At 44.4% G+C, this 243,793-nt stretch overlaps 1 protein-coding gene across 2 annotated transcripts; it reads right to left on the reverse strand.

The window, feature by feature from the left end:
• Positions 1–116,208: 116,208 nt before the first annotated feature.
• hemk1 (HemK methyltransferase family member 1) lies at positions 116,209–243,002 on the reverse strand. 2 transcript variants are annotated; one of them, XM_087994082.1, is made up of 11 exons: positions 242,936–243,002; positions 238,948–239,474; positions 231,054–231,145; positions 229,932–230,025; positions 185,599–185,766; positions 182,761–182,825; positions 172,570–172,619; positions 160,200–160,305; positions 157,214–157,309; positions 124,818–124,931; positions 116,209–118,835 (listed from the first exon to the last, which is right to left on the reverse strand). In XM_087994082.1, the coding sequence occupies exons 2-11, from the start codon at positions 239,218–239,220 to the stop codon at positions 118,805–118,807; spliced, it is 1,089 nt and encodes a 362-aa protein (XP_087850208.1). In that variant the 5' UTR covers positions 239,221–239,474; positions 242,936–243,002; the 3' UTR covers positions 116,209–118,804. The 2 variants fall into 2 exon arrangements, with proteins under 2 accessions (XP_087850208.1, XP_087850209.1); XM_087994083.1 differs by lacking the exon at positions 185,599–185,766.
• Between the last annotated feature and the right edge of the window lie 791 nt (positions 243,003–243,793).

Here is a 243,793-nt window from a genome sequence, read left to right on the forward strand (position 1 = left end):
TCTGAACGATCCTACAGCACTCTTTTTGAAGGAGATTAGGTCAAAGGAGTTCTCTCCAGTGTTCCTTAAGCTACGTCACAAAAAACAGATTAATGGGTCATGATGGCACTGGTGCTTGTGGGAGTTTGCTTTGAGCAACACAACAGTGACTACACCTGAAAAAGCATTTTCAGCAGTCATGAAAATTTCCTCCATTCTTTCTTTCTTTAGCTCCCTCTTTCTTCCTCACTTTCCTTCTTTCTTCCTTTATCTTTCTCTCTCGTTCTTTCCCACTCCTTTCTTTTTAGACTCATAGGGTCATACAGCACGGAAACAGACCCTTTGGTCCAACTCATCCATGCCAACCAGATATCCAAATCTGACCTAGTCCTGTTTGCCAGCATTTGGCCTACATCCCTCTAAACCTTTCCTATTCATGTACCCATCCAGATGACTTTTAAATGTTGTAATTGTAGCAATCTCCACCACTTCCTCTGGCAGTTTGTTTCATTCACCTCTGAGTGAAGATGGTACCCCCAGGTCTTTTTTTGATTTTTCCCTCTCACCTTAAATCTATGCCCTCTAGCTTTGGACTCCCCCACCCTAGATGAAAAGACCTTGCCTATTCATCCTATTCAAGCACCTCATGATTTTATAAACCTCTATAAGATCATCCCTCAGATGCTCCAGTGAAAAAAACCCAGCCTGTTCAGCCTCCCATTTTAGCTCAAAACCTGTCTTTTACTTTCTTCCTGGTGTTCATTCTTTTCTTTTTCTTTCCCACTCTTAATTTTTCTCTTTTTCTTTCTGTCATTCATTTTCTCACTTTTTTTCTCTATCTTTCCCACTCTTTCTCTGTCTCTCTATCTGTCCTGTTCCTTTCTTTTTCTTTATCTTTCTCTCTTTCTTTCTGTCCTCTGTTTCTTGCTCTTGTTCATTGTCTCATTTCTCTCTCCCTCTTTATCTTTCTCTATCTCTTACTTTTCCATCCTCTTTCTCTCTCTCTCTCCATTTTTTTTCTGTCTTTTTCTCTTCTTCTCTCTTGCCTTTCCCACCCTCTGTCATTTGTTCTCTCTTTCTTTCCTATCCTCTTCGGTTTTCTTTCTCTCTTCCTTCATATCCTTCACTCTTGCCGATAAATACATGATTCCATCAGCCAGTCAACACCTGTGTTACATTGATCTGACAATAAAACCTATCGTGATCTATATCATTATTAAATGAAATTACTAGCAGGTCATAATTTCTCTTGAAAAATCGGTGGAAGAATGCAGTACCAATTACTTGCTGCACTCATCAATATCTCAAGGGCAACTAGGGTCACCGCGTCCTACAAGTGAATAAAAAAGATTCCATCCCTATTGTAATTCTATTTGATCAGCTTTGCTGACCTCGTTCACCAGCTTCATGCAAACAAGGTGGAGGCCTGAGGTTGTACTCTGTCAACAAGTCCTGGAAATTTATCAAAGCTCCTCTTCGTGCCAGGGACTCGTCAATAGTTCTTGGCTTTGTGTCAAAGTCGATGCTGGAAACTTGGTTTCTGAGTCAACAAAATATTGGTGCATTGGGTGACAGGTCTTCGGCCTGAAATGCAAACCACACGTTCCTCTTTGCACAGGTGCTGCTTTGCACGCAAAGAGTTTCCAGAATTTTCCGTCTTTACTATAATGAAGTATTGAATAACTGGTAACATTTTTATCCTTCACTATACTGATAAATAATTTGAGGTCAGTCAACTGAGAGCTCATCTTTATGGAAACAAGGTCTCAATGTGCTTTCACGCTGTCACCCCCACACTTCCCCCACTCAGTCTATTGACCCGAACCAGCTCTCCCAGTTAGCTACCACTTTGATGAGTGCTTCCACTAAGCAAGGGGGGAACAAGATGGACTTCATGCCACTGAATGGATATCCTGGGATCCCTGACACTGGCATCATCTCTGAACTCCAGCCATGTGGCTGGTCAAGTATTGGCCATCTGGAGTTACCCTTCACCTTGCATGCAGTAGAAAAGCATCCACAAGCCAACACTGCCCAGGGCACAGAGGTGGCACGACTAACCCTTCATTTAATATACAATTACACATTCCAACAAAAGACCATACGAAACAGGAGCAGGAACTGGCTGCTCAGCCCCTCGAGCCGGCTACACCATTCAATAGGATCGTGGTTGATCCAACATTCCTCACATGCACTTTCCTGCATTTTCCCCCAATTCCCCAACTGATCAAGAATCTATTAAGGACAAGGATCTCAAGGACATTTTGGTCGGCATGGACCAGTTTGGGCCGAAGGGCCTGACTCCGTGCTACAGGACTCGATGACTCTACCCTCACAGCTCTCTGTGGTAAGGAGTTCCAAAGACTCTTAACCCTCTGAGAGAAGAAATTCCTTCTCATCTCAGTTTTAAATTGGCACTCCTTTAATCTGAGACTGTGCTTTCTAGTCTCCCATGGTGGGGAACCATCGTCTCAGCATTTAGCCTGTCAAGCCTCTTAACAAACCTATGATTTTAAAAGTGATGACCTCTCGTTCTTCTTGAGAATGGGAAACTCCAGATAAATGAGGTGAGTTGGTTCTGCGTTCTTTTGCATGCAAATAGGCTTCGCATTGCTGACTAGGAACACTCCCGTCTCACTGTTGGAAAATGGGACTTCTTGCTCTTGGGTTTGAGAAGTTTCTCTCTGAGACATCTTACCAACCTTCACCCCAATGCCCACTTCATTCAGGGGCTGGGAAGATTCCGCCCATGGTCTCTAACATAGTCAGGGCTCCATTCAACTCAGTAAGTGTCGCTGAGGTGTGCAATGCCCCATCTCTTCCCAAGCCCAGACACTGTCTGCTCCAGCAACTCCTCCTCGTCACTTTTTACTGATGTAGCTCTGCAACCCCTGGTCTGTGCATGTACAGAGGTGCTCCATCTAGTGGTCTAAATGCTACGTACTTTTAAACTGTGTACCCCTTGTTCTCATCTCTCCCATAAGGAGAAACATCCTATTCACATCCTCCTTGTCAAATGTTGTCAGGACCCTACACGTCTCAATAAGATCACCTCTCATTCTTTTCAATTCCAATGGGTGAGAGCCTAACCATTAAAGCTAAGATGCACCTGCAATCCCAGAGGAGTCGAATGACCAGTCTCTTGATACATTTGTACGCTTCCTTAAATGAGAAATTCCAAAACTGTGCACTGTCCTCCAGATATTGAGGTTGTACAAGATGTTGGTGAGGCCTCTTCTGGATTATTGTGTGCAGTTCTGGTCTCCTTGTTACAGGAAGGATTATTACTAAGCTGGAGAGGATTCAGAAGAGATTTATCAGGATGCTGCCCGGAATGCAGGGCTCGAGTTATCAGGAGAGGCTGGGATTTTTTTTCACTGGAGTATAAGGAGGTTCCATGAGAAGTAACCTTATAGAGGTTTATAAAATAATGAGGAATATAGATAAGGTGAGAGACAGGTGTCTTTTCTATACAGTCAGGAATTTCAAGACTGGGGGTGAGAGGAGAAAGATTTACAAAAGACATAATGGTCAATTTTTTTACATAGAGATCATGTGTGGACTGAATTTCCAGACAAAGTGGTGGATGTGGGTACAGTTACAGCATTTAAAAAACATTTAGACAAACACATGGATAAGAAATGCTTGGAGGGATATGGGTCAAGTGCAGGCAGGTAAGACTAGTTTACTTAGGAGGTCCTGGGCCTCCTCAACCACCGCTCCCTCGCCACCAGACGCCTGGAGGAAGAACGCCTCATCTTCCGCCTTGGAACACTTCAACCCCAGGGCATCAATGTGGGCTTCAACAGTTTCCTCATTTCTCCTTCCCCCACCTCACCCTAGTTCCAAACTTCCAGCTCCGCACTGTCCCCATGACTTGTCCGGACTTGTCCTACCTGCCTATCTCCTTTTCCACCTATCCACTCCACCCTCTCCTCCCTGACCTATTACCTTCATCCCCTCCCCCACTCACCTATTGTACTCTATGCTACTTTCTCCCCACTCCCACCCTCCTCTAGCTTATCTCTCCACGCTCCAGGCTCTCTGCCTTTATTCCTGATGAAGGGCTTTTGCCCGAAATGTCAATTTTGCTGCTCCTTGGATGCTGCCTGAACTGCTGTGCTCTTCCAGCACCACTGATCCAGTACCTACTTTGGGAACATGGTTGACGTGGATTAGTTGGGCCTAAGGGTCTGTTTCCATGCTGTATGACTCTGTGACTCAATGACTCTAAAAGTCTAGAAGATGCCAAAACAGAAAATAAGGCAAAAACAGAAAGCGTGGAGTAACTCCAACTGGAGAGAGAGAGAGAGATAGCAAGAGACAGAGGGGGAGAGAGAGTTAACAGTTCAAGTCCAATCTTTACCTAAGAGAAATAGAAGACATGTCGAAAGTGCTATTGTGGAAGGTGGCATCATCAGAACAGCTGCCCAAGGAGATGGGCTCCCTGGGAGAATGGGATGGAATCCTCACAGGAAGCAGGATGTGAGGGCGCATAGTCGAGGTAACTTTGGGAGTGGGTTTGGAATGAATACTCATACACAACCTATCCCCCCAGAATTCAAAACAGAAAAGGCAACGAAGGGGATGGTGTGGATGAATTTGAGTAGGACCAAGTGAAGGTAAGATAGGATGGGGAACAAAATTGATTTATTTTTTCCAGTTCCAGACAAGAGCAGGAAGTGTTGTTAATGCAATTAGTGGATAGATTGGAGAAAGAATTATGGAGGGGACGAAGTAAGACTAGAACAAGGAATCCTTACCCTTACATTCCATTCTTCTTATTTTACAATAACACTCCACTTTTCTTTATTCCTTTCATGGCATCCCTAATTGCCCTTGGATGGACTGGCTCTCTAGGCCATTTCAGAGAGAGATTAGGAATCAACATTGCTGTAAATCCGGAGACATATGGTGGTCTGACTGGGAAAGGAAGGCTGATTTTCTTCACTAAAGGACATTAGCAAACTGTCATCATTTTTTCATTGAATTTCCCATCAGACATGTGGGATTCAAAGCCATGCTACCAGAGATTAGTCTGGGGTTCTGAATTACCACAGCGATGGCATTACTATCCCCTTCATCATCACATGCTGCACCTGGATGCTAATTTTGTGATTCATTTATTGAGGCACACAATATCCTCTGCACCTCAGCGTTCCATAATTTCTCTACAGTTAAATAAAATCTCTTTTATTCTATTCTTCTTGCTAAAGTGGACAAGTTAATATTTTCCTAAAAAAATGCTCCTTTCATTGAGGCCCAGAGCAGTACCAGCGCGGAACTCTGAGGCTGGTGATCCCGGTCCGCGATCGGTGGTGAGATGGCTGGGAATGGACTGGAGGCGAGGGATAGTATGGACCAGTGGCAAGTCCCAGTCTCGCAAACTGGAGGTGAATGGACTGGAGGCAAGATCCCATTGTGGTCAGGAGGCAGGTCCCTGACAGGTGGATTGGAGGCAAGTCCATGACACGTGGATTGGAGGCGAGTCCCAGACACGTGGATTGGAGGTGAGTCCCAGACACGTGGATTGGAGGTGAGTCCCTGACATGTGGATTGGAGGTGAGTCCCAGACACGTGGATTGGAGGTGAGTCCCTGACACTTGGCTTGGAGGCAGTTCTCTGACACGTGGATTGGAGGTGAGTCCCTGACACGTAGTTTGGAGACAGGTCCCTGACACATGGATTGGAGATGAGTCCCTGACACGTGGACGGGAGGCAGGTCCCTGACACGTGGATTGGAGGCGGGTCCCTGACACGTGGATTAGAGGCAGGTCCCTGACACACGGATTGGAGGCGAGTCCCTGACACATGGATTGGAGGTGGGTCCCTGACACGTGGATTAGAGGCGAGTCCCTGACACATGGATTAGAGGTGAGTCCCTGACACTTGGCTTGGAGGCAGTTCTCTGACACGTGGATTGGAGGTGAGTCCCTGACACGTAGTTTGGAGACAAGTCCCTGACACATGGATTGGAGATGAGTCCCTGACATGTGGATTGGAGGTGAGTCCCAGACACGTGGATTGGAGGTGAGTCCCTGACATGTGGATTGGAGGTGAGTCCCTGACACTTGGCTTGGAGGCAGTTCTCTGACACGTGGATTGGAGGTGAGTCCCTGACACGTAGTTTGGAGACAGGTCCCTGACACATGGATTGGAGATGAGTCCCTGACACGTGGACGGGAGGCAGGTCCCTGACACGTGGATTGGAGGCGGGTCCCTGACACGTGGATTAGAGGCAGGTCCCTGACACACGGATTAGAGGCAGGTCCCTGACACACGGATTGGAGGCGAGTCCCTGACACATGGATTGGAGGCGGGTCCCTGACACGTGGATTAGAGGCAGGTCCCTGACACGTGGATTGGAGACGAGTGCGGGGACACATGGATTGGAGGTGGGTCCCTGACACGTGGATTGGAGGTGAGTCCCTGACACTTGGCTTGGAGGCAGTTCTCTGACACATGGATTGGAGGTGAGTCCCTGACACGTGGACGGGAGGCAGGTCCCTGACACGTGGATTGGAGGCAGTTCTCTGAGATGTGGATTGGAGGTGAGTCCCTGACACGTGGACTGGAGGTGGGTTCCTGACACGTGGATTGGAGGTGAGTCCCTGACATGTGGATTGGAGGTGAGTCCCTGACACATGGATTGGAGGTGAGTCCCTGACACTTGGCTTGGAGGCAGTTCTCTGACACGTGGATTGGAGGTGAGTCCCTGACACGTGGACTGGAGGTGGGTTCCTGACACGTGGATTGGAGGTGTGTCCCTGACACGTGGACTGGAGGTGGGTTCCTGACACGTGGATTGGAGGTGTGTCCCTGACACGTGGACTGGAGGCACGTCCGTGACACTTAGATTGGAGGCGAGTCCCTGACACGTAGTTTGGAGTCAAGTCCCTGACACATGGATTGGAGATGGGTCCCTGACACGTGGACGGGAGGCAGGTCCCTGACACGTGGATTGGAGGCGGGTCCCTGACACATGGATTGGAGGCGAGTCCCTGACACGTGGATTGGAGGTGGGTCCCTGACACGTGGATTAGAGGCAGGTCCCTGACACACGGACTGGAGGCGAGTGCCTGACACATGGATTGGAGGCGAGTCCCTGACACGTGGATTGGAGGTGGGTCCCTGACACGTGGATTAGAGGCGAGTCCCTGACACATGGATTGGAGGCAGGTCCCTGACACCTGGATTGGAGTTGAGTCCCTGACACATGGACTGGAGGTGGGTTCCTGACACGTGGATTGGAGGTGTGTCCCTGACACGTGGACTGGAGGCAAGTCCGTGACACGTAGATTGGAGGCGAGTCCCTGACAGGTAGTTTGGAGGTGAGTCCCTGACATGGCGACTGGAGGCAGGTCCCTGACACGGGATTCGAGGTGAGTCCCTGACACGTGGATTGGAGGTGAGTCCCTGACACGTGGATTGGAGGTGAGTCCCTGACACGGGATTAGAGGTGAGTCCCTGACACGTGGATTGGATGTGAGTCCCTGACATGGGATTAGAGGTGAGTCCCTGACACGTGGATTGGAGGTGAGTCCTTGCCACGGGATTGGAGGCAGGTCTTTGACACGTGGATTGGAGGTGAGTCCCTGACATGGGGACTGGAGGTGGGTTCCTGACACATGGATTGGAGGCAGATCTCTGACATGTGGATTAGAGGTGAGTCCCTGACACGTGGATTGGAGGTTGTTCTCTGACATGTGGACTGGAGGTGGGTTCCTGACACATGGATTGGAGGTGAGTCCCTGACACGTGGATTGGAGGCAGGTCTCTGACACGTGGATTGGAGGTGAGTCCCTGACACGTGGACTGGAGGTGGGTTCCTGACACGTGGATTGGAGGTGTGTCCCTGACACGTGGATTGGAGGCAGTTCTCTGACACGTGGATTGGAGGTGAGTCCCTGACACGTGGACTGGAGGTGGGTTCCTGACACGTGGATTGGAGGTGTGTCCCTGACACGTGGACTGGAGGCAAGTCCGTGACACGTAGATTGGAGGCGAGTCCCTGACACGTAGTTTGGAGTCAAGTCCCTGACACATGGATTGGAGAGGAGTCCCTGACACGTGGACGGGAGGCAGGTCCCTGACACGTGGATTGGAGGCGAGTCCCTGACACGTGGATTAGAGGCAGGTCCCTGACACACGGATTGGAGGAGAGTGCCTGACACATGGATTGGAGGCGAGTCCCTGACACGTGGATTGGAGGTGGGTCCCTGACACGTGGATTAGAGGCGAGTCCCTGACACATGGATTGGAGGCAGGTTCCTGACACATGGATTGGAGGTGAGTCCCTGACACATGGATTGGAGGCAGGTCCCTGACATGTGGATTGGAGTTGAGTCCCTGACACTTGGATTGGAGGCGAGTCCCTGACACGTGGATTGGAGGCAGGTCCCTGACACATGGATTGGAGGTGAGTCCCTGACACATAGATTGGATGTAAATCCCTGACACGTGGATTGGAGGTGAGTCCCTGACACATGGATTGGAGGTGAGTCCCTGACACGTGGATTGGAGGTGAGTCCCTGACATGGCGACTGGAGGCAGGTCCCTGACACGGGATTAGAGGTGAGTCCCTGACACGTGGATTGGAGGTGAGTCCCTGACACGTGGATTGGAGGTGAGTCCCTGACACAGGATTAGAGGTGAGTCCCTGACACGTGGATTGGAGGTGAGTGCTTGCCACGGGATTGGAGGCAGGTCTTTGACACGTGGATTGGGGGTGAGTCCCTGATACGTGGATTGGAGGCAGTTCTCTGACACGTGGATTGGAGATGAGTCCCTGACACGTGGACTGGAGGTGGGTTCCTGACACGTGGATTGGAGGTGAGTCCCTGACACGTAGTTTGGAGGCAAGTCCCTGACACGTGGATTGGAGATGAGTCCCTGACACGTGAACGGGAGGCAAGTCCCTGACACGTGGATTGGAGATGAGTCCCTGACACGTGGATGGGAGGCAGGTCCCTGACACGTGGATTGGAGGCGGGTCCCTGACATGTGGATTAGAGGCAGGTCCCTGACACATGGATTGGAGGCGAGTGCCTGACACATGGATTGGAGGCGAGTCCCTGACACGTGGATTGGAGGTGAGTCCCTGACACGTGGATTGGACGCAGGTCCCTGACATGTGGATTGGAGGTGAGTCCCTGACACGCGGACTGGAGGTGGGTTCCTGACACGTGGATTGGAGGTGAGTCCCTGACACGTGGACTGGAGGCAAGTCCGTGACACGTAGATTGGAGGCGAGTCCCTGACACGTAGTTTGGAGGCAAGTCCCTGACACATGGATTGGAGATGAGTCCCTGACACGTGGACGGGAGGCAGGTCCCTGACACGTGGATTGGAGGCGGGTCCCTGACACGTGGATTAGAGGCAGGTCCCTGACACACGGATTGGAGGCAAGTCCATGACACGTGGATTGGAGGCGAGTCCCAGACATGTGGATAGGAGGTGAGTCCCAGACACGTGGATTGGAGGTGAGTCCCAGACACGTGGATTGGAGGTGAGTCCCTGACATGTGGATTGGAGGTGAGTCCCAGACACGTGGATTGGAGGTGAGTCCCTGACATGTGGATTGGAGGTGAGTCCCTGACATGTGGATTGGAGGTGAGTCCCTGACACATGGATTGGAGGTGAGTCCCTGACACTTGGCTTGGAGGCAGTTCTCTGACACGTGGATTGGAGGTGAGTCCCTGACACGTGGACTGGAGGTGGGTTCCTGACACGTGGATTGGAGGTGTGTCCCTGACACGTGGACTGGAGGCACGTCCGTGACACTTAGATTGGAGGCGAGTCCCTGACACGTAGTTTGGAGTCAAGTCCCTGACACATGGATTGGAGATGGGTCCCTGACACGTGGACGGGAGGCAGGTCCCTGACACGTGGATTGGAGGCGGGTCCCTGACACATGGATTGGAGGCGAGTCCCTGACACGTGGATTGGAGGTGGGTCCCTGACACGTGGATTAGAGGCAGGTCCCTGACACACGGACTGGAGGCGAGTGCCTGACACATGGATTGGAGGCGAGTCCCTGACACGTGGATTGGAGGTGGGTCCCTGACACGTGGATTAGAGGCGAGTCCCTGACACATGGATTGGAGGCAGGTCCCTGACACCTGGATTGGAGTTGAGTCCCTGACACATGGACTGGAGGTGGGTTCCTGACACGTGGATTGGAGGTGTGTCCCTGACACGTGGACTGGAGGCAAGTCCGTGACACGTAGATTGGAGGTGAGTCCCTGACAGGTAGTTTGGAGGTGAGTCCCTGACATGGCGACTGGAGGCAGGTCCCTGACACGGGATTCGAGGTGAGTCCCTGACACGTGGATTGGAGGTGAGTCCCTGACACGTGGATTGGAGGTGAGTCCCTGACACGGGATTAGAGGTGAGTCCCTGACACGTGGATTGGAGGTGAGTCCCTGACATGGGATTAGAGGTGAGTCCCTGACACGTGGATTGGAGGTGAGTCCTTGCCACGGGATTGGAGGCAGGTCTTTGACACGTGGATTGGAGGTGAGTCCCTGACATGGGGACTGGAGGTGGGTTCCTGACACATGGATTGGAGGCAGATCTCTGACATGTGGATTAGAGGTGAGTCCCTGACACGTGGATTGGAGGTTGTTCTCTGACATGTGGACTGGAGGTGGGTTCCTGACACATGGATTGGAGGTGAGTCCCTGACACGTGGATTGGAGGCAGGTCTCTGACACGTGGATTGGAGGTGAGTCCCTGACACGTGGACTGGAGGTGGGTTCCTGACACGTGGATTGGAGGTGTGTCCCTGACACGTGGATTGGAGGCAGTTCTCTGACACGTGGATTGGAGGTGAGTCCCTGACACGTGGACTGGAGGTGGGTTCCTGATACGTGGATTGGAGGTGTGTCCCTGACACGTGGACTGGAGGCAAGTCCGTGACACGTAGATTGGAGGCGAGTCCCTGACACGTAGTTTGGAGTCAAGTCCCTGACACATGGATTGGAGAGGAGTCCCTGACACGTGGACGGGAGGCAGGTCCCTGAAACGTGGATTGGAGGCGAGTCCCTGACACGTGGATTAGAGGCAGGTCCCTGACACACGGATTGGAGGAGAGTGCCTGACACATGGATTGGAGGCGAGTCCCTGACACGTGGATTGGAGGTGGGTCCCTGACACGTGGATTAGAGGCGAGTCCCTGACACATGGATTGGAGGCAGGTCCCTGACACCTGGATTGGAGTTGAGTCCCTGACACATGGACTGGAGGTGGGTTCCTGACACGTGGATTGGAGGTGTGTCCCTGACACGTGGACTGGAGGCAAGTCCGTGACACGTAGATTGGAGGCGAGTCCCTGACAGGTAGTTTGGAGGTGAGTCCCTGACATGGCGACTGGAGGCAGGTCCCTGACACGGGATTCGAGGTGAGTCCCTGACACGTGGATTGGAGGTGAGTCCCTGACACGTGGATTGGAGGTGAGTCCCTGACACGAGATTAGAGGTGAGTCCCTGACACCTGGATTGGAGGTGAGTCCCTGACACGGGATTAGAGGTGAGTCCCTGACACGTGGATTGGAGGTGAGTCCTTGCCACGGGATTGGAGGCAGGTCTTTGACACGTGGATTGGAGGTGAGTCCCTGACATGGGGACTGGAGGTGGGTTCCTGACACATGGATTGGAGGCAGATCTCTGACATGTGGATTAGAGGTGAGTCCCTGACACGTGGATTGGAGGTTGTTCTCTGACATGTGGACTGGAGGTGGGTTCCTGACACATGGATTGGAGGTGAGTCCCTGACACGTGGATTGGAGGCAGGTCTCTGACACGTGGATTGGAGGTGAGTCCCTGACACGTGGACTGGAGGTGGGTTCCTGACACGTGGATTGGAGGTGTGTCCCTGACACGTGGATTGGAGGCAGTTCTCTGACACGTGGATTGGAGGTGAGTCCCTGACACGTGGACTGGAGGTGGGTTCCTGACACGTGGATTGGAGGTGTGTCCCTGACACGTAGTTTGGAGTCAAGTCCCTGACACATGGATTGGAGAGGAGTCCCTGACACGTGGACGGGAGGCAGGTCCCTGACACGTGGATTGGAGGCGAGTCCCTGACACGTGGATTAGAGGCAGGTCCCTGACACACGGATTGGAGGAGAGTGCCTGACACATGGATTGGAGGCGAGTCCCTGACACGTGGATTGGAGGTGGGTCCCTGACACGTGGATTAGAGGCGAGTCCCTGACACATGGATTGGAGGCAGGTCCCTGACACATGGATTGGAGGTGAGTCCCTGACACATGGATTGGAGGCAGGTCCCTGACATGTGGATTGGAGTTGAGTCCCTGACACTTGGATTGGAGGCGAGTCCCTGACACGTGGATTGGAGGCAGGTCCCTGACACATGGATTGGAGGTGAGTCCCTGACACATAGATTGGATGTAAATCCCTGACACGTGGATTGGAGGTGAGTCCCTGACACATGGATTGGAGGTGAGTCCCTGACACGTGGATTGGAGGTGAGTCCCTGACATGGCGACTGGAGGCAGGTCCCTGACACGGGATTAGAGGTGAGTCCCTGACACGTGGATTGGAGGTGAGTCCCTGACACGTGGATTGGAGGTGAGTCCCTGACACGGGATTAGAGGTGAGTCCCTGACACGTGGATTGGAGGTGAGTGCTTGCCACGGGATTGGAGGCAGGTCTTTGACACGTGGATTGGGGGTGAGTCCCTGATACGTGGATTGGAGGCAGTTCTCTGACACGTGGATTGGAGATGAGTCCCTGACACGTGGACTGGAGGTGGGTTCCTGACACGTGGATTGGAGGTGAGTCCCTGACACGTAGTTTGGAGGCAAGTCCCTGACACGTGGATTGGAGATGAGTCCCTGACACGTGAACGGGAGGCAAGTCCCTGACACGTGGATTGGAGATGAGTCCCTGACACGTGGATGGGAGGCAGGTCCCTGACACGTGGATTGGAGGCGGGTCCCTGACATGTGGATTAGAGGCAGGTCCCTGACACATGGATTGGAGGCGAGTGCCTGACACATGGATTGGAGGCGAGTCCCTGACACGTGGATTGGAGGTGAGTCCCTGACACGTGGATTGGACGCAGGTCCCTGACACATGGATTGGAGGCGAGTGCCTGACACATGGATTGGAGGCGAGTCCCTGACACGTGGATTGGAGGTGAGTCCCTGACACGCGGACTGGAGGTGGGTTCCTGACACGTGGATTGGAGGTGAGTCCCTGACACGTGGACTGGAGGCAAGTCCGTGACACGTAGATTGGAGGCGAGTCCCTGACACGTAGTTTGGAGGCAAGTCCCTGACACATGGATTGGAGATGAGTCCCTGACACGTGGACGGGAGGCAGGTCCCTGACACGTGGATTGGAGGCGGGTCCCTGACACGTGGATTAGAGGCAGGTCCCTGACACACGGATTGGAGGCAAGTCCATGACACGTGGATTGGAGGCGAGTCCCAGACACGTGGATTGGAGGTGAGTCCCTGACACGTGGATTGGAGGTTGTTCTCTGACATGTGGACTGGAGGTGAGTCCCTGACACTTGGCTTGGAGGCAGTTCTCTGACACGTGGATTGGAGGTGAGTCCCTGACACGTAGTTTGGAGACAAGTCCCTGACACATGGATTGGAGATGAGTCCCTGACACGTGGACGGGAGGCAGGTCCCTGACACGTGGATTGGAGGTGAGTCCCTGACACGTGGATTAGAGGCAGGTCCCTGACACACGGATTGGAGGCGAGTGCCTGACACATGGATTGGAGGCGAGTCCCTGACACATGGATTGGAGGTGGGTCCCTGACACGTGGATTGGAGGTGAGTCCCAGACACGTGGATTGGAGGTGAGTCCCTGACATGTGGATTGGAGGTGAGTCCCTGACACTTGGCTTGGAGGCAGTTCTCTGACACGTGGATTGGAGGTGAGTCCCTGACACTTGGCTTGGAGGCAGTTCTCTGACACGTGGATTGGAGGTGAGTCCCTGACACGTAGTTTGGAGACAAGTCCCTGACACATGGATTGGAGATGAGTCCCTGACACGTGGACGGGAGGCAGGTCCCTGACACGTGGATTGGAGGTGAGTCCCTGACACGTGGATTAGAGGCAGGTCCCTGACACACGGATTGGAGGCGAGTGCCTGACACATGGATTGGAGGCGAGTCCCTGACACATGGATTGGAGGTGGGTCCCTGACACGTGGATTGGAGGTGAGTCCCTGACACGTGGACTGGAGGCAAGTCCGTGACACGTGGATTGGAGGTGAGTCCCTGACACGTAGTTTGGAGACAAGTCCCTGACACATGGATTGGAGATGAGTCCCTGACACGTGGACGGGAGGCAGGTCCCTGACACGTGGATTGGAGGCGGGTCCCTGACACGTGGATTAGAGGCAGGTCCCTGACACGTGGATTGGAGGTGAGTCCCTGACACATGGATTGGAGGTGAGTCCCTGACACTTGGCTTGGAGGCAGTTCTCTGACACGTGGATTGGAGGTGAGTCCCTGACACGTGGATTGGAGATGAGTCCCTGACACGTGGACGGGAGGCAGGTCCCTGACACGTGGATTGGAGGCAGGTCTCTGAGATGTGGATTGGAGGTGAGTCCCTGACACGTGGATTGGAGGTGAGCCCCTGACACTTGGCTTGGAGGCAGTTCTCTGACACGTGGATTGGAGGTGAGTCCCTGACGCGTGGATTGGAGATGAGTCCCTGACACGTGGATTGGAGGCAGTTCTCTGAGATGTGGATTGGAGGTGAGTCCCTGACACGTGGACTGGAGGTGGGTTCCTGACACGTGGATTGGAGGTGAGTCCCTGACACTTGGCTTGGAGGCAGTTCTCTGACACGTGGATTGGAGGTGAGTCCCTGACACGTGGACTGGAGGTGGGTTCCTGACACGTGGATTGGAGGTGTGTCCCTGACACGTGGACTGGAGGCAAGTCCGTGACACGTAGATTGGAGGCGAGTCCCTGACACGTAGTTTGGAGTCAAGTCCCTGACACATGGATTGGAGATGAGTCCCTGACACGTGGACGGGAGGCAGGTCCCTGACACGTGGATTGGAGGTGAGTCCCTGACACGTGGACTGGAGGTGGGTTCCTGACACGTGGATTGGAGGTGTGTCCCTGACACGTGGATTGGAGGCAGTTCTCTGACACGTGGATTGGAGGTGAGTCCCTGACACGTGGACTGGAGGTGGGTTCCTGACACGTGGATTGGAGGTGTGTCCCTGACACGTGGACTGGAGGCAAGTCCGTGACACGTAGATTGGAGGCGAGTCCCTGACACGTAGTTTGGAGTCAAGTCCCTGACACATGGATTGGAGAGGAGTCCCTGACACGTGGACGGGAGGCAGGTCCCTGACACGTGGATTGGAGGCGAGTCCCTGACACGTGGATTAGAGGCAGGTCCCTGACACACGGATTGGAGGAGAGTGCCTGACACATGGATTGGAGGCGAGTCCCTGACACGTGGATTGGAGGTGGGTCCCTGACACGTGGATTAGAGGCGAGTCCCTGACACATGGATTGGAGGCAGGTCCCTGACACATGGATTGGAGGTGAGTCCCTGACACATGGATTGGAGGCAGGTCCCTGACATGTGGATTGGAGTTGAGTCCCTGACACTTGGATTGGAGGCGAGTCCCTGACACGTGGATTGGAGGCAGGTCCCTGACACATGGATTGGAGGTGAGTCCCTGACACATAGATTGGATGTAAATCCCTGACACGTGGATTGGAGGTGAGTCCCTGACACATGGATTGGAGGTGAGTCCCTGACACGTGGATTGGAGGTGAGTCCCTGACATGGCGACTGGAGGCAGGTCCCTGACACGGGATTAGAGGTGAGTCCCTGACACGTGGATTGGAGGTGAGTCCCTGACACGTGGATTGGAGGTGAGTCCCTGACACGGGATTAGAGGTGAGTCCCTGACACGAGGATTGGAGGTGAGTGCTTGCCACGGGATTGGAGGCAGGTCTTTGACACGTGGATTGGGGGTGAGTCCCTGATACGTGGATTGGAGGCAGTTCTCTGACACGTGGATTGGAGATGAGTCCCTGACACGTGGACTGGAGGTGGGTTCCTGACACGTGGATTGGAGGTGAGTCCCTGACACGTAGTTTGGAGGCAAGTCCCTGACACGTGGATTGGAGATGAGTCCCTGACACGTGAACGGGAGGCAAGTCCCTGACACGTGGATTGGAGATGAGTCCCTGACACGTGGATGGGAGGCAGGTCCCTGACACGTGGATTGGAGGCGGGTCCCTGACATGTGGATTAGAGGCAGGTCCCTGACACATGGATTGGAGGCGAGTGCCTGACACATGGATTGGAGGCGAGTCCCTGACACGTGGATTGGAGGTGAGTCCCTGACACGTGGATTGGACGCAGGTCCCTGACACATGGATTGGAGGCGAGTGCCTGACACATGGATTGGAGGCGAGTCCCTGACACGTGGATTGGAGGTGAGTCCCTGACACGCGGACTGGAGGTGGGTTCCTGACACGTGGATTGGAGGTGAGTCCCTGACACGTGGACTGGAGGCAAGTCCGTGACACGTAGATTGGAGGCGAGTCCCTGACACGTAGTTTGGAGGCAAGTCCCTGACACATGGATTGGAGATGAGTCCCTGACACGTGGACGGGAGGCAGGTCCCTGACACGTGGATTGGAGGCGGGTCCCTGACACGTGGATTAGAGGCAGGTCCCTGACACACGGATTGGAGGCAAGTCCATGACACGTGGATTGGAGGCGAGTCCCAGACACGTGGATTGGAGGTGAGTCCCTGACACGTGGATTGGAGGTTGTTCTCTGACATGTGGACTGGAGGTGAGTCCCTGACACTTGGCTTGGAGGCAGTTCTCTGACACGTGGATTGGAGGTGAGTCCCTGACACTTGGCTTGGAGGCAGTTCTCTGACACGTGGATTGGAGGTGAGTCCCTGACACGTAGTTTGGAGACAAGTCCCTGACACATGGATTGGAGATGAGTCCCTGACACGTGGACGGGAGGCAGGTCCCTGACACGTGGATTGGAGGTGAGTCCCTGACACGTGGATTAGAGGCAGGTCCCTGACACACGGATTGGAGGCGAGTGCCTGACACATGGATTGGAGGCGAGTCCCTGACACATGGATTGGAGGTGGGTCCCTGACACGTGGATTGGAGGTGAGTCCCAGACACGTGGATTGGAGGTGAGTCCCTGACATGTGGATTGGAGGTGAGTCCCTGACACTTGGCTTGGAGGCAGTTCTCTGACACGTGGATTGGAGGTGAGTCCCTGACACTTGGCTTGGAGGCAGTTCTCTGACACGTGGATTGGAGGTGAGTCCCTGACACGTAGTTTGGAGACAAGTCCCTGACACATGGATTGGAGATGAGTCCCTGACACGTGGACGGGAGGCAGGTCCCTGACACGTGGATTGGAGGTGAGTCCCTGACACGTGGATTAGAGGCAGGTCCCTGACACACGGATTGGAGGCGAGTGCCTGACACATGGATTGGAGGCGAGTCCCTGACACATGGATTGGAGGTGGGTCCCTGACACGTGGATTGGAGGTGAGTCCCTGACACGTGGACTGGAGGCAAGTCCGTGACACGTGGATTGGAGGTGAGTCCCTGACACGTAGTTTGGAGACAAGTCCCTGACACATGGATTGGAGATGAGTCCCTGACACGTGGACGGGAGGCAGGTCCCTGACACGTGGATTGGAGGCGGGTCCCTGACACGTGGATTAGAGGCAGGTCCCTGACACGTGGATTGGAGGTGAGTCCCTGACACATGGATTGGAGGTGAGTCCCTGACACTTGGCTTGGAGGCAGTTCTCTGACACGTGGATTGGAGGTGAGTCCCTGACACGTGGATTGGAGATGAGTCCCTGACACGTGGACGGGAGGCAGGTCCCTGACACGTGGATTGGAGGCAGGTCTCTGAGATGTGGATTGGAGGTGAGTCCCTGACACGTGGACTGGAGGTGGGTTCCTGACACGTGGATTGGAGGTGAGTCCCTGACACTTGGCTTGGAGGCAGTTCTCTGACACGTGGATTGGAGGTGAGTCCCTGACGCGTGGATTGGAGATGAGTCCCTGACACGTGGATTGGAGGCAGTTCCCTGAGATGTGGATTGGAGGTGAGTCCCTGACACGTGGACTGGAGGTGGGTTCCTGACACGTGGATTGGAGGTGAGTCCCTGACACTTGGCTTGGAGGCAGTTCTCTGACACGTGGATTGGAGGTGAGTCCCTGACACGTGGACTGGAGGTGGGTTCCTGACACGTGGATTGGAGGTGTGTCCCTGACACGTGGACTGGAGGCAAGTCCGTGACACGTAGATTGGAGGCGAGTCCCTGACACGTAGTTTGGAGTCAAGTCCCTGACACATGGATTGGAGATGAGTCCCTGACACGTGGACGGGAGGCAGGTCCCTGACACGTGGATTGGAGGCGGGTCCCTGACACGTGGATTAGAGGCAGGTCCCTGACACACGGATTGGAGGAGAGTGCCTGACACATGGATTGGAGGCGAGTCCCTGACACGTGGATTGGAGGTGGGTCCCTGACACGTGGATTAGAGGCGTGTCCCTGACAAGTGGATTAGAGGCAGGTCCCTGACATGTGGATTGGAGTTGAGTCCCTGACACTTGGATTGGAGGCGAGTTCCTGACACATGGATTGGAGGCAGGTCCCTGACACATGGATTGGAGGTGAGTCCCTGACACATGGATTGGAGGTAAGTCCCTGACACGTGGATTGGAGGTGAGTCCCTGACACATGGATTGGAGGTGAGTCCCTGACACGTGGATTGGAGGTGAGTCCCTGACACGTGGATTGGAGGTGAGTCCCTGACACGGGATTAGAGGTGAGTCCCTGACACGTGGATTGGAGGTGAGTGCTTGCCACGGGATTGGAGGCAGGTCTTTGACACGTGGATTGGGGGTGAGTCCCTGACATGGGATTGGAGGTGAGTGCTTGCCACGGGATTGGAGGCAGGTCTTTGACACGTGGATTGGGGGTGAGTCCCTGATACGTGGATTGGAGGCAGTTCTCTGACACGTGGATTGGAGATGAGTCCCTGACACGTGGACTGGAGGTGGGTTCCTGACACGTGGATTGGAGGTGAGTCCCTGACACGTAGTTTGGAGGCAAGTCCCTGACACGTGGATTGGAGATGAGTCCCTGACACGTGAACGGGAGGCAAGTCCCTGACACGTGGATTGGAGATGAGTCCCTGACACGTGGATGGGAGGCAGGTCCCTGACACGTGGATTGGAGGCGTGTCCCTGACATGTGGATTAGAGGCAGGTCCCTGACACATGGATTGGAGGCGAGTGCCTGACACATGGATTGGAGGCGAGTCCCTGACACGTGGATTGGAGGTGAGTCCCTGACACGTGGATTGGACGCAGGTCCCTGACATGTGGATTGGAGGTGAGTCCCTGACACGCGGACTGGAGGTGGGTTCCTGACACGTGGACTGGAGGCAAGTCCGTGACACGTAGATTGGAGGCGAGTCCCTGACACATAGTTTGGAGGCAAGTCCCTGACACATGGATTGGAGATGAGTCCCTGACACGTGGACGGGAGGCAGGTCCCTGACACGTGGATTGGAGGCGGGTCCCTGACACGTGGATTAGAGGCAGGTCCCTGACACACGGATTGGAGGCGAGTGCCTGACACATGGATTGGAGGCGAGTCCCTGACACGTGGATTGGAGCTGGGGCCCTGACACGTGGATTAGAGACGAGTCCCTGACACATGGATTGGAGGCAGGTCCCTGACACATGGATCGGAGGTGAGTCCCTGACACATGGATTGGAGGCAGGTCCCTGACATGTGGATTGGAGGTGAGTCCCTGACACTTGGATTGGAGGCGAGTCCCTGACACGTGGATTGGAGGCAGGTCCCTGACACATGGATTGGAGGTGCGTCCCTGACACATGGATTGGAGGTGAGTCCCTGACACGTGGATTGGAGGTGAGTCCCTGACACATGGATTGGAGGTGAGTCCCTGACACATGGATTGGAGGTGAGTCCCTGACACGTGGATTGGAGGTGAGTCCCTGACACATGGATTGGAGGTGAGTCCCTGACACGTGGATTGGAGGTGAGTCCCTGACATGGCGACTGGAGGCAGGTCCCTGACACGGGATTAGAGGTGAGTCCCTGACACGTGGATTGGAGGTGAGTCCCTGACACGGGAATAGAGGTGAGTCCCTGACACGGGATTAGAGGTGAGTCCCTGACACGTGGATTGGAGGTGAGTCCCTGACACGGGATTAGAGGTGAGCCCCTGACACGGGATTAGAGGTGAGTCCCTGACACGTGGATTGGAGGTGAGTCCCTGACACGGGATTAGAGGTGAGTCCCTGACACGTGGATTGGAGGTGAGTCCTTGCCACGGGATTAGAGGTGAGTCCCTGACACGTGGATTGGAGGTGAGTCCCTGACACGGGATTAGAGGTGAGTCCCTGACACGTGGATTGGAGGTGAGTCCTTGCCACGGGATTGGAGGCAGGTCTTTGACACGTGGATTGGAGGTGAGTCCCTGACATGGGGACTGGAGGTGGGTTCCTGACACGTGGATTGGAGGTGAGTCCCTGACACGTGGATTGGAGGCAGATCTCTGACATGTGGATTAGAGGTGAGTCCCTGACACGTGGATTGGAGGTTGTTCTCTGACACGTGGACTGGAGGTGGGTTCCTGACAATGGATTGGAGGTGAGTCCCTGACACGTGGATTGGAGGCAGGTCTCTGACATGTGGATTAGAGGTGAGTCCCTGACGCGTGGATTGGAGATGAGTCCCTGACACGTGGATTGGAGGCAGTTCTCTGAGATGTGGAGTGGAGGTGAGTCCCTGACACGTGGACTGGAGGTGGGTTCCTGACACGTGGATTGGAGGCAGTTCTCTGAGATGTGGAGTGGAGGTGAGTCCCTGACACGTGGACTGGAGGTGGGTTCCTGACACGTGGATTGGAGGTGTGTCCCTGACACGTGGACTGGAGGCAAGTCCGTGACACGTAGATTGGAGGCGAGTCCCTGACACGTAGTTTGGAGACAAGTCCCTGACACATGGATTGGAGATGAGACCCTGACACGTGGACGGGAGGCAGGTCCCTGACACACGGATTGGAGGCGAGTGCCTGACACATGGATTGGAGGCGAGTCCCTGACACGTGGATTGGAGGTGGGTCCCTGACACGTGGATTAGAGGCGAGTCCCTGACACATGGATTGGAGGCAGGTCCCTGACACATGGATTGGAGGTGAGTCCCTGACACATGGATTGGAGGCAGTTCTCTGACACGTGGATTGGAGATGAGTCCCTGACACTTGGACTGGAGGTGGGTTCCTGACACGTGGATTGGAGGTGAGTCCCTGACACGTAGTTTGGAGGCAAGTCCCTGACACGTGGATTGGAGATGAGTCCCTGACACGTGAACGGGAGGCAAGTCCCTGACACGTGGATTGGAGATGAGTCCCTGACACGTGGATGGGAGGCAGATCCCTGACACGTGGATTGGAGGCGGGTCCCTGACATGTGGATTAGAGGCAGGTCCCTGACACACGGATTGGAGGCGAGTCCCTGACACGTGGATTGGAGGTAAATCCCTGACACGTGGATTGGACGCAGGTCCCTGACATGTGGATTGGAGGTGAGTCCCTGACACGCGGACTGGAGGTGGGTTCCTGACACGTGGATTGGAGGTGAGTCCCTGACACGTGGACTGGAGGCAAGTCCGTGACACGTAGATTGGAGGCGGGTCCCTGACACGTAGTTTGGAGGCAAGTCCCTGACACATGGATTGGAGATGAGTCCCTGACACGTGGACGGGAGGCAGGTCCCTGACACGTGGATTGGAGGCGGGTCCCTGACACGTGGATTAGAGGCAGGTCCCTGACACACGGACTGGAGGCGAGTGCCTGACACATGGATTGGAGGTGAGTCCCTGACACGTGGATTGGAGCTGGGTCCCTGACACGTGGATTAGAGGCGAGTCCCTGACACATGGATTGGAGGCAGGTCCCTGACACATGGATTGGAGGTGAGTCCCTGACACATGGATTGGAGGCAGGTCCCTGACATGTGGATTGGAGGTGAGTCCCTGACACTTGGATTGGAGGCGAGTCCCTGACACGTGGATTGGAGGCAGGTTCCTGACACATGGATTGGAGGTGAGTCCCTGACACATGGATTGGAGGTGAGTCCCTGACACGTGGATTGGAGGTGAGTCCCTGACACGTGGATTGGAGGTGAGTCCCTGACATGGCGACTGGAGGCAGGTCCCTGACACGGGATTAGAGGTGAGTCCCTGACACGTGGATTGGAGGTGAGCCCCTGACATGGGGACTGGAGGTGGGTTCCTGACACGTGGATTGGAGGTGAGTCCCTGACACGTGGATTGGAGGCAGATCTCTGACATGTGGATTAGAGGTGAGTCCCTGACACGTGGATTGGAGGTTGTTCTCTGACACGTGGACTGGTGGTGGGTTCCTGACACATGGATTGGAGGTGAGTCCCTGACACGTGGATTGGAGGCAGGTCTCTGACATCTGGATTAGAGGTGAGTCTCTGACGCGTGGATTGGAGATGAGTCCCTGACACGTGGATTGGAGGCAGTTCTCTGACACGTGGATTGGAGGTGAGTCCCTGACACGTGGACTGGAGGTGGGTTCCTGACACGTGGATTGGAGGTGTGTCCCTGACACGTGGACTGGAGGCAAGTCCGTGACACGTAGATTGGAGGCAAGTCCCTGACACGTAGTTTGGAGGCAAGTCCCTGACACGTGGATTGGAGATGAGTCCCTGACACGTGGACGGGAGGCAGGTCCCTGACACGTGGATTGGAGGCGGGTCCCTGACACGTGGATTAGAGGCAGGTCCCTGACACATGGATGGGAGGCGAGTGCCTGACACATGGATTGGAGGCGAGTCCCTGACACGTGGATTGGAGGTGGGTCCCTGACACGTGGATTAGAGGCAAGTCCCTGACACATGGATTGGAGGCAGGTCCCTGACATGTGGATTGGAGGTGAGTCCCTGACATGTGGATTGGAGGCAGGTCCCTGACACATGGATTGGAGGTGAGTCCCTGACACATGGATTGGAGGCAGGTCGCTGACATGTGGATTGGAGGTGAGTCCCTGACACATGGATTGGAGGTGAGTCCCTGACACGTGGATTGAAGGTTAGTCCCTGACACATGGATTGGAGGTGAGTCCCTGACACGTGGATTGGAGGTGAGTCCCTGACACATGGATTGGAGGCAGGTCCCTGACACATGGATTGGAGGTCAGTCCCTGACACATGGATTGGAGGTGAGTCCCTGACACGTGGATTGAAGGTGAGTCCCTGACACATGGATTGGAGGTGAGTCCCTGACACGTGGATTGGAGGTGAGTCCCTGACACATGGATTGGAGGTGAGGCCCTGACACGTGGATTGGAGGTGGGTCCCTGACACATGGATTGGAGGTAAGTCCCTGACACGTGGATTGGAGGTGAGTCCCTGACACGTGGATTGGAGGTGAGTCCTTGCCACGGGATTGGAGGCAGGTCTTTGACACGTGGATTGGAGGTGAGTCCCTGACATGGGGACTGGAGGCAGGTCCCTGACACGTGGATTGGAGGTGAGTCCCTGACACGTGGACTGGAGGTGGGTTCCTGACACGTGGATTGGAGATGAGTCCCTGACACGTGGATTGGAGGCAGGTCTCTGACATGTGGATTAGTGGTGAGTCCCTGACACGTGGATTGGAGGCGAGTACCTGACACGTGGATTGGAGGTAAGTCCGTGACACGTGGATTGGAGGTGAGTCCCTGACACGTGGATTGGAGGCAGGTCCCTGGCACGTGGATTGGAGGTGAGTCCCTGACACATGGATTGGAGGCGAGTTCCTGACATGTGGATTGGAGGTGAGTCCCTGACACGTGGATTGGAGGTGAGTCCCAGACACGTGGATTGGAGGTGAGTCCCTGACATGTGGATTGGAGGTGAGTCCCAGACACGTGGATTGGAGGTGAGTCTCTGACACGGGATTGGAGGCAGTTCTCTGACACGTGGATTGGAGGTGAGACCCTGACACGTGGATTGAAGGTGAGTCCCTGACATGTGGATTGGAGGTGAGTCCCTGACACGTGGATTGGAGGCAGTTCTCTGACACGTGGATTGGAGGTGAGTCCCTGACACGTGGACTGGAGGTGGGTTCCTGACACGTGGATTGGAGGTGTGTCCCTGACACGTGGACTGGAGGCAAGTCCGTGACACGTAGATTGGAGGCGAGTCCCTGACACGTAGTTTGGAGACAAGTCCCTGACACATGGATTGGAGATGAGTCCCTGACACGTGGACGGGAGGCAGGTCCCTGACACGTGGATTGGAGGTGGGTCCCTGACACGTGGATTAGAGGCAGGTCCCTGACACACGGATTGGAGGCGAGTGCCTGACACATGGATTGGAGGTGAGTCCCTGACACGTGGATTGGAGGTGGGTCCCTGACACGTGGATTAGAGGCGAGTCCCTGACACATGGATTGGAGGCAGGTCCCTGACACATGGATTTGAGGTGAGTCCCTGACACATGGATTGGAGGCAGTTCTCTGACACGTGGATTGGAGATGAGTCCCTGACACGTGGACTGGAGGTGGGTTCCTGACACGTGGATTGGAGGTGAGTCCCTGACACGTAGTTTGGAGGCAAGTCCCTGACACGTGGATTGGAGATGAGTCCCTGACAGGTGGATGGGAGGCAGGTCCCTGACACGTGGATTGGAGGCGGGTCCCTGACATGTGGATTAGAGGCAGGTCCCTGACACACGGATTGGAGGCGAGTGCCTGACACATGGATTGGAGGCGAGTCCCTGACACGTGAACGGGAGGCAGGTCCCTGACACGTGGATTGGAGGTGGGTTCCTGACACGTGGATTAGAGGCAGGTCCCTGACACACGGATTGGAGGCAAGTCCATGACACGTGGATTGGAGGCTAGTCCCAGACATGTGGATAGGAGGTGAGTCCCAGACACGTGGATTGGAGGTGAGTCCCTGACATGTGGATTGGAGGTGAGTCCCTGACACATGGATTGGAGGTGAGTCCCTGACACTTGGCTTGGAGGCAGTTCTCTGACACGTGGATTGGAGGTGAGTCCCTGACACGTGGACTGGAGGTGGGTTCCTGACACGTGGATTGGAGGTGTGTCCCTGACACGTGGACTGGAGGCACGTCCGTGACACTTAGATTGGAGGCGAGTCCCTGACACGTGGATTGGAGGTGGGTCCCTGACACGTGGATTAGAGGCAGGTCCCTGACACACGGACTGGAGGCGAGTGCCTGACACATGGATTGGAGGCGAGTCCCTGACACGTGGATTGGAGGTGGGTCCCTGACACGTGGATTAGAGGCGAGTCCCTGACACATGGATTGGAGGCAGGTCCCTGACACCTGGATTGGAGTTGAGTCCCTGACACATGGACTGGAGGTGGGTTCCTGACACGTGGATTGGAGGTGTGTCCCTGACACGTGGACTGGAGGCAAGTCCGTGACACGTAGATTGGAGGCGAGTCCCTGACAGGTAGTTTGGAGGTGAGTCCCTGACATGGCGACTGGAGGCAGGTCCCTGACACGGGATTCGAGGTGAGTCCCTGACACGTGGATTGGAGGTGAGTCCCTGACACGTGGATTGGAGGTGAGTCCCTGACACGGGATTAGAGGTGAGTCCCTGACACGTGGATTGGAGGTGAGTCCCTGACATGGGATTAGAGGTGAGTCCCTGACACGTGGATTGGAGGTGAGTCCTTGCCACGGGATTGGAGGCAGGTCTTTGACACGTGGATTGGAGGTGAGTCCCTGACATGGGGACTGGAGGTGGGTTCCTGACACATGGATTGGAGGCAGATCTCTGACATGTGGATTAGAGGTGAGTCCCTGACACGTGGATTGGAGGTTGTTCTCTGACATGTGGACTGGAGGTGGGTTCCTGACACATGGATTGGAGGTGAGTCCCTGACACGTGGATTGGAGGCAGGTCTCTGACACGTGGATTGGAGGTGAGTCCCTGACACGTGGACTGGAGGTGGGTTCCTGACACGTGGATTGGAGGTGTGTCCCTGACACGTGGATTGGAGGCAGTTCTCTGACACGTGGATTGGAGGTGAGTCCCTGACACGTGGACTGGAGGTGGGTTCCTGATACGTGGATTGGAGGTGTGTCCCTGACACGTGGACTGGAGGCAAGTCCGTGACACGTAGATTGGAGGCGAGTCCCTGACACGTAGTTTGGAGTCAAGTCCCTGACACATGGATTGGAGAGGAGTCCCTGACACGTGGACGGGAGGCAGGTCCCTGACACGTGGATTGGAGGCGAGTCCCTGACACGTGGATTAGAGGCAGGTCCCTGACACACGGATTGGAGGAGAGTGCCTGACACATGGATTGGAGGCGAGTCCCTGACACGTGGATTGGAGGTGGGTCCCTGACACGTGGATTAGAGGCGAGTCCCTGACACATGGATTGGAGGCAGGTCCCTGACACCTGGATTGGAGTTGAGTCCCTGACACATGGACTGGAGGTGGGTTCCTGACACGTGGATTGGAGGTGTGTCCCTGACACGTGGACTGGAGGCAAGTCCGTGACACGTAGATTGGAGGCGAGTCCCTGACAGGTAGTTTGGAGGTGAGTCCCTGACATGGCGACTGGAGGCAGGTCCCTGACATGGGATTCGAGGTGAGTCCCTGACACGTGGATTGGAGGTGAGTCCCTGACACGTGGATTGGAGGTGAGTCCCTGACACGGGATTAGAGGTGAGTCCCTGACACGTGGATTGGAGGTGAGTCCCTGACACGGGATTAGAGGTGAGTCCCTGACACGTGGATTGGAGGTGAGTCCTTGCCACGGGATTGGAGGCAGGTCTTTGACACGTGGATTGGAGGTGAGTCCCTGACATGGGGACTGGAGGTGGGTTCCTGACACATGGATTGGAGGCAGATCTCTGACATGTGGATTAGAGGTGAGTCCCTGACACGTGGATTGGAGGTTGTTCTCTGACATGTGGACTGGAGGTGGGTTCCTGACACATGGATTGGAGGTGAGTCCCTGACACGTGGATTGGAGGCAGGTCTCTGACACGTGGATTGGAGGTGAGTCCCTGACACGTGGACTGGAGGTGAGTTCCTGACACGTGGATTGGAGGTGTGTCCCTGACACGTGGATTGGAGGCAGTTCTCTGACACGTGGATTGGAGGTGAGTCCCTGACACGTGGACTGGAGGTGGGTTCCTGACACGTGGATTGGAGGTGTGTCCCTGACACGTGGACTGGAGGCAAGTCCGTGACACGTAGATTGGAGGGGAGTCCCTGACACGTAGTTTGGAGTCAAGTCCCTGACACATGGATTGGAGAGGAGTCCCTGACACGTGGACGGGAGGCAGGTCCCTGACACGTGGATTGGAGGCGAGTCCCTGACACGTGGATTAGAGGCAGGTCCCTGACACACGGATTGGAGGAGAGTGCCTGACACATGGATTGGAGGCGAGTCCCTGACACGTGGATTGGAGGTGGGTCCCTGACACGTGGATTAGAGGCGAGTCCCTGACACATGGATTGGAGGCAGGTCCCTGACACATGGATTGGAGGTGAGTCCCTGACACATGGATTGGAGGCAGGTCCCTGACATGTGGATTGGAGTTGAGTCCCTGACACTTGGATTGGAGGCGAGTCCCTGACACGTGGATTGGAGGCAGGTCCCTGACACATGGATTGGAGGTGAGTCCCTGACACATAGATTGGATGTAAATCCCTGACACGTGGATTGGAGGTGAGTCCCTGACACATGGATTGGAGGTGAGTCCCTGACACGTGGATTGGAGGTGAGTCCCTGACATGGCGACTGGAGGCAGGTCCCTGACACGGGATTAGAGGTGAGTCCCTGACACGTGGATTGGAGGTGAGTCCCTGACACGTGGATTGGAGGTGAGTCCCTGACACGGGATTAGAGGTGAGTCCCTGACACGTGGATTGGAGGTGAGTGCTTGCCACGGGATTGGAGGCACGTCTTTGACACGTGGATTGGGGGTGAGTCCCTGATACGTGGATTGGAGGCAGTTCTCTGACACGTGGATTGGAGATGAGTCCCTGACACGTGGACTGGAGGTGGGTTCCTGACACGTGGATTGGAGGTGAGTCCCTGACACGTAGTTTGGAGGCAAGTCCCTGACACGTGGATTGGAGATGAGTCCCTGACACGTGAACGGGAGGCAAGTCCCTGACACGTGGATTGGAGATGAGTCCCTGACACGTGGATGGGAGGCAGGTCCCTGACACGTGGATTGGAGGCGGGTCCCTGACATGTGGATTAGAGGCAGGTCCCTGACACATGGATTGGAGGCGAGTGCCTGACACATGGATTGGAGGCGAGTCCCTGACACGTGGATTGGAGGTGAGTCCCTGACACGTGGATTGGACGCAGGTCCCTGACATGTGGATTGGAGGTGAGTCCCTGACACGCGGACTGGAGGTGGGTTCCTGACACGTGGATTGGAGGTGAGTCCCTGACACGTGGACTGGAGGCAAGTCCGTGACACGTAGATTGGAGGCGAGTCCCTGACACGTAGTTTGGAGGCAAGTCCCTGACACATGGATTGGAGATGAGTCCCTGACACGTGGACGGGAGGCAGGTCCCTGACACGTGGATTGGAGGCGGGTCCCTGACACGTGGATTAGAGGCAGGTCCCTGACACACGGATTGGAGGCAAGTCCATGACACGTGGATTGGAGGCGAGTCCCAGACATGTGGATAGGAGGTGAGTCCCAGACACGTGGATTGGAGGTGAGTCCCTGACATGTGGATTGGAGGTGAGTCCCAGACACGTGGATTGGAGGTGAGTCCCTGACATGTGGACTGGAGGTGAGTCCCTGACACGTGGATTGGAGGTGAGTCCCTGACACTTGGCTTGGAGGCAGTTCTCTGACACGTGGATTGGAGGTGAGTCCCTGACACGTGGACTGGAGGTGGGTTCCTGACACGTGGATTGGAGGTGTGTCCCTGACACGTGGACTGGAGGCACGTCCGTGACACTTAGATTGGAGGCGAGTCCCTGACACGTAGTTTGGAGTCAAGTCCCTGACACGTGGATTGGAGGTGGGTCCCTGACACGTGGATTAGAGGCAGGTCCCTGACACACGGACTGGAGGCGAGTGCCTGACACATGGATTGGAGGCGAGTCCCTGACACGTGGATTGGAGGTGGGTCCCTGACACGTGGATTAGAGGCGAGTCCCTGACACATGGATTGGAGGCAGGTCCCTGACACCTGGATTGGAGTTGAGTCCCTGACACATGGACTGGAGGTGGGTTCCTGACACGTGGATTGGAGGTGTGTCCCTGACACGTGGACTGGAGGCAAGTCCGTGACACGTAGATTGGAGGCGAGTCCCTGACAGGTAGTTTGGAGGTGAGTCCCTGACATGGCGACTGGAGGCAGGTCCCTGACACGGGATTCGAGGTGAGTCCCTGACACGTGGATTGGAGGTGAGTCCCTGACACGTGGATTGGAGGTGAGTCCCTGACACGGGATTAGAGGTGAGTCCCTGACACGTGGATTGGAGGTGAGTCCCTGACATGGGATTAGAGGTGAGTCCCTGACACGTGGATTGGAGGTGAGTCCTTGCCACGGGATTGGAGGCAGGTCTTTGACACGTGGATTGGAGGTGAGTCCCTGACACATGGATTGGAGGTGAGTCCCTGACACTTGGCTTGGAGGCAGTTCTCTGACACGTGGATTGGAGGTGAGTCCCTGACACGTGGACGGGAGGCAGGTCCCTGACACGTGGATTGGAGGTGAGTCCCTGATACGTGGATTAGAGGCAGGTCCCTGACACACGGATTGGAGGCGAGTGCCTGACACATGGATTGGAGGCGAGTCCCTGACACATGGATTGGAGGTGGGTCCCTGACACGTGGATTAGAGGCGAGTCCCTGACACTTGGCTTGGAGGCAGTTCTCTGACACGTGGATTGGAGGTGAGTCCCTGACACGTGGACTGGAGGTGGGTTCCTGACACGTGGATTGGAGGTGTGTCCCTGACACGTGGACTGGAGGCAAGTCCGTGACACGTAGATTGGAGGCGAGTCCCTGACACGTAGTTTGGAGTCAAGTCCCTGACACATGGATTGGAGATGAGTCCCTGACACGTGGACGGGAGGCAGGTCCCTGACACGTGGATTGGAGGCGGGTCCCTGACACGTGGATTAGAGGCAGGTCCCTGACACACGGATTGGAGGAGAGTGCCTGACACATGGATTGGAGGCGAGTCCCTGACACGTGGATTGGAGGTGGGTCCCTGACACGTGGATTAGAGGCGAGTCCCTGACAAGTGGATTAGAGGCAGGTCCCTGACATGTGGATTGGAGTTGAGTCCCTGACACATGGATTGGAGGTGGGTCCCTGACACGTGGATTAGAGGCGAGTCCCTGACACGTGGATTAGAGGCAGGTCCCTGACACACGGATTGGAGTTGAGTCCCTGACACTTGGATTGGAGGCGAGTTCCTGACACGTGGATTGGAGGCAGGTCCCTGACACATGGATTGGAGGTGAGTCCCTGACACATGGATTGGAGGTAAGTCCCTGACACGTGGATTGGAGGTGAGTCCCTGACACATGGATTGGAGGTGAGTCCCTGACATGTGGATTGGAGGTGAGTCCCTGACACGTGGATTGGAGGTGAGTCCCTGACACGGGATTAGAGGTGAGTCCCTGACACGTGGATTGGAGGTGAGTGCTTGCCACGGGATTGGAGGCAGGTCTTTGACACGTGGATTGGGGGTGAGTCCCTGACATGGGATTGGAGGTGAGTGCTTGCCACGGGATTGGAGGCAGGTCTTTGACACGTGGATTGGGGGTGAGTCCCTGATATGTGGATTGGAGGCAGTTCTCTGACACGTGGATTGGAGATGAGTCCCTGACACGTGGACTGGAGGTGGGTTCCTGACACGTGGATTGGAGGTGAGTCCCTGACACGTAGTTTGGAGGCAAGTCCCTGACACGTGGATTGGAGATGAGTCCCTGACACGTGAACGGGAGGCAAGTCCCTGACACGTGGATTGGAGATGAGTCCCTGACACGTGGATGGGAGGCAGGTCCCTGACACGTGGATTGGAGGCGGGTCCCTGACATGTGGATTAGAGGCAGGTCCCTGACACATGGATTGGAGGCGAGTGCCTGACACATGGATTGGAGGCGAGTCCCTGACACGTGGATTGGAGGTGAGTCCCTGACACGTGGATTGGACGCAGGTCCCTGACATGTGGATTGGAGGTGAGTCCCTGACACGCGGACTGGAGGTGGGTTCCTGACACGTGGACTGGAGGCAAGTCCGTGACACGTAGATTGGAGGCGAGTCCCTGACACATAGTTTGGAGGCAAGTCCCTGACACATGGATTGGAGATGAGTCCCTGACACGTGGACGGGAGGCAGGTCCCTGACACGTGGATTGGAGGCGGGTCCCTGACACGTGGATTAGAGGCAGGTCCCTGACACACGGATTGGAGGCGAGTGCCTGACACATGGATTGGAGGCGAGTCCCTGACACGTGGATTGGAGCTGGGGCCCTGACACGTGGATTAGAGGCGAGTCCCTGACACATGGATTGGAGGCAGGTCCCTGACACATGGATCGGAGGTGAGTCCCTGACACATGGATTGGAGGCAGGTCCCTGACATGTGGATTGGAGGTGAGTCCCTGACACTTGGATTGGAGGCGAGTCCCTGACACGTGGATTGGAGGCAGGTCCCTGACACATGGATTGGAGGTGCGTCCCTGACACATGGATTGGAGGTGAGTCCCTGACACGTGGATTGGAGGTGAGTCCCTGACACATGGATTGGAGGTGAGTCCCTGACACGTGGATTGGAGGTGAGTCCCTGACATGGCGACTGGAGGCAGGTCCCTGACACGGGATTAGAGGTGAGTCCCTGACACGTGGATTGGAGGTGAGTCCCTGACACGGGAATAGAGGTGAGTCCCTGACACGGGATCAGAGGTGAGTCCCTGACACGTGGATTGGAGGTGAGTCCCTGACACGGGATTAGAGGTGAGCCCCTGACACGGGATTAGAGGTGAGTCCCTGACACGTGGATTGGAGGTGAGTCCCTGACACGGGATTAGAGGTGAGTCCCTGACACGTGGATTGGAGGTGAGTCCTTGCCACGGGATTAGAGGTGAGTCCCTGACACGTGGATTGGAGGTGAGTCCCTGACACGGGATTAGAGGTGAGTCCCTGACACGTGGATTGGAGGTGAGTCCTTGCCACGGGATTGGAGGCAGGTCTTTGACACGTGGATTGGAGGTGAGTCCCTGACATGGGGACTGGAGGTGGGTTCCTGACACGTGGATTGGAGGTGAGTCCCTGACACGTGGATTGGAGGCAGATCTCTGACATGTGGATTAGAGGTGAGTCCCTGACACGTGGATTGGAGGTTGTTCTCTGACACGTGGACTGGAGGTGGGTTCCTGACAATGGATTGGAGGTGAGTCCCTGACACGTGGATTGGAGGCAGGTCTCTGACATGTGGATTAGAGGTGAGTCCCTGACGCGTGGATTGGAGATGAGTCCCTGACACGTGGATTGGAGGCAGTTCTCTGAGATGTGGAGTGGAGGTGAGTCCCTGACACGTGGACTTGAGGTGGGTTCCTGACACGTGGATTGGAGGCAGTTCTCTGAGATGTGGAGTGGAGGTGAGTCCCTGACACGTGGACTGGAGGTGGGTTCCTGACACGTGGATTGGAGCTGTGTCCCTGACACGTGGACTGGAGGCAAGTCCGTGACACGTAGATTGGAGGCGAGTCCCTGACACGTAGTTTGGAGACAAGTCCCTGACACATGGATTGGAGATGAGACCCTGACACGTGGACGGGAGGCAGGTCCCTGACACACGGATTGGAGGCGAGTGCCTGACACATGGATTGGAGGCGAGTCCCTGACACGTGGATTGGAGGTGGGTCCCTGACACGTGGATTAGAGGCGAGTCCCTGACACATGGATTGGAGGCAGGTCCCTGACACATGGATTGGAGGTGAGTCCCTGACACATGGATTGGAGGCAGTTCTCTGACACGTGGATTGGAGATGAGTCCCTGACACGTGGACTGGAGGTGGGTTCCTGACACGTGGATTGGAGGTGAGTCCCTGACACGTAGTTTGGAGGCAAGTCCCTGACACGTGGATTGGAGATGAGTCCCTGACACGTGAACGGGAGGCAAGTCCCTGACACGTGGATTGGAGATGAGTCCCTGACACGTGGATGGGAGGCAGATCCCTGACACGTGGATTGGAGGCGGGTCCCTGACATGTGGATTAGAGGCAGGTCCCTGACACACGGATTGGAGGCGAGTCCCTGACACGTGGATTGGAGGTAAATCCCTGACACGTGGATTGGACGCAGGTCCCTGACATGTGGATTGGAGGTGAGTCCCTGACACGCGGACTGGAGGTGGGTTCCTGACACGTGGATTGGAGGTGAGTCCCTGACACGTGGACTGGAGGCAAGTCCGTGACACGTAGATTGGAGGCGGGTCCCTGACACGTAGTTTGGAGGCAAGTCCCTGACACATGGATTGGAGATGAGTCCCTGACACGTGGACGGGAGGCAGGTCCCTGACACGTGGATTGGAGGCGGGTCCCTGACACGTGGATTAGAGGCAGGTCCCTGACACACGGACTGGAGGCGAGTGCCTGTCACATGGATTGAAGGTGAGTCCCTGACACGTGGATTGGAGCTGGGTCCCTGACACGTGGATTAGAGGCGAGTCCCTGACACATGGATTGGAGGCAGGTCCCTGACACATGGATTGGAGGTGAGTCCCTGACACATGGATTGGAGGCAGGTCCCTGACATGTGGATTGGAGGTGAGTCCCTGACACTTGGATTGGAGGCGAGTCCCTGACACGTGGATTGGAGGCAGGTTCCTGACACATGGATTGGAGGTGAGTCCCTGACACATGGATTGGAGGTGAGTCCCTGACACGTGGATTGGAGGTGAGTCCCTGACACGTGGATTGGAGGTGAGTCCCTGACATGGCGACTGGAGGCAGGTCCCTGACACGGGATTAGAGGTGAGTCCCTGACACGTGGATTGGAGGTGAGTCCCTGACACGTGGATTGGAGGTGAGTCCCTGACACGGGATTAGAGGTGAGTCCTTGCCACGGGATTGGAGGCAGGTCTTTGACACGTGGATTGGAGGTGAGCCCCTGACATGGGGACTGGAGGTGGGTTCCTGACACGTGGATTGGAGGTGAGTCCCTGACACGTGGATTGGAGGCAGATCTCTGACATGTGGATTAGAGGTGAGTCCCTGACACGTGGATTGGAGGTTGTTCTCTGACACGTGGACTGGAGGTGGGTTCCTGACACATGGATTGGAGGTGAGTCCCTGACACGTGGATTGGAGGCAGGTCTCTGACATCTGGATTAGAGGTGAGTCCCTGACGCGTGGATTGGAGATGAGTCCCTGACACGTGGATTGGAGGCAGTTCTCTGACACGTGGATTGGAGGTGAGCCCCTGACATGTGGACTGGAGGCAAGTCCGTGACACGAAGATTGGAGGCAAGTCCCTGACACGTAGTTTGGAGGCAAGTCCCTGACACGTGGATTGGAGATGAGTCCCTGACACGTGGACGGGAGGCAAGTCCCTGACACGTGGATTGGAGATGAGTCCCTGACACGTGGACGGGAGGCAGGTCCCTGACACGTGGATTGGAGGCGGGTCCCTGACACGTGGATTAGAGGCAGGTCCCTGACACATGGATGGGAGGCGAGTGCCTGACACATGGATTGGAGGCGAGTCCCTGACACGTGGATTGGAGGTGGGTCCCTGACACGTGGATTAGAGGCAAGTCCCTGACACATGGATTGGAGGCAGGTCCCTGACATGTGGATTGGAGGTGAGTCCCTGACATGTGGATTGGAGGCAGGTCCCTGACACATGGATTGGAGGTGAGTCCCTGACACATGGATTGGAGGCAGGTCGCTGACATGTGGATTGGAGGTGAGTCCCTGACACATGGATTGGAGGTGAGTCCCTGACACGTGGATTGAAGGTTAGTCCCTGACACATGGATTGGAGGTGAGTCCCTGACACGTGGATTGGAGGTGAGTCCCTGACACATGGATTGGAGGCAGGTCCCTGACACATGGATTGGAGGTCAGTCCCTGACACATGGATTGGAGGTGAGTCCCTGACACGTGGATTGAAGGTGAGTCCCTGACACATGGATTGGAGGTGAGTCCCTGACACGTGGATTGGAGGTGAGTCCCTGACACATGGATTGGAGGTGAGGCCCTGACACGTGGATTGGAGGTGGGTCCCTGACACATGGATTGGAGGTACGTCCCTGACACGTGGATTGGAGGTGAGTCCCTGACACGTGGATTGGAGGTGAGTCCTTGCCACGGGATTGGAGGCAGGTCTTTGACACGTGGATTGGAGGTGTGTCCCTGACATGGGGACTGGAGGCAGGTCCCTGACACGTGGATTGGAGGTGAGTCCCTGACACGTGGACTGGAGGTGGGTTCCTGACACGTGGATTGGAGATGAGTCCCTGACACGTGGATTGGAGGCAGGTCTCTGACATGTGGATTAGTGGTGAGTCCCTGACACGTGGATTGGAGGCGAGTACCTGACACGTGGATTGGAGGTAAGTCCGTGACACGTGGATTGGAGGTGAGTCCCTGACACGTGGATTGGAGGCAGGTCCCTGGCACGTGGATTGGAGGTGAGTCCCTGACACATGGATTGGAGGCGAGTTCCTGACATGTGGATTGGAGGTGAGTCCCTGACATGTGGATTGGAGGTGAGTCCCAGACACGTGGATTGGAGGTGAGTCCCTGACATGTGGATTGGAGGTGAGTCCCAGACACGTGGATTGGAGGTGAGTCTCTGACACGGGATTGGAGGCAGTTCTCTGACACGTGGATTGGAGGTGAGACCCTGACACGTGGATTGAAGGTGAGTCCCTGACATGTGGATTGGAGGTGAGTCCCTGACACGTGGATTGGAGGCAGTTCTCTGACACGTGGATTGGAGGTGAGTCCCTGACACGTGGACTGGAGGTGGGTTCCTGACACGTGGATTGGAGGTGTGTCCCTGACACGTGGACTGGAGGCAAGTCCGTGACACGTAGATTGGAGGCGAGTCCCTGACACGTAGTTTGGAGACAAGTCCCTGACACATGGATTGGAGATGAGTCCCTGACACGTGGACGGGAGGCAGGTCCCTGACACGTGGATTGGAGGTGGGTCCCTGACACGTGGATTAGAGGCAGGTCCCTGACACACGGATTGGAGGCGAGTGCCTGACACATGGATTGGAGGCGAGTCCCTGACACGTGGATTGGAGGTGGGTCCCTGACACGTGGATTAGAGGCGAGTCCCTGACACATGGATTGGAGGCAGGTCCCTGACACATGGATTTGAGGGGAGTCCCTGACACATGGATTGGAGGCAGTTCTCTGACACGTGGATTGGAGATGAGTCCCTGACACGTGGACTGGAGGTGGGTTCCTGACACGTGGATTGGAGGTGAGTCCCTGACACGTAGTTTGGAGGCAAGTCCCTGACACGTGGATTGGAGATGAGTCCCTGACACGTGGATGGGAGGCAGGTCCCTGACACGTGGATTGGAGGCGGGTCCCTGACATGTGGATTAGAGGCAGGTCCCTGACACACGGATTGGAGGCGAGTGCCTGACACATGGATTGGAGGCGAGTCCCTGACACGTGGATTGGAGGTAAATCCCTGACACGTGGATTGGACGCAGGTCCCTGACATGTGGATTGGAGGTGAGTCCCTGACACGCGGACTGGAGGTGGGTTCCTGACACGTGGATTGGAGGTGAGTCCCTGACACGTGGACTGGAGGCAAGTCCCTGACACGTAGTTTGGAGGCAAGTCCCTGACACATGGATTGGAGATGAGTCCCTGACACGTGGACGGGAGGCAGGTCCCTGACACATGGATTGGAGGCGGGTCCCTGACACGTGGATTAGAGGCAGGTCCCTGACACACGGATTGGAGGCGAGTGCCTGACACATGGATTGGAGGCGAGTCCCTGACACGTGGATTGGAGGTGGGTCCCTGACACGTGGATTAGAGGCGAGTCCCTGACACATGGATTGGAGGCAGGTCCCTGACACATGGATTGGAGGTGAGTCCCTGACACATGGATTGGAGGCAGGTCCCTGACATGTGGATTGGAGGTGAGTCCCTGACACTTGGATTGGAGGCGAGTCCCTGACACGTGGATTGGAGGCAGGTTCCTGACACATGGATTGGAGGTGAGTCCCTGACACATGGATTGGAGGTGAGTCCCTGACACGTGGATTGGAGGTGAGTCCCTGACACGTGGATTGGAGGTGAGTCCCTGACATGGCGACTGGAGGCAGGTCCCTGACACGGGATTAGAGGTGAGTCCCTGACACGTGGATTGGAGGTGAGTCCCTGACACGTGGGTTGGAGGTGAGTCCCTGACATGGGATTAGAGGTGAGTCCCTGACACGTGGATTGGAGGTGAGTCCTTGCCACGGGATTGGAGGCAGGTCTTTGACACGTGGATTGGAGGTGAGCCCCTGACATGGGGACTGGAGGTGGGTTCCTGACACGTGGATTGGAGGTGAGTCCCTGACACGTGGATTGGAGGCAGATCTCTGACATGTGGATTAGAGGTGAGTCCCTGACACGTGGATTGGAGGTTGTTATCTGACACGTGGACTGGAGGTGGGTTCCTGACACATGGATTGGAGGTGAGTCCCTGACACGTGGATTGGAGGCTGGTCTCTGACATCTGGATTAGAGGTGAGTCCCTGACGCGTGGATTGGAGATGAGTCCCTGACACGTGGATTGGAGGCAGTTCTCTGACACGTGGATTGGAGGTGAGTCCCTGACACGTGGACTGGAGGTGGGTTCCTGACACGTGGATTGGAGGTGTGTCCCTGACACGTGGACTGGAGGCAAGTCCGTGACACGTAGATTGGAGGCAAGTCCCTGACACGTAGTTTGGAGGCAAGTCCCTGACACGTGGATTGGAGATGAGTCCCTGACACGTGGACGGGAGGCAGGTCCCTGACACGTGGATTGGAGGCGGGTCCCTGACACGTGGATTAGAGGCAGGTCCCTGACACATGGATGGGAGGCGAGCGCCTGACACATGGATTGGAGGCGAGTCCCTGACACGTTGATTGGAGGTGGGTCCCTGACACGTGGATTAGAGGCAAGTCCCTGACACATGGATTGGAGGCAGGTCCCTGACATGTGGATTGGAGGTGAGTCCCTGACATGTGGATTGGAGGCAGGTCCCTGACACATGGATTGGAGGTGAGTCCCTGACACATGGATTGGAGGCAGGTCGCTGACATGTGGATTGGAGGTGAGTCCCTGACACATGGATTGGAGGTGAGTCCCTGACACGTGGATTGAAGGTTAGTCCCTGACACATGGATTGGAGGTGAGTCCCTGACACGTGGATTGGAGGTGAGTCCCTGACACATGGATTGGAGGCAGGTCCCTGACACATGGATTGGAGGTCAGTCCCTGACACATGGATTGGAGGTGAGTCCCTGACACGTGGATTGAAGGTGAGTCCCTGACACATGGATTGGAGGTGAGTCCCTGACACGTGGATTGGAGGTGAGTCCCTGACACATGGATTGGAGGTGAGGCCCTGACACGTGGATTGGAGGTGAGTCCTTGCCACGGGATGGGAGGCAGGTCTTTGACACGTGGATTGGAGGTGAGTCCCTGACATGGGGACTGGAGGCAGGTCCCTGACATGTGGATTGGAGGTGAGTGCTTGACACGTGGACTGGAGGTGGGTTCCTGACACGTGGATTGGAGATGAGTCCCTGACACGTGGATTGGAGGCAGGTCTCTGACATGTGGATTAGTGGTGAGTCCCTGACACGTGGATTGGAGGCGAGTACCTGACACGTGGATTGGAGGTAAGTCCGTGACACGTGGATTGAAGGTGAGTCCCTGACACGTGGATTGGAGGCAGGTCCCTGGCACGTGGATTGGAGGTGAGTCCCTGACACATGGATTGGAGGCGAGTTCCTGACATGTGGATTGGAGGTGAGTCCCTGACATGTGGATTGGAGGTGAGTCCCAGACACGTGGATTGGAGGTGAGTCCCTGACATGTGGATTGGAGATGAGTCCCAGACACGTGGATTGGAGGTGAGTCTCTGACACGGGATTGGAGGCAGTTCTCTGACACGTGGATTGGAGGTGAGTCCCTGACACGTGGATTGGAGGCAGTTCTCTGACATGTGGATTGGAGGTGAGTCCCTGAGACGTGGATTGAAGGTGAGTCCCTGACATGTGCATTGAAGGTGAGTCCCTGACACGTGGATTGGAGGTGACTCCCTGACACGTGGATTGGAGGTGACTCCCTGACACGTGGATTGAACGTGAGTCCCTGACACGTGGATTGGAGGTGACTCCCTGACACTTGGATTGGAGGCAGGTCCCTGACACGGGGATTAGAGGCGAGCCCCAGATACATGGATTGGAGGCGAGTCCCTGACACGTGGATTGGAAGTGAGTCCCTGACACATGGATTGGAGACGAATCCCTGACACGTGGATTGGAGGTGACTCCCTGACACGTGGATTGAACGTGAGTCCCTGACACATGGATTGGAGGTGGGTCCCTGACACTTGGATTGGAGGCAGGTCCCTGACACGGGGATTAGAGGCGAGCCCCAGATACATGGATTGGAGGCGAGTCCCTGACACGTGGATTGGAAGTGAGTCCCTGACACATGGATTGGAGACGAATCCCTGACACGTGGATTGGAGGTGAGCCCCTGACAAGTGGATTGGAGGTGAGTCCCTGACACATGGATTGATGATGAGTCCCTGACACGTGGATTGGAGGTGAGTCCCTGACATGTGGATTAGAGGTGAGTCTCTGACACGTGGATTGGAGGCGGGTCCCTGACACGTGGATTGGAGGTGAGTCCCTGACATGTGGATTGGAGGTGTCTCTCTGACATGTGGATTGAAGGTGTGTCCCTGACACGGGGATTGGAGGTGAGTCCGTGACACGTGGATTGGAGGTGAGCCCCCGGCATTGTCTGGAGGCAAGGTCCAGTGCAGACTGTAGGTGTGCAGATCGGATTGGAAGGCCTGTATACTGTGTACTTCCTATTTCTTTATTTTTCAATTTTGTTCCTCTGCTGGACTTAAATAATCGTTTTGCTTTTATACTAAGGAATCTGTACTCAAGTATCTGTCCCTTTGCATGTAAGATAATGCTGTAAGTAACGGCTTGTAAACTTTTCACTGTAGTCATGTGAGCATATGTGACAATAAAGCTAACTTAATTCACTTCAAATGTTAGTCCATTCAGTTAAACCATAGATATCTGTTTGTCGACTCCTTATGTTCTTTTAACAGTTTATTTTTCTGCCTGCATTGTGTCATCAGCAAATGCTGCAGTTTCTGCATCCAAATCATTTATTTAGATTCTAAACCAGGGTGGCCCCAGCACTGATCCATGAAGAACGCCTCCTGTCATTTGAAAATGACCCATTGCTATCTACTGTGTGCTACCAGTTATCTAACCAATCCTCTATCTGGACATTATATTACCTCTCACAACATAAGCTTTTAGTTTGCGTCGTAACCTCTGATGTGGCACCTTGTCAAATGCCTTCTGGAAATCTAGGTGTGACACATCAACAGGCTCACCTTGATCCACATTGCTGTCGCTTCCTCATTAAATCTTCAATAAAGTAGTCAAACATGATTTTCCTTTCACAAAACCATATTGACCCTATATGCTTGCATTAAGATTTCCTAAATGCCATGCCACATCCTTCTTGACAAAAGATTGCAGCATTTTACAGGAAGCATTTCTGGCTTTCTACCTCCTCCCTTTCTGGAATGGAGCAGTCACATCCACTCATTAATGTGGCTAACATTACATTGAAAAATTCCATGGGTCCCTGGTACTGACATTATATCCCTATCCACATCATTCCCATTCAGAATTTTGCTTCCTGTCCTCTAGTGTTAGAATTAAAATCTCTGGGGTGCTTGATTTTCACTTTGTTAAAATTAGCATTAATAAAGTATGTATTGTTCATATCCAAGTTAATTTATTAATGTATTTTTAATTTCTCAACTGTTTAATGACTAAGAAGTTACAATATGTAGCATGGGAGAAAATTATCATTCTTAAATGCACAATTATTGAGAACAGAAACTCCTTCCAATTAAGTGTTTAGAAGACCAAAACCATTGCATTTGATCCTTATCATAAACTTTACCTCCACCTTTCTCCTTGGTCACCAAAACCATTAAAATCAAACTGGCGAGAATTGTGACTTTCTAACCCTGACCTACACTCCTAACTCCAAAATCTCCCAAGCTCCAAGATTGCCAATGTCAGCACCCTACCGTTATCTCATTTTGCATTTCCCACAGCTCATACACTGGAAAGCCTCATTCATTGGATACTTCCTCTCTGTTCACCTATTGTAATACTCTCCTTGTTAGTTCCTGCCCAGCTGTCTCCATAAACGTGATGCCATCCCAAATTGTGCTGCCTGTATCCTAACCTGTATTGAAACCCACCCCTCCAGCCCCCGCACTCACTGACTTACATTAGCTCCCATTCCAGTAACTCATAATCTTAAAACTTCATTCTTGTTGATAAATCTCTTTAAATCTCTGTACCTTCCACCAGTCTGAAGACACACCTGAAGAAGGAGCAGCGCTTCAAAAGTTTATGATTTTAAATAAACCTGTTGGACTATAACCTGGTGTTGTGTGACTTTGTCCACCCCTGTCCAATACCGGCACCTCCACTTCATTCTCCACATTTGGGACTCTTGCACATCTCCAATTTTCATTGCTCTGTCATTGGAGACAAGATCTTCAGATATCTAAATCTCTAAACCTTCGACCCTAACACTCCCTCTTTGCTCTCTTCCTTTAAGATAATCTGGAGGTGCCTATGTTGGACCAGGGTGGACAAAGTTAAAAATATAACACAACACTAGGTTATGAGAGAAAGTGAGCAGCAGATGCTGGAGATCAGAGCAGAGGGTATTGTGCTGCAAAAGCACTTCAGGTCAGGCAGCATCCGAGGAGCAGGAGAATCGACGTTTCGGGTATAAGTCCTTCATCAGGAACATTGATTATCCTGCTCCTCGGATGCTGCCTGACCTGCGGTGCTTTTTCAGCACCAAACCCTTGACCCCAACACCAGGTTATAGTCCAACAGGTTTAGCTTTTGGAGTGCTGCTCCTTCATCAGGTAGCTGTGGAGCAGAATTTGCTATAAATTCTGTATCTTATGATCCTGCTCCACAGCTACCTGATGAAGGAGCAGCACTCCGAAAACCAGTGCTTCCAAATAAACTCGTTGAACTATAACCTGGAGTTGTGCGATTTTTAACTTTGTCCTTTAAGATGGTCCTTAGAAGTTGCTTCATTGACCCAAGCTGGTTGGCTCAGTTGACTGCACAGCTGAATTTGATTAGATTAGTACCACCAGTGCTGGGTTTGATCACCAAACCTGCCATGGTGAATTTAAGATCTCTTTGCCCTACCCCTGGAGGAGATTACTATGAAGGGCTTTTGCCTGAAATGTCGATTTTCCTGTTCCTCAGATGCTGCCTGACCTGCTGTGCTTTTCCAGCACCACTCTGATCTAAACTCTGGTTTCCAGCATCTGCAGTCCCCATTTTTGCCTAGTTGATTTTAACATTACTGCGAATCTTCTTGCAAGGATGCCTACCTTGAAGAAGATTACTATATTGTTCAGATTACAATGGGAAAGATAAATCATGGAGGGTTGTGGATAATCAGATGGTTCCCATTTCACAACATCACCCCGAATTAATATTTCACTGGAGAAACGGAATCGACTGGAAATCTTAATTCCATAGGTTTCTTATTGTTGAGCCTCTCTCTGTTATATCAGAGTGAGACAACCCTCACTAGGGATTTGTTACTTGGGGAATTCTGGGGAATTGTTACTTCCTGAAACTTCCCCAGATTCCTGTTTATCAACCCGAGGTCTGGTACTAAAAAGAGAAAATGCGTGTCTGACTTTTTCCAACGTAATCAGCATTAGTTATTAACCACAAAAGGAACTAAGCTCAGAAGAATCTTCTAAACAGTTCAAAAGGCTTTCTGAAGTATCAGAATAGCAAGATTTCAATGGAATAAGAGATTAAGCAACTTCACCTCAGGGTGAACAAATCCAACATCTTCCTGTTACTAATGTGTAGTTAGATACTAGTGGAAAATCCACAATCTTAATTACCTTGCAAGTGATGCAATGTTCAAGTTTAAATTATAGAGTCATGTGGGGGTTAACCCACTGAGGATTTAAACACATAAATTGGGTTGGGGCATTGAACTGAGAGGGTGCTGCACAGTCAGAGGAGCACCCGTCTTGTGGATGAAGCATTGAATGCGTGCCCTTTGGGATGCCAATATTTACTGAAAAAAAATGTTCACACCCCTAGTGCGATCGGGTTAGCTCAGTTGGCTTGCAAAGCAATGTGATACCAGCAGTGGGGGTTCAATTCTCTATACTGGCTGAAGTTACCATAAAGGACACTCCTTTCAGCCGAGATTTGGTGACCCTCAGGTTAAAACATTGCCAGTTGACTCTCTTTAATGAAAGAGCAGCCCTATGGCCTGGTAAGAATATGGTGACTTCACTTGTCAGCCACAGCCACCATTAGTCCTCAGTGAACACCAGCACAGACACATTCACTATGCTGATTGTGGGATCTTGCTGTGCACAGCAGGCTGTGTGGTGGGGGGAAAAAGCAGTTCATTGGCTCTGAGACAATCTGGGGTACCCTGCAGGGGGTGAAAGGCATGATATTAATGCAAGCTCTTTATAATAAGTGAAAATGCAGAAAACAACACTTTGGAGTGAAATACCTCAGCTGAGACTTTTATTCTCAGTCTGTGTTTAGCTGGACAGCCTCCCTGAGTTAATGATTAAACACTCTGTGGCAGGGAGAAACTGCAAACTGGTTAATATATCTCCCAGTGTTTATTGAAAGCCAAGAATGAATGAACACCGTGTCAGTGAAAGTGCTTTCTGGCAGTGTCAGTACTTGTTTGCCCTACTGAACCGTATTTACATTTCACATTTCAAAGCTTGCTGCTCTAGAAGTTACTGTCTGCACAGCCAAAATCCCTTTCCAAAGTAATGTTTATGTCTATTTTTTTAATTGGAGCAAGTTTCCTGAATGGTTTACTGACGGGGTAAATTTAAGGGACCAGATGATAATTCACTATAGGGTCTAGAATATGACTCTCTTATAATCAAGAGACACACAATGCAATAACAACTCCCAAATAAAAGCACAGTTGTGGGCATTATTAGAACTCACAATCCCTAATTGCCCTTGAACCGATGACAACACGCTTGCCATCTTTGTTGTTTGATGGCCCTCCTCCCAGAAGATTTGACTTGGTGTGGCATCAATGACTTTTGCGTGAGTCATGACCCAGAAATAGAACACAGGCCTGTTTTTAAAGGATTGCCTTTTGCAGTTTAGGAACCCTCTTTCCTCAACAGAGAGGAGCAACTTGCCATCATGCCAAAGGCAACAGGATTTTCTCAACTGGTTGTGACAAACTTACACTTAGCCCTGTGCGGGCTCACCTGTACTGTCTCCAGACCTGCAAACACTTCCATTTTAAAATTCTTCTGCTCAAGTCTCTGTGTGGCCTCACCTTTACCTTGACCCGACACCACCTCTGGTCCAACTGCCCTCTGAAAACGCATTTGTTCCTTCACCTCTGTTTTTAGGTGCCGTCTCACTTTCCATCACACCACTGTTATGACTCATCACACCACCGTTATGACTCATCACACCACCGTTATGACTCATCGCACCACAGTTATGACTCATCAAACCACAGTTATGATTCATCACACCACTGTTATGACTCATCACACCACGGTTATGACTCATCACACCACCGTTATGACTCACCACACCACAGTTATGACTCATCACAACACAGTTATGACTCATCAAACCACAGTTATGACTCATTACACCACGGTTATGACTCATCACACCACCATTATGACTCATCACACCACGGTTATGACTCATCACACCACCGTTATGACTCATCACACCATGGTTATGACTCATCACACCACAGTTATGACTCATCACACCACCGTTATGACTCATCACACCACGGTTATGACTCATCACACCACAGTTGCTGGTTATGATTCCAGTTGCCTCAGCCCTCAGCTCTGGAATTTCCTCCTCTAATGCCCTCTGTGTCTCTTCACCACTCCCCATTCCCTTAAGATGCCACTGAAAATCTAGCTTGCTGGTCACATGTTCAAATGGCTCCTTTTTTGGATGTGAGACACTGACTGTGCGCCTTTGGAGTTTGTTGGCCTATTATACAACACTAAAGGCTACAGAAATGCAGGCATTGTGTTGTTGAAGGTGAGTCGACCTGAGGTGGGTTGCGGTATGGTGATGAAAGTGAGCCAAGGGTTTCTAACCGGTGAATGTATTGCCTGAAATGTGTCTCCGATTGGTTGATCTTGAACTTTCTACAAGTGACTTTCTACTTTCTAAAACTTTCCACAGTCACTGGACTATTTATTGGGAAGACTGACGTGGATCATTCTAGTGACGACTTTCTGCTATCCTTACTGAGAGAGGTACAAGTCCAAAGTTCACAACAGACAAAGTGAAGACAAAGGCCATTTTGTTCACCATGACCAAATACCAAAATGACACAATTGACAGTTCCACTGGAAGAATTCTTTCTTCCATTTAAGCTGTCCTGGGAATTGTAGGTACCATTGCAGGATCAGTGTTTGTTGCTCATCCCTAATTATCCTTGAACCGATGACAACACGCTTGCCACCTTTGTTGTTTGATGGCCCTCCTCCCAGAAGAATCGACTTGGTGTGGCATCAATGACTTTTGCGTGGGTCATGACCCAGAAATAGAACACAGGCCTGAACATTTTCAACGGGCTTGAATTGAATTGCATTTGCTTTGTTGAAATGAATAGGATTGAATTAGCTTTATTGTCACATGTACTCAAAGGAGTACGGTGAAAGGTTAAAATTCGTCACTTATCGTGCCATCTGAGCCAAGTGGCACCTATGTACAGATTCTTCATGAAGAGTGTTTCGGTAAAAAAATGTTAGAAATGAGGTATAAAGTCCATCATTACAGGTTGTAGGAAAAATGAGAGAAATAAAGAAATAAAAAGTTCAGAATAACAGTCTTTTTGAGCCAGTCCATGCAGGCACCTAGCCTCCAGTAACTGAAAGAGAGATCTCCACCACCTCGCTACTGCCTGCGCCAGACTCAACAATGTAGGAGTCACTCCACTTTAGGCGCCTTCTCATCATCACTGGGTGCACCTCACTGGTGTCACTGAACCCCCACTCACCCACAACCAGGATCCTCAGCTACTGCTGTCATCTCACCAATAATCAGGGGTCTCCACTGCTGGCCTACAGTGACTGTACCCAGGAGTCCCTGGCTCCACTGTTAGGTCAGGAATCCCCACTCCGGGCCTAATGCAACCTGGAGTCCCTGCATCCACCACTGCCTCAATTGATGCTGCCATTGCCGGGCCAGTGCCAGGAGTCGCCGCTCTGGGCCTTGGTTACTAGGAGTCCCTGGCTCCACAACTGGGCCAAGAGTCCTGCTTCAGTTCCAGGTGCTGCATTGCTGGCGCTGCCATCTTGAAACGTCTACTGCTGCCGACGCTGCCGTCCCTGAGCGCTGGAGGAGCTTTGCTGCCACCGGCCCCGAAGGCTGGGAGAATGGCCTTGTTGTCACTACCTCCAACCTCCACTTCGCACACTGCTGCACCAATGCTGCCGACCGAACCACCACAGAAAACAAAAACTTGCAAAAGAGAAAAGAAAAACAAAAGAAAGAAAAAGAACAGAAACAAAAAAAAAGAAAGAAAGCAGATGAGCCCTGGCTAAGAGCCCTCATGCAGTCCTCTTACTCTGCTGCCGTCTTTAAAAGAGGGTCTACTCGTTTGGCTGAAAAAGCATAGCAGGATTGAACCAGGGACCTTTAGGCCATCAGTCTAATGCGCTCCCAACTGACCTATTTCAGGTAGCCATAGGCATCTACAAAAATTCCTCTGACCTTGTCAAAGATCAGCAAGGCGGCCTTTGTGTGGAGCCACAGTAAATGGGGGACATACTAAATGAATATTTTGCATCAGTATTTACTGTGGAAAAGGATATGGAAGATATAGACTGTAGGGAAATAGATGGTGATATCATGCAAAATGTCCAGATTACAGAGGAGGAAGTGCTGGATGCCTTGAAACAGGACCTGATCAGGTGTACCCGAGAACTCTGTGGGAAGCTAGAGAAGTGATTGCTGGGCCTCTTGCTGAGATATTTGTATCATCGATAGTCACAGGTGAGGTGCCGGAAGACTGGAGATTGGCAAACGTGGTGCCACTGTTTAAGAAGGGTGGTAAAGATAAGCCAGGGAACTATAGACCAGTGAGCCTGACCTCGGTGGTGGGCAAGTTGTTGGAGGGAATCCTGAGGGACAGGATGTACATGTATTTGGAAAGGCAAGGACTGATTTGGGATAGTCAACATGGCTTTGTGCATGGGAAATCATGTCTCACAAACTTGATTGAGTTTTCTGAAGAAGTAACAAAGAGGATTGATGAGGGCAGAGCAGTAGATGTGATCTATATGGACTTCAGTAAGGCCTTCGACAAGGTTCTCCATGGGAGACTGGTTAGCAAGGTTAGATCTCATGGAATACAGGGAGAACTAGCCATTTGGATACAGTCCTGGCCCAAAGGTAGAAGACAGAGGGTGGTGGTAGAGGGTTGTTTTTCAGACTGGAGGCCTGTGACCAGTGGAGTGCCACAAGGATCAGTGCTGGGCCCTCTACCTTTTGTCATTTACATAAATGATTTGGATGCGAACATAAGAGGTACAGTTAATAAGTTTGCAGATGACACCAAAATTGGAGGTGCAATGGACACAAAGAGAGTTACCTCAGATTACAACAGGATCTAGACCAGATGGGCCAATGGGCTGAGAAGTGGCAGATGGAGTTTAATTCAGATAAATGTGAGATGCTGCATTTTGGGAAAGCAAATCTTAGCAGGACTTATACACTTAATGGTAAGGTCCTAGGGAGTGTTGCTGAACAAAGAGACCTTGGTGTGCAGGTTCATAGCTCAAAGTTTGTGCGAAGATTTGTAGCTCGGGTGCTCCTTGTTGTGGTTCTGTTCGCCGAGCTGGAAGTTTTTGTTGCAAACATTTCGTCCCCTGGCTAGGCGACATCATCAGTGCTTGGGAGCCTCCTGCGAAGTGGTATATTGGGTCCAGGTCGATGTGTTTGTTGATGGAGTTTGTGGATGAATGCCATGCCTCTAGGAATTCCCTGGCTGTTCTCTGTCTGGCTTGCCCTATGATAGTAGTGTTGTCCCAGTCGAATTCATGTTGCTTGTTGTCTGCGTGTGTGGCTACTAGAGATAGCTGGTCGTGTCGTTTCGTGGCTAGTTGATGTTCATGTATGTGGATTGTTAGCTGTCTTCCTGTTTGTCCTATATAGTGTTTTGTGCAGTCCTTGCATGGTATTTTGTACACTACATTAGTTTTGCTCATGTTGGGTATCGGGTCCTTCGTTCTGGTGAGTTGTTGTCTGAGCGTGGCTGTTGGTTTGTGTGCTGTTATGAGTCCTAGGGGTCGCAGTAGTCTGGCTGTCAGTTCTGAGATGCTCCTGATGTATAGTAGTGTGGCTAGTCCTTTTGGTTGTGGTATGTCCTCGTTCTGTGGTCTTTCTCTTAGGCATCTGTTGATGAAGTTGCGCGGGTATCCATTTTTGGCGAATACCTTGTATAGGTGTTCCTCTTCTTCTTTTTGCAGTTCTGGTGTACTGCAGTGTGTTGTGGCCCTTTTGAATAGTGTCCTGATGCAGCTTCGTTTATGAAAGTAACCACCCCAAAACACAAATGAGGGGTGACCTTATAGAGGTTTATAAAATTATGAGGGGCATAGATAGGATAAATAGACAAAGTCTTTTCCCTGGGGTCAGGGAGTCCAGAACTAGAGGGCATAGGTTTAGGGTGAGAGGGGAAAGATATAAAAGAGACCTAAGGGGCAACTTTTTCATGCAGAGAGTGAAACGTGTATGGAATGAGCTCCGAGAGGATGTGGTTGAGGCTGGTACAATTGCAACATTTAAGAGGCATTTGGATGGGTATATGAATAGGAAGGGTTTGGAGAGATATGGGCTGGGTGCTGGCAGGTGGGACTAGATTGGGTTGGGATATCTGGTCGGCATGGACGGGTTGGACCGAAGGGTCTGTTTCCATGCTGTACATCTCTATGACTCCATGACTCTATGACCTTGTGTTTCAGGTCAACAATGATCTTTCATCTCATGACGGGCATGGAAAAGGTGAATGACAAGGGTTTTTCCCTCAGGTGGGCAAGTTCAAAACTAAAGGCAAAAGGAGAAAGATTTAAAAAGGGGCAACTCTTTTACACAGAGAGCTGTTTGCGTGTGGAATTAACTACTAGAAGAAGTGATGGATGCAGGTACAGTTACAACGTTTCAAAGACGCTTGGATAAGTACATGAATAGGAAAGATTTGGAGAGATATAGGCCAAACACAGGCAGTTGGGACTAGTTGAGTTTGGGAACATGGTCGGCATGGACTAGTTAGACTGAAGGGGGGCCATTCCTGATGAAGGGCTTTTGCCTGAAACGTTAATTTTCCTGCTCCTCGGATGCTGCCTGAACTGCTGTGCTTTTCCAGCACCACTCTAATCTAGAATCTGGTTTCCAGCATCTGCAGTCCTTGTTTTTATCGAGTTAGACTGAAGGGTCTGTTTCCGTGCGGTATGACTCTAAAACTGAAAGATTTTACTGGTGAACAGCTTCAAAGTGATTACAAAGCCTGAGACAATGGGAAAAATACCAGAGGGATTAGTTCCTATGAATTGGATGGATGCAGGAATAAAATGACAAAAACGATGATGGTGCAAGGCAATAGTGACTGGTAATGGTACCAAGTGATCAAATACAAAAAAACCCAAAAAATAATTTGGAATTAATTTGGAGAAAGAAACAAACACCAGTGAAAAGCAAGAACTTTTTCAGGGTGGACATCATTGTTTAGCTGTTTTTTCTCCGAAAGTTTCCACTGCTTCACAAGCAATACAAAATAGCTGGCTCACTGATAAAAATGTCTTTGGCTCATCAGTTAAGGGTCACAGCTTACAACAACTGTTGTAGCAACTACCCACTGGTTTTCCTCAGGTTTAAAATGGGTTTGATTGCACGGGACAGAGAGACAGTTCTTGAGTTGGTGGAGATCCAGCCATTTCTCTCCTTCTCTCCCTTTCATATTCCCAGCCCCAAGGTGTTCAGTCACCTGAAAACCAATCATAATGTTATCGGCAGGCAAAAGGTTTTTATTGTCCATAACTGGAGACTAGTGTACAGACCGAAGTTCTTGTTGCCACCCAGCCTTTGGCTCCAGTTCATCTGCAAACATTTCAATGACTGCTTGTTCAAATAGCTATTTTGATGCTTGTCATGTGTGAGAGGTTGCTTGTTTTTCAAAACATACAACCCTCCTTTAAAACTGTAGTTTTAGAAACAGTGCTTCTCAAATTCAGTCCACAATTTTAAAAAGCACAAAAATAAAAAGACACAGCCTTTCACCAGCTGGGCCTACATGGAATCCCAGACCCACAACAATGTGTTTGATTCTTATCATTGCTCTGAAATGACCCAGTAAGCCATTCAGTTTCAGAGCATTTAAGGATGAGGAAGAAATGCTGGTACTGCCAACTGTGTTCCAGTGCTCTATGAACTTGGGCCACAGTTTGGAATGGGGGTCCTTTCTTGGGGGAGGGAATTTGAACAAGTGGGATCCACTCCTGGGGTAAGAGCACTGTGGGAGCCAGAGGGATCACATGTTGGGACTTAGAATCTGAGCCCTTGGGCCTGGAGGGAAGATCTGGGATCAAATTAGATCTCAGATGAGAGAACTATCGCTGAACTGCTTTAAATGTAATTATGTCCTAAATAAGGAGACCAGAAGTACACCTACTACTCTGGTCATGTCCAGTTGTAGTAAGATGTTTCTGCTTTCATATTTCACCCCACTGCCCTGTGAAAAATACTCACTATTCCTTTTACTTTCCTAATCACTTATTACATCTACACCCTGTGGTTACAAGAGCAGGGCAGAGGCTAGGAATGCTGCAGCGAGTATCTCACCTCCCGACTCTCCAAAGCCTGTCCAAGGTTCAAGTCAGGACTGTGATGGAATAATCCCCAATTTTCTGCATGGGTGCAGCTCCAACAACACTCAAGGAGTTTGACACCACAAAGTGTCCACTTTATTGTCGCCACATCCACAAGTATCCACTTCCTCCACCACCGACACGCAGTGTATACTATCTATAAGATGCACTGCAGAAATTCACCAAAGATCCTTAGACTTTCCAAACCCATGGTTACTTCCATCTAGGACAAGAGCAGCAGATACATGGGAACATCACCACCTGCAAGTCCCCTCCAAGCCACTCACCATCCTGTCTTGGAAATATATCGCTGTTTCTTCACTGTCGCTGGGTCAAAATCCTGGAATTCCCTCCATAAGGGCATTGTGGGTCAACCCACAGGTGGACTGCAGCGGTTCAAAAAGGCAGCTCAACACTGTTATGATGGTGTAACATGTGACAATGTAAACCCCTGCGCTAATTTAAACCAGCCACACAGATAAGATTCACCCCGTGCTGTAATCTGTTAAAATCCGAGAGCCAAAGAACTATCCCCAAAGTCATTATTTAAAGTGCAAAAAAATTTAAGAACTTTATTCTTTAAGTCTAACAGGGATTAACTAACAACTCCTTTCTCTTAACCTATCTTTTACCTCCGTCTCTACCATTCTAGTTCAATAAAAGAAACCCGATTACGATTTTACAGAAAAATAATCACGTTTCAAAACCAGTCAGCTTTGCCAAGTTTCCTCTGTAGAGTTTCCTCTGTAGATTTTCTCTCCAGGTCAGTTTTGATGCTTTTTCTGTACAAACCCCTTCTCCAGACAGGTACCTGTCAGACAGCTCTTACTAGTAGCCTACATCTGTTGGTCTTTTGGAGATTCTCTTTGCAGCTCTGGCTAACTGTTCAAAATGTCTGATATTTATACCCCAAAATATCGGATCATTTCATTGGTTTTAATATTATCAAAATACTAAATTCAAACTTGATTGGAGTTTGGTATCTTGGGGCATAGTTTAAACTGATTGGCTGAATTTGAAATTTGTTTTTGTCTCATAACAACCCAGCTACTGCTAGCTGTTCGACCAAATGTTACATTGTTACCTTATTCTGAACACTTTGTGCTTTGTCAGGTAGTTCTGCTCTCTTAAAGGTACAGTATCTCTACACCTTCATAACACCTGTCCCCTTAAGAAAAATTGAACCAACATAATGAAAAGATGACATCATTTTTTTCTATTCTTTAAACACATTACCAAAACATATGGATAACCTTAATCGAAGTTCATATTAACTTCCTCCCACCTGTATATAACATTGTATAGATGTATCTTATCTATACTTTACCAGTTAAATTCTCAATAATGCATCTGAAATTACATTCTTACGACCTGTAAAATGTATGATGTTTAAATTAAAAGTCTGTAACATAAGACTCCAATGAAATAGTCTCATATTCTTGTCTTTAAAGCATTCTAAGAATGTAAGAAGATTGTGATCCATTTCCACAACTGTCTGCAACACATTGTTTGTGACATGCACATTAAAATGCTGTAAGGCGGGTACCAAACTCAATAGTTCTTTTTTGATTGTGGACTATTTCCTTTGGTGGATGTTGATCTTCTTCAAAAAGTCACCAACCGGCAGCTCAATCCCATCCTCATCGTCCTGTAGGAGTACAGCTCCAACTCCTATGGCACTATCATCGTTGGCAACTTTAAAAGGTTTTGATAATTTGAATAAACAAAATGACGCAAAAACGTGAGGCCTATAACATTTTTATATTTTAATTGACAAACCCCTCACCTCTAGTGAGGAGTTCTGATATCCTTTCCCCATCTCACCTCTGCTGGGATTGAGAGTTGAAGCAGTGTCTAGGATACAGGTTTTTAACACTTTAACCTCTTGCATCCCCCCCACCCCCCACCGCCTTCCCCACCAGTTGATCAAAAACCGCCCATTTTATTGCATTAAAACATACCCATCCCCATTATCTTCAAACACCTTGGTGGAAATGTTTAATTTCCCTAAACTGAATGAGTTGGGATGGTGGGGAGCAGACGCTAACACAACTCTGTAATAGTGTCAGTGTTGGAATAATGCATTGTGGGTGATTTTTAGCTGCTAATTTCACCTGACCGTTATCCATTAGATGTTGCTGTGCAGAAACTGTCTGCTGCATCTCCGACAAATTGCAGTGGTGAGTATACTGGAAAACATAGCTCATTGGCTGTGCAGTGCTCCGGAACATTCTGAAGTTGCAACCGGTGTTGTATCAATGCACTGCTTCACACTGGGTCACTAATTCAAAGCAAGGTCACCCGTTTAAGATAGAGGTAAGGATTAGTTTAGTTTCTGACAGAGGGTTAGGACGTTTGGAATTCTATTCCTTTAAAGTCAGTGGAAAGAGAGTCTTTGGATTTTTTTTAAGGCAGAGGGAATAGATTCTTCACAAGTAAGGGGGTAAAAGGTTCTGTCCACCCGCCGGTCAGATCAGAGCAGGAGTGGCCAGTGGATCTCCCAGTATCATTGACCATCGACCACCAGATTGAAAAACAGATTATTCACTAATTGTCTATGTTGCTATTTGAGGGAACTTGCTGTGCACAAATTGGCTTTCATATTTCCTTCATTATAGCGGTGGATACTTCAAAAGTGTATCATTGGCTGTAAAGCAGTTTGGGTCATCACGGGGAAGTCAAAGGAGCTATAACAATGTACGTTTAACCTCCTCTCTTTCTGAGCTTCATAAACTTGTTAGAGCATTATTTACATCACACTGAACAAGGAGTTACAGATTATCTTCAATTGTTTTTATTTGTCATCGAATGGAGGGGGTGGGGGGGGAGGGGGGGGAGTTTATGCCGAGCTGAGAGTTTCTTGGCAATCCCTAATTGCTCTGGAACTGAATGGCTTGTTAGGCCATTTCAAAGGACAATGAAAAGTAAATCACATTGCTATGGGTGTGTAGGCCAGGCCAGGCAAGGATGGCAGATTTCCTTCCCTAAAGAACATGAGTAAACCAGACAGAATTTTACAGTGACTGACAGTTGTTACTTAATCATTATTAAGGTAGCTTTTAATTGCAGATTTTTTGATTGAATTCAAATGTCACCATCTTCCTGTGATGGCACACAAACTCCTGTCCTTAGAATATTAACCTACGGTTCTGGATGTTTTAGGCCCAACTAATTTCAGCTGCTTCATCGACAGTCTTCCCTCCCTGATAAGGTCATAAGTGAGGGCATTTGCTGATGAATGTTCAGCACCATTTGGAAGCCCTCGGATATTGGAGTGGTCCATACCCCAATGCAGCAAGACCTGGTTTGGGCTGACAAGTGGCAAGTTACATTTGTGCCACACAAGTGCCCGTCATTGATCATCTCTAGCAAGGGAGAACCTAACCATAACCCCTTTACTTTCAATGGAATTATCATCACTGAAGCGCCTATAATCAAAATCTTGGGATACTATTGATCAGAAACTGAACTGGACTAGTGATGTGCGTACAGTGGTTATAAACTGGGGATCTTCCAACAAGTAACTTACCTCCTCACTCCCCAAAGCCTGTACACTATCTTCAAGGCTGAAAATGTGTTGCTGGAAAAGCGCAGCAGGTCAGGCAGCATCCAAGAAGCAGGAGAATCGATGTTTCGGGCATCGACGTTCCTGAAGAAGGGCTCATGCCCGAAACGTCGATTCTCCTGCTCCTTGGATGCTGCCTGACCTGCTGTGCTTTTCCAGCAACACATTTTCAGCTCTGATCTCCAGCATCTGCAGTCCTCACTTTCTCCTAGAAGATTTACACTATCTACTAGGCACAAGTCAGGACTGTAATGGAATACTCTGCCCCACCCACCACCAACACTCAGTAGCAGCAGTGTGTACCATCTAAAAGATTCACTGCAGAAATTCACCAAGGCTCCTTAGACGACACCTTGCAAACCCACAACCACTTCTAACTGGAAGGACAAGGGCAGCGGGTACATGGGAAGACCATCACCTGCAAGTTCCCCTCCAAGCTACTCACCACCCTGAATTGGAAATACATCACTGTTCCTTCACTGTCACTGGGTTAAAATCCTGGGACAGTCTTCCATATGTCACTGTGGCATCTCTACAACAAATAGACTGCAGCAATTCAAGAAGGCAGATCACTGGCACTTTCTCAAGGGCAGCTCAGGGATGGGCAATAAACACTGGCAAAGCAAGTGACATCCACGTCCCATGAGTGAATAAACAAAAAATGAATCAAGGCCGGAATGAACTCCATTTATCCCTCTTTCACAGGATGTGGCTGTCACTGGCAAGGTCCACCCATAATTGCCCTCAGAACGAGGGTGAGCTGCTTGAATCACTGCAGATTATCCATTGGGACACCCACATTAAAGTGATACCATAGAGCCCCGATTCAGGTGCCAGACAAGTCTGTATCTCCTAAAACTGTGCCAAAGGGTTAGACACCAAAGACAGAAAGTGCTGCAATTGTTTGGGGCAGGTTGGGTGAATCAGAGAGTCTCACCCTGTCTGCCAATGTTGTACGTTCGTCAGACAAAAAGTTTTAGTAGTGGTGGGACTGAGAGATGAAGTAATAAGGAGAGGCCTCCCACTCTTGCCCCCACTTGCTCCCCATCCTTTCTCTCTTCAGCTGCTGTATAAAGCTCTGGTTTCAAACAGGGAAGGGCAGAACTGGTTTAAAAACAGAAATGATGTTTCTGTGGCAAGCGCAGACAAAAACAATTGAGCAATGCTTGAATGCATATTATTTAAAGCTATTAATTACGACTAAGGTGGATGCTTTCCAAGAACTGACCTGAATGGAATCTTTGTAGTTTGAACAGGTAAAACTGAATGTTCTGCCAAGTGCCTCTGAACCATGTTCCATTTGCACATTTTGCTCAATAAGCTGAAGATTCCACTAACAGAGCCTACGAGAGTGACAGTATCGATTAGTCTTTGTACGCACAGCAATTAGAAAACAAAAGCCTGAATCCCTTGGCCTATTACACCCAATCCTCTAACCCAATACAAATATTTCTGCCTTAATTGCAAATGACTGCTTTGGCTAAACCTGGATTTGTGGCTTGAAAAGGGACTACACTGCTGACAACAATAACTGCTTGAATTAATGTAGTGCCTTTCGTGAGAACGGCTGTGTCTGGGAAAGGAAAAGGTAAAGTAAACAAGGCAGGTTGTGGTCAGGGGCTGTGATGGAAAGCCAATACAGACACCATGGCCTGAACAACCTCCTTCTGCACTGGAACATTAAAGATTTTATCCTGTTTTTGATGTCATCAAGGAAGAATCCAGAATAATTAAATAAGATATTTGCTATTACGAAATAAGCGCAGTAAAGAGCGCAGGTTGCTTGGAATTTGGAGTCTGGTGAGACAGACTGGGTTAGAGGAGGGGCTGAGACTAATTGACTGCAACAGTTACAGGGCGAGGAGTTGGGGTATTGTCACAAAGAGGATGATGGTGATGGAGGTTAATAGCTTTAGAAGTGACAAGAAACAATGTGATAATTTAATCACCATAAGAGGTCCACCTCAAATCCAGAACCAGGGGTTACAGTCTTAGGATACAGGGTAGGCCATTTAGAACTGAGATGAGGAGAAATGTCTTCACCCAGAGAGTGTGGAGCTTGTGGAATTCTCTGCCACAGAAAGCAGTTGAGGCCAAAATATTGAACATTCTCAAGGAGTTAGATATAGTTCTCAGGGTTAAGGGATCAAAGGATATGGGGAGAAAACAGGAACATGGCACTGAGTTGGATGATCCAACTGATCATCATGATTAAATTGAATGGTGGAACAGGCTCAAAGGGCTGAATGGCCTACTACTGCTCCTATATTCTCTGTTTTTGTGTTTCTGAATGCTCTTACTTTCCCAAGTATGAGTGAGCTGTTTAGTTCACTGGTTAGACCATTAGACCAGTGTAAACTTATTTCATAAGATCAGAAGAAATAGGAGCAGGAGCAGAGGGTGGTGGATGTCTGGAATGCGTTGCCAGAGGAGGTGGTAGAGTCAGGCATGGTAGATTCATTTAAGATGCGTCTGGACAGGTACATGAGTAGGTGCGGAGCAGAGTGATACAGATGGTTAGGAATTGGGCAACAGCTTTAACCAGTAGATTTGGATCGGCTCAGGCTTGGAGGGCCGAAGGGCCTGTTCCTGAGCTGTAAATTTTCTTTGTTCTTTAGGAGCAGATTGTTTTGTCTCTCAGACTTACTCTGTCATTCAATAAGATCGTTACTGATTGTAACCTTAACTCCACTTTCTTGTCTGTCCTGCATAATTTTTGAGTCTCATATTAATCAATAATCTGTCCAACACAGTCATGAATACATTCATTAACCCAGCCTGCATTGCTTTCTGGAGAAGAGAATTCCAAAGATGACAGACGCTCTGAGAGAAGAAATTTCCTCGCACCTCAATAAAAAGTGGAAAGCTCCTTATTTTTATATGGTGCCCACATTTCTCGACTCCCCCATGAGGAGAAACATTCTCACAGCATCAATCCTCAGGATATCTACATGTTTCAAAAAGATCACCTCTGATTTTTCTCAATTCGAATGAGTAGATGCTCAGGCTGCTTAAGTTTTCCTCATAAGACAGACACTTTGTCTCATGGATCAGCTAAGTGAACCTTTTATGTATTCCTTCTGATGCAAGTGTTTTACTCCTTAGCTGAGAGGACCAAATCTGTTTACAATATTTCCCTCTTTTTAAACTCCATCCCTTTTGCAATAAAGATCAACATTCCATTTTCCTTCCTAATTACTTGCCAGTATCTGGTTGTTAACTTTTTGTAACTATGTGCAAGGTCACCCAGTTACCTTTGGAATGAATTCTGAAGCATCTCTCCTTTTAAATACTATCCTACCTTTCTGTTCTTCTAACCCCATATCTTCCCACTTTAAATCCATCTGCTAAGTTTGTGCCTGCTCACTTAACTAACGCATATTCCTGTGCAGACTCTTTGTATCCTCATCACAATTTACCTTCCTACTTCTCTGTGCACGGTCAGCAAATGGGGCTACAATACAATCTGTCCTTTCATCTCAGTCCTCAATTTAAGGATGTGGGATCCCTCTTGCACTTCATTTGATTGCCATTTGCCATGTTGAAAATTACTCATTTAAAGGCAGCCAATCCTCTCTATACATGATAAAATCCCACCTACAACTTCATAAATCCTTGAGTTAGATTAAATTCCTTACAGTATGGAAACAGGCCCTTCAGCCCAACAAGTCCATACCAACCCTCCAAAGAGTAACCCAGCCAGACCCATTCCCCTACCCTATGTTTACTCTTGACTAAAGCACTATGGACAATTTAGCACAGCCAATTTACCTGGCCTGCACATCTTTGGGTTGTGGGAGGAAACCAGAGCACCCAGATGTGGGGAGAATGTGCAGACTCCACACAGACAGCCACCTGAGGCAGGAATCGAACCCAGGTCCCTGGTGCTGTAAGGCAGCAGCACTAACCACTGAGCCACCGTACCATTCTAGCTCTCCTGAAATTTTTAAAAAATGCACTCAGAGTGTGGGGGACATTGGCAACACCAGCATTTGTTGCTCATCCCGAGTTGCCATCCCGGAATGATGAGTCCCTTTCTGAATAATAATTGGCTGCATTTTCATTTCCAGTCAGTAGCTTCCTAGACCACTAGAAGCATTCAGTATGGAACTACGGACTGCATCATGACCCCCCAACTCCTATAAATCTCAAGGATCAAAAAAAAGCCAATGGTTCACTAACAGTAGAACAGACTATTGTGTGCTTGTAGGTCACACAATAGTCTGTTCTACTGTTAGTGAACCATTCGCTTTTTTTTGATCCTTGAGATTTATAGGAGTTGGGAGGTCATGATGCAGCTGCACAGGACATTGATTAGTCCACTTTTGGAAAACTGCGTTCAATTCTGGTCTCCATGCTATAGGAAAAATGTTATTACAGTTGAAAAGGTTCAGCAAAGATTTACAAGGATGTTGCCAGGGTTGGAGGATTTGAGCTATAGGGAGAGGATGAATAGGCTGGGCCTATTTTCCCTAGAAAGCCAGAGGCCGAGGGGTGACCTTATAGAGACTTATAAAATCATGAGGGGCATGGATAGGGTAAACAGACAAGGTCATTTTTCCAGGTAGGGGAGTCCAGACTAGAGGGCATAGGTTTAGGATGAGAGGGATAAGATTTAGATTAGATTACTTACTTACAGTGTGGAAACAGGCCCTTCGTCCCAAGTCCACACTGACCCTCCGAAGAGCAACCCACCCAGACCCATTCCCCTACATTTACCCCTGCACCTAACACTACAGGCAATTTCCCATGGCTAACCCACACATCTGTGACTGTGGGAGGAAACCGGAGCACCTGGAGGAAGCCCATGCAGAGAATGTGCAAACTCCACACAGGCAGTCCGAGGGGGGAATTGAACCTGGGTCTCTGGCACTGTGAGGCAGCAGTGCTGACCACTGTGCCACTATGCCATCCATTTAAAAGGGATCAAAGGGGCAACTTTTTCACACAGAGGATGGTGCATGTATGGAATGAGCTGCCAGAGGAAGTGGTGGAGGCTGGTACAATTACAATATTTATCTGGATGGGTATATGAATAAGAAGAGTTTAGAGGGGTATGGGCCAAATGCTGGCAAATGGGACTAGATTAATTTGGGATATCTGGTCGGCATGGATGAGTTGGACCAAAGGGTCTGTTTCTGTGTTGTACATCTCTATGACTCTATCAGGTTGGATTTAATGAATTCAGTTTCATAACTTGTGCTGATTCAGTTGAACTTAGGATCTTTGTGCCACAAATCACAAGCGCTATATATGGAAGAAGACATGAGAAAACGTAACAATTGCAAAGGCTTGGATTTTAAGCAGTGAATGATTAGGTGTATGCAGGCGATCTGAGGTTAAGCAACAAAGTTCATGTATGGCAACTGCCAGGGAAAGGCATGTAGGAGCAGGTTAAGGCTATTCAGCCCATCAAGCCTGTTCTTCCATTCTAGATCTTGGTTGATCATCTACCTCAAAGCCATGCTCCTGTCAAAGGTGGCATGGTGGCTCATTGGTTAGCATTGCTGCCTCATAATGTGAGGGACTGGGTTCGATTCCACCCTTGAGTGTGTGGAGTTTGCACGTTCATCCCCCTGTGTCTGTGTGCATTTCCACTGCGTGCTCTGGTTTCTGTGCACAGATGTACAGGCTAGGTGGATTGGCCAAGCTAAATTGCTCATAGTGTGCAGGGATGTCAATACATGTGGAGTTGGGATAGCATAGCCTTGGGATTTGGCCTGAAACGTTGACTCTCCTGCTCCTTGGATGCTGCCTGACTTGCTGTGCTTCCCCAGCACCACATCTATTGATTATAACTTCCAGCATCTGCAGTCCTTACCGTCTCCAGTGTCTCCAGATATGTTGGCTGGTGGGCTAGCCATTAGAAATGCAGCTTTAAGAAGATAGGGTGGATCTGGGTAGGATGCTCTTTGGAGGGTTGCTGTGGACTGGCTGGGCTCAAGTCAAAGGGGAAGAAATTGCTTCCACTAGGGGCAGTAAGCAGAAGATATAAGTTCTGGCTAAATTGGCTAAAGAGCAAGAGGGAGCAGGAGGCGTTTTTACACAGTGTGGAAGGTAAAGGGTTAACTGCATCTTTACTCTAATAATAGCTACTGAGAACATGCCTAAGTAGCAATTTCGGGATGACACCAGATCACATGGGATGGTGGTTCAGTGAGTCTCAAAGTTTCTTCTGTTACTCCTTCTTGTATTTAGTCTTGTTCTTAATACAGGGTGTTGATGTTCACAGACAAGGATTAGCTTCTATCAACAGCTCAGACATGATCTTACTATGGATTGCAGTGCCTGAAAGTGATGTTCAGAAACTATATTTGGCAAATCCTTGAAAAGGAGGAAAAGGAAAGTTGCTTCTTTTATATTCAAGGCTTACGTTGTCAGGAGTTCAGAAGAATGAGAAGTGACTGGCAATTCTTTGAAGTTTTGACAGATGCTGGATGTAGAGTTCAGAACACGAGGTCACACAGTCTCAGATTAATAGTTCACCCATTTTAGACAGAGGTGATGAGAACTTTATTCATGCTAGATATTTTGAGAATTTTTAGCATCTTTTGCTGGACAGACTTGGATGGTCAGTCCATTAGTATATTCAGGACCGAGACCCATCTCCAAACACAGCAGCCTCAAGCAAAATGATGATAGGATGGGAAAGTTTGTTTGAGGTGGAATTATTTCCTTCCATCCACTTATACCTTACCATTTACAATGGTGAAACCCATTAGTCGGGCATAGGGTGGTAGGGCTGCTTTTTCCTTCATTCATTGGATGAAGGTGTCACAGCCTAAGCAGCATTTATTGTCTATCCCTAATTATCAAGAGAATCAACCACATTGCTGTGTCAAGATTAGAGTGGTGCTGGAAAAGCACAGTAGGTCAGGCAGCATCCGAGGAGCAGGAGAATCGACATTTTTGGCCAAAAGCCCTTCATCAGAAAGGGCTGTGTGTCTGGAGTTACTTGTAGGCCAGATCAGGTAAGGATGGCAGTTTCCTTCTCTAAAGGATGTGAATGAACCAGATGGATTGTCCCTCAACAATCTAGCAATGGATTCATGGTCATCATTAGATTCTTCATTCCAGATTTTAAAAAAATTGAATTCAAATGCTACCAGGGTGAAATTTAAACCCAGGTCCTCACAGCATTAGCTGGGTCTCTGAATGCACACTCCAGCGATAATACCACTAGTCTATCACCTCCCGATAATGTAGGGTGGTAATGCCCAAGTTCCATCAAAGCAAAAACATAAAAATAAAACAAAATTAGGAATAATCAGCAAATGTGGCGAGCCTTATTCTTCCTCATCATTCATAATTACAATTACATAACATAATTTGTGAAGGGGCGGCCACTGGCATGCAGTAATGTTGATGGACCAGCAATCCAAAGAGCTAGCTATTGCTCTGAGGGTGTGAGTTCAAATCCAATCATTGGTGGATTTGTGACTCAATGTACAATGCTGGAAATGAGACCTATTCTCATTAAGGGGGACCATGAAACCATCATTGGACGTTGCAAAAATTCATCTGGTCCATTGTTACTCTTTAAGGAAGGAAGGAAAGCTTCTTGCCCTCAGATGTATCTGCACTGACCTTCAAACAAGCTTCATTACCCAGTGCCAATCTCCTGCCTTTTCCCCATTCCCTTGTACACTGTTTCTATCCAAATAACCATCCTTCCAAATATAACCAAGTAACGGTCCAACTAACCTTCGTGAATGTCTCAATTGAAGTCGCCTTTATGACATTTCCAGGCAGTGCATTCTATACCGGAACTATTTTCCGTCTCACATTACTTTTGCTTCTTCTTTACATCACTTTAAGTCTATGCCCTCTTGATTTCCATTTTCCGACCTCTTTCAGTTTTGAAGAGTTATAAGTTGCTGCTAGAGCTGCTGAGTTTCCCCAAAACTTTCTGCTTTTATTCCCTATTTCCAACAATGTGCATCATTATGCTTTTACATTGCTGTGTTTTCAGAGCCACAGGCAGGTCAGATCAGGTAAGGACAGATTTCCTAAAGCACATGAGGGAACCAATTGTTTTTTATGACAATTGATAATGGCCACCATTTGTCCTTTATTCCAGATTTTCATTAAATTTCAATACCTGCCACAGTGGGATTTGAACCTATGTCCCCAACACATTAGCTTGGGGCTCTGGATTACAAGCCCAGTGATATTACTGTTACATCAATGCCTACCCTACCATGGGCTATGACATCTAGCCTTTACATACTCTTATTCAATCGGTTAATTGAGTTTCTCCCAAATAAATCATTATCAAACTGTCAATTCCAGCTACTGTACCAGCCACTTTTTGCTGTCATCTTAATCCATCTATTCTCTCAGATGGATGTAAAAGATCACATTGCATGACTTCATTCTTTTGGAGTTTGTTAATATCTTTCAAAGAAGGAAATTTGTTGTCCTTAACCAGTCTTATAAGGAGAGGTCATGGAAGTTGGGCTTGTACTCATTGGAACTTAGAAGGATGAGAGACAATCTTTTTGAAACATACAAGACTCTTAAGTGACTTGATGGGGTCGTTGTAGAAAGATTATGGCAAGTCTAGGACCAGATGGTATATTCTCAGAAGAAGGGGGTCACATATTTAAGACAGGAATGAGGAGGAATTTGGAAAGTGGAATTGAGGATCACCAGAACAGCAATAATTTCACAGAATGGCAGAGACTTGATATACAAAATGGCCTACTTGGGGTCCTATGTCTTATAGTCTTAAGGACTCCAGATGCACAGCAATGTGGTTGACCTTGACAAATGCTGGCAGCAAAATTACATGAGAAAATAAGGGATGCACTTTGAGATATTTTGTGGTTGTGAAAGGTGCTATCCAAATGCGATTCTTTCCTTCCATTGCATCGCACAGTTTCAGCTAAGTCAATGTTTGTCTTTATTTCTGTTTCAAAACGTTCCCTCAGTGTAGTTTATCGAATATCAATTTAGAATAAAAGTGTACCCTGGCCTCTGTACTGAAGGCAATTTCAATATTTGCGCTAGTAGAGGATTGCTAGGATTGTGTCAACGAACTGGAAAATAGATGTTTCTCCTTGTTCGGATTTACATTACAGGATCAATTCATAGATCCCGCACTCTCACTACGTAGTGTGCATAAAGTAAACAGTAGCTTGAGATAGCACTACAAGTGATTGCTCAATTCTTACTCAATTCCAATTCCAATACAGAGATGTGACTAATGTGACTGAGGAACTGAATATCCAAGCATGCAGGATTGTCTTATAGGTAAAGCAGGCTGAATAGCACTTCTAATGAAGGGAAATATTAGCGCATTGGTAAGACATAATCACTGATCAATTAGTATGGGCAAAGTTAAGAAACAGCAAGGGGCAGTGAACATTAGTGAGAGTTATAAATAGGCAACCAAACTGCAGTACTAATGTTGGGTACGCTATTAAGCAGGAGATTAGAGATGCATAAAATCATAGGATTTCCCATATAGGAGGCCATTCAACCCAACGTGTCTGTTCCAGCTTCTAAAAGAGCTACTCAAGTAGTTCCACTCTCCACCCCTATCTCTATAGCCCTCTAAAACCAACACTTTCATACATGTATCCAGCTCTCATATAAAGCCTCCTATAGATTCCGTCTCCACCATTCTCCCAGGCAATGCATTCCAAATCCTAACAACTCTCTGAGTAAAGATGTTTCTCTTCATCTTATTCCTAGCTCTCTGGCTGACAATCTTGAAACTATGACCCCTGCTTACTGACATACCAACTTATATCCTTCTTTATCCTGTCAAAATTGTTCATAATTTGGAACACCTCAATACGGTCAGCTCTTAATCTTCTCTGCTCCAAGGAGAATAAGCTCAATTTGTCTAAAGTTCCCTTGTATCTAAAATCCCTTAGTCTTGGTATCATTCTAGTAAATCTCCTTTGCACTCTCTCCAGGGATTTAACATCCTTCCTAAATAAGGAGACCAGAACATTAAAATTTGCCTGACCAATGATTGGTAGAGGTGTAATATCACTTCCTTGCTTTTACACTCTTTGACTCTGCTTATAACTCAATGGTCGTATTAGCTTTCTTAACAACTATCTCAACTTGCCTGACCAGCTTCAGAGAACTCTGCACTAGAACCATGTGGATAATACAGTAACAATGGGCAACTTTGATTTGAATATCGACTGGATCAACCACATGAGCACTAACGCAATGGAGAATGAATTCCGAGATAAATGATTTGGATGCGAGCATAAGAGGTACAGTTAGTAAGTTTGCAGATGACACCAAAATTGGAGGTGTAGTGGACTGTGAAGAGGGTTACCTCAGATGACAGCAGGATCTGGACCAGATGGGCCAGTGGGCTGAGAAGTGGCAGATGGAGTTTAATTCAGATAAATACAAGGTGCTGCATTTTGGGAAAGCAAATCTTAGCAGGACTTATACACTTAATGGTAAGGTCCTAGGGAGTGTTGCTGAACAAAGAGACCTTGGAGTGCAGGTTCATAGCTCCTGGAAAGTGGAATTGCAGGTAGATAGGATGGTGAAGAAGGCGTTTGGTATGCTTTCCGTTATTGGTCAGAGTATTGAGTACAGGAGTTGGGAGGTCATGTTGTGGCTGTACAGGACATAGGTTAGGCTACTGTTGGAATATTGCGTGCAATTCTGGTCTCCTTCCTATTGGAAAGATGTTGTGAAACTTGAAAGGGTTCAGAAAAGATTTACAAGGATGTTGCTAGGATTGGAGGATTTGTGCTATAGGGAGAGGCTGAACAGGCTGGGGCTGTTTTCTCTGGAGTGTCGGATGCTGAGGGGTGACCTTATAGAGGGGCATGGATAGGATAAATAGATTAAGTCTCTTCCCTGGGGTCGGGAGTCCAGAACTCAAGGGCATAGGTTAAGGGTGAGAGGGGAAAGATATAAAAGAGACCTAAGGGGCAACTTTTTCATGCAGAAGGTGGTACGTGTATGGAATGAGCTGCCAGAGGATGTGGTGGAGGCTGGTAAGGGTCTGTTTCCATGCTGTACATCTCTATGACTCTATAATAACAGCTGGAATCGAGTGACTACCAAGAGGAGTATTAGGACATCAGAAGTAAACTTAAGTAATGTGCCGTAAGGATCGGTGCTGGGACCACTGCTTTTCGTCATTTATATAAATGATTTGGAGGTGAACATAGGAGTTATAGAAAGTTTGCAGATGACAACAAAATTGGAGGTGCAGTAGACAGTGAAGAAGGTTACCTCAGATTACAACGGGACATTGAATTGAATGGTCATTAGGCTGAGGAGTGGCAAATAGAGTTTAATTTAGATGAATGTGAGCTGTTGCATTTTGGAAAGGTAAATCAGGACAAACATGATGGTAAGGTCCTGGGGAGTGATGCTGAACAAAGAGACCTTGGAGTATGCTAGTGCTCTTGGGGGGGGTTTAAACTAACTCTGCAGGGGCATGGGAACCCAGACTGTAGCTTTAGGGTGCAGGACCTGGAGTGTAGGGAGGTTAGGAACATGGCATCAATTTCAAACGAGGGTGCCTGTAAACAGGAAAGTGGCTTGAAGTGTGTATACTTCAATGCAAGAAGTATACGAAATAAGGTCGGTGAACTTGCAGCGTGGGTTGGTACCTGGGACTTCGATGTTGTGTCTATTACGGAGACATGGGTAGAACAGGGACAGGATTGGCTGTTGCAGGTCCCAGGGTTTAAATGTTTTAGTAGGGTCAGAGGTGGGGGTAAAAGAGGGGGAGGTGTGGCATTGCTTGTCAAAGATAGTATTACAGCTGTGGAAAGGATGATGGATGAAGACTCGCCATCTGAGGTAGTTTGGGCTGAGGTTAGGAATAGGAAAGGTGAGCTCACTCTGTTAGGGGTTTTTTACAGGCCTCCTAATAGTCCTAGAAACGTAGAAGAAAGGATTGCGAGGATGATTCAAGAGAAGAGTGAAAGTAATAGGGTGGTTGTTATGGGGGACTTTAACTTTCCTGATATTGATTGGGAAAGCTTTAGCTCAAGTTCGTTAGATGGGTCAGTGTTTGTCCAATGTGTGCAGGAGGGTTTCCTGACACAATATGTAGATAGGCCAACAAGAGGTGAGGCCATACTGGATTTGGTTCTGGGTAATGAACCAGGCCAGGTGTTAGAATTAGAGGTAGGTGAGCACTTTGGAGACAGTGACCACAATTCGGTGACTTTTACTCTAGTGATGGAGAGGGATAAGTGTGCACTACAGGGCAAGAGTTATAGCTGGGGGCAGGGAAATTATGATGCGGTGAGGCATGACTTAGGATGTGTGGCTTGGAAAAGTAAGCTTCAAGGCAAGGGTGTAATTGATATGTGGAGCTTGTTCAAGGAGCAACTATTGAGTGTCCTTGATAAGCATGTAACCGTCAGGCAGGGAGGAAAGGGTCGTGTGAGGGAGCCGTGGTTTAATAAGGAATTGGAATCCCTTGTTAAACGGAAGAGGGCAGCCTATGTAAAGATGAGGCGTGAAGGTTCAATTGGGGCGATTGAGAGTTATAAGGTAGCCAGAAAGGACCTGAAGAGAGAGCTAAGAGCAGCAAGGAGGGGACATGAAAGGTCCTTAGTTGGTAGGATTAGGGAAAACCCTAAGGCTTTCTATAGGTATGTCAGGAATAAAAGAATGACTAGGGTTGGAATAGGTCCAGTCAAGGATAGTAGTGGGAAGTTGCGTGTGGAGGCTGAAGAGATTGGGGAGACACTGTATGAATACTTTTCGTCAGTATTCAATCAGGAACAGGACATTGTTGTCAATGTGAATACTGAGTCACAATTAAGTAGAATGGATGACTTTGAGGTATGTAGAGAAGAGGTGTTGGAAATTCTGGAAAGGGTGAAAATAGATAAGTCCCCTGGGCCTGATGGCATTTTTCCTAGGATTCTCTGGGAAGCGAGGGAGGAGATTGCAGAGCCATTGGCCTTGATTTTTATGTCCTCGTTGTCTACAGGAGTAGTGCCAGAAGATTGGAGGCTAGCAAATGTGGTTCCCTTGTTCAAGAAGGGGAGTAGGGATAACCCTAGTAACTATAGGCCGGTGAGTCTCACTTCTGTTGTGGGCAAAATCTTAGAGAGAATTGTAAGGGATAGGATTTATGAACATCTGGATAGGAATAATGTGATCAAGGATAGTCAGCATGGTTTTGTGAAGGGCAGGTCGTGCCTCACAAACCTTATTGAATTCTTTGAGAAGGTGACTAAGGAGGTGGACGAGGGGAAAGCGGTAGATGTGGTGTATATGGATTTTAGTAAGGCGTTTGATAAGGTTCCCCATGGTAGACTACTGCAAAAAATATGGAGATATGGCATTGAGGGTGAGTTGGAGGTTTGGATTAGGAGTTGGCTGGCTGGAAGAAGACAGAGGGTAGTAGTTGATGGCAAAGGTTCATCTTGGAGTGCCGTCACTAGCGGTGTTCCGCAAGATCTGTTTTGGGACCATTGCTATTTGTCATTTTTATAAATGACCTGGAAGAGGGGTTAGAAGGTTGGGTGAGCAAGTTTGCAGATGATACGAAAGTCGGTGGAGTTGTAGACAGTGAGGAAGGATATGGCAGGTTACAGCAGGATATAGATAAGCTGCAGAACTGGGCAGAAAGGTGGCAAATGGAGTTCAATGTAGCTAAGTGTGAGGTGATTCACTTTGGTAAGAGTAACAAAAAGATGGGGTACTGGGCTAATGGTCGGATACTTGGTAGTGTGGATGAGCAGAGGGATCTTGGTGTCCATGTACACAGATCTTTGAAAGTTGCCACCCAGGTAAATAGTGCGGTGAAGAAGGCATATGGCGTACTGGCTTTTATTGGTAGAGGAATTGAGTTCCGGAGTCCTGAGGTCATGTTGCAGTTGTATAAGATTCTGGTGCGGCCGCATCTGGAGTATTGTGTGCAGTTTTGGTCGCCATACTATAGGAAGGATGTGGAGGCACTGGAACGGGTGCAGAGGAGGTTTACCAGGATGTTGCCTGGTATGGTAGAAAGATCGTATGAGGAAAGGCTGAGGCACTTGGGGTTGTTTTCATTGGAGAAAAGAAGGTTTAGGGGTGACTTGATAGAGGTGTACAAGATGATTAGGGGTTTAGATAGGGTCGACAGTGAGAATCTTTTTCCACGTATGGAGTCAGCTATTACAAGGGGGCATAGCTTTAAATTAAGGGGGGGGTAGGTATAGGACAGATGTTAGGGGTAGGTTCTTTACTCAGCGAGTCGTGAGTTCATGGAATGCCCTGCCAGTAGCAGTGGTGGACTCTCCCTCATTATGGGCATTTAAGCGGGCATTGGATAGGCATATGGAGGATAGTGGGCTAGTGTAGGTTAGGTGGGCTTGGATTGGCGCAACATCGAGGGCCGAAGGGCCTGTACTGCGCTGTATTCTTCTATGCTCTATGTTCATAGAAGGAGATACAGAAAATCTCCCAGAAACATAAGGTGATCAAGAAACTTGTGCAACTGAGAAGCTGGATGAAATTAGGTGGAGGATAGAACATTGGATTAGAATGTAAATAAGTGAGACATGATTCACTTTGGCAGAAAAACACAGAAAGTGGAATATGTTTTTGAAAAAATGAGGTTAGTAGTGTGAGTGTTCAAAGAGAGCTGATGGTGCTTGTCCATGAATCACTAAAAGCCAGCATACAGATGTAGCAAGCAATCAGGAAAGGAAATGATAAATTGGCAATCAGTTGGAAATGTGATCTGAGTTCAGGAATACTCCCACCCTGTTTTGTCTGAGATCATTTCAGGCTCCAAGTCTGGAAATCTTCCCATCCTGTCTGGTTCTGGATCAATTTGGGATCAGACTCTGGGAAAACTCTGATTCTCTGCTCTTGGATACATTTGGGATCAGACTCTAGGAATATTTTCACATTCTCTGCTCAAAGTTAAATTTGGGATCAGACTCTGGGAATACTCTCATACAATTTCAGCTATGGGATAAGTTTGGGATTAGATTCTGGGGATTTCCTCACACGCTCTGCTCCAAGAACAATTTGGGATCAGACCCTGGGCGTATTCTCACTTTCTCCACCTCCAAGATCACTTTGGGATTGGACTCTGGGAATATTTCACCTTCTCTACCTCGAGGATCAATTTGGGATCAGATTCTGAGAATATTCTCACCTTCTCTTCTCAAGGATCAATTTGATATTGGACTCTGGGAATATTCTTACATTCTCTGCTCTGGGATCAAAGGCTTAGACTGATAAAGTGAACAGCAGCATCTCGAGATTCATTTCCCTGAATTCTCAGCAGCCTATCCTACCAATAATTGATCAGAACATCTTTCACTCATTTCTATTGACGACTAACTCTGAAAATCTTCATGGGAATAATAAATACGTTAAAAACTGCCTGAATCCGTAAATGAAACCTAGTTGTCAATGCACAGCAAATTGATTACCACGTAAGCATCATTTTGAGATGGGGACCATTGTTTATTGGAAATCTCTCGGATACAGTCATTGTGCATTTCCCACACTTTAAAAATTGTTTATCAATGTCAATCCTAAAATAAGTATTTTATACGTTTGGCACAGACTTATTCCAGCCTTTCTTTGGTTTGTACAATTTTGATTTGAGGTTTCAAATAGGAAAGAAAATCATTGGGACATGAGTAGGGGAGACCGTAACACCCGTGACAGCTCTGCATCTGGAACAAGATTTTTCTAATTTGCCTTATTTTAGGGAAGGACAGATTCTCGAGGTAATCATCTTGATCAGTCTGATTTTGAAGGGCTCTTTAAGCAAGAAGTTTCATGATTATACCTTTGGGAAGGCAGAATCTTTTATTTGAGTGCAAAATTGTTTGGGATGAAGCATTTCTGAAGGTTTCACATCTACAAAATGGAGGCAACTTTGGCATTGGAGATTTTCCCTTCTCAGTGTCCATTTGGAGATTCCAAAATCCAGCAAGAGCTGAGACTAACAACAAAGTCTGGAGGCTGAGACCAGGCTGAGGACAGGGCAGGGATAACAATGACCTGTGAGTTTGATCATGTTCAGCAGTGTGGGATCATTCATAGAGTCATAGAGATGTACAGCATGGAAACAGACTCTTCGGTCCAACCCGTCCATGCCGACCAGATATCCCAACCCAATCTAGTCCCACCTGCCAGGACGTGGCCGATATCCCTCCAAACTCTTCCTATTCATATACCCATCCAAATGCCTCTTAAATGTTGCAATTGTACCAGCCTCCAACACTTCCTCTGGCAGCTCATTCCATACACGTACCACCCTCTGCATGAAAAAGTTGCCCTTTAGGTCTCTTTTATATCTTTCCCCTCTCACCCTAAACCTATGCCCTCTAGTTCTGGACTCCCTAACCCCAGGGAAAAGACTTTGCCTATTTATCCTATCCATCCCCCTCATGATTTTATAGACCTCTATAAGGTCACCCCTTAGCCTCCGACGCTCCAGGGAAAACAGCCCCAGCCTGTTCAGCCTCTCCCTATAGCTCAAATCCTCCAACCCTGGCCACATCCTTTTAAATCTTTTCTGAACCCTTTCAAGTTTCACAACATCTTTCCGATAGGAAGGAGACCAGAATTGCATGCAATATTCCAACAGTGGCCTAACTAATGTACTGTACAGCCACAACATGTCCTCCCAACTCCTGTACTTAATACTCTGACCAATAAAGGAAAGCATACCAAACGCCTCCTTCACTATCCTATCTACCAGCGACTCCATTTTCTAGGAGCTATGAACCTGCACTCCAAGGTCTCTTTGTTCAGCAACACTCCCTAGGACCTTACCATTAAGTGTATAAGTCCTGCTAAGATTTGCTTTCCCAAAATGCAGGACCTCGCATTTATCTGAATTAAACTCCAGCTGCCACTTCTCGGCCCATTGTTTGTTTTCAAAAGTTAATTAAAAAGGGAGTGGGGATAGGGAAAGGGGTGTGTGAGTGAGTGTGTGTGTGTTGTGTGTGTGTTTTCATGAGCGCCGCCAGGATGAAGCTTCCCCCGTGCGGTGAACAATTTTATCAGCGTCCCACCCAAACCTTTCCTAGAACAGAACAAAACAAATTTATAAAGAGGAATAAGCAGTTTGCATTTAGTAAAATGTAGCTACCGCAGAGTTGCAGCAATAAGTGGAATCAGTCAGTGGTAATGCTCTTAGTTAGTGGTTAACAGAGAGCAGCATTATAGCACTCTGATGAGGTAAAGATGCCAGGAAGAAACCTTCAGCATACAAAGAGTTACGACCCAGCCCACTTTGTTTTTAAAGTTCTTAGAAGTTGTAATAGTTCACACCCTACAGCATGTAAGCAATCTATTTTAAACCATGTCTGTGTTGTCTTTCAAAAGGCATCTTTCTACCTTCAGGCATAGCACCTTGTTTGAAAACAACCAAAAGTTTGAAACATGTAAGTTACAGAATTCTTCAGTATCTATTTACAGTTGACTAAGAGGCATTCCTTCACAGAGAGAAAATACATTTTGATTTGATTTATTACTGTCACATGTACTGAGGTTTTTTTTAGATAGATTAGATCCCCTACAGTGTGGAAACAGGCCCTTTGGCCCAACAAGTCCACACCAACCCTCCGAAGAGCAACCCACCCAGGCCCATTCCCCTACATTTACCCCTGACTAATGTACCTAACACTACGGGCAATTTAGCATGACCAATTCATCTGACCTGCACATCTTTGGACTGTGGGAGGACACTAGAGGAAACCCACGCAGACAGGGGGAGAATGTGCAAACTCCACACAGACAGTTGCCTGAGGTGGGAATTGAACCCGGGTCCCTAGTGCTGTGAGGCAGCACTGCTAACCACTGAGCCACCGGTGGTGGGCTCGTCCAGGAGTTGAACATGAAACCACTTGCAAATCTGCGTAGTGGAACACCTTAAGCGAGAATCATACCACTACACCAACGAGCCACAGACAGTGAAAAATGTTGTGCTCTACAGGCAGTTTGTATCATGCAAAGTCCATCAGGGTAACAGAGCAGAGTGCGAGATACAGTGTTACAGCTGCAGAGAAGGTGCACAGAGAGAGAGATCAACATTAACATTAAAGAAGTCCATTTAAAAGTCTGCTAACAGCAGGGAAGAAGCCCTTCTTAAATCGATTCATATGTGTATACAAACTTTTCTATCTTCTGCCTGATGGAAGAGAGTATAACTGGGGTGGGAGGGGTCTTTGATGATGTTGGCTGCCTTCCTGAGGCAGTGGAAAGTATAGATGGTGTCGATGTATGGAAGGCTGTTTTGTGTGGTGGAGTAGGCTGTGTTCATAACTCTCTGTAGATTCTATTGGTCTTGGGAAGAGCAGTTGCCATACCAAGCTGTGATGCATCCAGACAGGATGCTTTTTATGCTTCATCTGTAAAAAATTTGCTAGGGTATTCCAGGGGATTCGAAAAGTGTGGCGCTGGAAAAGCACAGCAGGTCAGGCAGCATCCAAGGAGCAGGAGAGTTGACGTTTTGGGCATAAGCCCTTCATCAGGAATGTGGGGGTGGGGTAAGAGGGTGGGGAAAGGGGCTGAGAGATAAATAGGAGGGTTGGGGTGGGGATGGCGGGAAGGCAACTGGGAAGGTGATAAGAAGATGCAGGTGGGGGGTGATGGTGATAGGTCGGAGGGGAAGGTGGAGCAGATAGGTGGGAATGACAAAGGACAGTTAGGACAGGTCAAGGTGGTGCTGCCAGGTTGGAGGGTTGGATCTGGGATGAGGAGGGGGAGGGGAGGGGAGATGAGAAAACTGGTGAAACCATGTGGTTGAAGGGTCTTAAGGCAGAATATAAGGTGTTCTTCCTCCAAGTAGCGGGTGGCTTATATTTGGCAGTGGAGGAGGCGCAGAACTTGCATGCCTTTGGCTGAATGGGAGGGGAGTTGAAGTGGGGTTGTTTGGTGACTGTGTCCCAGAGATGTACTCTGAAAAGTTCCACGAGTTGGCGTCCTGTCTCCACAAGGTAGAGGAGACTACATAGAGAGCAACATTCACAGTAGATGAGGTGTTTGGATGTGCAGGAAAGTCTCTGCCGGATGTGGAAGGATCCTTTGGGGCCTCGGACAGAAGTGAGGGGGGAGGTGTGGGTGCAGGTTTTACACCTCTTGCAGTGGCAAGTAAAGGTGTTAGGAGTCAAAGGTGGGTTGGTGGTGGGTGTGGACCTAACGATGGAGTCATGGAGGGAATGGTTTCTGTGAAATGCTGACAGGGGTGCAAAGGAGAATATATCTCTGGTGGTGCGGTCTGATTGTAGGTGACAGAAATGACAGAGGATGATGCATTGTATCCAAAGGTTAGTGGGGTGGAAAGTGAGGACCAGGGGGTTCTAACCTTGTTGCGATTGGAGGGGTGGGGTTCAAAGGCAGAGGTGTGGGAAGTGGAATAGATGCGCTGGAGGGCATTGTTGACCACGTGGAAGTAGAAATTGTCTCTGAAATAGGAGGCCATCTGGGATGGCCTGGAGTGGAATTGCTCCTCCTGGGCGCAGATATGGCGAAGGCAGAGGAATTGGGAGTAAGGGATAGCATTTTTACAGGGGGTGAGGGGTGGGTGGGAGGAGGTGTAGCTGTGGGAGTCTGTGCATTTGAAGTAGATGTCTGCATTGAGTCAGTCACTGGAGATAGAGACAAACAGGTTGAGAAAGGGGAGGGAGGCCAAGGACAAGCAATTCCTGCGCCTCCTCCACCGCCAAATCCAAGCCACTAGATGCCTGCAGGAAGAATGCCTCATTTTCTGACTTGGGACCCTCCAACCACATGGCATCAATGTTGATTTCATCAGTTGCCACATCTCCTCTCCCAGATCCAACCCTCCAACGTGGCACCACCCTCTTGAACTGTCCTACCTGTCCATCTTCCTCCCACCTATCATCACCAGCCTCCACCTGCATCTATCAATCACCTTTCCAGTTACCTTCCCCCTCCCCTACCCCATGCCCAACGTCCTATTTATCTCTCAGTCCCCTTCCTCTCACCACTTTCCTGATGAAGGGTTTATGCCCGAAACATTGACTCTCCTGCTGCTCGGATGCTGCCTGACCTGCTGTGCTTTTCCAGTGCCCCACTTTTTGACTCCGATTCCCAGCAACTGCAATCCTCACTTTCTCCTATTCCAGAGGATTTCACAACAAGCAACACCTTTCCTTTTGAGGATGTGCAGTCCATGCTGTAATATTGGGAATAGCTCTTTTTGTGCTGTCAATATGCGTTTGGAGAAGTAGACACTCTAATTGCTTTTCAAGTGCAGTTACTATTGCAGTGCAGATTAACTCCAAATACGCAGAAACAAAGAAAACAGGAGGAGGAGGCCATTCAGCCCTTCAAGTCTGCTCCACCAATCGATATCAACAAGGAAGATCATCCACTCAGTTTTCTATTCCTGGTTTCTCCCGGATATTCTTTGATTCCTTTCGTCCTAAAAACAAATCTAGATCTTTCTTGAAAGTCTTCAATGTCTTGGCCTCACCGGGTTCCTGTGGCAGAGAATTCCACAAGCTCACCACTCTCTGGGTGAAGAAACTTTTCCTCAAGTCTGACAGGGCTTTAGTTTAATCCCTTGTTAATGAGATGGCATTTCCATTACTGTATTTTTTTTTGTGCTCAAGCCTTGGAGTGGAACTTGCACCTGGAACCTTGTGATTCAGAGATGAGTTATGGTTGACAAACTGCAGTGGCATAATTTTTGGGCACATTATAAAGCTGGATTTGGCATGAAGTGCTATTAGGGCAGATGTCAAATTCTAATCTGTGATAAGATTTGAGGAGGGTCCTGAAGAAGAAAGGCAGAAAACCAGAGAGATTTGGGAAAGGAATTCCAAAGCTTTGGGACCAGGAATCAGAGGTACCATGTGACCATTAACGTCCGAATTTAAAATATTGTACTGCAAACCAGCGATGCAGCATATCATTGAGCTTCAACACAGGCCATCAAACAAATTAAATACATCTCTACTGCTGTCTGGGGAGCATTGGTGGCCACAGATGCCAGCCATATATACCCACAGAGCAAAGGTGGCAAATTTCAAAAGAAAGTTATTGGCTTTGAGGTAGCATTGGTTACTTGCTGCCTTGCTCATGAAAGGTAGATCATAACCCCAGTAACCTCTAAGATGCCTCATTTTCATCAAGAAATGGGTATGAAGCTGATCTCGCTCAATCTAATGGCTGATTCACTATCAATGGCAGAATGTAAGTAGTTCCCTTCTGGTTAAAAAGTTAAGATCCTACCAGACTATTTGGCTGCTCTCTCATTAGAGATCATTGACTGGTGGTGGTTTGAATTGCGTTTGCCATGCCTCAGTTGAGGGGGAGAGGTTGAGAAGGGCAGAGGATGATACTTGTACGGAATGAGCTGCCAGCGGAAGTGGTGGAGGCTGATACAATTGCAACATTTGAAAGATGGATATATGAATAGGAAGGGTTTGGATGGGTATGGACTGGGTGCTGGCAGTTGTAACTAGATTGGGTTGGCATAGATGAGTTGGACCAAAAGGCCTGTTTCCATACTGTACATCTCTATGACTCTATGAGAGTCCTTCATGGTAACCTCAGTTGGTGCAGGAAATGAACGCATGCTGTTGATATGCCCTTCTGATAGGAAAGGACAGAATGGCCTATTTCTAACAGGGTTAGCTGGTTCTGTGTGTCAAAACTCTAAAATGTTAAAGTTGGGTGCTAACATATGATCGCATGATAAGATCATGGATATATGTTGCCTTTCGAATTCCACATTCCTATCATTTCCCCTTCAAACAAAATCCTATCTACGCCTCTTAAAAATAATTAACATGTCATAGCAAGCTTTTGAGAAGATTTGTAGCTCAGGTTGAGGTTTTGGATGTAGGTTTGCTCACTGAGCTGGAAGGTTCATTTCCAGACGTTTTGTTACCCTACTAGGTAACATCTTCAGTGGGCCTCAGGTGAAGCAATGCTGAAAGTTTTTGCTTTCTATTTATATGTTTGGGTTTCTTTGGGTTGGTGATGTCATTTCCTGTGGTGATGTTATTTCCTGTGGTGAAGTCACTTCCTGTTCCTTTTCTCAGGGGGTGGTAGATGGGGTCTAACTTGATGTGTTTGTTGATAGAGTTCCGGTTGGAATGCCATGCTTCTAGGAATTCTTGTGCGTGACTTTGTTTGGCTTGTCCTAGGATGGATGTGTTGTCCCAGTTGAAGTGGTGTCCTTCCTCATCCGTATGTGAGGATACTAGTGAGAGAGGGTCATGTCTGGGATTGGGACAACACATCCATCCTAGGACAAGCCAAACAAAGACACGCACGAGAACTCCTAGAAACATGGCATTCTAACCGGAACTCTATCAACAAACACATGGAGTTAGACCCCATCTACCACCTCCTGAGAAAAGGAACGGGCGTGACTTCACCACAGGAAATGACATCACCAACTCAAAGAAACCCAAACCTATAAATAGAAAGCAGGAATTTTCAGCATTGCTTCGCCCGAGGCCCACTGAAGATGTTACCTAGTAGGGTAACGAAACGTCTGGAAACGAACCTTCCAGCTCAGCGAGCAAACCTACATCCATTAATATGTCATCTTAAGAAGGATGTACTGGTCCTGGAGCATGTTCAGAGGAGGTTAATGAGAATGGTCCCAGGAATGAAAAGCTTAATGTATGAAGAATGCTGGAGGACTCTGGGTCTATACTTGGAGGAGTTTAGAAGGATGAGGGGGGATCTAATTGAAACATACAGGATACTGAATGACCTGGACAGAGTGGATGTTGGAAAGATGTAGGAGAGACGAGGGCCCGAGGGCATAGCCTTAGAGTAAAGCGAAGACCTTGTGGAATGGAGATAAGGAGAAACTTCTTCAGCCAGAGTGGTGAATCTATGGAATTCACTGCCACAGAAGGCTGTGGAGGACAGTCATTGAGTATATCTAAGACTTAGGTAGCTAGGTTCTTGAGTATCAAGGATTCATAAGGAGAAAGCGGGAGAATGAGGTTGATAAACGTAGCAGCCATGATTGAATGGTGGAGCAGATATGATGAGCTGAATAGCATAATTTTTGCTCCAACGTCTTATGGACTTCACTGCCTTCTGAGGCAGAGAGCTACAAAGTTGCACAAACTGCAGAAGGTTTCTCCTCATCTCTGTCCTGAAAGGGAGACTCCTAATTTGAAAACAATGTCCTTTTAGTTCTGGACACACCCACAAGAGGAATCATCCTTACCTTCTCAAGACCATTCAGGATATAATACATTTCAATCAAGTCACCCCTTGTTCTTCTAACGTCCAGTGGATACAAGTCCAGCCTGTCCAAACTATGCTCAGAAGGTAACCCACTCACTCCGGGTATCAAACTATCTTCAATACAATGACATTCCTCCTGGAATAAGAAGCCTGTACTCATTTCCTATTGGCTAGAAATATGGTGTGATAGGGGAACTATTAGTACTTGATCCCAGCTTCATGTTGGACAGGGATGGACATCCTTAGCATTCTGAGGTGGTGTTTAAATGGCCCTGAACATTTGCCATCTCTGTTGCCTGACTGAAAGATGAATTACATCACCTAACTGCTTGACAAGAAAATCGACATCAGCTCCTGAGCAGCTCTGCTGACATCGGATCCGGCCACTTAAGAAAGTGAAGGGATAGATTCTGCAGCCTGGACAGATGGCCGTGCGATTTGAGGAGGTCGACTGAGTTCACAGACCATGAATATGTGTGCCTGGGGAGGAGGTGAACTTACTGGAAAGCAGTGCTGTGACAGCAGAGAAAATGAAGCCATGAGACTGTGCTGCGTAGTGCTTCCATGTCTTATCTGGGACTGAGCAAGCAGATTGGCTCATCTAGGCTCGCCACTGCAAAGTTGCATTAAATTAGATTACATTACAGTGTGGAAACAGGCCCTTCAGCCCAACAAGTCCACACCGACCCGCCGAAGCGTAATCCACCCATACCTCCACATTTACCCCTTACCTAACACTACGGGCAATTCACCTGACCTGCACATCTTTGGACTGTGGGAGGAAACTGGAGCAAACCCACGCAGACACGGGGAGAATGTGCAAACTCCACACAGTCAGTCGCCTGAGGTGGGAGTTGAACCCGGATCTCTGGCGCTGTGAGGCAGCAGTGCTAACCACTGTGCCACCGTGCCATCGTCCCAGAGGACAATAAGGCTGCTGTCTCATTAGAGAGAGAGAAAGAGAGAGAGAGAGAGAGATGACTGGTGGTGGGTTCAGGTGAGGGGTGAAATCGAGAAAGCAGGATGGTCCTGTAGAAGACTGGAGTATAAAGGTACAGATATTATGCTGCATCTACACAAACCCCACTGTGAGCAAATGTGAGCATCACACGGGCATAAGGATATATTGGTAATATAAAACTGCAGATGCTGGAAAAGGAAAAGGTTTCAAGAGGCAGGAACAGGTGAAGCAATGCGTCTGTCCAATCAATCCCTCTGGTGGACTTTGGGAAGAAGATAGAAGTGGGCTGCACTGGAGGAAGAGGCAAGTTCCATGGGCAGGAACAGGTTTGTGAAGAATATGTTGTACTTGGAGGGAATACATCATAAGTTTACAAAAATGACACCTGAAATTCAGATGTTAAATTATGTTGAGAGATTAGACAAATTAAGCCAGTTTTCTCTAGAATTTAGAAGGTTGAAGAGTGATCTGATGGAAATCTTCAAGAAAATAACAGGAAAATACAACGATGTGGAGATGCCAGTGTTGGACTGGGGTGAACGAGGTCAGAAATCACATGATACCAGGTTTCAGTCGAGTGTGTGGTGCTGGAAAGGCACAGCAGGGCAGGCAGCATCCAAGGGGCAAGTCTGCTGCTCGTATGCTGCCTGACCTGCTGTGCTTTTCCAGCACCACACTCTCTACTCTGATCCCCAGCATCTGGAGTCCTCTCTTTTGCCTACCTGATACCGGGTTATAGTCCAACAGACTGAAGTGACCTGACAAAGGGCAGTGCTCTGAAAACTTGTGATCTCAATTAAACAGGAAAATACATGGTTGATATAGGTAAACTATTTCCTATATTTGGAATTCTAGAACTAGGGGAATCATCTGAGAATCAGGCCAGGCTATTCAGGGGAGATTATAGGAAGCATTTCTATATACAAACCTTCAGAGTTTTGGAACTCTCTTCCACAAACAGTGAATCTGAGATAGATGAACTTTTGTGAAGCAAAGCTATTAAGGGGTATGAGCCAAAGGCAGGTATATAGAATTAGACCATGATCTCATTGAATGGTGGAACAGGCATGAGGGGCTGAATGGCTTATTCTTGTTCCTATGTAACTTTGGCTGGTATTAGAACTAAACATGTATTGTTGGCATCACTCTGGATTCCAAACCAGCTGTACAGTCAATTGAGCTATCTGAACCCCAAAGCTATGGGATTATTGCGTTCACTTTAACACTCCCATGTTTGTTCAGATGAATGCTTCTGCCTTTAATAACAGATGACGTTACCTTCCCTTTATTTTTATCTTGGTTTATGGGACCATAATTGGCAAGGTCAGCCTTTATTGCCAATCCTTAATTTCTCTTCAGAAGGTTGGTTATTTTCTGAAACGACTGTAGTCTGTGCAGTGTAGGCAAACCCACAGTGTTTTCTTGCTGCAAACCTTTGACATAATTGAGGGGTATACTCGACCATTTTAGAGTCAATCACATTAATGTGGTTCCAGCATGATGGATAAGATTGGCAGATGGCTATTTCAATATGGCAGTTTATTGCTAATGAAACAAGTATACGGACCAAGTGCTGGGAAATGGGATTTGAATAGTTAAGTGGTTGTTTTTGACAGTCAGAGACTTGTTGGGCCAAAGACCCTTTCCCCTCTATGCGATAGACCTCTACCCTGGAGGATCTGAGCTACAGGGAGAGGCTGAAGAGGCTGGGGCTGTTTTCCCTGGAGCGTCGGAGGCTAAGGGGTGACCTTATAGAGGTTTACAAAATTATGAGGGGCATGGATAGGGTAAATAGGCAAAGTCTTTTTCCTGGGGTTGGGGAGTCCAGAACTAGAGGGCATAGGTTTAGGGTGAGAGGGGAAAGATATAAAAGAGACCTAAGGGGCAACTTTTTCACGCAGAGAGTGGTACGTGTATGGAATGACCTGCGAGGGGATGTGGTGGAGGCTGGTACAATTGCAACATTTAAGAGGCATTTGGACGGGTATATGAATAGGAAGGGTTTGGAGGGATATGGGCTGGGTGCTGACAGGTGAGACTAGATTGGGTTGGGATATCTGGTCGGCATGGATGGGTTGGACTGAAGGGTCTGTTTCCATGCTGTACATCTCTATGACTCTATGATTTATTGAACTGAAATTTTTCTCATGACTTTGATGGGATTTAGGGCCTATATCCTATATTTAGGGCCTAAGAATTAAGCTAGGTCTCTGATTTACTCGGTCAGTAACATTACCACCATGCTAGCATCCCCTTATTAGGTTAATGTGTGTCTTAAGGAAACCTTTCAAGCTGAGGTGTTCCCATGCATCTGCTGCCCTTGCTATTCTAGGTGGTAAAGAACAAAGAACAAAGAAAATCTACAGCCCAGGAACAGGCCCTTCGGCCCTCCAAGCCTGAGCCAATCCAAATCCATTGTCTAAACCTGTCGCCCAATTCTGTATCCCTCTGCTCCCCACCTACTCATGCATCTGTCCAAATGCACCTTAAATGAATTTACCGTACCTGCCTCTGCCACCTCTGCTGGCAACGCGTTCCAGGCACCTTCCACCCTGTGTAAAGTACTTGTCGCGTGTATCCCCCTTAAACATTTCACCTCTCACCTTGAAAGCGTGACCTCTTGTTACTGAATCCTTCACCCTGGGAAAAAGCTCATCTCTATCTACCCTATCTATATCCTCCATGATTTTGTAGACCTCAACCAGGTCCCCCCTCAATCTCCTTTTTTCTAATGAAAACAAACCTAACCTACTCAACATCTCTTAGCTAGTACTTTCCATACCAGGCAACATCCTCGTAAACCTTCTCTGTACCCTCTCCAAAGCGTCCACATCCTTTTAGTAATGTGGCGACCAGAACTGTACACAGTGTTCTAAATGCGTCGTGTACAATTTTAACATGACTTGCCAATTCTTATACTCAATACCCCGTCCGATGAAGGCAAGCATACCATTTGCCTTCTTGACCACTCTATCCACCTGTGCAGAACCAGCAGGGTCTCTGCTCAACTTTTCTCAAGGCTCTTCTGTTTACTGTATCATTCGCTCTAGAATTAGACTTCCCAAAATGCATCACCTCACATTTGCCTGGATTGAACTCCATCTGCCATGTCTGCGCCCAACTCTACATTCTATTTACAATCTCCTGTATTCTCTGACAGTCCCCTATGCTTTCTGCTACTCCACCAATCTTTGTGTCATCTGCAAACCTGCTGATCATACCAACGGTGCCCTCTTCCAGATCATTTACGTATATCACAAACAACAGCAGCCCCAACACTGACCCCTGTGGAACACCACTGGTCACCTTTCTCCATTTCAAGAAACTCCCTTCAACTACTACTTCTCTGTCTCCTATTGCTCAACCAGTTCTTTATCCACCTAGCTAGAACACCCTGCACACCATGTGACTTCATTTTCTCTATTAGTTTACCATGGGGAACCTTATCAAACACCTTACTGAAGTCCATGTATATGACATCTACAGCCCTTCCTTCATCTATCCTCTTGGCCACTTCCTCAAAGAACTCTATTAAGTTGTTAGGGCACAATTTCCCCCAAACAAAACCATGTTGCCTATCACTGATAAGCCCATTCTTTTCTAAATATAAATAGATTTTATCCCTCAGTACCTTCTCCAGCAACTTTCCCACCACTGATGTCAGGCTCACTGGTCTGTAGTTACCTGGAATATCCCTACTACCCTTCTTGTACAGGGGGACAACATGAGCAACCCTCCAGTCTTCCAGCATCTCACCTGGATTTAAGGATGCTACAAAGATATCTGTCAGGGCCCCAGCTATTTCCTCTCTCGCCTCTCTCAGCAACTTGCGATAGATCCCATCCGGTCTGGGGATTTGTCCACCTCAATAACTTCTACCCTACCCAACACATCTTCCTACTTATGTCAGCGTGATACAGAGTTATCAAACTCCTATCTCTAATGTCAACATTCATGATGTCTCTCCCCTCAGTAAACACTGATGGAAAGTAATCATTCAGAATCTCACCCATTCTCTCAGGTTCGACACACAGCCTTCCTTCATTATTCTTTTAGTGGACCAATCTTTTTTTTAGTTACCCACTTGCTTCTTATGTAAGAATAAAAGGCTTTGGGATTCTCCTTAATTCTGCTTGCTAAAGTTATTTCATGACCCATTTTAGCCCGCTTGATTCCTCGTTTAAGATTGGTCCAACTCTTCCGATATTCTACCAGGGCACGTTCTGTTCTTAGCTACTTGGACCTTATGTATGCTTCCCTTTTCCTCTTGGCTAGTCATATGATTTCTCCTGTCATCCACGGTTCATGAATCTTGCCTTCCTATCCTTTGCTTTCAACGGGACATGCCTGTCCTGCACTATCTTTAACTTACCTTTGAAAGCCTCCCACATCTTAAATGTGAACTTCCCTTCAAATAGCTGTGTCCAATTGAAATTTCCCAGCTCCTGCCTAATTTTGATATAACTGACCTTGGCCCAGTTTAGAACTCTTCCCTTAGGACCACTGTCATCCTTGTAAAGGTCATGGGGCTTGCAAATTGCTACCTAAGCAAAGCTGACACTGTGTATTCTGGCACACTGCCAGTCTGGGAAGAAAAGACATGAATTTTCTACAAGTTCCTTGCTCTATAAGACCAACTTGCTGGCAATCTTATAAATGTTCACTTGGTAAGCTTAATGCTGTGATAGAGGATATCAAAACTATCCAGTGTGATAATCGCTACCCTGGTCAAATCATTAGTCGTAAATCACGAAAACCCAATTGGAGTCTACGGCCAACACTTCCAGCCTTGAGTGGTGCCCAGTTTACCTCAGATTACCCTGGAGGGGGAATGTGTCTTAAACATTTGAAAACAGGTGTCTCACACCCTTACACTGCAGTAAACACACACATGGTTTTCTCCAATGTCTGCTGCCATCAATCCAAAAACAGTTTTGCCTACCTCGCAAATGAGTAACATGATATAAGAGGGCCAGTGATGGTGCAATGACAGGTATGTAGACCATACATACGAACGACTGATGGAATGTATCAAACAACATGTCCCAATGAGCATTTGCAAAGGACAGCATGATGAGCGCTCTCAACAAAGCTTGAACAGCATGTCCAATATTAGATGCGATTCAGCTATTGGATACCACTTTGTAAATAAGCTCGACTGTGCCAAGAATTACATTGGAAACCAATATACGGTTATCAGTTCAGTCGTAATGTGATGCATTTGGATATACTAGAAGCTATAGTGCTCTAGTTTATGCTGGCAAGTGGAATTTGTGTATATGTTGCACCTTTTCCACTGGGAAGAATATGGGCCATGGAGACTATCAATCTCTGCTGCATTCCTAAGGCAACATTCAGCATCATACGTAGGTTAGATAAAAACATAGCAAAGAGGGAAAATTGTCAATGGTGCTTCAATCTGATAGTTTATTATCAATGAAACTATTCAGAGTCTACCTGCCTCATCTGAGAACTAAGATTGCATAGCACGGAAACAGATCCTTCAGTCCAACTCGTCCAGATATCCTAAATTAATCTAGTCCTATTTGCCAGTATTTGGCCCATATCCCTCTAAACCCTTGCTATTCATATATCCATCCAGATGCCTTTTAAATATTGTAATTCTACCAGCCTCAACCACTGCCTCTGGTAGTTCATTCCATACACGCACCATCCTCTACGTGAAAACGTTGCCCCTTAGGTCCCTTTTAAATCTTTCCCTTCTCATCTTGAACCTATGCTCTCTAGTTTTGGACTCCCCTACCAGGGGGAAAAGACTTTGATGATTCACCCTATCCATGCCCCTCATGATTTTATAAATCTCTATTAGGTCACCCCTCAGCCTCCGATGCTATAAGGAAAACAGCCCCAGCCTATTCAGCCTCTACCTATACTCAAATCATCCAGCCCTGGCAACATCCGTGTAAATCTTTTCTGAACCTTTTCAAGTTTAACAGCATTCTTCCTGTAGCAAGGAGATCAGCATTGAATGCAGTAACCAAAAGTGGACTAACCAATGTCCTGTACAGCCGCAACATAACTGTTCCTGTTACGTCTCCATGGCAATGATGATCCAGCTAATCAGTCATTTCTCCTCATGAGGCACGCACTGGTCTCCATTTCTCAAACCTGTTTCTTGCATCCTAGTCTTGACAAGTGCAAGACAAAAAGTTTTGATTTTCTGTTTACTTCTAGCAATGTTCATGTGTTTCAGTTGGAGCCTGACAGATGGGGGACAGTAGCAGATCCAAGCCCTGTGTTCTGTAAGATGTGAATATACCTAGTCCAGGCCAATGAGTGTGTTATTTAATATGTTGGTTATTTACGATGAGGAATGAAATTACAATTCCCAGAATAAAGGTTTCACAACTATTATTTCCCACCTCACAGTGAGCAATGTGTTAAAATTCTACATCAAATCATTCATTTTCTACTTTACACACCAACTGTCAGAGAGAGAGAGAGAGAGAGAGAGAGACTGCATGCAATGATGATTGACTGCAATGATAAAGGAATATTTATGTCTTTGTGATGTGAGCACTGCTTTATGCTTCCAGGAAGACTCTTGGCTTCTGCTTTCTTAGTAAGATGCAGTGAAGGGAGGGAGGGTGAGGCGAACGAGTGGGAAGTTTCAAAGAGATCTGGTAGAGTTCCATGAAAATGGATTCACTTGGAAAATGCATACAGGATTTCCATGAATGTGAATCTAACAGTCTAGTGAAAGATGAAATTGACAATTTGGCAGAAAGTGTGAATATTTCAACTGAGCTGCCACTACAATCTAAAGCTGAAAATGTGTTGCTGGAAAAGCGCAGCAGGTCAGGCAGCATCCAAGGAGCAGGAGAATCGAATTTTCGGGCATGAGCCCTTCTTCAGGATTCCCGAAACGTCGATTCTCCTGCTCCTTGGATGCTGCCTGACCTGCTGCGCTTTTCCAGCAACACAATTTCAGCTCTGATCTCCAGCATCTGCAGTCCTCACTTTCTTTCTACTACAATCTAAATCCCTGCTAATTTATTTAACAAATCCAAAAATCTTAATTTGCGTGGGAAGTTCTGTTTCACCTGGGATCAGCATTTGAACTGTACGTTTACAGCAGCTGCTGCTTTGTGGTGGTAAGGGTGAAGTGGTAGTGTTTCTGGATTAGTAACACAGATTCCTAGGTACATGAGTTCACAATCCCACCATGACAGATGATGGCATTTAAAATCAATAAAAATCTATCTCAATTATGTTGTCAGTTGTTAAAAAAAAACCCATCTGATTCCCTAATATCCTTTGGTGAAGTAAATCCACTGTCCTTACCTGAAATTGATAGATTTTTGTTCACTTTTACTACTTAGGGACAAGTGTAGGTTATGGGATCATCTCATAATAAAGGAATAAAATATAGAAAGTAGAACAGGCGTGGGCCATTTGGCCTTTGACTGTGCTCCGCCGTACAATATGATCATGGCTGATCATCTAACTCAGTTCCCTGGTCCCACTTTTGCCCCATACCCTTTGATCCCATTAACCCCAAGAACTATATCTATCTCATGAATGAAAGAGCAGGTCTGAAGGGTCAGGTGACCTACTCATCTTCCCATATGTCCTTATTCATATCAAGAGTTTATCCGTCTGAGCCAAGCTCATATTTTGATAATTCATATTACTCTCCTTCCAGAAGTGAATTCAACATGAGATGGTTTTGTACATGGCATCAGGACAGCTAAGAAGAATAAAGAAAGGCCATTCAGCTAATCAAGAGTTGCTCTTCCAGACAGCATCCACCCACAGCTTGATTATCTCAAGTTTCCCATGTTTCTAATGTCCCACGTGGCAGATACTCTGAAAATAGATGCTCTCCTTAATAAAGAGTCATAGAGGTGTACAGCACAGAAACAGACTCTTTGGTCCAACTCATCCACCGACCAGAAATTCCAACTCAATCTAGTCCCAAATGCCAGCACGCGGCCCATACCCCTCCAAAACCCTTCCTATTCGTATATCCATCCAGATACCTTTCAAATGTTGCAATTGTACTAGCCCCCACCACCTCCTCTGGCAGCTCATTCCATATAAGTACTACCTCTGTGTGAAATAGTTGCCCCTTAGGTCTCTTTCATATCTTTCCCCTCTCACCCTAAACCTATGCCCTCTAGTTCTGGACTCCCCCACACCAGCAAAAAGACTTTGTTTATTTATCTTATCCATGACTCTCTTGATTTTATAAACCTATCACATCTCAGCCTCTGACCCTCCCAGGAAAACAGCCCTAGTAGCCTATTCAAATTCTCCCTATAGCTCAAATCCTCCAACCCTGGCAACATCTTTGTAAATCTTTTCTCAACCCTTTCAAGTTTCACAACATCCTTCCAATAGGAAGGAGACCAGAATTGCATGCAATATTCCAAAAGTGGCCTAACTGCAACATGACCTCCCAACACCTGTACTCAATACTCTGACCAATAAAGAAAGGCAAACCAAATACTTTCTTCACTATCCTATCTATCTGCGATTCTACTTTCAAGGAGCTATGAACCTGCACTCCAAGGTCTCTTTGAAATCAGCCCTCCTGATTTCCCTCTTAAGTGTACTCCTATTGCCTTTATACTCTTCTAAAGATCCATTTGATCTATCTTGTCTATATCTGACACATGTTTCCTTCTTTTTCCTAACCAAACCCTCAATTTCTTTAGTCATCCAGCATTTCCTACACCTACCAGCCTTTCCTTTCATCCTAACAAGAATATACTATCTCTGGACCCTCGTTTTCTCATTTCTGAAGGTTTCCCATTTTCCAGCTGTCCCTTTACCTGCGAACATCTGCCCCCAAAAAGCTTTTGAAGGTTCTTGCCTAATATCATCAAAATTGGCCTTCCTCCAATTTAGAACTTCAACTTTTAGATCTGGTCTATCCTTTTCCATCACGATTTTAAAACTAATAGAATTATGGTCGCTAGTCCCAAAGTGCTCCTCCACTGACACCTCAGTCACCTACCCTGCCTTATTTCCCAAGAGTAGGTCAAGCTTTGCACCTTGGCAAAAGTGAGGACTGCAGTTGCTGGAAACCAGAGTTTAGATCAGCACCAGGTCAGACCTGACCTGCTGTGCTTTTCCAGCATCACTCTGATCCAAGCTTTGCACCTTCTCTAGTCCGTGCATACGCATATTGAATGTCTTAAACTGACCTTTCACTTTTTAAATCTCTGCTATTTCTTCATCTGGTTTACTTTAAATTGCTATTCCTTGATAAGACCGAACATTAAACACCCTAATCTGGATGGTCAGTGTTGGTCATCACCAGGACACTTCAGGCATTTATCACTGTACACCCAAGAAGAGGTAAGAGAAAGGACCGATGTCAACGATGTGAACCCACAGATAATCTTCTCATTTTCTTTTTTTCATTGATTGGATGAGGGTGTCACTGGCTAGACCAGCATAGATTGCCCATCCTAGAAGGCAGTTAAGAGTCAACCGCATTACAGTCAATCTAGAGTTATATGTTGGTCAGACCAGGTAAAGATGGAAGTTTCCTTGCCTAAAGAGCATTTGCGAATCAGGTGGGTATATTCCAACAATAGTTTCATGAGACTCTTAATTCCAGATTTTTCATTGAATTTAAATTCCACCATCTTCCATGATTGGATTTAGATGCAGCCCCTCAGAACATTACCTGATTCTCTGGATTAACAGTTTAGTGATAGTACCACTAGGCAATGTCTCGCCAGTGGAGGGAGGTAGTAGTTGAGAAAAATCAAGAGGGGGCATCTTATAGGAATCTGTAAAATTCTAACAGGCCTAAGACAGGAAAAATTGAAAATGAAGTTCGGATGACTGGGGATTTCAGAACTAGAGGGGTTCACAGCCTGAAGATACAGGATAAGCCATTTAGGATTGAGATGAAGAGAAATTTCGACATCCAGAGAATGGTGAACCTGTGCAATTCTCTGCCACATATATAGTTCTTACAGCTGAAGGGATCAAAAAATATGGGGAGAAAGTGGGAACGGGAGACTGAGTTGGATGATCAGCCATGATCCTATTGGATGGTGGAATGACCATGTTGATGTTTCTATATTGACATGAGTTACTGTATACGGTAACCATCTTGTGCACCATGTTGTTGTACAAACAGGAGCAAGGTGAATTAGTTTATAATCTCTGCATGATGCACTTGCTTGAGTGCATAATAAATTCTGACCAGGACAACAGCAGAATAACACCTCATAAGGACTTTTTTGTGAATAAAAACACCATTGTGAGTCACTAAATTAGTCCTCCTTTCAAACTGGCCCATTAATACCACAGCTGTCAATGTCAGGGAGTTGTTAAGAGTGATATAAATAACTGTAAAACGTTCAAGAGGTACATCTATTTTTAGTTAAGAAAAGCTTGCATTAACTGAACTTGACATAGACCTACTCATTGTTCAACATCCTTTCTGTTGGGAGCTAAAGATGCAAACACCTGGATGCCTGTTGCACAAAACACTCCAAAACAGGAAAGGCTGATGTCAGATTATATCTAGCTGCAAATAATGGTTAAAGTCTTTGCAAGTTCCTTTTGCTTTTCTGCTGGTTATCATCTCATCAGCAAGTTATGAATACATCACAAATATCAACACATAGAACATAGAAAAGTACAGCACAGAATAGGCCCTTTGGCCCATGATGTTGTGCCAAGGATTATTCCTAATCTAAAATAAAATAACCTAACCTACGCACCCCTCTATTCACTGCTATCCATGTGCGTGTCCAGCAGTCGTTTAAATGTTTCTAATGACTCTGCTTCCACCACTACCGCTGGCAACGCATTCCATGCATTCACAGCTCTCTGCATAAAGAACTTTCCTCTGACATACCCTCTGTACCTTTTTCCTACTATCTTAAAACTATGACCCCTCGTGCCAGTTAATCCTGCCCTGGGGAAAAGTCTCTGGCTATTGACTCTAGCCATGCCTCAGATTATCTTATATACCTCGATCAGGTCACCTCTCTTCCTCCTTCTTTCCAGAGAGAAAAGTCTGAGCTTAGTCAACCTCTCTTCATAAGACAAGCCCTCCACTCCAGGCAGCATTCTGGTAAACCTCCTTTTCACCCTCTCCAAAGCCTCTGTATCTTTCCTATAGTAGGGTGACCAGAACTGGACACAGTTCACAGTGTGGTCTCACCCGGGACTTGTAGAGCTGTAGCAAAACCTTGTGGCTCTTAAACTCAAATCCCCTGTTAATGAAAGCCAAAACACCATATGCTTTCTTAACAACCCTATCCACTTTGGTGGCAACTTTGAGGGATATATGTACTTGAACACAAAGATCCCTCTGTTCCTCCTATATTTTAATCCTATATTTCTTTAATTCCTTTAATTTCCTTTAATCCTATGTTTCAGCATTTGAGTTCAATCTTCCAAAATGCATCACTTTGCATTAATCCAGATTGAACTCCATTTGCCATTTCTCAGCCCAGCTCTGCATCCCTTCTATGTCGCGCTGCAGCCTGCAATAGCCCTTGATACTATCAACGGCACCTCCAACCTTTGTGCCATCTGCAAACTTACTAACCCACCCCTCAACCTCCTCATCCAAGTCATTTACAAAAACTACAGAGCAGAGGCTCAAGATCAGAGCCCTGCGGGACTCCACTCAACACTGACCTCCAGGCAGAATACTTTCCATCTACAACCACTCTCTATCTTCTGTCAGCCAGCCAATTCTGAATCCAGATAGCCAAATCTCCCTGTATTCCATATTTCCTGACTTTATGAATGAGCCTACCATGGGGAACCCTAACAATTGCCTTGCTGAAGTCTATATACACCACATCCAATGCTCGACCTTTGTCGACTTGTCTCGTCACCTCCTCAAAGATCTCAATAATATTTTGAGGCATGATGTGCCCCTCACAAAGCCATGCTGACTGTCTTTAATCACGCTATGCTTTTCCAAATAGTCATAAATCCTATCCCTCAGAAGTCTTTCCAAAACTTTGCTGACCACAGACATAAGGCTGACTGGTCTGTAATTGCCAGGGATTTCCCTATTACCCTTCTTGAAAAGGGGAACAACATTCGCCTCTTTCCAATCCTCTGGTATGGCTCCCCTGGAGAGTGAAGAGGCAAAGATATAAGGACATACAAATAAAAAGTAGGCAAGTCAATTAACACATTATGCTCAATCTTTAAATAACAATTCACATGTGATGAATAGGGATTTGGCGCAATTAAAAATCACAGAAGGAGGCCATTCATCCCCTCCTACCTGTGCTGGTTCTCCAGTAGAGTTTTTCAATTGGTCCGACCCCACCATCAAAATCCTGCGGAACCTCTCTGTTCAACCACTTATCAATTCTCCTTTGAATGTTCCTGGTGCATCAATTGCTCTTTCAAGAAGAATGTTGCTGATCACAATGACTCATTGCATAAAATGCTGTCTCCTCGCATTCTCTTAGCTAAAAGGTTGGACAAAAATGAATCGTTTTCACTAGAGACTGAGGGGCGACCTGATAGAAGTGCATAAAACTATGAGAGGTGTGGATAGGGTGGATAGTCAGAGACCTTTTTCCAGGGTGAAAAATGTCAAATACTCAGGGGATAGGTTTAAGGTGAGAGGGGGAAAATTTTCAGGAGATGTGTGAGCAAAGTTTTTACAGACATTGGTAGGTACCAGGGGAGGTGGCAGAAGCAGATACAATAGCAATATTTAAGAGGCATTTTGACAGACACATAAACAGGCAAAGAATAAAGGGACATGGACCATGTACTGGCAGATGGGATTAGTTTAGAATGGCATCATGGTTGACATAGACTTGGTGGGCCTAAGTGCCTGTTCGTGTGCTGTACTGTTCTATATTCTCTGTCAAGGAAATGTTTATATATTTGGAATCACAATGATGGATGAGGGCAGGTCTATAGACGTATGCAGGGAGAAAATGAGGACTGAATATGCTGGAGATCAGAGTTGAAGAGTATGGTGCTTGAAAAGCACAGCCGCTCAGGCAGCATCCGAGGAGCAGGAGAATCGACATTTCAAGCAGAAGCTTTTCATTGGGAGAAGAAATAGGCCCCTTCAAGGCTTATCTACCATTCAACAGGATCTTGACTGAGCTGTTTGCGCTTTGAATTCCACGTTCCCATTGATTGCCGATGTACAGATTGTTGTCCAATCATTGATCGACCCATAAAACCTGGAATAAAACCACTCACCAACTGCACAGCAGTAAATAACAGGGCAATGATTTCTCATCTGTGATTCATTCGATAATTGCTCCCAATGAAAGCTTTCAAAGTTTGTGTTCACTGAGTCTACAATTAGTCTGGCTTCCAGAACGAAACAGACCATGGGGTGGCCCGGAGAGTTTTCCAGCCAGTGGAGTATTTTTGAAGTGTAGCCACTGTTGTAATGTAGGAAAACTGGCAATTTTGGTACATGGCAAACTCCCAAAAACTGAAATGTGATAATGACCAGATTATCCGCTTTTTTGAGACGGATTGAGCGAATTGCTATTATCAGAATAACCACAATAACTCCACTTTTCTTATTTCAAATAACTCATGTATGAGTTTCACTCCTGATGTCATAAAGTGCCAGAACCCTGACACAGAATTGTACCTAATTTGAAACACAAAACAGCAGCAAGTGTCAAATCCCCTGCTTAGGCCAGTTAGAAATAGAGCAATTGAAGCAGGAATAGTCCATTCGGTCCTTCGAGCCTGCTCTGCCACTCAATATAATCATGGCTGATCATTCCAACTCAGTACCCTGTCCTCACTTTCATCCTGGTCCCTTTTAGCCCTGAGAACTATATCTACCTCCTACTTGAAAACATTCCATGTTTTGGCCTCAACCGCTTTCTGTGGCAGAGAATTCCATGAGCACACCACTCTCTGGGTGAAGAAACTGGGAAGGGAGAAACAAAACAGGAAACTAAAGGACTGAAACTATATGGTTCCACTTACGTCAAAAGAGAAAATCTGGAAATCTGATATCTTTATCTGAAAATACTGGAAATACCCAGGTGGGTCTGGAGAGATTAAAATACAGTGAACAGCCTTGATAATAATGCCAAGAACCCCAGTCCCTGTGATTGGTGGAAATTGTGGGTGATCTGCAGCCCTGTGATTCCCACGTGTATGCTGGAGATAAGTTGGCCAACATCATAAACATTTGAGCACCCACTCATTCTGACTTGTGCACATATTCCCAAACAAACAAAGTCAGAAGACACACACACATCAGGTTATTGTCCAACAGGTTTATTTGAAATCACAAGCTTTTGGAACTTTGTCACGGATATCACTTCCCCGAAAGCTTGTGATTTCCAATAAACCTGTTGGACTATAACCTGGTGTTGTGTGACTTCTGACCTTGTCCACTCCAGTCCAACACTGGTACCTCTGTATCATGCCTAACAGACATGGCATGGGTCCCAGAATACTACCTAGGTCTCTGGATTAATGGTCTCGTGATAATAGTATTGGCTCATTGCCTCCTAGATATTTAATCTTTGAGTTGCTTTCTTTTTTTTTGCTAGGCTACTAGTCTTGTTGATTTTTGACATCCTTAGTTCACCCTCATATTTGAATAAGGCTCTTTCACTCAATTCAATGATACTTAACACAAGTACACAGATGTTATCGAATACAGCTGTCTGGTACAGTGTCTTTCTCATGTTCCAGTGCTTGTTTCTCTCTGGTCAGTCCCTTTTTTCTCCTCTACACTATTGAAGTTACAGTAACAGCCTCAGTTACATCAGCATTAGTATTTTAATATGTATCTACTGCCTGCACTGTGCTCATGCCATCTCTCCTGGGGAGTAGCAGGTGGGTGAGACTCACAGACATGTTGCAGCTCCTGCGGCTGGTTTTTAGTCCTCATTTGACTCTCCTGAATAAAGCTGGATAAGTGGCTAAATTGAAGGTCGACAGATCGGAGTTGCAGATCAAACTCCAAGGTAAGAGAAATGACCTCTGTGTAGTTTTGGAAATCGTTTCCAACGTAGTAATAGGCACACTCTTAGAATTTAAACAGTTAAATTAAATTGACAGTTAATTGAATCATGGATTCAAAGGGTCATATAGCACAGAAGAGGCCCTTCAGCCTATTAAGTCTGTGCTGGCCTACCTATACTAGTCCCACATTCCAGCACTTGCTTCATAACCTTGAATGTTAGTTCCTACTGCAACTTATTGTCAACTACTATCCAACTCTTCTCATTCTATTTGCTTTCCAGAGTTGGTTTTCTTGCAGTCAGTCATGATGAGTGCAAAACAAAAATATCTCCCTTCTTTGGTCAGGTATTACGTGGCCCCAGACCACACGGTCTGTTTTAGCTGGGGTCAGGTAATAGAGGGTGGGTATCTGGCCCACCTTTCCCCTCACCCTGAAGCTTACAGCCCCAACACAGACGGTGGGTGGATGTCCAAACTGACACCATGTGTAAATTAAGTGACAATTGAGTGTCAAATGTTAAAAGTTTGCTAAACACTACACCCACCATAAAATGGATGGCTAAGGTAGATTGGGTTGGGAGGGGGGAGTGGAATGGAAGTTGGGGCTACTAACTTTGGGGGCAGTGTACCCTTTATCCTTTGGGTGCACAAAGCTGGTGCATCCCTTCCAATCCACCTATCCACCTTCCTTCCTATCCAAACTCGAACCCTCAATGACAATAGACAATAGGTGCAGGAGTAGACCATTCTGCCCTTCGAGCCTGCACCACCATTCAATATGATCATGGCTGATCATCCTTAATCAGTATCCTGTTCCTGCCTTATCTCCATAACCCTTGATTCCACTATCTTTGAGAGCTCTATCCAACTCTTTCTTAAATGAATCCAGAGACTGGGCCTCCACTGCCCTCTGGGGCAGAGCATTCCACACAGCCACCACTCTCTGGGTGAAGAAGTTTCTCCTCATCTCTGTCCTAAATGGTCTACCCCGTATTTTTAAGCTGTGTACTCTGGTTTGGCACTCACCCATCAGCAGAAACATGTTTCCTGCCTCCAGAGTGTCCAATCCTTTAATAATCTTATATGTCTCAATCAGATCCCCTCTCAGTCTTCTAAACTCAAGGGTATACAAGCCCAGTCGCTCCAGTCTTTCATCATTAAGGTAGTCCCGCCATTCCAGGAATTGACCTCGTGAACCTACGCTGCACTCCCTCAAAAGCCAGAATGTCTTTCCTCAAATTTGGAGACCATAGGTGCCATAAGGACATCCTGCAGTTCCAGCAGTGTCCTGCACTGGACTCTGGTGTCATGGGGCTGCAGTCTCACCCAGGGTCAGTGTACGCTGAGTGTCATAGAGTCATACAGCACAGAAACAGACTGTTTGGTCCAACCAGTCCATGCCAACCATAATCCCCAACTAAACTAGTCCCATCTGCCTGCGCTTGGCCCATATCCCTCCAGACATTCTTTATTCATTTACTCATCTGAATGTATTTTAAACATGATTCCAAGGCCATTCTCAGCACTGACTTCTGCCTTTGGAAGACACTGCCATGCATGAATTACAGATTTCTACGCAGAAATAAACAAAGTCAGAGAGGGTGCAGAGTGAGGTAACTGTTGCTCATTTGTGACTTTCTGCTCTTTCTAGGATTGCTTGAGTTGTGCTGCCGAATGGTTATTGAAATACACAGATTTCCTTACAGACTGGACAGGATGGGCACTGGGAGGATATCTCCCTCCCACCCACTGAAGAACCAAATCTCAAGATCACATGTCTCATTGACTTAAGATAGTCTTGAAGTGAAATTTCATCACTCAAATAATTTGATTTGATTTATTGTCATGTTTACTGAAGTACAGTGAAAAGCTTTGTTTGTAAGCAGCACAGATGCCGGTGTCGGACTGGGGTGGACAAAGTTAAAAACCACACAGCACCAGGTTATGGTCCAACAGGTTTAATTGGAAGCACACTAGCTTTCGGAGCACCGCTCCTTCATCAGGTGGTCATGGAGGACACAATTGTAAGACACAGAATTTATAGCAAAAGTTTACGGTGTGATGTAACTGAAATTATACATTGCAAAATACTTTGATTGCTTGTTAAATCTCTCATCTGTTAGAGTGACCATGTTAGTTTCACTTCTTTCATAAGTAAATCACAAACATTTTCTTTAAAAGTTACATTCTCAGGTTAACTGCAACAATTGGTCACATACTCACAACCCGTCACCCCAGAAAGACAGACAGACAGACACACACACACAAAACCCACATGCACACATACACATATACGTTTGTGGGGTGAATTTGTACTTGCAGAGTTACATTGTACTTTGCTCAAAAATTGCATTAATTCATGTAAGACTCTGTTAACTCACTTTTTAGATTAGAATCATTCTAAACATTATGCCACAGACAGAGAACACAGGGGGCTAACACCTTCAACATATTATCTGGCTAACACCAATTGTTACAGTTAACCTGAGAATGTAACTTTTAAAGAAAAGTTTTGTAATTTACATATGAAAGAAGTGAAACTATCATGGTATTCGAACAGATGAAAGACTCAATAAATAATCAAGGTATTTTTCAATGTATAATTTCAGTTACATCACAATGTAAACTTTTGCTATAAATTCTGTGTCTTACAATTGTGTCCTCCACAACCACCTGATGAAGGAGCAGCGCTCCGAAAGCTAGTGTTTCCAATTAAACCTGTTGGATTATAACCAGGCACAGCATAGTAAGCAAGGACATACAGATCATAGGATGAAAACAAATGTTGACACAGATTTACGGATCACACTGAACAAGGTGTGCGCTAGGTAAGATCAACATTAACAAGGTCAGCATTATTTGAAGTTAGAGAGTCCATTCATCAGTCTAATAACGGCCAAGAAAAAGCTGTTCTTGAACTTGCAGGTACCTGTGTTCAAGCTTGTGTCTTCTGCCTGATCAAAGAAGTTTTGGAGAGCATTACCTGGGTGGGAGGGGTCTTTGATGATGTTGGCAGCCTTTCCGTGGCAACAGGCTATGTAAATCAAGTCCACAGATGGAAGGTTGGATTCTGTGATGGTCTGGACTGTGTACACAACCTTCTGTAGTTTCTTACAGTCCTGGGCAGAGCAGTTGCCGTACCAGACTGTTATGTACCCAATCAGTATGTTTTCTATGGTGCATCTGTAAAAGTTGGTGAGGGTCTTTATGGACATGTCAAATTTCCTGAGCCGCCTGAGGAAAAAGAGGCGCTGTTGTGACTTCTTGACCGTCATATCTATGTGGGAAGTCCAGGACAGTCCGAGGAACTTGACGCTCTCAAACTTGTCAATCTTAGCTCTGTAGATGGGATGTGTTTTCCTCCTTTTCTTCTGAAGCCAATGATCAGTTCTTTTGCTTTTCTGACATTGAGAGGTTGTTATCATTGCACCACATCACCAAGCCCTCTATCTCCTTTCTGCATTCTGACTCATCATTGTTTGATATCTGTCCTACCACGGTGGTGTCATCAGTAAACTTGTAGATGGTGTTGTTCGGAATTTGGCAACACAGTACTGGGTGTACAGTAGGGGACAGAGAATGCATCCTTGAGGGGCTCCAGTGTTGAGTGCTATCATGGAGGAAGCACAGTTGTCTATCTTCACTGATTGTGGTCTATGGGTTAGGAAGCTGAAGATCCAGTTGCATAGGGTGGAGCCAAGACCTAGGGCTCTAAGTTTTGAGATCAGTCTGGACTGATAGTGAAGGTGGAGCTGTAGTCAATGAGCAGGAGTCTGACATAGGTGACCTTTTGGCCCAGATGTTCAAGAGATGAGCGCAGGGCTAGGGAAATAGCATCCTCTGGGTTGTCAACCTTCGGAATTTGCCACAATTCTCACTTGTTGAGTTTATTCAAGGCAGAGATCAATGGATGTTTGGATACTAAAGATATCACAGGGTTTGGAAATAGTGCAAGAGGTGGATGCTTATAATAACAGTGCCTGCCTCTAGTTCTTAAACCTGAATGTTTGCTTAATCTTTAGTTTTGACCAAATTAACGTGACAGCATGGAAATCCCATCGTTCTTTCTCTCTCTGCCTGACTATTGGAGTTCGACATAAATTGAGCTGGGATTGCCCCTGTCCATTACTTGCAGCTGTGGGCACGAGGAATCAATACCATTTTATTAGCATTCTTAGAATCCCTACAGTGTGGAAGCAGGCCATTTAACCCATTGAGTCCACACCAACCTACTGAAGAGCATCCTATCCAGACCCACCCCTCTTATGCTATGCCTGCATTTTCCATGTCTAATCCACCTAGCCTGCGCATCCCTGGACACTCCAGGCAATTTAACATGGCCAATCCATTTTCCTCTTTGGATTGTAGGAGGAAACTGGAGCACCTGATAGAAATCCACGTAGACACGGGGAGAATGAGTTGAGTTGAGATTGGAAACTCAAGAATTTGCAGCCAACTTTAAAGGAAACATTGCCAAAATTTTGGAGTTTTACACCAACTAACCTCAAAAACAACTTTAAGAATCACACAACACCAGGTTATAGTCCAACAGGTTTATTTGAAAGTACAAGCTTTCGGAGGGCTACTCCCTTGTCAGGTAGGTAGTGGAGCGGACAGAATTTATAGCAAAAGATCAATGTATTGAACAAACCTAGATTGCTGTTAAGTCCTTAATCACTTAGAATTTTATTAATATTTAAATCCCAGAACTTCTTTCAAGTCACATTCCGAGATAACATAAGGTTTTATAAAAAAAGGCGACATCTCAGCTCAAACAATGCATTAAAGGTGCATCTTGGGAATGTGACTCCTGATGAAGGGCTGATGCCCAAAGCATCGACTCTCCTGCTCGTCGGATGCTGCCTGACCTCCTGTGCACTTCCAGCACCACACTTTTCGACTCTGATTCTTAACTTTGTCCACTCCAGTCCAACATCGATACTTCCACAGTGTGGGTTCTGTGTGCCTTGCAAAATCCCACAGCCATTTAACTTTCTGCACAAATGTAAATTAAGAACGCTGGAACAGCAGAACAGGAGATCTGAAATTGTTGTGAAATGGTTGACAAAAGAATATGAATAGAAAATATGTCACTAACCTTGGTTTCTGGAATTTCTCACATTCTGTGTGCCTTCTAAATTGGTTTTATGTTTGTGTAGATGGACATTCCAGTCTCAGGTTCAAGGCAAGGATGAGTGATTCTTGGTCAAATGGCAGAGAAAATGGGGCTGACATAAATGTTGAGAAGCACAATGGTGGGGGGGGAGCAGGAATGAGGGATTAGATAGATAGAAGATAGATAGATAGAATAGATAGATAGAACAATACAGCGCAGTACAGGCCCTTCGGCCCTCGATGTTGCGCCGATCCAAGCCCACCTAACCTACACTAGCCCACTATCCTCCATATGCCTATCCAATGCCCGCTTAAATGCCCATAATGAGGGAGAGTCCACCACTGCTACTGGCAGGGCATTCCATGAACTCACGACTCGCTGAGTAAAGAACCTACCCCTAACATCTGTCCTATACCTACCCCCCCTTAATTTAAAGCTATGCCCCCTTGTAATAGCTGACTCCATACGTGGAAAAAGATTCTCACTGTCGACCCTATCTAAACCCCTAATCATCTTATACACCTCTATCAAGTCACCCCTAAACCTTCTTTTCTCCAATGAAAACAACCCCAAGTGCCTCAGCCTTTCCTCATACGATCTTTCTACCATACCAGGCAACATCCTGGTAAACCTCCTCTGCACCCGTTCCAGTGCCTCCACATCCTTCCTATAGTATGGCGACCAAAACTGCACATAATACTCCAGATGTGGCCGCACCAGAGTCTTATACAACTGCAACATGACCTCAGTACTCCAGAACTCAATTCCTCTACCAATAAAAGCCAGTACGCCATATGCCTTCTTCACCGCACTATTTACCTGGGTGGCAACTTTCAAAGATTTGTGTACATGGACACCAAGATCCCTCTGCTCATCCACACTACCAAGTATCCGACCGTTAGCCCAGTACCCCAAGTTTTTATTACCCTTACCAAAGTGAATCACCTCACACTTAGCTACATTGAACTCCATTTGCCACCTTTCTGCCCAGTTCTGCAGCTTATCTATATCCCGCTGTAACCTGCCACATTCTTCCTCACTGTCTACAACTCCTCCGACTTTCGTATCATCCGCAAACTTACTCACCCAACCTTCTAACCCCTCCTCCAGGTCATGTATAAAAATGACAAACAACAATGGTCCCAAAACAGATCCTTGCGGAACACCGCTAGTGACGGCACTCCAAGATGAACCTTTGCCATCAACTACTACCCTCTGTCTTCTTCCAGCCAGCCAACTCCTAATCCAAACCTCCAACTCACCCTCAATGCCATACCTCCGTATTTTTTGCAGTAGTCTACCATGGGGAACCTTATCAAACGCCTTACTAAAATCCATATACACCACATCTACTGCTTTCCCCTCGTCCACCTCCTTAGTCACCTTCTCAAAGAATTCAATAAGGTTTGTGAGGCACGACCTGCCCTTCACAAAACCATGCTGACTATCCTTGATCACATTATTCCTATCCAGATGTTCATAAATCCTATCCCTTACAATTCTCTCTAAGATTTTGCCCACAACAGAAGTGAGACTCACCGGCCTATAGTTACTAGGGTTATCCCTACTCCCCTTCTTGAACAAGGGAACCACATTTGCTAGCCTCCAATCTTCTGGCACTACTCCTGTAGACAACGAGGACATAAAAATCAAGGCCAATGGCTCTGCAATCTCCTCCCTTGCTTCCCAGAGAATCCTAGGATAAATGCCATCAGGCCCAGGAGACTTTTCTATTTTCACCCTTTCCAGAATTTCCATCACCTCTTCTCTACATACCTCAAAGCCATCCATTCTACTTAATTGTGACTCAGTACTCACATTGACAACAATGTCCTGTTCCTGATTGAATACTGACGAAAAGTATTCATTCAGTGTCTCCCCAATCTCTTCAGCCTCCACACGCAACTTCCCACTACTATCCTTGACTGGACCTATTCCTACCCTAGTCATTCTTTTATTCCTGACATACCTATAGAAAGCCTTAGGGTTTTCCCTAATCCTACCAACTAAGGACCTTTCATGACCCCTCCTTGCTGCTCTTAGCTCTCTCTTCAGGTCCTTCCTGGCTACCTTATAACTCTCAATCGCCCCAATTGAACCTTCACGCCTCATCTTTACATAAGCCACCCTCTTCCATTTAACAAGGGATTCCAATTCCTTATTAAACCACGGCTCCCTCACACGACCCTTTCCTCCCTGCCTGACGGGCAAATACTTATCAAGGACACTCAATAGTTGCTCCTTGAACAAGCTCCACATATCAATTACACCCTTGCCTTGAAGCTTATTTTTCCAGGCCACACATCCTAAGTCATGCCTCACAGCATCATAATTTCCCTGCCTCCATCTATAACTCTTGCTCTGTAGTGCACACTTATCCCTCTCCATCACTAGAGTAAAGGTCACCGAATTGTGGTCACTGTCCCCAAAGTGCTCACCTACCTCTAATTCTAACACCTGGCCTGGTTCATTACCCAGAACCAAATCCAGTATGGCCTCACCTCTTGTTGGCCTATCTACATATTGTGTCAGGAAACCCTCCTGCACACATTGGACAAACACTGACCCATCTAACGAACTTGAGCTATAGCTTTCCCAATTAATATCAGGAAAGTTAAAGTCCCCCATAACAACCACCCTATTACTTTCACTCTTCTCTTGAATCATCCTTGCAATCCTTTCTTCTACGTTTCTAGGACTATTAGGAGGCCTGTAAAAAACTCCTAACAGGGTGAGCTCACCTTTCCTATTCCTAACCTCAGCCCAAACTACCTCAGATGGCGAGTCTTCATCCATCGTCCTTTCCACAGCTGTAATACTATCTTTGACAAGCAATGCCACACCTCCCCCTCTTTTACCCCCACCTCTGACCCTACTAAAACATTTAAACCCTGGAACCTGCAACAGCCAATCCTGTCCCTGTTCTACCCATGTCTCCGTAATAGCCACAACATCGAAGTCCCAGGTACCAACCCACGCTGCAAGTTCACCGACCTTATTTCGTATACTTTATTAGACAATTGCTTCAAAGACATCTCAAGCAATTACTTCAACAAACCAGTAGTGGCTGGGTAGAATAGTCTCCTCTGGGTTATATGATTTGAAAACATAAAGCAAATGACATTGGTCGACAGGAAAATTCAGTTATGAAATGTAAATAGACAACCGAATTAAATCAGCCTTTCCAAATCTGTATTTGTCATACAGTAGGATTAAAACCTTCGAAGACTTTCAGAATTGGCCCCAATGTTTCATAACCAGACTTTTTGAATAACCAATCCCAGTCTCTGTGACTAAGCAATTCTCGAGTCTGGGTTTGTAGCTTAAACAAAAGACTTAACCATTCTTAGCAATACAGTAACTTCAGCAGAGCAAAATTGAACAACAAATAGAACAGAATATCCTTTATTGTCACATGTTTTCAAGTACAGAAGTACGGGATTACAGTGAAAAGTTTACAATGCCGCTCTCATGGTGCAAATCTTAGGTACAAAAGAGGAATGAAAAAGAAAAGTCATATTACCTTACAGTGATTCTTAGAAATAAGACATACAGTCGGTACTGAGACAACGCGATAGTTTTTATTGTGCAATCTTGCATTATAAGAAAATTGAGCAATATCCGCGCCATTTAAACTAATGGGGCCAGAATCGCGTTATAGCCAATACAGGTAAGGAAAGTTTGTGTTCTACAATTAATAGTCTAAATTCTTCAATCATGTGTAAGCCAATTTGTGTTGAAGAAATACATCATATAGCAGAACCGATTGTAGTTAAAAGGATAAACGCTGCGGATAGATAAACAAATTACAGGTAAACATTATATTGCACATGGTTTACACATGTGGTCTGAACGGCTTTGCAAGCAACTGACTGCCTGTGCCAGAGCCCAGTCAAACAACCATTCGCACTCTTCTCCAGGCATCCAGCCTGTTCTGCTCCGGTGATGTAATTGATGTCTTTAAACTGAATACCTTTGTTTTCAGTCCATTAACACAAAAGAGAGATAACCAAATACAATTTAAAAATAAACAAATGAAAATAATAAAACTTTTTAGATTATTTAAGTGGTTTTCACAGGCATATATGATTTCTTCCTAAATGCTTTTCTGAAGACGTTGATCAGGGCTACTTTTTCCACATCACTCTGATGAAGTCAGTAATATTTCTAACTTCGCTTCTATTCTCTGAACTTCCATTAGCTGATAATGGAAGGTTAGGAAGTGAGCTTTCAAACCCTCAAGCTGTAGCATCAACAGCCAAACTCCTTTACTCAGGAACACAATCCAAAACCTAATTCAAATTCTTCAGCCTTCCCTTTATTTGACAGTCATGTCCACTCCCAGTCTTGCTAGCATCAATCCCCATGCACTGACCTTGCTAATGGCCAAAGATCTGCTATCTGGTTAGATATACTGCTTTTCCCCAGTGTCGAAGCATCTATGGAGCATTTTAATAGAGAATCAACCTGCAATTAACTTTCAGGCCTGACCAGACAAACAAATAACATCTTGTTTGTCCCTTTTTCTTTTAACACAAGCTACTGTCCAGGCTGAAGGTCACCTTCAGCTCACAGTTCACAGCTCAAAACTAAAAATTGATACAAGCATAGAATATAAACATTGAAAAATCAGCAAGCATTCTAACACAGTCTATTGCAGGACAAAGCAATATGGGTGTCTTCTGATCAGAAACAAGTTAAAGGACAGGTTCTCATTTTAAAGCTGCCTTTGTATAGGTCTCAGCCATGTTTCAAGTGTCACACTCTGATTCAGAGAGGAAGCAACAGTCAAGAAACCAGTAATCTTTGGAAAATAATACATGCATATACTGGGGCTCCATTTTATAGTGTACAAGGTGAGATAGGTGAATCCTAATTGCTTATTCCTTGTGGGGAGCCAACTCAATTTGACAGACTTATCCACATGGAAATCGCCTGATATTTCACTGCAGTAGTAAAGGAGTATTGTATTTCTGGAAGTGCCTGCTTTTTACTGAGATGTTAAACCAAAACCCCTTTTCTGTCCTCTCAGATGATGGCACCGTGCATCTGTGAGAAGATTTGTAGTTAAGGTTGATCATAAGTATGTAAGTTAGTTTGCTGAGCTGGAAGGTTTGTTTTCAGACATTTTGTCACCATACTAGGTAACATCATCAGTGAGAGTTTCTGGTGAAGTGCTGGTGCTATGTCCCGCCATGCTATTTATAGGTCTTGGTTTCTTAAAGTAGGTGATGTCATTTCTGGTTCTTTTTTTCAGGGTAAGGTAGGTGGGATCTGTTTACTGATGGAATTCTGGTTAGAATGCCATGCCTCTAAGAATTCTCGTGCGTGTCTTTGTTTCACCTGTCCTAGGATGTGTGTGTTGTCCCAGTCAAAGTGGTGTCCTTCTTTGTCTGTATGTATGGAAACTAGTGATAGTGGGTCGTGTCTTTTGGTGGCTAGTTGGTATTCATGTATCCTGCTGGCAAGTTTCCTGCTTGTTTGTCTAATGTAGTGCTTTTTACACTTCTTACATGGTATCTTATAAATGACGTTAGTTTGCTGACAGTATCGAATGGATCCTTTAGGTTCATTAGTCGCTGATTAAGTGTGTTTTTAACAATGCACCTGTCCCTGAATTTACACCATGAATAAAGATCAATTAATCGGTCATGTAACTATTTCTTTATTTATTTGTGGGGTCTTGCTGTACACATATCAGCCACATTATGATGTACAACATTGACTGTGAACAGTGATGAAGCTCCCCGCTCTCTTGCAAAGGTGAGCCCTTTTCCTTCACGACAGTCTCTTTGTCTAAAATGTTTGGTCATCTGTCTTTATATCTATCTAGCTTGGGCAATACTGCTGAGAAGTTGCTTAGGATATATTAATATGTTAATGATTATATCGAATTACAAGTTGCAGTCATTGTATATGAACTCTTTCTTTCAACATGAGAACTGGATTTCCTGGAAACAGTTCTTAATGTTTTGCACAGCTAAGTTTGTTCCTTTTAACCCAGTGGGAGTCTTGCAGATGCTATTTTGCCTATGAGCCGTTGTACCAAGAATAGGAAGCCCAACTTAGAAGCTGAGGCATGGGTCTCCTAGGAACTGAGTTAAAAGCCCTTACTTAGAAGCAGCTTTGAAAGGTTCTAGATATTAATACAGATGACAAAGCACTCTTTTCATGAGGTGGGGGATAATTAACAATATTTTTTTCTAGATGGCAAAGATAGAAATGGACTTAGGTCAATACTCTATGCATCCAATTAAATGTATTACAGACATTAGAAGGTAAACATAAGTCTGCTTGCTTTTCATTCATCATGGGATGAAAGTATGGCTGGTAAGGCCAAGATGTATTAGCTGTTCTTTAATTTCTCAGAGAATGTGGTGGGAGTCACCTTTTGAAACCACTGCACTCTGTGTGCTTGATGCTGATGCTGGGTGGTCCACCTGGTTCTCATTTGGTTTTACTTTCAGTAGTGGTTGATACAGATCTGTGGCTTGTCAAACTCTTTCAAAGGGCAATTAAGAGCCAACCACATTTTGCTGTGGGGCTGGAGTCATGTGTAGGTCAGTCTGTGCAAGGATGGTTGGTTTCCTTCCCTGCAGCACGAGTGAACCAAATGCATTGTTAGCACAATGTAGCAATGAAAGTGACAATCATTCCTGAGACTCGCTTCTTGTTTAAGATTTCTGAATTAATTGAATTGAAATTCCCCAACTACTGTGGACTCGTGAACCAAGTGACCCCATGGTATTACCATTACGCTATTGTCCCATATAGCACGACCTGAGCAAGGGCCTGTAGCCAAGACTGCCAGATCGAAAACCTGATTCTCTGTTAGCTGAGCTGCCTTAGTTCAATGCACCAATACATCCATTAATGCCAACTAAAATGGCAGACTTAAAATCAGAGCAAGGTGTTCAGTATTTGTCTGCCAGTGCCAACAACTTGCTCCAGGCTACATTTTTCTAGAGAAACATGTCATACTCATAAGCTTCAGCCAGAATTCACTATCTGAATTTTACCGATTCTCCACAGACTGTGTGAAAATGGATTTCACCATCCAGCTTACCCATCAGACGTATTGAATCACAGAATTTAAAAAAAAATCATTCATGGAATGATGGCATGATTGGCTAAGGCCAGCATTGATTGCCCATCTCTAATTGCCCAATGAGCAGTTAGGAGTCAACCACATTGCTGTGGGTCTGGAATCACATGTAGGCCAGACCAGGTAAAATTTCCTTCCCTAAAGGACAGTAAAAATCAGATGAGTTTTGTTGTGACAATCAACAATGGATTCATGGTCATCATTTAGACTCAAAATTCCATATTTCCACCATCTGCCATGGCAGGATTGGAACTCAAGTCCCCAGAATATTACCTGGATCAACAGTCCAGTGATAATACCACTAGGTCATAGCCTCCCCATTGAATCATAGAGTATAGAAGACCATTTGGACCACTAAGTCTGTACCATCAAAGCTACATTAAATCTACACTAGTCCCAATAGCCTTAAATGTTATGACACTTGAAGTGATTGTCCAAATACCTTTTAAAAGTTGCGAGGCTTCCTGCCTCAATTATCCTCCCAGGCTGAGCATTCCAGACCCTCACCACACTCTGGGCGAAAAGGTTTTTCTTCAAATCCCCTCTAAACCCTGATACACCTTCCATGTGAAACAGTACTTCCCTTCAAGCTAGACTACTGTATTCACTGCTCACAATGTGGTCTCCTCCACTTTGGGGAGATGAAGTACAGATCGGGCAACCACTTTGCAGAACACCTACGCTCTGTATGTAAAAATGATCCTGAGCTTCCAGTTGCCCAGCATTTCAACACACCACCCTGTCCCCTGGCCAACATTATTGTCTTAGGCTTGCTGCAGTGCTCCAGTGAAATTCAGCGCAACCTGGAAGAACAGCATCTCATCTTCCACCTGGGAACCCTGCAGTCTTTGGGGCTCAATATTGAGTTCAATAATTTTCGGGCTTAAGCACTTTCTTCCATGATCTCACCCCAACCTTCACAAACCAGTCTTGTCATTCACATGGGCTACCACCACAAACCAACCATTGTCAGCCTCTAATGGTCCCCACTAGCAGCTACTGATTCTCTCAGGTTGACCTTTACCTATTCCTTTGTCTGCCCAACTGTTTGTCTGTTTCTCTGGGCTCCATTTCCAACTATTGTTTACTCTTCCCTACCTCCCCCCATCCCATCTTTGGCATATACAGCCAACTTTTCCCATCTACAATCAGTTCTGAAGAAGGGTTACTAGACCTAAAACATTAATTCTCTTTCTCTCCACTGATGCTGCCAGACCTACTGGGATTTTCCGGAGATTTCTGTTTTTGTCCCCTCTAAACTGCCTGCCTTTCACTTTAAAATTATGTCCCCTTTTTAATGACTCTTCAACTAAGGGGAACAGGGAAATATAGTTTGTCTACTGATGCTATGGAGATGTATTAACCTCACTTCAGAGAGTTGTAGTTCATTTGTTAATTGTCCATTTTAAGGATGTGATAAATGTGATTTGCTGCCAAACAGCTTCGCTGGCACTGAAAGCAATTTTTTTTTACAAGTATGAAGTCTCATTCCTCCAGAGTTTAATTGTTGGAGTTCTTTTTCTGAAAGATATATTCAATGTCTTGTTTGCTTTTTTCTCTCCATTTTCTTTTCTCTCCGTCTTCTTTTCTCTTTCCTCTCTTCACCCACTCTTTCCTTCCCTCTCTCTCAGTCCAATTCTAATTTGATGTTGATTTCACTACTCTCGCTCATTTCTCCCGATTCCAACTCTGTTTCTTCATTAGCAATACTTTGGTTTGCTGAATTATAGCCAGGGTATTTGCTTGTACTTTTAATATAAGTGCTGCTCAGCAGCTACAAGAGTTCAGAGAGGCTATTTTCCCTGGAGCGTTGGAGCCTGAGGAGTGATCTTATTGAGATTTATAAAATCATGAGGGGCATGGATTAGGAAAATAGTTAAGGTCTTTTCCCCAGGATAGTAGAGTCCAAAGCTAGAGGGCGCAGATTTAAGGTGAGAGGGGAAATATTTAAAAGAGATCTAAGGGGCAATTTTTTCCACAGAGGGTGCCATGTATATGGAACGAGCATGCCAGAGATAATGGTGGAGGCTGGTGTAATTACAACATTTAAAAGGCATCTGGATGGGTATATGAATAGGAAGGGTTTAGAAGGACATGGTGCAAATACTAGTAAATGGGACTAGATTAATTTAGGATATCTGTGTGGCAGAGACGAGTTGGACCAAAGGGTCAGTTTCGGTGCTGTATATCTCTATGACTTTAAATGCAATTGTACTGACCATAGTCATGTGATTTCCACTGCTGGTGTAACTAGCTTTCATTTTACTTTGTGGTAACCATTAAACACATTATAGGAAGCAACTGCAATTTACAGCAACTTACTGTACCTCCAGATCTTAATGGAAATTAAATGGTCAAGGAAAATCTTAATAAATGGTGACTTCTATACATCCACTCATTAAGGTAAATCCTGGCCCATTCTGTATGTAGGAACATAAAAAATTGGAGCAGGAGTAGGCCATTCACACCTTCCAGCCTGCTTTGTCACTCAATATGATCATGGCTGATCATTCTTACTATGTATCCTGTTACCAATTTCGCCCATACCTTTTGATTCCTTTACTCCTAAGAACATCTAAATTATTGCAGCATAAATGAAAATGTAAATTGTACAGTAAGGTGTGAAGTATGACACTTGTCAGGAATAATGGGACATGAGGAGAAAGTGAGGACCGCAGATACTGGAGATCAGAGTCAAAAGGTGTGGTGCTGGAAAAGCACAGCTGGTCAGGCAGCATCCAAGGAGCAGAGAACAGCCAGGGAATTCCTAGAGGCATGGCACTCATCCACAGATTCAATCAATAAGCACATCAACCTGGACCCAATATACCGGCCACTGCAGCAGACAGCTGGAACTGACAACTGGAAGCGGCAGATACAAATCACTATAAATGCCGGAGGAAACATCACAGAAGCGCTTCACAGGAGGCTCCCAAGCACTGAGGATGTCACCTAGACAGGGGACGAAATGTCTGCAACACAAATTCCCAGCTCGGCGAACAGAACCACAACAACGAGCACCCGAGCTACAAATCTTCTCCCAAACTTTGAGCAGATGAGTCGATGTTTTAAGTATAAGCTCTTCATCATTCCTGATGAAGGACTTTTGCTCGAAATGTCGACTCTCCTGTTCTTTGGATGCTGTTTGACCAGCTGTGCGATTCCAGCACCACATCTTTTGTCGACAATGGGGCATGAGTCCCACCACATCTAACAGGGTTAATGTGCAGCAAAACCTGGACAATTTCTGGTTTGGACTGATAAATGGCAGGTTTCATTGGTGCCACATAATTACGAGGCAATAACCATCTCTGAGAGACTTTCCAACACTCAATCACTCACTATCTGCACCCTGGGAGTTACCATTTACCAGAAATGGAAGTGCAGCAACTATATAATTATTGTGGCTGAACAGCAGGTCAGAAACAGTGAATTCTTTGATTGTTAACTCTCCTTCTGTCTCTTAAAATTCTGCCCATCATCTAAAGGTATATGTTGAGCCTGTAAAGAATACCTCCCATTGCCTGGATGAGTGTGGCTCCACTAACACTTAAAAAGTTCAACACCATCTAGAAAACAACCTGTCCACTATCTTCAATATTCTCTCTCTTCATGACCAACGCTCAGTAGCAGCAGTGTGTACTATCTAAAGATACACTGCAGAAAGTTACCAAAGATCCTGAGGCAGCACTTTCCAAACTCATGACCACTTCCATCCAGAAGGAAGGGCGGCAGCTATATAGGAACAGCACCACCCGCAAGTTCCCCTCCAAGCCATGCACCATACTGACTCAGAAACATATCCCATTGTTTAAAATCTTGGAACTTTCTTACTGCCGGCATTGTGGATGTAGGTACGCTGTGAGTCAAAAAGGCAGCTCACCTTCTCTAGGGCAATTAGGGATGTGTAACAAATGCTGCCCTTGCCAATGAAAATTTACACAGAATAAGAAATAACTTGTGGTGAGTAAGAGCCCTCCTGGGGATTGGAAACAGCACAAGTTTCAGCCTGGTTTTCTTACTTCAACCCGCTACTTAACAAAGTTAACAACTTCATTGGAAAGTGCTTTGGGATTTCCTAAGTTCTTAGAAGGTATTATAAAAATCCATCCGCCCACCTGCAACATTAACCTGCTTTTCTCTTTCAAATTCAGGGCTATCAGCGTATGTCTATACCTTTTCAGGGATCAAGACATATTTTAGCAAAATGCCATGTTAATTTACGTGATAATTGTGCTAAATATGTGCACTGATCCTATGCTGCATGATAAGTTCCTGCCTGTTATTAGACTTGAATGCTTTGCAGGGAACCCTATTCCACTTGACTTGTTCAGTTTTCTAGTAAAGCTCAAGTTCTGGCGCCAGCTGCTGAACTCGAGGTTTGAGTTTAATTCAAGAGAACCCACCAGTCATACAGACGTGATTGCCAAAAACTCCCACAGCTTCAATTCCCACATTGCAGCTATGAAAGGCACATTCCTGAAATGCATCTACAAGCAATACAACATTGCTTATGGCTGCATTTAAAAAACCCACAGAGGGAAACCATTTGAGCTATAATTTACATTACATTGCTGATCCATTTTAAAATTTTAACCACCGCAGTTATTATCCCTTCTGATTGTTTTTCGGGAATGCTGGCTTGTGGTTTTGTCTGCCAGTGCTTTGTAGGTGCACTAAAGGATCCCCGTAACTTTATGCAAAACATTATAACGTACAGCACAGAAACACAATCTGCTCCTGATAAGCCTCTTCCCATTCTATTTAAGTCATCTGAAACTATTGACATGTCCCCCACACTTTCTCCATCTTGATGTTTTGCTTCCCCCTAAATGTTCACTTGAATCACTTGGTGTGTCGGCACATTTCACACTGAAACCACAGTCAGGGTCAAGAAAGTTTCTCCTGAACTCCTCATTGATTTTTTTTTCTGGGGGCTGTCTAATACTTAATCCCTCAGGGTTGGAATTTCCCACACAGTTTGGTTTGCATTCTAAAACCAAACATGAAGACATACATGTATACAAGGATTCATACCGAGCCCTTGGAATAAAAAAAAATCATGCTTCACCTGAACCATTACGCTGGTATGAATTAAAAGAAACATTAACATTTGAAACAAACCGGCATTTAGTATGAACTTGTTAACCATTCAAACCAAAAATAGCACTGTTTGCAAATATTTTCCATCTTGGGCAGGTTAGCAGCATTTTTTATAGTTAATGTGTCAAAGATTAATTTTCTCTCTGTTGTTTACTGAGATTGCTCTCAGTGCTCTGCTAACTCAGGTATAACACGTTTGTAATGGGGGCTTAGTCATAATATGACTGGAGTGGTTTCAGCATTAGAGCCAACAACCAAATAATATAGTTTTGAGATCAAATATCACTATAATAACATGTTCAATGATATCTGTGCCTTGTCCCCACAAAAGTCACCATGTTAACTTTTCACAGAGCTGCAAAGGGTTCACAGCTACACTTCTTACAAGAGGAAGAAGGGAGCAATGAATGCAGCATCATTCAAATGCTCAGAACAAGTACTTGAAGATTGCTCCAGTAATAATATGTGACAGATCATTCAGGTACTCTTACCACCAAAGAAAGATAAGGGCAGTGGATGCATGAGAACACTACTACTTGTAGATTCACCTCTTAAGTCATACAGTATCCTGACTTAGAAATCCACTACTGTTCTCTTATGTGGCTAAATCAACATCCTGGAATTTTTTTCGAATTGTTGATATACAATGTATCAGATGGTCTTAAGCAATTCAAGGCTTAACACCACCTTCTCAAGAGGAACAAATGCTGGCCGGGCCATTGACATCCATATGCTGTAGAAGAAAGAATAATAAAGGACGTTAATGGGCTAATAGATAATCTATACACTGTCGTAGGATGCAAGGATATACAAGGACAGGAGTAGGCAATTTAGGACAAAGATGAAGAGAAATCGCTTCATCAAGAGTGGTGAGCCTGTGGCATTCTTTGCCACAGAAAACAATTGAGACCAAAACATTGAATGTTTTCAGTGACTGAAGCTTTGTTACTGACACGTTCCTTAATGTCAGTACAGAACTATCCTTGCTGTTTGTACAGCATAACCAAGCTGAGAGTTCAATCCAAATATAGCCAGAATTATGAGGACCAAGGCTTCTTGGAGTGCTTTCACAAAGAACACAGTATTTTCTGCTTCAAGCAGATGCATTGGCTACACAAAACAACATCTCATCTTACAAGGCCAACGGTCCCATTTGTTTATTGTGAATTGATGAGTTGGTTCCCTGCATGGAGCTTTGTTCCACTTTGAGCCAACATTGGTCAAAGTGATGGTGCTGAGGCTCAATAATGTGTTAACAAGGTCTACAAGTTACTCCAGAGGAAAAGGACACCATTAGTTAACAAAGTAGGTGCTGTTGAATCATAATGGCTATGATAATCCTCAAAATAAAATCCTTGAGACTTTTGTTGAGAGAGGCGTGGTATTCCTTGAAATTGATGATGAAGTTGCCACAATTACAACCTAGTCTGATGGGTACTCTCAATCTTATTAGCTGTCATGAATTTGTACCTCTAGAGCTACATAGGAATATTTAATCAACTTCTATTAACCTCTCCAAAAATATTGTTTTTATTCATTCACTCATGGGCTGGGCCAGCATTTATTAGCCCTAATTGCCCTTGAAAAGGTGGTGGTGAGTTGCCTTCGTGAACCTTTGCATTTGGTGAAGGTATACCCACATTGCAATGCCAAGATTTTGACCCAACAAGAGTAAAGGAAATGTGATATATTTCCAAGTCAGGATGGTAAATGGCTTGGAGGGGAACTTGCATGTGGTAGTATTCCCATGTATTTGATGCCCTTGTCCTTCTAGATGGTAGTGGTGGTGAGGTTGGAGGGTGCTGTCTAAGAAGCCTTAAATGACATTTTGCAGTGCATTTTATAGATGGTATACACTGCTGCTACTGCGTGTTGGTGATGGGGAGATGAATATTTGTGGGTGTGGTGTCATCAATCAGCACGGCTTTGTAGGTGGTGCACAGGCTTTAGGAAGTCAGGAGATGAGTTACTTGCTGCAAGTTTCCTAGATGTATGAGAATTGGTTGTGTTTCACAGTTGGGTATCTGATGAACTCACTGTTCTGACTTGTGCAGAATAATAACTTTCACAAGACTTTGGGATATTGCTGGCATGAGTCACTGCCCTTGTAAGAGCAAGAAGAAAGGGAATTCCTGAATACTTACTGCCTTGCAGAGAAACTAAAACGGGTGGCAAGAAAGTACTTTGCAAAATGGAAAGAACCTGATTTGATGTTGTGTTAACATATATTCAATATGTTCCAAAGTGCTTGACAACCAGTGCATTATTTCCAAAAATGATTCGTTACTTAGCAGAGGCACATGAGAGCTCAAAGGATAGAAATTTGACCAGGGTGCTAGAGTGAAAGGGCTTTGACAGTCCAATATTGAATTTAAATGACTGTAATGGAGTTAAGCATTGGCTTGATAGACCAGGGCTGATTGTAATGATGTAATATGGCCAGCTCAGAGCTATCACTTCCTGAATTTCTAACTCAGGCTGCACACTTCTGTCTCTAACGAGATTTAGGAACTGTGAAGCACTCCAAAGGAACAAAAAACAGAAATTTCCCCAGGCCTTCTCCCTTACTCAGGACATCGCGTGATGTATTACTCACTAAATCTTGTGAATTCTGGTGCAATAAACCATAAGTAATTGACCTATTCTGTGAAATGAGGAACAATAACAAGAAAAACTAGGAAATCTGCCTCACGGTGGCATAGTGGTTAGCACTACTGCCTCACAGCGCCAGAAACCTGGGTTCATTTCCCACCTTGGGCGACTGTCTGTGTGGAGTTTGCAAATTCTCCCCATGTCTGCGTGGGTTTCCTCCGCGTGCTCCAGTTTCCTCTCACAGTCCAAAAGATGTGCAGGTTAGGTGAATTGGCCATGCTAAATTGCCCGTAGTGTTTGGTGAAGGGGAGAGGGTCTGGGTGGGTTGCTCTTCGGAGGGTCGGTGTGGACTTGTTGGGCCGAAGGGCCTGTTTCCATGCTGTAGGGAATCTCATCAAAGCCTGCTCAAGTGCAGCTTTAAGATTTTCTTTCTCAAAGCATATCACAGATACAGCTTCCTTAAAAAGCTGCATCAGTAAGTCTGTTTTTGTCTGTCTGGAATGCTTTTGTTGGTTAGATGAAAAGAAACTCGTGGCTTTATTTGGTGGGTGGTGCCTGCTGCATGCAGATGCATGTGAGGCGGCATAGTGGCTAGGTGGTTAACACTGCTGCCTCCCAGTGCCAGGGACCCGAGTTCAAGTCCAACCTTGGGCGACTGTATGGAGTTTTCACATTCGCCTCGTGCCTGTGGGATTCTCCTCCAGGTGCTCCGGTTTCCTTCCATGGTGGATTGGCCATGGTAAATTGCTCATAGTCTCCAGAGATGTGTCGGCTAGGTGGCTTAGCCATGGCATTTACAGGGATGGGGTGGGTCTGTGGTGGAATGTTCTTTGGCGGGTCGGTGTGGACTCAAGGGCCAAATGACCTGCTTCCATCTGTTGGGATTCTATCAGTAGACAGGGGAGTGAAGTGCGTGGCAAATGTGCAGCCAGTAATGGTTTATGGAAGTGGTAGGGAACAAAAACATTTGGTGGCAATAGGACAGCCCAGTAACAAAGTTACCCTGGATGCAAGATTGGAATGAGATCTGAGGGAAGGATGAGGATGTCAAGTGTGAGAAGGAGATGGTGCGACAGAGATGGCATGGATAGGATGGAATGACATGTGACTGGGATGGTATGAGAGGTTGGATGATGCAATGTAATTAGCTAAGCTATTCTTTCACTCAAGTACCCAGGTCAAATTTCTATGCCTTAAGCTCTCATGTGCTCTGCTAAGTTGGGGATTTCTTTTGAGGGAAAAGATTGTAAGGTCTGGGAAGTTTATCAAATAATGCATTGGTCGTAAAGCACATTGAAACATGCTGAAGATACAAAAACACACAATAAACTCAGGTTCTTTATATTCCAACAATATCCTAAATGAAGATTCAATAGATTTGAATGGCAATATTTTAGAAACGCTGCCTGGTTGCACTGATTCTATAGAATCAGTCTCCAACTGCAGGCATGTCAGTGCAAATCAAACACTCAAAGAAGGAGCAGTTACGTTTGGATATAATTTGAAACCTAAAAATGGACTCTACTGGAACAAGGTTTGTAGTTAGGAAGGCTGTTTGTTTGATGAAAGATTCTGAACAGAAGGAAAATGTATTAATTCCCCAAATAATGTTGAGGGCAGATCTCAACATTTTCAACTCACAATAAAACATTTCCCAATTCATTGATAATATTCCACAAAGTCACAAGACCAGACTTTTGACAAAGTAGGTAATTAATTCCTAGGCCTGTTTGAACAGCTTCATGTAACTTATTTCCTGCATGAGAAATTTTTATTCTGATAAAGTCTTTGCTGAAATAGTGACTGGAATTCCTGTAATTAAAGAAGTTCTGTTGCAATAAGGAAACAAATGTGACCGCAAATGCTCTGCGGGTCTCTGCTGGTAAAATATATATTAAACCATGACGCTTCAGTGGTTTAATTTCTGTCACACTAACACACATATCTATAGAATCCCTCCAGTGTGAAAACAGGGCCTTCAGCCCAAAAGGTCCACTCCGACCCTCCGAAGAATATCCCACCTAAACCCATTCCCCATCAGTCTACAACTACTCCTGACTAATGCACCTAACCTACACATCCCTGAACACACTGGGCAATTTATAGTGGCCAATTCACCAACCTGCACATGTTTGGACTGTGGGAGGAAACCGGAGCACCCAGAGGAAACCCAAGCAGACATAAGCAGAATGTGCAAATAGTTACCCAAGGCTGGAATTGAACCTGGGCCCCTGGTGCTGTGAGGTAGTAGTGCTAGCCACTGTGCTACCTAATGAAGTACTCTGCTGTGCAGTGTAGTTCCCCCAAGCGTTTTAAAGAAAGGCTTTTTCTCAGCTTTCTCATCTGAATTGACAGCTGAGTGATGTAGTCTCCCATCCTGCCTGGTGACAAAAGGAATAAGTAAACTTGAAAGGGTTCAGAAAAGATTTACAAGGATGTTGCCAAGGTTGGAGGATCTGAGCTACAGGGAGAGGCTGAACAGGCTGGGGCTGTTTTCCGTGGAGCGTCGGACGCTGAGGGGTGACCTTATAGAGGTTTACAAAATTATGAGGGGCATGGATAGGATAAATAGGCAAAGTCTTTTTCCTGGGGTCGGGGAGTCCAGAACTAGAGGGCATAGGTTTAGGGTGAGAGGGGAAAGATATTAAAGAGACCTAAGGGGCAACTTTTTCACACAGAGGGTGGTACATGTATGGAATGAGCTGCCAGAGGAAGTGTTGGAGGCTGGTACAATTGCAACATTTAAGAGGCATTTGGATGGGTATATGAAAACCCTTCCTGTATGGGTATACAGGAAGGGTTTGGAGGGATATGGGCCGGGTGCTGGCAGGTGGGACTAGTTTGGGTTTGGATATCTGGTCGGGTGGACGGGTTGGGCTGAAGGGTCTGTTTCCATGCTGTACATCTCTCTGTCTCTATATACATATATCTATATACTGCTACACTACGTCTCTTGAGAAATCACTCATGGCCATTCACATGAATTGCTTTTTTTTGTTTAAAATGTAGTCACTGTTTAGTAGCCAATTTGAGCACAGTAACACACCCAAGCAGCAATAAAACAGTTCTTTCTTTGGTGACAGTAAGAACATAATAAATAGGATCAAGCTTTCTGACTAGTATATTCAAGCATTTAATGAGATTGTGGCTGAACCATTACGTTGACTTATTGGGTATCAAAGGATTTTCAATGCCACTTTCAAATTGGGAAAATCTTAGTTTAACATTCCTTCTGAAAGGCAGCATCTTGACTTCTTTACTCAGAACTTCGAACATGTCTTGACTCAACAACGTATTGCTATCAACTGAGTAGGTCTAAGAGGCCCAGATTACAGAAGGACTGAAGAGGACATACTCCACAGGTTCAGGACAGGACATTAAAGGCTGGATGTCTGGCATTATTTTGAAAGTCTCTTATTAAAGAAATGAAATATTCATGTCCAATAATGACAACCAGCCAGGAGGAAAATTAGAACTACGTGTAACTGTAGAGTGGGCAATTCAATTTAGGTTTGGAAGAAGGTACAGGGACATTCATCAGCACGCTACCAGAGGTGAGGGCCTTCAGTTATGTGGAGAGGATTTTCAGGAATAGTTCCACTTATAGCAGAGAAGGAGTCCTACTGAATTGATTTCAAAATTCTGAAGGGTTCCAACATTCTTTGACAAGTGAGTAGAAAACCATAGGATATAGATTTTAAAATATTGACCAAAGAACTAGAAAGAAAATGAGGAGAAATAATTTCAGAGGGCTGTTATATCTGGAGTTGGCTTTCTGAGAAGGTGGTGGAATCAGATTTCATAGGAACCTGAACAACTAGCTGATCAGAATAAACTTACACGATAATGGGACAAAGTTGAGAGTAGTACAAATTTGGATAGATCTTCTAAGAGACAATACAATTGCAAATGACTCTCTTCTGTTGCTGTATAACTCTATGGCTTGGTAGCACAGAACTGGATTATTGCTGCAAAAAGTAGACACATGACTGAAGCTTTTTGTCTTGAATTTATCAGGACAGCCTCAAGAATACCAAGCATCAAAAGAAACGACAATTTGCACTGGATGAGGAAAGGCTGTAGACTGGTTGGAAATTACCACAGTGGTCGAGAAATTACCACAGTGAATGTATTAGAGAGCCATTGCCCCAGGCTTTTACATCACCAGGAACATAGGCTGTACATCTCCATGACTGGTGGATTAAACAGCACAACCCTTTGGATGTTTACAATTGGCATAATATTGACAATACTCAGCTAGGCCGCACTTACAAAACTCAAAACATAATGTTAAATGTAAGTCTGTGATTGAACAGCAATTGCTAAGCAATTCAAAGTGAGCTAAGAATTTAACTAACAATCAATTAAAGATTACCAGGCAGGGTTAACGTGTGGCTCATTGATACTTGCTAGAAGTTACACATATTCATAACCTGGGACCTGTCCTTTACAGGAAAAAAGCAATATGTATTGTGTGTTTTCAAATTAAACAAACTTTCCCTGGTGCATTTTCTACCATAACACCTTGATCACACAAGGCCTACCTGCTAATCAGTACTCTTTTCGTTAGTCCAGCTGTTTAGCTACTCCCTTTAAAATTTTTGATTCTGTGAATAGAAAGTAAAGTTGATTGTCATGGGAACTTCCATGGGGACGCTCCACTGACTTCTTCCACTTTGATTTGAATCCTGGGCATGTCTAAAAAGGCTTCCAGCCAATCTTCTCCCAGAGTTAGTGATTGATTAGAATCCACTTCCTGAAGAACTAGTGCCATTTGTAGCATTATACATCAGAGATCTCAGTTAGAAGTTGCTCGTCGTAACAGATGCGATGCAAAACATTGCCTTTCCTTCCAAATAGAAATTTTGGATCCATAAACAAGTTCTAGAGTAGTGCAGCATATTTTGACAGTTCCTATTAAGTATCTCTAAGATGGAGTAAGAGCTTGGTCCTTCAATTGTTCAACTTCTCTGCAGTTCACAGAAACGCAGCCTGTAATGGGAACAAGTAAGTTTACAAATTTAAAAATCACTTCTAGCAAAACACCATAAACATTATTACCTTTAGTTACTTTTCATTTTCAATATATTTTGACAATTTTAGGAGTCAAATTTAAGACACAGTTTTCAATGATTCCCGTTTTCAGATTCTAATGGCAGCGTGTACCACTCATTAATAACTCACTTGTAAGCTCCAGTGCTGATCTGTTGGTGCGGGGGGGAGGTGAAGAATGGTGGTGTAGAGGTAGTATTATTGGCAACTGATGTAATTTGAATTCAATTAATAAATCAAGAATTGAAAGCTCAGCTCAGTAATGGTGACCATGGCAACCACCAACAATTGTCGTAAAAATACTATCTGGTTCACTAATACCCTTTAGGTAAGGATCCTTACCTAGTCAGGCCTGTAGTGACTCCAGACCTACAACAATATAGCTGAATCTTAACTGCCCTCTGAGATGGCCTAGTAAGCCTCTCAGTTGAAGAGCAATTAGGAATATGCAAGAAATGCCTGCATCATCATGACGCCCACATCCCATAAAAGAATAATTTACAAAATGCAAACCAACCTTTCATGATGCTTCAGAGCAATTCAAACCAATAAAACTGGCACTGAACTATGTGAGAACAGGCGGCCAAAAGGCAAGTGAACAAGATACATCTTAAGGAGAGAGGTGGTAAAGTTTAGGATGGGAATTCCAGAGCTTATGACATAAGCATATGAAAGCATTTTCAATGTCAGACTCCAGGGTGACGTATAGTCAGGATTCCAAGTTTTGGGTCTAATATGAGTGAACAGGTTGATTCTCAACCTTCAGACCTTTGAGCACATAGAGGTAGGAGCTTCCATAAGGTGTGGGGTCAGACTGCAGGATTTGTTTCTTTTTCATTCCTACTCTGCTAGCATCCTGCCTCAGCATTAAGGCTTTGTAGCTCAAAGCGTGGAGCAGCCTGCTATTGCCATTTTTGAACAATTGGCAGCAAGCTCCTCCCAGCTATTACTGACAACGTTGCTCTGCTTCAAGGACAGCAACATTTACTATCTTCCTCTCTGGAAAGCTGGTCACTTGAGAGTTTGAAAGAGACAGATCTGGGCAGTGTCCAGTTCATCAAAGTTAATTTTGCAGGTTTGCACACCAGGGGATCAGTTCTATGGTCTCAATTCCAGTTTGTGTTAGCTGATAAGATACACTGTCCAGATGTACTCTCAAATTCAATCCCCCAGACCGTTCATACTCTGAAATGGAATTGACAATCCTCCAGAATTGCTCGAGTCTGCAGACATTAAAGACTAACTTTTGGACAATGTCTGAGCAACATCCAGGAGTAAAATCACAAAGTCACTAAATGAATTAGACATTGTTTAACCACCATTTTACCATAATTTTCCAGCTCCCTTTGACTCTGAAGAAAAGTTATATCATAATCAAAACGTTGACTCTGTTTCCTTCACCCCAGATGCTGCCAGACCTGCTGGGTTTCTCCAGCATTTTGGTTTTATTTTCAATCTCCAGTATCCACAGCACTTTGCTTTTATTACATGTAATTTTAATTTTCTTTGAAGGCTTTGTTTGTTCAGTACAGTAAAATCACACTCAGTCGAATTGTATAGGGCTTGTCCAAAAATCTGTGTTAGGTAGAGAATATAAAGACATCCCCTAGCAACCTGATTCTGCCTACAAATGTGCTCTGTGTCAAAAGAAAAACAATTGAAAAACATGGTGACTCCATAAATATGTTAAATATGTCTGCATTTTCCAATCCATTCATATCTTATAATGGCTGGATCTTGAATAGTAATAGGCATTGAAGAAAGTTGGAAGTTGGCTCTGGAAAACCTCAGTAATCTACTTCCATTTAGTATTCTGTTGTTGTACATGGCCGATATAGTTTAGACAGTCGTTAATGCAGTCAAAATGTTTTCTGTGTTTTCGTGTTACAACCCAAAATCTTGAAGCATCTCTCTGACCCTCACAGCTTTAGCTAGGGAAACAGCTGTTTGAGTGAGACAGCATTCATCAGATTCTTCAAGATCTTCAGCCTCCTCGAATGAAAACTGTATTGCATCTGCAATTGCACAGTAGAACTGTCAGATTTGGCAGTGATGGTGTCATCTAAGATGAGTACATTGGTTTCCATAGTTTCAGCTGCTGGAATTTCTATGCTGGACAAGCAAAAAGAACCTCATCATTGGAATGATTAGTTCTTCCTCATCCTTGATGCCTTGTGAAGTTGTAACCTTTTTGAACTCAGCATGGTGGAAGCTGCCAGTATTTGTGGCTTCTGTCACTATCTATCATGGACTAATAAAATAGATGAGTTATAATCCTGCCTCTTTATAATCTGAGATCACTTGTCCATGGTTTTATAGATTCCTAAGCAGCACCAGAACTACAAGCTGAAGTTTGGCTGTGATACTGGGAGGTGAGAATGTCGGCTTGACACTCCTGAGGTCAGCAATGTTGGGAGGTGCACTGGGGCGAGCTTGTAATGATGATAATGTTACTTTTGTTCCATTGATACATTTTGTCCATTCACGATGGCAGTTTTGCCAGCTTTGTAACATGTGGTTAGTGTTCTGACATTCACAAAGTAACATCTTGGTCAAAGGCCCCTTGGACCTTCATAGCACATGAAGTAACAGCTTTTCAGTGCTGCCCATGTGGCCAGACCACAGCAGTGAGACATTCGTTGCTTTGCTTTCCACGGTTTGTTCCATCTTTCAACATTCAAAAAATATCTGGTAAAAGATGGTGAACGGTCCAGCTTCTTGTCTCTTGGTGAGTACTGATTCAGGACATGGGGAAGATCATGTTGCAGCTAATAACCTGTCATCTGCCACACCCTCACTGCTTTCCATTCAGAGGATGATGCCAGGTGTTGTCTTCAATTGCTTCAGCCACCCATTGCTGCAAGTGGACACCATGTGGCCCAGCCTCCTTTCCAAGGTGATTCCCCTTTCCTGCAGGATTGGACTTGGATCTGCTTGAAATGCCATGAACCATGTTAGTGCAGGTCCCCCAAGGTTGGGGAAGGCAGCCATTCTCATCATCTTCCTTGTTGAAAAGAATGCCAGCCTGTCAAACTGTTCCAAGATGATTGCCTTGTGTTTCAGAATGATTGACAAACGTGACGGTGGAATCTCCAACCCTTTATGAAGCCTTTTGTTTCACACCATTGTGTTCCACTTGCTGTAAATGTGTTGCTGGAAAAGCGCAGCAGGTCAGGCAGCATCCAAGGAACAGGAGAATCGACGTTTCAGGCATAAGCCCTTCTTCAGGAATCCTGTTCCACTTGCTGTATCAACTTCACTTTGTTTACAATCGACAAATTGTTACCAGGTTTGGACATACTGGCAGATTTCGATATCTAACTGGTTGGCATGGCTCATATGACAAGTGTGCACAGGTAACTTGAATTTACCAGTCTGGAACTATTTTGAGTTTCTTACCCTGCTGGCAGGAATGGCTGAATAACTTACCACAACCAGAGATTTCAGGTTATCGAAATGTGTTTACACTGTGTGAATATATGCTGCTATTATAGTCGTAATGGATAGGGAGAGGCAAGGCATTTTGGGGTAGATGAGGCAGATGTAGGTACAAACGCATATGATAAAACCTGCAGGACTATATCCAAGCAGAAGTTCACAACCCACAGCTAGCACTGAAGCCATTTACTGGTGAATTTCAAGCCAAAGCTCTGTTCCTAGAATCCACGTCATTGTAAATTATTAGATAAGAGTCTGAGGAAGTGAAACTGCATATTTGAAGCTATTTTGTTCTCAGCTTATTTCCGGTGTTTGTGAAGCTGACAGCTCATTCCAAAAGAAAGGGGGTTAATAATCTGCCCCAGGAACCTCTAACAATACAGTCCTGAGGTTTCCTATGGGGGTATTGTTAGTCTGTTGTGAGGGAAATATTCACAAAAGGACTGTTCCCTACGGTATAACAGATTAGCTTTAACTCCATTACAAAGACTTAACAAAGATACAACATTTTCAGGGTGCCAACATCATGACACAAAAAATCAACAGTTTTATTAATTTTGTAGGAATTAGATGCGTTTTTGATAGATTGGGCAAGTTGGAGATTTTTGGTTTTGCAATCAGCAGATTCTTTTCTAGTCTGGCCTCATTTCGATATCCCTTTACCCCCCCCCCCCCCCCCCCCCCCCATTTCCCTGGATTATCTACCTAACTCATTCTTAAATGCGATATGCAGTTTCTGCTTCAATGACTAACTTTGATAAGCAAGTCTGAATGTGTAAAAATATTTTTCCTGTTAACATTCCTAAATCACTTCCATTAAATCTTACAGCAATACCTGAAATAACTCCACAGAGGCTGGTATTCCATCACCAAGTCACTGTTGATTTACATGTGGAAAGTCCCCTTGACACTGGTCCAGCTCCCTTAGAGCTACCTCTCAGAGTGTCAGAATGATCTAACAGTCCTGCTCATATGTCAGCCAGGGCTCACTGATTAGTCCAGGTTAATGGCCTCAATTAGGGAACTCATATTCTATGAGGTCTACTCGGCTAACCTCATTACAATCACTACATCACCCCCCAACCCACTCATGTTTGAGTCTAAGGGCATAGGCTGGTTCTTGTTTTGTACCTCCTCCTGGGGCACCAGGTCAGGTTATTCCAACTCTGCCTCTAATATGGGAGTCCATGTAATGTAAAAGATGCATGCAGTTTTTCTATCATTGTCCCAGTGTTTGACGAATGAACTTTATGCATGTTCATGCATTCTTTCCACATACTAGGCCCAGTCATTGAAGGCAGGATCGAATGATTTAAGCTTTCCAAATAGCGGCATGATGCCAGAAATGCTGATCCAAATCAAAGTCAAATATTGAGATCTAATTTCTTCAGTAGCGTATTTTTTTCTTTCATCGTTACTGAAGCAACTCCACAGAGGTCGTTATCCCACCACCAAGTCACCCTTTATTTACATGTGCATAGTACTTAAACTGGCTCTTTTAGAACCAGCACTCAGAGTGAGCAGAATCTCTGACTCTCCTGTTTTTACCTATCAGGGGCTCCCTGATTGGACTAGATTATCTGTTCCAATCAGGGAGTTCATATTCTATGAGGTGACCTCGTTACAATCACTACAATACTCATTTAACTTAACCATTTAACAACAGAAAGGAGTCTGTCCTACCCAATCACTTAAATGATTTTAAATTTTTCATTCTTTCATGGAACCCAGCAGTCACTTTTGTGGCCTCCGTTGCTAATTAACATTGAACTAAGTAGCTTGGTAGGCCATTCAGAGGGCAGTTAATGGACAACTATATTGCTGTGAGTATGGAATATCATGCAGGCCAGACCAGGAAAGGACAGCGGAAAGGACATGACTGAACTTGTTTCAAATTGCCCTTTAATTTTATTCAATTAAGTCAGCCCAAGTTTTCAAAGACTGTACCAGACAAATTCCTTGTGCAGCTCTGTAGACCCCTGGATCAGAAACCTTTCTCTACTGTAGAACCCAAAACTGCACACAATACTCCAACTGTGGTCTGAATAGAGTTTTACATGTACTATATCACGCTTAATCTCTTCTTCATTATGTGATGGCCTGAGTGCTTTGGGGAGGGAAAACCTGCATTTTATGTGGGGTAAATGGTCTCTTTTAGAACTAGATCTTTCTTAAAGAAATTTGCTTGATAAACAAAAAAATCCACCTGTTTCTGGCATTTGCCTAGGATATAAAAAATAGTAAAAGGTGGGTCAACTAGAAGTTAATTCTCAGAGTAAGTAGCTCCTTGAGTGTGGTTTATGTTTAAACAATTTGGCTTTCATTCAAAAACATGTTCTTTCAAAGCAACATTTAATTTAAACAGAATTCAATTTGAACTCTCTCTGTTGGCTTTACAGACTTCCAACTCTTTATAGTTTCGGTGACATATAGTATTTTAATCATTGTCTGTGTTCATTTTTAAAAAAAATTGTTCATACTTACTTTCCACAGAAGTCACGGTGGGTAGCCCTGTAGGTGAGCTGCAAGTCAGCACATTCCTGAAGCCAATTTTGTATCATTTCTGGATGTCTGGGATCCACCTCGAGGAAAACCTTGCTGGAGTAAAGAAGAAGCGTGCTGAGGGAAACGTGGGAACAGAAGGAGGCCATTTGTTCCCTCAAGCTTGTTTGGTCATTCAATGACTGATTGGCAACCTACCTCTATCGTTCTGACTTTATACCATTCTCCTCAAAATGGTAGATTAATAAAAATATGCCAACAGAAAGGAAGCACGACGAGGAAGCACCGTGGGCGGCACGGTGGCACAGTGGTTAGCACTGCTGCCTCACAGCGCCAGAGACCCGGGTTCAATTCCCGCCTCAGGCGACTGACTGTGTGGAGTTTGCACGTTCTCCCCATGTCAGCGTGGGTTTCCTCCGGGTGCTCTGGTTTCCTCCCACAGTCCAAAGATGTGCAGGTCAGGTGAATTGGCCATGCTAAATTGCCCGCAGTGTTAGGTAAGGGGTAAAGGTAGGGGTATGGGTGGGTTGCGCTTCGGCGGGTCGGTGTGGACTTGTTGGGCCGAAGGGCCTGTTTCCACACTGTAAGTAATCTAATTCAATCTAATCTAAAAAAAAAGAAATGAACAACTTTAATTTATATGGCACCTTGCATGACCTCAATATAGTCCAAATGATTTTAGGTAACCAATGAAATAATTTTGAAGTATAGACCCCACCGTTACGATGGAGGAAATGCTGAACAGTAAGCTCCCACAAACAGCAATGAGGTAATCATCCAACATGCTTTCTGTGATACAAAAATAAAATCTATTGCAAATACTCAGCATTCAGGTAGGGGAGCTGGTGAGAGACACATGGTGACTTTGTTCAGGAAGGCCTCCGATCCATTTGCCAATCCAGTAGCAGCACAACCACTTGTGGGCCCCTGGAATCAAAACCCTGGTGGTGGATGTCACACCTGGTGGGAGCTGCATGCCAATCAGTGGATGGCAGCTCCTGGTGCTTAGGGGCGCCACTGTGGATGCTGTGGCTCATGTTTAATCTGAAAAATGGAGAGCAGTGCGTCCTGTATACTGCAGCAGTGTGAGTGCCAGCCTAATTCTACTGTTATACAAGGAAGAGAGTCTCAACGATGAAATTGATTACCATTCTTCTGAAATTTTTGGGGGAAGGGTGCACATCACTGGAGCTTAGATCAGAGTGGTGTTGGAAAAGCACAGCAGGTCAGGCAGCATCTGAGCAGCAGGAAAATTGATGTTTCGGGCAAAAGCCCTTCCTCAGGAATAGGCCTGACCTGCTTTGCTTTTCCAGCACCACTCTGATCTAAACTCTGGTTTCCAGCATCTGCAGTCCTCACTTTTGCCTTGCACATCACTGGAGCCTACTCAGGAGAACAATTTTATTACTTCAAATTCTCTCCTGCACTCCTACATATTTCAAGGAGTTCTCTGTGACCTATGATGTCTCCAAAGTGGCCACATTATGTATAGTTCCAGAAAGAAGGAACATTTCTCAAACTGGCAGATTCTCAAGCAAAACAGGTCAAGATCACACATCTGAATGCCAAGCTAATTTTGTCTCATTTTCCTGAGCATTTCTGGGTTAACAGTTCTTGTTTTGCAGTGGTAACGTCCCTATCTCTGGAGCAGGGTCCCCGGTTCAATTCCCACCTGCTCCAGATGTGATGTCATAATAACTCTGAACAGGTTGCTTGGAAAAATGCTAGAGCACTAGTGGCTGCTGATTACCTGCCCCTCTTCCACAGCTATGTTCATGTTTGGGTGTCCTTGGAGAGGGAGCATGCAATACCCACCAATATGCTTGACGGTTTTAGAGAAAGGTGTGTTCAGTGGGGGACGCAATGCTTTATCTGCCCTTCCACTCTATTTTGATTTAGCCCCTTCTCCCTCCCCTTTTGTGGTCTATATTGCCGTTGTTGGGCATCATGTATAATTTGAGTAACAGGAAACATTGGTGATTTAAAAATAGTTAAAAATCCCATGAGTGATTTGGTGATGGAAAAGGTCTGGAGCATTTCCAGGTTCTGGTGGCATGGATGATAGTGTCCCTACCTCTGAACCAGAGAATGAGGTTAAAGTCCTACCTGCTCCAGAGGTATGTAAGAACAGATATTGTGAACATGGTGAACAATAACATAGTAGCTGCTGGCACACTTCAGGAACTCACTAAGTCATGTACACTGCAGGGGCTCTAGTGTACCATCACCTCCTAAAACCACATTCTAATTTAAGTTTATTTTGAGATCTTGCCTTCTCTTGCAGTTTCTCTTTGGGGGCTGCCACTGTTCAAATTTAGCTCAGTTTCTTTAATTCAGTTTCATGTGGTTGAATTTGGTTTCATTGTTTTAATTAATTTATTAAAAGGGTAAAAATAGAGACTGACTTGACTGCCCGCCTCTCTTTCACAGTTATATCTGCACTATGTGTCCTTGAAGAGGGAGCTCATGGTGTTGCTGGCACAATTCAGGCTCTTTACAACTTGTGCGTACCCTGCAAAATTATATTCTAATTTAAATTATTCAGATTCCTTTGAGACTTTGTTGTTAGCTACAATGCTCCTGTAATAGACTGGAACATGTCTAATTTGGTTCAATTTCAGGTTCAGTGTTTTCATTGATTTATCAAATTGAATGACTGGAGATTTGTGGGACAAAGTGGTGGTGTTTGTAGGAGGCAGACATAAGTAATGCTGCATTCTGCAACTAAACCTATTAGCAAGAAAAGGATAGGATTTGTGTCTTGTTTCATATTTCATAAGACCGACTTGGAATCCATTATAATAACATTAAGCCACAACTCGTTGCAATTTACATGTCAGGGCATGACTGGAAATCAAGGGGCAATGGTTAGATTCTCTCTTGTTGGACATGGTCAATGCTGGCATTTGTCTGACATGAATGTTACTTGCCATTCCTTCGTCCAAGCCTGGAACTTGCTGCAATTGCACATGAACGCTTTAGAATCGGAAGGACTGCAAATGGTGCTGAACATTTGCTGAGCAAATATCCTGTGATTGAAGTAGTTGAAGATGGCTTGCCTATCAAAAAGACCTGTGGAGTCCCTGCATAGATGTTTTCCTGCAAAGATGTCCTGAAGCTCTGATGATGGACCTCCAACATACACAACTATCTTTCTTTGTACCACATAGGACTCCAACAAGTGGAAGATTTTCCCCTCAAATGCTACTGATTCCAGTTTTGCTAGGGTTCCTTGATGCCACACTTGGTTAAATGCACTCTTGATGTCGAGGGCAGTCACTCTCACCTCATCTCTGGTGTTCAGGTCAATGAGAGGGAGAAAAGAAAAGCCAATACTAGAGAACCACTGACTGTATTTGGTTCGGTGGAACCATGTAAGGGCAGTTCCAAGGAGCTGGACCATAAGAAGGGAGCAAGTGGAAAAGGATAGTATCATGGTCAACAACAATGAACACTGGAAAATTTCAGAAGAATAAAGTGATGTACTGTCATCCCAGTCACTAAAGGCATAGTACATGACACTCAAATTCAAAACATCATCAACAAAGTCAGCTTGGCAGTGAAAGCATTTTCCAGCTGGTGTGCTACTGAGCCAATTACACCACAAATCTCAAGTCTGTGTGGTTTATCTGATCTGGATTTTGTGATACATTTTGCTCAGAAAAACATTGAAAGACAACATCAAATAGGGGATACAATTTTAAGAAGATTGCAACAGCAGAGCAGCCTGGGTGTAAATGTGCACAGATCATTGAAAGTGACAGGACAGGTAGACTGTGTGGCAAGTAACATTCAGTATCCTCCACATTACTCACCAAAGATTCTTACATAGCAGCTTCCAAGGAAGGAGTGCAGAAGAAGTTTACAAGAATGGTTTTAGGAATTAGGAACTTGTTATAAAGATAGATTGAAGAAGTTGGGACTGTTCTTCTTGAAGAGAAAAAGATCTGACCGAGCTTTTAAAAACCATGAATGGGCTGGGTAGAATACATAGGGAGAATCTGCACCCACTTGTTGAAGGAACAAGAACATGTGGGTATAGGCTTAAAGTGATCTGCAAAAGAAGTCATGGTGAAGTGAGGAAATTTTTTTTCACTCAGTGAGTATGGAACACAACGCCTTGAAATGTGGTGGAGGCAAAACCAACTGAGACATTCAAAGGGGCACTGGATGATTCTTTGGATAGGAATGATATGCAAGAGTGTGGGAGAGAAGCAGGGAATTGGCACTACGGAATGATGCTTGCTTGAAAGAGCCAGTGCAGGCACAATGGGCCAAATGGCCCCCTTTGTCAACTAACAATTGCATTGATTGCAGCTGGAGCGTTAGATCCACTGGCTGGAGGGAAGAAATAAAAAGAACTGTGGAAGAATCTCATGCAGATATAAATACTGGGTGAGGGATAGGATTTGCCTCAAGTGCGATGCTCTCATGGTTGAACGTCATCCACTACTATTTGGGTTCTAGGTGGCATGGGCAAGGTTCTGGAGAACTGACTTCTGGAACCTTAGGCAAGCAGGAATCAGCATTCTGAGGAGGGGTAAAGACAAAATTAAAACTTTCCCTACGTTGCTTTTCTCCCATAACAACATGCTTTCCACGAAATCTGCAATAGCAGCAGAAAAGGGCACAGTGTACTGGATCCAAACAGTGTCCTAATTTGACACACAATTCCAATACCCAAACTGACTACCTAAATGAACCGATGCTCTATTTTAAAGATTTCCTTGCATAAACATTAAGACTTTTAATTTATAATCTGTACCCAAAAATAACCTTTTCCTCGGTGATTTAAGCTGTGCAGTTCTTTTCTGCTTTCCAGCTATCACAGGTCACTGATTAGCCTACGGTGGATTGCCAGGTTGTTTTACTGGTATTAAACAACAACAGGAGAGACAAAATGCCTCCTGGCAGTAAAATGGTTTGAGCTGCTTTCAATTGTGCTGTTGAAAGAACAAGGTATGAAAGTTGTAGAATATCTTCTTTCACATAGTCAACAGAAATCTTCATCCAAGAGGCTTCAGAGTTGGTCAAGACTGTACATTAATCCTGGGGTGCTATAGATTTAGGAAGCTTGATTTATTTGTTTTAAATGGAAATATCTGTAACTTGATGGCTAATGGAACCAAAGCTCAACAAATATTCTGCTCAATTTGTGTTTTTTAAAAGTAGAAATGAAGAAGCCTGTCCAAAAACAAGCAAATACAAAAACCACGAATTGCAATAAATAATTGAAAATAAATTTTGCATCAGTAAGTATATTTGCCCTTTGTGTCCTCACCCTTCTCTTCCTAAGGTTCAAACCCTTAGAGTGAATTCTGGTTTTGACAGTTCTCTGCCCAACTGGTTATTTGCTCTACATTTCAGAAATTGCGACTGTGAGGTGCAACACATTTCAATCCATTGCTCATCCCTACAATGGATTTTAATGTTTATGAAGCAGCTAACGTAGAGGCGATGGAACCACCGATGTTCAACATGTGAAGTCGTCCCCATGGCTGGGAATTGAGGTTACACAGGGAAGAGACATCTGGAGACTACACCACAGAGTTAAATCGGTCATTAAAGGGAGAGGGCAGAAAATGTCCATAAACAAGTTTTAGCATTTGTTGCTTGGTTGCTTATACAAAAAGCAATAACCTGGTTTTAATTCTGGACTATGCAGTACGTGTTCTTCTTAAGGACTGCTATTTTCTCGGCTGCTCTAGGCCTGGATCAATGCACCTACTGGAAATGTGTTGCTGGAAAAGCGCAGCAGGTCAGGCAGCATCCAGGGAACAGGAGAATCGACGTTTCGGGCATAAGCCAGACCTCACTTTCTCCTCAATGCACGTACTGGTGACTGAAACAGCTGTAGGTCCTTTACATATCCCAGGATTCTGACTTAAACTGGTTAATACTGTATTTGACTGAATCAGGCAGTAAACTTTGGCTGTCCTTTTTAAGGCGCCCACACAATGACACCATATGGATCAGGAAAGTAACACGAAGCAATTGATAAATTTTCAATGTGCGAATCTCCAATGCGCGCATTCAAGCTCTTGGCAGGAATGAAAGGTAGGTGAAAATCCCAACACTATGCCTCACTATTTATAATGAAAGTCACAGATGGCTGTTTTCCAACCTTGTGAGTTTCTTTTAAAAAAAACTTTGAATAGTTCTCCAGTTAAAATCTTTATTGACCTGTTTATTCATAATCCTAAGTGCACCATTTGAGAATCTGCTCTCATTTCCAAACAATTAATTGATCCTCATTCCTGCAAAGTTAAAAATCACTTTTTAGGCGTGTGTGTGCATATGTGTGTGTGTGGGTGGGTGGTGGTAGGAACAAAGCAGAGAACATGGCAGGAATGATAAATTAAACTGCATTTATTTCAATGCAAGAGGCCTAACATGGAAGGCAGATCATCCAAGGAAGTTATTTGGGTGGAACTGAGAAATAAGGAAGGGATAGTTACTTATTGGGATTGTATCACAGACCCCCTAATAATCAGCGGGGAATTGGGAAACAAATTTGTAAGGAGAGTTCTGACATGTGTAAGAATAATAGGGTGGTTATGGCAGGGCATTTTAACTTTCCAAATATAGACAGGGACTGCCATAATGTTAAGGGTTTAGGTTGAGAAGAATTTGTTAAGTGTTAAGAAGAAAATGTTCTGATTCAGTATGTAAATGTTCCTACGAAAGAAGGTGCAAAACATTACCTATTCTTGGGAAATAAGGGAGGGCAGGCGACTGAGGTGTCAGTGGGGGAGCACTTTGGGGCTCTATTATTTTTAAAATAGTGATGGAACCAGATCTAAAAGTTGAAGTTCTAAACTGGAAGAAAGCCAATTTTGATGATTTTAGGCAAGAACTTTCAAAAGCTGATTGGAGGCAGATGTTTGCTGGTAAAGGGACAGCTGGAAAATGGGAAGTCTTCAAAAATGAGATAACAAGAGTCCAGAGACAGTATATTCCTGTTAGGGTGAAAAGAAAGGCTGGTAGGTGCAGGGAATGCTGGATGACTACAGAAAGTGAGGTTTAGGTTAAGAAAAAGAAAGAAGCACATGTCAGGTGTAGACAGCCGAGATCGAGTGAATCCTTAGAAGAGTATAAAGGCAACATGAGTATACTTAAGAGGGAAATCAGGAAGGCAAGAAGGGGACATGAGATAGCTTTGGCAAACAGGGTTAAGGAGAAACATTAAGGACAAAAGGGTAACTAGGGAGAGAATAGGGCCCTTCAAAGATCAGCAAGACAGCCTATGTGTATTAGGTAAAAACAATAACTGCAGATGCTGGAAACCAGATTCTGGATTAGTGGTGCTGGAAGAGCATAGCAGTTCAGGCAGCATCCGAAGAGCAGTAAAATTCACATTTCGGGCAAAAACCCTTCATCAGGAATACAGGCAGAGAGCCTGAGGGTGGAGAGATAAGTGAGAGGAGGGTGGGGGTGAGGAGAAAGTAGCATAGAGTCTATGCTACACCTCCACCCTTCAGGCTCTGTGCCTGTATGTTGTGGTTCTGTTCGCCGAGCTGGGAATTTGTGTTGCTGACGTTTCCTGTCTAGGTGACATCCTCAGTGTTAGGGAGCCTCCTGTGAAGCGCGTCTGTGATCTTTCCTCCGGCAATTGTAGTGGTTTGAATCTGCCGCTTCCGGTTGTCAGTTTCAGCTGTCTGCTGCAGTGGTCGGTATATTGGGTCCAGGTCGATGTGCTTATTGATTGAATCTGTGGATGAGTGCCATGCCTCTAGGAATTCCTGGCTGTTCTCTGTTTGGCTTGTCCTATAATAGTAGTGTTGTCCCAGTCGAACTCATGTTGCTTGTCATCTGCATGTGTGGCTACTAAGGATAGCTGGTCCAGCTATCCTTAGTAGCCACACACACAGATGAGTACATGTTGGTGCATAAGACAAGCTTCCTGTCGGAATTTCATTCTGTGAGGGTCAGCAGTTGGGAGAAGGGGAGATCCTACAATACAAAACCAAAAGTGGAGAACACTGATAAGAATTTATTGCAGGATAAAAAAGAAGCTCAAGAGGGTAGACAGGTGGTGAAAGGCCTCAGGTGTTTTCACTGTAATGGAGTGGGCGCAGAAAATTATGTGCCAGTGGTTTCAGAAAGGCACTGGGAACAGGTGTTTTCACCGCCAGAGAGTAGGACACGTAAAGACACAGTGCTGGTCGTTAAACAAAGGCACTGTGGGAAAAGATGTGGAAAAAGAAGCTAAGTCAGTGGCATTAGTGAAGGTAATAGAGGAGACCCCAAGAAGAGCGGCAGGGGCTGGGTACAGAGTAAGTACCTGATCTTTACAAAGTATTTGTCTCTGTGGGTAAAGTTTACTCAGAAATAACAGGGGGAGAAGGACAAGAAGTTATAATTTTGAGAGATACAGGATCTAACCAGTCTTTGATAGTAAGCGATGAATGAATGTGCACTCTTTCGGATCTGTTACCCAAGAGTGTGGTAATTTGTGGGTCAGATGGACAGAAATTTAGTGTTTGCCTATGTAAAATCAGGTTGGAGTGCCAACTCAAGACTGGGGAAGTTACAGTGGGACTGATTGACAGAGTGTCAGTTCCAGGAATTCAGTTTGTTCTTGGGAATGATTTAGCAGGATCCAAGGTGGGAGTGACACCCCTTGTTGTGGAGAAGCCCAGGGAAGACAAAGAAACTGAGGAGTTAAAACAGAAATATCCTGGTGTTTTCCAAATCTGTGTGGTAACCAGATCCCACTATCATAAGTCACTGCATAAAGCCAAAAGTAAAGAGAAAGATGAAGGAGATGAGGTTCGGTTAGCAGATACCCTGTTTGATATATTGGTACAGAATAACCCTGAACAGGCAGAGGGTCAGACAGAAGTGTTTAGTCCGAAAGACTAAGGGACTTGCAACAGCAAGGCAAGATGATAAAAGGTATATATGTGGATGTGTACTCTGAAAAGAGAATATTCCGGAGGGTTATTATCTGAAAGACAGAATCCTGAAGTGGAAACGGAGACCATGGTAGGTTAATGCAGAGGAGAAATGGACCGATGTGCACCAGATTGTGTTGCCAGTAGCATGCAGTCAGGAAGTGTTACAGGTAGCACATGAACCACCTGTAGGAGGTCACTGAGCCGTACAAAAGACTCATGCTAAGATACAAAAACATTGTTATTGACCTAGAATGCACAAGGATGTGGTTAACTTTTGTCGTAAATGCCACACATGCCAAATGGTAGGTAAGCCACAGGCAGTAATAAAACCAGCACCCTTGTTGCCAATTCCCGCATTTGAAGAACCTTTCACACAGGTTACAATTTACTATGTAGGTCCCCTTCCGTGAACTAAAAGTGGGAACCGGTACTTGTTAACCATAATGGATGCATCTACTAGATCTCCAGAGGCAATTCTATTACGGAGTATCAAGGCAAAAATGAGTAGTAGAGGAGTTAGTAGCTTTCTTCACATGGTACGGTCTACCAAGACAGATTCAGTCGGACCAAGGGTCAAATTTGACTGCTAGGCTGCTTGAAGAGGTTATGGATAGCTTCGGTACACAGCACTTTAAATCCAGTGCATATCATCCTGAATCCCAGGGAGCTTTAGAAAGGAGGCATCAGACCTTGAAGACCAAGTTGAGAGCGTACTGTCAGGATTACCCGAATGATTGAGATAAAAGTATCCCATTCATATTATTTACTATTAGAGATGACCCAAATGAATCTACTCAGTTCACTTCCTTTGAGTTAATATTTGGGCATGAAGTGAGAGGTCCTTTGAAATTAATTAAAGAAAAATTGACAGGACCAAAGTTGGAGATCTCACACTTAGATTATGTATCGTAGGTGAGGGAGAGATTAAATTGAGTAGGTGAGTTAGATAAACAAAACCTAAAGAGGGCCCAGTGTAGAATGAAGCATGTGGCAGATAAAAGCTCTGAGACTCTGACGTTTTCCCAAGAGGATGATGTGTTAGTACTGTTACCAGTGATAGGAGATCCCTTCAGAGCCAGGTTTAGTGGTCCCTATCAAATTGAGAAAAAGTTCAGTCAGGTGAACTATCTAGTAAAGATGCCAGACAGAAAAAAATAGGTATCGGGTATGTCACATGAACATCTTGAAACCGTATTATACTAGAGAGAATGAACTGGAGAAACAGGTGTTAGTTACTGCAGACCGCGGAATCAAATCCAGATGATGTGGATTTTGATGTGCCTCAAAATAGATTTAAAAAATGAAGAAGTCCTTGAGGAGTGGGATAGATTACTAGGCTATAGGCTATCCGTTTCAGGAGTGTAGAAAGTAGTTGAAAGATTTGTTACTGCAGTATAAGGACAGATGTAAGCATAAGATGGAGAGAACTAATGCTATTGTACATGAAGTAGAGGTAGGGAATACTGCTCCGATAAAACAACACTCCTATCGGCTTAATCCTTTCAAAGCCAGACAGGTTCAGATGGAGGTGGAGGCCATGCTCGATGAGGACACCATTGAACCAAGCCAGAGTGAGTGGAGTTCGGCGATCGTCTTAGTTCCCAAACCAGACAGGACCCAACGATTCTCCGTGGATTATTGGAAGGTCAACGCTGTTACAAAATCAGACTCATATCCAATTCCTAGATGGGAGGACTGTATCGAGAAAGTTGGACATACCAGTTACATCACCATGTTGGACTTAATGCGTGGTTACTGGCAGGTACCTCTATCAGAGATGGTGAAAGAAATTTCTGCATTTGTAACCCAAATGGGCTATATCAGTTTAAAGTGATGCCCTTTGAAATGAAGAACACACCTGCCACATTGCAAAGACTCATGAGCAGAGTTGTGGCTGGGTTAACAAATTGTGCAGTCTCTTTGGATGATGTCATGATCTTTAGTGAGTCCTGGAAATATCACATAGTACAGTTGGCAGTGCTCTTTGAACAACAATGAGAAGCAAAACTGGCGATAAACTTAAATAAAACTGAATTTGCAAAAGCAGAGGTGACGTTCCTGGGACATAACATCGGTCATGGAAGGTTGACCCCAAAGAAAGCAAAGATAAGGCAATCAAGGAATTTCCACGACAACCTCGAAGTAAGAGGTGCTTGAATTCTTGGGACTCAGCGGATTCTATTGGACATTTGTTCCAAACTTCAGCAGTGTAGTGGCACCATTAGCCGATTTTCTGAAGAAGAACACAAAATTTCGGTGAACAGAACCATGCCACGAGGCATTCGACCATTTGGAAGTCATAATAACTACCAAACCAGTTTTAGCTCCACCAAACTTTTCAAAACCTTTTAAAGTTGCCATTGGTACTAGTGACATAGGAGTTGGAGCTGTACTCCTCCAGGGAGATGAGGATGGGATTGAAATGCCATTGGTTACTTTTTAAAGAAGATCAACATCCATTGAAGGAAATACTCCACCATCGATAAAGAACTATTGAGTTTAACACTGGCCTTCCAATATTTTAATGTGTATGCCATGAACACCGTGTCGGAGATGGTTATGTACTTGGATCACAACCTGCTTACATTCTTAGAACACTTTAAAAGCAAGAAAATGACACTATTTCATTGGAGTCTCACATTACAGACCTCCCAAGATTACTATAAACACATTATGTAGCAGAGATGAATGCCATAGTGATGCCAACTTGCTGAAAGAGCTATATGTTAATCCCACTACCATGATTTTTTCCAGTAAACCTGCACGTTTCTTTATCAGATATTTATCCAATTCCACTTTGCAAATTATATTTGAATCTTCTTTCATTTTTTTTTCTGGCAGCATATTTCAGTTCATAATAACTTTCTGTGTGAACAGAAATCTCATCTGGCCTCTGGTTCTTTGCCAGCTATCTTTGATCTGCTTACTGACTCTCCTGTCAGTGAAATGGTTTCTCCTTGTCGACTCCTTTGAAACCCCACATAATGCTGTGCACTTTGATTAAACGTCACTTTTACCTTCCCACAGAAAGATATATCACAAAGGGGGACCATTCAGTCCATCATGCCTATACCAGATCTTTGAAAGACCTGAAAATATAAACATGGAACAAGACGAAGCCATTTAGCCCTTCAAGCTGCTCTGTGATTCTTTACGAAACAATTAGTCCCACTCTCCAGCTCTTCCCCTTAGCCCCACCAAAATTCCCTCTTCAAATATTTAACTTACTTGAGGAGGTGGAGGCATCATTATGTTGTCACTGGATGAGTAATCCAAAGGTTAAGGCTAATGCTAGGGAGACATTAGTTCAAATTCCAACAAGACAGTCGGTGAAATCTGAATTTAATTCATAAAAATATGGAACTCAAAGCTAGTCTAATGCTAACTGTCAAAAAACCCATCTGGTTCACCATTTGCACCTGGTTTGGTCTACAGGTGACTCCAGATCCACAGCAATGTGAGTAATTTAAATGCCATGTAAAATAACCACGCAAGCTATTCAGTTAGATGTAACTACAACAAAATCTGATAAAAAGAATGAAACCAGAAGGACCACTTGACATTGACTAAAGAATCGACAATGGCACACATCAGCCTGTTGACCCTGCAAAGTCCTCTGACTGGGAGCTTGTGTCAAAATTAGTAGAGCTGTCTCCCTCAGACCAGATAAGCTTCAACCTGACATTGTCTGTAAAGTTCGACTTCATGGAGATGACTTGATCCCAGACCTCACATCAACAATCCGATTGGGACAAGACAAACTCATCCATAGTTGGTGGGAAAGCGGCATACTGTCAGGAGGTAACTGCCCTAGGAGGGCTCAATGTTTATTCTGGATCTCATGAAATTTTCTGCCACTGGGTCAAGCAAGGGTAAGTAATCCTCTTGCTGATGACCATGAACCATACCCCCTCAGCTGATGAATCAATTCCCCTCATCAAGTTGTGAATGGTGGTGGACAACTGAACTCACTGAAGGAGGAGGTAACATAAATATGCCCCATCTTAAATAATGGGAGAGTCATAGAGAGATATACAGCATGGAAATAGACCCTTTGGTCCAACTCATCCATGCCAACCAGATATCCCAATCTAGCCCAACCTGCCAGCATTTGGCCCATCTCCCTCCAAACCCTTCCTATTCACATACCCATCCAGATGTCTTTTAAATGTTGTAATTGTACCAGCCTCCTCCACTTCCTCTGGCAACTCATTCCATACACGTACCACCCTTTGCGTGAAAAAGTTTCCCCTTAGGTCCTTTTTATATCTTTCCCCTCTCACCCTAAACCTATGCCTTCTAGTTCTGGACTCCTCCACCCCAGGGAAAAGACCTTGCCTGTTTACCCTATCCGAGCCCCTCATGATTTTATAAACCTCTATAAGATCACCCCTCAGCCTCCAACAGTCCAGGAAAAATAGTCCCAGCCTGTTTAGCCTCTCCCTATTGCTCAAACCCTCCAACCCTGGCAACATCCTTGTAAATCTTTTCTGAACCCTTTCAAGTTTCACAACATCGGATTATTCAATTTCCTAGGTTATCCCTTCAAAGTTTGCTATGATGGAGATTCTGCAGGGACTGCGTCTCAATGTGTAACTCTCATCCATGCTGGAATAATAATTGTCCATGTACCAGCAATATAGGTAGAAACAGGAAAGAAGTTCTTCTGAGGGAACATGAGCAGCTAGGGGCAAAGTTAAACAGCAGAACCCAAATGGTAATAATCTCTAGATTACTAGCTGAGCCACGAGCAAATTGGTACAAGGTCAACAAGGTTAAAGAGATCAATGCATGGCTCAAAGATTGGTGTGGGAGAAATAGACCTGAATTCCTGGAAATTGGCACCAGTACAGGGGAAGGAGAGAGCTGTCCTGATTGCACTGGCCTCACCTGAACCATGCTGGGACAGAGTCCTGGCCAACCACATAACTAGAGTTAGGGTTTGAACTAAATGGGAGATCAGTTCATGGAAAATTATGGAAAATGGGAGGGCTCAGGAAACGTTATTTAAAGTTTCCAGAACAAGTAATGGGACAGAGAGTATGGGAAGGGTCCGGAATCTAACTTCAGGCCCAGCAGATAAGGGGACAACTTCTCAAAGGGAAGGGGTCAACACTGGACTGAGAGTGTTGTACATAAATGCATGCAGCGTATGATACAAAGTACATGAAGCGCAGATTGAAATTGGCGGGTACGATACTGTGTGTGTCATAGAGACATGGCTGCAAGGGGATCATGGCTAGGGACTAAATACTAAACATCCTAGCAAAAGAACAGGTTGATGGGCAGAGGGGGTGGAGCTACCTTATCGGTTAAAAATGAAATGAAATCAATAGCAAGAAGGGATATAGAGTTCGAAGGCGTAGAATCTCTGTGGGTAGAGTTGAGGAACCGCAAAAGAAAGAATAGATCACAATGGGAGTTGTATACAGGTCTCCAAGCAGTAGTCAGGATGTGGGGAAGGAAAATAAATCAGGAGAGAGAAAAGACATGTAAGAAAGGCACAACTGCAATAGTCATGGGGGACTTCAATATGCAGGTGGACTGGGGAAGAATCAGATTGGTAAGTGAATCTTGAGAAAAGGAATTCATGGAATGTCTATGATTGTGAGCAGATTGTGGCAGGGCCCATTAGGGAACAGGAAATTCTGGATTTGGTGATGTGTAATGAGACAGACTGGATTAAGGAGCTGACGGTGAAGGAACCCCAAGGGGGCAGTGACCATTATATAATAGAATTCACCCTGCAGTTTAAGAGGGAGAAGCTGGAATCAGATCTAACGGTATTACAATCGTGTAAAGGTAACTACAAAGACATGAGGGAGGAGCTGGCCAGAATTGATTGTAAGGGAAACCTAGCAGGGAAGACAAGGGAGCAGTAATGGCAGGCGTTTCTGGGGTAATTCAGGACACACAACAGAAATCCATCCCATAGAAGGAGAAACATACTAAGGGGAGGATAAGTCAACCATGGCTGACAGGGGAAGTCAGGAACAGCTTAAAAGCAAAGGAGCAAGCATACAATTTGGTGAAGATTACTGGGAAGCCAAAGGTTTAGGAAGCCTTTGAAAACCAGCAGAGGACAAGTTAAAAAGCAATAGAGGGGGAGGATATGAAATATGAGAGTAAGCTAGCAATAATATAAAAGAAGATTGCAAGTTTTTGTTAGATACATAAAATGCAGGAGAGAGACAAGAATGGACATTGAAAAATGAGGCTGGAGAATGGGGAACAAAGAAATGGCAGAGGAACTCAACAGATACTTTGTGTCAATTCTCACAGTGGAAGACACCAGCAGCATACCAGAACTTCAAGAGAGTCAGAGGGCAGAGGTGAGAGCAGTCACTGAGGAGAAGATGCTGGGGAAGCTGAAAGGTCTGAAGGTGGATAAATCACCTGGGCCGGATGGACTACACCCCAGAGTTCTGAAGGAGATAGCTGAGGAAATTGTAGTGGCATTGGTGGTGATCTTTCAGGAGTCACTGGAATCAAAGAGGGTCCCAGAGGACTGGGAAATGGCTGATGTAACACCCCTGTTTAAGAAGGGAAGGAGGCAGAAGACAGGAAACTATGGAGTCAGAGAGTCAAAAGACATGGATCCAGACCTTTTGGTGCAACTCATCCACACTGACCAGACATCCCAATCTGACCTATGGCTGGAAATGATAATATATCATTTCACAGGTCAGCGCAACATCGAGGTCTAAAGGACCTGTACTGCACTGTAATGTTCTATATTCTATTCATGCATTTCAGCTCCAGCAGTGGACAAGTCGATGAATTTACTCAGGATCTGGCAAGGTGGAATGAGCTTTGTACAGAGTGCAGGCACCAGCATCCCCCAGCTGCTCCAGATATCTGCAAAAGCCAACACTTAGAAGTTTAAAGTGAGGAGCCCTGTTGCCTGAACCATGAGATATTTCTTTGCTCTGCTGATAGGTTTTTGACTCCTGAAGAGCACAGAAATTCTGGGATAGATCCCTATCTGTGCTGTGCTCACTAATCTCAATCTGGGCAGTGGTACACTAAACCTCAGGACCACATACGTTGGAAACGGGAATGTGATCACTGTTCAGGATCAACAGAAATGATATACTACAGCTAAAACAAGGTTGGAAGAGTTAAGTTACACAAACCAAGAGCTCTGTATAAAAGACAAAACTGATGGATTTGTAAACATCTTCAGCTAGGAGTTTAGTGAACCTCCTCCTGAGGTTCCCAGCATTACAGACGTGAGTTTTGAACCAATACAATTCACTTCTTGAGATATCAAAAACTGGCTGAAGGCCGGATACCAAAGATTATGGGCCCTGACAAAATTCTGGAAAAAATACTAAAGTCTTCTGCTCCGGATCTAGTTGCTTCCATAATCACAAACCCCTCCCCACTATCAAGCCAAGTTGCTCCTATACAGTTAGAATGATTGCATATTCCTTGCCATGTGGAAAATTGCCCTGCTATGTTATACACACAGACAGCTAGAAAAATCCAACCTGGCCAATTCCCACCATATCAGTCTATTTTCAATCATCAGCAAAGTGACGGAAGCTATTGTGGACATTTTATTGGATTTTCTTGTGATAGGCTGAGTACATTGGACCCATATTCACTGGAGTTTAGAAGAATGAAACACAGTCTGACTGTAGGACCAGAGGCAAAAGTCAGAGTAATAGGGTCACCCAGTTAGGACAAACATGAGGTGGAATTCCTTCTCTCTGAGGATAGTGAATCTGTGGAATTCTTTATGGTGGAGGGCTATCAAGGTTGGGTCATTGAGTATATTCAAGGCTGAATCAGGCAACTGTTTAATCAGTAAGGGAATCAAAGATTGTGGGAAAAGGCAGGAAAGTGAGGTTGAGTATTATCAAATCAACCATGATCTCATTGAGTAGCATGGCAGACTCAACAGGCCAAATGACCTGCTTCAGCTCCTATGACTTATGGACAGTGCTATAAAGCAACACTTACTCAACAATAACCTGTTCACTGGCGCTGTTAATGTTCTGCCAGGTCCATTCAACTCATGTTCTCATTGAAGCCTTGGTCCAAACATAGATAAAACAGTGGACTGAGGGTGACTGCCCTTGACATCAAGGCAGCAATTGACTTAATATAGCATTAAGGAGCACTATATATAAAAGGTCTCCTAAATTAAGGAAGGATGTAACTGGATTGAAGCTGGACAGAGAATGTGTACTGGACTAATATATAGAATGGGCAGTTTGTCTTATGAGGTAAAGCTAAGGTAGAATATGGAGAGGCTTGGCTTGTATCTGCTGGACTTAGAACTGATTTGATTGAAAATATGAGATCCCAAGGGATCTTGACAGGTGGAAAAGCTGATCATCTTGTGTGAAAATCCAGAATGGATCACTATTTAAAAATAAGATATTGTTCATTGAAGACAGAATTGTTGAGAATTATTTTAGCACACTTGGTCATGAATTATTCGCACTCTCTTCCACAAAAGGTGGTGGAAATAGAATCTTTAAATATTTTTAAGACATAGGTACATTGATTCTTGTGAAACAAAGGAATGAAAGGCTCTTGGATGTAGGCAGGAATGTGGAGTAATCAGATCAGCTGTCATCTTACTGAAAGGTGGAACAAACTCAAGTGGCCTCCTCTGTTCACATGAACAGTGTTGTCATGGAAAATAAAACTTATACATTAAGATCATTGGCACAAGTGGTCAGTTCTTCATGCAGCTTTCAAATCTAAAACACCAGCCTAAATGGAATTCTTTTGATAGGTCAAGGGTGTAAATTTTTAGTGAGTAAATTAAATACGGCTGTATAACCTAGTTACTATATTTCCCGGATTTTTAATTTCCTATGGAGCCTAAAATCTGGAAAAAGACTAAGGACTGCCAACAGGGCCAAGTCAGTGACTTCAAATTTCAATTATCGAGATTTAACTGACTGAACTTTTTAGTGCTGAATGTTCTGAACAAAGATACCATAGTGAGTTGAAAGAAAAACATTTTTAACACACTAAGTTGCAACTGGGAAGGGAATGCCTGTGAAGGTGTTGTAAACAGATTTAATGATACCCATTGCAAGGCTACAGGGTGGAGTGGGGAGACTATGATGTTCTTTCCAAGACCTGACATGTAATATGGGCTGAATAGCTTCCTTTTGTGCTACATAATTCAACATATAGGTTGGGGTTGATCCATTGCTCCCAAAAGTGAATCACGATGCTGTTAAAATACATGGAATGATGGCAGTTATTGCAAGGTATATGGAAGATAAAAGTTGGTAAGTTTCATGACAGCTGACCAGGGCATTACCAAGAGTGGTATGTATAGTTTGGCCTACTTCCTTAAGAAATTGCACTGGATGTAGTTCTAAGATGGCTCACTTTATTTAGATTAGATTAAATTACCTACAGTGTGGAAACAGGCCCTTCGGCCCAACCAGTCCACACTGACCCTCCGAAGAGTAACCCACCCAGACCCACTTCCCTCTGACTAACACATCTATCATCATGGGTAATTTAACATGGCCAGTTCACCTAACCTGCACATCTTTAAACTGTGGGAGGAAACCAGAGCACCCGGAGGAAACCCACAGATTGACTGATGTCTGAGATGAATGGGTCTTCTCATCAGGAGAGGTAGAGCAATTTGGGCCTTGAAATTTATAAGGATGAGAGGTGATCGCATTGGAGATTCTGATGATGACTTACCAGAGTGCATGCTGAATGTTTCCCATCATAGAGAATTAGGGGGCACAGCTTAAAACTAAGACATCTCACATTTAAGATGGAGATGAGGAGGACTTTCTTTTCTCAGAAGGATCATTACTGTTTGGAATTATTTTTCTCGGAGAGGAAACTGACAGATATTTGGCCGAGAACTGCTCAAGGGCTGTAGGGCTCAAGGAAGAACACACATAGGAACTCACCAATAAATTTCTTATGATAAATCCGCTGTTGAACGGCAGTCTTTGAAATACCATGGTGAGACTGATTTGATTTATATTTCTATATTGGTTGAGTTAAGGAGGGAAGGGCTAGAGAGGTTTGTTAATGTGTGCATTTTTAATGAGGGTTTGGAGTAAAGCTTGAGGTGGAGAATGTAGTCTTCAGTTTTAGAAACAAAGATAGGAGAAAAAATACCATTGTTGCCGAGTGACTGGAATCCAGATTTACAGAAAGACACAGCCATATAACTTGTCAGTTCAGTCAGAGTGAAAAGACACTGCTAGTTTTACAGTTTCCAAAAATTCAAGGTTGTGGAAAAAGTTCTGAGTGAGGAGAAAACTCCAGAAACAGTAAATTGCTAAACAGTGAAGGGTGTGGAAAACACAAATGCCTGCTCTGAAAGGATTAGGAGCCAGTACAAAAACAACTCCAGAAAACAATTCCAGCTGTACGAAGTGCACTCGGAATTTTAAAGTGGAGACAGGATTGGAAATTGAGGTCTCTTGAAAACTTATTTTTTCTAATATTTCCAGTGTAGCATGAGGCCTCATATAATGGTTACAATAACAATTACTTCCTTTCGCAAACATAAATAGTTTATAATAAGTAAGAATAATAGAAAGGTGTCAATAAAGAGAGCTAAGGCCACGTTGTTCCATAGCTGACGTCAAAGACTTATCTGGTACATATATCCCATGTAGCGTTTAGGAAAATAAACACTTTGTTCCCAAAAAAAAAAGAAAACTAACCTTTCAATGAAGGTGGACAAAAGGACAACAGTGACTGGGATGTCATAAGTAATTGTCCTGTCACAGGTAGTACATTTGTTTTGTCAAACTAAGCTATTGCATCTAAATTGTTGCTTCTTAACAAACTTAATAAACTATCTGAAAACTTCTTTCCTATAGGCTGACTGTCTACATTAGGTAACTGTGGTCCCAAAGCACCAAAATCCAACAAGGGTTCAGTAAACTTCACAGAAGTCGAATATTGTAAGGTTATTATTTAGGCAAAAGGGTTAAATCTTTATTTCTGATGATTTGTAAAAAGACTGTTTTAGATAGTTTTTGCATGTAGTGAAGTAGTTTGCATTTTTTCCCCTTTTGATTGTAATAAACTTTAATGCTCTTTTACTAAATAAAAACTGAAAGAACTGTAGAAGTTGTAAATCAGAGACAAAAATAGAAATAGCTGCAAAAGATTAGTAGGTCTGGCAACATCTGTGGACAGAAGTCAAGTGTTAGCACTTATCAATTTAATTAATAAAATTGGTGTTGCAAGTAAAAGCTGTTCAAGGCAGCTCAAGCATGTGTCATGCTACAAACTATCCCTCAACATCGAATCTATGAAATGTCGAGATTCTGTTTTGGTTGGAATACCTTTTTCTGTAGAATTAGCAAGTCAGATGATTTTGATAAAAAAGCAGAGATAGTAAAAATCTGAAAATACCTTGCAGCCAAATAAATTCTTTTTATAATGAGTTAGGAGCCTGGTAGCTACTTTTCTCAGCAATTCTATTTTAACTTGGATGACTTAATCAATTGAGGAACAAAGTTCTCTCTATCCATGTTACTTCACAACAGTTGCCATTTTTTATTATTAGACAATGGGTGGAAGAGGGTAAGAAAAGTATAAAGTCCAAGTTCAAAAACTCAAATCAAAGCTAAAAGCATAAAACTTATTGACTTTTCATTTTTATTTGTTTCTTTTTAAGAAGATTTCTTCTCCTTATCGACCCTGGATCTTGCTACAGCATTGATTATCTCTAGCTGAGCTAGTGGCTGGCCCAAGTGCAGGTTTCAGGAAATGCACCTTCAGAAAGGTTCCAGATCTGAAGCTTCTATCACCAACTGCACAAAAGCATGGGCTCCTGTTGGAAAATCTCAAGCTAGTTGCACAGTCAATTTTGGACATGTGGTGGTGTCTTTGCTTATAAAACAGAGTCACACTATTCTGTGGCACCCCTTAAATCATCATTTGAAATACAAAATATTCACAAGTTTATCTTGGGACAGCTTTAAGCATGTCTGTGTGAGCAGAATTTCATATCAATCCCATCTTTTTTCTTCTATAGTCACTCTGGGATGTGGGTGTTGCTTACTAGACCAACATTTATTGCCCTTTCCTAGTTGCCCTTGAGAAGGTGGTGGGAGTTGCCTTCTTGAAGCGACGCAGCCCATGTGGAAATTGAAATGACTCCACAGAGGCAAGTATCCCATCACCAAGTCACCCATCATTGACTCCTGGAGAGTCCTTGATGCTGATTCAGCTCTCAGAATGAACAGAACCTTGGATACTCCTGTTTATGTCTATGAGCCACAGCTCCCTGATTGGACCAGATTAACAGCCATAATCAGGGAACTCATACTTATGAGATCCACCTGATTGACCTTGTTACAATCACTATATCCCTCCCCCTCTGAATCTGAGGATATGGGGCAATTTTTTTTTGTAGGTCCTCCTGGGTCATTTCAGCACCAGTTCAGGTTCCCCCAATTCCACCTCTGATATGGGTGATGTGTAACGCACAATAATTCTCCTCTTGCACCCGGATTGTTTTGGAAGATATTCATTCTCTTCTTCAGGCAGTGAGGCAGCAACATCTGCCGTGTCTGTCTCACATTGTGAGGTATTTTCAATGTTTGATGGAGAAATAGAATCCAAGGGTTCCAGAACAGTTGGAAAGGCCGTTGAGAGACTGGGCATGTTTTGCTCCTGCACTGTTTGTGAGTTTGCAGCTTTTATATGGTCAACGTGCTTGTTCAGTTCCATCACATCAACCTGAACTTTATATGTAATTGAAATTGACCTTGTGTTGACCAAGCCCCTTAGCCAGGCTGGGCCATTCCCATGGTTCCTACACCAAATTTTTTTCTCCGAAATAAACTGCCTCTCTCGCTTAGCGATTCTTGTGTCCAGCATTGGCATTCCTGATGCTGTTTCACCCTTCCCCTAGGTCTGGGAAGATCAGACTTAATCTAGTGCAGAGTCTTCTCCCCATTAGCGACTCTGCTGGTGCTATCAATGTAGTTGCATGAGGGCTGGTCCTGTAAACAAACAGGAACCGGGACAGTTTGGTATCTAGTGCAGCCGTAGGCTGTTTCTTTAAGCTTGCCTTCGAAGTTTGGACTGCTCTTCCTGTCAGATGATTGGATGATATGGAGCTGTCCTTATATGCTGAATGCCATTCGACTCTCAGAAATACTCAAGCTTTGTGCAGGTAAACACTGATCCATCATCTGTAACCAACACTTCCGCGAGTCTGTGTACTGTAAAAGACGCGTGCAGATTTTCTGTCGTCATCCCTGAGTTTGACAAATGAACTCCAGCCACTTTGAGAGGGCATCCACAATGATGAAAAGCATCGAGTCCTTGAAAGGACCTGCATAGCTGACATGTAACTGAGTCCAGGGTTTCCCAGCCATTCCCAAGAATGTGGGGGAGCTGCTGGCATTAGTTTTTGTCCTTGTTGGCACTCTGGGCACTGCCCCACCAACAGGGCTATGTCTGCATCCAATCCTGGCCTACCAATATGTTCTCACCAATATCTTCATTTTGAAGAGCCCTGGATGATGCTGGTGGAGTTCAGCCAGTATTTGGCTTCAACTTTTGCTCGGGACAATCACTCTTGCTCCCCATAATAAAGTCGTCCTCTATTGTGATCTTGTCTCTTTGGATCCAAATATGTTTCAAATCTTGGTCATGATGGCCCTTTGGTTTCAGAAGTCCTATTGGGTTTCAGCTAACAGGCGCTTTTGCATGGTTACACTATTAATTCCACATAGCAGATGGTCTCTCAGCATCTCAATAACAGTTAAACTAAAGTCACATGCCTCTGCTAGTCATTTTAGCCTAGTCAGAAATTCTGATATGGTTCTTGAATTGCTGAGTAAAACTAATAGCATTTCAGAATTGGACCAGATTAACAGCTCCAATCTGGGAACTCATATTCTATGGGGTCCACCTGGCTGACCTCGCGACAATCACTATTGGACCACAGTTTCCTATCTGGCAGGGTACTAGTTTTAAAAATGGTTTTAAGATATTCCCTGGTACTGGCTTTTTAAACAAAGTGTTGGTTCCCTGTCTTACATGATGTCAAATTTTGTTTGCTATTGTGCTTGTAAAATGTCACATATTGTTTTCTACATTAAAGATATTATATAAAGGCAATTTGCTGCTGTTCACTTTCCTCTTTGCTACTTTTGTGAAATTTTATCTCCTTCATTGGAAATGATGCTTTTTGTGTCCAGGTTTACTGAGCAACAATTCAACTGAAAGATTAATGACAATAAAGCTTTCGAGCAATTTTCTTTAGCAAGTTGCATCTACCAGAGGCAACTGGAACAGGATCAACAACGTCAGACCCAAGAAAAATATAATTGCTGCTATTTCAGGAATATATTCTCATTTCCCTGCACAACCAGCATGTCAAAAATCAGCACATTCTGTAACTATCAGATGTTTATTTTTAAAAAATGTTTAACGACCATTGAGTACTTAGACTTCCTAGTAAATATCAAGCTATTAAAAATTATTGTTCTTGTAAAATAAAATGATGATCCCCAGTTGGCAACAGTTGGTAGTGCGCTTTATTTACTTAAATGAAGTGCTAAACTTTTCACCTTCCTTTACTTGTGCTGTGTAATATGTACTGCAAATACATGAAGTAAATAGAGAGATATCAGTGAAAGAAAACAATGGTTTTCATGTCTGCTGATTTCCAACAATACTGTTGAAGCAGATTCTACACTGGACTTTGGGAATCAGGGGGAGGGTAGGCAGGAGCAGAGAGACAGGGAGTTGAATACAAAGAAAAGCAAGGCTTGTCAATAGCTTCTCCCATTCTGAAATCACACATGACCCAAAATGAAGTCATTGCATTAACTGTTGTATTTTCTTGAATTAGTGCACACTTACTAATCTCTTAAAAGGGAAATACAATCCTAGGAGAGAGTGCAAGATCTCCAAAATACTGATCTTTTAGATTTCACTCTGTCCCTCGACCTAAAATCAAAGCACCAAAATTCCTGCTTTAGTTATGCACATGGCAAATGGCTCCCTGGATGAAATTCTGGCAGCCAGCTGACTCTCTGGTTAGAACTCATCGTGTGCCCATAAAGAGCTGTGACTAGTTGGGCTGCTATCCCTTACTGGCCCAGGCAAAGAGCCCAAGACATTTGAAAAAAAGGTTAGACCTTTCTGTTCTGGCAGATGGATGGTGTTGTCTGGAAGTGGGTTCTCAGTAAAACAGATGGATAGGGAGGAAGGTGAGGTTGCGATCTTCCAGGCAGTTGCCCCCAGTAAGGAGCAAATGGTACCCTCCAATGATATCATTCCCCATGTCCTTCCTGCTAATTTTGACGCTTTGGAAAAAAATGGGCCTCCTGCTCGCACCCATTTGCCCAACCCAACCTTATTATTTTAAGGACCAATTATTTATTTTCATATGATGGGTGATCTGCTAAATGTTTTGGCTTTCTATCCTCTCTATTACAGGGTGAACTCGTGATTATGTGTGAGCTGGGCGTCCTCCCTAATTACTTGCCCCTCTACTAAAACAAACTCGGTGGCACCTCATAATATCCAAGCCCCTAACCGGGATTTGAACCGAGAGCTTATGACATAGAGGCAGGGGCTCTATCCACTAGATCTGCCCATCATCTTGAACACTGGGTTTAGAATTTAAACATCAGTTTCCTCAGGAGTCAGGCACAAGGAAATAGCTCATATTAGTTGAAGTATATTACAGACCAAAAAGAAAATTCAGGATAAAGTCTGAAGCCAAATGAGAGTTTGTATGAGTTCTGACCAAAGAAGAAAGAAAAACAGAAAATGTTAAAACACTCAGAAGGTGTAGAGGAAGTTAAAAAGTTTGACTATTTCCAGAACTGATTTTGAGCTGCATGAAATCAATCAATGTTTTTCTTTTACATGCAGATAATGTTTGACTTGCTTGACTTTCCATCACTGCCTGCGTTTACTTCCAATTTCTAGAAGCTGCATTACTTTGCCTTTATATGAAAGAGGTTTAGGATAGGAATATATTTGAAGCATAGTACAAGTTGTGGAATACCTTTCCACTCAAAAATGCATGTATTTCTCTGTTTCAACACTGGACTAGCCCATTTGATCTGGCTCTGGATCATGCAAAAGAGCAAACAGGTCAACCCCAATGCACATGATTTGGCAAAAACTGTGGCCACATGACGTTTAGGTTCAATGTAAAAAAAGATGAAACAGAGTAGTACAGGTTAAGGGTAGCTTATAAATCAAAGAAACAGCAAATTACAAAGAGATAAAAAAAGGGACCACACCCTAATTAAAGGAAAGCTGAAATAAATTGTAGCTAAACACACAATGGAAGCATATCAGACGTCATCAGCTCAGGTTAAGGTGCATGGTAGGGATGGAAGAGGATGGAGAATGGTTGGGAGGAGGCATGCCTGCTGACTAGCACAGGGTAGCAAGACAATGGTGGAGCCTGTTCCTCCAGCGTCCACAGTACGTTGTGTAAACAAACTACTCATTGTTGGGCGGCAGCTGGTATCCCCCCCTAACAATGACATACCCAGCCATGATCCATGTTGTCGAGGGATCATACAACAGCTGAGGGGCCCCTTAATAACACGTGCACAAGTCCTAACATCTGTCTAAGGCAACTGTGTGGTATGCATGAAAATGATCTGAAATCGATACCAAACAGGATTTCCCATTCCAGGTTGGAACCCTAACTTTGGATCAAATGCAGATCTTCAACTTGCACTGTGTTAGGAGCAATCACTTGATTTTCATTTTGGCTGAACTGGAGGCTAGTGACCAGAAGTGGAAGTTACTTGGTGGGGTATCACTCCTAGCTGTCTTGCAAATACAGCACAAAAGGAATTCCAGGGAAAGGAGGATGGAACATGGGATCTTAGGTAAACTGACAGGAAATTCCCCTACTTAAAATTATTGAATATGTGGTGACTCTGGGTCCATTATCAGGGGTAGGGAGGTGTTTGGAGAGGGTCCCTATTGTTTGAATTACAGATCAGTAATGCTCCCTAGCCCTGGGAAGCACAGGCACATTTCAGCTGCTGTGTGGAACTCGCTTACTGGCTGGATAACAGCTTGAGTTCTCAGCTACATTGGGCTCTGCAAATCTTGTGCCTCTGGTGACAGACGTGTTCCAGCTGGCCAGTGTTGGAAGGTTTGAGCTAGAGGGAGAGGCTGAATAGGCTGGGGCCGTTTTCCCTGGAGCCTCGGAGGCTGAGGGATGACTTTATAGAGGTTTACAAAATCATTAGATTCCCTACAGTATGGAAACAGGCCCTTCAGGCCAACCAGTTCACACCGACCCTCTGAAGAGTAACCCACCTAGACCCATTTCCCTTTGACTAATGCACCTAACACTATGAGCAATTTAGCATGGCCAATTCACCTGACCTGCACATCTTTGGAGTGTGGGAGGAAACCGGATCATCCGGAGGAAACCCAGGCAGACACAGGGAGAATGTGCAAACTCCACACAGGCTGGACTCGAACCGGGGACACTGGCACTGTGAGGCAGCAGTGCTAACCACTGAGCCACCGTGCCGCCCCCACAACGGGAAGAATTGGATAGCTTTTTTTTAAGTGAGGCTGTAGGGCAATAATTGCAGAAAATTACAGACTGATCAACCTGACCTCGGTCATGGGTAAGATCCTGGAACCCATTGTGAAGGATGAGATTTCTGAATACTTGAAAGTGTATGGTGAAATAGGGCAAAGTCAGCATGGTTTCAGCAAGGGATATCATGCCTGATAAACCTGCTAGAATTCTTTGAGGACGTAATGAGCAGGTTATACCAAGGAGAGCCAATGGATGTTATCTACCTGGACTTCCAGAAGGCTTTTGACAAGGTGCTGCACAGGAGGCTACTGAGTAAGATAAGGGCCCATGGTGTTAAAGGCAAGCTGCTAGCATGATAGAAGCTTGGCTGTCTGGCAAAAAGCAGGGACTGGAGATAAAAGGGTCTTTCTCAGGATGGCAGCTGGTGTTCCGCAAAGCTCAGTATTGGGACCACAACTTTTCACTTTATATAATAATGATCAAGATAAAGGAACCAAGGGCATTCGACTAAGTTTGCAGACAATACATAGATAGGCAGAGGGACAGGTAACATTGAGGAGGCAGGGAGGCTGCAGAAGGATTTGGATAGGTTAGGAGAATGGGCAAAGAAGTGGCAGATGGAGCACAATGTGGGAAAGTGTGAGGTTATGCAGTTTGGTAGAAGGAATACAGGCATGGATTATTTTCTAAATGGGGAGAAACTTCAGAAGTTTGAAGTGCAAAGATACTTGGGAGTTCTCGTCCAGGATTTTCTGAAGGTAAACTTGCAGGTCAAGTCAGTAGATAGGAAGGCAAATGTAATGATATCATGAGGGACATGGATAAATAAACATTGCCTGGGGTGGGGGAGTCCAGAACTATAGGACATAGGTTTAAGGTGAGAAGGGAAAAATTTAAAGAGGACCTAAGGGGCAACATTTTCAAGCAAAGGGTGGTGTGTGTATGGAATGAGCTGCCAGGGAAGTGGTGGAGGCTGGTACAATTATAACATTTAAAAGGCATCTAGATGGGCATATGAATAGGAAGGGTTTAGAAGGAGATGGGCCAAGTACTGGGAAATGGGACTAGGATATCTGGTCATCATGGTCAAGTTGGATCGAAGAGTCTGTTTCTGAGCTATACATCTCTGACTCTATGATACACCTGTAAAACTGAGCATTTCAATGTCAATTATTCACCCTCTATCCCTCAGTCTCCTGGGGATGTTTCTTTTCTCCATGTGATCTATTTCCAGCTTCTTAATTTAGGATTCAGATTTCCTTTCTATTTTATTCCTAGCAAAATAAAACTACTATTAAAAAGAACTCCGGCTGCCTATAACTCTGTCCCTGTAGTAATCTCCAGCGCCACCCAATGGAAAGATAAATTAACATCACTATTTGCCACTAGAAACTCTTAGCAGTCATACAGTAAAACAGCCTTGATTCTCTATTGTCACAATTTTTCAAAATAGATTTTAAGAATCCTCTTAAAAACACAGGACACATGAACAATTATTGTATGGAAGTAGATTCTGACTTTGTTACTCTAGTAACAAAGGAGAGGTAAGAGCAAATTGGCAAGTTGTTTTAGATAGAATCAAGCAGCATATGAGGAGGTTATTTCTTCTGATGCAAGGAAATGTGGTCATCAATTTGCATACAGCAAGCTCACAAAGAAAACAATGAGATGGTTAGCACATTTTAATTCTGTTGTCTCAGGGAAACATATAATCTTTCCTACTCCATTCGTAACAAATGCTGAAAGAAGTGTAGAAGTATTAAAAAAGCAGCCTCATGTGATGCTGAAACATGTTCACCCAGTTGAGTAATTCCACTGCGCTGAACAGTTGGTTGACTAAATGGTAACATTCTAGCCTTTTAGTTAGACATTATGGTTGATCCCCAACTTAAACAACACATCACAGCTTTGCGGCATAAGGAGTGAGATGAGATACCATGGTATATGATTTGAAACATGCATTTTAACAGGTGGCTGGGAGAAGCCACAACATAATTTGGAAAAATACACTTTCAAGTAACTATATTTATATTAGTTGCTACATTTTAGTGCACAACAATACAGTTGGCTGTCCAGAGCTTTTTCCATTCTAAAGCATGATACTAACATAGGAGTTGACTCCCAGTCCATGCTGATCACAGCACAATGGCTGTAGACATGTCAAAATGGGCCTCAGTGGAAAATTAGGTCACGTGCCTTGCCGCTGGGTACTACTCAATGAACCCTACCGGCTTTCTCTTACTGATGCTTCAGGCCTCAAACCAGCAATTATGCAGAGAAACTTGGACTTATGTCCAAGTGGAGTAGTGGACAAGCAGGAGGCTGGAAGAACACAGCAAGACAGGCAACTTCAGGAGGTGGAGAGGTCTGACATTTTGGGTATAACCTTTCTTCAGGACTGGGGGTGGGGTAGGGTGAGCTGCAGATAAAGAGAAGGGAGGTAAGGGTTATGAGTGGGAGAGGAGCAGAGTGGTGAAGTGGTGATAGGTGAATCCAGGTGGTAGGTATACGACCTTGTAGGTTGATAGGAGGAATGAATCTGGTTGATAGCTAGAAGGAGGGATCAGTTCGAGAGATGGAAAAGAGGAGGCGGGAGTTGGAAAGGGAGCCAAGGGATGGGTGGGAGGGTTATTTGAAATTGAGGAAGTCAATGTTGAGTCCTCTGGGGCTGTAGGCTGCCCAGGCGGAAAATGAGATGCTGGTAGTGACCTTAAAGTAGTGTGGTTAAGTGAAAATCTTGGTTTAGATTGTTACCCTTGATGCAAAGTTACTTAAGCAGGGATAAATGAATTGGGAAGCAGTAAACATTAACTAAAAAAGAGAAAATGACTGACAGTCTGACTGTTAGACCAACAGAGAAAAACTGATTTAAAGAACGAAAGGCTTGTATTTACATAATCCCTTTCATGGCTGCAGGACACCCTAAAGCACATTAGTGTCAATTAAATACTTTTGTAGTTGCTTTTGATGTAAGCCATGTCTGAAGCTCTTAATATGTTCAATGCGCTGATATTTCCTCCCAGTTCATCATCACATTATTATCTGTGAATCCTTCTGTGTATATATATCTTGGAAAAATATACACTAGTAATTGCAACCTCTGCCCTGATATTGTAAAAGAAGCTATTCAAATACAAATGTTTCAGTTTCTCATATTATTGCTTCTCAATCCTGGTTTTTCCCACACCTGAATATTTGTCAATATATTTGGCAAGATAAAAGGCTATTGTTCAAAAGTACTTCCTCTCCACACATAAAGTGCCTCCTGTAGCTATATAATGTATCATCATGCTCATAATTAGTAAGGGGATGGGAAAAAAAAACGTTTTCTCTGTAAAAGTCTCTGTAATAAAAATGAACAGTTATATTTTTGGCAGTGCAGCCTCCCAAATGATTAACGAGAACTGAGTGAATCTGTTTCTAAAAAGGCCTTGTACATTCTACCCACGTAGATCAATTCTATTTACGTTGAGCTTGGTCGTGCTGACAGGAACGTGCTGTACAGTCTGAGCTTATCTGGATTGTTATCTACACTTCCCAGTAAGAGAAGAAAAAACATCTGCTACAGGAACAGTCCTCTGGCACTGATCAAATAATGAGAGAAAACCTAATGCATTCCATTAATTTCTGAGCCAATCAACAACATAAGCCAATTCAATCATACAATTTTGTTGCCGAACAAAGTCTGTCATTTTAATATTAAAGAAGGTTTAGGTCAGAAATCCTTGCACAATCCTTGCTCATTTCCTGATCTGATTCCTGCTGCTAATCAGATAGGCTGAATAGAAACCTGGTGCTTTGCTGTGACAAAGACAGATCAGACAGTAGGCCAACATATAGGTGAAAAGCAAGAGCTCCAAATATTGGACACAACAAAATGGAAGGAAAGATAGGTACTGATGAACAATTTATTGATCCAAAATATTTTTTAATTCCACAGATGCTGTCCGACCTGCTGCCTATTTCCAGCACTTTTTGTATACATTTTATTAGTGATGATAAAATAAACTCAAAGTGTGGTGAGCATGTGAAAATCACTACCACAGTGAGTGGCCAAAGCAAATAGTATCTCAACTCGTTCAAGGGGAAATTTGCATAGAGCATTAACAATAGCATTGTGGTGTGTATCTGTGCGATAAAGTCAATGCAAGGCTATATGAGATTAGCATAAGATGCTGGGTACAGATCTTTACACATGAAACATTCTGTGAATTTCAAAAGATTACAATTAGATTTTTCTGAGGTTAATAGCTGTTACAGGGAAATCCCATAATGGGATAAAGAAAGTATTGTTCTATACATTTTATGGACTCTGATTGTTGCCCATGGCCCTCTGTTCAGATGCAGGTGTTGGGTAGGAAGGTTTGAGCAACTGCCCAAAGTCAACTCCAGCCCTATTACAAGCAAATTTCAGTTTATGTGCAATTGTAGCATTTACTACTGTCTCCCAGGATCTCAAAGCTGAGCAGCATGCAGCAAGGAATGTTGCTGAACAAAGAGACCTTGGAGTGCAGGTCCATAGCTCCTTGAAAATGGAGTCGCAGGTATATAGGATAGTGAAGAAGGCGTTTGATATGCTTTCTTTTATTGGTCAGAGTATTGAGTACAGGAGTTGGGAGGTCATGTTGCGGCTGTACAGGACATTGGTTAGGCCACTGTTGGAATATTGCGTGCAATTCTGGTCTCCTTTCTATCAGAAAGATGTTGCGAAACTTGAAAGGGTTCAGAAAAGATTTACAAGGATGTTGCCAGGGTTGGAGGACTTGAGCTACAGGGAGAGGCTAAACAGGCTGGGGCTGTTTTCCCTGGAGTGTCAGAGGCTGAGGGGTGACCTTATATAGGTTTACAAAATTATAAGGAGCATGGATTGGGTAAATAGGCAAAATCTTTTCTCTGGGGTTGGGGAGTCCAGAACTAGAGGGCATAGGTTTAGGGTGAGAGGGGAAAGATATAAAAGAGACCTAAGGAGCAACCTTTTCACACAGATGGTGGTACGGGTATGGAATGAACTGCCTGAGGATGTGGTGGAGGCTGATACAATTGCAACATTTAAGAGGCATTTGGATGGGTAGATGAATAGGAAGGGTTTGGAGGGATATGGGCCGGGTGCTGGCAGGTGGGACTAGATTGGGTTAGGATACCTGGTCGGCATGGACGGGTTGGATCGAAGCGTCTGTTTCCATGCTGTACACCTCTATGACTCTAAATTGAAGAAGTTCTTTTCATTTGTCAAAACGTGTTGTTCAAAATGTCAATTGGTGTATTTAATGAGCCTGATGACTGCATGCATCTTAATGTATCTACACTGAACAAACTTTCAGATGTTAGATAGCTTTTCTCAGTAAGGACGTTTTATGATCCTTATAATTATACTTTTTAATCTCTAAAAAGTTGTAGAATGAGATTAGGATATGAAAATAATGATTCTTTTGTAATACTCTGGATTAAGGTCATAGGAACATGTCACCTCCAAGTCATATGCCACCCTTTCACTGTTGCCAGATCAATATCAGAGATACACATCCAAACTGCACTAGTGATGACGCAATTTGGAGATGGCTGTGTTCCCAATGGTACTGCAGTCTATGTCTTGCTCGCTGCCAGAGGTTGCAGGGAGTTATACTGCTGATAGCCAGTTAGGGATGAATCAAACTGGACTCAGTTTTGCCTCAATTTGGATTTATTCACAAAATGAAATGTTATGAGTACATCCCTCTGAACTCAAATGTGCCACAGTGTGTGTAAGTATCTCAAGTGACACCCTGATCAATGCCCTCCACCTGCTTATAGTTAACTATAATTAACACGGGGAAGCAGGTGGCCATTTAACCATGGTGAGTAAATCGTGTACATGTTGTGCCAAGTTGGTCATTTCATTAAATTAACATTGAAATAAGTGTCAGTCGTATGTTCCTAAATTCATACTAAAATGTAAAATGATAATAATCCACACTTACCCATGATCCTTAAGAACAGTAGGCGCAAGCTGCAGTATAGCCCTGATGACTTTCAATCCATCTGCACCACCATCTAAGGCATCATAGTCTTCATACCTGCAAGTATTCAGGTAAAGAAGCTGCTTTAACAAACTCCTGGATATTCCCCTTATAATTTCATTGACTCTCTTCTTACTGTGAACAACATCATGCTAATTTTCTCACTAACTTTCTTAAGTGCCTGGTGCTCTCAGCAATTTCTTGGTTAGAGTCACAGAAATGTACAGCGCGGAAGCAGATTCTTTGGTCCAACTTGTTCATACTGACCAGATATTCTACATTAATCTCTTCCCATTTGCCAGCATTTGGCCCACATCCCCCAATATTCTTCCTATTCATCTAACCATCCAAATGCCTCTTAAATGTTGCAATTGTATCAGCCTCCACCTCATCCTCTGGCAGTTCACTCCATACCCGTACCACCCTCTGTGTGAAAAAGTTGCCCATTAGGTCCCTTTTTTCCCCTCTTACCTTAAACCTGTGCCTCTAGTTCTGAACTCCCTCACCCTGGGGAAAAAAGACCTTGACTATTCACTCTATCCATAAACTTCTGTAAGGTCACCCCTCAGCCTCCAACACCCCAGGGAAAACAGCCCCAGCCTATCCAGGCTCTCCCTATAGCTCAAATCCTCCAATCCCGGCAACAAACTTGTACTTCTTTTCTGAATGCTTTCAGGTTTCACAATATTTTTCTTATATCAGGCAGACCAGAGTTGAACGCAGTATTCCAAAAGTGGCCTAACCAATGTCCTGTACAGCCGCAACATGACCACCCAACTCCTATACCATGTCTATTCGTGACTTTGATTTCAAGAAACTATGAACCTGCACCCCAAGATCTCTTTGTTCAGCAACACTCCTAGGACCTTACCATTAAATGTATAAGTCCTTCCCTGATTTGCCTTTCCAAAATGAAGCACTTTAGATTTATCTAAATTGAACTTCATCTGTCACTCCTCTGCCCATTTGCCTATCTGATCAGGGTCCTGTTGTATTCTGAGGAAACCTTCTTCGCTGCACACTACACCTCCAATTTTGGTGTGATCTGGAAACTTACTAACCACATTTCCTAAATTCACATCCAAATTATTCATATAAATGACAAAAAGCAGTGGACCCAGCACTGATCCTTACACCACATGCCTCCAGTCCAAAAAGCAATCCTCCACCACCATCCTCTGTCTCCTACCTTCGAGTCAATTTTGTATCCAAAAAGCTAGTTTCCTGTATTCCATGTGATCTAACCTTGCTAACCAGTCTACCATGTGGAACCTTGCCAAACACCTGACCGAAGTCCACATAGACAACGTCCACTGTTCTGCCTTCATCAATCCTCTTCGTCACTTCTTCAACTAACTCAATCAAGTTAGTGAAACATGATTTCCCACGCACAAAGCCATGCTGACTATCCTTAATCAGTCTTTACCTTTCCAAATACAAGCAAATCCTGTCCCTCAGAATCCCCTCCAACAACTTACCCACCACTGGTGTCAGACTCACTGGTCTATAGTTCCCTGGCTTTTCCTTACCACCTTTCTTAAACAATGGCACCACGTTAGTCAACCTCCAGTCTTCTGGCACCTCTTTCTGCAGCTATCAATGATACAAAAATTTCAGCAAGGGGCCCAGCAATCACTTCCCTAGCTTTTCATAAAGTTCTAGGCTACACCTGATCAGGCCAATACACAGAATAATCTATTCATTGGCCTCAAGAAGCTCAGCATCCACAAAGAAGATGAACACAAGCAACTCTGGGGAGGTAACAATTACTCACCTCTCTCAATTTTGAGATGTCAGGCTTCTGTTTATTTTCTGAGTACACAACATCATCATCACATAACATCATCATCAAATAACATTTACATATGGGTAACATCCTGCCTGCAGATCTTGCAGTGCAGTGGGTAGCATCTCTGTCTGTAGACCAGAAGCTCTGGGTTTAGGTTCCATTCTAAGACTTGATGGTCAAGGAAATGACAATGTGGCCAAACAGATTGAGTAACAATCTGCAAATCCTCCCAGCACATATCAATTGCAGGCAGTAAGATTTCTGGTCAGCCATGTGATGGAAATTACACTGCATCCATTACTCTCACTATCCAAAGCTTCAACCTACAATGTGTATGTTACCACAACAATTGAGAATTCAAATCACTAATAGATCAGCCCATGATCTCATTGAATAGCAAAGCAGGCCTGAGTGGGCAAATGACCTACTTCTGCTCCAATTCTATATGTTCCTACATACATATCAACCGTTACCCTCCCACACAAGGGTCTATTATTATAGAATGTCTTATATAATTAGACATTAGCTCATCAATTATAGAATCCCTATAGTATAGATAGCGGCCCATTGAGTCTGCACCGAATCTCTAAAGAACATCCCGTCCACCCCTATCCCCGTAACCCCGCATTTCGCATGGCAAATCCACATCTTTTGACTGTGGGAGGAAATCAGAGCACCTGACAATACAGTCAGACACACAGAAAGTCACCCAATGTTGGAAGTGAACCTGAGTCCCTGGCACTGTGAGGCAGCACTGCAAAACCAATGCAAAACTGTGCTGCCTGTAGATGTCAGTTTGTTCTAAATGTACCTAATTAGATGGAATTAAGCAAACATCATCCAATTGGGAAAGAAGCTTTTATTGTAGTATATTGGACTGAATTGGAACCCAGATAGATTTTGAGAGGAGTCAAAGAGTGTGGTGCTGGAAAAGCTTATGCTTGAACGATTCTCCTGCTCCTCGGACGCTGCCTGACCGCTGCATTTTTCCAGCACTACACTCTTTAACTGTGATCTGCAGCATCTGCAGTCCTCACTTTCTCCTAGATTTTGAGAGAAAAAGAAGAAACAATTCTGATCCTCATTCCATGGCATGAAAAGAATGGTGCTTCAACGGGGTGTAGAGGTAGTATGGAGAATATGTTTTGTTCAATTTACCTGAGAATGTCAGGGATTAGCCCAGACATATCTTCATGAAACACGTATGGAGGGTTACTGACAATAACATCCACTGATCCACAGATCCGTGCCAGCTTCTGGGAATCTGTGTGATAGAAATTCTGGTCAGGACAGGTTTGACAATGAAACAAGCTTCTATTAATCAAAGAATTTTAGAAAAGCACAGAAATCTTTTCAAGTTGTTGTTTTGGCCTTCCAACCAGTACAAAGATTTGAATAAACTGCATTAAGAAGCCATTCATCCTTCAACTGAATTGCAGCCAAATCCATCCCATTTCATTCACAAGATTGAAGGGGAAAAAAGTAAAATGGTAAACAATATTTTAGTTGGTACGCACCCAGGAGAATGTATATTTAAAGTAAAATTGAAGTTGTCAGTTAGGTGGAATCGTTGATTTGTTTTTAGAAAGGCACAATTTAATGATAAGGATTCTCTCTTGCTCACTGCCTGATTAATTTTCAGGGAAGCACCATTTTGCAGCTGTGTCTCATCCAGCAATGTATTTGAGAACTGGCTGATATAACACTTCTTTTTCTAACATCTTGAAATGCAGCAAAGAGCTTGATACAGTCCATGGTTTTTGTAGTTCAGGGACTGTGTATAAATGCAATATGCTTCCAATCAGTTTGTCAATAACCTTAGAGATAGGTTAGTTCAGTTAGCTTCATGGCTCGTTTACAATACCAGCATAGCTTCAATTCCTGCATCAGCTGAGGTTACCATGAGGAACTCTCCTTCTCAACTTCTTCTGTTGTGTGAAGTGTTGGAACTCTCAGGTTAAACCACCACCAGTCATCTCTCTCTGATGACAAAGTAGTCCTCTAGAACTATGGCAACTTAATTATCTTAGTCACTGAGTGGGAAAATAAGGCAATCTTTAGCTACTGGAGTTGCAAAGTCTGACAGGGGATAAAAATGTCCTTTTGGATAATATCTGACATTGACACAGGCTGAAACAAATTGCTCGCAGATCTTTGGCAACTGTGATTAGCTTCCAATCTCATATTTGATTTATCACCAAGACTGCTTCTTTCCACTTCCACTTTATTATTATCTGTTCTCTGTCTCAACTCAACCAATATTGAAACCTTCAATCGTGCTTCTATTATGTCTAGAATGAACTACTCCAAAGCAATTCTGAATATTTCATCCTCCTTGAGCTAACCCAAAGACCACATGCCATACCTCACCTCAGACAAAGCCCTGATCTTCTGCCACCACTGAGCACATGAACACTGGCTCCTTGTCTAGCAAGTCTCAAGCTACTTTTGCCCCTCCTAACTCTGGAACTCTTCCAATCCCACTATACTTTGGGAAATCTGCATCTATTACCACTTTGCCATCAGTGGTAACTGCCTAAGCTCTAGAACAGTCTTCCTAAATCTCCCTACTTGTCAATCTTCCTATTTGGAACTCATTAAAATCTTGACTAAACTTCACTAAGCAGGAGTATATGTTAGGGTGGGGCCAGAGCAGGGTTGATGTCTGACTATATGCTTGCTTGGTTAGACAATGTGCACTTCATGTAACTTCACAGTACCCAAGCCCATGTAATTTTAACTTGCATGCCTCACTTTGCAGCCCTTCAGGCAGCAGGCCATTTGGCTCCTCAAGTGTGCTCTGCCATTTCACACGATTATGGCTGATCTGATTGCAGCATTAACTTCACTTTCCTGCCTGTCCCTCATTTCTCACAGATCAAAAATGTGTCTAACTCAGCCTCAAATATATTCTATCTTCCACTGCCCAAGGACAAAGAGAATTCCAAACATTAAGAGCCCTCTAAAAGAAGAAATTTCTCCTAATCTTAGTCTTAAATGGGAGATTCTTTATTTTTAAACTGTGTTAGCTCGGTCTAGATTGCCTTATGAGGGGAAACATCCTCTCAATTTTGATCCTACTGAGCCCCTCAGAATCTTGTATGTTTCAATGTTATCATCCTTCATTCTTCTGAACTCCAATGGCCAGCTTTCTCAACTTTTTCTCAACCTTTCACTCCAGGATTGAACTACTTACAAAGAAGGTATATCCCTCTTTAATTAAAGAAATCAAAACTGTATACAGACTTACTGAAGTCCTGTACATTGATAGGAAGAACTCTAGAATTATTTAACCTCATGTCCCTGCCATGAAGGCCAACATTGCACCTGACTTCCTAATTATTTGCAATAGTTCCATGCTTTTTTTTGAAATCATAAGCTTTTGCAGCGCTGCTCCTTCATTAGGTAATTTCAAATAAACCAGTTGGACTATAATCTGGTATCTCGTGACTTCTGACTTTTTCTACAAAAAAAAAGCATGCAACTATAGCAAATAATTGGGAAGTCAGGTGCAATGTTGGCCTTCATGGCAAGGGACACCAAGTTAAATAAGTCGAGAGTTCTTCCTATCAATGTACAGGACTTCAGTAAGTCAGTATACAGTTTTGATCTCTTTAATTAGTGAGGGATATACTTGCTTTGCAAGCAGTTAAATCCTGGAGTGAAAGGTTGAAATCACAAGCTTTTGCAGTGCTGCTCCTTTATTAGGGGAGAAAGTGAGGTCTGCAGATGCTGGAGATCAAAGTTGAAACTTTATTGCTGGAACAGCACAGCAGGTCAGGCAGCATCCAGGGAACAGGAGGTTCAGACGTTTCGGGCACAGGCCCTTCTTCAGGAATGAGCAGAGAGTGTTCAGCAGGAGAAGATAAAAGGTAGGGAGGAGGGACTTGGAGGAGGGGAGTTGGAAATGTGATAGGTGGAAAGAGGTCAAGGTGAGGGTGATAGGTCGGAGTAGGATGGAGGCGGAGAGGTCAAGAAGAAGACTGCAGGTCAGGAAGGCGGTGCCGGGCTGGAGGGATCCGGCTGAGACAAGGTGGGGGGAGGGGGGATGAAGAAACTGGTGAAGTCCAAGTTCATCCCCTGCGGTTGGAGGGTTCCCAGTCGGAAGATAAGACGCTCCTCCTCCGACCGTCGGGTTGTTGTGGTTTGGCGGTGGATGAGTCCAATGACCTGCATATCCTCGGTGGAGTGGGAGGGGGAGTTGAAATGCTGTGCCACAGGTTGGTTGGGTTGGTTCGTCCGGGTGGCCCAGAGGTGCTCTCTGAATCGCTCCGCAAGTAGGCGGCCTGTCTCCCCAATATAGAGGAGGCCACACCGGCTGCAGCGGATGCAGTAGATGATGTGGGTGGAGGTGCAGGTGAATCTGTGGCGGATATGGAAGTTTCCCTTGGGGCCTTGGAGAGAAGTGAGGGGGGAGGTGTGGGCGCAAGTGTTGCACCTCCTGCGGTTGCAAGGGAAGGTGCCGGGAGTGGTGGTTGGGTCGGTGGGGGGTGTGGATCTGACAAGGGAGTCGCGGAGGGAGTGGTCTCTACGGAAAGCTGATAGGGGAGGGGAGGGAAATATATCCTTGGTGCTGGGGTCTGTTTGGAGGTGGCGGAAGTGGCGGCGGATGATGCGCTGTACATGGAGATTGGTGGGGTGGTAGGTGAGGACCAGTGGGGTAGGTAGGTGAGGACCAGGGAACCTCCTGTTCCCTGGATGCTGCCTGACCTGCTGTGCTGTTCCAGCAATAAAGTTTCAACTGCTCCTTTATTAGGTGATTTCAAATAAACCTACTGAACTATAACCTGGTGCCGTGTGACTTCTGACTTTGTCCACCCCAGTCCAGCAGCTCCAAATCATATTTTCTTATGAATCATAAAAAATAACACAGATACCATTGCATGTCAACGTTCTATAGTCCCTCTCAGTTCAGCTTCTCTATTCTTCTTGTCAAATGTTGCAACTTCCCACATTACATGGCATCTGTCAATTAAATGTCCACTCACTTAATATCTATATTCCTTTGCAAATTCTTTACATTCTCCTCACAACTCATTTACCTGTCTATTTTGGTATCATTAAAAATCCAACTCTCATTACAAATTGTATTTATAATTAATAATAAAAATACAGTAACCATATATTTTACTCAAGGATATGTTTGACAAAAATCATTTTTCCTGTGCTAACGTCTGACACACTGCTAACATTAAAAAGTTTTTACAGCAAAGGAATAGATTGTTCGGCCCAACAGATTCATGCCATTCTTTATGATCCACGTGTGCCTTCTACTCCTGTTTATCTAAATTCATCATGCTCCTCCATCACTTCTCATGCACTTCTCTAGTTTTCTCTTAAAAATATCCATATTAATTGCCTCAACAACTCTGTGTGGTAGTGAGTTCCTCATTTAAATCTCAAAGTTCTCTTGAATTCTCCATTGGGAAGCCACTTCCTATTTTTGGTGGCCTCATAGATTGACTTGCGAGAACAACCCACAACCAGATAATTTCCGCATGCCAAACAAAGTAACATAGAATCCATGGTCCGATATACTCTCAAAAATCTGAATCAATTCTCATGTTAGAATATACAAAATTGAAACAGGAGTAGATCATTCATCCCTTCAAGCCTGCCTCCCACTCCCATTCTATACAATCATCGCTGACCTACCCCAGATGGCCTCAACAGTCATTGTGTTTCAGCTCCTCATAGCATTCAAGTCGCCAATATTTTGAAAATCAACTTTGACTTTAAATATTTTCTGTAATCTAACATCCACAAAGCTAAGGGATACAAAATGCTAGGCATTTACTACTCTTTGAGAGAAGAAATTCCTTTGCATCTCAGTTTTCAATGAATGTCCCCTTATTCTGAAACTATGTTCCTTGATTTGACACTCCCACACGTTTGAAAGCAACTTTTCAACATTTACTTTTTAAGTCCCCTCAGAGGCTTGTATGCTTTCCTTGATTCCTCTAAACTTAATGAATAAAGGCCAAACCTGTTTAGCTTTTCTCGATAAACCAACCCAATCACCTCAGAATCAGCCCAACCACTTTCAAACAACTTCCAATGCCAGTAAATCCTTTGTTAAATATAGGAATCAAAACTGTGCACATTACTCCAGATGTGGCAAAGCCTACACTCTGTACAGTTGTAACAAGATGTCAATATTTTTAAACTCCAAACCCCTGACAATAAAGGACAAAATTTCATATGCCGTCTGAATCATTTGCTGAGCTTGCATGCCAACTTTTGGTGTTTCATGAGCAATTATACCCACATCCCTCTGTGATGCACTTTTTTTGAAGAATCTCTCCATTTAACTAAAACTCTGCCTTTTCATTCTTCCTATCAAAATGCATGGCCTCATACTGTCTGACATTAAACTCCACCTGCCCAGCTTTTGCTCACTCACCTTCTTGTAGGTTCCTTAAGTCCTCATCATAAAGTAGCCTCCCAGTTACTTAGGTACATCACATTTTGATCCCTCCTCCAAGCCATTAATATAGATAGTGAATAATTGATGTCCTACGACTGATCCTTATGGCATTCCACTATGAAAAAGACCCATTAGTCCTGACTGCCTGCCTTCTGTACATTAACAGAACTTCAATCCATGATATTGCATTATCCCAAAACCATGAACTCTCATCTTGTGTAATAACTTTACATGTGGCATCTTCTCAAATGCCTTCCAGAAATCCAAATACATTACATCCACGTGTTCCCCTTTATCAATGCTGCTTATATTATCTTCAAAGAACCCCAGCAAATTTGTCAAGCTTGATTTCCTACCACTCTGTGGAATCATGTCAACTCTGTTTGATTGCATTAAACCTTTCTCAATGCACTTAATAAACATTTTCCCAATGATACATATTAGCCTAACTGGCGTATAGATTCATGCTTTCTTCCTTCTTGAACATGGTCGTCACATTAGCAGTTGGAATCCAGCGAATTCAAAAATATTTCAACCAATACCCCCACCACTTCTACAGCCACTTCCCTTAAAATCCTTGGATGCAGGCCATCGGATCTGAATGAATTGTCTGCCTTTAGTCCAGTTAGTTTGCCAAATACTTTGCCCATCTTGACAGAGGCTTTCAAACAAGTCCTTTCCTCCTGTTATCACCTTAATTACATGATATCTTTGGGATGTTTACAGTATCCTCCACTGTGAAAACGGTTGAAAAATATTAAATGAAATTATGTATCATTTCTCCTTTCCCTGTTATCAGTTCTTGAGTTGCATCCTTCAAGGGTCCCACATTCACATTAGCTACTCTCTGTTATATAACCATTGAAGCTCTTGCTGCATGTTTTTAATATTTCCTGTTAATTAACTTTCAATATCAACTTTCACCCTTTGTATTTGCTTTTTAGTCATCCGCTACAGGTTCCCAATCCTCTGGCCTACCACTAGTTTGGAAACTCTCCTTGACTACTGTTATTAACCATGGGTAAAGGCAGTGAAGGGAGCTGAGAAGAGCGTGAAGGGAGCTCGAGGAAGAAAGGCCTCCCAATTCCTGCTCTCTCTTCTTGGTCCAGAACTCCAGCTTCTGTTCTCTCCTTTTCGATCCTTAAAGCAGCTCCTTTGTCTCCTTTGGCCACTAACCCCAGCTCTGCGTCCTCTTCCCTTCCCACTCCAGGGGCTTCCCCATCCTGTGCTGGGAAGCCCCCCCCTTCTCCCCACCAATGAAGCCCAGTTTAAAATCACATGCTTCCCTGAGCAAGTACAGTAATACATTTGCACATGATGTCACACAAAGTGTATGCTTGGACGTTAGTGCTTGGAACTATGCGTTCCTGAATGAGTGTGTATATGTAGTTGCCCAAAGTTGTCGGTGATGCCTTCCTTTATTAATAATACTACTCCACCTCCTCTTCTTTCTGCCTATTTTTTCAAAACATCAAAAAACCTTGACTACTGAGTTCTCAGTCCTCATTGTCTTGCAATCATGTCTGTAATAGTTATCAAATCATCTTATCTCTTCTTGAGCCATCGACTCTCCGTTTTATTACAAATGCTGTTAGCATTCAGATAGAGTCTTAAGCTTTGACTTTTTACCATTATTACTTACTCTAGTTCTAGTTACAATTGTACCCTTCCAATTATAATTTCTGCCCTTCCTGTTGTACTTTAATTATCATTTATCTCTTCACTACTCGGCACTTCAGCTCTCATATAGATCAGCCATGATGTCAGTGAAGGGCAGGGCAGCCTTGATGGGCTGAATGACCAATTCTGCTCCTATGTCTGATGGTCTTATGCTCTCTCATTTCTTTTTGATGTTTCAAACTTCATTTCAATCAGACTCTCCTAACTACAAATTTGTATAAAGCTCTAGCTACAATGTTGGATACATAATACGTTAAGACACTAGTCCCAGTATGGTTCAAATTAAATCCATGTTGAAACTTTATTGCTGGAACAGCACAGCAGGTCAGGCAGCATCCAGGGAACAGGAGATTCGACGTTTCGGGCACAGGCCCTTCTTCAGGAAGGGCTCAAATTAAATCCATTCTAGTGGAACAGCACTCTTTTTCCCCAGTACTAGTGCCGGTGCCCGTGAACTGGAACCAATTTCTCCCCACCAATCTCGGAACTATGCAATTATCTCTCTCTTTTACCCCATGCCAATTTGTACATGGCACACGTAACAATTCTGAGACTTTTTTCCACAGCTTTGTAGCTATCATACAAACCTATTACTAAAACTATCAACATGCTGTCAAAAATACTTACTTAGTCAGCCTTTCCCACATCTAATGAGATTACATGAAATGAACTTTTGTGAAAACAATTATCAGTTAGACTGTTGAGAGAAAGTTTGTTTCAATCATGAGCAACAACCTACAGATACATACTAACGCACATTAAACAACCTATAGTCCTATCTCTGCCAATGTATGTTCTCTAGAGCTTGAGTAATCATCTAAGAAATAGTCCAGTAACTTTGTCATGTTGCCTTCATAACTCCTGTTTGACTCATCTTCAAGCTTGTGCAATCCCTGTTTGGCCAGTTTCTCAAAATCATCTCTCTTTTTTAAACTGTTCATGGGATATGGGCATTACTGGCTGTAATGTCATTTATTACCCAACCCCAGTTGCCCCTGAGAAGGTGTTGGTGTGCTGCCTTCTTGAACTGCTGCTGTCCGTATGCTGTAGGTAGGCCCATAATAGCATTAGGGAGGGAGACCCAGCATTTTGACACAACAGCACTGAAGGAATGGTGATATATTTTGAAGTCTGAAGGGTGAGCAGCTAGCAGGAGAACCCGTAGGTGGTGTTATCATGCATTTGCTGCTCATGTCTTTCGAGATAGTAGCATTCATGGTTTGGAGTGTGTTTTTTAAGAAGCCTTGGTGAATTACTGCAGAATGTCTTGTATATTGTACACATCGCTGCTACTAAGTGTCTGTGGTGTAGGAAGCGAATGTTTATAGAAGTATTACCAATCAAACAGATTGCTTTGCCCTAGATGGTGTCTCGCTTTTCGAGTGTTGCTCAATCTGCACTTATCCAGGCAAGTGGAGAATATTCCACTGACTTGTGCCTTGCAGATGCCAGACAGATTCTTGGAATCAGGTGGTGAGTTACCCTCTAGGAGAAAGTGAGGACTGCAGATGCTGAAGCTCAGAGTCGAGAGTGTAGTGCTGGAAAAGGTCAGGCAGCATCTAAGAAGCAGGAGAATCGATGTTTCAGGCATAAGCCCATCATCAGGAATGTCTGACGTTTCGGGCATAAGCCCTCCTGATGAAGGGCTCATGCACGAAATGTTGATTCTTGTGAGTTACCCTCTGCAGGATTCCCATTCTCTAACCCGTCAAAACCCTCGACTTGTATTTAAAGAGAATAGAATAGCTAAAGTGAATGGTGGTCCCTGGGATGATGAGACTGGGGAGCTAATAGTGAGGAACACAGAAGTGGCAGAGTTACTAAATCAATATTTTACTTCAGGATTCTCAGTGGAGGAAACTACTACTATCCCAATAGTCACAAGTAATACAGAGATTATTGAACAGGAGGAACTCAGAACAATCTTCATCACTAGGGAAAAAGTACTGAGTAAACCATTGGGATTGAAGGCCAAAAGGTTCCCATAGCCTGATGGCTTACATCCTAAAGAAAGTGGCAGCAGAAATAGTGGATCTATTGGTTATAATATTCCAAAACTTCCTGGATGCAGGGAAGGTTCCATTGGATTGGAAAATGTCTAATATAACACCCTTATTTAAAAAGGGAGGGTGGAAGAATGTAGGAAATGACAGGCCTGTTAAGTTGATAAGTGGCATTGGGAAATTGTTCAAATCCACTATTAAGGAAGTAATAAAATGACATTTGGAAAGTCAAAATAAAATCTATCAGAGTCAGCATTCACCCTTTTATGAAGGGTAAATCATGATTGACTAATTTGCTAAAGTTCCTTGAATCCGGGTCTCACACTGCCAGAGACCCGGGTTCAATTCCCGCCTCAGGCAATTATCTGTGTGGAGTTTGCACATTCTCCCCGTGTCTGCGTGGGTTTCCTCCGGGTGCTCCAGTTTCCTCCCACAATCCAAAAATGTGTTCGTTAGGTGAATTGACCATGCTAAATTGCCCGTAATGTTAGGTGAAGGGGTAAATGTAGGGGAATGGGTCTGGGTGGTTTGCTCTTCGAAGGGTTGGTATGGACTTGTTGGGCCGAAGGGCCTGTTTCCACACTGTAAGTAATCTAATCTAATCTAATAACAAGCAATGTGGATACTAGGGATCCTATGGATGTAGGATATCTGGACTTCCAAAAGCTTTTGACAAGGTTAATGTACAAGGGAAGATCATATGGCATTGGAGCAATTTATTAGCTTGGATAATAAATGGCCAATGAAATGAAAGCAGAGTCTTGGGATAAATGGGGTTTTTCTGGTTTACAAGATGTAACTAGTGGAATGCCACAGGACTCGGTCATCAGACTCCAGCTATTTACCTTCTATATGAATGACTTGGATGCGTGACTAGAAAGTACTACAGCCAAATATTTGCTAAATTGTGAGAAAGTAGGTTGCAATGAAGAAATAAGAAATTTACAAATGAATATGGATAGGGCAGCATGGTAGCTCAGTGGTTAGCACTGCTACCTCACAGCACCAGGGACTTGGGTATGATTCCACACTCGGGCGACTGTCTGTGTGGAGCTTGTACATTCTCCCCTGTGTCTGCGTGGGTTTCCTCCGGGTACTTCCTCCCACAGTCCAAAGATGTGTGGGTTAGGTGATTGGCCATGTTAAATTGCCCATACTGTCCAGGAATGTGATTAGTCATGGGAAATGCAAGGATGGAATTCACTATGATAGAGTGCAGTGGATGCTGAGATTTGAAGTAAATTTAAAGAGTAGATAAATTTTTAAGTAGCATTTGGTTGAAGGCCTTTGGTGAGTGGGTAGCAAAGTGGAGTTAGGACTGAGATGAGATTAGCCACGTATTAAATAGCAGATCAGGCTCGAGGTCCTGAGTTGCCTATTCCTGCCCCTAGTTCTGATGTTTCTGATTTAATAGTGGTAATACCATGAATGCAAAGAGGTGTGAATTAGATTCTCTCTTGTTAAAGATGGTCATTTTCTGGTATTTGTGTGGTGTGAATGTTAATGTCGGTTGTCAGCTCAAATCTGGATATTGTTCAAGTCTCGTTGCATTTAGATATGGGATGCTTCAGTATCTGAGGAGTCACCTTGTTGTCTTTTGTTGTCTTTGCTGATTTCCTACCTAGATTGAGCTTCAATCATAGCTCTTCCCTCCCCATTATCCACCACGCTCCATTTTACACTGTTGTGTTCCGAGTATATAATTAATAAATTGAAATCCCAACACTGGGATGGAATGCAATTGTACTGCATCACCACATGGTACAACATCCTTAACAATAAACATAATTTCATGAGCCCTATTAAGTACTTGGTTTATTACAGCAGTATTAAGAACAAATTACAAAATGATCATTATCACACAAACAGAACATCTGATAATGATCCTATTTTTGTTAGTGGCAACTTACTGTGTGAAAATTGGCTACCATGTCTCCTACAGTGATTACAGTTCAAGAGTACATAATTGGCTATACAGTGCTGTGACACATCCTGAAATGCATGTACAAGCTCTCTTTAAGTTTTACTAAGTGTGGTAAACAACTAATGCAAAAAGAAATTAGCACCCAATAAAGCCACAATAACAAAATATGATCAGATCTAGCCTGACATATATAATTGAAAAAATTGCAAAGGAACTGAAAAAGTCCAGAAATGAAAGTAACCCCTTAAGATAATGCCACTGGGAGTTGTTTCTAAGAACCTATAACTCAATCTATTATTACAACACAGAATAACTTGATACTGACCAAGCCACTAAAAGCATGCACTTGATTTATTTGCAACATCTGCACCCACTGACAGCATATGGTCCGAAGGTGCAAGAATCTGTGGAAGGCCTGTGCTGGGAATTTCCAAAATGAATGAACATGAAACTGAACGGTACATTAAACATGCCCACGCAACAGCAGTGCTCTGGGAACTTTAGACCACAGCCCTCAGTTTCCGAGGCTATGCTGACTCTGCAGTGCTGTGCTAAGAGCAGGCAGACTGCCACTCAGGACTTCATGTGTCTAACTGTGGAGCTAAAATATGGCAGTGCCATAGGGTACGCTTAGGGCCTCATTGAAATGTTATTAATAAATTTAAAAAGGCTTCAATGACCAACCAATCATACCCTTTAACTGCATTCTTTCTCACGTAGTTATTGAGCTTCCCAATGAATCCATCTATACTCTTTGCCTCAACTGCTCCACATGGGTGTTAGATCTACATTCCAATCATGCTCGGGTGAAGATGGTCTTCCTGAAATCTTCACTGAATTTATGAGTGACTATATTGTTTTAAGGCCTCTATTCAGACCTTTTCCACAAGTGGAAATAGCTTCTCTATATCTACCTTTTCAAAGCCCTTTTCAAGTGCTCTACCAGGCCTGCTCTGTCTTTACTTTGCTCAAAAGAACCTGAGGTCTTTCCCAAAAACTAAAATCTCTCAGCAACTATATCCAACACCACTTTTTTTTGCATCTTCTTCACTGCTTCTCAATGTTTTTTCCAATATGGACACTAGAACAGCTCCCACTACACCAAGTGTAGGCTAACCAAATACAAGTTTAACATTATTTAACCATCTTTTAATTCAACTGTACATTTTAGCACCCCATCCAGCATCAAAAGTAGCAATGCTGCCCAGAGAACAGTCTCCTCCTAGCATCACCAATAGCTGCTCCTTTAATAGTGAACAGCAGCTGCCTCTCGAGACAAACTCTGTCACATCCTAATAATCTATTCAAGTTAAAAGAGTATATCCTGCTACAAAGCTCAGTCTGCTACCTCTGGAGTTCCAATGAAGCTAGCTCAATCTCACCTTTGCCATTAATGGAAAATGAGGGACAAGAGTATTTTCTTCATGATTGAAAACGCAAGTGAAGAGACACAAAGCTATAACAATAACTTCCTGTATTCTCAGTTTTACATACCTAATATAACATTGAGCTGCAATGCTTGAAGTCTGTGCTGAACACATAACCTGAAAATGCAATCAGAAAAAAACATTAGGAGTATTTCTGGAATTGTACCAGAATGAGCAGAAATTTCCTCCAATATCCGTTAGACCAAAACAATTATCCTCAGTCTCCCTTCCAAACTTTCTTCCCAAATTACCGACTTTCTAAAACCCCTCCCTGACAAAAACTGTTTTGCACACCTGGTGTCATATCTGATTTCTGAATCGAGCTTCCAACTTTGAACTATATGTTCGTGCCACCAATTATCTCCACTTCGTAACACTGCACATAAATGACCACATTTACTCAATTCAATTTTAAACTGGAGTCAAAATGTGCAGTGCTGGAAAAGCACAGCCGGTCAGGAAGCATCCGAGGAGCAGGAGAGTTGACATTTTGAGCATAAGCTCTTCATTAGGAATGTCCTCACTTTCTCCTCCTCAATTTCAAATTGACCAATATGAGATCAAACTTAAAAGGTACATTTTTAACCTCATTATCATCTTATACTATAGCTTGATTTTAGTTATTTGATTGATGAGCAGCTGAATTATAACAATATCTCAAGAAAATAATCTTGTGTTTCATTTTGATAATCAAAATAGAAGGAAATAAGGAGGTTGATGTTTTGAATTGATGGAACATATTAAAAAAGCAACTTCTTTCAGTGTAATGAGTGCTTTCTTTAAAACTGTTATGAATAGAGAGGAAAATAGCTGAGGGATTTTTTTCACGTTGACAAATACAATCAAACAGCAGCAAAGTGGCCGTTTTGAACTTTGAAAGAGATTGGCTCTTGTGTACTGGAGGGTGAAGGTCAGACAGACAGGCCTGGCTTCTGGTTCAGCAGTGTGGAATCTGAACAGCTCCAGGTTCTGCTAATCTGATCTGCAGCAAGTGCCATGTAAGTTCCCAAGTGTCTCCATTCTCTGTCAGTCAGGCCAGGCGATTCCCAAACATGTATGGAGGAGAACTGGACTGAAGGTCTGCCTCAGGGTTCCAGACTGTCTTGAAGATTTTTAAAAAAGATCAATAAAACATAAAACAGCTCTCCAGTCCCATACCCATACTATCCATTCCCAATGGTCCCTCCACCCTCTATAATCCCTCATATCCTCTACGCCAACCTATGCCTCTCTACACCCCATAGTCCTTTATAGCCACTTTGCCAACCTAGTTCCAACTCATGCCAGTCAATGCCCTCCCACCCTCGACTCTTTGCCCTTACAACTACCATGTATTCATGATAGCAGACCTCAGGGTCTATGCTGAGATTCTAAGGTCTAAATACTTCAAAATTTTATTTTGAAAACAACATTCATTCAAAAATACACATTCACTACATTTATATCCCTTTTGCTATATGATTCCTTGTAACGTCAAGCCTTTCATGAAAGTACTTAATGTTTATGATAACAAACAGTGGAATTCATAGTCTCACACAGAGTCTAGGATCAAGAGGAGCTGTCAATTAAACTGAAATTGCAGGTACACCATTAAGATAATGTAAGGTTGCAAAATCTGTTGTGCAGCACATGTCCATTTGATAATGTGATATGATAATGGTAGCCTTCTGACTCCAAGGCTTGACACTCCAGACAGTACAAGTGCAGAACTTAAACATTGTTCAAAGGAGACTAGTAGCTAAACCATTTTCTGTCTTGCACTTGAAATATCCCGTTACCAAGTCACCCTTCATTTACACATGGAGAGTCCTTGTCACTGATCCAGTTCCCTCAGAGGCAGTTCTCATAGTGAGCAGAACTACTGATACTCTTGTTTTATATTTGTCAGCCAGGGTGCCTAGATTAATAGCCCCAACCAGGGAACTCACGCTCCATAAAGTCCACCTGGCTGACCTAGCTACGATCGGTACAGCACTCATCAAAATTAGAATGTGAACAGACTTGAAAAAAACGATATCATTTCATATAGCATTAGAAGTGGGTGCTAATTGACTGGGCCATCATTGGCATGCAAATGCAGCAAGAACAGTTACTGGTCAAACTTAATTCTCAAACCAGCCAAGTAGATTCTGATTAGCCAAGGTTCTGATATAAGATGAAGCAAAGTCTGGCTGTCTCCGTGACCCATTCTTTTGAAGAAGGTGCAATCTACAAATTCCTTTCACCTACATAAATCAGGGTCTAAACATTGTTGCACACAATACACCACTCCGTCAGGATAGCCGAGGATCTTAAATTAGTGTTTGGTATAACTATAACTCAGTCCAGATTATTTAATAAATGACTTCCAATGGCTGAATCACATCTAATAGTGGATATACTTTTCTGAGGCTTGCAAACTCAAAGCTGGTTGATCATGAGTGGTTTTCTGCCATTTGTGAATAGTCAACAGGGCGTATTATTGAAAAGTGTGACTGCATCTGGGAATTGTGAATGATGTCACGGCAATGAAGAGAATCTGGAATCTCAGGAGGGAGAATACCTGTTGAGCTAGTTTTGGCAGAATTATTAAACCTACAGTTTTCTTCAGACTAAACATCCATGAATTGTTAAACAATAAAACGATTCACTATTTTTAAACTGTGTCTCATAATACACAAGGTGAAGTGAGGCAAGGTAGTATTTGTGCTAGGATTCCAAAACATTGCACAAGTTTTCTAGAAATGCCTTGTATTTTCAAGGTGTCAATCATCTTTGGAATCAATCTCCCTTTAATAATTCACAAAACCATTGAAGCAATATGGTGAGATGAGTGGTATTAACTATCCCAAAATGTTCTTACTAACTTTCAAAACCTAACGCTGAATGACTTACTCTTTCAAATTACCAACTACTTGATATTTCCGGCCTTTAGCTTGCTGCATCTCTCGATATGTTGTTGCCATCTCCTATCTTTTACTGCCCTCCTGCTTACTGCTCCTCTGTCTTGCCTCCTTTCCACTCGCTGAGCCCCAATCCACCCCTCTACCTTACTATTTCAGGAAGTGGTGAGTAGCAAGGTTTGCGGTGAGTGGCATTACTTCAGTTGGTAAGGTCCTTTGCCTGATAATAGGTTTGCTTACAGAATGCAGTATTATAATATCTGCTTACTCCCTCACCTACATTTGCTGTGTTCCAGCAGTTTCTGTTTTTATGTGCTCCAGGGTTGGTATTTTCTAATCAGCCTGTTCAGAGATATTATTCTTCACTCTTGGAGCAGGTAGACACGAACTTGGGCCTTTTGACTGAGGAAACTATGGTGAGGATGGGGGTGGTGGGAGGTGGGCTTTCCTCAGTCTGCGCAGGAAGTAGAGATGCTGTTGGGCTTTCTTGGCAAATGTAATCTCTTGTTTCAAAAAGTGGGGAAGAGAGAAACCAGGAACTAGAGATGTAGTCCATAGTACAGAAAATATCAGAAATGATTTCAAACATTGATGACTGGATACTCAGAAAATAATTGCCTGATTAGACAGGGAAAATCATGTTTGATAAATATGATAAACTTTCTCAGAATGTTACTAGCAGAGTTGATTACAAACTAGTTGTAGATGTGTTACATTTGGATTTGCAGAAGGCTTTTGATAAAGTCACACACAGGTCAGTAAACAAAATCAAAGTGCATGGGATTGGAAGTAATGTACTAGAATGGATTATGAATTAGTTAACATGTAGAGAGGAAGAATAAATGTCAAAGAGTATGGCCTTGGAAAAGATGGCCTTCACATTTGGTAAGCTGTGACAAGTGAGGTAAGGAGCAATTAGTTCTTGGGCCCCAGCTGTTCACAGTCTAATATCAATGATTTGGATCTGGGGACCAGTACAATTTTTCAAGTTTGGAGATGATGCAAAACTTTTTGTGAATGTACATTTGTTCGGAGAATGCAAAGAGGCTTCAAAGGGATTTAGACAGGCTGAGTGAATGGGCATGGGCACAGCAGATGGAAAGTTAGGTGGATAAGTGTGAGGTTATCCACTTTGGTCGGAGGAGTGAACATGCAGGACATTTTTAAAATGGTTTGAGACTGGAAGGTGTTGATGTCCAAAGGGACTTGCTCATAAGTCAGTGAAAGCTAGCATGCAGGTGCAGTAAGCGATTCCAAAAAGGGAAATGATATGTTAGCCTTTACTAGTTATGTTAGTTGCAAAAACATTTGAATACAGGAGCAAAGAAGTCTTCAACAGTATATAAAACTGGTGATACTAAACCTGGAGCATTGCCTAAGGAAGAATATGCTTGCCAAAGAGGGGGTACAGTGGAGGTTCATCAGACAGAGATGGGATAGAATTTCTTTACTCAGAGGATGGAGAATCTTTAGAAATTTCTATCCCAGTGAACTGAGGAAGCTCTGTCATGAAGTAACTAATTGATCAAATTTTAGTTACTACTGACATCAATGAATTGTAGAAGACAGGCACAACATTAACTTCAGATTCACTGGAACACTTGAAAATAAAGCTTGGACTCTTGGCTCTAATCACAAGGATCATTGGCAAGTGAGCTTTAAGGGACCACTCAATTAGCATAGGCTGGAAACCAGCCCAGTTTTATCTGATGTCTTCAGTGATTATAAAGGTTTCAGATCCTCACGCCTAGATTTTCTTCTAAGGAGTACTGACCATTGCAGGAGGAGTGAAAGAATGGACCCATCTTACTGCTCTGGGATAATGGGGAGAAAGGAGTATTGGAACATAGAACATTACAGCACAGTACAGGCCATTCGGCCCTCGATGTTGCGCCGACCTGTCATACCAATCTGAAGCCCATCTAACCTACACTATTCCATGTGCGTCCATGTGCTTGTCCAATGACAACCTAAATGTACTTAAAGTTGGCGAATCTACTACTGTGGCAGGCAAAGCATTCCATACCCTTACTACTCTCTGAGTAAAGAAACTACCTCTGACATCTGTCCTATATCTATGAAGATGGGGTCATGCCCGAAACGTCGATTCTCCTGTTCCTCAGATGCTGCCTGACCTGTTGCGCTTTTCCAGCAACACATTTTCAGCTCTGATCTCCAGCATCTGCAGTCCTCACTTTCTCCTATATCTATCACCCCTCAATTTAAAGCTATGCCCCCTGGTGCTCGTGTCACCATTCTTGGAAAAAGGCTCTCCCTGTCCACCCTATCTAACCCTCTTTTTGTCTTATATGTCTCTATTAAGTCACCTCTCTACCTTCTTCTCTCTAACGAAAACAGCCTCAAGTCCCTCAGCCTTTCCTCGTAAGACCTTCCCTCCATACCACTCAACATCCTAGTAAATCTCCTCTGCACCCTTTCCAAAGCTTCCACATCCTTCTTATAATGCGGTGACCAGAACTGTACACAATACTCCAAGTGCGGCCGCACTAGAGTTTTGTACAGCTGTAGCATAACCTCATGGTTCCAGAACTCGATCCCTCGATTAATAAAAGCTAAAACACTGTATGCCTTCTTAACAACCCTGTCAACCTGGGTGCCAATTATTTATGCAAGGTTAGAATTCAAAGTCAGATGTGGATTCAAATCCCATGCTGGGGCCTGAATACAAAAACATGGTTGACATTTCAGTGCAGTAGTGCTGGGAATATGCATCCCTGGAGGTGTCATCTATAAAAAACAAAGGCCTTGCCTTGCCTGGATGGAGAGAAAGGATTCCATGCAAATTCATTGATGTGCAGGTGAGTTATCCTTGTCAGTGTCCTGACCAATATGGACAGATATGGAAATTGCTGACAAAACTCAGCAGGTCTGGAAACATCTATGGGTAGAAAACAGAGTTAACATCTTGAGTTCTGGTGAAAAGTCACCTGATGCAAAACGTTAGCTCTGCTTTCTCCCCACAGATGCTGTCAAAACTGCTGAGTTTTGCCAACAATTTTAGTTTTCGTTTCAGATCTTCAGCACCCACAGTTCTTTGTTTTATGCTTTACCTAAAATAGATAAATGCCGTCATTATCAAATTCTTGTTTGTGGGATTTATTGTATGCAGATTGACTTATGTTTCCCTTCTTACAACAATGATTACTTCAAAAGCACTTCATTACCTATAAAGTACTTTCAGAAATGTTAAGGTCAGAGGAGGTGCTACATAAATGGAGTCTTTTTCTCTTCTCAGAGTGGACCTCTGATTCTACTTTGGCTACCAAGAAATTGCTTGCTGTTGTAAAGGAAGGAAAAGTGTTACAGATGATTGAGGCATCTAATGTAACATCTGAAAGGGAGTGGCTGGGCTGATGGTACTCAATAAATTCTAGGGACCTAGAACAATGTTTTGCCTAGGCCTCAGACTAAAATAAGCCAATGGAGGCTCAGAGAAGGGAGTAGTAGCTACCTGGCCACCCTCCCTCTTTCAAAGGGACTTCATTAGTCCTACTCTGTGAGCACTACCAACCAGGAGGTTTCCAGAGTTGATGGCAGGATCAGAGAAGCTGCAGAAAAGAGCAAGTATCTGGTCTCTCATATCCTGTTGCTACATGGTATAGTTGAGGCATGGATGTACTTGAGGGTAAGATGGGTAAGTAAAGAGAAAGAAAGGAGTCAAAAGACCATAAGATGTAGCAGCTGAAGTAGGTCATTCAGCATATTGAGCCTGCTCTGATATTCAATTAGTACATGGCTGATCTGATAATTCCCAACTTCACTTTCCCACTTTATCCCTACATCCCTCCATTCCCTTAGTGATTAAAAGTCTGTGCCCCTCAGCTTTGAGTATATAATACAGCCCTCTTCAATAAAGAATTCCACAGATTCACTACCCTCTGATAAAAGACATCCCTCTTCATCTCTGTCTTAAATGTGCAATCTCTTATTCTGAGTTTATGCCATCTAGTCCAACACTCTCCCACAATAGGAAACAGCTTCTCCGTATTCACCCTGTCAATTTCCTCTTAGAATCTTACCTCCTCAAAGAACTTTAATTTTGTCAGACAAAACCAGACTCTGCTCTCCTATTACATCTTTGAAAACAGTCTTTCACATTCGAGCAATGCCAGATGTCAAGCTAACTGTCCTATACTTACCTGTTTTTTGTCTTTATCCCTTTTTGAAAAAGGGTGTTACATTGATAGTTTTCCAAACATTTGCAACTTTTCCTGAATCTAACGATTCTTGGATGATTACTACCAGTCAACCACTTTCCCTGTAATATCTTAGCATGGAGCTGAAAATGTGTTGCTGGAAAAGCGCAGCAGGTCAGGCAGCATCCAAGGAACAGGAGAATCGACGTTTTGGGCATAAGCCCTTCTTCAGAAATGAGGAAAGTGTGTCCAGCAGGCTAAGATAAAAGGTAGGGAGGAGAGACTTGGGGGAGGGGCTTTGGAAATGCGATAGGTGGAGGGAGGTCAAGGTGAGGGTGATAGGCCGGAGTGGGGTGGGGGCGGAGAGGTCAGGAAGATGATTGCAGGTTAGGAAGGCGGTGCTGAGTTCGAGGGATTTAACTGAGACAAGGTAGGGGGAGGGGAAATAAGGAAACTGGAGAAATCCGAGTTCATCCCTTGTGGTTGGAGGGTTCCCAGGCAGAAGATGAGGCGTTCTTCCTCCAACCGTTGTGTTGCCATGGTCTGGCGATGGAGGAGTCCAAGGACCTGCATGTCCTTGGTGGAGTGGGAGGGGGAGTTAAAGTGTTGGGCTACGGGGTGGTTGGGTTGGTTGGTCCGGGTGTCCCAGAGGTGTTCTCTGAAACGTTCCACAAGTAGGCGGCCTGTCTCCCCAATATAGAGGAGGCCACATCGGGTGCAGCGGATGGAATAGATGATGTGTGTGAAGGTGCAGGTGAATTTGTGGCGGATATGGAAGTGTCCCTTGGGGCCTTGGAGGGAAGTAAGGGGGGAGGTGTGGGTGCAAGTTTTGCATTTCTTGCGGTTGCAGGGGAAGGTGCCGGGAGTGGAGGTTGGGTTGGTGGGGGGTGTGGACCTGACAAGGGAGTCATGGAGGGAGTGGTCTTTTCGGAACGTTGATAGGGGAGGGGAGGGAAATATATCACTGGTGGTGGGGTCCGTTTGGAGGTGGCGGAAATGACGGCGGATGATACGTTGTACATGGAGGTTGGTGGTGTGGTAGGTGAGGACCAGTGGGGTTCTGTCCTGGTGGCGGTTGGAGGGGTGGGGCTCAAGGGCGGAGGAGCGGGAAGTGGAAGAGATGCAGACTATGTCTACGAGGGCATCGTCGACTATGTCTGGCGGGAAATTGCGGTCCTTGAAGAAGGAGGCCATCTGGGTTGTACGGTTTTGGAACTGGTCCTCCTGGGAGCAGATGCGGTGGAGACGAAGGAATTGGGAATATGGGATGGCGTTTTTACAGGGGCAGGGTGGAGGACGTGTAGTCTAGGTAGCTGTGGGAGTCGGTCGGTTTATAGTAGATGTCCGTGTTGATTCGGTCACCCGAGATAGAAATAGAAAGGTCTAGGAAGGGGAGGGCCTCCTTCTTCAAGGACCACAATTTCCCGCCAGATGTAGTCGACGATGCCCTCCACCGCATCTCTGACCTGACCTGCTGCGCTTTTCCAGCAACACATTTTCAGCTCTGATCTCCAGCATCTGCAGCCCTCACTTTCTCCTCATATCTTAGAATGGAACCCATCAGAGTCAAGGGGCATATTGCCTTTTGCCCCATTAGCTTCCATAATACTTATTTCCAGCTGATAGTTATTATGTTTATATCCTCCCTCACTTTGCCCTTTAATTCATTCATATTTTTGCATTGCTATTCAGCCTCTTACTTGAATGGTTCCCTCTATCACACTTTGGTGGTCAGTTCATCTCTCATCCCTGCAGTCTTCTACTGTGAAGATTGACCATAAGACCTTAAGGTATTGAAGCAGAATTAGGCCATTTGGTCTATTGAGTCAGCCCTACTGTTCGATCATGGATGGTATGTCTGTCAACTCCATTCCCCCGTCTTCGCTCCATAATCAGTGATCACCTTACTAATCGAGAAACGATCTATCTCTGTTCAAAATATACTCAAGTGGCTTTCCCTCCACAGCCTTCTGCGACAATGAGTTTCACAGATTAACCACATTCTGGCTGAAGAAATTCCTCCTCATCTAATTCACAAAACTTTCTGCTTTTCATAGTGGAGAAAAAGCAAGCCTCCATTCTCTTAGCTCAAATATTCAAAATGGCCACAGGATCCATTAAGAGAGGCACTTTAAGAGCACGGGAGAGTTTGGAACTTGCACAACCTCAGGACATTTCAAAGTGATTTTGAGTCAAAATAGCACACGGATACAAATAAGGTACTCAAGTATGAATGATGGAAATGACTGCTATTGGTTTTATCTGCTGTCAGTAGGCACTGTTCTCTCCAATTGTTTTTGGAGCCAGTGGGTAATTTATTTAACTGCATACTCCCCTAAAGGTTTTGCGCAGACATGGCTTCATGCTTGTGACTATGTAAAATGAGCTAATTTTTATTTACTACCTCTATGGTTGCTGGGAACGTTTTCAATTTATATGGACCATTTGGAGAATTTCTCTGTTGCTCTTCAAATAGTGCTGTGGGATATTTATGGTCCACCAGAGAGAGCAGATGAATTTGGTACAAAAGATCAGCACATCAAGAGTCACAAAATTGTTATAGTGCAGAAGGCTGCTTAGCGTATCACATCTGTACAAGTTCTCCAAATGGGTAATTGCTATTTATTTATTTAGCAAGCGCAAATTTCTCAAACCAAGCAACGCCATTAGCTGAGTTTCGGGAATTATTCTGCTAATTAATCAGTGGATATCCTCAGTATTATGCAATATTGCTCTACAAATGCATTAGGAGTTTGTACTGAGGCACCAGCAGTAAAGGTTGGCTGCACAGGGACCCTGGCTTCTCCTGAATCTGTTCAGCAAAGACCATTCACATCATGATGGTTCAAAATCTGCCATTTGATGGATAGATTTTGTCACATGAAAGTTGTGCAATTCACTTTGCATCAGTTCCTGCTTCTCCCCATAACACCTACACGTTATCCCTTTTCAAATATTCTCTTTCAAATGCTTTAATTGAACCTGCCCGAGGCCAGACTATCAGGCAATGTTTTTCAGATCTTAACTGTGTGAAAATGTAATCACTGAACATCGTTAAGTGATACTCAATACTCAATTATGACAAACTATTTCTCAGTACATAATCACCTCTACATATGCATATAAATATATAATCTGATAATACATTAATCACACACTTCAGTAATAGTGCATCAATAGTCCTTAAATATTATATGATATGGGGGAACATTTCATTACCTCTCAGCATTTTGTCTCGTGAGGTTCACAGCTTCTGCACTCTTATCGACTGCCACAGCATAACTCTGCAAAGTAAAACAATTCAACCTAGAGTGATTGAGCTGACAGATAGGTTGACAATGACTTTGAACAGCATAACTCTAAAAAAAATTAAATGTCGGGAATCTAATCTAAAGATTAACTGAAAAGCTACTACATTGGAAAGAGTTGCATTATAAAGGTCAGGTGTGTTTTATTTTACAGAGAGCAGAAACAGAAAATGTTGAAAACATTCAACAAGTCAGGCAGCACTTACAGAGAGAAACATGAAGCTCAATGATAGGAAATATTAATGCTGTTTTCCTCTCTCCGTAGATACTGCCACAAGTGCTTGGGTGGCACGGTGGCTCAGTGGTTAGCACTGCTACCTCACAGCACCAAGGTCCCTGGTTTGATTCCAGCCTCAGGTGACTGTCTGGGTGGAGTTTGCACATTCTGTCTGGGTTTGCTCTGGTTTCCTCCCACAGTTCAAAGATGTGCAGGCTAGGTGAATTGGCTATGCTAAGTTGCCTGCAGTGTTAGGTGCATTAGTCAGAGGGAAATGGGACTGGGTGGTTTACTCTTCGGAGGGTCGGTGTGGTCTTGTTGGGCCAAAGGGCCTGTTTCCACACTGTAGGGAGTCTAATCTTAATTTTAATGTTTTCAGTTTGGAAATCTGAAAGAATGATATGGGAAGAACAAGCAACAACAGAATCAAGGTGAGAAAGACGACATGAGAAAGGAGTAGAGAAGGTGGTGAGAAAGGTACAAAGCAGGAATATAGATAAGGATGGCAAGAGAGCAAAGAGAACTGAAAAGAAGCAAGGAGACAAAATAAAAGGTCATGAGAGAAATAATGAAATAGAAATGGATAGACAGGAACACGGTAGAAAGAAAAGGGAGCCAGAAAAAGAACGGAAGAATGAAAGGAAGTTGGAATTTAATGAGAAAAGTGTGGCTAGAAAATTAATATGAAACTATCTCTCTGTTAACAGTGGGAGCCATGACCATATTTTACAGGGGTCAGGATTTTAGATGCTTAATAAGATAGCTTCATCCTCCAAGAGGTTTGGAATTTGCACATTCTCCCTGTGTCTGCGTGGGTTTCCTCCAGGTGCTCTGGTTTCCTCCGACAGTCTGAAGATGTGCAGGTTCGGCGAATTGCTCATGCTAAATTGCCAGTAATGTTCAGGGATGTGTATATAAGTCAGGGGAAATGTACAGCAATTGGTTAGGAGAATGGATCTGGGTGGGTTGGTGTGTGGACTTGTTGGGCCAAATAGCCTGTTTCCACACTGTAGGGATTCCATGATTTTAAATGCACAGTGAAGCATTTAATGTGTGAACATGTTCCTCCTGTCTGCAAAGTGGGTCATGTGTATTAAAATGTAACTATGTCACATTAATCTTTCAATTGCAATTAAGCCCATAGTATCCAGGAGTATGTAGGTTAGGTGCATTAGCCATGGGAAATGCAGGGTTACAGGAGTGGCATGCTCTTTGGAGGGTTGGTGTGAACTCAGTGGACTGAATGGCCAGTTTCTACACTATAGAGATTCTGTAATAAGACTTACTGGCAAATCAAATGGCTAGCAGTGCCACTAGAAGTGATGGCCACTGTTGGGATTGCAGGCAGCCCTGACCAGGAGTGATGATGGAGGAAGAGAAGCTTGCAAAGGGGCTAGGCAAGTCAGGCAGGCTATGGCAAAGGGTGAAGCAGGGGGAGGGAGGAAGGCAGTGGGGAGTGGGATCAAGCAGAGGCAGCCCTTTGCACTCTGGGTTCCTAAATAGGAGAAAGACCAAGCCAGGAGCGGGATCATGCCCAATGGTCTCACCACATGGCATGGACACTTTCCTCATTGCTGATAAAATACCAGGGGCAGCAGAAAGAGATCCTTCAGAAATCATCAATTAGCCACTTAATGGGCTGTAGAGTGGATGGACAGCACAACATCACCACCGGCACTGGTAAAATTCCAGCCAAGGCGGTTAGGCGATGGGTATGGCACATCAAACCTCACCTTCCCTACCCCCCACCCTGTCACACCTTGTCATTTCACCCAATTTACATCCTCTCCACATGTCAGCCCATCCCACTGGGATGTGGGCTGAAATTTTGGTCATGGTAAAGAAGTTGGAAAAGGGAAGGAAGCGAAGGAGAAAACATTTTTCTGACCCGCCAGTGTTAATATTTTTAGTTAGAAATTATAAGATTTGTTTGATGAAATTTGGTATGAAGTATTCACAACTAATGGCACGGTGGTACAGTGGTTAGCACTGTTGCCTCACAGCGCCAGAGACCTGGGTTCAATTCCTGCCTCAGGCAACTATCTGTGTGGAGTTTGCACATTCTCCCTGTGTCTGTGTGGGTTTCCTCCGGGTGCTCTGGTTTCCTCACACAGTCCAAAAATGTGCAGTTTAGTTGAATTGGCCATGCTAAATTGCCTGTAGTGTTAGGTGTAGGGGAATGGGTCTGGGTGGGCTGCTCTTCGGAGGGTCGGTGTGGACTTGTTGGGCCGAAGGGCCTGTTTCCACACTGTAAGTAATCTAATCTAATGAGTTTGATGGTTTGGTTTAGATCTACTATTAAGGATGATATGTTGCACATGCAAACCATAAGAAAGCAAAACTTAAAAGAATGCAAAACTTACATTAAATTTATTATTGTGTTTCAACAATATGGTGTAGGGCCATGCTAACACTGTTTTCAAACAAAACCAGAAAAAAAAAATGGAATGATTTTAACATTTTGATGGGAAAGTTCCAATTTCATTCTGTTAAGAAAAAAGTGCTTTAATGAAAGAAATTGCCAGCACACACTTGTTTGAAGAAATGCAGCAAGCTCAGAACAATGGCACCAGATCCACATCCAATTTCCAGGAACACAGGGCGAGCAGCCCGATGGGAGTTCTGCCAATGAGCATCTTCCGCAGAAAATAAAACATCCTCTTCTTCAGCAAGTTCTGACACCACCAGACTAACTAACTCCTAATTAAAATGAAAAAAAACAAAATCAACATGAAAGAACTGACACTCATTTTGTACTGATTGTTGCGCATGCAGATTTTCTGTGCCCAGTTGATTACAAATTTCACAAGATTAGATTATTTTTCTCCTTGCCATCATCATTCAGTGAATGGGTTTATCAGAGTTTTAGTTCAATGACAGACAAAAGAGAGTAAGTGGGAGTGACTCACTTGACATCAAGAACAATTTGATCCAGTGGGGCAATAATGTGCTTGAAGAAAATTGGTGGCATTATATTTTGGTATACTAAGAATTTTGACATAATACTTTGATACTTTGAACACTGAAACCCGTTTGATCTTTAGTATTCTGAGTTCTAGGTTGTCACAAGAATCAAGTAAATACCTATTAAATATGGATATTCAAATTCATCCAGGGAACTTATACATTCTTTTGTTTAAGGGTGATGATTAACAAATGCATTCCAGACATACCATTTTTCTGTTTCTATTTGGGCAAATAAAACATCAAAACCCAATGTGCATTAGAACAATTTAAATGGATTGTAGCATACATCCATTGTTTCTTGATGGTTTCTCTCATTTAAACCGGGTTTGGTGAATCTCACGATGTGAAGGATGTATAATTGATCTAACACACTATTTGGAAAAGGATTTAAATCTGTTTTAAGTCATTTGATGAGGAAGTAATTTTTTTGTCTGCCAGCAATAAGTTGTTCTGCAAACAGAATTCCATCAGAATGTTGGGCAGCACAGTAGCTCAGTGGTTAGCACTGCTACCTCACAGTGCCAGGGACCTAGGTTCGATTCTAACCTCGGGTGACTTTCAGTGTGGAGTTTGCACATTGTCCCCGTGTCTGTGTGGGTTTCCTCCCACAGTCCAAAGATGTGCAGGTCAGGTGAATTGGCCATGCTAAATTGCCCGTACTGTTAGGTGCATCAGTTGGTGGGAAATGGGTCTGAGTTACTCTTCAGAGGGTCGGTGTGGACTGGTTGGGTCGAAGGGCCTGTTTCCACATTGTAGGGATCCTAATCTTAAAAAAAAAACCATAACACCAACTACGTCATCTAAGCAGTCAAGATAATAAAGTACAGTATTCTGAATGTGGGAGAAGGACGCCACCCAAACTGTTCCAAAATTGCAATCGCCTGAGAACCAAACACTTAGAAATTCAACTATAAGAAGCTTACAGCTTTCTGAGAACCCTTTCTTTACAAGACATTCCTTGTAAATAAACCATCAACTCTTGTGTGAAACTACAGGCCAGCCAGCTTCACTGGATCGACTGCAACAATTCAAGAAGAAAATCATAGAATGTCTACAGTATGGGATGAGGCCAATTGGCCCATCGAGTCTATCCTGACTCTCCAAAGAACATCCCAAGCAGACTCACAGTCCCCATCCCATATGGGCTTTTTTACCATTACTAATTCACCTAATCTGCACATCCATGGGGCAATTTTTCTAGCAAGATCCATTCACTTAACCTGTACATCTTTGGACTTTGGTAGGAAACCAGAGCATGGGGTAGAAACCCACAAGGCGCAAGGACAATATGCAAACTCCACACAGAGAGTCACCTGAGGTTGTAATCGAAACCAGGTCCCTGTGCTGAGGCAGCAATGCTAACCACTGAGCCACTATGCCACCTGCTATTCAAGTCTCATCAGCTTCAAAGGTACATTATAATGTCTGAAGGGAATGATCAATAATATTTATAAAAGCATGCCCTTTCTTTAAAGAAATAATGAAGGTTCAGTGAAACACTTCCAAGGTTTAAATAGATTCAGAAAAGTAGATTTTGAAAGAATCCACAAAGCAGCCTCTTTGATGTGTTACAGGGAGCTGTTTCAGTCATTACATGAGAGATTGGGGCCATTATTAATTGATTTGATTTATTGTACTCGTATGTATCTAAGAATGGTGAAAAGCTTTGTTTTGCTAGCAGTACAAGCAGATCATAACAAACAAGGTCATACAAATCATAGCAAAAAAGGACATACAGATCCTAGGGTGCTGAGATAGAGTACGGCACACAAGGTTACAGCTGCACAGCAGGTGCACAAAGCAAGATCAACATTAGCAAAATCAGCATTATTCGAAGTTAGGGAAGTCCATTCAGCAGCATAATATCAGCCAGGAAGAAATTTTTCTTGAACTTGCCGGTGAGTGTGTTCAAGCTTCTGTATCTACTGCTTGATGGAAGAGGTTGGAAGAGAGCATTACCAGGATGGGAGGGGTTTTTGATGATGTTGGCAGCCTTTCTGCGGCAATGAGATGTGTAAATGGAGTCCATGGATGGAAGGTTAGCTTCTGTGATGGTCTGGGCTGTGTACACCACCTTCTGCAGTTTCTCACAGTCCTGGGCAGAGCAGTTGCCATACTAGGCCATTATGCACTCAGATAGAATGCGTTTTTGGTGCACCTGTAAACATTGGTGAGCGTCCTTGTGAACATGCCAAGTTTCCTAAGCCCCTGAGGCAGAAGAGATATTTTTGTGCCTTCTTGACTGTCGCATTTACGTGGGAGGTCCAGGTCAAATTTTTGGTTATCGTCACTCCGAGGAATTTGATGCTCTCCACCTTCACTCCGTTGATAGGTAGGGACGTGTCCTGCTCCTTTCTTCCTGAAGTCAATGGTCAGTTCTTTTATTTTGCTGACATTCAGAGAGAGGTTGTTATCATTGCAAATGTCACCAAGCCCCCTATCTCCTGTCTATATTCTGACTCATAATTGTTTGATATCCAACCCCCTACCTGGTGTTGTCAGGAAACTTGCAGATGGCATTTGTTCAGAATTTGGTTACACAGCCGTGGGTGTACAGGGAGTAGAGTAGGGGGCTGAGAATGCATCTTGTGGGGCACCAGCATTGAGGATTATTGTGGAAGAAGTGCTGTTGTCTATATTTACTGATTGTGGTCTGTGGGTCAGGAAGCTGAGGATCCAGTTGCAGAGGGCGGAGTTGAGACCTAGGTTTCGGAGTTTTGAGATTAACCTGGTAGGGATTATAGCGTTGAAGGAGGAGCTGTATTGCTGAGTCGGAGCCTCTCATAGGTGTTCTTGTTATCAAGATGTTTAAGGGATGAGTGCAGTCATGGGAAATGACGTCCACAATGGGCCTATTTCTCCAGTAGGCAAATTGCAGAGGATAAAGGCAGACTTGGAGGTTCGAGCTGGTGTGGGCCATGACCAGCCTCTTGAAGCAGGTGGGGACTATGGATTATAGCAAGGAGATGTTGAAGATGTCAGTGAATACCTCCCCCAACTGGTCTACACAATCGAAGGACAGACATGGGGACTCCATTGGGCCTGTCGCTTTCCCCGGGTTTACTCTCAGGAAGTCTGATCTGATGTCAACAGCAGTGGCAGAGGGGACAGGTGTGTCTGGGGCAGGTGACATTCTGCCACTGACATTCTGCTCAAACTGAGCAGAGAAAACATTGAATGCATCTGCCTTGGTGGGATTCAAATCCAAGTCCCACAAATACTGAACAAAGAACTGCGGATGCTGGAAATCAGAAACAAAAACAGGAACTGCTGGAAAAAGGGTCTGAAGAAGGGTCACTGGACCTGAAACTTTAACTCTGATTTCGCTCCACAGATGCTGCCAGACCTGTTGAGTTTTTCTGGCAATTCCTGTTTTTGTCTCTCAAAATACTGGCCTGAGGTTCTAGATTGCTAGCTCAGTGACATTACCACTATGCCACTGTCTGCCCTTTTAAACAAATGCAAATTACAAGTCCTCTTTACTTTATCATAAGACCATTATCTCAGAAACACTGATGGATCTTGATGTGGATGGTTTGCCATAAAGTACGGTCAGCCTAATCTCAGCACAATTTAAAAATAGCCTCTGCCAGAAAATTTTAAAGAAAAGTGCTGAGATTGGGTATATGCTCGCAGAACAAAAAAAGGACACCCCCTTAAGAGAAACTAGAGTTGCGAAAACTATAATTAATCTCTGATTTTATACATCTGCCTGTAATGCTACACCTAGTGGTGGGATCAAGCACAACTGAACAGATCAGCAAACAAATAGGAGATTGCCTCCAAAGACATTGTTCCTTCAGTTCCTCAGGTTTAGGATTCACAACTGGTCTCAATCCAGGGAAAACTTTGCCCAAAGGCGTTGTATGCAAAGTCAAATAAAGGGCAGACAGTCTTCCTATTTGCTGTGTTTCCTGAGTACTGCATTAAAAGTAAAATGGAAATCAATTATTTGTAGGCACGCCAAAGAAGAGATCAATGAAGATTTCAGGAGAGTTTCCAGCAGCAGCATCAAGCATACCTAAAAAAGTAGTCTGGTGAGGCTACATCACACAACAACGTGCATGCCAAACAGTGGAGAAAAGCATGAAGTAGATAGCATTAAGAGATCCCATAACCAACAGATTAGATCTAAGCTCTGTAGTCATACCTCACCCATCTAGAAGGTGGAGGCTCCACAAATATCTCCAACTTCAACAACAATTATTTGCTCATAAACACTGAGGTTGTTTATCAACAGATCCACACTGCTCCAGACTTCGTCACATTCTTGGTCCAAACATGGACAAAACAGCTCAACTCGATAGGGGCAATAACAGAGAATGCTCTTTGCATCAAGGCAGTATTTGACTGAGTACCACATCAAGGAGCTCGAGCAAAACTGCAACCAATGGGAGCTATAATCATACCTTACACAAAAGAAAATAGTTGAGGGTTAAAAGTCATCTGAGTCCCAGGACTCCTCTGCAGGAGATTCTGAGGACAGACATGTTCTAATCAACCTATTCAGGAATATTATTACAAGCTTCTGGAGCAGGTGGAATGTGAACCTGGCCTCCTGGGTCATGTCCTAGGGTCCAACTATCTTCACCTGGTTCATCAATGACTTTCCCTCCACCATATGAACAAAAGTGGGACTGTTTACTGATAACTGCACCATGTTCATCACCATTTATAACTCCTCAGATACTGAGGCAGTCTGTGTCCAAATGCAGCAAGGTCTGGACAACATCCAGGCTTGGTCCTGGATGTGACATATGATATTTAAGCCACACGAGTACCAGGCAATGATCAGTTCCACGAAGCGAGAAAAGCAGCACAGGCAGCAGATACACAAGACTACCACTTTCAAGCTCTCATCAAAACCACACACTATCATGACTTGGAATTACATTGTCATTTCTTCATTGCTGCTGGTCACAATCCTGGAACTCCCTTCCTAACAGCACTGTGGTAGTCCCTCCAGTCTTAAGGAGGACTAATACGGGTTCGAGAAAGCAGTTGATCCCCACTTTCCCACATTCTTCAGGCAATAGGGGTGGACAATAAACGCTGACCAAAGACATGGACATCCACAACCTATGAACAAACAAAAAGAAACGCATATGACGCTGTCACAACCCCATACTGGTACAACAAGTCAACTTATTTCATTGTGGCTGCAGGAGAGAAGCAGTGGTTGGAGCTGACAGGTAACCAGTCTAGATTCAATGAGCAGGATTATGTAGGGTGCCAGATAAATACTCTTTACATGGAATTTTCAAGTGTTAAGAGCAGCAGAGATGTGGCCAATCAGTTCAGACTTCAACGTTGGCAGCAAAGAGTGAGAGTGCCTTTACTATGTGGACTACACCGATTCAAAAGTTATCATCCGCAAGGATAATTAGGAAATCCAAATAATGTCAGCCTTGCTGGCCACCTTCATAATCTCACAAGTGAATTAAGTAAGAGGAAATGTTTAAAACTTATGTCTTTGATGAAAATTTCAGTTTAGAATTACAATTTGATTTATTGTCATGGATTCACATGAGTACAGTGAAAAGTTTACAAGTTGCCACCTTTGGTGCTCCTGAGAGAACCTTAGGTACAAAGCAGAAAATTAAAGAAACAAGGTTAAAAAGTTAAACATTAACAGTCCTTCTTACTAAAAAAAGATGCAAATCAAAGAAACACTATTAAAAGTTACTTAACTCTTTGACAGGAACTTGCACCTTTCCTTTTTTTCCCCTGTATTTTATCTAATTTTCCACACTTACGGTGTTTGTCGTGTATTAATTGAGCTTAGAACAGTGCTTTATGCTGAAGGTTAAAGCCACAATAAATTCTTACTTTTGGCCCTATCAATGAGTAAGGTGCTAGGCTGAGGCAAGGTGAAACAAAAAGTCATAGAAGTATCAGCAACATTGTACATTTGCTACAGAGACAATACAAGTTGCTCTTTTGTTGTGGAACCTTTTTTTAATTGATGACAAATCTTGACAGATCTCATCATTCTATTCTATCCTAGTATTAAAAAATAATAAATACACAAAGAAATCCTGGCTTTAGCTCTCTTCATTCAGCATGAAGTGTGTGCTTTCAAAAAAAATAGGAAGAGTATCAAAAGGTTCTGTGAATTGGAGTCTATTTTACTCGTTCACATTTCAATAAAACAGACATAAACATGATTAATGGTCTTAGTCATCACATACTGGGTGACATGAAGAAAATCAATGGCTGTATTGTGTGAAAGAGTTCACAATGATGACAGCGCAGTTGTGGATAAATTGATTGAGTTGGGTGAAGGAGGAAGTCCATAAAGGGAGCAAACCTTGGACTTACTGCTTTTACATGTTGCTGAGGATAGCAATGAAGGGGTAAGTCACTCACATAATACAAGCATGGTTGCACTTCAGTAATAATAGGCATTTTCTAATTAACCTGTTGCAGAGATGTTATTATACACCTACAAGACTGACAATAACTGGCCTCACCTGCCACCCTCCATCCAATTAAATGCCTTCCCTACCTTTGAATATGCAATGGGCAAGAGGATTAAATTCCACCTCAGGACATTGCAGCAACTAAAATCTGGAAGCAAAATAGTCAAGGGATTGAAATAAATGATATATTTCTCAATTTTATTAATCACTCTCATTATAGCTTGTTTTATCCTATTTTAGCTTTTTTTCTTTTAAGTAATAAACTTCTGTTTCATCGTTAAAACCAGAACCGCACCACTACGTGTTTCAGTGGACATTCTCCTTGTTAAATGAAATAAAAGCATGATCTGTCACACCAGATTTCAGTCTGGTACTGACTTGTTCAGTAATAACATAGCTGGGATCATAACACATAAAATATCAATTCACAATTTTGCACCAATGAATTTTGTTTATATAGTGTCTTTAAGTTTGGAAATCATTCTAACGCATTTCAGCAGTAGTTGCCAAACAAGATATGACACTGAGCCACTTCTGGAAATGTTAGGGTTGATGCTAAAAGTTTGTTCAAAAGCTAGATTTTAATGAGTGTCTTAAAGAAGGAATGAAGAGAGTGAAGGGGATGTTTAAAAATGCTGGTCAGAGCCTATGACCAAATAAGCTGAAGGCAACACTGGCATTCTTAAAATCATGGATGTATAGGAGTTCAGAAATAAAGAATCCTGGTGCAATTTTCAGGGTAGTGCCTTAGGGCAGCACGGTGGCTCAGTGGTTAGCACTGCTGCCTCACAGCACCAGGGAGCTGGGTTTGATTCCAGCCTAGAGCGACTGTCTGCATGGAGTTTGCACATTCTCCCTGCGTCTGCGTGGGTTTCTGCTGGGTGCTCCGGTTTCCTCCCACAATTCAAAGATGTGTAGGTCAGGTTAACTGGCCATGGTAAATTGCCCATAGTATTAGGTGCATTAATTAGGGGTAAATATAGGGTAGGGGAATGGGTCTGGGAGGGTTACTCTTCGGAGGGTTGGTGTGGACCTGTTGGGCCAAAGGGCCTGTTTCCATACTGTAGGGAATCTAATCTAATCTTAATCCATCAGAGTCAACCTGCACTGTATAATTTTTAAACAAACTTTGGCAGTTAACTGTGAATAATCACTAACTGGTGCATTCTTCATGATAACATCTCTACCAATCAAAGTCTATTTGACAACCAATTAGCAATCTCCTCTCATACAATATAAATGTTGTTTTCCCTTTACCTTGGTACAAAACGTGTCTTTTGTTGCTATACTCAACTTCTGTACAACAAAATGACTCTAATCATAGAGACCTCAGAAAGTTGCTGCAGTGGAGGCAATTATAGACCAGGCATCATTCTCTATAAACTGCATAGCTGTGCATGCTTGTGGTTGTTCCAAGATAGTAATGCAAGTCACTGCCACGTATGGACCTCGGAGACCCATGCAACTAGAAAGAAAATTAGTGGGAATGCTGGACATCGGGAGGCGAGTGGACATGGAAGGATGTAAAAACAAGATGTGAATTTTAAAACAGGGATGTTGTTGAATGCAGTCAATGTAGATCAGTGAGCACAGGTGCAATGGATGAATGCACACTTATACAGTCACGCAGACCCTCGCTCATACATACGCTCACTCTCAGACACACACATACACTTCCCACACTCACAACCACTCACACACCCTCTCACAGGCTTATGCTCTGTCACACTCACACACATGCAAACACACACTCTCATGCACATTCACACTCTCCCTCACATGCACACGCACGCGCGCGCGCGCACACACACAAAGTCTATGGGGTGAATTTGCATTTGCAGAATTGTATTTGCAGATACATTCTGTTTTTGCTCAAAAAGCACACAATCTGCAGACAATCAATGCAGACAGTCAATCCATATAACATTTTGTAAACTCCACTTCGGAAATAGAACCAGTCTGACTCAAGATTGGGAGGTAAAAACAATGACTGCAGATGCTGGAAACCTAATTCTGGATTAGTGGTGCTGGAAGAGCACAGCAGTTCAGGAAGCTCCTTGGATGCTGCCTGAACTGCTGTGCTCTTCCAGCACCACTAATCCAGAATCAAGATTGGGATACAGACAGACTCTAACCTCACACCTTTAATACATTGCCTGAGCTGAGATGACACTTTTTTTTATAAAACCTTAAGTTATCTCAAAAATGTGACTTAAAAGAAGTTCTGGGATTTACATATTAATGAACCAAAACCTGCAACACATTCTAAAACATGAAAGACTTAACAACAATCTAGGTTTGTTCAATATATCATTTTAATTGCATGACACTGTGATCTTCTGCTATAAATTCTGTGTCTTATGATCCTGCCTCACTAGTTAGCTAATGAGGGAGCAGCGCTCTGAAAGCTAGTACTTCCAAATAAACCTGTTGGACTATAACCTGGGTGTTGTGTGACTTTTAACTCTGAGAAAATACTGAAGTATTAGATATTTTACAACATAGTGTTGATGTTGTCACGTGCAGTATATTATACAGATGAGAGGTCTGTCTCCTCTGGTCAGATAAGAACATAATAATATAAGAACTAGGAGCAGGACAGGCAATTCAGCTCCTCGAGCCTGCTCCGCCATTTAGTATAATCAAAGCTGATCTCATCTTGGGTTGAAAAATGTGGTGCTGGAAGAACACAGCAGGCCAGGCAGCATCCGAGGAGCAGGAAAATCGACATTTTGGGCATAAGCTCTTCTTCAGGAATAAGGCTTCAGGAATCAGGAAGAAGGGCTTACGTCCGAAACATCGATTCTCCTGCTCCTCGGATGCTGCCTGGCCTGCTGTGTTTTTCCAGCACCACATTTTTCAACTCTGGTCTCCAGCACCTGCAGTCCTCACTTTCTCCTAGTTGATCTCATCTTGCGTTCAACTTCACTTTCCTGTTCACTCTCTATAACCCTTCAACCCATTACTAATTAAAACTACGTCTATCTTCTCCTTAAATTTATTCAGCATCCCAGAGACCACCACTCTTTGGGATAATGAATTCCACAGATTTACGATCCTTTGAGAGAAGTAATCTTTCCTCATCTCTGTTTTAAATCTGCTTCCTGTTATCCTAAAACTATGATCTTCCTTTCTGGATTGTCCCACATGCGGAAACATCCTCTCTCCATCTAAGTTTATGTGGCTTAAATAGACAACAAGCTCTGTACAGTATTCTGCATAAAACGGAACCTTTGCTGTATAAAGCCTCTTGAACAACCTTGTAGATTCTGTACTCACTGCTATTTGGACTGCTTTCTCTAGAGTTAGATCCTCTTTTGATTAAAGATGTTCAGTGACTAAACTAAGAGACTAACAACAATCCTGTCACAAATAAACTCTTGCTGTAAGTTTCCTTAGTTGCATGGTTCTGAAGGTGCACACAGGTTGTTAATGAAATTATCTACAAAATCTCCTGGGAGTTGATATTCTATATTGAGATGTGTCCTTTAATCCTATTGCTGTGTCTTATTTGTTCTTGAAGTGAAATATTGATTACAAGCTGCTGGGATACTATCACATGTAGCTTATTTCTCATTACCTGCTGTCTGTGTACCACATAATCTGATATTCTTCTCATGCTGGAAAAATGTCTGCTAATGATGTGATTTGCTGCCCAATGCCAAAACTTTTTGAAATGTTAGGAATGTGGTTTCCATGTTCTGCCAATTTGTTGATTTAGTAATTGGTTTTGAAAGCTCAAATCTTTGTGGTGGAAAGATTTGTGGTAGAATTGGTGAATTTGTGGTGGAAAGTTTTGTGGTAGTATCGGTGAATTTTGCTGCGTTATGTTGTTGACAAGGCACTTGAAACTGCTGATTATTTTCTTGATTTGGAGGATGATTGTTAGGATTTTGATCACCTTGTACATGACTCATTTTTCTGTCGTGTTACTATTAATTGTTTAAATCTTTGTTCAGACCATAAGATGTCGAAGCAGAAGTAGGCCATTCAGTTGATCATGGATGAACTGCTAATCCCTAACTTGTCTTTGTTGCCTTATCCCCATAACCGCTGATTCCCTTATTGATTAAAATTTTGTCTATCTTGGCCTTGAATATACTTAATGACCCAGCCTCTACATCCCTATTTCGTAAAGAATTCTACAGATCCACTTCTCTCTGAAAGAACAAATTCCTCTTCATCATTGTTTTAAATGGGCAATGCCTTACTATGATATCGTCAGAAGTAATTTGTTATTCACTGATTATTCCAAGACTCTCCCAAAGTGGGAAACAACCTTTCTACATCTGCCCTGTTAATTCCCCTGAGAATCTTACTTGTTTCAATAAGGTCACTATTCATCCCTCTAAACTCCACCGAGTACAGACTCAGCCTCCTCAACCTCTCATTATAAGACATTATCTCCATACTTGGGTTCAGTTAAGAGGACATTTTCTGGACTCCCCTCCAGGCCAGTATATGTTTCCTAAGATAATGGGCTCCAAACCGATATATTAACGATGATCTGTTTGGTTTACATTCATTCACCAACATGACATGGGCACTGATGGCATGGACAGCATTCATTGCCTATCTCTAATTTCTCTTGAAATGGTGGATAGCTGATTCTTGAACCACTGCAGTCCATTTGGTGTAGTTGCACCCACCAAGCCAGAAGGGAGGGAACTCTTAAGCCTTAGACCCAGCAATACTACTAAATGGTGATATATTTCAAGTTAATATGACGAATGGCTTTGGGGGGTACATGCAGGTAGTGCTCCTATATAGTTGCTGCTCTTCTCCTTCTAGGTTGTAGCCGTCATGGGTTTGGAAGATGCTATCTGAGAAGCCCTGGTGAGTTTCTGAAGTGCATCTTGTAGTGCCTTATACAGCTTTAGCAGGACTGCATTGTTATATTCCTTTCCCTTTGAATTAAAGGTCAAATTCATCATTATCTGCTGAACTTGGACGCTAGCCTTTTGTGATTGATGCATGAGAATTCCCTAATCCCTCTGTTCTGTAGCCTTTTTCCATCTTCAATATTCAACTTTGCTATACCTCTTGAAAAAGTACATAACCTCATATTTTTCAACTTTATATTCCAGTTGCCAAGTTTTTGTCCCACCTGCTTAGCCTGTCTATATCCCTCTACTGACTCTTGGTATTATCCTCACTACTTGTGTTCCCACCTATTTTTGTATCTCTACAAATTCGGCTATAATACTTACCCATCAAACCTAACCCTAACCCAAAGTCATTAATATATATCGTAAAAATAATTCTGCCCCAGCACTGATCCTGTGATCCACTAGTTACAGGTTGCCATCCTGAAAATATCACACCTTTCCCAACTCCCTCAATTCCATTAGTTAGCCAATCCTCTATTCATGCTAATACTCTGACTCCAAAATCATGGGCTCTTGACTTAATAATTAGCCTAACACATAATATCCTATCTAATGCCTTCCTAAATTCCAAATAGGTTACATCCACTGCTGCTTCTTTATCAATCCTGCTTGTTACCTTCTCAAAGAATTCTATTAAATTTGGTAACCATGGATCAACAATGTGCTCATGAGAGCCTTTCAGATATTCTAACTCTACCCACACTATGCTATTTATGCTCAGTTATATGAAGTTCTGTGACATCATCACAAAGTTGCTCCAGAGTCCCAAAGCCCTTAGAAAAACAATAATGTATTATTTTGCTCAATCCTAAAATATAATTCCATAATCGTGGACATACGGAATAAATGCACACATACAGTAGAGTTTTCAAAAATAATATTCTAACAAGCTAATGTCCACAGCCATTCCAAAAAAAATCTGTCAGGGATTGGAGCTTCTGTCAACCATTAACTAAACCTGAAGCCTGGAAATCGATCAGATACATGTCATCTTTTGGTCCACCAAAGAGGCAGCCCAATTCCAGGAATCGATACCTTTGAAATACCTTGAGAATTTTATGACTTTGCAATGTGCAGACTGATCCAGCAGTTGCAGTGAGCTGATCTTTGAGATTAAGCAACATTTCGAAACTTTGTGTAGGCTGAAGAAAAAATGACTGTCTTGAATAGTTGCCAAACTGTTTCTCTAAACTTTCTCTTCAATTGATTTGCAACATGATGATTGTGTGAATGTTTTCAGATTTAGTTATTCTCTCAGACAGATTTTAAACATATATTGAAATTCAATTTTGATTTTTCCTGCTCAATTTTCCATGCACATTCAATGCTGTGTGTGTTTTGTTACATAAAATAACACAGAAAAGAAGGCTATTTCAGCCTCTACCAATTCTTTGAAGGAGCTATCCAATTAACTCTACTTCCCATTCTTTCCCCATTAGACATACAAACACTTCTTTTTCAATGAGAATTAGGAGTAGGAGTAATTAATTCAGTGTCTTGAGCCTGCTCCACCATTATTACACTTCAACTAAAATGTACTTAATTAGCAGTAATGCATTTTGGGATGCTCTGAGGTCATAAAATGTGCTATATAAATGCAAGTTTTTTTTTCATTTTTTCCTCTACGAAGCCTTTGATAATTTTGAAGGCTATTGAATGGCTGAAGTCACCAAAGCTGTGAAGTTATTGCATTTGTTTTCCAGCATGGTGTGCCTCTTGGTTACAGAGTATGTTTAATAATGAACTATCCTAATTAGTGACAAGCAAGTGTCATGTGGGGGGAAGATTTCATGCATTTTCTTACTCACTGATCATAAAAAATGATAAAGTAGAATTGCTGTGTTTATCACAAACGCAAGTTCCTGGTAAGACACATTGCTAACAAAGTCCCCCTGAGAAATTAAGCTTGCATAGCCTTCCTAGTAGAAGTGGCGCATGCACGAGTTCCTAGAATTTAAGTCAGCATGAGGTACATGGAGGAAACATACACCACAGACCTGACCAATACTCTATACAAAGACTGTCACACATCAACATGATAATCAACCAGATCTTATACTTGGGGCTTACATTAGCTCTTACAATACCTATATTACCTTTCAAACTGCAATTTCCTTTCCTAGTAATCTCTTTTAATTATTGAAAACTAAGTACTGTTAATATATCCACATTAAACTTCAATGAGAACATTTAAAGCTATTAGACTCTTTGAAGATCTTTGTTAATATCATCTAATAGAATCATATAATACAGAAACCATTCAGCCCATCATGACTGTGCCAGGTATTTAATATGATTAGTATTGTTCCCATGCTCTTTTTTCAAAGTATTTCTAGCACATTCGGAATCAAGATTAGGCTGCTCACCGTTGACTGCACAATATTCAGCGCTAGCAATTTCTCAGATAATGAAAATATCCATGCTCACATGCAGCAAGATCTGGGGTTAGGTCAACATTTAGGTTGGCTTATAAGTTGCAAATATCATTTGTGCCACAAGTAAAACTAAAATCTTAACAGTCCCAGAGGACCATAGGGTTTCTTTCACCATAGAGTGAAGACCGGCGTTTTTTTAACCTGAGAGTCTCCAAACCAGGCAAGAGGAGAGATTGAGAAGGAAAGTCCTTCATGGTACTCAGCTTGTGCAGAGATTGAACCCACTCTGCTGTCGACACTCTGTAATGCAAGCTAGCTGTCCAACCAACTGAGCTAATCAATCTCCTTTGACTTTGCACTACAAATATGTAAGGAAAAGACCACTTCTAACTAGATTGCCTAAATACTTTGTCATGACATTAAGTAGCAATACCATTGTCATATCGCTCACCAACGACATCCCTAGTATCAGGCATCTATTCAAGAGAGCCTTTAATAGACCAGCCTCATGAAAAGCATGACAAATAGAGTCGGGCAGAGACTAAGTATTCTGTGTAATGTGGCTCACTTCCTAAGACCCTATTACCTCTCCCAAGGTCTAGCCACAAGTCAGTGGACTTCACCAGTTTCCTCATTTCCCCTCCCCCCACCTTACCTCAGTTCCAACCTTCCAGCTCAGTACCATCCCCATGACCTGTCCTACCTGTCTATCTCCCTTCCCATCTATCCACTCCACCCTCCCCTCTGACCTATCACCTTCATCCCCACCTCCATCCACTCATTGTACTCTTTGCTACCTTCCCCCATCCTCCCCTCTGACCTATCATCTTCACCCCCACCTCCATCCACTCACTGTACTCTTTGCTACCTTCCCCCACCCTCCCCTCTGACCTTTCACCTCCATCCCCACCGCCATTCACCTATTGTACACTTTGCTACCTTCTTCCCAGCACCCCTCTTCCCACCCACCCCCATTTATCTCTCCACCCTGGAGGCTCCCTGCCTCTCTCCAGATGAAGGGCTTTTGCCCAAAACGTCAATTTTCCTGCTCCTCAGATGCTGCCTGACCTGCTGTGCTTTTCCAGCACCACTCTAATCTAAACTCTAGCCACAAGTCAGTAATGTGAAGGAGTACTTCCTAATGCATGGAAAGTTAAAGCTGTAAGAAATTCAACAACATTCAAGAAACAGCATCCTGCTTGATCAGTTGGCTCATCCACCACAGTATGTACTATGCACAGACAAACTGCAGGAACATTCAAAACAGTACACTCAAACTTTCAATCATACCTGACTGAGTCTCAGGTAAAACATGGGAAGGAAACATCCTGATTACCACCAGAATGCCCTCTCTTAGCTGATAAAGTAATTCTCCAAACACTATTTAGAGGATGTAATAAGGTTGGCAAAGGCATGGAATTTAGTTTGTGTGGGAGGCTTCAAGGTTTACCACTAAGATTAGCTTGGTAGTACCAATGCTGATGGAGCCAGGATTGCCCTTAAGGACACAACTGCTGAATTGGGCCTATGTTGGATATGAAGGGAAGCCAACAAGAGCGAAAAATATATTTGACCTCACCCTCACCAACTTGTCTGTTGTAGATGCACCTGTCAACAACTGTATCATCAGAACTAACCATGGGACTGTCGCTGTGGCAATGAAGACCCAATGTCACACTGAGGACCCTCAGCACATGACTCTTATACCTATCATGGTATTCCAGTCATTTGGTTTGTCTTCAGCACCACTTTATTGTTAATTAATCAGATTATGGGCCAACTCTTCACTTGCTATTCAGTTGTTGACACTTTATTCACACTGTCTGACACTTTTGATCAACTGCAGAGATTAACTATTCGGCCTGCTGACATTCCACTCACACTATTTGAATGATCTTTTGTTCCCTCTGCCTATAAATTCTGTGCCTGTGTGCTTCTGTCCAATTCACCTGATGAAGGAGCAGCACTCCGAAAGTTTGTGATTTCAAATAAACCTGTTGGACTATAACCAGGTGTTGTGTGACTTCTGACAGTGAGGATACCTTTTCCACGTTTTGATCAAATTTTACCAATTCTGTTTCAGCAGTTCTCAAAATTCAAGTATGTTGTGTACAGAAACATGCATTTTATTTTGAAATGATGTTACATTTCACAGTCTGCTTTAAGAGCACCTATCTGAAATCACACGCCCCCAGTCAGTGATTTTTCATGGATGATGGCCATGTGCTGAGAATGTGCAATTCATCAATGTCTTGGAAAACTTGAAGTCAGAACCTTGCTCTTAGTAGCCATTAAATTTTTCATGAGACAAACATTTTCTTTGGACTGATACCCCTGTGCATTTCTGTTGGAGTGATAAAGTACTGGTGCTGCCATTTTTGAATGAGACATTTTTACATCTAGCAGAAGTCACAATTTAATGCGTAAGAGTACAAATTGGAAAGAAGTTTAAGAAGGGCGGTAAAGATAAGCCAGGGAACTCTAGACCGGGGAGCCTGACCTCGGTGGTGGGCAAGTTGTTGGAGGGAATCCTGAGGGACAGGATGTACATGTATTTGGAAAGCCAAGGACTGATTAGGGATAGTCAACATGGCTTTGTGCATGGGAAGTCATGTCTCACAAATTTGGTTGAGTTTTTTGAAGAAGTAACAAAGAAGATTGATGAGGGCAGGGCAGTAGATGTGATCTATATGGACTTCAGTAAGGCGTTCGACAAGTTTCCAAATGGGAGACTGATTAGCAAGGTTAGATCTCATGAATACAGGGAGAATTAGCCATTTTGATACAGAACTGGCTCAAAGGTAGAAGACAGAGGGTTGTGGTGGAGGGTTGTTTTTCAGACTGGAGGCCTGTGACCAGTGGAGTGCCACAAGGATCGGTGCTGGGCCTTCTACTTTTTGTCATTTACATAAATGATTTGGATGCGAGCATAAGAGGTACAGTTAGTAAGTTTGCAGATGACACCAAAATTGGAGGTGTAGTGGACAGTGAAGAGTATTTCCTCAGATTACAACAGGATCTGGACCAGATGGGCCAATGGGCTGAGAAGTGGCAGATGGAGTTTAATTCAGATAAATGCGAGGTGCTGCATTTGGGAAAGCAAATCTTAGCAGGACTTATACACTTAATGGTAAGGTCCTAGGGAGTGTTGCTGAACAAAGAGACCTTGGAGTGCAGGTTCATAGCTCCTTGAAAGTGGAGTCGTAGGTAGATAGGATAGTGAAGAAGGCATTTGGTATGCTTTCCGTTATTGGTCAGAGTATTGAGTACAGGAGTTGGGAGGTCATGTTGCGGCTGTACAGGACATTGGTTAGACCACTGTTGGAATATTGCGTGCAATTCTGGTCTCCTTCCTATCGGAAAGATGTTGTGAAACTTGAAAGGGTTCAGAAAAGATTTACAAGGATGTTGCCAGGGTTGGAGGATCTGAGCTACAGGGAAAGACTGAACAGGCTGGGGCTGTTTTCCCTGGAGCGTCGGAGGCTGAGGGTGACCTTATAGAGGTTTACAAAATTATGAGGGGCATGGATAGGATAAATAGACAAAGTCTTTTCCCTGGGGTTATGGAGTCCAGAACTAGAGGGAATAGGTTTAGGGTGAGAGGGGAAGGATATAAAAGAGACCTAAGGGGCAACTTTTTCACGCAGAGGGTGGTACGTGTATGGAATGAGCTGCCAGAGAATGTGGTGCCGGCTGGTACAATTGCAACATTTAAGAGGCATTTGGATGGATATATGAATAGGAAGGGTTTGGAGAGATATGGGCCGGGTGCTGGTAGGGGGGACTAGATTGGGTTGGGATATCTGGTCGGCATGGACGGGTTGGACCAAAGGGTCTGTTTCCATCTCTATGACTCTAAGTTTGCTTTCACTACACAAGGCATCTGTCAGACCACAGGAGGAATACTGTGAACAGTTCTGAACATCTTATCTAAGGAAAGATATATTGGCATTGGTGGCAGTCCAGAGAAGGTTCACAAGATTGATATCATATATGGCGGAACTGTTCTATGAGAGGTTGAGTTGACTGGCCCTGTACTCACTGGAATAAAGAAGAATGAGAGACCACTTTATTGAAACATACAGGATTCTTGGAGGACTTGACAGACAATATTTGGAAAGATTACTTCCCCTTGTGGGAACAGTCTAGTTCCAGAGGGTTTAATCTCAGAATAAGGGGGTCCCACATTTGAAATAAAGATAAATTTCTTCCCTCAGAGGGAAATGAATCTATGGAATCCTTTACTACAAAGGACCATTGAGGCTGGGTTATTAAGTAGTCAAAGCTGAGAGAGACAGATTTTAATCAGTATGGGAATCAAGAGTTCTGGGGAAAAAGCAGGAAATTGGAGTTAATGATTACTAGATCAGCCATGATCTCAATAAAGGGCGGAACAAACTTGATGTGCTGAATGGCCTCCTTCAGCTCCTAGACTTAATGTGGGAACTGTCACCATAATGAATGGGATGTTTTTCAAATGAATCTCGTATCTCAAAACTGAGAATCCATGATATGCTGTGGGCCATCAGCAGAATTTTAATCAATCACAATCTCTAATCTTATGGCCTGGCAAATCACCACATAGCCAGTGGATCAACTCTGGTTCAATGATGTATACATGAGGACATGTGAGGAGCATGCAGGTACACCAAAACCAAGAGGGTGATGAAAACATAAGGGTGGCCAGCAAAGATGACCATGGCCTGCGTGGATGGTGCCGGTGATGTCAGCAAAAATGAACTCCTCAGAAATGTCTTGACATGTCTGTAGGAAGAATCTCTGCTTGCGTCTTTTGTACAGCACTGACGAATATGAATGGCGTCTGAGGCATATCTGGTCCACTCAAACCCATTCCCTCCATGGATTGAAGTTGTTCTTCCCATTTCCAAAAGAATAATTGACCAAACTAAATTTTTTATAATTTGGAGCCAGTTTCAGCTTCAGCTCAGGAGGCAACGCTCTCCATTTCTGTGTATCAGACTTTGATGGATGCAGGGTTTCATCACAGGGACTGCACAAGTCAGTGACACTCATTATCTAGTCCAGTAGATTCAAAGATTTCTATCCAACCTATAATGAGTGAAATTAATCTGTCTGATTTTACTACGGATGGTGATGGATTGACCGTGGGATTTACAATCCGCCCACGACCTAACACTTAGGAACTGGACTCTGCCCTGCAGTGTGGTTATATGGCAACACCACCTTAGTTCCACGCAGCTATCATCTGAGCATGTATGGTCTTAAACATTCAATCTCTGCAGCATCAACACACAATGCACCAAACCTTAGATAGCACCTTGCAAATCATGACCTGAACAAGCTTGAGGGCCAAAGGCAGCATATACTGGAAATCTAACCCTAACAGAATGCACCTACTCCTCAAGATAGCAGTTCATGTCAGAACTCCAAATGTCTCAAGTGCATTCAGGGACGGGCAATAAATGCTGGCCTTGTATGCAACACACAAATCCCGTAAAACTAAATAACAAAATAAAAATCTCCTATTGCATGGCTTGTTCAAAAAACTGGAGTGCCTGCCATCTGGGAGAGTTTCTCTTTGCATTATCCCACCTCCACCACCTAGCCTTATCTGTAACCCATATAAGCTGACAGTCAGACCCATTATCTGTGCCAGCTAGGATTTTGGAATGTATACCTTCTGTCCTGTGACCTATGTCTTCTTCAAAATATAATCAAATGTGTTTCTGTACTGTCCTTTGGGTAATGTCCACATGTAACCTTTTCACCCCATGATACCAAAAGCATAAATTCACATCAATAAGTTTGCTGTCCATGAATCAAACTTTGTTCGCCCAAGTTAAATTTCCGTAGCACATATGTTGCATCTCACTTTTAATTTTTGCATTGAAAAATTTCCATTGCAATCTCTGGTGTTTGGGGACAGCATTGATTGTAGTTGACAAGACAATGTGTACCTCCCCAATATCATCTTCCACAGCTGACATATATTGCTTGAATGAGGGTCACTAATCTTGGTTTAACCTCAGTCCATACCATGTTTACTTTATGAACAGAGAAAAAGTTTGGTTCATGCACTTGGAAATAAGAAGAGCAAGCTCACTTTGGCAAATGAGTGAGGCAAAAATGTTTGCTTTCATCATTACTTTTCATGAGAGAAATCAACTCCACTTTCCAATAGCAAGATGGAATCAAGTTTGGTGATCACAACATTTGGAACATCATTTATGTTGTTATGTTACCCTAATGACGAAGAACAAGTGACAACAATCACGACAGCTGAAGAGCTGAGAAAATGTAATCTGAAATTTGGGTTTACACATAACAACAGGATGCACTCTCGAAGGCAACTCACCATGAAGCAATTCAGCACACTGCCACTGCAAACATGGATCAATTTCTCTTTCTGAGATTGAAAGTGTCAGAGATTGAAATTGGTTAGCAGCACTGCAATTATGGCAAGGCTAGCAAAAGCCTATTTTACAATTTGTCATTTAAATGAATTATGGCGGGCATCCAACATAGGCCCTGCATTTTAATATCATCTTGCCCTCATTCTTCTTCAGGCAATCTCGCTGTGTTTCCAGAGTAATGAAGCTGGCCAGGGATCCCAGCTGCACAGTGAGTCACCTCTGCTCAGTTCGCATTCTTTTCTGCAGCTGTGGTGGAGGAAGGCAGTTGTGAGGGCCTGATGCAGCGGCAGCAACACGGTAGATCCAGATGTTTGTTCCTTGTGGACATTGTAGCCACAGCTTTATCTAAGGTTTCATTGTCGGTGGGTCTGGTCCATTCTTCCTGGTGGCAATGGAGCAGTTTCAGCAGTGGTTACAGCAGTGGAAGCATGGTAGTTCCAACTGATTCCTTGTGGCTATGGTGGTTTTGAACAACAGCTTGAGTGATGGCTTCAGCATTAGCGACCTGGTGGGTCCAGTCTGTACCTCCTTGCTATGACTTCAGTATTGACTTCAGCAGTGGCAGTGTGATAGATATGGTCGGAAATCCTTGCTTTGGTGGCCTCAGAGGCAGCTTTGGTAGTGGCGTCCCATAGCCATTCCAAAAACCCAGGAGCCATGAAGAAACAAAAGATGAACTTTTGTCCTAACTTTATCTCAATTATTTATTTTTATAATTTCTGTAATTAAACTGGCACCAAATTGTGGAAACTTATATATATCCCATCGTATTTTCAGAAATACAAGTGATAATAAATTGCTGTTCTATTCTAATTACCATTCTAATTTGTAGAATTCCTGGTGTGGACAACTGAGCTGCATGGATGTGAGAGTTAGACCCTCAATAAGTCTAATGAGAATGACAACTTTTGACATGTATGACCTTTGTGAAGGGTCCTTTGAAAGAGTGGACAAAGTGACGAACCAATTAATTTGTCCACAGGAAAATTTGAGTATCTTCAGGGTTTTTGATGAAATGAAGAAGCAGAAATTATGCATGTATGCCCACAGAGGGTGAGGTTCAATCTGGTGCTGGTGACAATAGGTGATAAAACATCAAGAATGAACAGGTCAGGTCAGAAAATGGATGAGTCAAGAACATCAAACTGGTTGGAGGATGAAATGACAGAATTGCAATGAATATCATAAGATTTGAAACTGGCCCCTCATCAACTCTGGCTAATAACAGGTGGAGGGACCTTTTAAACATGTGACCTCAATCATCTAGAGGTTCCAGGGAAACATCATTACTTTCAAGTTCCTCTTCAAATCACAGACCATTTCCACATGTACATTTATCACATCTGTTCATTGATGTTGAGTCTTGATTCATCTTATGCTCTCTGAGCTGAAAGCCACCAGATTTAAGTCCCACTTCAAAACTTGACAGACTACTTACAAGTTCAAAAGGAGGTGGAAAACTTTTGTGGCACATTAATTGTCAAGATTGTTTGCCAATACCCCCAGTTTTAAATCTTCTGATGTCATAAGTTGCAGTTAATTAATTTTCCTTTTGCCACTGAATTACTGTGATGTAAAGACACAACAGCTATACCCACCACAGTGGAAAAAGAAAGACACTGATTTATTTTGGTGCTTTCTGATCTGTCTTCTTTTTCTGATGCATTAAAAATCTGCACGCATTGATAATCAGAGGGCATTTTGCGAAACAACCATTATGTATGATCCCAAGCAGTGCACAATTATGGTACTCAAATTATGAACACACAAAAACAGAAATTGCTGGAGACACTCAGCAGATCTGGCAGTATCTGTAGACAGAAAACAGAACTAATGTTTTGAGTCAAGTGACCCTTTTTCACTTTTTGTTTGTTTCAAATTTTCAGATCCGTCTGAACCTGTTTGTCTTTGCTCTACAACACTTAACCTTTCTGTAAGTGTCACTGTACAGCAGTTAGGAGTAGGAACGTTATCTGATTAACTCTTTTAATGTTCAATGTCACACAGGCAATGGTTATGAGTGTTTAACCACAAGACTATCATTTCTGTGACTGTTTTAGTTTCCAGCCCTGTTTACAGTCATAGGGATGTACAGCACTCTTTGATCCAACTCTTCAATGCCGACCAGGTATCCCAACCAAATCTAGTCCCATTTGCCAGCATTTGGCCCATATCCCTCTAAACCCTTCCTATTCATATACCCATCCAGATGCCTTTTAAATGTTGCAAATGTACTAGCCTCCACCACTTCCTCTGGCACCTCATTCAGTACACGCACCACCCTCTGAGGGAAAAAGTTGTCCCTTAGGTCCCTTTCCTATCTTTCCCTTCTCACCCTAAACCTATGCCCTCTAGTTCTGGACTCCCCCAACCCAGGGAAAAGTCTTTGTCTATTTATCCTATCCATGCCTTCGACGCTCCAGGGAAAACAGCCCTAGCTTATTCAGCCTCTCCCCATTGCTCAAATCCTCCAATCCTGGCAACATCGTTGTAAATCTTTTCTGAACCCTTTCAAGTTTCACAACATCCTTCTAAAAGGAAGGAGACCAGAATTGCATGCAGTATTCCAAAAATGGCCTAACCAACGTCCTGTACAGCCGCAACATGACCCCTCAACCTCTATACTCAATGCTCTGACCAATAAAGGAAAGCAGAGCAAATGCCTTCTTCACTATCCTATCTACCTGCGACTCCACTTTCAAGGAGCTATGAACCTGCACTCCAAGGTCTCTTTGTTCAGCAACATTCCCTAGGACTTTACCATTAAGTATATATATAGTGCTAAGATTTGCTTCCCCCCAAATTGCAGCACCTCACATGTATCCAAATTAAACTCCATCTGCCACTCCTCAGTCCATTGGCCAATCTGATCAAGATCCTGTTGTAATCTGAGATAACCTTCTTCGACGTACATTCCACCTCCAATTTTGGTGTCATCTGTAAACTTATTAACTATACCTCCAAATCATTTATATAAATGATGAAAAGTAGAGGACCCAGCACCGATCCTTGTGACACTCCACTAGTCACAGGCCTCCAGTCTGAAAAACAACCCTCCACCACCACCCTCTGTCGAGCCAATTCTGTATCCAAATGGCTAGTTCTCCCTGTATTTCATGAGATCTAACCTTGCTAACCAGTGCCCCATGGGGAGCCTTGTCGAATGCCTTACTGAAGTCCATATAGATCACGTCCACCTCTCTGCCCTTATTAATCCTCCTTCTTACTTCTTCAAAAAACTCAATCAAGTTTGTGAGACATGATTTCCCACGCACAAAGCCATATTAACTATCCTAATCAGTCCTTGCTTTTACAAATACGTGTAAATCCTGTCCCTCAGGATTCCCTCCAACAACTTGCCCACCATTGATGTCAGGCTCACCGGTTCAAAGTTCCCTGGCTTGTCCTTACCACCTTTCTTAAATAAAGGCACCACATTAGCCAACCTCCAGTCTTCCGGCACCTCACCTGCGACTATCGATGATACAAGTATCTCAGCAAGGGGCTCAGCAATCACTTCCCTAGCTTCCCACAGAGTTCGAGGATACACCTGATCAGGTCCTGGGGATTTATACACTTTTATGTGTTTCAAGACATCCAGCACTTTCTCCTCTGTGATATAGACATTTTTCAAGATGTCACCATCTATTTCCCCACATTCTATATCTTCCATGTCCTTCTTCACGCTGATGCAAAATACTTGTTTAGCATCTGCCCCATCTCCTGCGGTTCCACACATTGGCTGCCTTGCTGATCTTTGAGGGACCCTATTCTCTCCCTAGTTACCCTTTTGTCCTTAATGTATTTGTAAAAAACCTTTGGATTCTCCTTATCTCTATTTGCCAAAGCTAGCTCCTTCTGCCTTCCTGATTTCCCTTTTAAGTACACTCCTACTGCCTTTATACTCTTCTAAGGATTCACTCGATCTACCTTGTCTATACCTGACATATGCTTCCTTCTTTTTCTTAACCAAACCCTCAATCTCTCTAGTCATCCAGCATTCCCTATATCTACCAGCTTTTCCTTTCACCCTTACAGGAATATACTTTCTCTGGACTCAAGTTACCTCAATTCTGAAGGCTTCCCATTTTCCAGCCATCCCTTTACCTGTGAACATCAGCACCCAATCAGCTTTCGAAAGTTCTTGCCTAATACTATCAAAATTAGCCTTCCTCCAATTTACAACTCCAAGTGTTAGATCTGGTCTATCCTTTTCCATCATTATTTTAAAACTAACAGAATTATGGTCACTGGCCCCAAAGTGCTCCCCCACTGACACCTGAGGCACCTGCCCTGCCTTATTTCCCAATACGTTTTGCACCTTCTCTAGTAGGTACATCCACATACTGAATCAGAAAATATTCTTGTACACTCTTAACAAATCCCTCTTTATTTAAACCCTTAACACTATGGCAGTCCCAGACTGTGTCTGGAAAGTTAAAATCCTCTACCATAACAAACCTATTATTCTTACAGATAACTGAGATCGCCTTGCAAATTTATTTCTCAATTTACAGCTGTTAGGGAGTGTATAATACAATCCCAATAAGGTGAACATCCCTTTCTTATTTCACAGTTCCACCCAAATAACTTCCCTGGATGTATTTCCGGGAATATCCTCCCTCAGTACAGCTGTAATGCTATCCCTCATCAAAAATGCCACTCCCCACCTCTCTTGCCTCCCTTTCTGTCCTTCCTGTATCATTTGTATCCTGGAACATTAAGCTGCCAGTCCTGTTCACCTCTGAACCACGTTTCTGTCATTGCTATGATATCCCAGTCCCATGTTCCTAACCATGCCTTGAGTTCATCTGCCTTCTCTGTTCGGCCTGTTGCATTGTAATAAATGCAGTTTAATTTATCAGTCCTACCTTGTTCTCTGCTTTGTTCCTGCCTGCCCTGACTGTTTGACTTGCTTCTTTTCTCAACAGTATCAGTCTCAGATTGATCTCTTTCCTCACTATCTCTTTGGGTCCCACCCCACATCCTGACTAGTTTAAATCCACACGAGCAGTTTGAGCAAATCTCCCTGCCAGTACATTAATCCCCTCCCAATTCAGGTGCAATTCATCTTTCTTGTGCAGGTCACTTCTACCCCCAGAAGAGCTTCCAATGATCCAAAAATGTGAATCCTTCTCCCATATACCAACTCATCTGCTCTATCCTCCTATTCCTATCCTCACCAGCTCATAGCACCGGGAGTAATCCAGATATTACTACCCCTCTGAAGAACTCCTTTTTAAATTCCTGCCTAACTTTCTATATTCTCCCTTCAGAATTTCATCTTTTTCCCTTCCTATGTCCCCTGGACCTGGACTTCTCAATCATCAGGAACATCCACGGGAGGTCTCTGCATTTATTCGTGAATGTAATTGAAAAAATTATGGTACACAACGCATCTGAACCCACAAAATGTCGTTGGTACCAATGTGTACAATGACCTCCTGCTGGTCCCTCTCCCCTTTGAGAACATTCTGCAACCTCTCTGAGACATTATTGATCCTGGCACCAGGGAGGCAATACAACATTCTGATTTTTGCTGCTGGCTGCAGGAACGTCTGTTTAGATCAGAGTGGTGCTGGAAAAGCACAGCAGGCAGCATCCGAGGGGCAGGAAAATCTACGTTTCGGGCAAAAGCCCTTCATCAGGAATAGAGGCAGGAAGCCTCCAGGGTGGAAGGGGCGCTGGGGAGAAGGTAGCAAAGAGTACAATAGGTGAATGAGGGTGGGGATGAAGGTGATAGGTCAGAGGGGAGGGTGGAGTAGATAGGTGGGAAGGGAGGTTAGCAGGTAGGACAGGTCATGAGGGCAGTGCAGAGCTGGAAGGTTGGAACTGAGGTAAGGTGGGGGGAGGGGAAATGAGAAAACTGGTGAAGTCCACATTGATGCCCTGGGGTTGATGTGTTCCAAAGCGGAAGATGAGGCCTTCTTTCTCCAGGCGTCGGGTGGTGAGGCAGCGGTGGTGGAGGAGGCCCAGGACCTGCATGTCCTCGGCAGAGTGGGAGGGGGAGTTGAAATGTTGGGCCACAGGGCGGTGGGGTTGATTGGTGCAGGTGTCCCGGAGATGTTCCCTAAAGCGCTCTGCGAGGAGGCGTCCAGTCTCCCCAATGTAGAGGAGACTGCATTGGGAGCAATGGATACAATAAATGACATTGGTGGATGTGCAGGTTCATTTACTGTATAGGTAAAACGTCTAAAGTCTGGCTTCCAGCATCTGCAGTCCTCACTTTTGCCTTGCAGAAACGTCTGTCTGTGCCCCTGATTAGAGAGTCCTCTAACACAATAGATCGCTTGGATCACGATGTACCCCTCATTACATTAGAGCCAGTCTTGTTACCAGAAACCTGGCTGCTCCTGCTACAGCCCCCTGAAAGTCCATCATCCCCTACATTTTCCAAAACAGCACTCTTGTTTGAAATGGGGATGGCCACAGAAGACTACCTACCTACCCTTCCTACCTTTCTTGGAGTTAACCCATCTACCTGACTGTATCAACGGCATTTCTCCCTTTATATAATTGCCATCCATCACACCCCCTAGCTCTTGTAAATTCCTCATTGCCTCTAACTGTTACTCCAGCCAATCCATTCATTATGACAGGATTCGCAACCAACGACATTTATTGCAGATGTAATCCTCAGTAACCCTTAAAGTCTCCCGAAACTCCCACATCTGACAAGTAGAGTCTATCACTCTACTAAACACATTTTGCTCCTTCCAATCTACAGACCCAGAAAATAGCACCACCTTATTGCTCTACAAAACCCTGCTCTCGGCTAACTTAATACTTACGGCTTATATTTAAAAAATTTAATCAAGAGACAAATCCCAATAAAAACATATAATCAAGAAAGAACTCACGCTACTCAGTATTGTAGATTTACAGCAAGGCTGTACTTAAAACTATTTACTGATCTATTTCTGTGCTGTGACCTCTCCAAAACAGGTTAAGCAGCTCATTTCAGCTACTTTGTTCAAAGACATCTGCCTTTTTAATCCTTTTACCAAGTATGTCTCTTACCTAACCGAGTGGTGTATGATTCATTTTGTAAGAAGAATGATCCTTTCCAAGAAAGCTTTAGGAATTAATTACCGCTGGCCTCAGCAATCATGGAATTACAGTCCCAAGTTGGATCAGATAACAAGTGCTCAATGAAGCTCGGACAATCTGGCTCAAGCTTTATAGAACCATTTTGTAAGTGTGAAGAGCAATTTGCTTGTTTATTATTAATTCTCTCACCCCTGCCCTGAGTGAAACATGAAAAATAAGAGCAGCAGTCAGCCTTTGAGCCTGTTCCATTATTCGACATGATCATGGCTGATCATCAAACTCTACCCCTGCTTTCTCCACATGCCCCTTACAATATCTAACTCCTATCTAACAGGGCGATTGAGTTTAAGAGTCGTGAGATCTTGTTGCAGCTCTATAAAATTTTGGTTAGACCGTACTTGGAATACTGTGTCCAGTTCTGGTCGCCCCATTATAGAAAAGATGTGGATGCTTTGGAGAGGGTTCAGAGGAGGTTTACCAGGATGCTGCCTGGACTGGAGGGCTTATCTTATGAAGAGAGGTTGACTGAGCTCGGACTTTTTTCATTGGAGAAAAGGAGGAGGAGAGGGGACCTAATTGAGGTATAAAAGATAATGAGAGGCATAGATAGAGTTGATAGCCAGAGACTATTTCCCAGGGCAGAAATGACTAACATGAGGGGTCATAGTTTTAAGCTGGTTGGAGGAAAGTATAGAGGGGATGTCAGAGGCGGGTTCTTTACACAGAGAGTTGTGAGAGCATGGAATGCGTTGCCAGCAGCAGTTGTGGAAGCAAGGTCATTGGGGACATTTAAGAGACTACTGGACATGCATATGGTCACAGAAATTTGAGGGTGCATACATGAGGTCGGCACAACATTGTGGGCTGAAGGGCCTGTTCTGTGCTGTACTGTTGAATGTCTATGTTCTATGTTCTTGAAAACATTCAATGTTTTAGCCTCAACCGAATTCCACAGCCTCATCACTCTCTGGGTGAAGAAATTTCTCCTCACCTTAGCCCTATGTGACCTGCTCCCACATGCTAAGACTGATCCCTGGACCTGGACTCCTCAATCCTCAGGAACATCCACAGGAGTTCTGCATTTATTCATGAATGTGATTGAAAAAATTATGGTACACAGCGCATCTGAAGACACAAAAACAGAAACTGCAATCTTCAGCACATAAATGCTGTGTTGGAAAGGATTAACGTGCTTGCTATTTTTCAGCATTAGTTGTATTCCGTTATGAGTTCAAACACAGAGTGCATTCACTTTTAGAACACATCTGATAGTTTAGAATCAGACATGCTGGTGAGTGAGCAACAAACCGCAAGTTGGAAAAATCATCAGGTCAATAATATCTTGCAGAATTTCTTATTGTGCTGTTTGAGAATCTGGAGTATTTAAAAAGAGTTATTTGCCCCTTACACCATCACTTTATTTTGTTGTTCTATGTCCTGGATTTGCATGGAATTGTTGACATTCCATGGTTCTTCTAAACAGCCAAAGGGACAAGATTCGAAATCCCAACTCCATTTAACAACCAATCCCATTTTCACAAATACAGTGAAGGGTATGGGGCATGGCTCATGTGAAGAAATTCCAAGTCAGCAGGGTCATTAGGACTGAGTTCAAAGGGACCCCATTTTCACAGTCTAAAGGGCCTGAAAATGGAGTGTGGCAACTACACATTGCAGGGTGGATAAAGTCTCAGACCTGTTAAATGCTCAACTTATTTAAATCCACACCTCTTAATCAAGTTAAAGGAAGAATCCTGTGTTATTAAGATGTTAAAAATGGTCTTTTCTACCAGTTACAAAAGCTGTTGTCACCTCCACACAAAAGGCTAAATTAATGCTTGGCTGCTTTGCACAATGTTTGTTATCTCAGGCAGTGGTCTAATATTCAGTCCGATTGATAACTGAAAGTAGTCAATAAAGGACCTTACCAAGGGATCATGAATACAAGTTTGTTTTTATGTCGATTAGGTGCTAGAGGAGACTTAAATGTTATGAATAGACTTTCAGAAACAGTAATGACTGCAATAAATGTTTAAATTTTTATGTTATTTCAACTCAACATTCGTTTGCCAATGGTAAATATTAGATGACTAGTAGGGAGGATGTAAGGCTAAAGGATGGTGGGTGGTTGGCATGGAGGGGCATGAGTAAAATTTGGAGGTGATGAGGTATGAGGGCCTAGAACTTAAAACCACTAGGACAACATCCCAGTGAACTGAGTCTGTGGCCAGCTCCAATCTACATTCAGGCCTACGGGCCCAATTCCATCCTCCATCCAACCCCAGAACAAAGATTCCAAAATTCAAAGGAGATTTTTCTGTCCCGTGAATCAAGAAATTTCTTGAAACATACAACTTGTCTCAGTAGCCTGTGTTTTTTTTAATTCATCTGATCATATACATCATCCAAGACAAAGCAGCCTGCTTGATTGACAAATCCACAAACATCCACTCCCTTAACCACCGATGCTCAGTAGCAGCAGTGCATATCATTTGTAAGACACATTGCAGAAATTTACCACGCTCTTTAGATTGAATCTTCCAAAATCACAGCCACTTCCAAATGGAAGGAAATTGGCAATAAATACGTTCAAGACCCCCCCCAAAATCATACAGCATTCTGACTTAGGAAATATACTGTCATTCCTTCAATGCTGTAACATAGGGTAACAGATTTGTGGATCTAACTACATCACATACCCTCATAGAATCATAGAATTGTGCAGCGTGGAAACAGATCCTTTGGTCCAACTCATCCATGTCAACCAGACATCCTAAATTAATTTGCCATATATTTAGCCATTTAGCCCATATCCTTTGAAACCGTTCCTATTCATAGGCCTATCCAAGTCCCTTTGAAATGTTGTAATTGTACCAGCCTCCACCATTTCCTCTGGTAATTCATTCCATACACGCACCATCCTTTGGGTGAAAACATTACCTCTTAGGTCCCTTTTAAATCTTTCCCCTCTCACCTTAAGCATATGTACTCTAATCCTGGACTCCCCTATCCCAGGGAAAAGACCTTGTGTATTTACCCTATCCATGCCCCTCATGATTTTATAAACCTCTATAAAGTCACTCCTCAGCCTCCAACGCTTCAGCCTCTCAAACCCTCCAACCCTTGCAACCCTTTTCTGAACCCTTTTAAGTTTCACAACATCCTTTCTATAGCAGGGAGACCAGAATTGCATGCAGTATTCCAAAAATGGCCCAACCAATGTCCTGTATAGTCACAACGTGATCTTCCAACTCCTATACTCAATGCACTGACCAATAAATTGGACTGCAGCAGTTAAGAAGGTAGCTCACATCATCTTAAGTGCAACAGGGCCAAGGAATAAATTCTGGCTCAGCCATTAACAGACGCATCCAATGAGTAATTAAAAGTGAGTTGCAAATTTTCAAACCCATGGAATTGGTGTGACTGAGAAAATACAGGGTAGCCATACAACATTTTGTTGGTGACACTGAAATCCTTGTACATTTGAGCATCTGTCCTTTTAATATAATGCGCCAAATGTTTGCGCTATATTCACTTGGAATTGCAAAAAGAAAAGTAAGTACAATTATACACTTTGTTGGCTCCGGTACAAGTATTTGGTAATGCCAAGAAGCAGGAGACATATAACACGACTGTGGTAATCCCGTATCAGCATTGGGAGCTCTTGCATGTAATTTTAGGTTTTGACTTAAAAGCTGGTAGCTTTCACATGAGCAGAATTTATCCAGTACAGGCTGAAATTCTAAGTATAATTGAGGTGACCATTAGGACACTGACTACATTGTAGGGAAATGTAGATCAGCAAATCTGTTACTGGGTTAAAGCTACTTGAGTCTTTTGAACTCTGCCAAATTCAGTCTCTGCATTTCACAGCTAAACACAGTAGCTCTGCTGACATGACACCAGCCTGACATGGAAATGTAAAAGAGAGATAAGCATCAAGTGTCTTGGATAGAGCAGATATTATATGCTGTAAAACAATCTTAAGAGCACTGCGACACATGCAAAGGGAATTGGAGAAACTTGTGAAGGGTTGTGGGAAAATACAGGTAAGTGGCGACTAATTGGACAGTTGTTTCAAAGTACATGCCCAGGGATGATGGGCCAAATTAGCACCTCTATGCTGTATCATTCCATGATTCTAAATGGAGAGATCTAATATAAGGGAGATAAATAGAGGCAGGTGAGTAATTAAAGTTGAATATTCACAAGAATGGAATAACACGTGCTTAAAAAATATTTAAAAATAAAAATTACTATATGCAGACAAAAAGCTGGACCACTGCTTATTCAGGTAATTCTCATTGAATTATAAGGCAGGAATCCAGCTAAGCTTTCAGATAATGAAAAGCTGCTAAAGTTTCATTAAAATTACTGAGATAATGAAACTGGCATTCTGATCTGGAAACCATTTGGGAAAACACAACATATTTCTGCAGTTTCAATACACTGATGTGTTTCTTTTAATTTTACATATTTTTCTTCTGACAGGTTCCTTCTCTTGCTTGGGCCAACTCCTGGGACCAATAACACCAAAATATCTTGCCTAAGTGGCCATTCTTTATTTGAATTACTTGAAGGGTGGACGCTGGGAATTTGTGTCCGTTAGGCAGGAAGACTAGGACCTGTGAGCACAGCCTTAGATTTAGAGGGGGTGAATTTAGAATGGAAATGAGGAGGCATTTCTTTAGCCAGAGAGTGGTGGGCCTGTGGAATTCATTGCCATGGAGTGCAGTGGAGGCCGGGCCGTTAAATGTCTTCAAGGTAGAGATTGATAAATTCTTGATCTCGCAAGGAATTAAGGGATACGGGGAGACTGTGGGTATGTGGAGTTGAAATGCCCATTAGCTATGATCGAATGGTGGAATGGACTCGATGGGCTGAATGGCCTTGCTTCTACTCCTATGCCTTATGGTCTTACGGAATTTTGACAGTGACTTTGAGGGGTTGTTCAACTATATGGGGTGTAACAGCAGAGCTATATACTACTCTTATTTGTTTGTGGACCTGCGTAGACTTAAAAGCAGAATTCACTGCACAAATGTGAGGAATGGAAATCCAGGTTGTAATATTTTCCTCTATTAGCTAACAGTGAGATCAATCTCAAAAAGCTGGTCCACCTGAGATCCTGAAGAAGGGCTCATGCCCGAAACGTCGATTCTCCTGCTCCTTGGATGCTGCCTGACCTGCTGCGCTTTTCCAGCAACACATTTTCAGCTGAGATCAACACATACCAGACATCAAAGGAATATCATATAAGGCTGTTGTAAGAAAGGTCTTTTCTAATAATGTTATCTAACATAATCACTGTAAAATGAATTAATCTCCAGAGTTACTGGAAGGATTTGACATCGGGTAGTAAAATAAAACTGCAAGGGAGTTACCCAGCATAAGCAGCAAAATTTACCATGTTTCCAGTTGCAAAGAAACTAATGAAAACATTAGGTGGAACTTTCCCCACAGGGGAGGTGAAGGGAGGGGAAACAGGAGGTGGTGAAAGTCAGGTGTGAAAGGGAGGATTCCCTTAATCAACAAATGTAACCTCAGCAGAAACCGCAAAGGAATTGCATAAACAGCACTTTGCAATTTCAATACTGATTGGGGAAACCCTATGAAAATTTCAGGCATAGGTCCATCATGAGTTGTAGTGTTATTATATAGTGGGCAAAGGAAAGTCCTGATTCACATTGATTGTTAGAGCAGAATAGTTTATCATGCTCAGATTAAATTCTTATAGTTTTGATCACTATAAAAAGATGCACTGGGTTGGAGGTAGTTAACTAGTATTAAGCAGCACTGAAGCTAATGAAATCATGGAGAATCAGCAGCACTAGAAACAGCCTAGATCTTTAGCAGAAATGAACTGAGGTTTCTGGTGAAAACCTTAGGTTAGGACACAGAACATTACAGTGCAGTACACGTCCTTCAGCCCTCAATGTTGCGTTAACCTATTAAACCAACCTGAAGCCCATCTAACTTACACTAGTCCATTTTTATCCATATTTCTATCCAATGACCATTTAAATGCCCTTAAAGTTGGCAAGTCTACTACCATTGCAGAAAGGGCATTCCACAACCCCACTACTGTCTGAGTAAAGAAACTACCTCTGACATCTGTCCTATATCCATCACCCCTCAATTTAAAGCTATGCCCCCATGTGCTAGTCATCACCACCCAAGGAAAAAGGCTCTCACTGTTCACCCTATCTAACCCTCTGGTTATCTTATGTCTCAATTAAGTCACCTCTTAACCTTCTTCTCTCTAACGAAAACAGCCTCAAGTCCCCCAGCCTTTCCTCATAAGACTTTCCCTTCACATCAGGCAATATCCTAGTATATCTCCTCCGAACCCTTTCCAATGCTTTTACATGCTTCCTATAATGCGGTGACCAGAACTGTATGCAATACTCCAAGTGTGGCCGCACCAGAGTTTTGTACAGCTGCAGCATGACCTCATGGCTCCGAAATTCAATCTCTCTACGGATAAAAGCTAACACACCGTATGTTCATTTGCTCTTAATGTACTTGTAGAATCTCTGGATTATCCTTAAGCTTAACTGCCAATACTATCTTGTAACCTCTTTTTGTCCCCCTGATTTCCCTCTTAAGATTGCCCCCACACTATTTATACACTTCAGGAGATTCATTTGATCCCAGTTATCTCTAACTAGTATATGATTATTTCATATTCTTGACCAGAATCTTAATATCTTTATTCATCCATTATAGACCTGAGTTTTGACAGCTCTGAGGTGCTCATTCTGGGATCTTATTGCTCCTGAATGGGGGAATAGGATTTGAAAGAACTGGAATGGTGATCATTTACAGCACTATTACTACTACATCTGCATTACTACTTTACTTAGAGAGGATATTTCTGAAGGATTGTCTACTAGAGTTATATAGGTAGAACTTAGAAATAAGAATACATTGATCACCTTTATGGGACTGTACTATAGGCTCCCCAATATTTAGAGGGAAAATGAGAGCGAATATGTAGAGAGATCTCTGATTTATTTAAGAATTGTAAAATTACAGGATTTTAATTTTCCAAACATAGACTGGAACTGCCATGGTTTTAAGGGTTTGGATGGTGAGAAATTTGTTACATGTACTCAAGATAATTTTATTTGTCAATATATAAATGTACCTACTAGAGAAGGAGCAAACCCTGACCTTCTCTTGAGAAATAAGGCAGGGCAAGTGACTGAAGTGTTAGCAGCGGAACACTTTAGGACTAGTGATCAGAATTCTATTAGTTTTAAAATAGTTATAGAAAAGCATAGGCCTTCCATAATAGTTAAATTTCTCAAATTTTAATGGCAGAAGACAGAAACTTTCAAAAGTTAATTGCAATAGACTGTTCTCAGGAAAAGGAACGACTGAAGTGGAAAGCTTTCAAAAGCATGCTAACGAGAGATCAGAAGCATTATATTCCTATTAGAGTGAAGGGTAAGGCTGGTAAGAGTGAGGAACAATGGATGAATCAAGATATTAAGGTTCTGGTCAAGAATATGAAAGATTCATATACTAGAAATAGACAACTGAGATCAAATGAATCTCTTGTAGAGTATAAACAGTGTAGGGGCAATCTTAAAAGGGAAATCAGGAGGGCAAAAAAGGGTTATGAGATAGCATTGGCAGTTATAGTTAAAGATAATCCAAAGAGATTCTACAACTACATTACGAGCAAAAGCGCAACTAGAGAGAGAATACGGATCCTTAAAAATCAATGAGGTCATCTATGTGTTGAACCTCAGAAGATGGGAGATATTAAATGAATATTTCACATCCTTTTTACTGTGAAGAAAAAAATGGATGCTAGAGAACTCAGGGAAATAAATATTGATGTTTTGAAATTATAAGCAGAGGTATTCTATCATCTATAACCATGGGTGAGGAAAACTGGAGGGTGGCTAATGCTGCGCTTCTATTCAAGAAAGGCTGTAAGGAGAAGCCAGGAAATGGTAGACCTGTGAGTTTGATACTGATTGTGAATAAATTGTTGGAAACGATTCTGAAAGATAGGATTTAGATACTTTTGGAGAAGCGAGGACTGATTGAGGAGAGTCAGCACAGCTTTGTGTGAGAGAAATTGTGTCTCATAAACTTGATTTGAGTTTTTTGAGGAAGAAACCAAAATGTTTAATGACAGCAGATTAGTAAACATTGTCTACATGGACCTTAGTAAAGCCTCTGACAAGTTTCCATATGGTGGGCGAATTAGTAAAGTGAGATCAAATGGGATTCAGGGACAGCTTGCCAATTGGATACAAAATTGACTTGACGGTTAGAGACGGAAGGTGGTGGTGGAGGGTTTTGTTTTGGACTGGAGACCTGTGACCAGTGGTGTTCCACAGGGATCGGTACTGCATCCACTTTGTTGCTTGACATTATTTAAACAATCTGGAAGAGAAATTAGGAGACATGGCTGGCAAGCTTGTGGATGACACCAAAATTGGTGGTATAGTGGACAGTGAAGAAGTCTGTCTAAGTTTCCCAAGAGATCTTGATCAATTGGGTCAATCGGTTGATAAAGTGACTGATGAAGTTTAATTTGAGTGAATTTGAGATATTGCATTTTGGTAAAACAAACAAGGGCAGACCTTATACAGTTAATGGTAGACCCTGGGTAGTGTGGTAAAACAGAAAGACCCAGGGATTTGCATCCGATATAGACAGGGCAGTTATGAAGGTGTTCAGCACACTTGCTTTCTTCGTTCAGACCTCTGAGTACAGGAGTTGGAATGTCATGGTGTGGTTGTACAGCACGTTGCTGAGGCCTCTTCTGAGTACTGAGTACAGTTCTGGTCGCCCTGCTATAGGAAGGATATTAATAAATTGGAGAGGGTTCAGAAATGTTTACAAGCATGTCACCTGGAATGGAAAGTTTATATTATAAAGATACGCTGGCACGTTTTTCACAGGAAGATTAGGACGGTGACCTTATAAAGCTTTAAAAAAATCATGATGGGCATAGGTAAGAATAGCAAGGGTCTTTTATCTAGGGTGGGGCAGTTCAAAACTAGAGGGCACACTTGTAAGGTAAGAGGAGAAAGATTTAGCATGGACAAACGGCAATGTTTTTACACAGAGAGTGGTTTGTTGGTAGAAAACTGCCAGAGGAAGTGACGGATGCAGATACAGTTACAATATTTGAAAGACATTTGGTTAAGTGCAAGTACCGATCCCTGTGGAACACCACTGGTCACAGGTCTCCAGTCCAAAACAAATCCCTCCACCACCACCTTCTGTCTCTAACCGTCAAGCCAATTTTGAACAGGAAAGGTTTGGAGGGATATGGGCCAAATGCTGGCAAGTGAGACTAGTTTGGTTTGGGAACATGGTTGGCGTGGATGAGTTGAACAAAAAGGTCTGTTTCCGTTCTGTATAATTCTACATTGTGGTAAGGGCTTTGAAACAGAGAAACAGCATTAGTGTTTTAACAGCACTGGACAATGAGTCTTTGGGGCTGTGGAATGGGACGAGAGTTCAGAAGAATAAACTATTCCTAACTAAATGGCCTGGAAGAGGAAAAGTGAGCCCAAGCTACTCATTAGAGGCTTTCCACATGGTTTTGTACTTAAGTAGCTAGTTTAATATTGAATCTGAAATCTGAGTAAATCAAAAAGGAAAATTTGCCGAGACCAAACATTGCAACTACAGAAGGTTGCTATTGTAGCTTTCCAAGCAAACATCCTTGACCCAATGTTCTTCAACTCCTTCATCAATGGGCTTTGCTTTTCTTATAAGGACAGAATGGAGCCATTTATGGTTGATTCCAGAGTGTCAGATTTCCTTCACTATTCCCACAATAGTATAGCAACGTAGGTCAGAACCTTGATTTACAATTGGTAGAGAGCATTTTGCTGATGCCTCACTTACAGGGTTGTAGTTCCATGCTCCATTCCAGAGTCTGGAGTAAGGCTGGGAATTCACTGCAGTACAAGGGGATTACTGCATCATCAGAGATGTTGTATTTCAGAAGGTCTCAATGCTATTTCAAAGAAGAACAGGTGATATATCCTCATTGTCTTGGCCAATATTTATCCCAAAAATCACTAAAATAACTTGTCTGTTTGTTATAAAATTGCTACCTGAGGAAGCCTGTTGTGTGCAAAGTGGACACTGTGTTTCCCTACCATATACCAGTGCTCATAATTCAAAAGGAAATCATTAGCTATAAACGACGTAGGGATGTTCTAAGATTGTGAGAGGCATGATTATAAACAGAAGTTTCGTCTTTTCTTCCTATATACCAAAAACATACTGCACTTCAAAATAAATCACTGTATGTGAGATATATCCAAGACCCTTTTCAGGGTTGGTGCTTTACAAATGTTGTTTCTGATTAACATTTTTGAGCAGTCAACAATATTGCTTTGCTGATGACACTGAGAAGCAGCTTATGTTGCAGAGGTGGGTGTAGAAAGACCACATCTTTCCTCACATAGCAGCAGGAAACTCAAAACTTTTTGCAGCAATAAGAACAAGAACATGCAAGTCTACCATTAGCTCTTTGCTGAATCACGAGATGGGGAATGCCCCATCGCTGCCCCTTCAGTTTCCTCTGGAAACAAAGCATCTCTATTCACAAGAAAAGGCAACAGGCACTGTTATCGAATTATTCAGTGATAGTTCTGCCTCCTGGCAATGTACAGAGGGCCTTGAGAAGGAAACTTGACGAGCAAAGTTACTGAGAAATATGTGGTTTTACTCCTTCAATGCCATGATTTTAGTGGAACAGACAATTTACAATAGGGGACAAAATAGAAATGGGAGCCTTTGTATAAATCACAATGTGGCTGAGTAAATTAAACTTATCCATCGTACAAACAGGATCTATGTAAATGTGCTGAAACACTAAAGCACGATCACAATTGATCAATCTGTAGTGGAGAAAGTGAGGACTGCAGATGCTGGAGATCAGAGCTGAAAATGTGTTGCTGGAAAAGCGCAGCAGGTCAGGCAGCATCCAAGGAGCAGGAGAATCGACGTTTCGGGCATAAGCCCTTGTTCAAGAATGAGGAAAGTGTGTCCAGCAGGCTAAGAAAGAAGGTAGGGGGGAGGGACTTGGGGGAGGGGCGTTGGAAATGCAATAGGTGGAAGGAGGTCAAGGTGAGGGTGATAGGCCGGAGTGGGGTGGGGGCAGAGAAGTCAGGAGGAAGATTGCAGGTTAGGAAGGAGGTGCTGAGTTCGAGGGATTTGACTGAGACAAGGTGGGGGGAGGGGAAATGAGGAAACTGGAGAAATCTGAGTTCATCCCTTGTGGTTGGAGGGTTCCTAGGCAGAAGATGAAGCGCTCTTCCTCCAACCGTCATGTTGCTATGGTCTGGCGATGGAGGAGTCCAAGGACCTGCAAGTCCTTGGTGGAGTGGGAGGGGGAGTTGAAGTGTTGAGCCACGGGCTGGTTGAGTTGGTTGGTCCGGGTGTCCCAGAGGTGTTCTCTGAAACGTTCCGCACTGTAGTGGTCCTATCTCTACTTTAATGATTCATAACATCCAAAGAACTTGCAAATAAACATCAATAGATAAGTTGAAATGGATATGGTTATCTGTCAGAAATTAATTTTGTCTTTATTTTTGAAGAATAATTGTTTAAACTTTTATTTAAAGCACTGTCCACAGCATAAGGAAGATGTTTTGAAGTGGCTCCGAGTCTCTCAGGATCCAAAATCGTTAATTGAACTTGCAACCATGACATGGCTTAGATTCAAAAAAATTTGATTGGAGGAAACTGTGAAATGGAATGGTCAGCTCATTCATTCCAGTTTAACCAATGATGCAAAACATTATGTACTAATCAAGTATGCAAAATTAAAACCATGAATCAACTGTATTGTTCGTTAATCAAAATACAAAAGCAAAGTTATTCAATGTACTTATAAAACTTATTACAGTACGAAGACACATTGTGAATAATATCCCATGACACTATACACCAACTTGAAGAATATGGTCTCTCTATGCTGTTGCTTCTCATTGCAATGCCTCTGACCTGTTTCAGTCTTATTCGCCTTTTGTCTGCTACTCTCTTCTTAACCCCTTCTTGCTAACTTACTCTGTTCTCTTTCACTTCTTTTTCTGTCTTTTCACTCTGTCTTTCTGTGTTGGAGGTAGGGATGGTCACTCAATTTTTCCTGTTGGCATTAGTTGGAAAATGAGCCTGCAGGCACTATTCCATTTTCCAGCATTTGGACCATAGCTTATGGCACTTGAGACTCATATCCAGACATATTTTCATTGGATTAAGGTTTCTGCCTCCACTAGCCTTTCAGGCAGTGAATTCCAGACCCCTAGAAACCCTCAGAGAAAATATCGTCCCTTATCTCCTCTCTCAGCCTTCTACCAAGCACTTTATTTTTTCACTGCTTGGTCACTGATCTCTTTGCTATGGTAAATCATGCTATCTACTCAATTCAGGCCCCTCACAACTTTGTACATCTCAACCAAATACTCCTATCAACCTCTACTTCAAGGAGAACAAGCCCAGCCAATCCAATCTTTCCTCACAGCTGTTTTTTTCTAGTCCTGGTCATAACTGTGTAAATCAGTTCTGTACCCTCTCTATTGCAATTATGGATATTTTATAAATCATGTCATGACACATCTCTTTAGCAGGTAAGTTTTGCACCTGGGCCTCCCAATCCAGGTAATGACACTAATACTTCTCCACAACAGTCCTTCCAGTACATTTAATAACTGTTTTCATCAACCTGTTTGAACATGCTGTGACAGGACAGTTTCTCAAGAATATACTTTATTCATAAAATGTATCTGTAACTACCTTCAACAAGTCCTAAAACAGTTCTTTGCAATGAAAAAGCAAACTACATTTTGGAATTTGGCATTCCTCAGAGCTGCAATGCAACGCAAAGACATTTTCTATTCATTTGAGACAATGAGAGTATACTATTAACTGAGTCAAAGCTCACAACAAAATGAGTACTGAGAGTTATCATAGCATCATATCAGTATAGGTAGACTGGTGATCAGATGCTGCTTAAAGCTCAATGGTTCCTAGGCCACCAAATTATTCATTCTTCAAGATTCTGGAGCCTGAACTAGAGCTCTTTTAAAAACAAGTGTGTCTCAAGTCTGAAGTCGCAAGGCAAAACACATGCAGATCTGAAGGTGAAAGAGTGCTGCAAAGACTGTATCCAGCATGTTCATAATAACTTTACACTTGTAATAACACGTAAATGAAAATCATCAACTGAGATACAGAATGTGATTTGCTTAGAAACATGGATGGACAGATACAATTTGAATAATAGACATTCACGTACAAAACTGTCCATCTATAATATGAAATAATGTCGTGATTTAAACTTAATGTGCTAACTCAGCCATCTGGTGGACACTAAGGGTAGCACAGAAAAATCATAACAGAATGAATAAGACAGTGCGTTCCAAGTGTTTTTCTACTGTGACCTATCATTAATGTTTGAAAATAGGTGCAATCTCAGAGTAAGGATGGGCTGTTGCTCTGTTGGAAAGGCACCAATGGTTTTGTCCACACCTGTTTTGAAGACTCTCAAGGAGCCGCAGAGTCAAGTGGCGTGTGAAAGGCAATGAAGTATGAGCTTCAATCCCAAGAATGTCCTGTCATTTTTCCAACGTTTATTCAAACTACATCCTTCATAACAAGCACATCAACGGAATTTCCCAACTTTAGAGAAGGAACAATGCTATCCTTATCTGATCTGGCCTATATGTGACTCTAGCCCTTCAGCAATGTCCTTGACTCTGAACTGCACTCTGAAATGGACCAGGAAGCCGTGTAGTTCAAGGGCAAATAAGGATGGGTAACAAATGCTGACCTTGTCAATGACACCCACAAGAATTCAAGAAAAGAGCCAGAGGCTATCCTCAACACTCAGCAATGCTGTCTCAGACTCACAATCAAATGACCACCACAGTCTATAAACCTTTGGAATAAACAAAGCCAAGCTGAGCAATGATTGGTTTTATTGTGTTGTATTCAACAAATTAAACTACCAACACATATGAATTACAGGAAAATCTAAACTTAATATAGCTGGAACTCTCAAACAAAATAAAGAACTGTGAATGCTACAGATCTGAAACGAAGACAGAAAATGCTGGAGAAACTTAGTCCTGACAGCATCTCTAGAGTTTTGGGTCCCGAAACCTTTGTCAGAATTGGTTCTCTCCAAAGATACTACAAGATCTTCTGAGCTTTTCCAGCACTTTCTGTCTTTGTTTCTAATTGTAACTTTTTTGAGAATCTTGATCACAAAATCAAGGCTGACACTCCAGGAGGGCTGCCCCACCAGAGAGGCTAGCTTTCAAACAAGGTGTTAAACTATAGCTCCACCTACTCTATCAGGTGGACATAAAAAAATCCCATGGCACTATCTGAAGAACAGTAGCAGTTTTCCCCAGTTGTCGGAGCTAGTATTTATCCCTCAGCTAAATCACTTGCAAAAATTCTTCACAAATTCCCAACCTCTCCACCTAGAAGGACTCGGTTGCCTGGGGATACCGCTTTTTTAAGTTCCTCTCCAAGCCACACACCATACTAATTAGAAACTATAATCAACATTCTTTCACTATGGCTGATCTTTCAGTACAGAGTTCAAAAAGATGGCTCACCACTACCTTCTCAAGAGACATACAGGATGGGCAATAAATACCGACCTAACCAACAACGTCTGCATCCTGTGAATGATAAATAAACTGTCAGTGGATTTCCTATACTATAACATCAAAACTGCTTTGAAGGTGTGAATGATGACGACTGAAATCCAAGTCTTTCCAATCTTTCAGTCATTTGGAATATCAATTCCAGTCCTACACATTCTGTTATAGTTTATTGCTTTAAATAGCTGGGTTCTGTTCCTGGTTGGTGTGTGCTTCAACACTACTAGGAACAAAACAACATACCAATCACTAGAAAAGAGAATAAACAGCTTCCCTGAAGTTGACCTGTACAGACTATAAATAGGAAAGATTGGAGAGCATTTCAAGGATGAACCTCTCCCAAGGTTCAAATAACACTGATTAAGCGGTTCAAGAATCACAGTTCTAGTTTTGTAATGTCATCTCAGCTGCCTTGTAACACATTCCAGTCTGCAGGTAATCCAATATAAACTGAGTCACTTCCAATGCAGCTGAAAAGTGTGACTATCTACCAGCAGATTTCCAGTGGAAGTGCTCATCTTACAAGAAGTGTGCACTGTATGGAAGATTCTTTGATACATGTTAAGTCAGGTTCCTGTGTTGCAGCATACAAGGACATTGCTGATCATTTAGGCCAGATCAGGTGAGGATAGCATTGTTCTATCCAGTCTAGCAAGACCAGTGATTAGCCTCACTGCATAGCAAAATGAGTGGAACCATAGCTCAGGCAAGGCAAGGCTTAAGGAGGTTCTAAAGACCATGCAGGTGTGGCAAAGTGAACAGTGGTTGGGGGAACAAAGAACAAAGAAAATTTACAGCCCAGGAACAGGCCCTTTGGCCCTCCAAGCCTGAGCCGTTCCAAATCTACTGCCCAAACTGCTCAATTCCTAAGCATCTATATCCCTCTGCTCCCCACCTACTCATGCATCTGTCCAGACGTATCTTAAATGTATTTACTGTGCCTGCCTCTACCAATTGTTCGTATTTTAAAAAATTTATAGATCTAGATAAGCCCTCCGGGTGAGAATGGGAGAAACATGAGTCAGGACAGTTTCCGGACTGCAAACCCATTCGGGATAGTGGGGGGAGGGGGGGGCGGTGGTGGTAGTCAATTGTTGGGATTTTAGAGTCATTGAGGCGTGCAGCATGGAAACAGACCTTTTGATCCAACTTATCAATGCTAACCAGAAATTCCAAATTAATCTAGTCCTATCTTCATGAAGGAAACTCCTAAATGGGGTGGAGATTCATGTTCTGTTCAACTGAGGAAGGTGGCAGCAAGAAGGAAAGCAGAGCAGGCTACGATGACAGACAGATAACAAGGAAGATGTTTCACCAGGGAAGCATCCTCTTAACCATGTATTCAAACTTTATAATTTAAAAATCTTTCTTGCAACCAAGCCATCCTGGAGGCGGCAGTGGTACGTCTCTACGGAAAAGATATGATTGCTCTCATAGTTAATCCGGGAAGACCAGCTTCTGGGTCTGACTGGAGTATTTCTACCACTGCACCCACTCCTCTCCCCAGCCTGCTGCTGAGTACCCGCCTTCAGACACTTAAACTGCCCCTAACAATATAGGAAATTTGAGGCTGTTTACGAAATTGCAAAGTCAGAAGTCACACACCAGGTTAGTGTCCAACAGTTTTATTTCAAATCACAAGCTTTTGGAGTACTGCCACTGTGTCAGGTATGGTGTGACTTCTGACTTTGTCCAACCAGTCCAACGCCAGCATCTCCCATCATGGCTACAAAATTGCAATCAGCCACCTTTTGCTGAATTTTAAAAAGGCTTTTAAAGTGCCTAAGCAAGGTCCAATATTTTCAGGCTATTATGGCTCCCATTCCTGCACCCAAAAATTCCTATCTATATATCAGCACTTGAGGCAAAGGAGGCCAAGAGAACAGAAGAAAAATAAATGACTCGTGGCAGAGCAGTGACAGTGAGAAGAGAAAGTCCAGTGACAACATTTTTAACTTGAGTGACATCCCACATTAAGTGCTACAGTCCTTTGCTAAATTTATGGATATGAAAATGTAGGGTAACTCAATGAATGGAGTACAAGTGCACCATCATGCAAACCAATAAGGTGATTTTGTGATTGAATGCATCGGTTTACCTCGGTTTCTGGTCTGGGAATAAAAACTGGTGGCTTTATTTTCAGGGTCAGATCACAGAAGTCCCACTCCTCGATTACATACTGCACAGGCATGCTAGAAGTAAAAAAAAGAGAACATGCTGCAAACTAAACCATTTACAAAATTGTTAAAATATTGGGCACTGCTAAGAAGAGAAATATTTTGTCAAAAACTTCCATCTTGCACTCATTAGGACAATTTGCAAGAATGTTATTCAATGAAAAAATCAATATTTACACTGCATGAGAGAAGTGTTAATTGTTTAGCAGCCATTGCCACGGAGAATGCAACAGTTAGTGATGACTGACAACTAACTATCCAGCTTCAATTCAATTTTAAACAATGCAGGTTGACTTTAACTGAACCGCGGATTGTCCTAAGAAATGAATGACTGTCACCTACTGAGTTGAAACAGGTGCACTGTATGTATGTTCTGTGTACTAATGTATGTAGCTTCCAGTACATGCAAGATATTCAGACTGCCTGCCTGACTGACCATCTGAAATTGGGAGACAAAAATAGAAATTGCTGGAAAGCTTAGCAGGTCTAGCAGCATTTGTGGAGATAAATCAGAGTTAACATTTCGGGGCAAGTGACCCTTCCTCAGAAACCCTGAAACTGGATGTCAACACAACTTTGCATACTCCAGATTATCCAGTAAATGTTGTCCAATTGCAGAATCACATCTGATGTTGGACATTGTGTTGTCAGTTCGACTAAAAATGAGGAATTCCCACAGTGATCTGTGCTCAACCATAAGTGCTACCATTGTACCTCTACTGCACCAATGCCCTGCACAGTAAGGGAGTTCTGCTTTTTCATATTACACATGTGGACATCCTTATTACAGAACTGCCCTCTGAAGATGTGATACAGAGTTGAGGAGCTTTCACACACTGAGGGAAGTAAAACATGCTAGATGAATCCCAACGGTGGTCAGTCGCTGATATCTACAAAGACCTTGGCTGAGCTCGTTACCGAGCTATCTGACAAATAATATAAAATTGCAGTGGACAGTGTTTAAGATGAAAATAAGTGAAAATGAATTATATGTGAAAAACATAAAAAAAGGGAGCTGTAAAAATATATTTAAAATATCGTACTGGTGTAAGCGCTTTGTACACAAATTCCAGATTATCTGCTTCTGCTCTGCAGTGAGTGGATGTGACAGGACCTCTTCTGTAAGGTTGTGAATCTGGAGGATACAGAAAAACAGTTAATAAAAAGTGAACACTGTTGTTGATTAAAAATAAATATACTTACTGTGACTGCACTGCCATGCTGATGCCAATACACTATAGAAAAGTATTGCAGCTGAATGAATTCACTTCTAGATATGAAAATACATTTATAGAATTGAATAATAGAACACAGGAGGCCATTCAGCTGTTCTGAGGAAAAGTCACTCGACCCGAAACATTAACTCTAATTTCTCTCCACAGATGCTGCTTGACCTGCTGAGCTTTTCCAGCTTTTTAGTTTTGTTTTTGATTTACAGCATCTGCAGTTTTTTCAGTTTTTACTTAGGCCATTCAGCTAATTGTGCCTATGGTAGCTCTTTGATAATGCCATCTAACATCTAACCTGTCTCACCTTCCTGTCCTTTCCCCATAACTCAGCAAATGTTTTTCAATTTATGTGCTTATTCAAACTCCTTTTGAAAGTTGCAAATTCACTGTCTATGGAGCGGAGATAATCAATGATGGTAAAAGAAAACTGGCCACTTGAGCAAGATCGATTTGCAGGGCTACAGGGCTAGAAGAGAGGATTGGTGTTTGCGACATATTAAGTACATTGTTAAGGTATTTGAATGAAGGTCACTGTTTAATTTACGACCAAGAGTACTTATAGTGACTGCTAGGTAAGAAGATGGAAGCAAATATATGTAATACTGCATTCTGTGAATAAACACAGAAAAGGATTTATGTCTACTTTCATACTTCATAAGGAGGCATAGGAATGATTCAACATATAGAATGACTGTATGGCTAAATGGACATATAGCATGGATGGGAAGGGCTGAATGAACTCCTTTTGAGCTAAAACGAATCAACAACTTAAGGGCCTTTCATACATTGAATTGATCCCATCAAAAGAGTGCAAGCTTTGCCCACATCTTTCACTTCCAGGTCAGACTGGTGACCATTAGGGCTATAGCATTTAGTTTTGTAATTCAGGGTACCAGCAGATCAATATGATGTGTCTGGTATATGGGTGAAAGACAGTTAGCAAAGCTTTCCACTTTGGCATACTAGTTTATTTCTCATTTTCAACCTCCACTGCTGACTAGCTACATTATGAAAAAGAGAACTAAATGTACACATCTCCCCAACAGTATACTGTTTGCCCATCAGACAGTTCTCAGCCTTGCTTTCTCATGGTGGCACAAAGATAATGTGCAGGCCTAATGATACGTGGTCATGCCCTGGATTCACAAATTTATTTTTCAGGTTTGAGCAAATAGCTCAGAAGAGGTGAAGACTAAGGGAGTAAATGCTGAGGAAAAAGAAACTATAATGTAATTGAAAGATGGACTGATGTGTAAATAGGTCATTTTTCCTGCAACTCTTGTAACAGAATGCACTGATTTGCATGCCTTGGGATGCACTTAGGGAGGTCAAAAGGGTGGACACCCTGCTATTTGGCAAGTTCGGGATTGTCATATACTGCACCCTGGAAAGGAAGTAACAAAGAGGATTGACGAGGGCAGACTGGTAGATGTGATCTATGTGGACTTCAGTAAGGCGTTCAACAAGCTTCCCCATGGGAGACTGATTAGCAAGGTTAGATCTCATGGAATACAGGGAGAACTAGCCATTTGGATACAGAACTGGCTCAAAGGTAGAAGACAGAGGGTGGTGGAAGAGGGTTGTTTTACAAACTGGAGGCCTGTGATCAGTGGAGTGCCACAAGGATTGTTGCTTGGTCCTCTACTTTTTGTCATTTACATAAATGATTTGGATGCGAGCATTAAAGGTACAGTTAGTAAGTTTGCAGATGACACCAAAATTGCAGGTGTAGTGGACAGCGAAGAGGGTTACCTCAGATTACAACAGGATCTTGACCAGATGGGCCAATGGGCTGAGAAGTGGCAGATGCAGTTTAATTCAGATAAATGCAACGTGTTGCATTTTGGGAAAGCAAATCTTAACAGGACTTATACACTTTATGGTAAGGTCCTAGGGAGAGTTGCTGAACAAAGAGACCTTGGAGTGCAGGTTCATAGCTCCTTGAAAGTGGAGTCGCAGTTAGATAGGATAGTGAAGAAGGCGTTTGGTATGCTTTCGTTTATTCATCAGAGTATTGAGTACAGGAGTTGGGAGGTCATGTTACGGCTGTACAGGACAGTGGTTAGGCCACTGTTGGAATATTGTGTGCAATTCTGGTCTCCTTCCTATTGGAAAGATGTTGTGAAACTTGAAAGGGTTCAGAAAAAAATAACAAGGATATTGCCAGGGTTGGAGGATTTGAGCTATAAGGAGAGGCTGAAGAGGGTGGGGCTGTTTTCCCTGGAGTGTCAGAGGCTGAGGGATGACCTTATCGAGATTTACAAAATTATGAGGGGCATGGATAGGATAAATAGACAAAGTCTTTTCCCTGGGGTTGGGGGGTCCAGAACTAGAGGGCATAGGTTTAGAGTGAGAGGGGAAAGATATAAAAGAGACCTAAGGGGCAACGTTTTCACACAGAGGGTGATGCATATATGGAATGAGCGCCAGAGGAAGTGGTGGAGGCTGGTACAATTGCAACATTTAAGAGGCATTTGGATAGATATATGAATAGGAAGGGTTTGGAGAGATATGGGCCGGGTGCTGGTAGGTGGGACTAGATTGGGTTGGGATATCTGGTCGGCATGGGTTCGACCAAAGGGTCTGTTTCCATGCTGTACATCTCTATGACTCTAAGTAAAACAATTACAAGTGATAACCCCAATTTGACTGGCATAAAGAAGTGATGCATCAGGCTGTCTCCAATAGCAGGAGAAACACTGTGTCCGATCATCCAGCACTACTTCCAGTAAGATAGTTTCTGCAACTGAGATGCTATCCCATCAAGGTACATCTGCTACATGAGTAATCGAAGCATTTAAGAGTTGGGTTCATCAAATGGACAGAATGCATCACTCCAATCAAAGACACAGCAAGAAAATAAATGAAAAGAAGGAAGATGACAATTCTTCACTGGCAAGTGGAACATGAAAGTTGAATGCGCACAGCATTGACAGACAACTTTCAACTGGTTGATAATGAGTACAAAACAGCTGTGATCAACATCGAACCTGATACTCTGAACATCAAGACACCAACCCACACTGTAGAACAAGCAGAGTGAGAGCAGATGACTGAAATATAAACACAGTCATCTGGCAGGGAAACAGTTCAAAGGAGACACATGAGATAGGTGCAAGTTTTTCTGTGGGAAAGCTCTTAAAAATAGCACGCCCTACAAATGGTTCAGACTGTGTTCATTCACTTCTCAATTTGAGCAAAGCCAGTTAACTTCACATTCTTTTGTCCAGAAAAAGACTCATACTAGACTTGAAATTTTACTGTTTTTCTCTCCAAATTACGCCAGACCTACTGCGCTTTTTCAGCTTTTTCTTTGTTTGTTCTAGTTAACTTTATGGTTATCTACAAGCCAATGCAGTGCTCCATTACATAAAGAAGATACCAATTCCATGAAGAGATTTACACCTCAATCTGCAGAATCCTTATGGTATAACATCTTTATTGACTGAACAATTGCAGTCTTATGAGGCATGGATTGCCTGCCTTGGGCATCATGACCAGGGAAAGATAAATGAGAATGTACAGCCACTAAAGCTTTTCTACAATCGTAAACCTTAGGTAATGGACACCTTCTATTAGAAGGAATCATACCACAAGATGTCTGAGAAATATCCAAATCAGGGCATTGGCACCTGCTAGACCTGATCATCAGATGTGACTCACTGAATAGAATTCTCAACACAAGTAGGTGCTATAGATCTCACTGTAATATAGATCACATCCTGGCTGGCACCAAGGTGCGCATGCAATACTTGAAGATTGTTATTCAAAGAATCTTATATCAACATCAATCATAGTGCCCACCCATATAAAACTAATCATTTTTGACAACTGAACTGGCACATGTAACATAGTCATGTTACATTCCACATAGAATGCAAAATCCAAATGTAACATAGTCCAAGATACTAATTACAATGCTACATTCTCAACATATGGAAGGTAGGAGCAGAAAATGCAGACTCTTATGAGGCTAACATCACTATGAAGGAACTTGTGATTAAAACCAATTTGCTCACCTTAATTAAATGAGATGTATGAGCAAGGAGACTGTAAGTGGGCTAAGGGTTGCGTAAAGTCCAACAGACTGCTTAGGAGGTATGCTGATGACCATGCTCACAAGTTTTGCCAGAATATCCAGAAGTCATTCAACACAAGGGATGCCAGAAGTATGTAACAGCAAAAGTCCACAGGGCCCATTATCAAAGAAAGTAGCTCCACTGAAAAAGAGTGGCTGGATAAAAAGGTCAAGATCACAATGACTACAAAAACAGTTGGAAGGTGAGTGGAACACAATCCTGAGCTGTATGTCAAGGAAAATGCAGTCACTGAGGAAGTTCCAAACACCACAGAAAACCCATTTCACATGGCAGAGCTGGTTGAAGAATCCACAGGGAAGGAGCTTAGCAAAGATACTAACTCATCTGCCATGGGCAAAACACCACAATAACTCATCCAGCATTGGAAACAGTAACATTTGCATGGATATCTTAGGCCCTGCTGAAAGAGGGCACTGTCCCAAGCATATTTATTTGTGTTTAGGATGTGGTATGGAGTAGAATTCCTACAGTGCAGAAAGAGGCCATTTGATTCATCAAGTCTGCACCAACCTCCAAAGAGCACCTTATCCAGATCCAGCCCCGATCCCCGTAACCCTACATTTACCATGGTTAATCCACCTAGCCTGCATACCCTGACGCTACAGGGCAACCCACACAACCTGCACCATTTTTAGACTGTGGGAGGAAACTGGAGCACCTGACGGAAACCCACATAGAACCTGCAAACTCCAGACCAACAGTCAACTAAGGCTGGAATCAAACCTGGGTCTTTGGTGCTGTAAGGCAGCAGTGCTAATCACTAAGCCACCTTGTCACCCAGAGAGGAGTTAGCTCAGTATAGCCTTTGCGAAAGCACTTGGTTGTGGTGAAAAAACTTGGAATATGGAAGAAAAATCATTAGGTAATTATGAGGGGCATTTTTGGGAAAAAGCAAGGATAATAAAAAATAGTAGCGAGTTTTGAGAAGATTTGTAGCTCAGGTTGAGGTTCTGGATGTAGGTTTGCTCGCTGAGCTGGAAGGTTCATTTCCAGATGTTTTGACCCTACTAGGTAACATCTTCAGTGGGCTGCCGTGCGAAGCACTGCTACTGATTCCTGCTTTCTATTTATATGTTTGGTTTCTAACACATTGAGTTAGACCCCATCTACCACCCCCTGAGATAAAGAACAGGAAATGACATCACCAACCCAGAGATGTTATCTAGTGGGGTGACGAAACGTCTGGAAATGTACCTTCCAGTTCAGCAAGCAAACCTACATCCATAAACAGATAATGTCTGAAGCTGATGTTTCTCTTTAGGAGGAACAAGTTATTAAACAAATATGTTTCAGAATCTAGCCCAATATTACATAGAAATTACAAGGAAGTTGTAGGGTAGAAAATGTTTGCAGTACTTGTCTATTTTTCCATTCATTCAGCCAGTACATGAATTACTCCAATTTGTAAGATGCCTGAGCAACTTTAGAGCTGGTTTTCCTATTTAGAGCTCTGCAGATATATATCCAGCAGCAGCAGATCCATTCCAATGTGAAATCCCAGCCCATTCAATATGTACACTACATCCTCAGTTGCCATATTTCCAGATGCAGCTTGTCCATAAGGCTAACCACCTCAGCCAGCTATTGATGAGCCCATTGCTGAGGTTCCTATCTGTAATGCTGCAAAGATGTTGACAAGATGTTGTGTGAGTTGCTTTCATTGCCTCATTCCTTACTGCCCTGGAAAAGCTGGTGTTGAGTTATTTTCATGAACTACGTTCGCTGCCACAGTATTTAGATGGCTGGCCCAGTTAGAATGGGCAATAAATGCTGGTCTAGCCAGTCAAGCCCACATGCCATGACGGAATTTTTAAAAAATTGTTGCTGGTCAACTGTATCCCAAGGATGTTGACAGTGAGGGACTCACCAATGGTAATACCACTGCATGTCAATAGGTGTAGGTTAAATTTTCTTCTTTGAGATGGTACTTGTTTGGCAGGTGCATAGCATTACTTGTGTGATGGAAAGACAATGATCCTGTTGAATGGGAATTGCTGTCATTGTAACAATTATTGCATTGTTCTTATCAGATTGCAAATTCTGAATGAACACTTTTATCCTGAATCCTAGTGTGGTTTCAGAAGTGGAGGATCTACAATTGGTATGATGTTCTCGGTTCATTGGCTGCTGGAGCAATATTATGCTGGAGATAACAAAGTTTGGTTTTCAGAAGTTGCTGACACACATGAACCTTGAAGGTCCACGCAGAAGGAAATAAAGTTAGAGGGAACATAACAGTCAAGCACATGAGCAGAAGTAGTCTATTTCAGCTCATGTAAAAAGCTGGCTGCTTGTCGAAACTACTCAAAGTAATATTCTCTTTCTATGATGGATGAGGTCAGCTAAGGTAGAGCACAATGGAATCTATACTGGGGTCAAACAATAGTATATTGTGGCACCAAGAATCTTGGGCATATTTTTCTCCTCTGCTCCATTTGCTTTCACCTAATCTACAGAGGACAAGATACAAACTAGAACTGATGGAAACCTATTCAGCCTTGCTGGTCTGAGATCCAAGGCAAATGCCCATCAAGTCCTCATCACAGAGCTGTTATATGTTGACAATGCTGCTCTAAGGTTCCTTGCTGAAGAACAGCTATAGCAGCAAATTAAGTCTCTCACAAATGTAAAATATTTGATTTGACCATCAGCAGCAGGAAGGCGAGCATCACAGCCCAAGATGTTGTCATATCGCCATCTATTGGCATTGACACTATGATGCTGGTGCTTGTTGACAGCATATACCTAGACCCCATGATCATCACCATAAAAATTAGCATGTATGTACAACAAGTAATAGGAAGGCAAATGGAATGTTGGCCTTTGTTGCAAAATGGATGGAGGATAAATGCAGGGAAGTCTTAATGTTACAGTGCAAGGATATTGGTGAGACTGTACGTGGAGTTGGAATTTTGGTCTCCTTAATTTTAAGGTATATACTTGCATAGGAAACAATTCAGAAAAGTCTCACTCAATGGATTCTTAGGATAAAGGAACTGCATTTTGAAGGCTAAACATGTTGGGTTGATACTCATTCGAGTTTAAAAGAATTTAGAAGTGATTTTATTGAAACATAAAAGATTCTGAGGGGGCATAACAAGGAAATATTGAGAGGATGTCTCTTCAGTGAAGGAATCGTAGAACTGTGGGGCATAGTTTAAAAATAAGAACTTTCCATTTAAAGCAGAGAATAAGAAGGAATTTCTTCACTGGAATTTTCTTTCCAGCTAATCATTGAACATTTTTGAATTTTTTGATCAAGAAGGGAGTCAAAGATTATGGGGAGGATGCAGGGAAGTGGTGTTAACACCATAATCAAAGCAAGCAAGATATTACTGAATAGCATAGCAAACTCAAATTCAACCTCAAGGGCTGTGTCAATTGATCTAACAGCTAAATTGGATGGTGAAACAGACTCCAAGGAGCTGCATAGCTTAAATGTTCTAACACTCCCTCAACATCCAGCACCTTTTTATGGGTCACCATCATGTTCTTTTCATTTTCTTCAATCCCTCAACATGCATCTTATACCTTGTCCCTTTAAGGCATTTCAACAGACATAAATCTCTAAGTTACCTCACCCAGAGCTGAACTGTTTGATACTTAACTGTTTTTCCTCCAAGCACGTGAGATATTATATGTTCACTTGATTGCTGTGGCTCTGATATTCCATTCTGTTCAAATACCTTTTGCCAATGGGTCACGCAGTTAAATCCCGTAATTTTGTCATGTATAAATCGACAAGGATTTCTGGGAACAGCATTTAGAAAAGAGACAGCCCCACAAAATATTGTGTCTTCACTTTGACAATAACAATGTGGTTTTATTCTGAAACGTGATGTCAAGCGCACACGACAAGCTGAGAACATCTTCCACCACATCTTGGCTGCCCGAGGTCCTCCTTAATGCTCCCCACAGTCCTGCCTTGCTTTAAGTAGAGTCTTTTCAGCACAAATTTTCTTGAATTGTTAGTTAGGAGAAGCTTAGCTTGCACGAGGAGCTCATATTTGGACCGTGGGTTTTGGTCTGCACTGTTCCTGTCATCCTTCATGTCAGTCCATTGAGTGTGGATGGAATTCGAATTATGTCTCATTGAAACAGTGTAGCTAACCAGACCAATTCATGTGTGGAAAATCTGAGAAAAAGATATTAAATTAGACAGGTTTAACAAATTTCCCATTTTATTTTGAAAGGTATATCTAAGCAAATTTATGGTGCACTGCAAGTATCTAAAATGCTTCAGTTTTGAAGTAAGGGTCACTGGATCCAAAACCTTAACTTAGCTTATACTCAAAAGGTACTGCCAGACCTCCTGATTTTCCATGTAATTTCTATTTTTGTATCTAAAATATATGGCCTTAAAGAATGCTTCCCTTTCCTTGCAGTATACTAGAAGTTAATTGATGTAACTACAGGTTGTTCTGCTATAACACGCGTTTCATTAGCGCAAATTTACTGTAAAGCGATTGACGAATTGGGGACACTTTTTAAAGCACAAACTTTTAAAATGTGCGTTGCCAACACTTTAAGCGCTGACTCTAAAGCACAATTTTTCTATAATGCAGGGTTGCACAAGATCACAATTATTGCATTATAGAAGAACTACCTGTAATGTGTACTAAGTAGAATAGTGACAGTCATTTATATAATTTAACACTAGTCATAGTGATTTTAAAGTGCTTCACGTTACAATATTTCTTGCTTTACCACAGCTTAACATACTTGAATTTGTTTTTCGTTAAATTAACATCACCATTCTCTACTCTCCAAGCTTCCAAATTCTACACAATACCTCACTTTAGACGTGACTACTCCTGGCCCTGGTAAGTGCCATTTTGTGATTGGCTAATTGAAGTATATGAGAACAGGCCAATCTACATCCAACAATCTGTTCTGAAAGCTCTGCTCTGATAGTTGTTGCAATATTAATCTCAGCAGCTGAGACAATCCACAACTTTCCAAATAAGACAATTTACAGCATTCTTTAAAATAAAATACCCCCTAAAGATTTTATATAGGCAAACAGACCAACAGACAGATGTCAAATATCACCTCTGCTGAAACAAGAGTCAAGCATGCTGCAGTATGCTCTCTTGTGACAAAAAAATCATAAGATCTCTGAATCCTATATTGGGCTAAACTCAAATGTGTCAGAGACTCTAAGAAATAATCAGCTTATTTTATACGTGTTGCTGCTAGGGAAAGTTAACATCTAACAGATTAGATGGAGAGGGGGAATTGGATCCAATTTAATTCTTGAAAGTTATATTTGAAATAACTCCACATAGGCCAGTATCCCATCACAAGCCAACCTTTATTTACACACGGAGAGACCTTCATACTGGTCCAGCTCTCTCAGAGACAGTTCTCAGAGTGAACAGAACTTTTGACACTCAAGTTTATATCTGTCAGCCAGGCTGCCTAATTGGATCAGATTAACAGTCACCATCAGGGAACTCATATTTTATGAGGTCCACCTGTCTGACCTTCTTACAAACATTACATCCCTTCCCTTCTGAGTCAGAGGATGTAGGCTGGTTCTTCTTTTTATAGCTCCTCCTAGCACACTTTAGCACTGGGTCAGGTTCCTTCAACTCCTCCTCTGAAATGGGCAGCATGTGACGCACAGTAGCTGATCTCTTGCATTTGCAGCATCTCGAAGAAATTCATTTTCTTCTTCAGGCAGCAAAGGCATTGAGGCAGTGACATTCGCAGTGTCCAACTCACATTCTGAGGTATCTTCAAAGTTTGACAGAGATGGAGAATACAGGTTACAGAATCTTTAGAAAGGCAGTCAAGGAGCCAGCACATTTTACTCCCGCACCACTTGCAAGTTTGGAGTTGCGGTTCACATGCTTATTCAGGACCGTCGCACTTAGTTGAACTTTATGTCAGTGGACCTGATGTTGCATCAAATATGTCTCTTACCAATGCAGGGCCATTCCAGTCATTCCGACACCAAACCCGGTCTTGCTTAGCAGTCTTGTGACCAGCATTGCTGTTGTTGATGCCGTTTCACCCTAACCCCCTCCCCCACCCCAAAGTTCTGGGAAGCTCAGATATAGTCTGGTGTGGAGTCTTCCCCGTATTAGCAATTCTGCTGGAGCTATACCAATAGTTGCATGAGGGGTGGTCTTATAGTCAAGTAGGAACCGGGACAGTTTGGCATCTCGTGAAGCTGCAGGCTGTTCCTTTAAGCATGCCTTCAAAAGTTTGGGCTGCTCTTTCTGTCAGACCATTGGATGATGGATGGTTTGGAGCTTTCCTTATATGTTGAATGCTATTCAACTTTAGGAAACAGTCAAACTGCCTGCTGGTAGATCTGTAACCAACACATATGGGAGTTTTTGCTCGCAGTTTTTGTACTGTCGTCGCTGTGTTTGAAGAATAAAGTCGTCGCTGTGTTTGAAGAATGAAGTCTGTACATGCCCAGCCACTTTGTGTGGGCATCAGCAATGATTAAGAACACTGAGCCCACAAAAGACCCTGCATAGTTAACGTGTAACCCAACTAAGGTTTACCCAGCCATTCCCACCAATGTGGGGGTACTGCTGATGGTAATTTCTGTTCTTGTTGGCACTGTCCACACCAACACAGCTATATCTGCCTCCAATCCTGACCACCAGACACCACACCAACCCCTGGATGACCCCGATGGAGATCAGCCGGCCCACGTCCTCGGACTCCTGGGGGAAGGGATATAGTGATTGTAACCAGGTGGACCTCATGGAATATGAGATGCCTGACTCAGGCTGTTAATCTGGTCCAATCAGGGGACCCTGACAGACAGATCTAAAGAGGAATGTTTTTCTGAAAAACCTCCTCCTCTGCTTTTGGTTGCACTTCAGTCCCACGCTCCTGATCTTCGGGCACCCGGTACGGAGGAAGGAGGGCAGGTCTGAAGACCTCCTCGTGGGTCTGCTCCTGGGCCTGGCCATTAACAGGTCGAGGCAGCGGGCCGTGGAGGGGGTCGTTAGGGCCGACTGCCTGCCCCTCTTCCGCGGATACGTTAGGGCCCGGGTGTCCTTAGAGAAGGAGCACGCGGTGTCGACCAACACCCTGGAGTTGTTCAGGGAGAGGTGGGCGCCGCAGGGAGTGGAGTGCATCATTTCTCCCTCCAACTCTATTTTGATTTAGTCCCTGCCCTCCCCTTCACTGTTTTGATCACACAGCACTGCCCTTTGATGTGAAGGGCAGTGTTTGTCACTGGCCACCCGGGTGTTTTCCTATCTTCCTGGTGGTGGAAACTGAATAAAGATTGGTGCACTTTGTGTCTTTCACTGTGCCTCACACCTGCACACACACACCATGGGTGCTGGGGAAAAAATAAGCACTACCACAGTTAGGTGGTACTGTAGGGGGGTAAAAATAAAAAGAAAAAAAAGATTTAAAAAACTAAAGTGGGATGTTCACTGTGAGTGAGTTGGATTAGTGTGAAGGTGTCTCCACGTGTAAATGAAGGGTGACTCTGGAGTTATTTTATGACGAGCAGAAGAGAAGGTTGCGAGGGAAGGGAGCCGAGATGCGAAAGATAAGGAGGAAGAAGAGGCAGAAAGTGAAGAGTAATGAGGGGAGAAGAAAGTTCTAGAATCCCACCTCCAAATCCGGCTGACAAGATGGCGGCGGCAGAGAAACGGCGGTTGGGCCCCACCCACCATTGGCGCGGCCCCGCCCCATTCCCCAAAAACCCCGCCCACTCCCTAACATCCACCCGCCCCATTCGCCAATGGTCCCGCCCACTCCCTACCACTCACCCCGCCCCATCACCGATAGCTCCGCCCACTCCCTACCACCCACCCCGCCCCATCCCCGATAGCTCCGCCCACTCCCTACCACCCACCCCGCCCCAGCCCCAATAGCCCCGCCCACTCCCTACCACCCACCCCGCCTCACTGAGGGCACCGCCCTTTACCCGCCCTCCTCCGCAATCCGCCCACCCGCATCTCAGGGGGTTCGCATCTTCATTTTTTTGTCCCAGCCCCTTCACTCGCTACTTCCATTTCCGCCCCGCTCCAGAAGCTTAGATCCCGCCCCGTCAGCCTCCGCCCCGCCTCCCAACATCGGCCCGCCCTCGGCCCCGCCCTCACCACCTCGGCCCCGCCCTCACCAGCTCGGCCCCGCCTTCACCACACTCGGCCCCCGCCCTCACCACACTTGGCCCCACCCTCACCACCTCGGCCCCGCCCTCACCACACTTGGCCCCGCCCTCACCAGCTCGGCCCCGCCCTCACCACCTCGGCCCCGCCCTCATCCCCTCGGCCCCGCCCTCACCACACTCGGCCCCGCCCTCACCACACTCGGCCCCCGCCCTCACCACCTCGGCCCCGCCCTCACCACACTTGGCCCCGCCCTCACCACCTCGGCGCCGCCCTCACCACCTCGGCCCCGCCCTCACCACACTCGGCCCCCGCCCTCACCACACTTGGCCCCGCCCTCACCACCTCGGCCCCGCCC

The sequence above is a fragment of the Chiloscyllium plagiosum genome, unplaced genomic scaffold (assembly GCF_037043375.1).
Source record: "Chiloscyllium plagiosum isolate Xiang-an unplaced genomic scaffold, Cpla_swu_hap1 HiC_scaffold_14, whole genome shotgun sequence".
Lineage (NCBI taxonomy): Eukaryota > Metazoa > Chordata > Chondrichthyes > Orectolobiformes > Hemiscylliidae > Chiloscyllium > Chiloscyllium plagiosum.

What these genes read in the sequence shown, in the direction of transcription:
- hemk1 (XM_087994082.1), bottom strand. Translation starts at nt 239,220, where the DNA reads ATGTGGTGGAAGATGTTCTCAGCTTGTCGTGTGCGCTTGACATCACGT. An exon ending in TGTACAAAGCGCTTACACCA is followed by an intron (nt 230,026 to 231,053) that starts GTACGATATTTT and finishes TTTTACTTCTAG; the next exon opens with CATGCCTGTGCAGTATGTAA. An exon ending in ACTGTTCTTAAGGATCATGG is followed by an intron (nt 124,932 to 157,213) that starts GTAAGTGTGGAT and finishes TCTTTACTCCAG; the next exon opens with CAAGGTTTTCCTCGAGGTGG.